Raw genomic sequence first — 236,925 nt, 5'->3', positions numbered from 1 at the left:
CTGCCGATGCAGGGGACACGGGTTCGTGCCCCGGTCCGGGAAGATCCCACATGCCGTGGAGCAGCTGAGCCCGTGAGGCATGGCCGCTGGGCCTGCACGTCTGGAGCCTGTGCTCCGCAACGGGAGAGGCCACAACAGTGAGAGGCCCGCGTACTGCAAAAAAAAATAAAAAAAGAGGTGAATAAGGTAAAAAAATGGGCCCTAATCCAAAAGGGCTGGTGTCCTTATAGTAGAGGAGATAGGACACAGAGATGTGAGAGCACAGAAGGAAGACCACTGTGTGAGGACACAGCGAGAAGGTGACCAACTGCAGGCCGAGGAGAGAGGCCTAGGAGAAAACAAACTTGCCAACACTTGGATCTGGGACAGCTAGTCTCCAGAACTGTGAGAAAATAGATGATTTAAGCCACTAAGACTTTGGCATTTTAATATGGCAGCCCTCGCAGACTAGGACAACTGAGGAATAGTATTTTGCCATGATCTGGTTTCTCCAAGCAGGCAAAAGGAATTGACTATGTTGACTCAATATTTCTAGAGCTTGCTATGATGATCAATGTCAACGTCTATCAATGTCTATCTATGATCAATGTCTATATCCACACTGTTTTGGGTCATGTGTGGCCTTGTGTGTAAAGCAGTGTTTCTGTCTCTGGGGTTCTTTCCACCCCAGATAAAGTCCAAAACCACACTGAGTTTCAGTGTCCTCTATTTGCTTTTGCTCGTAATGATGGGGGAGGAAGGAAGGAAGGAAATTGCTCTTCCAAGGAGCAACTTCAGATTTTAAAGTGTAGTCAGCAGGGTGTCGCACTCCTTATCTCTCACTGTCTGTGTCCTCTTGTGGCCCTGGACAGACTGTAAACCTAGATTGGGCTCCTGGAAATTACAAGGAGAGGGAAGGGGTGGGAAATTTGCCCAGGGAGATAAGTCCAGGAAATAGAGGCAGTGAGTAGAACAGAACCCATGAGAAGAGCGGTCAGACGGGGGCTCTTTAGATTCCAAGATGTGTGTGACCTAATCAGTCCTTTGATTCCCATCACATACCAGCACACGCGCATGCACACACACACACACACACACACATTGGCACATTCATACACATCCTCCGTGTAAAAGAGGATCTATCTTAGGATGGATGTGTATGTGTCAATCCCAATCTCCCAATTCATCCCACTCCCCCCGCTCCACCCCGCTTAGTATCCGTACGTCTGTTCTCTACGTCTGCGTCTGTATTTCTGCTTTGCAAATAAGTTCATCGGTATCATTTTTCTAGATTCCACATGTAAGCGATATTATACGCTATTTGTTTTTCTCTTTCTGACTTCGCTCTGGATGACAGTCTGCCCCCTTCCTTCCTTAATGACCCCCAATTTAAAAAAAAAAAAGGAAAAAACCGAGACAAAAGTCAAGCTGGGCCAATGCTAATTCTATTTGACGTGAAGGTCTTTGACGTCTTTTTTAATGAAGGTGGTAGGAGTGGGGTGAGGTATAGGAAATGGTTGATGGAGGAGAGGTGTAAACAATACTCCTCACACTCAGGCCTGAGGAGAGTCTTTTGAGAACCGAGAGCCTTTTGGCTGAGCGCTTCCAACTTCTAGAGGAAAAAGATGTTATGTAAATACTTGCCTGATCAAATACTGGTCTGATGTGTCATTATTATTATTTTGGTGACCTTCAGCTTTGACAGACAGGGGACAGTGGGGTCCCGGAGAGAGCATGGCCACTCAGTATCACTTCAGTGCACTTCACAGCTGAACGCAAAACAATGTACCCCACTTAACACAATAAACACTGGGGACCCACCGCCTGCCTTGTGAGTTCCTCCGAGGGAACCTGGCTTTCCTAGATAAGAGATCAAAAGTGGAGGACATGTTTTCATTTTCTTAGTGTGTGTTTTTAAATCAGACTTTGTGAAATAAGATGTCTCCTAGATCTTTGTCTGAGGGCAAGAGGGACATAGATTTATTCCAAATCCTATTTTCTCTTTGTAAAAGATCAGACTTGTGAGTGGCACGAAGAACTGAGTATTTGAACTCTGGAATTCTTGTTGCTTCGAAGGGATTGCTAAGTTGGCTATGGAAAGGGTAGGAAATTATATGTCACTCTCTATGCAGCCTGTGTGCCGCTACTTTTGGTGATGACTTTGGTTCAATTTTACAAAAATTGACTAGAACAGAGGACATAGAGTGGACCTCGGAGAAATAGGGCTCCCCTTCCATTGGGTAATATTCCCCTCCTGCCCCTATCTCTCCCCTCCCCAAGTTCTGACCAGAGAGTGATTTGGCCTGGGCGGTGCTGACCGGAACTTGTTTGATTTTAATTGAGTGAGTCCTGCACGTCCTTTGTTAACTCAACTGGCCACCTCTGCTGGCTGGCTTGCCCTTTTGAGGTCCCTTCCCTTTTCATTCCATGAACCTTTTTATATGAGCAACACCAACAGGGAAAAATCCGAGCCAGGCAGCAGGGTGCCCACCGAACATTTCGCAAGTCAGCTGGACGGGAGTCAAGTAGGCCCCACGGCTTTAGCTACTAGCTCGGGGACCAGATACCCCAATATTTTTGCAGCGCCCCCAGGTGGTTGCCATGTGCAGCCACGTGGAGAGCCAGTCTCTTCGTTTCCTTAGGAATTCTCCCGGCCAGAATACCACCCATGGTGAAAATTCAGCAAGTCGTTCGCCTCGTGTCCTTGCAAAGGCTGACAAGGGTGGGTGACGATCACAGTTTTTCAGTTGGGTAGTCCTTTCGATTTGGAACCAAACTGAATTTTGGCCTGCATGTCGAGCAGAGAAGCTGGTCATAGCTGTAGGGCCCAGGACCCAGAGACGATAAGGACTTGCAATCTTGAGGGCTTATCTGCCCCTGTATCTGGCCTTCTTGCTTTCATAAAGTAAATCGGGAAATCTCACCGCAACAGGCTTTCCTGTGAGGAGGCTGGCATTTCCTGCCTGCCCCACCGGGGACAGGGATGGAGGGTACACATGGCTGATGCTCAGGCCACGTACTAGCTGACTTTCAACTGCTGAGGCAGGGAAAGTGGGCACCCACCGAGATCAACAGTGGTGTGCGTTTAAGCTACAGAGGTGGTTATTTTCCAGACACACTTTTCATACAGCTTTCTTACACTTGGAATAAGAAAAAAGAATCCATAGTTACGTGCTTGAACGCACACACACACACACACACACACACACACACACAAGCTCACCCACATATATATGCTGCGTGAATACTCAGCTGACATTCTCGGATAAACTCTGGACCATTACATTGGTGATGTTAAAATTAGGTCACATTTTAATGCACTGGGGAAACAGCTATATAAATTTCATGGCTTAACGTTTTTCAAATTTTGTAAACAAATTTTGCTTCTGTAAAGAGAATTGCCTCTCCTCACCTCCCACATTTATCTTTAGGGTAATTTTTATTCCAGTCATAATACATGTGCTATTGAAAAGGTCATTTGTGGTAATAAAGATTTCACATGTTACTTCTGTCAAAGAATGACATGTGCGTACATAGAAAACTTGATCTTGTTCTACTATTATAACATTTCCATGATATGTTTTATGTAGCCCTTAGAGTCATGTGTGATTGGAAAGGACCCTAGAGAAATTCCTACTCAATTTCCAGATGGAAAAACAGAATCTGAAACAGAAATTGCTTTTTCTCACGGCAATATTTAAACATGCTATTTCAGTAAGTGACACGATTCCTGTTATCACCACCTCTTACTTGGTGAAAACTGAATCATAAATGAGAAACCCGAGTCTCTTAGAATCATCTTTTATACATTATCTAAGTAATGTGTTTTAGACATTATCTAAGTAATTACATAAACAATTTGTCACACTTTGCCTGGCGAGCCGCAGGGCCTGGCTAGACCCCAGGCCTTTTAACCTCTAATCTCATATTCCCTTGCTGAGTTTCTATCCATTTGTCCATGAAATAAGAGTGCTTTCCATCTCCTTTAGGTGGTGGTGGGGTTGGTTTTTCACTAAGAATGCCAGTTTACTGACTTTATCACTCCCTTCTCTCTTTCCATGTTTAAAGCATCCAATGTTGCCTTCCACTTCTTTTCCCTTCACCCCCAGAGAAAGAGTCACAAAGATAGGAGAGATAGTTTGCATACCCTTCCCCTGACATTCCCATATTACATAGCCATGGCATGATTATAAAAACTTAGCGTCAGTACAATACCATTCACAAACCACAGACTATTCCAATTTCATTGATTGTCCTTCAGTGTCCTTGCCTTGTTCCAGGGTCCAGTCCAGGAGCCACGTTGCACGGAACTGTCAGGTCTCCTTAACCACCTCCTCTGTTATAGTAACTCAGTCCTTCCTTATGTTCCATGATCTTGACATTTGGAAGAGCATTGGTGAGGTTTTATGTAGGATGTCCCACTGTGGGTTTTTCTGAAGTTTTTCATGATTAGATTGAGGTTTTGTATTGGGGGGAAGAACACACAGAGGTGAGGTGCCTCCTGCAGCTCCTCATTCTGGAGGATCCATGACACTGACCTTTCTTATTACTGGTGATGTTGACCTTGAGCCCTTGGTCAAGGTGCTACTGACCAGGACACTTCCCTGTATAGTCACTATTTTTTCCCTTTGCAATTAATAAGAATCTGGGAGGGGGGTGGGAAAGACACTTTGCAATTAACAAGTATTTGGGGAGGAAAATATCTTGAGACCTTGAGACCTTACACTTTTGCTCAAGAATTTTAGCATTTGTAGTTGGCTTTCACCTTGAGCAATAATTACTGTGGTGCTCTAATGGTGAATGCTCTCACTTCATCTACAGTTATTAATTGGAAATTTTTGTAAGAAAGAGTTGTCCCTTCTCCTCCTTCCCTGCCCCTATCTCCCTTTCTTGCTTTCTCTCTCTTCCTCTATTTCTTCCTCCCTCCCCTCCTTCTCTCCCTCCCTCCCTCTCTTCCTTCCTCCCCTCCCTCCCTCCCTCCCTCCTTCCTTTCTGCAGTGTGGACTCTTGGGTATTTATTTTCTCCTTTGGATTGTAATTCATTACTACCATTTATTTTTTTTTTTGTCTCAAATTGTTCCATTTGGGCCATTGGGAACTTTTTCAGATTGACCCCTGCATCCTTTTGACATGTCCCATCCTTGCTGATTTTTTTCCTTTAGCATCTTCTTACTCTCTGGCACCAGGATTATCTTGCATTTTCCCTGCCCAGCCCTGGAATCAACTGCTCCTCCAAGGATCCCCAGTTCCTTGTAGAGCAGAACGGTATTTGGAAACCAAGATCTGGTAATTGGTTGTGCTCCTTGCTATTAGGTGCTATTGCTTCTAGGCCCTCTCAGCAGACAGAGTAAGGAAATATATGTGTGTACACTAACCTAAGTAAACACACGTATCTGTATTCCTTTCTGTATCTTTCTTTTTTTTTTTTTTTTTGCCACACCATGAGGCATGTGGGATCTTAGTTCCCTGACCAGGGATCAAACCCGTGCCCCCTGCAATGGAAGCACAGGGTCTTAACCACTGGACCACCATGGAAGACCCTCCATTCTGTATCTTTCTATTTGTGTCATAGTCTGCTAGGGTGGCCTAAACAAAATACCACAGACTGCGTGGCTTAAACATCAGAAATTCAGTTTCATAATTCTGGAGGCTGGAACTGCAGGATTAAGGTGGTGACGGGGCTGGTTTCTTCGGAGGCCTTGCTCTTTGGCTTGCAGTAGGTGGTCTTCTTTCTGTGTCCTCACATGGCCTTTCCTGTGTGCATGACCATCCCTCCCTCTCTTCTCATGAGGACACCAGTTATATTGGACTAGGGCCCCACACTTAGACCTCATTTAACCTCAATTACCTCCTTAAAAGCCTCATCTCCCAATACAGTCCTATTGAGGGTTAGGGCTTCAACATATGGACTCCATAGTCCATAACCATCTGTACAGACATATGTTTAAAAATGAGTTAATGCTGACACCTCAGATGCCAGTCCATACCATAGGGTCCATCCTAACATTTCTTCTTTGCTTACTTGTTATTTCTTTCTCCAACAGTGACAAATCTGACATCTACTCTCTACAATATATTTATTTATTTGTTCAGCCAGAGTATACCTGTGTTGTTTCAGAATTGCTAATTCATACCCTGGGAAGAAAAAATTTGCCCAACTAAAATACAGAGTTTATGCCTGGGTCTTTTGTTTTTAGCCTTACAGTATCTGCTCAACGCAATGTTTCCCAGAGTTACTTAGGTCATGTTCCTTCCTCAGCCCTTGAGTGTGGTTATGTCATTCCTTTGTAATGCAGTTAATTTCACTTGTCATACTCTGCATCCCAACTTGGGTTCCCCTGAAATTGGGGTTGAGTTTTAAAATTTACATACAGTAACATTCACGCTTTGTGGTGTACCGTTCTGTTTTTCACAAATGTAGAGCATCACCATAGTACCATCTAACACCATCACCTCATCTTTACCTTTACCTCTTTATCCATCACCCCTAGAATTTTCTTGTGCTGCCCTTCCTCTCACCCTCAACCCCTGACAATTACTGGGATTAGCTTTCCATCCACAGACTTTTGCCTATTTCACAATGTCATGTAAATGGACTCATATAATATGTTGCTTTTGGGTCTTGCTTCTTTCACTCACCAAAATGCATTTAAGATTCTTTCATGTTGCTGTGTGAATCAGTAGCTTGTTCCTTTTCATTGCTGAGTAGTATTCCATTGTTGAGTAGTACTCATTTTGTGAATGTACCACAATTTATTTATCCATTCAGCTACTGAAGGACAACTAGGCTGCATTCCTCCCAGCAGGTCTGAGGATTCCACTTGCTCTCAATACTTACCAGGGCTTGGCTGTAATTTGCATTTCTCTAATGACTAATGATGAAGAACATCTTTTCATGTGTGTGATTGCGTCCGTATACCTTCTTTGGTGAAGTATTTTTTCTAGATCTTTTGTCCGGTATTTTATTGTTTTTTTTCTTACTGTTGAGACCTGAGAGTTCTTCATTACTCTGGACACATATCCTTTATCAGATTTATGGTTGCAAAGATTTTCTTCCATTTTGTGTCTTGTCTTTTGATTCTTTTGGTTCTACCAAACTGTAAAGAATTCAGTAGCTGCAGTTGCCAAAATGTACCTATTCTGAAATGTAGCAACATCCCTGGAAAAAACTTCTAATAAAAATTTGCTAAATTATTTCCATTGAAATCAGTCTACATGAAAGGGATGTATTATTCATAAATTGTCATTTATCAGAAAAACCAAAGGTAGAAGTGACTGAATGCTGACTGATTTTTAAACAGACAGCATGATAATCTAATAGCATTCTTGAACTAATCACTAATGTAGGCAAGCCCTCTCCCGTTTACAAGCACACACAATCTGGTGGGTTGAAAAGTGAGTTGTTTGACTTCAGAAATTCATTGAGTTTAGTTCATAAACAATCCTGTTTAGTTGCTTTTTTTTTAAAAGTCCTTTATTCTCTCACTACTCTTGTGTGATTTCAGGAAAAGCTGACTTTACGGAGCCCCAAATCTTCATGATTTATACGGATGAGTGTCATCCTACAGATTCTACACACGTGGACAATTTGATCAAAGGCAGCACTAGCCACAGAAAAGAACCTTGGAGTGAAAGATGCTGGGAAGGTTGTCTCCATCGCCACCTCCTCGGTGTTCTGTCCTTCTACCTACGGATCTGTACTCAGAGCTGATGAACCCTGGTGACAAAAGCGAAGCAATTTGCATTCAGATTTTTTTGCTTGGTTAGGGGCAAGGCTGGGACCACACCACCGGATTCACAGTCCAAAGCTTGGTGCATTCCTTGACCCTGTGGAGTCGGTTTTTCAGGGAGCTGAGGACAGTCCCTCAAAGGTGACTGGGCAGCATCAGCTAGTGGGGACCCAGACACAGGTTAACAGGAGTCCAGGAAGTGCACTGGGCCCCCTGGAGATTTGTTCAGGTGCATGTCTGGTGGGACTTTGGGGACGTGGGAGAGCTTGAAGCACCCTGGGCTCTCCATGGTGGGTAAGTCTATGTCTCTCTTCTCCGATTCCATTTCCTGCCTCTAATGGCCACAGCTTGATCGTTGAGACTTAGCCACCCGTGACTGTTGAGGGAAACAGAGGGAAAATTGAGCTGCTGCAGTCACCTCCTCTTCTGGCATAAGGAGCAGGGCCCAGCCAGAGCCCATCGTTCACTGTCACCCTCGGTTTTAAAACCATTCTATTAGGAGGCAGGAGAGAGATTCTGAGATCCCTGCGGAAGAAATCCTTCTGCCCTTATTTTTTTTTTTTTCTTTTCTGAGCTTAAAGATGAGGAAGTAAGTCTGTGATGGAGAAAGACGAAAGTAATGCCTAACAAAGGGGCAGTGCTTAATTCTAGGGAGGGAGCCAGCAAGCGAATATTGAGAAACAGAGATGACGAATGATGCAAGTTGGAGTCTCTGCCCCAAGAGGTGAAGTTATCAAGGAATTGTCCCATCTCGATCGTCATCTCTGCTGTTCAATCCCTAAAAAATAATGCTGGTCACTCTCCCTCCATCTGGGCCTCTGTTTTCCCAGTCTTTTAAATGGGGATATTATCCACTGTTGAAAATGAGGTGAGGAGAGCCATGGGTAGCAGAGGTCCTAAAAAACACACCCCGGGTCCATGTGGAGAGCACCATGCCTTACAACTTGATTCTAAAAATTCACTGATAGCTAAAAATACCCTGTTGACACAGGCCTGTCTGCACCCTCTGATTTTTTACTTTACGTGCAAAAATTTATGTTTTTCCATTTGCCTTGGCTAGGGTTCTGTTATTGGAAGGTAAGGTGTGGGAAGTCCTTCAGAGGTTCAATGGGAGACAGGGAATCGGATATAGTTTTTCTCTCTGGAAGGAACTTTCATCGAGTTTTAAAGAAAAATGTTTAGGCTCTGCTTGCTTCTGTAACCTCTAGTCTTCTGCCAAATGGCAACACAACAAAGAAATCCTCCTTTTCAAGTTCTGGTTAATAAAACAACACAACGCAAGACAAATAAACAGAAACAGAAGGCTTCAGCTCTCAGAACTTAGTGAGCCCATGTGTGAAGTGAAAAGGAGCCACTGTGCCTGGCCGGGCAGGCGACGTCTCCGGGAGACCATGGTACCCCTGACCCTGGTCCGAGGTCCAAGACCCACTGCGCACGCAGGTCCCCAAGCCAACAATATGGAGTGCTGGAAAAGTCTCACCAACAAGCAGCCTCTTCTTTTCTCTCTCTTGCCCCATTGCTCTTCAGCTCTGGTTGTTTTGCTCATGGAGACTTGAGTTGGTGGCTGAGTTTCTGGAGGCTGTGGCTCCAGGCATGATGGTTGAGTGGATAGTGCTAGAAAGAGTGGATGTCCTGCAGGGGTCGTGGTGACAAGTCCTTTCGGGGGGGTTGGTCAGAACTTAATGGGCAGCTGAGTTATTGAAACTATAAGCTCAGCTTTCTCAGGCTGCCAGCCTTCCCTCTTAGGGATATTGTTTCTTAGGGCTCAGCTGTGAGTGGTGAGGGCTTGGGGTCTTGTGCTAGGAAGGGGAGAGGCACGGTGCAGGGGATCTGGTGGCCTGCAGGGACCTGGACGGTTCATGCTGCTTTTGCAGTGTGGGCTCCGGGTGGGGAGGTGGCAGCTCAGGAAGCAGCGTAGCAACAAAAGTCACCCATCGCTTCCATGCTTCTCCCCTTCTCTTTTCCTCTTCTACCTGTGAAAACACGCTCTCCCCTCTGCTTGCACTGGAAGCCCTCTCTCCACCTCCCCACAGCGGCTTTCAGCACAAGATTGAACATAAGCCCCAAACCCATGAGGAAAGCATTTCCTAGTAGCCGTCTTTCCTTGGCTCACAGGGAATGGTTTCTCAGCGTCTCATCCCTGTTCTCAGGGGACATCTTCAGGCCATTACGAGGCCGTATCTGTGGATCAGCTGCTGCTAAAACCTGGAAACAGAGTAAACCCAACACTGGAAGAACTGCTAAGGATTTATGATGTTTTAGAGAAGAAACCGTTCATAAACAGCCGGCCAGCCAACTTCTCTGCAACGTGTTAAATAACAAACCGAGGATGGAGAGCTGCTTTTTGTTATTTGGAGCAAATTAAATGACAGGAGAGACCATGAAGCAGTTGGTGGGATGTCCTTGGAATTCAAGTGCATGGCATTTTCATCTCTGGGGGGATTTCACGCATTTAGCAGCTCTTCTTTCTGACTCATTACTTCTCCTGTTTTTGATAAATGTCTCTAGGATATCTTCTGGGGTACATGATTCCTGCAAATCTCGCAGAACTCTCCCCCAAGCTCACTTCCTTGTTGAGGGTTTTATTAGATTCACCTAACACTCTTTTTTTTTTTAAAGGTTTTTTTTTGATGTGGACCATTTTTAAAGTCTTCATTGAATTTGTTACAATATTGCTTCTGTTTTTTCAAATTAATTAATTAATTGATTGATTTTGGGCTGCGTTGGGTCTTCGTTACTGCGCGTGGGCTTTCTCTAGTTGTGGTGCGCGGGCTTCTCATTGCAGTGGCTTCTCTTGTTGCAGGGCACGGGTTCTGGGCATGCAGGCTTCAGTAGTTGTGGCACACGGGCTCAGTAGTTGTGGCTCACGGGCTCTAGGGCACAGGCTCAGCAGTTGTGGCGCACGGGTTTAGTTGCTTCGTGGCATGTGGGATCTTCCCTGACCAGGGCTCGAACCTGTGTCCCCTGCATTGGCAAGAGGATTCTTAACCACTGAGCCACCAGGGAAGCCCTGCTTCTGTTTTATGTTTCGGTTTCTAGACCGCGAGGCCTGTGGGATCTTAGCTCCCCAAACAGGGATTGAACCCACACCCCCTGCAGTGGAAGGCAAAGTCTTAACCACTGGACCGCCCGGGAAGTCCCTCATCTAAAACTGTTTTTTTGGGGGGTGTGGGATGATTGCCACAAAGAAAGCAGAAGCTGGCGATGCCCCCAGTAGGAAGCTTTAAGTTTTGGGCACCATAAAGGGCTTGATGGCCGCCTACCTGCCTCCCAGTCCCTCCTCCTTCCTTCCCGAGTGAAGCCTGGCAAGGGGCGTATGCCTTCCTGCACTGCTTGAGTTCCTCAGAGACTGTGGAGCCACCCTCAGCTCCAGGGATGGGCCACAATTTGACTCCAGGGCAATTCCCTCCTTGAAATGCTTGGTTCAGGAGTGGTCATATGACCTTATTCTGTTTGAGGCAAAGATATCAAAGACTCCTGGGAACACCCTTTTCCATTTTTAAGAAGAACGGTAAATAGCCATTTTCTCTCTTTCTGCCTCATTTTCTGTTGGTGGCCTTTTTAAGAGCAAGAGAGAAGCTGCTCTGAGAACAAGGCTGATGCCCAGAGCAAGGCATCTTGAGAGGATCTCAGGGAAACGTAGCCAGAGTCCTGATTGCACGTTCTTGGAAACTGAGCAACCTCTAGACATGCAGTTATAGAAGCAAATAAAATTCCTTATTGTTCAAGCCATTCAATTTAGCTGAAATCATCCTAACTTGTCTAGGGGTGTAGACTCTTAGCATGGTGTAGAGTGGGCCCAGTGAAAGAGAACTCAGGTGGGAATCCAAGGCTCTAGCCTGGAGTTTTGGGCTACCGTGTACTAATTATGTGCCCAGGAGCAAAAGGTCAGTCAAACTTCCGTGCTCGATGCCCGTGTTAAAGGGGTGTGATAATCTCTACATCAAGGTCACAAGGCTGAGTGTGGATCATATAAGTCAGAGCTTCAAAACATGCTGTGTAAAACGTTATTACCACCCTTTGTTGGTTCAATTCTTCCATTCTTCAGATAATTCTTCAATTATTCCATTATACTGAAAATAATAGTGGCTAACTTTATTGAGAGATGATTAAACGTCAGGCCCTGTGCTAATTGCTTTAATGACTGAGCTCATTTAATCTGCATTGCAATCTTATAAAGTATGTTATTATGTCTCCGTTTTGCAGATGAATAAAAAGCATTAGAAAAATTAATATTCTTTCAATATTAGACATCTGGTAAGTGGGGGAGCTCACTAGTATTTGGAGATAATGATACTTGCCTAAGCATGAGTTCAAAAAATTGTCAACTGCACAAAAATTGTCACCACTCTCCAATTCTGTATTAGACTTGCTCCCATTTTCAGTGTTTTACTGTTTATTCTTTGATCATCTAGCTTTCTGTTACTGCCCCCTAATCCTTAAGTTAATACAAATTTCCCTTTCACATTAACTACTGTACTTATTTATTGCATTTGAAAAATAAATAGTTTGTGCTGGAGTTGTTTTTACCACCACTCTACAAGTGCGTGCGTGCGTGTGTGTGTGTGCATGCGTACGTGTTGGAGTATTAATGGAAATAATGAGTGCTTCAAATATTTTGAAACTTAAAATAAACGCACTTTACTGAGATGTCTGAGATAGTGGCTTACTGGTCACAAATTGTAGATAGTGGCTTACTGGCCACAAATATCTTGCCCTGAAATACTGGAGGTGGGTATAGATTCCATGTAATAAGGGAGGGCTTCCTTACCGTCAAGACCAGTCGTTCGCAAATGAAGACAGTTTTGCACCCTTCACTCCCACAGAGGACTGTTGGCAATGTCTGAAGACATTTTGATTGTCACAACTAGGAGGCAATGATGTGCTATCGACATCTAGTGGGTAGAGTCCAGGGATACTGCTAAACATCCTTCAAAGAACAGGACAGTCCCCAAGACCAAGAATCATATAGCTCCACTTGGCAATCGTGCTGAGGTTGACAGACCCTGGTCTAGACATCCCCAGGGTCCAGTGCTGAGCTCTTGTTTCCATGCCATTCCTGCTTGGTTAGGAGTTAGGCAACCCATCCTGTTCTGGGGTCCATACGAGTGGACTGCTCACAATTTGATACCCACACTCAGGGTCAGCAAAATTCTGGAGGCTGGTCAAGGATCCTCCTACTGGAGGAGCCACAGGCCTTTTGCAAGAAACTGATGATGAAAGCCTCTTGCCCCAAAGAGTTGAGGTCAGCTGATATGCACCTTTTGAACAAAGAGGGATGGTCTTTGGGCATTCAGTTCCTACAGCCCCCTTCCACCTCACCCCCTGCGTTCAGCTTGCTAGGATGCTTGACTGTCTCTCCGTTGACTCCTCCCCCCTCCTCCTTATTCCCTCAGGTTTATCCCTATTGTCTCGGCCCCTGACAAGTTCCAAGGTCCTGACCTCAGCACCTTTGCTCTGCTACCGCCAACCCAGGGTCCCATCATCAACTCTCTTTACGGCAAAGGGTAGGATCACTTTCTTTTCCTTCTGATTTATACACATCATGATAATACACATTATTTCCCATTACACTTAGGACCTTCCTTGTTGATTCATAAGAGCTTAGGTTAGAACTTTAAAAAGAAGCGACTATTAGAATTTCCTTTCTTTTAATTTTCTTGTATTGAAGTCAAAATTTTTCTTATAGACTGTAAATTCCTCTAAATAATGAGGAGAGAGTCAGGACACACAACAAAGAAAGAAAAAAATTACAAAGATGAAAATGTCAAGATCTTATTTCACTACATTTGAGATTTCATACGTTTTTCTGTTCTCCTTACACTTTGGAGTTAGGAAGGAGGTAGTTGTGGTAGAGGATAGTTTTATGGGTTTAGCCAGATGTTAAGGACATCTGGTGACTGGATGTTTGTTTTTGAAGCATTTCTGAATGTTATGCTCAGAGGATGGGAACTGGGGGTTGAACGGTGGCTGCTCTGACCAGTCTAATAAACAGTATTTGCTTTGAGAGCAGAGATTTAGGGGCAGGAGTAAGGAGAGGTGGCTTGGGCTTGGCAGAAGGAAAGTTCTTCCTCCATGTGCCTCTGTTTATTTATTTGAAGATGAGAGTCTGCCTGATATAATAACCATACTGAGTCTAGCTGTAATTCACAGAGTGCTTAATATAAGACAGGCACTGTGCTAGACCCTTTGCTTATGTTTTCTTATTTACATCTAGCTCTCATATGCTAATCTGTGATGCTCTGTAAGGATGTCTTCTAACGCTTCTAGAATTTATATCATTCTTTTTCTCCATCATCTGGATAAATGTCATTCTTTAGACTTAAACATACGGTTCTCACTTTTAGGAATTTTACTACTACCAATCCTAGTATAATATTGATGGGTAGCCTTAACTTATCCACATCCATCAATCCAATTTTCTTGGAGAAGGTGCCAGGTTCACAGTATTACTTGTGACAGTGAAAGTCTTTATGCGAAATGAACTTCCCCACCCCAAAGGCAAACCTTGGGATCTTTGTTTGATAAACTCTAGGCTGCAACTGGGTGAATCAATTGAAGAAAAGCCTAGATTTTCTCGAGGAATATCTCTTGGACTTGAGCTTTTTGGATGAATATCTCTTGGAGTTGAGTCTTCTTTCTTTTTTTTAATTAAAATAAAAAAAATTTTTTTGGCTGCCTTGGGTCTTCGTTGTGGCACGCAGGATCTTTATTTGTTGTTGTTGCAGCGCGCGAGTTCTTCGTTGCAGCGTGAGGGCTTCTCTCTAGTTGTGGCGTGGGGTTTTCTCTTTAGTTGTGGTGCGTGGGCTCCAGAGCACGTGGGCTCTGTAGTTTGCGGCACGCGGGCTCTCTAGTTGAGGCGTGCAGCCTCAGTAATTGTGGCACTCGGGCTTAGTTGCCCCGTGGCATGTGGGATCTTAGTTCCCCGACCAGGGATTGAACCCACGTCCCCTGCATTGGAAGGCAGATTCTTCACCACTGGACCACGAGGGAAGTTCCTTGAGTCTTCTTTCCATCAGAGGCAGCCTGAGAAAATAGACGGCATTTGATGCTCAAATTCATGCTTCAGAAAAGGAAAGGCTGCTATAGGAATATACTCGGTGAGTGGATTTGAAGGCTTAAAGAAGACTGCAAACAAAATTCTACATCTTCCCAAACACTACGGCTAACAGTTTGTGACTGTTGTCCCAGTGATTTAAGTTGTCTGCTGGTGCGAGATTTTCTAGAGTTGGAGAGAGGTTGTCAATGGCCATAGGGAGAAGCTTCTGAGCTAAATAGTAAACAAGCAAAAATGGACAACGTATGCTGAGTGAAACAAAAAATCCTGAGAATCCTTCAAGGAAAAGAGCAGTGTTTTGACTATGAGTAGAAAGAAAAAGATCAAGAATTCAGGAGGTGAGCAAAGATGCTCTTCACGTGGGAGCCAGAGACTAGTGGGCTAACTGGGTCCCGAAGAATCTGAGAGATGCAGACCCAGTTAGAACCCTGGTCGGTGGTCCAGAGCTGGCCTTCCATATACTATCCCCAATCCTGATTGTAGCAGTGGAGCAACCCTGGAAGGACTCAGTGGAGAACCTGCCGCCATCAGTGGTAAAGGTCTGGGGAACTGGTGGTACAAGTGAGCAAGCCTGCACCCTGAGGGCTGTCCTGACCTATAGGTTTCAAGAGGATCTGTCCATTATTTGAAGACTAGAGACTTAGCACAGCTTAGAGGATTTGCAAGGGATTTGACTGCAGCATTGGAGCAGGCAGGCTTCGTGTGCTCAGATGGGCACCAGCAGGCCCCGGCATCTCGTTTCCTTAAGTTGGTGGGAAGGATTTGATTTGTCAGAAAGGTCCTCGGCTTCAGAGAGTGAGGGGGGATACAGAGTGAGATGAGTAGGAACAAGATATATAGTGGAAGGAAGAATGTATTCTGGAAGTTTCTCCAAACAATGATATACTCATACCTCCTCTGCTTTTAGGAAAGGAAGCTGATTTTAAGCAAACAAAAAAACAAACAAAACTAGTGTAGGGAGATTTGAAAACGTTTATAAAGCAACTCTGAAGACCAAAGAGACCCTAAATAATTCACATCTTACTTCTCTTTTTCTATGACTTTTGCTTTCAGGGTAGAGCAGTCAAAGATATCAAGATGGGACTGTAAACCAGGACCCCTCCCTGTCACATCCTATAAAGGAGAAAGCTCTTTAAAAATCTGGAAATCTTTAAAATAAAAAGAATAATTTGTGAATGGATCCTTACAATAAACAAAGAAATAGAATGGTTACTTTCTATGATATCAAATTTCATGTACAGTTTAGGTATCCTTACCAGGTAGGATCAACCAAGTACTTTTAACTCTATAAAGTTTCCATTATTTCATTTAGCCAGAGAAATCTTCCAGCTCATACTTTACTAAGTTTGGAAAAATATTAACTAGGCCTTTCCACATCTATCAAGTTCAGAGACAATATACTTCATGTACCAAACTGCATAAAGTTTAGTCCTAGAAATGTGGATTTTATATATATATATATATATATATATATATTTGTTTATTTTGGGCTGAGTTGTGTCTTCTTTGCTGCACATGGGCTTTCTCTAGTTGCAGCGATGGGGGGATACTCTTCATTGCGGTGCGCGGGTTTCTCACTGCGGTGGCTTCCCTTGTTGCAGAGCACAGGCTTTAGGCACACGGGTTTCAGTAGCTGTGGCACATGGGCTCAGTCGTCGTGGTTCACGGGCTCTAGAGCACAGGCTCAGTAGCTGTGGCGCATGGGCTTAGTGGCTCCACGGCATGTGGGAGCTTCCCGGGTCAGGGCTTGAATCCATGTCCCCTGCATTGGCAGGCGGATTCTTAACCACTGCGCCACCAGGGAAGCCCAATATATTCTTAATATTTATTAAATTTTTTCTTTGTCTATCGGCTGACTTATTTTAGTCCCGTGGGCGTGCACTTATCATAGGTTTAATTCATATATTCAGATGACTCTAGCAGCTTTCTGTTCATGAAGATGAGTTAAGATGAAAGGCATCAAAATAAGGTAGACTTGAGCTAGCAAAGCATCTGTTTAATATAGCCCCTCTTTATATTACTTATTGCTGGTGCTGGGCATCAAAGAAAAAAATGAAAAGTCGGCACTGTTCTCTTAAAAATACGTCAAGGGCCCCCAACTCTTTAACAACACAGGAAATGTCAAATATTATATGGATATAAATAACTCAGTAAAACAGGGTTACAAGAACATCTGGCTTTGCACAGTTCCATGCACTCAGCTGGTGCAGAGATATTTCAGTAATACTATCCAGTCGCTGGGCTGTGCGTGCCTGGGACACAGAAGGGGATTTGAGTGTCGAGTGAAAAATGTGCTTGTAAAAGGGTCTGAATTGTTATCTGTCTAATCCGTCCTAATCTGTTCAGTCATTTGCTCTGGGGGCTCCTAAGAGGGAATACTGACCCCCTCTGGAAGCTACTTTCTTAGACAGACACCCCCAGAGCCCAGGGTGAAGGGTGGAGGGTGGGAGGTTAACGACCCTTGAGACGCACGCTGCCCCAGTGATAACTGGAGAGATCATTTTAAAAGGGACATCTCAATCTTCGGGGGGAATTGCAGCTTTACTTCAGCTCTAACATTGTGGAGACCGTCGGGAGGGAACGCTGGTGACGGGTCTCCTTTGTTCTTGCCAGTTTTGCCTCTCACCCCACTGGGCTCTGCTGTGTGGTTTCCCTCCTCTCTCTGCTCCTTCGTGGTCCCCACTGAAGGCTTCCATGGGATTCGGATGGGCTAGCATCTGGGGAAGGCAGTCTGTACAATCTAAACCATTTGGTGTGCATTTCATTATGCACATGAAGAAAGAAAGTGAAACCCTCAAAACAGATATACATAAAACCTTCACACAAGGCACCTAAGGTGTATGGTTTTCCTCCCAATTACAAAGGTCATCATTATTAAGAGTAATAAAGGGCAACACCATCCGCCTCACAGGAGGGCAAAGACAAATATAGAAACGACAGGTATATCCTGGATCCTTTCGGGCTCATTCCCAAGTAACTCTTTTACCTATGTATTCTGCAAATATTGAGTAACTACCCTGTACCAAGCTTGGTGGTAGGTAAAGACTCAAGGCCCTTCCTTGCCTTCGAGGAACTTACGGTCTGGTGGAGGAGGCAACACTTGGACACTAACAGCTTAAATCCAATTCAATGCAATTCAGTCCAATCCAGTCCAACCTGATCCAATCCAGTCCAGTCCAATCCAGTCCAATCCAGTCCAGTCCAATCCAGTCCAATCCAATGTATTCTAAAATAAACCATTGAAAGAAAATGAATACCAGGTAAAGACACTTGCTTAAGGGTCTCGTACCAAACTTTCAAAAATCTAGTTATACTGATATCCTTCTACATCTCCAAGAGTCTTTTTGGCAATCACTTGATCCTCTGTTAAAATCAAGTCTAGGTGGGGAAGCACAGGTAATTTAACTGAGTGACAGTGCTGCCCAGCACTGAGACAGGAAGCGGAGGTGAAGATGATTTCTCTCTGAAGCAGCTGGGGAAATTGTCTTGAGGCGAAAGAAATCCCTTTATAGGGAGTATGACTGGTAAGTGTGCATGACGATCTGGCTGTAGTTCCTGGAGACATCAAAGTGCTAACCTTACGGCATATATTTTTTTTTTCTTTCTCAAATAACCGTATTCTATTCACTAAATCAATGAATTCAACTAATGTGTTTCTATGGAGCATCTTCTAGGAGTGAAAGTCTGTGGGAGATGATAATTCCCTGCTTTCAAGGAGCTCGGTCGACCGGGGGAAGCCACATAAATGCGTAAGTGAAACATCATGGGAGGAGTGTTAAGGATCTGTGCTAGAGAGAGAGAGAGAGAGAGAGAGAAACATCTGGTTAGAAAGCAAAACCCCATGGTGCATGGGTTGGAAAACGTCGGATGGGTGAGAGTAATTCTCACACTAAATATTCGTATGTTAAATTGAATTTTTCATTCAGGATGATCCTGATTGGCTATATACCTTGTTTGCTTTAATCAGATGATTTCCCAAATCCCTTTCACTGTGTTCTCTGTAGACTTGTCTTGAAAGGGATGACCAGTTAGTCACCTGCATTACAGACTTTGCCTACACTGTGAGTTTGGTCCTCTAGAACCTCGAGAGGGTGCCCCCTTAGGTTTATTTGTTGGCGGGGTCCCAGCCCCGCGCACCAACCCAGCCCTAGAAGAATACTGCTGAGTTTCACTTGCCAACCTGTCCTCCTGCTGGTTTCTTGCATGTACTCTCTCTTTTCTGTTCCATTCTATTCCAGGGATTTGACCGAAGAACTGCCCCCAGACACCACTGAGATCATGACACAGGCCAGTACACTTCAGGAAATTCAAACTGACAGGAACTCCTGCCTTCTGCTATTGCCCAAGTGGCTTGGTGTAGCGAGACGCCAGCTCACAGCCATGGGCTGCCACTGAAGGTTCTTGACCCTCTCTGCGGAGATGGGAATGCCTGAGGGGCTGAAAGCTTTGGCAGGGTTGAGATAAACACTCAGGTTAAGGCATTTTTCATCTGTTTAACCAGATCTCATTATGTTGTCAAACAAGACTGCGGTGCTCACAAGAAACAGCTATGGTATTCTTGTTGAGAGCTGGGACTAGACGTAAGAATTTATTTTTTCCATTGAGGTTAATTTCCCTAATGCTGGGATGCCAGGCATAGTTTTCATTGGGATGGAAGGCGGAGGGTGGAGAGAGTAAGCTGTTGGAGTCTTTTTTTTTTTTGAAGGTACGCGGGCCTCTCACTGTTGTGGCCTCTCCCGTTGCGGAGCACAGGCTCTGGACGCACAGGCTCAGCGGCCATGGCTCACGGGCCCAGCCGCTCCACGGCATGTGGGATCTTCCCGGACCGGGGCACGAACCCGCGTCCCCCGCATCGGCAGGTGGACTCTCAACAGCTGCGCCACCAGGGAAGCCCTGTTGGAGCCTTTGAAGGAAAGCTTAATGGCACTTCATAGAGCCCCCTACCTGGTGTTGGGGAGAAAAGAAGAGTTTAGAGATAATCTCGCCCGCATCCTTGGCAGAGGACCCCCTTCTCTAAGCCACCTACAAAACCTTCCCCTAATCATACAACCCCTTGCTATGTTATTTTATCACACACCCCTTCTGCTGGTTCCAGGAAAATGCCACTTTATTTATTTTTTAAGTAACTTATCTTTTCCAGGTTGAGTTAACTTTAACCTGATAAAGTTGCTTAGTCCTGATAACGCTAAAAGCTAGGTAAATTACCGTGCTACCTAGCCATTTGTCCGCATGGTTACAGGAGTATTGGTGACCCCTGTGAAAATGCTTATCAACAGTCCTATAAAATGGACTTACTGAAAATCCAGAGCAAATGTCTGGTAAGTGAATCCTTTCATTAGCCACTGACCTCTAACATGATGCTATTTTATATTTGTATCGTGCATTTCACACACGTAGCTGACTTTTGTTTTAATCACAAAACTCTATGATAAAAAAAAAAACCAAAACTCTATGATATAGCTTAAAATTTTAAAGTCAATCCTTTCTTCCTTTATAAGTGAAAGAAGCCAGTCTGAGAAGCCTACATACCATATGATTCCAACTGTATGACATCTGGAAAAGGCAAAACTATGGATGTCAGTGGTTGCCAGGCAGCAGGGCAGGGTGGGGTTGATGTAAATAGAGCACAGAGCAGTTTCAGGGCAGAGTAGCTTCAGCGCTCTGTACGGTGCTGTAATGCACCATATTTTCCTTCCAAAGATATTTGAGTTACTAGTTTGCGAAAGCGGTCTTATGATGTTCCTCTCCCACATTTGCATGACTATTTTAAAACTTCTTGGCCCTCCTGGAACCTCCTGGAACCTCTAGTACTCCCACTTCACCTCCTGCCCTACGGAGGTGGTTCTGCTTCACTGGGAAAAGAGAAACCATCCAACGGGAATCCCTTTAACTTCCTGCCACCAGATCTGCATCTTATATCTGCCTCCATAGTCCCCTTCTTCCTTCCTGTGACAGTGGAGAAAGGTCTCTTAGGTAGCTATTTTATAGCGCAGGAAAACTGCAGAGTGACTAGAAGAACTGTTTAATATCTTATACCTTGTAAAAGCAGCAACAGAATTTGAACTCAGGTCTCCAGTCTTTTTGGTCCTAATGCCCTTTGGTTTTTTCTTTTTCCTCTTTTAAGAGACTCTTCTTTTAGAGTAGTTTTAGGTTTACAGTAAAATTGAGAGGAAGCTATAGAGATTTCCCATGTAATACACCCCTTGCTCCCACAAATGTATAGCCTTTCCTATATCAACATCACTCACCAAAATGGTACCTCTTCTTTAAACCAAGGATGAACCTACATTGACACATCATAATTACTCAAAGTCTACAGTTTACCTAAGGGTTCATTCTGGGTGTTATATGTTCAGTGGGTTTAGGCAAACGTACAATGACATGTATCCATCATTACAGCACCATAGAGAGCGCTGAAACTACTCTGCCCTGAAACTGCTCTGTGCTCTATTTACATCAACCCCACCCTGCCCTGCTGCCTGGCAACCACTGATATCCATAGTTTTGCCTTTTCCAGAAATCATACGGTTGGAATCATATGGTATGTAGGCTTCTCAGACTGGCTTCTTTCGCTTAGAAATATGCATTTAAGGTTCCTCTATGTCTTTTCATGGCGTGATAGCTCATTTTTTTTTTTTTAGCCCTGAATAATATTCCATTGTCTAGATGTACCACAGTTTATTTATTCATCCACCTACTGAAGGACATCTTGGTTGCTTCCAAGCTTTGGTAATTATGAATACAGTGTTATAAACATCCGTGTGCAGGTTTTTTTGTGGACCCATGTTTTCAACTCCTTTGGGTAAATACCAAGGAGTATGATTGCTGGATCATATGGTAAGAATGTGTCTAGTTTGATAAGAAACCTGCAAACTGTCTTCTACAGTGGCTGTGCCGTTTTGTATTCCTACCAGTAAATAATGTTTCTGCCCCTCCATCCTCATCAGCATTTGGTATTGTCACTGTTCTGGATTTTGGCCATTTTCATACGTGTGCAGTCGTATCTCACTGTTGTTTTAATTTGCATTTCCCTGATGACATACGATGTGGATGGAGAGGAGATGCTGAGGAAGTACTAGGAATGGGCTTAGGGACGGGTTGGATATGGAGAGTGAAAGAGCAGATGTCAAGGAGAAACCTTGGCTCCTGGCTTTGTTCCCATGCCTGGAGCGTGGGAGACAGCGTCACATGTATGGCGTCCGCCCAGGAGAGCCTGTCATGGGAGAAGTCACGTGGGAGCGGGCACGTGGGTCTGCAGCGCATAGGAAAGGTCCAGGCTGGAGAAGCAAATCTACAAGTCCTCAAAGATAAAATGGAAATTGCGATCATGGGTATGAAGGAGACTGTCCTTCACGAAGGAGAAAACGAGCGAGAGTCCTACTCACAAAACTGTCCAGAGCAGGTCTTTAGGAGCTGGGTAGGGAGCGTAAACGTTCAAAGGCTACTGAAAGGAGCAGCAGGGAAGTCAGAAAAAGCTGAAGAGGGCAGAGTCTCAGCATCAAAAGGAAGAGCGGGCATCAAGGAATGCAGGGCCGGGGCTTCCCTGGTGGCGCAGTGGTTGAGAATCTGCCTGCCAATGCAGCGGACACGGGTTCGAGCCCTGGTCTGGGAGGATCCCACATGCCGCGGAGCAACTGGGCCCGTGAGCCACAACTACTGAGCCTGCGCGTCTGGAGCCTGTGCTCCGCAACAAGAGAGGCCGCGATAGTGAGAGGCCCGCGCACTGCGATGAAGAGTGGACCCCGCTTGCCGCAACTAGAGAAAGCCCTCGCACAGAAACGAAGACCCAACACAGCCAAAAATAAATAAATAAAGTAATTAAAAAAATATTATATATAAAAAAAAAAAGAAATGCAGGGCCATAGCCAGTGTCCAGAGCTGTGGGGAGGTCAGCAAAGATGAGGGCTGAGAAGCATCTTTTGGATTTAACAGCATTTGGGCTTTTGGCGACCTCAGCAAGAACTATTTCAGAGAAGTGATGCGTTACTGTGGATTGAGGAGAGGTTAGGTGAAAAGAGAATGGAACAAGTGCTGTGAAAAACTTCGAGGAATTTTGCTGAGAAGGAGAGCAGAGAGTTAGGGCTAACACGGGTCCCAACCTTGTCTGCACACTACAATTATTGAGGCGCTTTAAAAAAGTCCCAAAGCCAAGGCCACTCTCCAGACCAATTACAACAGGATCTCCGAGAGTTGGCCGCAAGCGCTGAGATAGTTTATAGCCCCCAGGCGATGCTTATACACAACCAAGACTGACAATCACCAGGGTGGAAGGAGATGTGGGGTTGAAGATATATACAAATATATTTTAAGGAGTGCAGACTCCAACATGCTGTATTGTTGATGGGAGAGGTCTGGGAAGGGAGGAGGGGAGGGAAGAGAAGGGTTAGTTGATTGTGTGAAACCCTGAGCTGTGGTGGTGAGAAAGGCTTTGGAAGGCAGCCCTTTAGAAGGAATGCATTATACTTTTAACTGCATTGTGATTACCTTGACATTAAAAAATCTTTTTAATCTGCATTACTTTAATTGTCCAAAGAGTAAAGTTGCTTCCTGAAGCATTTCCTATAGAAGAAAATGCATTTAAGCTGTTTGACTTGTCCAGACACCTTTTTCCTTTTCTTAAGTGTTTGTTCCAAATGATGATTGCAAAATCCTTTTTTTGCATTCTCTATTCTCTCTTTTAGAACCACTTCGGACACTTGCATTTAATTTTGTAACTATGGTTTAAAGCAATTATTTTGGTTTAATTCTAGATGTACTTCATTGTAAATGCTACCCGCCCGTGTGATGACACCATGACATCCCCGTTCCTGGTTTCTGAAATTCTTCCCTCGTTTGGTATGAGTGTTCAAAATACGTGTATGGCATTATATTTTCTGAATTATTTAATAACTTAAACATTGGCTTATTATTGTGAAGATAACGAGTGAAACTTATATGTGGAATCTAAAATATAATACAAATGAACTTATTTACAAAACAGAAATAGACTCACAGACATAGAAAACAAACTTACGATTACCAAAGGGGAAAGTGGGGGAGGAATAAATTAGGAGTTTGAGGTTAGAGTTACAAACTACTATATTTAAAACTGATAAACAACAAGCTCCTACTGTATAGTACAGAGAACTACATTCAATATCTTGTAATAAACTATAATGGAAAGAAATATGAAAATAATATATACACACTTATAACTGAATGACTTTGCTGTACACCTGAAACTAACACAACATTGTAAATTAACTCTACTTCAATTAAAGATTAATTAATTAATTAAAAAAATAAAATACAAAAAAAAGATAGCAAGTGAAAGATATCATCGATGAGCATTTAATTCTTTTATTTCAATATTCTCCATAAATACTCCACCAATCTTAATTTCTCTTCCACTGTAGGTAACATGGTTTCCTACCTGCATATTTGTAGGGTGTTTTCCTATTATCCTTATGTTTACTGTACATTTCCAGGATGCAGCTGTTGTTGTTTAGCCTTGGACATGGTGAACGCTTTTGGTCTCCAGGACACATTTTTCCTCCTCAAAAAAGTGTTATAATTCTGACGACCACTCTGGTTGAGTGGTTTTGGTTTATTCTTCAGAGACACTCTCATTCTTTGTCTTCTGTGTCTAGTATCTTTTCTCTGTTTTCATTCGACTATTTTACTTTGCATTCTGGAAGAACTTTTCAAGTTTATATTCCAATTACCAATTGGTTTTTCTGCAATTTCAACTCTTCTTTTTCCTGCTTTCCATGTAACTCTGCTGTTGTATTTTTCATTAGCTTATAATCTTCCATTATCTTACTCATCTCCTTTTTATCTGTTGGTAGTTTTCCTACTTATCGCATCCTATCTCTCCTTGGGCATTCTGTTACTCTTTCAAAGAGGCCATACCTTTGGGTGTTCTATTGAAGTCTGATATTTTCTAGAGACTTTAAGATGGTGGGCCCTTTCTCATGTTCTGCAATTTGTTTTCATAAGACCCGTGGTCAACCGAACAAAATGTTTGCCAATATTCAAAGTGTGTGGGTTGCTTGTGTATACTCTCTGCATCCTTGGGCACGTGTTAAATCCCCTTTCTATTTCAATATCAGGTATATGTCAGGTTGATAGACCCTCGGGACTTAGCTACATTCCCAGGGTCTGGCTGGTCTCAGCTAGCTTGGTCTACTGGCATCTTCTACCCCCTGAGTCTACTCTTCTCCATCAAGCTGAACCTGCAGGCCACAAGAACACCTGTAAGCTCCAGCCTTCATGGCCTGGAGGACTCTCCTTGCTCTGTCCCTCCTGACGCTTATGCTTCGCGGGAGGCAGTGCACAGCTTCCAGTGCCCTGAACCCAGCTTCCGGACAGTTTACTCCTGAATTTATAGTCTCTAATTAGCTGTGGAAGCAAGGACCGATGCGAGTGTGAGACAGGGCTGAGGAAAGGGCCCCCTGGGGGATGGATGTGTCCACACGGCACAAGTTGGCGCCCTGGTTTCCCATCTCGCAGCCCTATAGCAGAGTTGAGTGGGGAGCAGGGGGAACAGACTAGCCTCGTTCTCTACACCCTTGGCTGTTTTTGTCAGTCAGCTTCTACCAGACATACAGTCAGTGGGAAGTCTCCTCAGATTCTTTCAATGGTCTTCATTTTGGGTATTGTGAGTTCGTCTTTTTCATTTTTCTTTCTTTCTTTCTTTCCTTCTTTCTTTCTTTCCTTTCTTTCCTTCTTTCCTTCTTTCTTCCTTCCTTCCTTTCTCTTTCTTTCTTTTCTTCCTTTTCTTTCTTTCCTTCTTTCCTTCCTTCTTTCTTTCTTTCTTTCCCTCCCTCCCTCCCTCCCTCCCTCCCTCTCTCTCTCTTTCTTTCTTTCTTTCTTTCTTTCTTTCTTTCTTTCTTTCTTTCTTTTCTTTATTTCCCACCCTGCGTGGCTTGCAGGATCTTAGTTCTCTGACCAGGGATTGAACCCATGCCCTCCGCAGTGAAAACACAGAGTCCTAACCACAGGACGACCAGGGAATTTCCTCTTTTTCTATCTTAATAAGAATGTTAATGAGAGGCTGGTAGAGTCTTAAATGGAGGACTTATTTTGAGGCCCAATACTATTTCTTACTTTCATTTTAAAATTTGAGAGACGGTACCATAGAAATAAATCTTCATCAACTAAGGTGAACACTTCTGGCAAAGGTGAGAAATGGCGAGAACCAGCCTGAGGACACAGCAGGTGGTTGGTGGACGTGTGACCCTCAGTCTGGGATAAACTTTCTTTGTGCTGCCCTCTGAAAGACTCTTACAAGCCCAGACCCTCTCCTGCTTCTTAGAGTGCATAGAACCCTCTTTTCTTGGTAACTCTGAGATCTCCTACATCTCCTAAAACTGTTCTGTTCCTTCTAGTAGGGTGTTTAAAATGTGCTTAAAAATTAGTGCCGAAGTCTAATTATGAGGGAAGAAGTTAGTGGAGAGGATGCTTGCAAACAGACCTTTGGGTGTGAACCTGTAAGACAGGTGGGTGCAGACCAGACATTGCACAGACTTAGCTAGAAACACCTGTGGGGCAACAAAAGGGAAGTGCTTGCTAGAGTAATCGCCAGCAGCGCATAGTGTATTTGGCAGTCAGAGCTTATTCCGTTCATTTAAAAGTAGCCAATGTTTACTGATAACCTACACGTCAGACACTAAAGTAAAATACTGGGGGCACAGCATCAAACGTGGCACATTCTCTGCTTTTAAGCAGCTTGCATTATATTGATGGAGATTGACAAGTAACCAGAAGATCACATGTGCTACAGCCTGAAATTGATTCAAGTCCCTGGTACTCTGAGAGAGTAAAGGAGGGAAAATTTGACTCACCTCAGTGGACCAAGGAAGGCTTTCTATAGGAAGGGATGCATTAAACTCCAGAAAGAACACATGAAAGAAAGTCAATATTAAAACAACAACTGAGCTGAAAGAAAGCCTAAGTCTGTGGAATCAATGCAGCGACTAAGGTCCAGTCAAGTTTAATTAAAAAAAAAAAGCTACACAGGTGGTGAGTGGTGAACAGCACAGATTCTGAAGCCAGGCCATTTGGGTTTCAAGCCTGGCTCCATCGCTTATGAGCTGTTTGGACTTAGGCCATGTACTTCATCTCTGAGCCTCAGTTTTCTCATCTGTAAAATGGAAAAATGATCATATTTACTGCGAAATGTTCTTGCAGGGATTAGAGTTAATATGGGAAAATTGTTTAGAGTAGCGCCCAACATTTACTAAGTAGTCATTAAATAGTGGATGTGGATAGCCACATTCTTGTAGGACTGCAGAGCTTCAAAGTAAGAGGGAATCTGTTTTGAATTTCCAGACAAAAAGAACACATTATGTATAGATGAGAAGCTATCAGACTAGCATTTGACTTCCTATCTGCAACAGTGGAGGTGAGGAGATGGTCAAGTAACCCACCAACTAATGAATAAAACAAATGGGTGGAAATGTCTAATAAGTGCTAAATTACAATTGTTGAAGGTATAGACCATTAGACCATATAGACTGGAAGGGAAATCCTAATAATGTTCTAAAATTAAGCAATTTCAACAAAATGAGTTGAAGTGGGGTTTTTCTTTACCTGAAAAACCCTGTAAAGATTCCTTTTGGGATAAGAAGGAGAAGTAAAATGCTCCAAATACCTCATCATATGGGAATGTGGAGAGAGGTGGGGAGAAAGAAGATCTTGGCAGGAGAGATATTTGGTGTTTTGTTTTTAGCAATGGTAGAGAATTAGGTACCAGATTAAGGGCACTTGTAAAACAAAGGTAACCGTTAATTTCTCCCTTTTAACATTCACTTTCATTTGAGGTTTTGATAAAATATATTCAAAATGTTTACACTTTGGGTAGAATTACCTTTTATCTTTATGTTAGGACTGTCAATAGGACATAAAGTATTTAAAAATAAAAAAAAATCAAAATGCAGTGAGAGGGCTTCCCTGGCGGCACAGTGGTTGGGAGTCTGCCTGCCAATGCAGGGGACCCAGTTCGTGCCCCGGTCCGGATCCCACATGCCGCGGAGCGGCTGGGCCCGTGGGCCATGGCCGCTGAGCCTGCGCGTCCGGAGCCTGTGCTCCGCAACGGGAGAGGCCACAACAGTGAGAGGCCCGCGTACCACAAAAAAAAAAAAAAAAAAAAAAAAAGTGGTGTTGTAAAGTTTTATTTATCACATTAGGAGGATAGAACATATTTATTTTCCAGTTTGTTAGCTTGCGTTAAAGTTTTAAATATTTAGACATACCTTGTGTTGGCCTCTATTTGTACCCCTGGACCCCGCAAATGCCAGGGATGGACCTGTCGCTCAGAGCTTGGTGATGTTAGTGCCATGCCAGAGAGACCTTGCTTAAGTGAATATTTACAACAGAATATCTATTAGTAATTCCCATATCAAATGGTTATAACATATACTTTCTGAAGTGGTGGAATAATTTTTCTCCTGTAACATGGTTATGTTGATACTGGTTTTTTTCATGTATCACAAAAATGGAGATCTCAGCCCAAAGTTGGAATGAGTGGAAACTTTTAAATAGTGGGGAAGATCTGAATTAATGAGGGGTCTCTGTAGCACTTTAGGTCCAAGAGCCTTTCTGCTCGTATATTGCAAAGCATGCTCTTTTCAGTATTCAAGGAGGTTGGGAGAGAAAAACTCAGTTTTCCAGTGTTTTGAAGCAGCCCTGACTCTGCTTAACATGAGGGGTCCCTGTCAGTTCCTTCAGGGCCTCACAGCTTGTTCATCTTTCTACCTCCGGATCTGGAATCATTGATTTGGGGTAAATGCTTGTTGAATTGGAAGTTTCTAAAAGTTACAAGTAGCAGAGCTGTGTAACGTTGTGAGCATGGGTTCTGGAGCCAGACTGTCTTGGGTCCAGAGCCTGCTTGTGATGCTAGTTTCCTGAGTGTCCTTGGGCAAGAACTCCATCTCTTGGCATTTCATTTCTCCTGCCTGGAGAATACTAGTGTATACCTCGGGAGGATTGTTGTAAAGATCAACTGAGTTAATACAGAGATCAGCTGGCCTAGAGAAGCGTTTGCCGTTATTATCACACGGGACCAATAATTGATTCAATCCAACAAATATTAATTGAATACCTGTCTTGTGCCAGGTTGACAGAGGGCGGATGCGTCTTATCATGTGCCAGGCCCTGTGCTTAGCTGTGGACATCAGAGTAAATAGGACCTAGTCTCTGCCTTATCTGAGTTTATATAGTAAGGGATTCGGACAGGTAATCAGGTAATTACAGGACAGTTATTTTAGAACACAGTCCTGGAAGCTTTGGGAGCACGTAGGAGGGGGTCCCTTCCCCAGTATTGGAAATGATTTCCTAGAAAAATGGAGCGGAAACTGACCGAGACTCTTTATGCTTATCGAAGGAAGTGAGGACTCAGGATCCATTCAGCTTATCGTGACATTAGATTTCATTTGCCTGGAATATTAGGTATTTAAGGAAAAAGCGATTGGCAGATGTGCTTATACGTTTAGATAATGGTTTCAGCGCCCTTCTCTGGGGCAACAACAGTGGCAGCTGCAAAGACCACAGCCTCTAGGGGCTACGCTCCATGTTTGGGTCTTAGTTTGTGCCCAACTGAGCACCATCTCTGGGTCTACAGAGTGTTGGTTTATCTTCTGAAACACTTGTTCCTCTTCTGGACACTTCTCCATAAGTTTCCTGTTTCCATCAGAACCAACATATCCTGTAAAGTCTTTCAGCTCATGGACGAAGCATGTGCACCAGGGGAGTCAAATTGTGTTGAACACTCCCCAAAGTAGTTCTTTTTTCCTCCCTTTCTTTCCTTGCTTCCTTCCTTCTTTTTCCTTATCTCTCTGCTCCATTCCCCACTTACTCCAAATCCTCTGACTTCCTCTGTGGATTCCAAAGGAGGATTTCAGAGACCTTGAGATCAAGGGCCTCTATTAGGGGCAGGGACCCTCTTGGGCTGAATTCAGCTTTGGACAAAGCAGTTATTTTGGTGCAAGCAGATGAGCAGAATAAAATCTGCAGGTCATTAAAAAGCTCCAAAGTCTCCCTTCTGCCTTACAAACATACGCCCTGGCAGAGGAAGCGATATTTCCTTACCCTCACTCACTGAGGTTAAGGCAGTAAAGACTACTGAAATTTCAAATGTTAAATAAGGAAATTTCAAATGTTAAATTTCAAAATGTTAACTAAGAACCCTGGTTCACTGATACTAGAATATGAATTAGTTTCTCTGCTATTACTGCCCTAGTCCTGAAGGCATGAAACCCAAAACATGTGATTTTGTTTGTTTGGTTGGTTGAGCTTTTTTGTTTTGTTTTAATTTTAATTTTTATATTGGAGTAGAGTTGATTTACACTGTTGTGTCAATCAGGTGTACAGCAAAGTGATTCAGTTATACATATACAAGGATCTATTCTTTTTCAAATTCTTTTCCCATTTAGGTTATTACAGAATATTGAGCAGAGTTCCCTGTGCTCTACAGTAGGTCCTTGTTGGTTATCTATTATATACAGCAGTGTGTACATGTCAGTCCCAAACCCCCAATCTATCCCTTCCCCTCTGGTAAGCATAAATTCATTCTCTAAGTCCGTGAATCTGTTTCTGCCGAAACATGTGATTTTTATAGGAACTAAAGAATCTGGAGAATGGTGGCTATTACCTGAGAGACAGAGGTAGATGCTACAGCAGAGGCCCTGCTGACGTGGGCTTTGAGGATCTGGAAATGGGGACACCCAGTTTCACCCCTCCCTCCCTTCCTTCCTTCCATCCTTTCTCTTTCCCTCCCTGCTTCCCTTCTTTCCTTCCTTCTGTCCCTCCTTCCCTCCCTCCCTCCCTCCCTTCCTTCCCTCTTTCTTTTCTTTCTTTTTTCCTATTCCCTATCTATGTCTCCCCTCATTCACCTATTCATTGAACAAGAAGGATCGCGAGTGCCCCTCGCAGGCAGGCACTGCTCCATCTCCCTCCTGGGGATCTGAGGATCGGCATTGGCCACGAGGAGCTGAGTGCAGTGGGATGGACAGAGCTAATAAATAATGACCCTGCACAGTGTTATGAGAGCCAGAGGCACCATGCCCTTTCTGGTCAGATCAGAGACACCTTCTCAGGGCATTTGAGCACGAACTTGAAGGTGAATCAAGATTTTCCAGCTGGATTTGGAGGGGGAACGACCCTGGGTAAAGCTGTGCGGGAGCCTGAAGTGGTCCGGGAGGAGAGCAGCCCCCTGTGTCTGGGGCAGGATGTATGGGGGGAGATGAGGCTTGAGAAGGGCTCTGTGGACCAATCTGAGCCCAGGCCCTGGGTGTTACAGCAGAAAGCACAGGATGACCTCTTAGCAAATATCTCCATTGTGTGGAAATCAGCTCAATGGTCCTCCTAGTTTTCTTATAAATACTTGTTTTACAAAGGAGGATGTAAGGCCAAGAGCACTAAAGAGGGAGGAGGCCAGTCTGCTGGGAGCTGTGGATTTTCCTTTGAGCTGGGTTTTTGAGGGAATAGAAAGCGTGGAGGACCTCCCCCCGCCAGCCGGAGGCTGTGTCAACACAGTCATCAAACACAGTGAAAATACGACCAACAGGGAGCACAGCGTCAACGCGCTAATTAAAACCAAAATCCATTTTATTTTTCTTAGATTTTCCTGTTTGGCTTTTGACAACAGTTGAATGAAATATAGTTTGCTGGGGTCTCCCTTCTCTCCAGACGGCTGGTACCAATCTCGGCCTCCTTGGGATTCAACCTTTTGTAGGAGAGAGAAGCAAGGGGAGTGGAAAGAGTCAAGGGACACAGGCACAGGCACGGGCACGGGCACGGGCACAGGCACAGGCAGAGACGCGTGTGCGGGGGCGTCCTTATCTGTTCCCTTTCCCTTGAGACATGAGAGACTTCTTAGGAGAGGACCCCGTGGACTTTTGTGGGCCATGGGATGGCGTGTCATGCTCCTGAGGTTCCCAAGGCCCTGCTTCCCGTGGATCCCCTGCAAGCAAAGCCCCGTGGAGGCCAGAGATAGGGGAGGGACAATCCAGAGAGAAGGGAGGGGAGAAGCAAACGTATGTCCGGTCAGCGGCTCCTGTTGCCTTTGGTTCCTCAGGAGTGAGATTCTGAGCTGACCATGGGTGTCTGGGGTCTGGAAGGCCAGGGGACCCTAGGGAGCCCTCTCAGGTTCTAAGCTTGGGCAGCTCAGCTTTGCTATTTGTTTACTTTGACATTTCAGTGTCTTCTGATTCACGGAAACAGGTGGGGAGCCGGAAGGCAGAGATTCAAGGTCTCTGAGGGCCTTTCCTCCTCGTGGTGGCTTCCCTGGTGGCGCAGTGGTTAATAATCCGCCTGCCAATGCAGGGGACACAGGTTCAAGCCTTGGTCCGGGAAGATCCCACATGCCGCTGAGTAACTAAGCCTGTGCACCACAACTACTGAGCCCACATGCCACAACTACTGAAACCCACGTGCTACAACTACTGAGCCCACGTGCCACAACTACTGAGGCCCACGTGCCACAACTACTGAGCCTGCGTGCCACAACTACTGAAGCCCACGTGCCTAGAGCCCGTGCTCCGCAACAAGAGAAGTCACTGCAACGAGAGGCCCACACACCCCAATGAAGAGTAGCCCAGCTCACCGCCACTAGAGAAAGCCCACGTGCAGCAACAAAGACCCATTGCAGCCAATAAATAAATAAATAAATAAATTTATTTTTTAAAAAAACTGCCTCGGCAGGTGGATTCTTAACCACTGCTCTACCATTGAAGTCTGGGTGGAAGTCTGCCTGCCTTGGATGTGCAGGCAGACGACGTGGCCACCAGGCGGCAGGCCCTCGGGGCTGCTCTTCCCTAGTCGGTCCTGCCAAGGACGATAGCTCCTGGGCTGCCCCAGGGCTGAAAACTGAAAACTTCCAGAAACGAAGGACCTCGAGGTGTTGTAAAGTCTGGCACGTGGGAGGTGATCAAATGCTTGTAACGGCTGGGTGCAGGGAGTAAATTCTAGAGCCCAAGCTGATGGGGTGGTCCTCACCACGCCCATCATGTATGGACACTGAAAACAGAACACGGGTGGTCTGGATTCCTAGCTCTTCTCCTGGCCAAAGCAGGGCATGTTTGTACCTTGCTTATTCTGTTTCTTGCTTTAGAGTTTGTTCATTTGTCTTTTATGCCTGTTTCTACACTATTGCCAGTGTTAGTCTGCAGGTTCCACAATGGACGGCGTGTTTGTTTTATTCTTTCTGCACCGAGGACAGGTCATGTTGCAGGGGAGCAGGCAGTGCTGACCCGACCCACCCATCACTGAGACCGAGCTCTCCTTGTGTTTTGCACCCAGGGCACCGGGCTTGCCTGGTGGTGGCCCTGGTCCCTCCCCACTTCTCCCAGCAAGGAGCTGCTCCTCTGGGACAGAGTCTAGGAGCTACAGCAGTAGCAAATGGGGGGACATTGCCTGAGGGACAGAGGCAGCCATGAAGACCTTTGCGCCCGCCTGAAGGAGCACCTAATTCTGTCTCAAATCCTAGGTCCGTTTGGGCTCCAAAATAATTTTGGACCAAAGCTCAGGTATTTGAGATCAGCTGCGTTCACCTAGGCTGCTCATCCCTACGACGCGGTCATCGCACCAAGGGCCTCCTCCCCGCCCCTCGGCCAATTTTCTTTCTCTCTCGTCCACTCAGCTCCCTGCTGCTGCTCTCACACCCTCTTGCTCTCTTGTCCCCTCCCTGACACTTGCCAGTCCAGCCTCAGGAGCCCTCAGTCCAACATTTCATCACCCTCTACCATTTTTTTTTTTTTTTTGTGGTAACGGGCCTCTCACTGTTGTGGCCTCTCCTGTTGCGGAGCACAGGCTCCGGACGCGCAGGCTCAACGGCCATGGCTCACGGGCCCAGCCGCTCTGCGGCACGTGGGATCTTCCCGGACCGGGGCGTGATCCCACGTCCTCTGCATTGGCAGGCGGACTCTCAACCACTGCGCCACCAGGGAAGCCCACCCTCTACCATTTTTAAAGGACATTTTAAAACTACAAGTTTTCGACTCAAAGTTATGGTCTCCGAACTCAGCTGGACTCAGAGCTTCCCAGCAACGCTTTTACCGGTTTGGGGTCATCTCTCCTCCATGACCCTCACCATCTGCTTCTCCCCCACCTCACTTCAAGCTTCCTTTAAATATTCTGACCTCTGATTCTCACACCTGCTCTTCTTCCCATTTCATAGAAAAAAAAGGGAGCCTATCGGGAATGATCTTCCCCACGTGCCACTGGCTGCTTACACAGGTCTCTACGCCTCTCCCCAGCTCTGAACAGGAGGCATCAGGCTCCGCGGTGCGGGGCTCATTCATCCAAAGCTGCCTGCCTCCCTGTCCACCTGGCTGTCTCTGTGTCTTCCAAGAATCAGAACTTTCTTTTCCTGTGTCTTAGCGTCTCTCTCACTCTCTGTTGCTTGCTCCCCTTGGCTTGTGAACATGCAAAATTCCTTCCCCGTCTCTCTCGACGACACTCCCCTCTCCACCACCATCAGAGTTCACTTACTCTCCTCACGCATACTCCCTGGGCAGTTTTCATCTGGTGTTTCCATTTCCTCCCCTGACATGTACTCCAGACCCAGTCCAAACCATGTCCGGTTGGGACTGGTTATCCCATCCAAGAGCACCAAAGAAAGACTTGCCCTACAGACGGCAACTGAGGCTCAGGTCTGTCATCCATTAGTAAACAGTGAAGCTGGAATTCAGACGTAGGTTTTATGCATTCGACCATCTGTGCTTTCTCACGACTTGATGCTGATGGACAGAAGCCGACTCTGGGCACCTAAGATGCCTCCCTGGAGGTCATCTAGGAAGGCAGGCATTTGGGGGTGAGTGGGTGGTGGTTGGGAGGGCAGTTGAGAAGTTAGAGGCAAGGAGACTAGTTAGAATGGCTTTCTGCTTATGGCGGTTCCTGCTCACGCCTCTCCATTGCTCACTCCCCGCTCCCCTCAAACACACAGTCACACACCTCCAGAGACCCACACGTGGCACGTTCAGAAGAACATATCATAAACACTCAGTGATTATTCCAAATGAATGAAAGCCCAGGCAGGAGAAGAGGTCAATGTCACAATACTTGATCCCGGCTTGAGAGTGGGGAGGAAGCTGTGTCCTGGCTCCGTCATCACCCCTTTGGGCAGGAAGGAGGCCACAGCCTCACCAGGGACTGCTGAGACCCCAGGTGAGCTGGGCAAGGAGGGCGTGTCTCTGAGAGGCGGCACACCTGTGCGCAGGGGCAGGTGGGTCTGGCCTGGGGTGCAGCCCAGCTCTGCTAGGCACTGCTGTCACCTAGCAACTTCTCACCTGAAAAAGAGGGTGATAGGGGTGTCCACCTCATGGGGTCGCTGGGAGATCTCAGTGAGCTCCTGCGGCACAGCGCCTAGGACATTGGACTGCAGGAGCTTAGACGCTGCTGCTGTTTGATGATGACGATGATTGATCGTGGCGACCAAGACCTCGTAACCCTGCTGTCACCTTAGTGCACCCAGTAAGCAGTGCCTGAGCACCTAGTGCATGCCAGGAACCATGAACTAGACTGGAGAAGGGGGAGACCCGAGGCTCGCTGTGACGGCCCCTGCACTTTGGGGCCTGAGTGGGCTGCCCTTCCTAATGAGTGGACACCTTCGGTCTGGCAAGAAGCTTTGAGGAGGGACCCCTCCAGGATCTGAGGGACCCCCGTTCCCTTCTCCTTCTCAGAAAGAGGACTGCAGGCAGCTTTTGAGCCTGTGCGCCCCAGGAAGCAGTGTTATGAGAAAGCCACGGGGTGGGGACCCGGGGGGGATCACGTTACCTGCCTTGGAGCTCCTGCTTGGTAACAGGAACTTGTGAGGCTATCCCCTTCCTCTGTGGAGCTTGTGGGAGCGGGTGAGGCTCCAGGCTTTGGGTTATCCCCTGGGCTCAGCTCGGTTCAGCACTCCAGGAGTTTTAGGCCATTATGCTTTTTCTGGACGAGCAAAGCAATCCCTCCATTTGGTCCTTTTTGCCAAATGGACTTTTCCCTTCTTCTCTGTACCCAGGATGCCCAGATGGCAGGAGGTGCCCAGAACCCAGGGCAGCAAGGACGAACAGGCCCCTGGGTATCTGGTGGTCTAGCCACCTGAGGCCAGGCTCTGCTTGAGCTGGGATCCAGGCTTCTGATTCTCAATGAGTTATTCCAGTTTGGTCTCATAGGGACCACTGTTTTTATGGACATTTAAAAAGGCTACAGAGATGCTAAAGGTCCGGGTCTGTGGGGACACTAGTCACTTCTTTACTGGCTCAGCTGTCACCTCTTCTGTCACCTCTTCTGTCACCCAGTATGGCTGGGTTGATGTGATTCACCTTTCTTAAAAACAGTGTGTGCTGTGAAGGTGAATTTAGTGATGCTTTTCTTTCTTAACATATTTGTTGGGGTTTTTTTTTGTCTCTTTACCCCTGTTTTGTTGCAAATCTCCTCCCAGTTGGATTCTGGTTGCCCCAGAAGTCCCGTGGAGGGAAGGGACTTTTCTGTGAGGTGATAATGTGCTTTAAATTAGGAGTTGATCTGGGGATTCCACAGCCAGCCACTTGGTCATCAGTGCAGCATACTGTCCTCTGGAAAGAGGTGATAAATGAACTGTAGACAGAAAAACTGAGGCTAAGAGACGATGTCCCTGGCTCATTAGGAGGTCACTGTCCTGTCACTTTGTCCCTGCGTCATTCCAACCCCAGGCCAGGCATCCTGGCAGAGTCTCAGGTTTCTCTTGTAAATCTCCAGGATCTTCTAAAAACCAAGGCGGCTCTGTGTTGCCGGTAGGCCAAATTGCAAGCCCTCAGCTTGGGTTCCCACCCCCCATCCTACCTTTCCCACGGCATGCCCCAGCCCCCGAACATCCCCGGCGTCCCCCTGTGCAAGGCCCCTATCCCCAGACCTCCGCGGCTTTGCACACTCTTTTCTGACCAACCTCTTTCCCCTGTTGAATTTGGTGAATGGTCCTTCCCAATAACTCAAATGGTTCCTCTTCTGAAAAGGTTCTGTGTGTCCCACCAATAGGGTGGTCACTGCCTTGCTATGCCCTCTGGCAAGGACCCTCCACCACATCATCATCGTGCATACTGGTTCTTTCCTGCCTCGGGCTCTGAGCATCTTGGGAAAAGGGTCCTCGCCTGCCCACCTGTGTCCTCAGCAGCGCCCAGTGTGGGAGCTGGGCAGAGCTTGCTGGATGACTCGCGGTCCAGGGTGAGCACAGCAAAGGGCATCGCGGTGCCCTGACGCCTCAGGGACCAGAGGGGCTGCCCAGCCGCTGGGTTTTGGCCTCGCCTGTTTCCCAGCATCTCCTGTGAGATCTCCGTGTCTGCTGCGTTGCACCACCGGCGTTTGAGCAGAAGGGGTCTCTCCAGGCGCAGAACACAGGTTCCCAGCGCTGCAGTCAGGAAGGCTGCCGAGAGGGGCATCCTCTAGTGAGGAGCAAAAGCCAGGCTTCCTGGACATTCCGGGCTTCACTTCTACACCGGGAGGAACTCTGCACCTCTCCTTTCTCCAAAGAAAGTATCCTAAATTTGGCTGGAAGGGATGCTGCGAGACCCTTCCCCATAGAAAACCAGCTTCTCGCCTCCCTCCTAGCCCTAAACTCACCTGTCCTTTTCGTGACAATAAAGTACACAGAGAAGGAGTTTCTCTCTCTCTTTTTATTTTTACATCTTAATTGTATTTATGATGGCAATAATCATGTACTATAACCCCCAGATGGGGTGAGGTAAACGTAAATTAGACTACATGATTTTTTAAATTGAAGTATAGTTGATTTATAATGTGTTAATTTCTGCTGTACAGCAAAGTGATTCAGTTATACATATATGTACATTCTTTTTAAAAATATTCTTTTCCATTATGGTTTATCATAGGATATTGAATATAGTTCCCTGTGCTGTGCAGTAGGACCTTGTTGTTTATCCATCCTATATATAATAGCTTACATCTGTTAAGAAGTTTCTCTTTATAACAACATATGTGTGTGTGTGGTGTGTGTGTGTGTGTGTGTGTGTGTGTAACAGGTATCATTGGGAATTTCTTCCTGAACTGAATTTTTCTCCTATTGTCACAAGTTAACATCAAGAATCAGAATACTAAGAATTTATAGGCAGAGCTAATTGTATATTTTAGATCCATAACATAATTTATTTTGTTGCGGTAATGCCGGTCGCCCAAACGCTGTTTACTTGTTTCTTTTCCCGTTAATTTGGCACTTAATTTTCATATTCTATTTCATTTTCTATTCTATTCACAATGAGCTATCACCTCACATCTGTCAGGATGGCTGTTTAAAAATAAAAAAAGACAGCAAGAGTTGGTGAGGTTGTGGAGAAATTGGCAGCCTTGTGCAGTGCTGGTGGCAATGCAAAATGGTGCAGATGCTATGGAAAACCGTATGGAAGTACCTCAAAAATTAAAAATAGAACTAACATATGATCCAACAATCCTACTTCTGGGCATTTGCCCAAAAGAATTGAAATCAGGATCTTGAAGAAACACCTGCAGTCTTGCGTTCACTGCAGCACTTTTTACACTAGCCAAGATACGGAAACAACGTAGAGGTCCATTGGCAGATGAGTGGATACGGAAAATGTGGTACATACGTGTATACAATGGAATACTATTCAGCCTTTAAAAAGAAGGAAATTCTGCCATTTAGCACCTTGGATGAACCTGGAGGACGGTGTGCTAAGTAAAATAAGCCACTCAAGCAGGAGTTAATCGAGTTTTAAATCGCAGTGAGCATCTTCTTAGTTACTGCTTTTTACCAGTTCCCTGCGTGTCTGGTAACTTCTATTGCTGGGAGCTAACTCGTTTTGGATTCTCCCTCCCACCTGAGAGTGGGAAGAGGAGCTCGGTCCAGCTAGCAAGACTGTAGCCTGCATGTATTCTTCCTCTGATGCCACATCCAGTTGAGTTGAGGGTAGAGAACATCGGCTCTGTGTTACAGGATGGACTAGTGTGCCCAGAGGGTCAGAACATCAGAGAGCCCCTGGACCACCCTCTCCCTCCAAGCCTGCTTCCTCATCACATCTTGAGGACTCCTAACCAGCCTTCCTGCTACAAAGGCTCCAAGAACCCTGAGCAAGGGCAGAGCAGAGGGGAGAACCCACGGGTCTTGGCTTTCATGCCTGCCGTCCATGATGTGCTGTGTCTCTCTCAAGAGTCAACAGAAGTGGCTTAAATGTCACTGAACTCGAGGTGTTCTTAAGGACCACCAACCACTTCTTTTCGTTGATTAGAAGTTGTCTTGAGAGGTGAAGTCTTGATTTGTCTAGTAGAGTCTATGAGAATCTTAGGTTAGCATAAAATATGCACTTGAAGGTGCCTGGGAGGGCATTTCCTTGGACTCATTCTCCAGATGAAGAAACCGAGGCACAGAGAAGTCACTCTTGGTTGACCAAGAATGGGAACCTAATAGGAACCTATTATATATAACCTAATAATTATTAAATCTATCTCCTATTTATTGAGCATTTACTCTGTGCCAGGCTCAGAGTGAAGCAGTTGACATTTCTCTTCCCAGTGCTCCAGGGGCCCCGCGGGGTAGTTTGGGAGGTAGTGGGATGTTTGATTGAGTCCAGGCTCCCAACCACACCACCCAGATTCCAGCCTGGTCCTGCCCGTTACCAGCTGTGACGGTTTCTAACTCTCTGGGCCTCAGTTTTCTCATGTGTATGAAGTGGATAATCATAGCACAGAAATCAGAAGGCTTTGGGGAGGATGAAATGCGTTAACACATGCCAAACCCTACAGCCTGTGGCTTAGTAAGTCATCCAAAAATGTTACTTTGCATCCATGTTGTATAGAAAGGAAAAGGGAGTCAGGGGGTTAAGTAACTTGTCTTTGCTGGAATTCCATCCAAGGCCTGTCCTGTGCCAAAGTCCAGTCTCTTTCCAACATGCGTAGCCAGCTTGGTGGCCTCAGAGCTGGGGAGGAGTGCGACAACTTGGTTTTACTGACTCTGCCTTTGGGTGGAGACCCTGACTTTTCCAGGCTGGTTCCCACAGGTTCCTCACCTTGTCCTTTCTTGCTGCACTCCTTCCTGTTGGCCTTCAGGGGGCACCATTGAGCTGCATTCACCAAGTTCGGGCCAAGGGACGGCAGCACGATTTGAAATTACACATGATGAAAGGAAAAAGGAAACTCCAAGGCTGAAATCCCAACTGCTAAGACTTTTGTCTTTATGACAAACAGCTCTTAAAAAACAAAATTGCTCCCCTGCAGGAAGGAGAGGACTTTTCAGAAGTCAAGCTTATCGCAACGTGTGTTGTTTCTTTGCTCCAAGTACTTTAAAAAGAAAAGGATAAAGCTACCTTAACACACACGCGCGCGCGCACACAAGTCTGGAGACAGTGTCAGACTCTGCAGCCTTAACCCTGTCAGGGACAGAGTCTTAGCCTAGCTGACCACTGAGAGCAGAAGACAAATGTTTGCCTCTGGTTACTGCTCACAGGAATCTAACACGTCAGAGAGAAAGGGAAAATAATTGGGACCAATTTTCCCTTTGCTTATTTTCCAAATCTGAGGTTCCAAACTGGGTGGCTTTCCTGGAAGATTTTAACAGCAAAGGTCCAGATTCTTGGCGCACTGGCCATGCCCACCTGGGGCATTGCCAGTCCCGCGCTCCCACTCCCTGGCCTGACCCCGATGCTGGCCTCTGCCATCAGCCTCTTGGAGACTTGTCAAAGGCCTCACGATTACCCTTTTATCCCATAGACAGTGCACACTCGGGTGGTCGCTATTTTCTCTCCTCCCAGGCATGAGCTAAGTGTGGAAGAGGTCCCGGCTTGAAGGAAAACGCTTCCAATCTCACTGCTCCTGGAAATGAGTGGCAAGCATTTTCTGCCCATCTCTGAATGGAGAGAACTTCAAGTGCATTAGACCTTTTCATCTCTGCCAATAATCTCTTGTGACTGACCCTGTTTTACAGGGTACAGACCAGTAAGGTGGCTGGAGTGCCACACAGCTACCGGAGGGGCTTTGTGGAGGTTCTAGGTCCTCTGATTTAAGTCCAGGGGTCTTTGAATGACCAGATCTTAGCTGAGGATGGAATCACTCAGCTTCATTGGCTGGCTCTCCTCCCTTTTTGCAGGACTTCCCAGGGCTGTGCTGATAAGATCTCATCCCTCTGCCTCCCCCTGCCCCGACCCCAACTCATGCCTCCCCTCACCCTCCAAAGTTCACCTTTATGCAAAAGTCCTCACTTCCAGCAGAACCATCAGGGCAAATCTGGCGGGGTCTGCAGGGCGCTCAGAGGCCCATTCTCCCTGGGGCCCCCATTCTGGTCTCAGCCTTCCTGGCTTCACGGTCACATCCATCTCCTGCAGCCCTGGCCTGACTTCTTCTGCTCTGTACAGTGCAAAGGCCTCCATAAGGGATGGATGACTCAGCCCCTCATGTCTCCGTGTGATTCTAGTTTACAGCACCTTTTCTGACAAAAATTAGGATTGGAAAGTGGAAGGAGAAGGGGCAGGGACCAAGACCCAGAAGGCATGCAGTGCTGCCTGTCGGGGCAGAGCCTGGTCCCGCGTACAGGTTCCAAGACCACTTCAGTGGATTGAACTATGCTCCAATCCAGGCTGTGTACACTGTTTCAAAACACCCACGCGCTCCGCGCCGACCCACGTCAGCAGAGAAGGGTGGAGATGGAGCTGAATATTAATGATACGCCCCCCCAAGTCCTTTGAAGGCATCGCTGAGGTCTGACAGCTCTGTTTTCTGCCATGCAGTGTGGGCGACCGTGAAACACTCCTCGGGGACACAGAGAATCAGATCTGACTCCAGAAAGCTCTTCATTCTGCTCTTGGAAGGGTCAGTCATGGAAAGGGAGCTTTCCTTAAAAAGGACTTCAGAGAGAAAAAAATCTAGCCCTTTAATTTATAAAAAACAAGTCCATCTGCTTTTTTGAAATAAACAGAGATACAGTTAATTGTTTACAGGCTTCGGTGGGGTGTTTTCATCTTTCATCTGTTTATTAAATGGTTTTGCCCCTCACCTTCGGGAAGAAATTTCACACTTCCTCTGAATTTGTCATTACTTGGAAAGCTGCGCTAAACCTTATCCTCAGTTCAGCACGAGGAAACCCTTGCAGGAGCTCTCATCAAAGGCAATCTTTAGGACTTCAATCCTGGAGAACCTTCAAGGGGGGGATGCCTCACCACTTCATCGGTAACCCCAACCCAGAAAGCACACCCTCTGAAGGCCACCGAGGTGTGATCACCTGGGAACCATTTGAGCAATGTCCAGGGTCACTGGGCAACCCCAAACACACACTGTCAGGCCCAAAGTGGCTGGTGTGTTTTCTCCCCAGGCAGGAGGCAGCTGGACTCTAACTTCCTACCAACAGCTCACGGTCAGTGACCGGGAGCATTATGGTTGGGGCATTACGTGTCAAGCATCATCTGTCCTCATCCTGGTCTTTCTACCCTTAGCGTTCAGCCAGGGTGGTCCTGATAAGGGCTCTGCTGCCATAGATCGTTCTCTCCTCACAGCCCGCGTGCGGCGGTGACCCCTGAGCTCACGGGGGTGCGGGCTCAGGGGCCGTGGAAGGAGGGGAGGAGCCTCGGATGTTACGGGGCAGCCTCTGCAACATCTTGCTCTCTCTCTGTCCCCATTTTCCTTCCCATTGTTCCTACCTGGATAACTCTGCTCATGAGTTCTTTTTCCCATAGGTGATAAAGGCCCCCACCCCTGCCCTTGCCACATTTCAGGAAGGAGGGAGGAGGCTGGGCAGACTCCTCATGGGGGTCAGTCTTTGCAGGACACCAGTGAAGATTGTTCCCCAAATTAGCAAGAAGAGGGCCAGTGTCTTTTGATCTCTGCGATGAGCTTGGCTGCCGTGTAAGACCTGGCCAGGCTCACAATTGCCACAGCGGCCCTGGCATCTCCAGACCCCAGAAGGTCTCACTATGGGACACGGCAGTGCCCGTTGTGGTGGGGAGGGCGGCTGGCAAACCCAAGGGCCTCCTCCCTGAATTTCTTCTGTCGCATCTGTTGGATTCGAGCCTTGGAACAAACCCCACCCGCTTCCCAACAATCCCCAGCTTCTAATTGCTCTTTCCTTTTCATTTTATTTAGTAACTGGGTTCAGCCCAGGAAACCCTGGCTTCCAATCTTTGAGTGTTTTGACTCAGGGACTGTAAACTGTCTGATTTCTTGGACAAACACAATCTTGAGGAATTTTTCTCTTTACACAATGGCCGGGCTGTGTGAATGTCATAGTTCCCCATTCAGGCCTCGGTAGGTTTTTTTTTTTTCCCCTTCCTACCGACGTCAATCTACTTAAAATAAATATTCCCTTTCGTTTTGGGGGCCCTTTCCTTTGGATTACTCACCTTTATCTCTGGGATTAGAAAGCAGCTGGGAAGCAGAGATAGGAGGGCAGGAGAAAGAGCCCATGCCAGGAAACCCAAGTTACACGGGCGTTTTTTAGCAAGTCTGGAGCTCACCTTTGGCTTTGCAGATTATACTCCTTGACTACGTGGGGCCACCGACCTGTGTGCTCTTCCTATTTGGAGAGACTGCTGACTCCCCCGTCCCCTTCCCCTCCCCCATGACCCCCACACAGCCCCCGAGTCATCTTTCTGAAGCAAATCTGGTCCTGTTGCCCCCATTGCCCCCTGCTGGAAACCTCTGAGGACCTGGATCGAAGCCCCACTGCTCAGGCAAGCTGGGCCCATCACGGCGTGGCCCTGCCGGCCATCTCCATTCCAGTTCTCGTGGCTTCTCCTCCATGCACCACCACGCAGGCCACCCGGTACCAGCGATCTCACCTTGGTGTTTGGCATGTGCGATCCCTTCTGCCCGAGATGCCCTTTCCTTTCCTTGTTGGATTCTTCCTCGTCCATAAAGACCCACTTCAGTTTTCACCGTGTGAGGCTGTCCTCCACAGAGAGTGTGTCCGCCCCCCTTCAGACACATTGTTTTTTCTTATGCTTTTCTTTCTTTCTTTCTTTCTTTCAAGATGTTTTTTTGATGTGGACCATTTTTTTAAAAAGTCTTTATTGAGTTTGTTACAATATTGCTTCTGTTTTAGTTTTTTTGGCACGTGGGGTCTTAGCTCCCCGACCTGGGATTGAACCCTCACCCCCTACATCGGAAGGTGAAGTCTTAACCACTGGACCGCCAGGGAAGTCCCCAGACACATTTTTGTGACAGCCCTTACAGCCTTACCTGTGGCTACCAATGTTCACCTTCCACAAAGCTGTGGGCTTACTAGTGTCCTTATTGTTTCAACGCAGATAGACTGCTAACTGCTCTTCATTCTTCTTTTGCTTTTTCTCTTTCTTTGTCTTCCTCTTCATCTCTTCCCTGTCTTGGTAGCTCATAAAATTATCTTTGAAATCTCTGCTGGGCCTCCTATGGTACCTGGTATTCTACCAACAGAATGAAAGATTGACTTCCATGCCTAGACACCGACCAGGCACCTTATGTTTTCTATCTCACACCCACCTGGGGGGTTAGATCTTATTTTCTCGTTTTCACATGAGATCAACGGAGACTTAGTGAGTTTAAATTCCTTCCCAAGGTCACACTGTCAGCAAAGTTGTAGTTCACACTCAGGTCTCTCCGAGCCCAAAGCCTGGCCTTTTTTGTGCTGCCCCTGGCCACTGGCACAGCGACTCCAGGGCTGAGGGGACCTGAGCCCCAGGTTGGGTCTCCTGGCAGCTCACGCGAGCCCTTGACCTTTCTGTGCCTCCCATCCAGAGTGAGAGATGGAAACGGATACGCTAGCATGCGGTGCTCAGGATGGTGGCTAAGTGCAAAACGTGTTCATCAGAAAACGCCCGCGATTGTTGGGCATCAGAAGAGAGTTAGATCAGGAGGACTTTCACCCGCTTCCCGCTCTTACTTCCTACCCCACCCTGAACGGATTGTGCTTTTCCTGGTTGAAGAAATTCATCCCTGGGGAAGGTGGGTGGCAGTCAGTCTGGATTGCTGGGTAAAAACCAGGCTTTTGTGTCTTTGGACTGTGATCTGCTGGGTTCTGCCGGTGGGTATTTAGGGGCTCTGTGGAGACCAGGTAACGCTGAGTGAAACGTGGAAACGCTTATGCAAACAGAGTGTTATGGGAAAATGGAAGTCGGTGGGAGAGGGCAGCACAGCAGCCCTCGGTGTGCTGTCGGGCTGGGGTGAGACTGAACCCCAGCAGAGGGCTGCTGGGCCAAGGGTCTGACGGTGGGTGCGTTCTTGGTATGACTCAGCGTAACTCCCACCTGTTGGTTTCCTGTTCTTTACTTCTCTCCTTTCTTCCAGAGCCAGAATCTAATGAAAGCCTGTTCGTTAGAGCGCCGACCGTATACACAGCCCTAGGAGGTACAGAAGACACAGGCCCCGCTCTTAAGAAGTTTAGACTGAGGAGGGATAAATAGTAGATTCCTACAAGGCCTCACTCCTTTAACCGCTGTTGACTGAATGGTTTGCCACGCTTCAGGGATGAGGTGGGGGAAGACCCCCACGGCGTCATGTCGGGTGGGGACAGTGGCTGTTCTTCACAAGGAGTGTGGAGACCCAGGGGGCGCGTGTGGAGCCTGTGCTCTTCTCCACGGCGCCGTCGGGAAGGCCTCCTGACCCAAAGCCGGGTCCGAGCTGACCCAGCAGGATGGCCCGTGGGCATGGTGACTCCCCTCCTCTGTGGCAGGAGGACCCGGGGTCTGACAGCGAGGTCCCACATACGCACACATTTGGACGGCAGATTGAAGCTGGTCTCGCCCAGAACATCTAGTACGGCTGTTGTCCTGCTGACACGACGGTGCCCTTTAGTCCCACGGCCCCTGCTCAGGAGTCCCCGCCCTGCCTTAGGTCTTTTCCTGTGATTAGCAAGAGAGCCAGCTCCCAGCGACGAGCGTGTGTCTCTGACTCTGTCACCCTCTTTGAGCGCCGCTTTCTTTGTTCCCTGACAGGAAAAGGTGACCAGAGCCGGTCAGCCTGGCTGGGAGCTCAGGGAAGGGCCCCTCCCCTCTCAATGAAGCCCATGGCCACCTGGCTTTCGAAACTTCTTGTCTGGGGTAACTGTATCTCACCTCATCAGCCCCGCTGATGCTTACGTCAGGAGAAGACCGTTGTGTCAAAGCTGACTGGTGCCCAGATTATGGCTCTGAGCGTCTACCCACCTCTGTTCTTCAAAAACAGGAAGTCACCCCAGGCCAGCGCAAGTCAGCCCCAAACCCAGAGGCTTAGATCTCGTTCACGCTCAGAAAGTCGGTGTAGAACTTGGCAAGCTGGGTGTGTGTCTGTCCTCTTCCAGATGCCTCGGTTTCTCCTCCTGCCCTCAAGCTCGGCTTCCGAGTCAGACTCGAGCTTCTTGGGTGAGACCTGGAGAAAGAGACAGTGGTGGGAGGCCGAGACCCTGCCAGGGGTTTGAAGACCCGCTGGCTCTGCCCATGGACAGAGGATAAGACCTCAGGTTCCAGAAACCATTTGTGCTTGTGTGTTGTTTGGTTGACTCTGCAGCCTCGGAGCCGAAGTGATAACGTTCACATATTTCCCCATCAAGAGTGACAATACTCTAAAAATACCGGTAGTACTTTTTAGGGGGAATGCTTTTCACTTTGTCCTAAGCTGTTATTTTGGGATAGATCAAGGCCCAGACTCGGGGACTCAGGCTGCTGGCGATCAGGGCAAGGAGGAAGGAACAGGCCCGGGGGTCATCCCTGAAGCACGTCCACTGTGTTCACATCAAGACAAGAATATTCTGGGACTTCCCTGGCAGTCCAATGGTTAAGACCTCGCCTTCCACTGCAGGGGTCATGGGTTCGATCCCTAAGATCCCACATGCCTCGGGGCCCAGAAAGCAAAACACAAAACAGAAGCAATATTGCAACAAATCCAGTAAGACTTTAAAAATGGTCCAAATCAAAAAAATTCTTAAAAAAAAAAAAAGACAAGAACATTCCACATAAGACACGCAGGCTGGGCCTGGGTTAGCCTCCCTGGGTCAGATGACAGGGCACAGCCCACACAGCTAACTGGCATGTTGTCTGCTGCAGGTCCACATGCCCTACGCTTTCCTCTTCTTTTAATCTCTCTCCGCTCTGATCTGTCTCCCTCTTCTAAATCAGAATTCCTTTCTGTGGAAATAAGCCACCTAGAGGTCTGAGAGATGGAATAAATAACGAATAAATGAGTTCCCTTGCCCAGTCGTTGATGAGATATGGCTGCCACCTCCCCTACACTTGATTACCAGCTGCAGAGGAATGTCATAACATGGCAAGGACTCCAAAGTTGAAATTGGCCACTGGGGAGGGAAGGGAGGATTTTAAACCAAGACCCAGGAAATAAATCCAAGAAAGGGCTGCTGTGGCGGGATTCATGCTGGGTAATGTGTGAGGACCGCTCTCCGTCCCGGGGTCCTCTCAGAGGTATCCTGGGGAGCAGACTTTCTTCCCTCAGCTCTCTGCTGCTCCCTCATCTGCCCCAGGACCACCCCTGGGGCTCCCCGTGAGCCATCTTGGAAACAAGCATGTGGCGGAGACTCCAGGCTCCTCCAGGCTCTGATGTGCTTTGTGGCCAGGAGGAGGGTGACCGGGTGGGAGAGAAGTTGAGAAAGTTAACAGTGTTGTCTGGGGACACTTTCGAAGTCATGTTTTAAGAGGCAGATCACATCTGATGCAACACGAACCCACCGCCAAGCAGCGAGAGGCATAGGTTCTCAGGCTCTGAGACCCTATGGGAAATTGCCTATAGGCCCCACAGCCTGGGAAACTGGCCTGGAGGTTTTATAGAGTGACTAATATCCTACAGGGATCCGCTGGGTCCTAGGACTTGCCTCAGGGTCAGCACATCAGCCCCTCTTAGAGCAACACCCCTGGGACCGTCTATGTCCATCTGGAAGAAACTAGTCACAGAGTGGATTCAGGACGTATTTCTCTTTCCCACCTCTCACCCAGCTGTGTGTTTACACATGATTTTATATTTTCTGTTGGGAAATCTCAAAGCATCTAAAAGGCAAGCCGAGATTCTCAAGCTGCAGGCAAAGGTGTATGTGTGTAGGGTTGAAGGGAGGGGAGCGTTGCTGAAAAAAAGGAGAGAGAGAGAGAAGGTAGAAGGGAATGAAATGGCCAGGGAGAAGCTGGGTCTCCAAGGTTTAATACTGTGATATTATAGTCCATAATCCTGTCACATTTGACACGACATGATACCATTATAGGTGTTTGGGCTGTAGGATCAGGTGAAACAGTGTCACAGAAACACAATTTCTTTCTCTCGCATTTGGGGATATTGGCCAGCAGGGGATGTGATGTGTTTAGATGTTTATAACTGGTTGTCCCTGACCTGGGGGCTTGTCCCCACTCCCAGCCAAACATGGCATCTGCTCCGTTATTGTCCAGAGGGTGAAGGGTCTCCAAACCCCTAATCACTGTGAACTCCTGACACCCTAACTTCATGCTACCAGCATGAGTCCCTGGCAAGGGGATACATTTGCGACTTGGTTGTGATTCTTCTGCATCAGGACAGGTAAAGCTTGGGGCTGGAAGAGGTCCAGGGAGGCAGAGGGGGACATGGAAATGCCTGGGATTTGGATGACACTGACAGCGATTCTAAATCCTGACTTGCCGGCTCTGTTAACCTTTTGAGATTCAGTTTCTCCCTATGAATAATGACAGAGCCGTCTCTGAGGATCTGGTATGTTGCATTGCATAGGGAAATTGATCAATAATAGCTAGGGAAAAAAAAAAAGGAAAAAAAAACAGCTAGAAGCCCTTCTTAGAATCTAGTATAATTGTCTCGTTCACCCAGGTGAAACTAGAACCCAGACTGGCAATTCCCACAGAAGGGGGATTCTGTAAATACTTGTTGAGTAGAATTGACAAGCTATTGTCTCTGGACTCCAATTCAGGGTTCTTTAGAGTCAATTTCACCTTGTTCCTTTTCTGAACAGGCATCTTCTCCGCTTTCAATGCCACAGGCAGCAGAGGCTCCCAGAAGATCCGTTTCCCTGAAACTGGCTCTCGGAGGATGTGACGTGGACCTAGTGAGTTTAGCTCAGGTTGCTTCTCTGGCACCAGCAGAAGCAGCTGCTTCTCTAAGAGGCTGAGCTGGGGTCTCCATCCAGAAGAGGAACTGGCAGATTAAGCTCTCAGCCCTGCCGGTCTGGCTAGAGGTTGATAAGCGATCTTCAGAGAAGTGGAGGGAGCCGTCTGTCCCTGCTTCCTTGCAAAACCATGACTCAGGAATATGGTTCACATCCTCAGGATGGCAGAGGAGCTAAAAATAAACCATGACCAAAAAGACCCCAGCGACGGCCCGGGGGGGTGGGGACGGGAGAGGGAGGGGTGCCAGGGGAGCTGGGGGAAGGCGAGAAAGAGAAGGGGGAGGAGGGGAAGGTTGGGCAGGGGACCACACAAGGAGAGGGAGAGGAGTCAGAGCCTTGAATCAGAGGGGGGAGGGGGGGAAGGAAAGTCCTGGAGGGAAGATGTGTTTGTCTACTGCAGGGACACAGGCTGGACGCTCGGCTGCGGGTCACCTCTGCTCCCTTTGTCCCTAAATAGGAACGTCCGCCTCTCAGCACTGGGCTCTGTCACCCTCAGTGATGTCCTGCATGTCTGTAGTTACCACTTCTACGCTGGGGACGCTGAATCTTCATCTGACTCTAATCCCACCCGAGTCTGGTCAGTATCTTCAGCTGCCTCCTTTAATCTATTTTATGTATTAGTTTCCTCCTAAGATTTTTGTGGCCACTAAAAAAAAAAAAAAAGTTTGGCAATCTTTGACTTTTGGGTTGAAACTGTCTTTGCTGAAATTTAAAATGTCCCCGATTAAAGTGCCCCTCTCCCATCTGTCCGCCAGCCCCCTCTCTCCCTTCCTGTGGTGCTACGGCCATACTCCTAGTCGTTCAGACTCTGGATCTAGGAGTACAAGCAGGGGCAGGGTTCCCACCTGCTGCCTTGGAGATGTTTCTGGGATTCGGCACTTTCTTGCTCACCCGCTATGACTCCCCTGGTCCCACACTGTTAGGGCCTAGATGGCTGTGACATCTAACTAGCTTCTCTCTCCTCCTCTGCTCTGCGCACGTCACCCTCTGCCGAAACTTCCGGTGCCCCCCTTTCAAAACCCTCAGTGCTCCTGTGGTTCCCTCATGGGAATCCTCTGGCCAGAAGTCAAAGGGCTCTCCTGGCCGGGTGCCCCAGTGGTTTGACGCATCACTCTGTCTGGTCAGGCATCCCTCCCCCATCAGGGTGCAGACCTCCTGCAGTCCCCACCACCCCCGGGAACACTCCCCACTCTTTTGAAATGGCCCAGTCTTGCCCATCTTTTGCTTTTCAAGTCTAACCTTCTCTACTTCCTTCTCCAAGCCTCCCTCCCCCCAATTATTTTAGCCTAAGGATTTTTCTGAGTCCTTGCAATCTCTCCAGTCTGCAGTGCATAGCTTAGCATTTGTTTATGCACAGCTTATCCCGATGGCTGGCCTAGCCCCTGACGCCCCACATGCTGCTCCCGGCCCCTAGCTGGGAGGCCCTGGGGCCTTTGGCTCCGCAGAGCTGACTCCTCTTTCCCGCCCCACCTCTCCTAAGGCACAGTGGGCCTCTTAGGCTGACCGCCTTGTTCCTGAGCCAGTCTCAGGAGAGTTCAGGCCTCAGCTTGACATATCTGCACGTCTCCTGCTTTGGATTAGCTTCAACATCCTTGACCTTGACGCTACCAGCAGGAGTGTCTTCACGTCCCTGTCCCTAGTCTTTCTATTTCTCGTCCTTGGTGGAGTCTCCGGGCATGTTCTTATTTACTGCACTGGAGCCATCCCAGCCTCTTTGTCTCTCGGACAGGCCAGGCTGCCTCCAGACAGGGCCTTCCCACTCCACCTCCTTTCCTGCCTTCTTTGGCTGGGTCACTCCTACCCACCCTCCACTTCCCAGGGGGCCACTAGAAGTCACTTCCTGGGGGGCAGTTTCCCTGACTGGGTCAGATCCCCCTGACAGATGCCCTCAGAACGTCCTATGCTTTCCTCCACAGCACTTAGCACACATGCAATCACGTGCTTACTTCCTTGTTTACACACTTTCCCCCAGTGGCTGTATGCACCATTTGGACGGGGTCCTAGCTGGTATTATTTTCTGCTTTGTCCCTAGCATGGAGAATACACAGTGTCTGGCTCAGAGTAGAAGATCTTTGTTGAAAAATTACAGAAGATGTGTTTTGGATTTGACTTGGGAGTTAGGGTCTGGCTGGTCCAGGACCCAAGGATTCTGCCTTCCAAACACACTGTGAGTTGTTTGACAAAGTTGTTTGACTTTGTGCTGAGCCAAGCGTCAGCTTGGAGAGGCCGTCCTTGCCCTCCTGCATTTTCTCTCATGCCTTGCAACAAAACGTCCGGGTCTGGCTCAAACTCTCTATTCTTCTAATATCCATGGCAAAGGTTCCTCTCCTCCATCTCCCCACTGCCCCCAACTCTGGCACAGATTGGAGGCTGGCCGATGAATGGACACAAAAGACAATGCTTCTGCCAATCCTGCCCGTCGAATCTCTGGGCCAGTTTCCTCTCTGTCTCCTGTTCTGCGGGAGCCTCTCATCCCAACAGGAGCACAACCCTGGGAAAGGTAGCTCGGAGCCTAGGGCACGGGGTGGTGTCTGAGACGTGTCTTCAGAGGATCCGTCACGTTGGGCAAAAAAACTCCATTGTGCATCCTTCCATCCATCCTTCCAACCAGTGTTTACCGAGTACCCACCACCCCTCCTGTTCTCACCAAGCTCACAGTCTATCGGGGGACTCAGAACCCTGAAGAGGTCAGCAAACCACGGATTACAGGTGGCTGTTAGGGCCAGGAAGGAGCAACAAGGTTTGGGATAGGGAACTGTGTGGTCCCTGCTTTGGATCTGAAGGTCAGGATAGGTTAAGTTTAAGGTGATCAGGTTCATCTTGCCTCCTCACCTCCACCCCACCAGTTGTTCTGTCCTTCAATGACTTTTCTTTCTTTGCTCATCTCTGATCCACTCTCACATATTCACATCCTGATTTTCTGTTTTCCAAGTTCTCTCTCTGCCGGTGTTTGGTCTTGTCTTCTGTTCCTATTTATCAAGAAGTTGGAAAACCTAGAAGCTTTCCTTTTCTTTTTCACTTGGATTATTCCAGTGAAATCCCTGGAGTTCCAGGTTCTGGGTCATCCCCCTAAATCACTAGGTCTCACAAACTTGGAAGGTTGGAAGATAACTTAGAAGTAAGCATGCCCAGTCTTTTGATCTTCATTTTCTCTCTCTCTCTCTCTCTCTCCTCCTCCTCCTGTTTCTCATTTTCCATCGCTCCGTTTCTTTCTCTTCTCTGGCTCTTTCCTCACCTCCTGGTGTTTCTGTCCCATCTGTCTTGCAGGATGACAAGTGGTTACAAGATAGGAAGGAGAGCCTCCCTCCTAGGGCAGCTCATTTTTTCCAGACACGTGGACAGATCTCGTTTCAATTATCACCTTTTTGATACGGGTCAAGCTGATATGCCACAGTTCTGTGCCTGTCACTTCATCATTCCCGGCTTTTGTCCTCTAGTCTTTGTTCTATCATGGGAGAAGGAACTAAGCAATTTACTTTTTTTTTTTTCTGCAGAAGGGAGGATGCAGAGATGGGAGGACCCAGAAACATGTGGACTGTGCTTTTTGGTAAGTGGTACCAAGCTTTGTTAAGTCCTCTCTCCCTTTCTTTCTTGATGTGGAACACTTGAGGAGCAGGAAAGTTGCATGTAATGTGTGAATGGTCCTTCTCCCCTGCTTATCAGGGAATCTAAGCTCAGTGGTCAGCTAAGTCAGCAAGCCCGAGGGTACTGTGGAAGTAGCATGGGCTGGATGTGAACCACAGTGTGGCCATTATTAGCTATGCAACCTTGGGAAAGTTACTTCCTCCTTCTGAGTCTCATTTTCTCATTTGTCAAATGAAGACAGACTAGTACTGACTTCTGAGGCTGTGTGTGAGGATGGAATCTATGAAGGCATCTAAAGCACCTGGCTGGGTGCTGAATGTACACTTCTCATTCCAGTTAGTACGCACGTGCTGAACCCCTCACATTTGATTCTGCAAACTGTATAGGGCCTGGGCCATGCCTTTGAGGGTGCGGTGAAGCAGCCAGGATTGTGGAGATCAGGTTATAGACATGGTCCTTTCTTCTGCCCAGGGGCCTGGCTCTGAGCTGGGGGTGCTCAGCGGGGGCCCTCTCCCCAGGAGCTGTCATACCTCCGGAACTGGCCGCTGCGCCAGCGTCTGGATCTTCTTAGATCTCAGTCTGGACCCCTTCTGCTTGTCTTGTGGAATCAGTTATCAGCAGCGAGCAGAGGGGCCTTGGCTTTCTTCTCTGTGGCCCAGCCTGCCGCCTTCCTATCCATAAACAGCCTGGAGAGGGGCAGCAGGAAGGTTGCTCCTGGGGCTTCAGGTGATGCTGCCCTGCGTGCTCCCTCCATGCCTCTCTGACCTCACATGCTGCTGTCTTGATGCTAAAGCAGGGCTTCTTTTCGTATCTCCTGCCCTTAGCTGAGAGGTGCGTAGGCATCAGATGGAAATTTAGAAATTGTTCGGGAAGAGGGACTGTGGAGGTCTGTCTTTAGTTTCTGCTTTGCATCCCATTCCTATCAAGAGGCTCCTGCCAGCGGCCCCATTCCCTCAGGCTTCTTTCCACTTTCTGCGACCCTCCTCCTTACATTCATGAACTCATGAGTCCACAGACGAAGGCTGGTTGCAGCTTTGGAACAGACCTTCCATCAGCGGTGCCCCTTGCCCGGACTTCTGTGCCTGGGAGGCTTCTGTGCTGGAGTGTCAGATGGGGGCAGGGAGGGTACCGCCAAGACTGGGGAGCTGTTTGCGTGGGAGGTTCTGGACACCCCTTCAGGTGAAAGAAGAATGTGAGTTCTCAGTCCTCGTTTTTGTTTTCCACTCAACCGCTGTGGGACACGGTCCCCCCCTCCCTCCTTGCTGTGCTTTCTTCCCTGGGCTGTCAGGATGCCCTCCCTCTGGGCCCCCTCCCGCCTCACTGGTCTCCACTCAGCCCCTCTGAGCTTCCTGTTGACTTTGGAGGGTCCCCAGCTCTCTTTTCAATCCTCCTCTCCTCCTCGGTGAATCCAGCCAGTCTCACGGCTTCGGAAGCATCTAGAGCTGACCATCGCACACTGATAGCTCCAGCCCAAAGTCCCTCTGAATCCAGGTACACGTGGAACTCACAACATGGATGTCTCGGAATTCCTGTGGCCACAACCGGACGCTGGTTCTCCCGACATAGCTTCTTCCTGCTTCTGGGTCTGAGCCGAGGTCTTCAAGAGCCCTGCTAACACCTCTGGTTCTCCTGACCCACATTCAGCGGGTCAGCTGAATGTTGCCTCCACTCCTAAGCTCTGTCCAGTGCCCTGCTGCCGTGCGTCCCCTGCATCTCCGCCACCCTCAGGCTGAGCCCCATCTCCTCTTGCTTGGAGCCCGACCAGGGCCTCCTCGCCACCTCCCCGCTCGGCCCCTGCTGGTGGCCTCACGGAGGAAGTCAGATTGGATGGACGTCCATTCTCTTCCTCACCTTCCTCCAGTCTTTGCCCAAATGTCGCCTCCACAGCCCATCTGCCCTGACCATTCTACGTGAACTGGCAACAGCCCCGTCGCCCCGCTCCCCCATCCCTACCACGCGCTCTTATTTGCCTCGGGTGCTTAAGTCATTATTATCTTTTTTTAAAGAAAATTTCATTTTTCTTTTCAATCAAATTGTCTTTTTTATGGAAGTATAGTTGATTTATAATGTTGTGTTAATTTTTGCTGTACAGCAAAGTGACTCGGTTATCCATACATATACATTCTTTTCCAATATGGTTTATCATAGGATATCGAATATAGTTCCCTGTGCTGTGCAGTGGGACCTTGTTTATCCACCCTGTATATAAAAGCTCACAGCTACTAATCCCACCCTCCCACTCCATCCCTCCCCCAAGCCCCTCCCCCTTGGCAACCAGCAGTCTCTTCTCTATGTCCGTGATTCTGTTGCTGTTTCGTAAGTAGGTTCATTTGTCCAGTTTTAGATTCCACATTTACATGACATCATATGATATTTGTCTGTCTCTGTCTGACTTACTTCACTTAGTATGATCATCTCTAGTTGCATCCATGTTGCTGCAAATGGCATTCACTACCACTCTCCCTCACCGGGAGTGGCGGGACCTTTGTCGTCCAGTCCCGAGAGCCTGGTGACACGTCGCAGACGCTCTGTAGTGGACGGAGCTTTGCTGCTTTTGGAGGCTGGCGTCTTTCACCCACAGGTCGTGGCCAAACACCACGTCTTGAGGGAGCATTCCCGATAGAGCAGGGTCTCCCTCCCCCGGCCCCCCCAGTGCTCTCTGCCAGGACTTTCCTTCAGGCCTGTTGTCACAACTTGTAAGTTCACATTCACGGGTCTGCTCACGCGTCTGTTGTCTGCCTCCCCAGCTGTGACCCCGTTACAGCGTGTTGGCTTTGTTCTCTGTGGTATTCACGGTCCCTGGCACAGGCCTGCAGAGAGTGGACTCCTGATACATTTTGGTTGAGTAAATGTGAGCACACGTTTCATGTGTCATCTTATTTGATGTGAGGCTCAGGGAGGTATTGGGCCCACAGGCATAGAACCAGGTGGACGAGCCAAGCTTGAATCGAGGTCTGTCTAACGTGTGTGCGTGTCTGTGTGTGTCTAACGTGTGTGTGTGTGTCTGTGTGTGTCTAACGTGTGTGTATGTCTGTGTGTGTCTAATGTGTGTGCGTGTCTGTGTCTAACGTGTGTGTATGTCTGTGTGTGTGTCTAACGTGTGTGCGTGTCTGTGTGTGTCTAACGTGTGTGTGTCTAACGTGTGTGCGTGTCTGTGTGTGTGTGTCTAACGTGTGTGTGTGTCTAATGTGTGTGCATGTCTGTGTGTGTCTAACGTGTGTGTGTGTCTGTGTGTGTCTAACGTGTGTGCGTGTCTGTGTGTGTGTGTCTAACGTGTGTGTGTGTCTGTGTGTGTCTAATGTGTGTGCATGTCTGTGTGTGTCTAACGTGTGTGTGTGTCTGTGTGTGTCTAACGTGTGTGCGTGTCTGTGTGTGTGTCTAACGTGTGTGTGTCTAACGTGTGTGCGTGTCTGTGTGTGTGTGTCTAACGTGTGTGCGTGTCTGTGTGTGTCTCCCCAGTGTTGCACTGTGCAGGCAGCTGCATCCCTGTGTAGGGAGGGCTGTCCATCCACGGCTGGCTTCTCCGGTGACCTCGGCCCAGTAAACACTGCCAGAAGAGACTCCTTCCCTACACTTTGGGTTCTTTCTCAAGAAACCTACTCTGGAGGCCCGGTGCCCAGCTCTGTGAGGTCCCGTGACTACCTGCTGCCCTCTCAGCCCCACCAAACCCGCGGCCTCCAAGGAGACAAAGGTCTAGAAGTCCCACCTCTTTGGGCACCGAGCACACGGCCTTGGGAGGCTGGGGACAGAGGCAGCCACCTGAGCCTCTTCCAACCACGCGATCCATCCTGTCCAGATCCCGCGGCCCAGGAGGAGCCAGCTGCCCTCACCCCGTGATGCGAGCCCACCGTGGGCACAGCTGAGAGGCCCCAACGGTCCCTGTTCCTTCCCGCCCACAGCAGGTGTCAGGCTCACACCTGCGTCCCACAAGGATCCGAGGCTCTTTTCTACAGGAAGGGAGAGGGTGAAGAGGGTGCACAGCGGGGGTTTCAGAAGCAGCAGGAAGGACACTGGCTGCCCTCCCCTCCCTGGCCAAGGGCAGAGAGACGGGGGGAGACGAGCCCCTTACCCCGTGCCCAAGGTCCGGCGCAGAGCTCTCACCTCACAGCAGCCCCCGGAGCCGCTTCTCCAGGTGGGCCTGGGCCTGTCCCTGGACTTCACGGGTGGCCCCCAGGCACCCCGGGTGAGTGGCAGTCACCATGCCACCTGCGGCAGGGCGGCTCCCCAGGGCTCGCAGCAGGACTGGGACGATGACAGGCACTTGGGTTCAGAAATTGTGGCAAATCCAGGGATCTGCTGACTATTGCCCGACCCTGCGGGTGATGCCTGGCCTGATACACGGAAGCTGAGGGCTTGTCTTTTGTCTCCCTGGGCAGGCAGGTGAGAGTAAAATGGTAAATTAAATAGACTCATTTAAAAAATTATTATCTATGACGCTTCTCCCCCAGTTACAATGTGGGAGCCCCCAGTATGACCCATTTGACATTAAGCCACTTTCCTCTCCCAAGCTGAGCTGGTTTTGCTTAACTAGTAGTAGATACGCTTTGCTCGTCAGTAACACTACGGAGAAGCAAGCCCAGGTCCAGGTTTCCATGCTTAGTGGCCGGGAAAGAGTGAGGCGGGGGCTCAGGAGCTGCGAGCACAGCCCGACTTAGTCTTCACTGCTTCCCAGCTTGGCCCATGTGAGTGCACGCACACACACACACACACACACACGTACACACGCATACACGCACGCACACACAGACTAAATTTGCATCAGGCAATCCCTAAAGCAGACAGTTCAATGCTGTCGCTTATTCTATCAAATAAATATAGATCTATAAATAGACCTCCCTCTTTGCCTTGGAAAGTGACAAGTGTGCAGAAACTATTTCACTCACAAGCCAAACGCTGGCTGGCTTCACAGCGTTAGTGTGGGTGTGGCATCTCCTGGATCTTGGGCGCTCAGGCAGATTCCATGAGGGTTTACAACTGAGTTGGGATTGTTTCTTCACCTGAATTGGCTTTTGGTTTCATCTGGGGGGATAAAATCTTAATCGATGTCATTTTAATTAAACTCTTCCCAGAGTGCTACCGATACCAACTGGCATCTACTGAGAGAGAGAAAGAGGGGGCGGGGAGAGAGAAAAAAGAAGGAAGAAAAGAGGGAGGGTGGGAGGGAGGGAGGAAGGAGGAGAGAAGAAAGAAAGAGGAAGGAGGAGAGAAGAAAGAAAAGAGCGCTGCTTCCCTTTGGCTCCGTTCTCTGCTCAGGACAAGCCCACAAACCACAAGGGCACACATTTCCGGTTCCCGGTTCTGCTCTGACCATCCCAGACTTGGCATCCACCCAGCTGTGTCCGCAGACTAGACAGGTCAGCCTCCACGGCCTTCTGAGCCCATCACAAATTCTGATGGACATGACACGTGGAATCTAGTGTCAGCCCAAACCTGCGAGGGCCATTCTGCCCAAACAGAGAGCGAGCACGCAGACCCACAAGGAACTGGATCCAGGGGAAGGGCCACAGCTCACCACCCCCAGCCCCCTGTCAGCCTTGCGCTACGGACTCCCCTCAGGCCCACCCGCGCACACCTGTGCTTGCAGCTGGGTCCCCGGGCCATCTCTGTTCTGAGCTAGTCCGAAGGTGGCACTGAGTATCGCCTGTTTTAAGGCAGTATTACGTCTTGAGGCCAAAGCGTGCGTCAAGGGAGGCCAGCAGACACACCATGGGTGAGCGCTCTGTGCCGTGAGCGGCAGGGTCACAGGTCCTCTCGCCTGTTGTTCCAACCGTCCCTTGGCACCAAGAGGCTGCCTTGATTTTTTTTTTTTTTTTTTTTTTTTGTGACTTATTCTGCACTTGGCCGCACAGACTGCAGGCCTCTCTTAGAGAGAGGAGGTGCCCCTGGCCGCCTCTTCCCCTGGGGGGCTGGATCGAGCTCTCTGTGCCCCCAGCCCCCAGCTAGGTCTTGTACACGAGCTCTGAGTCTCAGCGCCCAGCACGGCTAGCTCTGCTGGCTCTGCCCAGATCGGCCCCTCGGCTGCCCTCCAGCACTGAGCTGCACTTGAGCCTGACCCCCAGCTGCTGAGCTGAGCCCCGGGCAGCCTCCCCGACTGCATCACCCCAGGCTTCCTCCTCTTTCCTCCGTCTGCCTTGATTGTCAGGCCCAGCAGCTATTGCACCAATGCTTGTTCACTTTAGAACAGCTCGAACCTCCTGGGTGAGAAGAAACACGGGGTCAGAGAGGTGAAATGTCTTGCTCAGGACCCTGGGCTGGTTGGAAGCATAGTCTGGACGGTGCCTACTAGGTCTTTAGACCTTGTGTCTGTGAGTTTCCCCCCTGGACCAGCAAACTCCCACGTCTGTGCCACACGAACCAGTGGGCGCCCCGCAAGTAGACAGAACCCAGAGCCAACCTCGACCCTACAGTCAGACGCCGACCTCCCTACCCTCTGCTCCCCACGCGGCTGTTCCTGCCAACCCGGGACCACATATCTGACATCTCTGCCCGCATCTCACCAGCCTGCTCTTGCAGGTGGCAATTTGCATGGGGGAGTGTACCCTCTCCCGTGAGGTTTTGCCTATGTGAGTCTCTTTTCTGCTCTTGGGAGACGAGCAAGAGATTTTCTTTCTGCCTCTTTAAAAAGAAAGAAAAACAAGACCCCAGTAACTCCCTGCTCAGACGCAGGCCTTAAGGTGTTTCAAAGCCTCCCTGGTCTATTTCTGGCCTATTGTCGTAGGGGTCTGAGAGGAAGGCCTGATGGTAGTTCTTTGCTTTCAAGGCAGAAACAGAACATTGTTTCTCCCGGCTTTGATTTAATGGCCAAAAACAGTTATAGGAAACTGTTCAGCAGATGTTTTATGAAACTCAGAAAAAAATTGGGTCTTTGAGAGGGGCTATTTTTAGACTAATGCTTCCTACCATTGGGGGTTTGGTGCTCACAAAGGGAACAGAAAATGGGAGAGAGAGACAGAGAGGTGGAGAGAGCTTTGAACATTTAGACAATCACGTTTTATTTTTTCTTCCATTTTCACCCTGAATTAAATGTACCTGGGAATCCATGGAGGATGGAATACGGAGGTGGTTCCAGGGAGGAAGGGTGCACTTTACTGTGTCCCTTCTAAAATGAAAGTTTACTGGGTGCAAGGAAAATCTCTATGTTTTGTCATTTCCCCAGCTCCTTCTTGGAGCAACACGGAAATGCTTTCTTCCTTGCCCACTTCGCTTCCTTGTGTCCCTTTGCCTGAATTAACCTTTCCTCCTCTATCCCACCCCTGCTTTCCTTCCCCTTCTGCCTCTTTTACCTATTTCACTCTAAGGTCTCATTCACACTCAGGCCAGGTGCTTCCTCCCCCAGGAAGCCTTCCCTGAACTCTCCAGGGTGGATTGCTGGGCCTCCTCTGTGATACACTGCCCGTATTTCAAACACTGCATTTACTGCCTGGCTTTACAATCTATTTATGTATCTAGCTCCTTCCTCAGGCTGTCAGCTCCACGAGGGCTGGGGGCTCTGTCTTAATTACCTTGTTGTCCTCAGTATCTAGCCCCGTTTAGTTCAATACCATGTAGAGAATAAATGTTTCTTGAGCGGAGGGATTGATGAAGATTAAAGGGAGTGAGCAAGCAAGGGAATTTTATCCAGTTGAAAAGATTTTACTTTACCTACAGAAGCAGAAATGAATCTGTTTTGGTCTTTGCTGTTCAAGTAGAACTAAAATCTGTTACTACTATAATGTAATAAAGTAATTATTATACTCCAAAGTGGTTATTACGATTTCCAGGAAACTAAGTCTTTGGGACAATAAACAAAAGAGTTGATGTGAGAGTGATCAGCTTCAGATATTTAATTAAAACCTTTGGTTTTCTCCACTCCATGGGAGGGAATCATATTTAAGAAAGCCTCAGCTGCCTTGGTCCAGGTAGGATACCCGGTGAGGGCACAGAAAAGGAAGGTGGGGAAACTAAAAGCAAACTTTTCCCCCTTTCTGGGGCCACTTCCAGTTGGAACAAGAGGACAAGCATGGCCCCAGGTGAGGAACAGATAACCTTCCACGTTCCCCTTTGTCCTGAGACCTTTGGCCAGTGTCTCAAAGTCAGGTGAACAGAATGAAGGCCAACGGCTTCTCACTTTCTGCAAAGTCCTGGAACTCAGCCCAGGAAAAATGAGGTTTTCCCTTGATTTGACCTCGTCATTCATCACGGTCTCCCTTGTTTCTCAAGACCTTATTGAGCACTTTCCAGAGAGCTGGCGGAGGTTGAGGCAAGCTCTGCTATCTGAAAAAGCATCATCATCACCTGTGTGAGGGCCCATGGCCACATCAGTGCACTCTGGGCAAACGCGTTAGAGTTTCTTGGAGGCTGGACCCCAGCAGAGCACCCTTTCATGTGCCAGGGCCCTGGGTGAATGTTTCCATATCCTTTTTTATCCTTAGAGCTATCATTTTTTTTGAACACTTAAAATGCACTAGAAAATGATCTCACTTATCTTCTTTATTTAAGACTGTTTTAAAAAGCACATAATATAATTTTTTTCCTTATTAATAAGGAACGTTATCTTCTGTGTCTTCAATTATCTTCTATGTCTTCAAGAACTGGTTTCTATTCTTACCCTGTTTTCCGGATGAGGAAACTGAGTGGCTAGAGAGGTTGAGGAAACGTGCCCAGAGTCACCCAGTAGGTGAATGAAATGCTGGGACTGGGCTGACACCATCGATTTCAGTGTCTCAGTGGGTCCTGACCAAGGTCCCTGGGAAGCTCTCTCTCGTGGAACCCTCCCTTTCCAATCTTTGCACACTCCTTCAGACAATCTATTTCTAACTCTCCCCAAGGTTCTCTGCCCTCTTCTAGGACAATTCATGGCATTTCTTTATTCTGACTTTTAAATTCTGCAGGCAAAGACAGAGACCTTCCCTGCTAAGGGAAAGTAGCTTCAAAGAGGAAGACACGCAGAAAAATATGAAATGTCAGTGGCTTTGAAAGGCTATTTTCTAGAAACAGGACAAGGGCATATGAGGCAGACCTAGCAAAGTCTATTCCAGTGGAGGTAGCTTTCCCCAGGGCATTGCCAACCTAGTTGATTCACATCCTACTTATGGGCTATGATCGAGCCACTGGGACAGAGCTTAGGGGATAGTTGTGGAGCACTTCCGTACCAGTCGGGCCGGGCTTGGTGACACCGTGGTGACAAGGGCCAAACCTCAGTGCTTCAAGCTACACTTCCTACCAGGCTACTGGAGCATCGCAGGTTGGCAGGGAATTTGTGCCATGGCATCTGAGTCACTCTGGGCCCCTGGCTGCTCCGCAGCTGTCACCTGACACACGCGCAAGAGAAAAGCAGAATGGCTGAAACTCTTCAGGCGTTCTCCGGCTTTCTGCCAGAGGGCTCGAATTTCATCACTGAAAGCAAGTCCTAAGGCGACTCCCAGTTTCCAGGGTGCAGGGAAGTGAGCTTCTACCTCGTGCCCAGATTGGGAAAGAACTGCCCTCTATATTTGGTGAATAAATTGGATGTACTTCATTTTAGGTTAGGTATTGATGAACAAAGTCCCAATCCTGTCCTCAGAAGCTTTGTATGGTGTTGGGGAACGAGGACTTATCACACATCAAATAGTTAAGGACATTATGAGTGGGTATAAAATAATATATCCTGGTAAACCATGGGGCACGGGGGAGAGTAGGTTTTAGATGCAGTGTTTCAGGCCCCAAGGAAGCAAATGAAGAGAATTTGATCGGTACAAAATGCCCTAGATGATGCGATGTTCAAATAGAAAAAGCAATTATACAAATTTTGGAGATGAAAGGGTTCTCCCAGATTTAGTATCCCTAACTCTTCCCGCCTCTAACTCTGTACAAGCCTCCACTAAAAATGGAGATCATCTTCTTCCTTGTTCCCCTGATAAACGTCCATCTCTAAGAACAGATCTGACTTTATCTTTTATTTTCAGTTCTTATAAAATATCTGGAACCCAGTTGTTGTTTGGATGAGTTAATCCTGCTGAGCCCATCGTGTAACAGGTTTCTTACAAGAAAGAGTGTGAGGACCACCCAACATAGAGTCACCAGCATCGTCAGCTGGGCTCCAAGGAGACTTTCTTGGGGGAAGGGTCTCTGCATTTCTGTCCTTTCCCAAGCAGACCAGCTCGCTCTAACTCAGCTCCGCCGCACATCTTCTGTTCCTTGGGCATCTTCTTACCTACACCTCTCACCTGGCTATCCTGGGAAGAAAACACCATCTTCTTCTGCTATTGCTTCGGCAACATCAATTATTCAGAACGAACATTCTTCCCCTGCTCGCATCAGGGTCAGCATGGCCAGGGGTCCAAAAACACTGAGATTTTAAAGCTGGGAGGGCCCTAGAGGGACCTACCACCCAGCACTGTTGTTTCCTTTGCAGAAACTGAGGCTTAGAGAGCTTAGGAGACCCTCCCAAGGCTTCCTAGAACTGACTGGGAAATCTGGGCTTGAACCTAGGTCTTATGAATCACCTTTCATGCTCTTCATACGCTGTATTTACAGATGCGTATTTGTGTTTAGACTTTCAATAAACTTTACATTGATACCTGAGGCCTCATATTTCCCCCTTTATATCAAGATAATGTTCAAAGCAATGCAGAAATGATCAAAGGAAATCAAAAAGTGTGGTTTACGTGCAAGGAGAAGAATAATCCTATGCCCAACATGAACGTGAGATCTCATAGAAACCTCTTCACCTGCATGAACGACACCAGTGCCACAGGGAGAGGATCTTGAAATCCACCAGATGAAGTGGACCACCACGTCAGGAGGGCGTGAGTGGGCAGGTGCTGACTGTCATTAGAGGTTCTCTAGTTCACCCATCATTCAGAGTTTTGGTAGAAAACACGCTAAAAAAAGAAAGAGAGAGTGGAGCAATGGAAGCCGTGGTGAGGGTCAGGTGAGGACCAAGGCGGGTGGGAAAGGAGGACAGGTACCTCCCAGAAGCGAGGGCAGAGTTAAAATTACATGATGGATGACAGCAATGATACTGTCTCTCACTTCTCTTCTCTGAAAGCACTGCTCCTCCAAAAATAAGCCAAGAGCAGAAAGACAGTATCATATTGTGGTCAATAATATGGGTTGAAGAGTCAGACTAGCTTGAATTTGAATTCATATTTGCTTGGATGTGACCTCAGGCAAATTATTTAACCTCTTGTAGCCTCATTTGTTTTTCTTTCAGCAAAATGGGAATAATAATAATAAAATCTCCCCGAGGGGCTGTTAAATGAGATAATGCAGGTCAGATGTTTAGCTCAGGGCTGGACAAGTAGTAAGTACGCAGTGAGTGTTAGCTGTTATTAATATCAACAATGTAGTTATTAGGAGGGGAAATTCTTGAATTTGAGCTGAGACATTACTCACCTTGGCCACTCGCATACTAATGAACCCAGAATCTTCGTGTCTTTTTTCCTCACCCTTCTCTCTGATAAACTTGAGCTCCTCTTCACCCAGTCTTAATTAATTAAAATTTTGTTGAGTGTTTTAAGTGTTGGTCACAATCAAAGACAAATGAGACAATTTACTTGTCCATAAGGAGCTCTGTGAGTTAGGACCAATTTAGGAACTTCATGAGCTGATATCATTTTCTTTATTTCTGATCAGGCATGCATCTGATGTGATGTGAGGAGGAATATGCAATACTCCTAAGGTCCTACGAGGGTTGTCAGAGCTGCAACTTCAGCTCCCTGACGGCAGATGAGGTTCCAAGAGCCTTGCACGGGAGTGCAAGCTTGGCTTGAAGAAAACCTCCGCTGCACACCTAGGTGAGACTCTATTTCCTGTTTTTTGAAGCCGTGCTTGCTGTAACCTCGGCTGAATAACCCCCTAAACAGCCATTAGACCAGGAAGCATTTTTAGGGCCTCTATCCTGTCCTGGCAGAGAGATGGGATCAGATGAGCTAACGGGTCTTTCCGTGGCGAACTGCTTTGACAGCTGCCATGTCAGTAATGGCAGGAGCATCAAAAAGCGAGCTGTCCAGTGTGAGAAAGGTTGACTTTTACTTTCCATCAGCACAGGAAAATGAGGTATCAAGGCATCCAGGTTTAATCTGTTCATGTGGAAGTTAAAATTAGAATGGGAGGTATTCAAACCCACCTGTTCTAGGATGTGTAGCCAACTCACGACCAGAGGGGATAAGTAACAAAAAACAAAATAATACACAATAATAATATAAAAATAACCCCCTTGGAGTTATATTTTAGGTCTGCAGGGAAAACACGTAGTCCAACACCTCCATTGTTTTGGTGGCAGGGCTTCAGTGAAGTAGAAGATCTGAATGCTGGCGTCATTGAGTGTTTGTAAAAAAGGAAGTAGTCATTGTGATGAGATCTAGTGCCCCAGCTCTGTGTGGGGAAGACAGGGCTCAAGTCTCCCCTCTAGCAAGTGTCCCCCCAGACCTTAACTTCCAGTCAAGTGGCTAGAATTGCTGTTGTCAAGCACTTGTCTTCTGGTCGCGTAATGATATCTACTGGTAAAGTGGCCTGGGGCAAAGACCAGAAAACAAGATGGCCAAGGAACAGAGTGCAGTCCTATCTGTGCACATCGGCTATGACTTGAATCAAATCTGAGCTTTGATGTCATTATTTATTAAATGGAGAAAATATGGGCTTGCCCCCCAAATTTACCTGGAAGACAAATGAATTAAAATTGCGAGCACTTTGAACCTGGACAGGAATTGACACACGGATGAAATGATTGGCCTCCCTCTTTTTCAAACCCACGGTCTAGTCTCTTTTTCTTGCCCGGACTGTAGGATGTCTGGCTGCCTCTTTTTGCTTCATTTGGCTGAAGGGTAACTGGGGAGGGCAGGTTTGACCTCAGAGAGAGTATCCAGCCCACAGATGTGGGTGGTATACGATGGAGCCAGGAGAACGATTGCTCTTGTTGGCTCCCTTTCTCTATTCCCAGCTCCCTCCAGGGGACCATTTTCTCAACTCCTTCCCAGTTTGGGGGGAGTGCATAGACACTGCAGAGAGGTTGCCCCTTTCATAAGCCAGACCACAGGGGATCCAGCTGTGGGGTCACCTTTTCTTACTCTTTCTGGCCTCCTGGGAAGAGAATGGGCGTCAGGCGCATTTTAAAGCCATTTCTATTAAATTGATGCTGCAAGTCAATGGGAAGCCTGCACTCAGCTTTCCAGGCGGGGGTTTGCCAAGGAACAAAGATCTGATTCATACTAACTCATTGACTGCCTTATTTGTAATTTTCCCCTTAATATTATAAATGCAGGCAACCAGGAATGCAGGCTTCCCAGATGAGGATTTGCACAAATCATTTTTGTTTTCTATTTTCTGTATATTTCCTGTCCACCCCCATCCCTGGCCCAGTGCACCCGTGGAAACGCCATCACTCTCAGGAGGGGAACTGGAGAGCCCTTTGTTTAGAGGAGAAGGGGGAGGAGCTCTGCAGGGCACCTTTACTGTCTTCTCAGAGCCCAGGGCAGTAGAATGGCTGTTACTCAGAGTCTGCTGACAAATGATTAGAATCCAGGTTTTTGAGAAAGGAGGCTGAGGCTGGCTGCAGGTCCCTGTGTGGGGAGCTCCCCATCTAACACCCCCCTCCCCACAAACAACATGTTTCCAGGTGTGCTCTGAGTTGTGTGGGTGGCTGGCTGCAGGGTGTTCAGTAAGTCAGTAGCTTCCTCAGAAGACCTTCACACAGAAGTTTGATTCTGCCACAGGGGGCTTTGGAGCTGTTGACTTAGAAATCTTACCGCGTCATTTAAACATGGGCACATTCATTTGCATGCCTGAAATTCAGAAGAGCTACCCTGCTCTTCTCCACAATTCCTGGCTCATATAAGCTGTAGGAAACACTGGCAGTGCTTCCTATAGCTTAGGATTTGCGGGTCTCATCCCCTTGGGACCCTGAATAAAGGAGTAGAATGCTATGGGCAAAGACCCCATCGAAGGGTGGGAGCACGGAGGCGTAGAAATTTGTTAAAAGATTTTTCTAGGATTACTTTTTCTTTTGATTCCAAATTCTGCAGTCTTTCCAAAGGTCCTCATAGCTTCCTTGAACTCCAAATCAGAGAAAAATAAAGGCAAATTTGTATTTTTAGAATTTTCTTGGTCAGATTTTTCTCATCCTGACATACCAAATGTCATAGGGGAAATGGTTACAGGCCAGCATCTTCCAGTACAAATGGTCTTCTCTTTTAAAAGGTAGAGTTGTTTTTCTTTTTAAGTATAAAAATAATATATTCATGTGACAATGAAAAGTTCAACTAGACAAAATGTTATGAAATAAAATGTGAAAGTCCACATTCTCATCCCACAGCTAGTCACACTCCCAAGAAGTGACAACTACTCATATTTTTAGTTTTTTGGTGGCTAATTCCATGTTATATGTAATACATTTCTGTTATTTCTTGATTTAATCACTTTAAACCATACCAGTTGACCATCAATATAAAATATAAAAAATGTAGCTCACTTACACTACACCCAGCCCCATCAATTTCCCAACGTTTAAATAATTTTTTTAGTTCTTAGTTGTCTTTTAGTTATCATTATAACTTTGAATAATACACCTCAATTTTTAATTTCTTGATTCATCATCTTGGGACAACAACTCTGACCTCATGTCATATGAAATGAAGACATTAGCACGCCTATGTTTCTCTCCACCTTTTCACATACTCTTTACCTCCTAATATCGCCAAAGTTATAATATTTGCATTCAATTTTTATCATAATTAAGTCATTCATGCTTGGTCTACAGATTGATTCTAAAAATTGAAAACCCATTTCTATTCAGATGACTATGTATTCATATTAAGGTGGTTCACCACAGGACCAAGTTGTGTAATTAGACTTTATGGGATGAGGTATAATTCTATGTCACTAAACTTGTGTGCCAATGAAAAATATTGAAAACTTGAAAAATATTCCAAGTTTTAGTATCAAATGAATTCTCTTTCTTATGTTCCATGAATTCTTTAAAATGAGATCACATTCTATTTTTCATAATGACTTTCTTATATAGCTCTTTGTTTTTCCTGGTGTTGCTGATTGCTTTTTTTTCTTATTAGTTAAAGCAGTTTATGTTTTCACCTTTCATCCAAACTTTTAATAATTATGTTACAAGGGAATCTACCTTCTTTTAAAGACATTCTCTTGTTCTATGATTGCTTTTTATACCTACTGTATACCATTCTCCTGGATAAGGTCCACTGTTTCTTGGATCTCATTTTCTTCTTTTTTTTTTTGTTTCAATTTCTATTTTGCTGAAGTACAGTCAGTCCTCCATATTCATAGGTTCTGCACCCTGAGATTCAACCAAGCTCAGATCCAAAATATTTGGGAAAAAATTCCAGAAAGTTCCAAAAAGCAAAACTTGAATTTGCCACATGCCAGCAAATACTTACATAGCATTTACATTGTGTTTACGACTATATGCATAGCATTTACATTGTATTAGGTATTGTAAGCAATCTAGAGATGATTTAAAGTATATGCGAGGATGTGCATAATTTATATGCAAATACTGTGCCATTTTAGATAAGGGACTTGAGCATCAGTGGATTTTGGTATCCATGGGGGATCCTGGAACCAGTCCCCTGCAGATACTGAAGGGTGACTCTACATCCTATTTCTTCAGAAAGGCTTGATGGGAAGTAAACTTTCACATTCTTTGTATGTCTGAAACTGTTTTTATTTTATTATTATACTTGATTGATAGTTTAGGTATAGAGTTTCCGGTTCAAAATAATGTTTCTTCAAAAATTTTAAGATATGACTAATACCTTTTAGCATCCAGTGCTATTAATTTGAAGACTGATGCCAATCTTACTCCCATTCTTTTGTAGATGACTTGCCTTCATCTTTCTAAAAGCTTTTTGTATCTTCTCTTATCCTTGGCTGAAACTTTGATTTTAAGATTGGTGACTTTCTTAAGTTCTTATAAATTTCTTCTAATAGTTTCTCCCTTTTATTTTCTCTCCTCTATTTTGGGAAAATTTATGAGGTGAATGTTGCACATCCTGGATTGATATTCTATGTCTCTTAACTTTATTATTTGATATTTCATGTCTCTTTACATTTTTTTGTTCTTTGTTCCAAGAGACTTTGACTTTTTTCAGGCATGTTATTGACATTTTTATTGGGCAATCCTATTTTTTTAATTTCAACAATTCATTTATTCATTCACTCATTGGTCAGTCACTTGTTTAGTAAATGTTTGTTGAGCCTTTGGTATGTGCCTGGCATTCTTCTAGGGGATACAGCAATGAACAAAACCTGCAAAGTATCTTTCCTTTTGATGAGAGAGGAGGTAAACAATAAACAAATGAACAAGTGGATACATAGTATGTCAGATGGAAAGTACTAGGGAAAAAATAAGGTGGATAGGGAATACTGAGGATGGAGATGGATGGTTTTATTTTATAGGATAGTCAGGCTAGACCTCACTGAAGAGTGAACATCTTCATGTGACATGTGTGAAGCAAGGGAGGGAACTTCATGGAACTGCAGCAGGAAGAGCAAGTGCAAAGGCCCTGAGGTAAGAGCTTCCTTGCTCTCTGACCCCTTTCCATAGTAGCCCAAAAAGGCATTTGGGGGGGGGGATTCATAAATATATCTAAAATTTTAAGATACCCATGTTTCGTTGCATTGGAGACTGTCACGGGATTTGCAACTAACTTTCTAGGCTCTAAAATAAATGAAAACGTATGCATATTTTCAACCAAATAAACCTATACTAAGAAGTTCCTAAGGACCAGGCACCAAGCGAGTTGCTGGAGATACAAAAATAAATAAGTCATAGTCTTTACCCTGAGTGTAAACAAATAACTAATATGTAAGACAGCAAATGCTTATTGGATTTATGGACAAGGTAATTGGGAATGTGAATACCTGATCCCATAGTAATGCTACTGGTGATACCTGATCTTGTAGTGATGCTACTGGTAAGAGGGTAAAGTCTGGCAGGGGAGATTCAGAGAGGAGAGGAGATGAAGATTGAATAAGATTTTGCTAAGGGAAAGGTGAGGAGAGTATTCCAAATGGCAGTGACCATGTGTAATACCCAGAAACAAACAGAGCATTCCCATCAAGAGATGTTATTCAATGCAGTCTAGTTTCTGTAGACCTCAGAGTAGCATAAGCCTATTAATTTAATTTTTCCCTGAAAAAGAAAGCCTAAGAAAAAAGGAGTTATAACGTAGCAGGACCAGAGGAGGACTCTCAGCAAACAGTCACTATACATGGCTGTCTTCTGATTTTTATCTTTATTTTATCTATTTTTTGGCTGTACCACACAGCTTACGGGATCTCAGTTCCCCTACCAGGGACTGAACCCGGGATCTTGGTAGTGAAAGCATGGAGTCCTAACCACTGGACTGCCCGGGAACTCCCTGATTTTTAAAATATATACTTGCCAAGTATGTGTGGCCTTGGATTGGGGGAGGCATGTGAGACAGAGAACCCGGAACTGGATTAAATATCAGGAGTTTGTGGTCTAACACTGGTGGCTTTGGTCAGATTACTTTCCCATAGTTACATCTACTTGAGTTTGAAACAATTAATTGTATAACATTTCCAAATATCTGAATGTTGTTCCTCTGCTGTGCCAATGCTCACCTTCCTATAACTTCTATCAACTAGACCTAGTCTGATGCATTTGAAATGAACTACTTCCTCTTCTACATTACAGCCCTTTACATATTTAAAAATAGCAGTAGAGATCATTGTAATAGTGGAATCACATAGAGCTGGATGGAACCTTAGCTATCATCTGGTCCGGTGGAAGAAACTTCTCTACAGCATCCCTGCTGGCTGGTCCTACGGATCCAGTGCTTTTCCAGGCTCTCATTTCTTTTTTGAATGGCTCCACACGTTCAAAAGCTCTCTAAATGCTCAAAAGCACTTCATCATTTTGATCTGAAATATGCTTCCCTGTAATGTTTATCTACTGATCCAAGTTCTGTGACATTTGTCTATTATGTGGCCATTTCGATTCCAACAATGAAATATTATAACGTCTGCTGCAGGGAGACAAGGCAGGATTCATCAGAGCTATCATAAACAAACTCTCCAGTCCCTTTCATATGCAAAGCATTTCACTTTCAAAGCATTTTCTGTCTCTATTATCTCATTTTATTTTTCAGCATCTCAATGAGAAAAGACCGTAGGCAACAGCCGGGAGAGATGCCTAGTTCCGTGAAGATTACTGCTACGTTTAGTAACAAGGATGGGAGAGAAATAATCAAGAAGGAAGGTGCTCAGTGTTCTGATGCCGCCACTCTTTGGAATCCTGCTTGCTGTTACGTGGGAATATCAGCGCCTCGAGATAATGCAATGCGCCAGGGCTTCTCCTCACTCTGCTCCTGTTTCACACCAGAGTCACAAGTCTCTGGGGTCAATGGCATTCGTGATGAAATTAAACATCAGACACTTCTTCATATCTTCTCTATAGATACGCTACAGAAGGCTCTCTGGTGGGATGCTCGTTCTTCTTGAGATGCCCAAATTAACAGACTCCAGAAATATGCAGAGATAAAATTCTAATCTGTATTCAATCTCTTGATCGTTGTTGGTCTTGGGCCAGTTACATGAGCAGCTTGGTTAGACCTGAAGGGAAGCGGGTTGTCCTTTCTTGCAGGCAATGGGCATGAGAAATACCTTAAGAATTCAGTTGTGCAGGATCATATGTGGAATTCAGGAAACCTGGCACACCTTTCTGTGAACTACTGTATCAGACCTCAGGGATTCCTTTAGATTCCCAATCACGGGTGAATCGAGTCTCCCATCCATTTTCATCGGCTACAGTGGAAAAACATTGTCTCTTCCTAGCTTCCCTTTGATGTGGAACACAAAATCTTTACTGGGCCCTTTAAAAGAGGAAGAGATTTGTGTTTCTATTTCTGGTCCAAAGAAAATAAATGTGCCTTTTACATTTTCTCATAGACTGTCTCTGGTTGGAGCCTTCGAGAAAGCAGAGACTTATTTCAAGTTCCAGGAGTCAGTTTCTACACCAGGGGCTCGGAGCTCAGATGAGCCCGGTGGTGGGAACACACATAGAAGTACCTGCCTTGTGTTTGGGGCTCAGAACAGACCTTGTACAGCAGGAGACTGTTGCTGAGTTTGCAGAAGTGGGGAAGAGGCCAACCACCCATCTTCTGATGAGCAGATCAAAGGCATCACATTTCATTGTTTCAGGGGAAAGGAAATGGAAAAATAAAGGGAAAGCAAATCGAAGAATGAAGGAAAAGGGGAAATCCCTCTCATATGGAGTGTCCATAGTAAGCAATGAGGAGCAGTTAAACTGTGTGTTGTATGATTTATGTGTCAGAAGTCTTCCTCTTAAACTTTCTAGAAATGAAGTATATGATCTTTAGTTCATGGATGAGAAAACCAATGCCCAGAGACCTTTCCTCCAAACACACAACTAGTTAGTCAAACTAGGAATTGAATCCAGATCTTATGATTCTTTTCATTGCTAGAAGAGTCAGTATGAAATGAAGGCTCAATCTTATGCTAAATTTCTAGACTCTTTAGGAATGCATGTGAACATACCAGATAAAATACTGTAAAGGCAACTGTTTATGGCATTAAAAGTAGGTTAAGAAAAAATGGGCTAAAATACTATGTGTAATATGATCTAGTTTATTTTTTATAAAATAAAAAATACCTATCTATATAGAAAGACTGGAAAGATATTATCCATGGAAATGTTATTACTGGATATCTCTGGAAGCGGGGGGAGGGTTATAGATAAATTTAATCTTCTGTTTTTATTTTTTCCATATTTCTCCAATTTTAAACAGTAAACATAGATTACTTTCGGATTAAAAAGGATAATAAGTACCTGGGAAAAGACAGAAGGAAGAATTGTTCTTGGAGTCAAGGTTAAAGTCCTTGAAGTTTGATCTTGGAGAACGATTTAAGAGTAAGAACATACTTTCAATATAAATTATTTACTCTAAGCTTCCTTGAATTTTGATCACTGAGAGAGCAGACCTCTACAATCTGAACAAGTACCAGCCCTTCTGTAACTCTGACCCATCAGAGGATTTTGCCCTACTCTGAGCTAGAAGTAACAATGCTTTTTTCACTTTTACTGTTTTTGTTTCTTTTGGCCCTTTTTAGAAGTATCTGTTATCCAAACACCCAACATTTCTAAAAACTCACCTTTGAAATGCCACCAAAATAAGATAAGAAGTGGTGCACTGTATCCTGTTGTGCTCTGGTCAAGGATGAGCTGTGATGTAGGTTGCAAGAGACAGCCCTTCATTAGGTAATGAGCCAGATTCTCTCCAGTCAGAAACCTCTCCCTGGGAGCAAGGTCAGCATCTTTGCTAGTCCACACGCTTTCTGGATGGTGCAAAGATGGAGTTCAAGCTTTTGTGATTTCCTTAGCTGGCCCTTTGATAAAAAAAAATGGTGCTATAAGTAACTCATTTGTATGCTTATTGGGGAGTTAGAATACTGGATTGTACAACCAAAGTATCTCTTTCCATTCTTCATGCTCATCCCATTCCAAATTAACACTAGGATCCCGTTTCTACACACCTCTGTGCTGTGAAGAGTTTTCTGTGTCCAATAGCCATTGTTAAGAATGAGTGAGATGTTTCAGGGATTTTTTAGATCTGCAACTCTTAGAAAACAAACTAGGAGGGAAATAAAACCCGAAAGTCTAGATTCAGTCCAGCAATCACAAGTCAATTGCTTCCATCTTACTTATTCTTAAGGAAAAACAAGATGAATGATGTATTGCGGCAACTACTCCAATGGTAAAGGAAAAGCTCACCAGCTGTAGACTGAATTAACCCAGATAACAGACAGAAAGAAATCTGGTGTGAAGTGGTGACTCATTCTGTCTGTTTATACAGCCTGAGTCTTCTGGTTAATTGTCAGTTCTTCACTTCACTCTGTGCTATGTAAAAGATAAATTATTCTTGTGACATGTTTGTTTTGATTGAAAAAAAAGTTCATGTTGAAACAGTGGTGTGATGTGTACTCTAGGGACAGAGTTGGGTGACAGAATTTGGTATCATGTTCTGTGACAACAGCAGGAGCAATGGGCAATGGGAGAAAAATTAAAGATCAAAGAACCAAAGTTAAGAAATTATGGGTAAATTGGATAGTATATAGGCAGCATTCAAATATCCATCTATCCATCTGTTCATCCACCCACCCATCCACCCATCTGCTCATTCATCCATCCATATATCCATCTGTTCATCCATCCATCCATCCGTCCACTCATTCATTCATCTCCCCATCAGATTCTCATATAGCCTTCACTTTCGATTTCTGGCGGTGATAAGAGTTGCAGGAACAGGGTGAATGAGGTTGATGCATTTCTTGCCCCCGTGATTTTACAATAAACAAAGAAGATGGACATTACACAAATAATTCCAATATAAGTTTTGCTACAAATGAGAAAGTGGTACACTGTTAAAATATATAATGAGATGACATAGTCCAGTGAGAGAAGGGAGATGCCAGTGGTCAGAGAAAGCCTCTTTGCAGAGGTAGAATTCAGGTCGAAACCAGATGTAGATGAGTGTCTGAGACATCTGGCTATTCCTAGCTTGTCTCCTTGGTCCCTGAGTTCAGGGACTGTCTTGGCTATGTTGAGGAAAAAGGGAAGTATCCAGGATAAAGATGTCCGCAGCAAACCTGGCATTTGGTTGAAACGGTGTTCCAAAAAAAGCTCAAAAACGAACCAATCTACTGCTAATCATTCATGAGCACCAGGCCAAAAGAATGAGTACGTTAACAACTGATGAATGTGGCTTTCCATAAATTTCTCAATGCCTTTATGGCTGTGGCTGACTGTGGTTACTGGACTTTTGTTCCTAAGCATGTTTTTTTCTGCGGTAGGCGGGTCTCTCACCGCTGTGGCCTCTCCTGTTGCGGAGCACAGGCTCCGGATGCGCAGGCTCAGCGGCCATGGCTCACGAACCCAGCCGCTCCGCGGCACCGGGACACGAACCCATGTGCCCTGCATCGGCAGGCGGACTCTCAACCACTGCGCCACCAGGGAAGCCCCCTAAGCATGTTTTGAAACAGCAAAATCCATGATGATTTTTGTGGTACATGGATTGCTCTTTCCTCTCCCTGGTTTACTGGCGACTGAGCTATCGACTGAATCCCCAGGCATTTGGTGTGAAAAAGAGAGAACTACTCCATCAACTGTTCAATTAACCTGAATTTTGCTCCTTCAGTACTGGTTCCTCTAGCTGCAAACCTAGACTTAGACTCACCCAAGATGCTTACTATGCAGCTGATAATGGTTCCTACAGAAAGGCTAATCATTTAGCTTCGAAGATTTATCGTGACTTTATCTATTAGCATTCTCTTAACCAAGAGATTAATTTCTCTGACTCTGTATTCTTACCTAAAAGATGATGCAGAATCCCTAAAGATCCTTCCCAGCTCATGAACTTATGGCTTCTAGAATTTTTGGTCATGATAGTTCTGTTCAGGGAAGCATATCTCGTCTGAGCAGATACTGCTGAGTTAGGCCAGGCATAGGGCACGGGAAGAGAGATGTCTAAGGCACAAAGAGAGTGGGAGGTTGGTGCTGACTTCCTGAGCACCTTGGAGAAAGCAGAGTTTGGACTGCCTTACAGAAGCCCTTACAGCCTCCCATGAAGGGGGCAGTTTAGGGCCACTTTATCCTGATAGGTCAGGAAATGTATTAAAGGGCTCAGCGTCCCTCCAAGGAAAGTTGTTTGCCTTCAATATTAACCCTTCTTCCCCCCTACCCCTATATTGCCCTTTTCCCTTCCCTCTCCTCACTGGTAACCACTAGTTTGTTCTCTGTATCTGTGAGTCTACTTCTTTTTTTGCTTTATTCACTAGTTTATTGTATATTTTAGATTCCACACATGTGATATCAGACAGTGTTTGTCTATCGCTGTCTGACTTAATTCTGAGCTTAATGCCCTCCAAGTTCATCCATGTTGCTAAAAGTTCATTCTTTTTTATGGCTGAGTAGTATTCCATTGTTAGTATATACCACAGGTTCTTTATCCATTCATCTGTTGATGGACACTTAAGTTGCTTGCATACCTTAGCTATTGTAAATAGTGCTATGAACATTGGGGTGCACGTATCTTTTCAAATTAGTATCTTAGTGTTTTATGGGATTATATGAAATCATGTGTGTGAAACTTTTGAAAATTGTAAAGTGCTGTAGAATTCAAGGAATCTTTCATTCAAAAAAAAAAAAAAAGAAAGAAATTGGTTTGCTTTCTAAATCAGGACTAGAAAACATGGTTGGAAGCTTCAAAGAGTAACCCTGTAGTAGTCCTGGGAAGGTGGCCCTGACTCCAAGACCGGGCTTGATCTGTAATCACTACACAGTTTCAAAGGGAAAAATGAATGTGGTCAATGTTACTTGGTGTGACCCACCAAGACCCAGCTGCCGCTGTGCTTGTAGAGACCCAGGAGGATCCCTTTCTCATCAGGCAGGTCCTCATTGCATTACTGGGTGCTGCATCAGTCGCTTTTCTCCTGATCAGCACCCCGGCACTCCAGCCAGGAGGAAAAATCAGCTTCTGGGCTTTCCTCTGAGGATTCATGGCATGTGGGGAGGATGACGCTGGGCTGGAAAATAGAAGCCTTGGGTCTAGCCCTGGCCTTGCCGTTGATAATGATGGTTAGTATTTATTGAGTAAAACCTCGATGAATTCAATACTTAGCACTCGCTACCCTGAGGTGTATTATCACTGTCTTCATTTTACATACGGGGAGAACAAAGACCAGAAATTTTAAATGAAATGCCCATGGTAACATAGAAGGGCTGGGATTTAAGTCGCAGCAATTTAACCTCAGAGTCTCTGCTATCACACTGTGCTCTCCTGTCATCTTAGACCAATAAAGTCACATATTTAAAAATAAAATGTGCTTCTTTCCTTCACCTGAATGGAACAGAACAGTGTATGAAAATCAGAAAACACAGACATATAACAAGAATAAAACAAAAAAGTCTCCCATGCCACCAGAAATGACTACTTAATACTTAGGTGATTTGTGCAGATCTCAAAAAAATGATGTCATCCTGCAGGATATTTTGACCCGTCAAGCCATAACTCTGTGTACTCATCCAGTCCATATGAATGTGCGTCACGTTAAGGGAGTTTGCTGAGGGGGCACTTTATGTCGTATAGGGATGTCTGCCCTTCCAGGGTCACATTCGAGTTGAGGAGATAAGGCAGGAAAGACATGAGAGGGAGAGATGAACACTTTCATAGCACAGTGTGACAACATATGAGCAAGATGATCTCTGCATGAAAAAGTGCAGGAAGAGAAGACTGGGGTGTCAGGGAGACACAGAGGAAAAAACACTTGAGCTGGAACTGATGAGATATGATGAAGCATTAAGACTTGGTTGCTGAAATGAATGAGGTCACTCAGATGGGGCCAACATAGAAAGTTGACCCCAGTAAATGCACTGCCAAGTGTTCGATAGCAAGTTGCAGGAAAATACATATAATGTGTATTTTATACACGGAAACCATACAGGAAAAAGGTCTAGGGGGCTGCACATCCAATTGTAAACAATAGTTAACCTTTCCATGTGAGATTGGGTGAAAGGGGGCAGGGATGGTGAGTTCCAGTTTTTAATTCAACCTCTTCCGTATTGTTTGAATAAGCTAGGACCACATATTAATTTTGTGATTAAAAACTGAGATTTAAAAATGACTTGGTAGGAGTTCGATTGGCAGAGGGAAAAAGTAAAGGTATTTTGACGGAGGAGGGAACGGGGGCAGAGTGACAAATATACAGAGAAAGGAATAGAGTCCAAGAAGGAGGTGACTAGAGATGGGTTTTCAGTGGGCTGTAGTGTATCATACAACCATCCACTCTGGCTCTCTGTGAATTTGGAATCTAAAGGATGCTTGGAACTTTGTGAATTTATGGCATCTAGAGGATGCTCGGTGGGTCCAAGAGAACGAGTTTGGTGCCGCACGTTCCACAAGCTTTATCGAAGCTACTTTGCAGGATGTCCATCTGGGGTCCTACCCCAGCTCCAAATGTCAAATACCTCATCGAGTGCTAGGAAACAACAGAAAGCTGGTTCGAGCCCTGTTGAAGTGGCCCCACCCTGCAGGGGTGCGGGGTGCTGGGAGGACCCTGCGGAGAAGCCCAGCCTCTCCACAGGCTCCCTGGCGCACAGAAAGACCCACACCTGGGGGCCAGATGTGCATGTACCCGTACGTGTGCCACAGCTGATTCGTCTGTGGCGCAAGACAAAGACTTGGCTTCTGATTACGGAAAGGAGATAGATTCATTACAAAGTGCAGGATAAGAAGTTTCAGAGCTGGAGCGCGAATAGACAAAGGTTCTCCGCTCTTTGCTCTCCTTTCATCTTAGAGTCTGCGGCCTCTTCCATATTTGATGGCGATTGCATTTGTAAAGGCATCTGGATTTTACCCCCACTCAGTCTTTGTGATTTGTTTGGGTACTGCCTCCCTGTGTACATGGAGTCTTCTGAAGCATCAGAAGTTTTTTCCAAGGGAGATGGAAAGAAAGAAGAGATAATATGTAAATGCAATAAAGGGAGATGTCCTTTTGTTTCTCATTACATTGAAAGCCATCATTCAGTTCAGACTTACCCCTTTTTGTGCGTTGACAGTGGTGTAAAGAATCATTGTATATGACGTGTACAAGCGGTTATATTTAAAATAGATAACCAACAGTATAGCATAGCATATAGCATAGGGAATATGCTATATGCTAAGCAATATAGCATAGGGAACTCTGTTCCATATTCTGTAATAACCTAAATGGGAAAAGAACTTGGAAAAGAATAGATACATGTATTTGTAGAACTGAATCACTTTGCTGTACACGTGAAACTAACACAACATTGTTAATCAACTACGCTCCAATATAAAATTTAAAAAAAAGAATCATTGTAGATCGTTGTGAAGGGCATTCCTGCATTTTGGGGGTTGGGTGGGAGGGAGGGAAGGCTGATGGTGGAAGGGCTGAGCATCCTGGCAAGGCTGAGATTCTGGGAATTCAATTCCACATTTTTCCTCTTAGGAGATACTAACTTGCAATGCAGCTTGTTATGCTGAGAAAAGAAAAAAGAGTTCTTCACAGTAAAAACAGCAAAGAGCTTGGTGGTAATTATTCTACATTCATTCAGGCCCTATTCCAACTGGGTCTAAATGATATTGAAACTACCATCCTTTAGGCTGGGCTATGAAGATGCTCTTTCAGGTAAGTAAACAATTCTTTAAAAAAAAATAATTTATTGACGTATAGTTGATTTACAATGTTGTGTTAATTTCTGCTGTACAGCAAAGTGATTCAGTTCTACATATACATGTATCTATTCTTTTTCAAGTTCCACAGGTATACATGTCCCTGAGGTCACGGGGCTTTAATTATTTTTCTTGAAGATCTTAAACTATAGAGTCATCTCAACTGAGGTCCTTCTCCATAGAATGTAATATAGCAGAGCATGGAAAAGACCAACCAATATTGCCTTTCCAGTTTACTGTTTCGATAGTCATCCAATTATACAGTGATTACAACAACCTCATGTGGTTGGGCTGGTGTTATTAGCCCCTGTTTGATGGATGACAGAGCTGAGGGCTCTGTGAGGTGGAGGGAGAACCTGTGCTCCTCCTGTGAGTTCAGACCTTTTTCTTTTCTTCTTTTTTTTAAACAGAGGCCATTTCAGGTCTTGTTGCCACGTGGTGGCTTTTTTTTTTTTTTTTTTTTTGGCTGCGTGGCATTAGGGATCTTAATTTCCCAACCAGGGGTGGAACCTGTGCCCCGCTCCCACCCCTGCACCCCTCGCCCACGGTGGAAGTACGGGGTCTTAACCACTGGACGGCCAGGGAAGTCCCAATACCCTCTTCTTTTGAGGACCATTTACCTTTACCTTTGCCCTGTACCATTCACGTGGAGGAGAAAGCCTTTTCTCTGCAGATGGTCTACTTAACCCTAATGCTATACATATTTCCTTCAGAAAAGTATATTTATATTTTTTCTTTGGTAAAATATACATAACTTAAAATTTACCATTTAACCATTTTAAGTGTACAGTTCAGTGGCATTAAGTAACTGTCACCACCACCCAGATCCAGAGCATTTTCATCATCTTGAACTGAAACTCTGTTTCCATTAAACCCTAACTCCCCAATCCCCATTCCCTTCAGAGCCTGGTAACCTCTATTGTATTTTCTGTCTTTATGAATTTGATTATTTTAGATGGCTCATATAAGTGGAATCATACAACATTTGTCCTTTCACATCTGGCTTATTTCATTTTGCACGTTACCCTCCAGGTTCATCCATGTCGTACCAGGTATCAGAATTTCATTCCTTTTTGAGGCTGAATAATTTTCCATTGCTTGTATAGACCACATTTTGTTTATCCATTCATCTGTTGATGGACGTTTGGGTTGTTTCCACATTTTGGCTGTTGTGAATAATCTTGCTATGAACGAACATCTGGTCGAGTCCCTGCTTTCGATTCTTTTGGGTATACACCTAGAAGTGGATTCTGGATTCCATGGTAATTCTATGTTTAATTTTATAAGGAATCATTTTACTGTTTTCCGTAGTAACTACACTATTTTGCATTCTCATCGGCAATGAACAAGTGTTCCAATTTCTCCACACACACTTGTTATTTATTTTATTACTTTTTTGATACACACCATCCTCATGAGTGTGAAATGGTATTTCATCGTGGTTTTGATTTGCACTTCCCTAATGGTTAGTGATGTTGACAAGCTCTTCATGTGCTTATTGGCCATTTGTATATCTTTGGAGAAATATCTAATCAAGTCCTTTGCTCATTTTTTTTTCATCTATTTGAAATCCCGATATTTAATTTTATTTTTTTAATTAAATTTTTTTTTTCCTTTGCTCATTTTTTAATGGAGTTATTTGTTGTTGTCCATGAGTTGTAAGAGGTCCTTATATATCCTGTAATCTATTGTAAGGGATTTGAAATTTTTTTCCCATTCTGTGGGTTGCCTTTTCACTTTATTAATAGTGTTCTTTGATGTACAAAAGTTTTTAATTTTGATGAAGTCCAACTTATCTATTATTTCTTTTTTTTTTGTCTGTGCTGTTGGTGTGATTCCAATAAATCATTGCCAAACCCAATGTCATGAAGTTTCCATCTATGTTTTTTTTTAATGAATTTTATAGTTTTAGCGCTTACGTTTAGGTCTTTAATTCATTTTGAGTTAATCTTTGTATAGGGGTAAGTTAAGGGTCCCCCTTCATTCTTTTGTGTGTAGATATTCATCTAATGCTCTATTTTCGAAGATACTGTTTAAAACAACACTTGCTGCTTTCCTGGGTATTCTCTAGGCCCTCTCAGCAGGGGTGTGGCTTATTTTACACTATTTAGATTTCTAGCTATGCTCTTGGCCACCATGGTAGGTTGGCCCTAAGGTTCTAAAGGGTTTTTGTCTATGTGAATTCTGTGTAGACAATGCCAGACCCCAGAGGTCTGCAATAATCACACTATACACCCATGTAAGCCAAGAATCCGGGTCTTCTCTACATCGCTTTTTTTTTTAACTCTCTTGCAAACATAGTGAATACAATTATAATTGGTTGTGATTGGTTTAATTGCCCATGGACTTTTTAAATGGGGTGGTGCGCTGGAGCTGACCGGGCTGCAGGGGACAGTCTGAAGCTTCCGTAGCTCTCTTCACAGATTCTTTCATAGCATGTATTACATTTGATCGAGATGGTTGATTTCTGTGTCTGTCTTCCCACTCCAGTGTGGACTTGTCATTTCCCCCAGTGCCTGGCACAGACAGTTATTAAACAAAACTGAACCAATAGCGCTATCTCTTCCTTTTCTCTAAGACTTTTAATGTGCAAAGGCAGAAGATGAGCCGTAAAATCTTGTTTTCATGACAACACCATCTTCACTGCATTGCTACCTTTGTACAGTGAAGGGTGAGGATGACGTTGCGCTGAAGGACACTTACTATATTTTCACAGTTTTTCAAAGTTGAGCCTCTGTGTCTTCATTAGAAAGGGAAAGGAGTCAACCATGGCACATTTTAACTCCCATCCATTGCTCAAAGTAAATGGAAACTTTTAGGATAAAAGCCTTAAATTACAAAGCCAGATACTGACTTTCCAAAAAAAAAAATTCTGTAATGAAATAATCCTATTCAGAGAAATGATATTATACTGTAATATTCTTACCACGGTTCTGAACATGTGGATATAAAGTGCTGTATATTTTCACCTAGAACAAGATTTTCACATTGTTTATATTTTCTCTAAATGAGGAATATATGAATGTTTCTGCCCTTTTATTCCTGCACCAGGGACTAGGAATCAGAGTCACTACAACTAATCTATTTTAGAGATCACCTAAAGCCAGACTTAATTTTCAGAATCCTCAGCTCTCATTTTTGTTGTTGTTGTTGTTGTTGTTGTTTTTTGCGGTATGCGGGCCTCTCACTGTTGTGGCCTCTCCCGTTGCGGAGCACAGGCTCCAGACGCGCAGGCTCAGCGGCCATGGCTCACGGGCCCAGCCACTCCGCGGCACGTGGGATCTTCCCGGACCGGGGAACGAACCCGTGTCCCCTGCATCTGCAGGCGGACTCTCAACCACTGCGCCACCAGGGAAGCCCCCCAGCTCTCATTTTTGAGAGAGTTAATTCTTCCTTAGAATTAAGTTTTTTCCTTAGGAAACATCACACTTCACATCACGTTATTGTTTTTAGAGATAAGCCAGGTTACTAGAGATAAGCCCAGCAGGTGATGGGGTGGTAGACAGTCTGCTCTCTGAGTCTTTCCTGCCCTGAGGCTATAGCCCTCTCCTGACCCCTGACCTAGGTTAAATGAGGGCTCGGAGGAGAAGGTCAAAGAAATGTGAGTCATGAATATTCAAATATTCAGTAGAGGGTAAATCTAAAGCAATGGCAAAGGCTGAAACACGAGTTATCCCACTGAGGGAATTCTCTTTTGCTCGTCTCCCTCCCGGCTACTTTCGGTGGCTGAGTTACATTTAACAGAAGGGTAATTTCAATGATATAAATTAAGGCTGTGATCCGGTGTTACCTTAACCAGTAACATGATTTGCTTTTCCATCTAGACCACAGAGCCTGTCCTAGTGGCTGCCTCCATGGAGTCAGGGGCCAGTGGAACACTGCCTTTTTTCCAGCTTTTCTGGGCTTGACCACACCCCCTAATTTAAGGAGGCAGCTCTATTAGAAACATTATGGTCTTTGCATCCTCTTTAGCCTCCGAGCAGAGGATTCCCGCAGGTAGTTGGAAAGAGACCACAGACATTGAGGGAAGCTCACTCAGGACCTACTCTTCACCCAGTTTCTCCGGCAAAGTGGTAAGTGGGGTGTGAGTTTCTGCCTAAAACTTTGCAGTCCGTTTTCCTTTTCCTTTTTTTTTTTTCATTTGGTGGAATTAACCGGTAAACTGATGGGGACTTTCAGGATACAAGCGGCTTTCTCTTTTCACATTTTTCTGTATTTTCAATTCAATTGTTTAATAACCATTTTCAAAAATACTTCCTAACCTTGTTAGAGTAGTCTGAAATCAAGACCTTTTCTCTCTCTTCCCTGTTTTGTAAGAGCAAAAGCATATGCACGTTTTAGGCACTCGCCGAGCACTTGTCAGAAACTGAATTTTCTTCACATATTGGAGCCCTTCCAAAGAAATAAAGCTGTTGTTAAATGTTGACATTTCTTTCCTTTCTTCTCTTACACTCCTAGTGAGCCATTGTTTTACTTTTAAATTTTTTTAAATTTTTATTTTAACCTCAGTAGCTTAATTAATTGCCCTTATTTTGAGGAAATTGCTACGGATTTGAGGTCAAACTAGCCTTTTTGGTGTTTTTCCCTGTCCTGTGACTCACAGTTTTCCAAGGGACTGTACTTTTCCCTTGGGACTTGTACCTGAGGCAGGGGGATTCTGAAAGTCAAGGAGGGTCATTTTTACCTCCACCACAGAGCTTGAATCCTTGGGCAACACTATGGACAAGCAGGGGGTGTGGAGGGCCGCTCTCCTGCATGGGTTATTTTATATCTGGCAATCTCACTTTGTTGGGGGCTTTTCCTCTGCTATTAAAACATCTCTGTTACCCCCTTTTAAAGTTGCATTTCATGTAGGCGAACTATTCAAAAGATGCTGGGTTACCAAGATCAAGGCATTCGATTGCAGGTTTTCCTTATTACCTTTTGGGTAAGATTTTTGTTTTTTGTAAGTCACAAGGCCATTTTCCCTCCTACTTCATACCATTACCGTGCAACTGAAAAGAGAGATATTTGTTAAACAACAGGAAATCCAGGTTCTAAAAACGGTAACTCTGATAGCTCCATTTCATCTGTAAAATGCCTAGCGCTCTGACTCTTTCAACAACTATGGTTCTGGATGGCAGCACCTGCCTTCTTTTTATCTAAAGAGAAACCCCTTTGCTTCTGCAGGCGTGGGCCGGGCAGGGAGGGCTCTGGGTGGCCACTATCACTGTGGAGATTCTTCCTTACGTCTTGTTTCTGAAGGGAGGGGAGGGAGAGCTAATGAGTTAATGTCTGCAAAGTGCTTTGAAGATGAAAAGACCTTTTCATGTGTTCTACATTGTAGTTATTAATATTAATATTTGAAGAAGCGTGCTGCTTCTAATTGTAAATCAACATCCTTGCCAACTCAGTAGTGAAAAAACAAACAGTGCAGGCGGCCAGGCAGCCTCTTCCGTCCTGGTTCTGCCGCTGAGGATGTACGTGGGAAGCTGAGGGCCTGACTACAGAGAGGGCATCTTTGCCTTACCGGCTCCTTACACCGAGGTGCTAGTTTGTTAGAGGTGCGAAGAGGTCCAAGAGTAGAGCCTAGGGGAGGGTGGGTAACAGGGTGTAACCCTTCAACATGAGTCGGCTGTGACCTTGGAGAACGGGTTGACAGCATGGATCTGGGCCAGTTCCCTGCCTCAGATGATAATGGAGTTCAAAGGAGATGAGGGTCAGAACTGGCACCAGCTCTGGCTTTGGAGTAAGGAAAGTAGAGTGTGCTTGGGTTCTGTTAGAGACTGTCTTTGGAACTGAGAACAAGTTATTATTTTTTCGGTACGGGCCTCTCCCGCTGCGGAGCACAGGCTCCGGACGCGCAGGCTCAGCGGCCATGGCTCACGGGCCCAGCCGCTCCGCGGCATGTGGGATCCTCCCGGACCGGGGCGCGAACCCCTGTCCCCTGCATCGGCAGGCGGACTCTCAACCACTGCGCCACCAGGGAAGCCCAGAACAAGTTATCTGACGTGACTGTGCCTTATTTTCTTCATCTCTGAAATGTGAATAATGAAAGAAATGTGAATAATGATTTGTGCTCCACCTATCTCATGAAGATGAGAGAATAGTTGTAAATAGCATAGAGCTTTGAAGAATAGAATACTGCCAATAAGGCTGAGGGACAGTCTGAAGTAACATTGTAACAAATTGGGTGTGTGGGTGCAGGTGCCCAGGGAGGGTGAGTTGGAGGGCAAACAAATGCTCTGGAAACAAGCAGTTGCCACAGCCATTTCCCTTGTTGATTGCCTCAAAGTGTTTGCTTGATTTCTTACTGATTAAAGTTTGCCATTCCTCATGGTTTTATTGATTGGTGATCAGATCTGTTTTCCACAACAATGTTCCTTCTCTAATTACCCACTCAAAACTCCCACTTCTGCATCAACCAGCAGAAGGGAGCTGGAGCATCCTTTCTCCCTCCCCCCTTCCCTCCTCTCCCTCCTCTCCCCCTTCCCTCCTCTCCCTCCTCTCCCTCCTCTGTCTCTCTCTTTCCTTCTTTATGGGAATTAAAATGTACTTAGTATTTGAGCAAAATAAATGTGGTGAACAGCAAGTTAGTGGCATTTGAGGGGAATCCTGTGAGGTCTTGCAATCCTGGGCCACCTTAGGTATGAAGACAACTCATTCTTTTGCCCTTCATCTTCTTTGTCCCTGCTCTACTGAAAATGTAGCTTTAGGGAACTCAAACTTTTTAATCTAGATGATTCTCTGGATATAATACCTGGTCTTCTCCACTCCACCCAAGGAAGGACGCTCATCCCCGAAGTTTACTGAGCACTTGGTATGTTTCAGGGCCCTTGGTGCTTTGCATGGGTTCCTTCTTTAATCTACAATGAAGTCTGTGAGGTGGGCTGTCTTGTTATCCCCATGTAGCAGATGAGGACTCCGAGGTTTGGTGCCATGAACGACTTGGTTGGTGGTGGGACTTGATTAGAAGCAAAGGCATGTGAGTTCAGAGCTGTGGCTGGAGTCATATCTCATAGGAACCTCAGTAGCTTTGAGGCACTTACACAAATTTAGGCTAAATTTTTCTGCTTAGAGTGATGGTTTGCTTATCTGGGAGAATACCGTGGCTTAGGCCAATTTTCCAAAGGGGAATCTGTGGATTAATGATTCATTGTTAGAAAGACACAGACTCTGAAGAAAGGCTACAAGGTCAGGTTGATGGGATTAGCAAATCTATCCCTTAATGGGACAGATATTGATTGAATTTCTCCCTTGTGCCCAGCCTCGTGGGGTGCTGTGACAGACACAGAAGGAGAAATATATGTTTCATTTTAAAAAAGAATCAACATAATTTATTTTAGGAGGCAAGATGTTACCTGAAAAGAGATTAAAAATAAAAGATAATTGTTAAGTGATGTGATGCAGTCTGTGAATGCTTTGGGAGAGCAGATGGAAAAGAAAAAGTTACCTAGGGCAGTGAGGGAAGGATACTTTTTGATCAATTTTGATTCTCGGAGAAGAGGGTAGATTCCATATTCCTGCTGACCACGTGCTGGTGTGCTGCATCCAGAAAACAGAGGGCACAGTTTGGACAGTACTTACTAGAATGAAGTCAAGCAGCAAACTTTTAGTGAAGATGTCAAGAAAATATTCTCAATGAGGGAAATGCAATCTGTATTTTCAAGAGATGTGGGAAAGTAGAAACTCCCAGGGTTTTAGTCTTTTGTGCATTTTTAAAATGTGTTAACTTTTCATTTTGAAATAATTTTAGGTGCATAATGAGTTGCAAAACATAGTACAAAGAATTTCCAAAAGATTTAAGTCCCTTAAAATTGTGAAAAATATAGTGCCTTTTGGTGCTCTCCAGTGATCCTTAATCCAAAAGGTTTCCTCTCGGTAGGGGTAGGGGAAGAGCAGTGATGCCAGTTTCTTGACATAAGAGGTGAAATAACTCAAACCCTGGCTTCTTAGGAAAGGCAGGAAGCCTTGTCAGATGCAGCCATTACCTGGCACGTGGCTTGAGAGGTGGGCACGGGTGCTGAGCTGCACATTCTCCCTGGCTGGGCTTGTGTCGCAGCTAAGATAAAAATCAAACCTCTGCTCAGCGTGTGGCCCGGATTCTTCTTGCCTGTTCCTCGGTGGCCTCTGCCATCCAAACACCTTCTTGTTATAACCACTCATGAATTTAACCAAGTGATCCAGACGCTGCCTCGCTACTCAAAATGAGCATGTCCGGGTATCCTGTTGGAAGTGCAGACCGTCAGGCTGGCTGTACCTCAGACCTGCTGGGTCAGTCTCTGCCTTGTAACCTGATTCTCAGGTGATTCCTACATGATTCCTATGCAAATCAGTTTGGGAAGCACCGTTCTAAAGAAAAAGAAGAAAACAAAACAAAACAAATTTAAACAAAACCCAACAAACAAATCCTCTCGCAATATTTTCCGTTGCAGCTTATAACTTCCTTATATTTATATCTAGTTGCCAAAGTGTTACTCCACGGAAGATTCACATTTCTATCAAAAAGATATCGGGTTATCTCAGGAAGCTGCAATATTTCCCCATATGTGCTATGCAATCTTTCAATGAGTTTGCTCCTCACTGTAAGAAGAATGCTTACTTCTTGGTTTTAGGCATAACAATGGTACAAACAGACTGCCATTCAATAGAAATTGTGGCACTTTTCTCCTGTGAATTTCTTGATTAGGCTACTCAACCTATGATTATGGAAGGGAATCCTTTTTTGATTATTTAAATGCAAGTCTTTTAGAAAAAGAGGTAAGGGATATAGGCTATCTGGGTTCTGGTTCTAATATCTGAATAAATAACCTCTGCCACTTTGGGCAGTAAAATAATAATGAATAAAAACCACTATGACTGTTAATTAGTCAATGCTTACTAATGCCAGGCACTGTGATAAAATAGCAACAACAATAATAATAACCATTATTTATTGACCATTTTATCATGTATAAAGTAATATGCAAGGGTTTTATTTTCTCTAACCCTCCTCAATAATTCTGAAAGGGTTGGTATCATTATCTCCATTTTAGAGTTGAGGAAATTAAGACTTTGTGAGATAAAGAAATTTGCCCATGACCCACACTCAGTAAGGAACTCCCGGTCAATGCATAGGCTGTCACCTGGAGTTCTTTATCATTCTGCTAAACACTTAACCTCTCTGGGCTCAGTTAACACATATATATGGAATCTAAGGAAAAAAAAAAAAAAAAAAGGTCATGAAGAACCTAGGGGTAAGACGGGAATAAAGACACAGACCTACTAGAGAATGGACTTGAGGACATGGGGAGGGGGAAGGGTAAGCTGTGACGAAGCGAGAGAGTGGCATGGACATATATACACTACCAAACGTAAAATAGATAGCTAGTGGGAAGCAGCCTCATGGCACAGGGAAATCAGCTCGGTGCTTTGTGACCACCTAGACGGGTGGGATAGGGAGGGTGGGAGGGAGGGAGGTACAAGAGGGAAGACCTATGGGAACATATGCATATGTATAACTGATTCACTTTGTTATAAAGCAGAAACTAACACGTCATTGTAAAGCAATTATACTCCAATAAAGATGTTAAAAAAAGAAAAAAAGAAAATGGGCAGATTTCATGAGATTTTTCCAATTCCCAAATTCATTGACTTTACAAAATCCCTCTTTATATAAGTATGCCAGGAAGCTGTTTAGCAGTATGCTGGGAAATTTGAAACTTACAGTTTGGGCAATAGAACAAATGAAACCTCACTGTGAAAAATGACCATCAGACATAGTGCAAGAAGTTGCTCGCTGGATTTGAGAGAGTTCTGGCAGCTGGTGTGCTTTAGTTCAATGTTAAAGGGCATTATTAAAACTCTCCTGGCACCATTCATTCTCTCAATAGCTATCTCTATATTTAGAGCATCTCTCAGTTTTGTGGAGAGCTTCTTAAGACCCAGAACCATATCTAAATTCTAGATTATATCTGACATAACTCCACACACTGTGAGTTGAAAAGTAACTCTTTAAACTTCTAGGCTCCTGAAGGATTTCTTTGGCAGCCACCATGGGGTAAGAGTTGACATTTAGCTTGCAGGTCTTCTCTGGGTTCGACGTGGCCAAGAGTCTCATATACCATGACCTCTGCTATAGCCACCCTCGTGAAGCCAAGATGCTTCACATCATTCCTGCAGCTTGCTCTTTTTTGTTTCTAGTTTCTTAGTAAGAAAACAATTCCAATTTTTTATACTACAACTTTAATTTTATTAATGTATTATTGTTAATTTTACTATTAGTATTATTATTACTATTTAAAACTCAAGCAATCATGCTTTTATATCTATACTACAAAAGCCCAAGCTTTTGGTATGATAATCTGCCCTAAAATATCTTTCAATTTCATCTCCCGTTTTCCCCACAATCTATTTGCTTATTGGATTATTCCCTGTTCTCTAATCTACTGTTTTCTCGCTTCTGAATCTTTGTGCATACCTCTAGCTACCCATTTTTCAAGGCCCATTTCAGCGCCACCTTCTCTTGAAGTTTTCCCTTAGCATCCTTCCGTAAGTCATTTCTTCATCTTTTATGTACCCATAATACATTACCTACACCAGGGTTTCTCAAACTTTAACGTGCATATGAACCACGTGGAGTGGAACCTGAGCTCTGTAGTTCTACCAGCTCCCAAGTGCTGTCCATGCTGCTGGTCTGCGAGGACCCCACTGTTGAGTAGCAAGGTCATCATTTTTCTCATCTCATCAACTAGAAAAATAACTATGTAAAGAAGAAAAGTGAATTACTCTCACTTTTGGAATTACCATAGCACCTAATACAGGGCCGAGCAGCTCTTCAATACCAGCTAGCTAGATAAAAATCCCAATTTTTTATTTAGTTATTTGTGGAGTGCCTACTATGTGCGTGGCCCTGGAGTACGTCTGAAGGACAATGGTGGTTATTTGCTGAATTTCATGGTTCGATAGAGGATCTGAGGAATGGCATTTGAAGACAAGGCTGTGGCCACTTCTACAGTCAAACAGCTGATTGAATGTTACCTTTAGTTTTCCAAAAGATGTTCCCACATTAGAAAGAACAGAGCATTAGTTTCTGAAAAGTTTCAGAGACTAGGATTGACATTGTGCTCATAAAATTCCTGGACAGGTTTTAATGTATTCCCTTGATGTTTATGACAGATAGCACCATTCTGCCCAGTGTTGACAGCGCCATTCCAGCATAGCGATGAAGAGGGATTTGTTTCCAGGAGGAGGAAACATAAAATAGTCTACGAGGCACTCTTATCCCCTGATTGTTATGGTTCAGCATTTTAAAACCATCTTATATTCTTTGTCTCTTTCAGGAGATATTAGTGAGTGACTCGTAATATTACAATAGCAAGAGTCCATTTTTAGTGTTCTAAGAAAGGTTAGTTGAGCTCTGTCAATTCATAAAGAACCTGAAAGCGTTATGCTTAATTAGGAGATGAGAGTTTTCAGAGAAATAGGAGATGGACATGAGTCATTTTCAAGCCTCTATTCAAGTAAGAGTTGGGGGATTGTTAGCAGTAAAGGCGGGGAGAAACAAGACTGACGCGTTCACTGATCTGTGAGCTGATGCCTCATGAACTTAGTGAAAGAGTTGGTGGATTGAGTTTAAGACCCAGAAGCCAATAGCACATGGATCAGAACATGGCCTCTATGGGTGGGTGCCGGCTCCTTGAAATAAGAAGGAATGTTTATTACGGTCATGTTGGAATAGTCAAGAAAATGAGGTTCTTACAGAGTTAGGAATGAGAGAGAGAAACCATCTTCAATTCTGTTTACCAATTTATTTTCTACTTATGGTAACCGCAGAGTTTCCTTGGGGGAGTGAGGATTGTTCAGCTATCTAAAGCTGCTTACCTTTGAGTTCTTGGAGAACAGGACTCGGTAGCTTCTGTTACACTGCCAGATCAAGGGAGAGATCTAGAATGATTTGCAAACTACAAATGGACTACTCGAGAGAATTAGAAAGAAGATACTGGAAGACAATCGACTCGTCAATGGGGTATGTCTGTTAGTTTAGAGAAAAGTATGATCGTGCTTGCAGTTAACATTAAAGAAATCTAACCTTGGGGTTGCATACGGACACGTGTCATCACAGGTGATGTCCCTTTTTTTGGTCCCAGAGATATCTTCACTGTCTTGGATAAACTCAAGCACTGAGACATAACTCTTCGCGTTCTAACTCTTCACGTACAGGTCTTTCCTTCATTTAGTCAACAGGAGTATTGCGCGTCTATGGTGTACCAGCTAAAGACACACGGTCCCTACTCTCTAGCAACTCATGATGCAGGAGCAGAAACTGAGATGCAGGAAGTACTCTGAACTTTGGTCGGTACCTTGTGAAAGTGAATCCCACGCTGGAGGACCGAGAATGTCTATCTAACTGACAAGAAGTTTTAGGGAAAGCTCCCTGAAAGAGGTAACACTCAGTCTGAGTCTTTAAAAACAGATTTACCTGTCATTTGGAAAGAAGAAATTCAAACTCTTTCCATTGCACATGAAAGGTGTTGCCTCGGTGACGTGGGTGACGCTGTTGTCTTTAGTTTGGCAAAGGTGCTGTCATTCGGAGAAAGTGTCCTTTGAATGGCTAGTCCTATTGGAAACCGAATTCTTTTTCTCCTGCATTCCAGTCCAACTTGCAAAGAGGAAAAAAATGCATCATCTGTATTTTCTGTGACAGCTTTATTGCACTTTTGTATTCCCTGCGTGCAGGCTTCATATGTTATAGCCATAATTCTTGACCTACAGGCTAACACAAAGGTGAGAGGGCAAGGTCACTTTTAAATCACAATGGGTTTGTTGGTGGTACTATAATTCTGGCTTCTCTCTCATGGAAGGAAGTTTGTCAATATGTATTCAAATATAGACTGTACACTGTACATATTCTTTGTCCCCAAAATACCACTTTTGTCATTTAATGGGAGTAGGAAATATTTTAGGAACTTTTATAATGACGAGGAATTGGGAACAAATAAATTTTATGGTAATAAGAGGCTCATTAAGAAAGGTAGGATGCATACATACAATAGAATCCTCGACAGCTGGATACTTTGGGATGTACGACTATATTTATTGACATAGAAAACTATCCGTAACATCATGCAAATGTCAGTGAACAAAGCAGATTGTAGAACAGCAGGTAGAGAATAATATCGTGAAGGTAAAATTCTGATCGTGTGTATATGTGTACGGACACATTAAAAAATACCCAGCAGAACGTTGAATAAAGTATCAGTACAATTATCTCCAGATGGTAGAATTTCAGGTGATTTTGACATTCGTGATAGACTTTTCTGTATTTTTCTTGTAATTTTCTCAATAAATATATATATTTTGGCAAAAATTATTTTCAAAAGAAAACATTTTGAAGTGTGGTTTATGGGGTTGTTTACCTAAAGGCATAGTCTTTCTTTGAAGAGCATATAACCCCAATGAAAAACCCTTAAGTGATGTCACAGTTATCGCCTAGACAGGCAGCCAAGCAGGGGCAGAGTTGGTAGGAACTGGATTCAGCTTCCACTAAGCCTGGTCTCTGGGATTCCCTGCTCTTCTGCTGCCTTGGCCTGAAACACCCCTCCAAGTCCCCCCCTCCCTTCCTTCTGTGTATCACCCTCCCCGCCCCTGGAGAGACCTGGATGGAAGGAAGTGTCAGCCCGTAGATCCTGGCCTGGGTCCTGGGCTTGTTCGGGGCAAGAGTCTCCAGGGGCGGTCATGTGTTTTAGGAAGAATCGCGATCTCCCCAGAGTCCCAAAGGCTTTACTGGGTGTGAGATGCCCACGGAAACCAAACCGCTACCTGTTTTTCCCTCTGCACGGTTTGCCCATTTTTATCCTGAAAGTCCAGGGTGGTGAGGATAGACAGGAGAGGTGGCTGGTGGGCTAGTGTCAGTCTCAGCTTGGCCCGAGTCTTCGCCCCAGCCCCGTAAAAAAAGGGGCTTAAATGAGTTCAGGTGTTTGTAAAAATTTTGTAACTTACACTCTCACCTTCAACAGTTATTTGCGTGCCAGCTGCCTATCAACACTGGCCTAGGATCTAGGGATTCAGAGTGAAGAAATACACTAAACTTTGTCCTCGACAGACTTAACTTCTAGTGGGGTAGGAGTCGGGGACACAAGAAAGAAGCAGCTGAGTGTCAGACCAGGAGCAGGAAGCTGCTGTTTACATGAGGTGGTTGAAAGGCTTCTGGATGAGGCGACATCGAATGGCTAGTGAATAAAGGGAAAGAGTTCTCACTTAGAAAGGGATCACGAAACGAACCTATTACTTCCAGTGAATCTCCACCCAGATCTGCAGTCTATTCAGAGCCTCTGATTGGAGAATCGAATACATTTACTTCTGATCTATCTCTTACATGTTCAGTCTTGCGAGACCAATTTATTTGTTCTTTCATTCATTCACTAATTGAAAAAAAATTCTCTGATACCCCTCAGTCTGTCTTACATTCTGGAGATACAAAGATGCAAAAAACATAGTGTCTGCCTTCAGGTAGCTCTGAGTTGTTGAGTGGGAGAGGCGGGTAGAAACAGGCATTTATAAAACAGTGTGTTGTGCGCAGTGAGGGAAACACACGTGGGGAACACAGAGAAGGGACAGCCAGCCCAGGCTGGGATGAACAGCAGTTCAAGAAGGATCCCTGGTGGCTAAAACTTCTGAGATGAATCTAAAAGCTTCAGGAGAAGGGGTTAGTTAGTCCTGAGGAGCAGGAGGGTAGCAAGGCGTTTCTAACAGAGGTGATCAGGGGAGAAGGGCGGGGACGTGAGAAATAACACAGGGAAAACAACAGAGTTCTAGTTAGAGGAGTGGAGACATCAGTGCGGTGGTGAGGAATGGAGCTACAGTGGGTCCTGGAGGCCGGGGAGGACCACTTGGGTCCTGGAGGCCGGGGAGGACCACTTGGGTCCTGGAGGTTGGGGAGGACCACTTGGGTCCTGGAGGCCGGGGAGGACCACTTGGGTCCTGGAGGCCGGGGAGGACCACTTGGGTTCTGGAGGTCATGGAGGACCACTTGGGTCCTGGAGGTCAGGGAGGACCACTTGGGTCCTGGAGGCTGAGGAGGACCACTTGGGTCCTGGAGGCTGGGGAGGACCACTTGGGTCCTGGAGGTCAGGGAGGCCACTTGGGTCCTGGAGGCTGAGGAGGACCACTTGGGTCCTGGAGGCCGGGGAGGACCACTTGGGTCCTGGAGGCCAGGGAGGACCACAGCTGGGAGCCCAGCTGCCTCTTAAGCACAAACTCACTGAGGACAACTTTACTCTGCTGCTCCGGCACTGCTGGTCCCATTCAAGGAAATGAACGCAGTTCTTCACGGCTCTCTGTTACCAAGGGTTCAAACCATTTCTGCATTCAGACAAGCCTCTGGATGCCTCTAGGCTGGGGAGTAAATCTGAACTCACACAGTTGTTTTGTGTTTAGGCATAAATGTTTATAATGCCAAGACAAAAAAGTCTGTCCAGCCGATGTCCAAATAGCTGTCATGTGGGAGGGAATTCTCCTCGGCCAACACGTCAAAAAACTTTTTTTTTTACCCAAACAGTTTTTCTGAAAGGGTTTACATCTACAGCAGCTGGTCTGTGTCACCACCTACAAGTGGAAACAGGGTGGGTTCTTTTTTTCTTTCTCCAGAAAATAATGAAGCGGTCATCCATTTCTGTCCCAGAGTTATTTCCTGAGATGAGAACCCTTGAGTGCCCTGGCAACACCCTCTTTCCAGCTTCCTCCACGGGCAAAGGACTTTTCTCCAAGGGGAGCGTCAGTCACAGAGCATGAAGCTTCGAGAATTCAGCCCAGCTCAGGACGGACCGTATGTGGGCCCACGGGGTTCCTCACTCACTCTGTCCATCCGAAAGAGAAAACACGTTTCCCCTAAACCTTTTTCCCAGCTCCGAGGAGAGTTGTTAGGAGGAGGAAGGTTGCTCTTGGTTGCCTCTGAGCTGGGCTTCAGGACAAGGCTGCTGATTCCAAAAGTGCTTTCTTTTACAAAGGTGTAAGTCTAACAGGAATTCAGATGGGTAGAGGTCTTCTGCTGCTCCTGAGAGTCTAGGGAGGACCCATAGGGCCACGTGATCACACCTCGCACTGTGCAGTCTTCCATGGTTTCCTGTTCCCCAGCCTTTGGCAAAACGGACTGCTTATTTTCTTCCATATTGTTGGTAACCTCCTCACCACCTTGTATTTTAGTTCTGTGGGAGCCCGTCTTCCCCACTGCCTGCAGATGGAGATCTGTCTGTCTCAGCTTTGTCCCGGATCTGATAGAACGTAAGGTCCAAGAGGTGCGGGGTCTTTGTGTACCTGTGTATCTCCAGCACCCACATAGCAGGCACAGGGTAATTATTTACTGAATGATTAACAAGTTCCCGGCAAAGGAAGCCTTTGACGTGCTTGTTGAATAAATAATTGGGGTCTGTGATGACTCAGGGGGCCCGGGGGGGGGCTTTTTGGAGGAAATTGGAGGGCTGGATGGGTTGCGCAAAGCAGCATTGCCACACCTGGACATTTCCCAAAGGTTTAGGCTGCCCTGTGGGTCCCTGGAGGGATGAGCAACTTTTCCCTACGGAATCAGATCTTGGTTATGCCGTTCTCAGTATGACACAATCTATGTTGTCAACGTTGAAGTCTCATCTCTGAGTAGATCCAAAACTGTGAAGTGCAGGTGGATGGGTGAATGATGACTCATTAGGACTGTAAAATTTGAATTTAAGACGAAAAGCAGCAACGCCTCTGTACAGTATATGGGCGGTGTCCACACCGACCTGTGGTCGGCTGCTTCTTACTCCAGGCCCTCTACCCAGCGCGGGGTCTGATACTTGGTAGCTGCTTACTGTTTTTAGAAAGAAGCACTGAAGAGGGGACCACGGCTCCAGATGGGAACAGTGTCCTTGGACTAGAGACTTTGATCTTTTTCTACTCTTCCGCTTTGCCACCTGGGAATTCTTCCTAAGGGCCATTTGTGGCCATCAAGTCCCTGAAAAACTAGAAAACAACATCTTGAGAAACATAGGTACCCTTAGCTGTTTTACTTTTTAAAAATTAATATTAATTTGACGGCTTCTACTTTGGGGAGAAAAGACATCATAAAAAGGTGCCGTTTTAGTTAAAAACAATAAGCACAGCTCTGGGATAATTTACGTCTTCAGAAGATTTTTAACTTACTTCTCAACTGTATGACATTAGTTGCTATGTGATGGTAGCCCTTAGTATAACTTTGTAGTGCAGAACTTTAATTATGTTATTTATTTATTTTTGAAGTCTAGCTTTTTTTTTTCTTCTCCTTGGCCACACCGCGTGGCATGTGGCATCTTAGTTCCCCAACCAGGGATCAAACCTATGCCCACTGCAGTGGAAGCACGGAGTCTTAACCACTGGACCACCAGGGAAGTCCCTTAACTATGTTATTTAAATACATTTCATATGAGAGAAGATATGTACGCTCATTGGCTGTCAAGCTGTATCAAGATGGTGAACAAAGTTGTAAATTGAACATAAGACGTATCGTATTCTTTATATTTCTTGAAATGGGGTCAGTGGCTTTAATTATTCCCAAGAATAAAGGAAAAGGACAGACAAATACAAAGTGGAAAGTAGTTAAGTGCAAACTCAAATGCACTCCCTGACAATAGGAATTTGGCCTCTGAATGACATATCTAGGAATTTAATCTTCTAAATCATTCAAGAAAGGCATCTTTTTAGTGTGTAATATTGAACTTATTAAAGTGTGTAAACTAGTGTACTTTAGAGGGCGTTTGGCTCAACAGAAATGTTTGTATATAAACGATTTTCCTGATGACCGACAGCTAACTGGAAAGTCCCTTCCGCTAGAGCATTCCTCAAACGTGATGGTCATTCAGACTTTGAATGGAGATAGTAGCTCTCAACAAGACATTTAATTAGCCCTTCTCCTTTTTCAAGATGGATAATATTCACTCCCCTTTTCGGGTCTTCTCTCTGTTTATCTGTCTCAGGGTCCTGGTTGACATGCCTCCACGACGGAGGTTTTCCATCCCTCTTTTCTCCAATCCTTTCTCTATTCCGTCCTTCATCAGTTGACAAATGCCACACTTCGTATGGAGGGCCAGACCTGGTTGGGGTGGAGGGAGGGAGATACAGGAATGGAAATGTTTTTTAAAAAGACACACAAGACCCATTCCTGACCAGAAACCCCCTAAAGGGTCTTTTTATGGACTCTGACTGCTTACTGTCTGCAGCAGCCGTCACCATCCAGGCTACCTTGCAGTCAGGGGACTGGCTCTGTCTGGGGTCTGCCTTACTCTCTGTTGGCCACTTTGTTTTTCTACGTTTTAATTTCTTTCTCTGTAATACAAAGAAGTGAACGCCATGGTTCCTAAGGAGACCTGCTCCGAGCCCTCCTTTGGTCGCTGGTCCACACATGTTCTGCACCCAGTGGCTCAGTGAATGCTTTTTCCCACACAGGTGCTGACGGCGTGATGAGCTACTTTGTGGAGTCTGCAGTGAGTGGCCCTGCCCCCTACTCAGCAGTGCGACCTGCAGCAGTGGTAAGTGGGACCCCTTCCCTGCCCTCCCCCTGCCCACCGTGCCGTCCCCTCTCCTCCCTCGGTTCCTGCTTTCTGATCTCCTGGACAGAAGCAGCTGGGGACCCAACTCCACGGTTGGAATGAGCTTTGAGTTTTTTGGAGGGGCTACATTGTGAGATTATCTGTCTGTTTATCACCGTATAAAGTAAAACATCCAAGACTGATAGATTTACTGAGGAAGATTTTTGTGTTGCAGAGAATATGACTCAAACATGAGTAACGGTTAAAGCCAGGTGATTTTTCACAGCTCAGTTCATTTGGTGAAGGTTTTTCACACATTGAGGTACCTTACACCTATTCTTAGCATAATTGAAATTATTTTTCTTCTCATACATAAAAGCTAAAATATACAAGCTTTCTAATAACAGAATTTGAAACTGGAAATAAAATACAACAACAAATTAGTAGGAAAAATTCCTGAGTCCTAGAATAAGAGGGGTAAAAGGAACTTTAAACTTGGACTAAAGGTTTTTTGCTCTTAGGGAAGAAGGCTCTCACCCAAGCTATGTGCTGACCAGTTGAAATATTCAGCTAAATTTCTTATAAATTTACTGTGTGAGAGATCCCGTAATGCTGTCATTCATTGATTCCAATGTTAAGTGAACTTTTAATATTAGCATTGAATCATTAACTATTGATAATAAATTCTGCGTGTTTTTGTATAGAGATAGCCAGCATAAATGTTGAACTTTTTTTAACTTAATCTGGATATGGACAGATAAGTTTACTGTTAACTCTTCCAAATATGTTTATGGGTCTATATAGACTCCAGTCTACCAGAGCTCTTTTTTGACTGCAGGCTTTGTCCAGTCTGAGGTTCTGCAGAATTTTTAACTGGTACCCTTCAGTTTGCCCTGACCTCTCACTGTAATTGTATATCAAAAGATCTGACGTGTTTGAAAATTATTTTCTGTAGTATTGAAAAAATAATTACTTAAAAAGGTATTTTATGTTCAAGGAATGATTAACACATCTTTCTTCACTGGCTGTTCTGTAATACATATTTCTTCTTTTTTAAGTGGCTTCTGTTTTCATATAAACGCCTTTCACTATTAAAAAATTAGAATCAGGAAAACGTTTAGAGTACAATTTACTTCAGAAATATGTGTAAAACACACACACACACACACAAGTCCAGACCAAAAGTTATTCCATTCCGCTTAGAAATTGCCAAGAGGCTTGCTGAGGTCCACAGGGCTGGAGGCATTGCCAGGGAAAGGCTCCTGCTGCTTCTCACACAAAGGTTATCGTCTAAGGTCAGCACAAATGACACTAAAGTTTTCTTAAATGTGATTTTGTAGAGATTTGTTAAAATAAACAAGGATATTGTGATTTCAGGGCAAAATGTGTCATTGACTTGGAAAAGTAGATTTAAAAGCCAGCCTATGCATATACACTGAGAAAACCGTAATTCAGAAAGAGTCATGTTCACTGCAGCTCTATTTACACTAGCCAGGACACGGAAACAACCTAACTGTCCATCGACAGACGAATGGATAAAGAAGATGTGGCACATATATACCACGGAATACTACTCAGCCATGAAAAGAAACGAAATTGAGTTATCTGTAGTGAGGTGGATGGACCTAGAGTCTGTCCTACAGAGTGAAGTCAGTCAGAAAGAGAAAAACAAATACCGTATGCTAACACATATGTATGGAATCTAAAAACAATGATTCTGATGAACCTAGGGGCAGGACAGGAATTAAAAAAAAAAAAATGCCAGCCTAGTTCGTTTTGCCCGTATTGTAATCCAATTAAAAAAGTTGAATAACCTGTCGGAAAAAGCGATGCCATGCGAATTTGCATTTATTTTATTTTAGGCACTGAAATAAATTTTATTACAAGTATACACATTGCAGGTATAATATTAAGTTATCCTAGACAGGGCATCTGGAAATTGTATGAGATTTAGAAAAAAACCAAGAACAACTCTTAAGTGTGTATTTTCAACTGAAGACCCCAGCCCTGGCTGAATACCCTGGATATTTTTAAGGCCTTTGGAATGGTTTCCACTGGTTTCACAACAAAGAACCCATTTATCCCCAAACCCAGCAGCCATACCTGAAAAACGTTATCAGCACGTGGGATCCTTTTCACTCCCATATTTCAGAGTTGCTTGGGTAATAGCAGAAAGTTACATGGGAGAACTTCTATGTCATTGTTCTAGCACTTTTGCTCATAACTGCTCTGTGGGCCTCAGTTTCTCCATCACTGGAACTGGTGAGGCAAATTTTCAGAACCATAGAACATGCAGAAAAGTCCTCTGACTTCTTCACTGACGTCCTTTTTAATTAAAAAAAAAAAAAGGTAAATAGGGCTTCCCTGGTGGCGCAGTGGTTGAGAGTCCGCCTGCCGATGCAGGGGACACGGGTTCGTGCCCCGGTCCGGGAAGATCCCACATGCCGCGGAGCAGCTAGGCCCGTGAGCCGTGACCGCTGAGCCTGTGCGTCCGGAGCCTGTGCTCCGCGATGGGAGAGGCCACAACAGTGAGAGGCCCGCACACCGCAAAAAAAAAAAAAAGGTATATAAAATTGGTGAGTACAAGCTCAAGTTCAATGAGCCAGCTCCTACAGACAACCTCCATCCAACTTTAGGCTGGGCTGTCGTAACAGTCAAAGAATTTGTACATTGTCTACAGAATATAACTTTGGGACATTGGCATATGAGAGAAACTAGCAAACCTCACACTCTCAATCCCAATCTAAGGTTTCGTGGAGGAGCGAGGACAGCTTCATGGACTTTCCCAGACGAGAACTTTAACGTCCCAGGCACCTGAGTCTTCTCGGTTCTGTTGGAGCCTCACTGTCTGGAGCTCAACCAGTGGTGCTTAATCTGATCATTCAGGTCCTCCTGGCCGGCGCCCTGGTCTCTGGGTTAGTTAGCCTGGGCCACCAAGAAGAGAAACTGTCCCGGGCATGGGAAGTTTGACGGTGAAAGGAAAACCATAAGGACAGTGGATTTTTAATCTGGGGCTGATTTTTTTAAACATCTTTATTGGAATATAATTGCTTTACAATCTGGGGGCGATTTTGTCCCCAGGGGATATTTGGTGATATTTTTGCTTGTCAAAACTTGACGGGCACGGGTGCTCTTGGCCAGAGGGTAGAGGCCAGGGATGCAACTAGGCATCCTGCACCGCACGGTCCGGTTCCCCATGACAAAGAATTGTCCAGCCTCAAATGTCAGTAGTGCCGAGGTTGAGAAGCCCTGCCCTAGAATACACACACGATCAGGTCTGAAGGTGGGGTGGTACTGTGTGTATTTACTTGTAATTATTGCGTTAGAAAGGGAAATCTTAAAAAAGAAAAAAAAAGTGAGACTATATCCATGCTATGAGGGGTTCTGCTAAGCAGGCTGCTTTAGTTGTCCAAGAAACAATCTTCTAAACTAGGACACGGATAGTTTCCAGGCTCTGAAGACTGCTAAATCTCAGATTCCTTGTTTGTGTGTTAGAGGTAGCATTAGTGTGGTTTGATCATTTGCCGTACCAGGGGAAGCCTTAAAATAATCACAGCAACAGTTGTAAAATTCATCCCATACTTCGGGCACTGGCCATTGTACACAGAACTCACATTATCTGCCTCGGGACCGCTTTGTCAAAAGCAGGACACAAGTTCTCTCCCTTGTAAGGTCAGCCTCTCGGGAGACCTTCATGAAAGAAGTGATATCACAGCTGGGGTGGTAGGGAAATGACACTTCTGGAAGTTGTCTGGCCATTGTGTTGGAGGGGGTGACGTTTTCAGGTACTTATATGGGTTGTGTGTCAGGGACCCTTTCATCCAAGGGGAGGAAGCGCTCCTTCCTGTTATGCTGGCTCAGTGAGCCCGCCGTGAGCCCTGGAAGTCCCTCGAAGCCCTGGTCCTCTCCTGTCTCATCCTCCCCTTCATGCCGCTGAGTCCACAGAGCTGGGGGAGGGCCGGCATTGGAGGATGGGCTGCCCCTCATTTTGACCAAACACGTCCTTGTCCTTGGCTACCTCCCCAGCAAGGAGGATGCGGAGGAGGTCCTTGAGGATCGATGGCCCGAGCCATGTGAGCTTAGGAAGCACCTTGAACTGTACAGAGGGAAGGAATAGACGACCGCCCACTCACCTGCTCTCAGCGCTCAGGCCTTTGGGAATATAGCGATATGCCGGGCAAGTAACTGTCCAGGGGGCGAGACCACATGGGAGGCTCCGAGCCTTCCATCCTGGGCCAGGCAGCTGTGGGACACAGCCCGGCCAAGTACCATGGAAGGCACTTAGGCTTTGGAGTCAGAAAGACCTGAGTTAAATTCTGGTCTGTTACTCCTCAGCCATGTGACCTTGGGCACGTTACTCCCTCTGAACCTCAATGTCCTCATCTGTAAGATAAGCACAGAGTGTAACTTACCATAGCAGGTCATTGTGATACCAGCCACAAACATGACCTCAGCTAATTCCCTTTCCCTGTGTTTACCATCACTTCTCTATGTTTCTCTGGATTATTTGATCGTGTGAGATGGCCACATACAGGGAGGAGTGGAGATGGTTCCACTGATTGCCCACACAAGGGTGTTTCCAGAGCAAGATGGGGCTGTGGGGGTCAAGATGGAGACATTCTTGTTGAGAAACCTCCTTGCTTCATCAGTACCCTGCACTAGAAATAGCTCTCCTGCCACCAGATCAAAGTTCTCTTGTAATGGGCTGGTGGTTTACAACCCCATTGTGTAAACAGACCTGGTTCTCTTATCTTGAGTAATTGCAGTTTAATTGGGCTTCCTTGGGAAGCAATTCCCTTCTTAGCCAGTGCTGTTCTCACTCTTCACCTCCACCCCACATGCCTTAGGATGTGTTCACAGGGGTGTCTGTGCAGTCGCTGCGCTTCTTGGGAATTTGGGAAGGGCTGGTGCTCGTTTCTATGAAACTTAGCACACATGCCTTTTCCTTCTCTCTGGGAATCCTGGAGAGCAGTGGATCAGGTATTCCAGATTAGAGAAATGAGAATACAGAAAAAGAAATTTAGAATGTAAATGGAAACTGGAAAAGAAAATGTTTTCTTGTCACTTGGGGTGATGATGGCTTTACCTCTGGAGAGGTTGCTGGAACGTTATGTTTAAGAAATGATCTATAGCCGTAACTCTTAGTGGGAGTCAGAAAATGTGAAGGAAAAAAGAGACGTGTATTTTTCCAGCATCTTAGAAAGTGGGGATTTTCTAAGATACTGTGTTTAGTTAGCACAAACTGGAGAATTTTAGAGCCAGACTGTAACCTAGAGGCCATCTCCTAATATCAGGAAATTTAGGTCCTGAGAGGTTAAATTAAGTTGCCTGAGCTTAGAATTATGATCTGGAATATGGTCCAGATCTCCCGGCTCCTGGTTTAGGAAACTCCTTACCATCAAACGCATCTTGATCATTCTTAAGAAATGTGGAGATGGATAAGAATTTATGACAATTCATGGATTCATATGCTTTTTCATGCTGAATTGAATTTAGGACAAAAAAGCCCCAGAACTCCATTTTGTAGAGCGCTGAGCAAATCGAAATTCCTGCCCAGTTTTTCCACCATGGGAGGTTCTCCCAATGTCCTATCAGGAGGCTCTGAGTCAGCTTCACCCTCCGTCTCCACACTTGGGATGGATGCCTGGGGCTGGCACCCCGTGGAGTCGCTGGGAGTCTGAAGGCTTCCCGCTAAGCGAGTGGAAGCTGATGTGTGACACGCATCACGCCCCATATCTCTCAGCAAGAGAATGTCAAGTCCAGGCGCCCAGAACTGGAGCAGGTCCCACCGAGTAATATCTTGAGTGGAGGGGGCTGTGGTCTCAGGCTGGCGTGAGAAGCTGCAGCATCAGTCACTGCCCCCCTCCCTCACCTTGATCTGCAGCCCCAGGCCTGGGGGCGTCTCAGGGTGGCCTCAGCTATGGTCCACGTGGCCCGTGTGGAGGCCAAGCACAGCTTTTCATGGAGAGCAGAATCCGCTGTTCCCATCTCTGTTCTCTCTGTGCTTCAGATTCTCTTTTGTCTCAGAAACCTACAGTGGTCTGGCCTGCCCTTTCGCCAAGGCCCAAGCCCACCACTCTTATTGTTTTAAAAAGAATTTCCTGGCCTTGAGTCTAAAATTAAATCGCCCTTTGAGGGTTTCCTATTTTGTCTGTTCCTGCCTCTCCTGTGGCTGCAGCACCCTCGCCCCCTCCCCCTTGGTGGGAGAGCTGAGGGGTGTTTCCGTGTTGCCTCTTTCCTTTCTCGAGGGAGCAGGATGCATGTGCCCCCCTGAAGCAGAGGTGCCCCAGATACAGTCTGCCCCAGACTCCTCCCCAGCGATGCCAAAGCGCTTCTCCATGAATGTAAAGAGGTGCTGACTGGTCTAGCATCTTCTGAGGATGAGGAAGCCCAGACTCGATGACAGGTCTGCGGAGTCGGTCAGGCCAGGCTGGGAGGGCAACTGCCTGCAACGAGGTGAAAGGTTTTAAGATGAGAAGTTCCCCGTTTATTGCACAGACTGGCGCCTCGCATGTGAGAGCCCCTGGGCGGTTCAGCAGCTAGGCAGGCACTTCCTAACTCTACTTTCTCTACTGAAAAATGGGAAAGGTGGTGGCAGAACGGCATGACCGACATGAAGGTGTTAATGCATTTCAAGGGGACCTTGTATGTCATGAATCTAAATGATGACAACTTCCGGTTCTCTAGGCTTTTTTTTCCACCCTGGGGTGGTTTTTTTTTTAAATCAAATGAAGGTTGTCAGTTACAAGATCAGGAGAAAGAATGTGGATGGATCAGCAGAAAGGAGACTTGCAGTTGGAAAGGAACTTGGTGATCACTGGGGCCAACCTCCTCAGGAAGCAAAGGTTTAAGGAGGTTAAGAGATGGGCTGGAGGCTACGCAGCTCCTTAGGGGCAGAGCAGGACTCAGACCCAGGCTTCCTGATTTCCAGTCTCCTGTCTTCCTACCAGAGGGTATGAACGTCTATGCCAGGCCTAGAATGATGCGGAGTTATCCCCGCGGATGGCAAACCCCTGTGCTCATCCATTCAGTGTTAACTCAGCTTTGCGTCTGGGCATGTATGTTTTTTTAAGCAGCAGGATCTAGAAATATTTATGTGTCTTATATGTTTACGGCCCGGTACTAAGGCCGTAAAATTCTAAAATTCTGAAGTCGGTTAAGGGAAAGACAGATGCACTCCCACAGAGTTTGTGCTCTGAGTGACACATACACGAGAAGGGTCAGGAAGGGTTTGCGGAGCAAATGCCTGGACATTTAAGACTGCTTGGCTCAAGACAGAAACGAACTCTTACAGAAGGGCGGCCGCCATCAGTTTGCGATGTAGTGTTGAAAACTACTCTTTTCCAATTGGGGGGGGTGGAGGGAAGGAAGCCTCTGGGCAGAGGCAATGCTGGGAGGTTTGGCAGGGCTGGGGGGTAGGTGAAGAGTAGCCACAGGGAGGGGGCCGCGTGGGTGGGGCGGGGAGACGGAGGTCCCTGGTGGAAGCATCGGAGAGGGGAACCGGCAGGACAGGGCAACAAGGGGGACATAATACCATACATGAAGCCCTGACTGCAGCAGGGGGGCAGTGGTCGGTTGTGGAGGTGACGTCACAGCTGGCTCATGTTGGAGCAGAGACAAGTGCGTGTCCCTCGTCCTAGTAGTTTCCAGACTTCAGGGCTTTTATGCTATTTCTTTCCAGGATCGGAAAGCAAAGCATTTAGGCTGCAGGCTCGAGTCCCCTGAAGCCTGTCAGAGGACAAGGACAGCAGTGCTGGTCCCTGGAGATGGGGTGGGGAGGCTCCTCACAGCGTGTGACACAGCAGGGCAGGAGTGCACACTCTCCTGAGACACCTGGGGACCCAGGCCCTCCAAGGCTGCGTGGATACCACCCTCTCCTTAGCAGCCGCTTGCTAACCCACACGGTTCTGAAGCTCTGCCCTTGGTGTCTCCCACACCGAGCACTTTTGTGTTTTTCCTCCTGTGTCTTTAACTGGCCCTTCTTTGTTGTTTCTCCCTTACTTTTCCTCCCAACGACAGGAAACTTCATAGATCCATTTTTTCAAAAGTGAAATATAATTGACTTAATATTATATTAATTTCAAGTGAACATAGCAATTCAATATTTTTATACATTATGATAAGTCTAGTAACTGTCCCCATACAAACTTATTACAATATTACTGACTATATTCCCTATGCTGTGCACTGTAGTCTCATGACTTCCTTATCTGATAACTGCTCTGAATCCCCTTCACTTATTTCACTCATCCCTCCACCCCACCTCCTCTCTGGCCACCACCAGTTTATTTTCTGCATCTGTGAGTCTGTTTCTGTTTTGTTAGTGTTCATTTGCTTTGTTTTTTGGATTCCATATGTAAGTGGAATCATACAGTACTTGTCTTTCTCTGTGTGAGTTATTTCACTGAGCACAATACCCTCTAGGTCCATTCATGTTGTTGCAAATGGCAAGATTCTATTCTTCTTCTTGGCTGAGTAGTATTCCTGTGTGTGTGTGTGTGTGTGTGTGTGTGTGTGTGTGTGTGTGCGCGCGTGTGTGTGTGTGTATCTCATCTTTATCCATTCATCCATCAGTGCGCAGTTAGGTTGCTTCTGTATCTTGACAATTGTAAATAATGCTGCAGTAAACATTGGGGTGCACATATCTTTTCAAATTAGTGTTTTTGGTTTCTTTGGATAAATACCCAGAAATGCAATTGCTGGATGGTGCGGTAGAGCCATTTATGATCCTTTCTGTCTTTTTTTTTTTTTTTTGCCGTACACGGGCCTCTCACCGTTGTGGCCTCTCCTGTTGCGGAGCACAGGCTCCGGACGCGCAGGCCCAGCGGCCATGGCTCACGGGCCCAGCCGCTCCGCGGCATGTGGGATCTTCCCGGACCGGGGCACAAACCTGTGTCCCCTGCATCGGCAGGCGGACTCTCAACCACTGCGCCACCAGGGAAGCCCTCTCTTTTCTTTTTAACTGCCATTTTCCCTGACTCTATACTTTAACTAGATCCTTTACACTTCTAGATCTAACTGTATCCTTTCCTGTCTTCTCCTGTCATGCTGCCACCTTAGGGACCTCTGCACCAAATTGCTCTGCCATCTCTCCATCTGAACACAACCAAAAGAGAAATATTCTTCCAACCTCCTTACTTACGTACTTAAACTCACCATTTTCACTATCATAAAAGCAAGCAATCTAAGCATGATCTTGGATCCCCCCTTGCCTTCATCTCCTATGAGCCATAAAATCATGTTGACTCTTCCTTTGAAAGGTATCTTACACTTCTAGTTTCCTCTTCACCTCTGCATTCATGACCTTAATCCAACTCTTCGTAACTGGCCACTGCTCAGTACCAGCACTGAGGGGAAGCATTCAAGTGGGGGCAAAGCCGAAGGGTGGCCCCCAAACGCAGTACTCAAGCTACGTAAATCTTAATGCAATAATTTTGACAATCAAAATGAATGCAAAAATTACTAAAAGAACTAAAAAATTTAAATACAGTAGGGAGACTTCCCTGGTGGCACAGTGGTTAAGAATCCGCCTGACAACACAGGGGACGGGTTCAATCCCTGGTCCGGGAGGATCCCACATGCTGCGGAACAACTAAGCCCGTGCGCCACAACTACTGAGCCTGCGTTCTAGAGCCCGCGAGCCACAACTACTGAGCCCATGAGCCACAACTACTGAAGCCCGCGCGTCTAGAGCCTGTGCTCCACAACAAGAGAAGCCACCACAGTGAGAAGCCCGCTCACTGCAACGAAGAGTAGCCCCTGCGTGCCGCAACTAGAGAAAGCCTGCACGCAGCAGCGAAGACCCAAGGCAGCCAAAAATAAATTGATTAAAAAAATAAATTAATATAAATAAATACAGTTAGGATCAGTAGTACTGATTTTTCCCTTTACGCCTCAGGCTGTGACCTGGCTCTGCAGGCACCGCGGCTGCCTTGTCATCCTCCTCACCTGATCCTGCTAAGTCCATCTGACTTAGCGCTATCGAATGGGTCCTTCTAGGACATCTTGAGTCACCATGTCACTCTTACTAGCTTTAATACAACCTCTAATGCCTTTCTCCTGCAGCCAAATTCTGGTCTGGTGTTCCTGACCCTCAACACTGTCCCTCCAGCTCTCATTCTTGCTAGTTGTTCTCCATTGCAAGCGTTCTCATTGCCATGAGCACACTTTGCCCTCATGCTTGTCACTTCCAAACAGCAGTCTTTATCTCTCTATATCTCCAAGCCGAGTCTTTCGGATCCTTCCTTACATCGCCATCTACGTTCCTTGGCACCTTTAGGTGTGTCATCTTCTTCTGCTCTCTAGACCTTCATGTTCTAGGCTAAATCTTACTTGACTTTTCGGTTATTACCTTAATCTGCTTCCTCTAGGAAGTCTTACCTGCTGTGACTCTCCTCCCCCTACCCATCGGTACTTAACCCTGTCACATCTCCTTGCTGTAATTTCCTGTTTACTAGTCTGTGCACTGCTGAGGGTAAAGTTCATATATTGCTCATACCGTATTCTTAGCATCTCACATAATAGTTGGCACAGACTAGTTGTGTGATACAGATTTGTTCACAAGTGTCCATTATCATAATCCCTCTAGTACTTACCATGGGATGGCAGCCTCCCTGCCTGAGCAGTCCGAGCCACACAAGGTTCACAGTGCACAGATACAGAAAAAGACGATCTGAAATCAGGTAGACCTCGACTAGAATTCTATCCCCATTATGTTACTAGCTGTGTGGTCTTTGGAAATTTACTTGCCCTCGGAAAGCCTCAATTTGTTCTTCTGTAAAATGAAGATAAGAATACCAATCTTGCACAGCTATGGTGAGGATTAAACGTGACCATCTCTCCATCATGCTTAGATCACTGATGGGCATGGGGTGGTGTGCGACGTACGTTAGTTCCTTTCAATAATCTCCTGTGGGATGAATGAGTGAGGACCCATCAGATGGGTTCCCTAAACTGTGATGGGGGCTAGGAAGCTTGCTTGCATCTCCTGAACTCACCTCCATTCTCCAGCAGCCAGGAAAGGAAGAGGTTGAACTTGTTTTGGGTGGTGCCCTTGTCAAGCACGGAGGTGGGTGCTTTGCTTCCCAGATTTCTGACTTGTTAATAAGCAGCTTCTTTCTCCTCAACTGAGAAGGTTTCATAATGAATCGGAACTGGCTCTGTGGTTCTCTTGAGTAAAAATGTCATTTTCGTACTCTGTGAAATAGGTATTCAGTCAGTTTGTGAAATGTCTAATAAACAGGCAGATGTCTAGGTGACAAGGGTCGTGATACTCCCAGGAGCATCTGTGAGCAAAGATGTTCGTGGCTCATGGTAAGCTTGGCGCACTATCTCCTTCTCCTTCTTAAAAATAGGTTCCCCTGGCACCACTGAGGACAGCTAAGGAGGAAAGATGTCTTAAAAATTGACTTCCCTGTATAAAATAATAAGTGAACCCTCCCCGACAACAAAGAGCCTGCTGTGGGAGCTGGAGAGACTCCACGAAAAATGCCAATCACGAAACTCAAGGAGATGCTCTACGTGGTTGTTGGTCAAAGCTGTGTGCTGACTCGCTGTATGGCCACGTGGTCATCGCCTGGGTCTGGAACCTCATTGCTTTATCCCTAACCCACCACTTACTCCCACCCTCTATCTCCCCTCTACAGCGCTCTCAGATCATTTTCCTTAAACACCTCTTTGCGAATCATGCCTCACCTTCAGTGACCTTTCCTTAGCAGAGAAAGCCTCAACCTTTTCACCTGAATTCAAGTTCTCCTCTTGTCCCCCCCACCCTAGCAGGGCCTGCACCAAACCACCCACCACCTGTCTACAAGGATCCTACTGGTACCACCTACTGCCTTCTTACAAGGACTTTGTGGTTTAGGCAAGCCATGCACACACTGCTTCCAGAGAAGACAGGGCCAGGTCACTTAGAGTGCTCCTTTAAGCCATTTAAATACAAAATTTCTTCGCGCGAGACCCTATTCCTACAACTCTGATACTTGACACTGAATTTTGAGAAATACTCTATATGAAAAAATGGGGATAGACACTGAGAGCACACAGCTCATCTAGGAAATGTGCTTGAAATAGATTCTGTTGCAAAGGATTGTTGGGGATCCAAAAAGAAAATCTTAATGTAGCTGCTTCAGGAGCTTACAGTATTAAAATACAATGTCAGCAATATGGTTTGATGCCGGAATTAAGGAGACGTTTTCTGACCGGAGCTCAGCTGAGCGTTCTTTCTGATGTTTTCCCTAAATATCGGTCCCAAACACAAACGGCAGGACTGCCATTGCTCTGTTTGTATTCCTGTGGCTCTCACCAGGGCCTCCTGGTAGCGGAAGCCAAGGACGTTAGCCTTTGATAGACAAGAACTCAATGTGACTCCGTTCAGTCCCCAGGGTTTTATTCCATTCTCAGCACCTTTAACCCACCTGGAAGAGGAGCAGCCCCGAAGTAAACTTCATCCAGCCATAGTCTGAATGATTTTATGAATATTATGAAAAATATCACGTAAATTAATGTGCACAGAACCTCCTTTTACATTTTGGTCTTGACTGCCATTTTTCTCTGTGCCAATATACCCTCTTATGCTATTTTTACTGAGCTTAAGCGAATGGATGATTGCAAAATGGGGAAGAGAGTGTAGACAGTGAATGATTGACTCTAACGTAATAGGGCTGCCGCTCAAGGGGAGAGAGGATGTAAGGGGTTCTCCAATTAGAGGCTCTGACTGCGGGTTAGCAAGCTACTCTTCAGGGATGAGAATTCCACCTGAGGGGTTACATTCATTAATTAGCACCTTAACGTTGGTAGTTTTAATCACATCAGATTCTAGCAAAGTTCCATTTTCTTAACTGGGGTCTTTATGGAGGTGGAGGGGCCAAACAGGAGAGAGAAAGAATAAAAAAGAAGAAAAGAAAGTTGAGGGTGGGCCAGTGTAGACTAGACTCCTATTCTTAGGAAATCTTCTTTCCATGAATTTGCTCCTTCTTTAGTGTCTTAATTGTTAACCTTCTTGCTTAATCCCAGGAATGTTAAGGGTCTCATATGAATACCTACTTTATATTAGGCTCCATGTACACTCCTTATTACATGCATTTAATATAGGAATACATAATTTTATGACATGTATTTCATATTTTGTTTTGCTTTATGTATTATTTTCTTACACATATTATTTCATTCAATCCTCCTACCTTATGGGGTAGGTATTATTATTTCCATCTTATAATTGAGTAAACTGAGGTTTAGATAAAGGAACAGGCCCAGGCCCCCATCAGTAAGTGATGGAGCCAGGATTTGAATCCATGTATATGTGGCTTCAAAGAATAGGGTCTTAAACACTTCAAATCATGGTCTCCCACATAGTGTATTTGTCCTACTTAGAGAGTACTGGGTGGAGAGTATATTTTGTGGATTCTATAAAACTGATAAGAGAGTTACACAAGTACCCAAATGTTGGGAAAAACTGAGAATTCCAGTCTACCAATCAATATCGTTAAAACCTATGCACAATTGATTAACTGAAAAAGGAGTGATTTGTATCATTTAGTCCATTTTTTTTTCCTTTGGCATTTGTCACTTATTGGTTCTATGATAATGGAATGTCTCGTAGGAATATCCTTTCATGGTATTTTTATAGAGTAAGGTTATATAAAAAAGAAAAAATGCCAGGATTGTGTAAAGATGACCAAGATTCTGCCTTGCTATTAACCATGGGTCCTTATTTGAAAATTTAAAAAATTCTTCAAATGCTTGGGGAAACGGATGAAAATAAATGTATACATCGTCTAAGTCAGAAACCCTTCCTATTCCCTGTGTCTTTTTTTTTTTTTTTTTTGGATGGGAGGTAGTGATCAATAGTTGGTTCTATTCTGTTATCATCTGTGGATGAGTCTTACTTACGGATGATATGAAGTTGCTGTTCCATTAGGGAATCTTGATATATTTCCTTTTTTTCCTGGTCACAGAGGCAGGGACCTCTCAGCTCTTACGAAGATCCTCGAATGGCCTGTGGTTTCCAGTCCACTTATCACCCGCCGAGAGCTTGCTACCCCTTCTGGGATGAGATGGCCACTCAGGAAGTGCCCACTGGTCTTGAACACTGCGGCTCAGGTAGGAACATAAACGGAGGCTGAGACTGAGGATGGAGTTGAAGGACAATGGCAATTGGATGAGGGCTGCATCCTGCATCCTCTGCCGTCACAGCTGCCCTGGCTCACGTGGGTACCAGATGCTATTATTCTATGGAAAGTCCCAGGACTTTTCAGTCACTTTGAGTGACTTTATTCTCCAGTGACAGGAAGACTAAACTTTAGGAACGGGCCCACGCGAGGTTGCTTTAGGTCTTCATTTTGTAAATAGTTCTCTCCACTGTGCCTGTCCCGAGCCTTACCCACTTCAGCCTGGCTGTTGACAAAGGACCTAGAAGGTTTGCAGTCATGAAGTGTGACAGATAGACAGAGGGTGTGTGAACTAGTCAGCCTTCTTACAGGACATACTTTCTTCCATTCGTCTTCTCTTTCCGTCATCCTCTCCCGCTCTGCCCAGGCCCGCCTGCATCTGTCTTCTTTTCCCTCGTCCCCTTTCTCTCTCTTCAACTCTTCCTCACAGAAGCTCCTCTTGAAATTCCCTTCACTCCTAACCTGCTGGTCATGGTGCTGCCCTCTGGTGAACAGAAGCCACTCTCCCAAGGACTGGAGAAGTTCAAAGTCCTTACTCCATTCTATTTTGCCAGAATCACTGTGTTTCTCACAAATTCCATTAGCTCTTGCTAACCTGCCAGCTTTTTTTTTGGTTTATTTTTAATACAAAATGTAAATCATAAATTTAGGGCTTCTGAAGTGATTGATTCTCACATTAAGTTCAATGTTTCATGAGATCAGGGTATGATAATATATCCAAGTACCAGAAAGCCAGTGTTTTCTCCCAGGATGAATTCTTAGCATAAGAAATTTCATAACTCTTACAGATTGAAAACATGTAATTCTGATGAAGTACATAGGGGAAAAGCCACTGGAAACTAACTTAAATGCAATTTTGTTTGTTCAGTATCTCTTTACCCTATAAAACTATATGGTAAACTTCTTTTATAATAGTGGAGAAATAAAGAAAATGTTTGCTTTGTGGTCCATACTGTATATTTCACTGAAAATAGACAGACACAGAGTGAGATGCCGTAGCGCTTGGTGGAGGTTGAGAAGGATGGAAGTCCGCTTCTCCGGGGCAGAATGAAATTGACTCCGGTGTTCCATATTGTCTTGACTCAATAGCCCTTGATCTAGGAGGTATTCTCTGGTACTATCTTGGATCTCAGACAGGATAACATTTATGCTGCCACTTTCTGCGTGGCATCTCAGTTCCCCCAGGCATAAATGCAAAGGTCTCGGCTATCTACCCATTTCATGAGGCGGCAGAGAGGATATTGTAGCTGGTCACAGGTTAGACTTAAGGACTTAAAATTTTAACAGATGAAAAAGCTGATCCTTTAAAATTCTAAACAAAATATAGATTTTGTTTGTATAAGCATGAATCCTGTTCATGCCACTAGGCTTTCTTTTTTTAATCAATAATTATCTTCTCTTCTTTTATTTATTTTTTAACATCTTTATTGGAGAGTAATTGCTTTACAATGGTGTGTTAGTTTCTGCTTTACAATAAAGTGAATCGGCTATACATATACATGTATCCCCATATCCCCTCCCTCTTGCATCTCCCTCCCACCCTCCCTATCCCACCCCTCTAGGTGGTCACAAAGCACAGAGCTGATCTCCCTGTACTATGCAGCTGCTTCCCACTAGCTATGTATTTTATATTTGGTAGTATATGTATGTCCATGCCACTCTCTCACTTCATCCCAGCTTCCCCTTCCCCCTCCCCATGTCCTCAAGTCCATTCTCTACGTCTGAGTCTTTATTCCTGTCCTGCCCCTAGGTTCTTCAGAACCATTTTTTTTTTTTTTAGATTCCATATATATGTGTTAGCATACGGTATTTGTTTTTCTCTTTCTGACTTACTTCACTCTGTATGGCAGACTCTAGGTCCATCCACCTCACTACAAATAACTCAATTTCTTTTCTTTTTATGGCTGAGTAATATTCCATTGTATATATGTGCCGCATCTTCTTTATCCATTCATCTGTCGATGGACACTTAGGTTGCTTCCATGTCCTGGCTATTGTAAATAGAGCTGCAATGAACATTGTGGTCCATGACTCTTTTTGAATTACGGTTTTCTCAGGGTATGTGCCCAGTAGTGGGATTGCTGGGTCGTACAGTAGTTCTATTTTTAGTTTTTTAAGGAACCTCCATACTGTTCTCCATAGTGGCTGTATCAGTTTACATTCCCACCAACAGTGCAAGAGGCTTCCCTTTTCTCCACACCCTCTCCAGCATTTGCTGTTTGTAGATTTTTTGATGATGACCATTCTGACCTGTGTGAGGTGATACCTCATTGTAGTTTTGGTTTGCATTTCTCTAATGATTAGTGATGTTGAGCATCCTTTCATGTGTTTGTTGGCAGTCTGTGTATCTTCTTTGGAGAAGTGTCTGTTTAGGTCTTGTGCCCATTTTTGGATTGGGTTGTTTGTTTTTTTGGTATTGAGCTCATGCCACTAGGCTTTGAAGTCTTATATCTCCCAGTGCAACAGAGATTAAAGCTCCCTTGCCTTAACGCTTTCAGCTCTGGATGCTGTTTCTGTAGCTACCAATTTACATCTCACTACATCTTATTAATACATGCTATGAGTAGCTGAGGTCATCTCCACACTCACCCATAGCCTCAGGATCAGAATGTCTCATATTCATAGTAAAGAGTCTTGGCTCATCTCTTGTTTTAGCTAAGAAGTACTGATACATAAATTCCCAAGTGAAGATGATTTTTGATTCTCCTCCTTGTCAAAGTTCTCAAAGGTAAAATAGTTTTTATTTCAGGGCCAATGAGACACAGTGTCTGTAAAGAATTTTAAGAACCTCAGGAGGAAGCTGCTTTAAAATGCAAGGACTGATAGTCGTGTAATAGAGTGTACTTTCCACAGTTTACTTGTTCAAGAAGGAGGAAGCCGGGGTCACCCACACTGATGGTTCTTGGGTAGGATGGGAAGACGAGGGCACATAATAACCAGTCCTAAAATGCCTGGGTTGTCACCAACTGCAGCTTAGAAATGCTAACAAGCTTCCATGTGGGAATGGTGCTTTGGTGGCAAACGTGATGTCTGTAGTTCTCTCTGTCCTAGGCTTCTTCTGATGGAAAGATCTCGCAAGAACTTTTAGCTTTCCCAGCCCCTCCTTTGCCTTTTGAGCTGTCCAGACGAAGGGGTTGCGATAATTATTTCTGGGCTGTGGTCCAGCCCTCCTCAGTGATGGGTGTCCTTTGGAAGGAGATCTTGGGGTTACGGAGAAGGAAGATGAAGACATAGACCAATCGATGATTTCTCCAGCTGCAGCACATTTCCTTGGAGATGTGTTGAGTAAGAAGAAAAGAGAGAAAAAAAACACTCTCCAGTTTTGTCATCTCCTTTTATCCTATTTATAACTTCAGTTTCCTTCCTGTCCTCCTGGCCACCCCTAGCCCTGCTTCCATCTCACGTTTGTGCTCTCAGAAGGGCTGAAGGTACTTCTTTTGTAAGGACTACACGTCTGTCAGTGCCTGGAATGCCCGGCAGGAGGGGCCATCGAGCATTAGGGTCCTTCCCCTGAATGTTGTTCCTGTTCCGAAGGGACTGAGGCTGAGAGGGGGGAGAGGAGTGGAGGGAGGGAGGGGGGGAGAGAGTCAAGCTGAGAGAGAACGTGAGTGGGGGAGAGGTTACCAGGCGAGTGGGACAGAATACTCAGTAATCAAGACTAGACGATAATCGGTTGGCCAGAATAGCTGGTTCTGAGGAAACAAGAAACGGTGTGTGGAAATGGACAGAAAAGGAAAAGTGGGCATTAGTAGAGAGATGGAGGATACAAGGAAGATAGACTGAAAGATGAATGGGAAGGGGAAAGAGGGGGAGGGGAGGATAACATGAAAGAGAAAAAGAGATGAATCTCAGGACATTAACTCTCCGGCTAAAAAAGGAAGCCACATTTGCATGCAATTGCCTGTGCAGCTGTACATTCCTTCATGACAATCTTGTAGTCATCATTTTCTTTCATTTCTACCTCCTCCGGCTCGCCTCTTCCCCCTCCTCCTCCGGATCAGCCTGGAGCCATTAGCGAGAGCCAATGGGGACGGAGAGTGGGGTTCTGCATGAATGAATGGGCTCTTTCTGTTCTAAGCCTCTCCTCATCCCTCTGTCGGGGAGACTCGTGAATCAATGGAGCCCCTTACATGAGACACGGCTGAAATGTCTGTTGCTGTGTATAGTCTGACTAGAGTGGAGTCCACTGGCCCTGCCTCCCCTCTGTTCTTGTCCTCTGTTTTGTCCCCCAACCTCAGCCCTTTCTCTCAAGCATCATAGCAAGAAGCATTGTATTAAAACGTCAGTCTCTTGTTCCTCGTCTCCAGGAGGTCACCTGAATTTCACTACCATTAGCTGTCACGACTAGTTCTTATCCACAGCCCCACGGAAGGGATGGAGTAGATGGCAAACTATTTTCAGACAGAGGCAGTGAGCTCAGAGTGGTGCCCAGACCCAGCTGGAGTCATGCGATGCCTGCTTTCCACAGGGAACCAGAGGAGCGACATCAGAGACCCAACTGAACACCCGGCCACACGACCGCAGTCCAGCCCATCCACTGATAGCTGTCCATATTTGACTTGAACCTCATAGCTAGGATGACCGTGAAAGACAATAGTGTGTATCAGAAACTATGACACACTTTCAGAGTGATAGACTATCAAAGTAGTTTTCATTTCAGGGATGGATCTGTCTTGAAACAGCTAAACTTACAGAGGTGCTCTCTGACCGAAGTTCACTTTTGCAAAATAGTTGCTTAGAATTGGAAAGCAGTCTGCCGCTTCAGAACACAGTAAACCCAACTCACCCTCGTGGGACTGAACCTATGGTCTCGTTACCGTGGTCCTTGATTTGAGAAGCAAGACAATACTTTTTTTCTTCTTGTATCATGCAGTTTGGCATGTTTTTGTCATGGGTCACAGTAAAAATCTCATCTACCCACATTCATACTTCTCATTCTTTGTGAGAGAGGAAGTATAGGCAGTCTAAGGTGAAGACTCCAGCCTCTGGACCCAGATGGATGGGGCTTGCCCATCAGCCCTTCCTAACTGTGTTACCTTAGACAACTTACTTTATCCCTGTACTTCAGTCTCCTCCTCTACACCAGTGTTTCCAAGTGTGTCAGAGTCACCGGCGGGCTTGTTAAAACGCAGGTTGTGGGGTTCTATCCCCACGGTTTCTGATTCACTGAGTCTAGGGTAAGGCTCAAATTTTGCATTTCTCACAAAGTTCTCAGATGGTGCTGTGGCTGCTGCTGGTCTGAAGACCACACGTTGAGAACCACTAAGTTGACGTATGTCAAGCGTAAAGCAGCGCCGTCACTAAGCAAGCGCGATATGAACGTTTGCCTCCGTAACTCATTGTCCCAAAGCGCCTGAGAGTCCAAAAATGTCTGGGTATCATTGAATCAGAAAGTGACCCCTTGATGGGATGAACACTTTGGGTGGCCGGTACCAGGCACTGGAAACTGAGAAGATAGAGAGAGAAAGGGGAAGATTCATGCCTCGTCTCTCAGCAACTTGTATTCGGATGTGTATGTGAGGCTACGTTTATGCGATGAGGAGAAATGGTTCCTAGATGAAATATCACACTTATTTATGAGATAAAGTTTGGGGTGACTTTGGCTCTCACTACAGTATTTAAAATTTCTAAAAGAAAATTTACTAGCAAAGTTGTAGCACAAAAGAGTGTCTTTCCCAAGTAAACTTTGGAAGTTCAAGTGGGAGGTGTATTGAGAGTCCGAGTTCATGGTCTCTCCCGGGCCAGACGGCCAGGCGGCTGGGAGAGATCAAACCTGGGCCAGTGTTTGGAAAGGGCTATCGACAACCAGGTGGGAAGTTTCAGCAGGAAAAACAGATGCCTCTAATTTGGCTTTTAAGTGTTGAGAACATTGAGGGAATGCCAGAGAGGCTTGTTAAATGGAGATTCACCTTGCTCTGAAATGTTTATTCTCCTAGCAGCCTTGTTCTTTCTGCTGGCCATCTTAGACGGCCCTGTGGTTTAAAAAAAAAAACGGTTTTTCAAACTCTGTCTGCTGCACATATCTGTTCTTTTCTCATTTGGGGTATGTTTTCCTTTTCTAAAGGATCTGTTCCAGGTTCTCTGTTCTTCAAAACAGTTCTGATTCTGTGTGTGTGTGTGTGTGCGCGCACGTACCTTTGTCTGGGATGTCGTAATGGGGACCGTTCCTCTTGGGGAAAATTTCGACCTTCTCAGAATCGGACTTGGTAGTTGTGTTTAGAAGGGGGAAACTGTAGCCCTATCTTAGGTTTCAGCCTTTCCCGGGAGGCTCCCATGGGGGCCGAGATGCCCTGACAAGCAGCCTCCAGGGGACAGCGCTGATGGAAGCTTAATGCAGGAAGCCCTCTCCTGACCTGCATCCCACCTCCGAGAGGACCAAAGACTGCAAGGAGGAGAGGCTGGGGGAAGAGCCGCGGATCTGCCTCGCCCTAGCAGTGCATTACGAAGAGCATCCGTGTACAAAGACTAGCCTACGCCCTTGCTCTATCATTTTGTTCTTCTGATCATGAGATTTCTACAAATGCCTGAACCTCTTCTCCATAAGTGAAGGATGTTTCTCTGGCTGTGGATTGAATTTGCTCCCATTTGCCAATGTTACACTGTCGCATCCATCCTATTCCACCCCTCCACCACCACCTCGGTAGCTTTCCAGCCTACACTATTTCATATTCAGATTACAATCACTTCCAGTATCAGTTTTTTAAAATTAATTAATTCATTTTATTTATTTATTTTTGGCTGCATTGCGTCTTCATTGCTGCACGCGGGCTCTCTCTAGTTGCGACGAGTGGGGGCTACTCTTGTTGCAGAGTACGGGCTCTAGGCAAGCGGGCTTCAGTAGTTGCGGCACGTGGGCTCAGCAGTTGTGGCTCGCGGGCTCTAGAGCACAGGCACAGTAGTTGTGGCGCACAGGCTTAGTCGCTCCGCGGCATGTGGGATCTTCCCGGTCCAGGGATCGAACCCGTGTCCCCTGCATTGGCAGGTGGACTCTCAACCACTGTGCCACCAGGGAAGCCCCAGTATAAGTTTTTGAGTATAAGCTGAAAGGTACTGGGTCCTAGCAAAGGGTTAGGGGGCGTGGTGGAAAGAGCAAGAACTCACCTGGGATCTTGTCCCCTCACCTTTAACAGGTGGGATCCTTACACTTATTTCAAGGAGTTCTTGTGCTATTAAATGGGGTGCTGTACCTCAAAGGGCCTTATAGAAGGTGATCAGTGGATGCTACCTTTTCCTTTCACCATGATCTGAGTGTGAATTTAAGTGACCCAAGAAACCTGGTGTCCCACCCTTATCTCAGGAGTTTTGCCCACGCTCACCCTGCCCCAGACTAATCTTCTGACACCTGCCAATTTTACCTTCCCTTGTGTCCCATTTTACCAGTGAAAGGAGAAGGGAGCCGGGTGAGGACCAGAAAGAGAAGCTGCGGGTTAGAGACCTGTGTCTCTCTGCAGTGATTCCAGCAGCACAGAGTAGGAAGGGTTGTAAAGACCTTCACAAATGTAAATCACCTCTGTAGCTCCGCGGGAGGGAAGGTAACCTAGTGGGAGAAACCGGGGCCGCGGTTAGTGAGTTACGGAGAGGATGCGAGCTCTCAGTTGGCAGTCCTCCAGTGCCGCTTCTCAAAAATCCTAGGAAGTAACAGCATTGCACTGGAAGTCCCAGGGGGCTGGCGAGAAAAAAGTTCTCTTAACTTTTTCAAACCACAAATATTTGGTCCGAGTTGGGAAAAGGTCCCCGGGGCACGGAGTTCTTATTTGATTCAAGCGGTCTGACCCCTCTTAGGAACTCGTTGGGGGTAGCGGGGGCTGGGGACCCTGGTGGAAGCCGCCTGGCGTCAGTCCTCCCTCTGCCGCCCTCGGTGAATGAAGCGCTGGGTGGGTGAGGGAGCGGGGGCTGCAGTCCGGCGGGGGGAGGGATGCGCAGAGGCAGCCTGTTGTTCTCAGCGTCTGGCCGCCGACTCTTCCTCTCTCCAGATGTTCGCTGTGTTTATAGCTGCTGAAGCAGGAGACCCTGCTCCCTCATTAATAAGTTTCTTTCCTGCGCTGCGGCCAGGGGTCTCAGCCCCAGCCTGCAGCTGGGAGAGGCGCGGTGGAGGAGGGACGAGGGGAGGCGCCCCTCCCCCCCCCGCCTCCGCGCGCCTCACCCCCTCCCCGCCTTCCTCCTCTGCAATCCTCCCAAAATACACGAGCACACAAAAAGAAAAACACCAGCAGATTTTTTATTTCAGAGAGTAAACACTTGGGCCGTGGGGGTCTGGAGGTTATGGGAAAAGAGGAAACCATCGGGCTAATCAGGCCAGCACACACTTCCCCTGCTGAAATAAAACAGAAATCATTGCTCCGCAGGCCGGCGGTTTAACCCCGGCGCTGCCAGCGAGGCGGGCGCAGGCAGGGCCCGCCCGGAGGGAGGCAGGGCGTCCGGGAGGACGGGCTGCAAGATCCCGGTCCGGGCGGGGAGGAGAGCCGCGAGGAGCGCACAGCCTTATTCCGTCGTGGGTAGCGCATCTGCCCCGAGCCGAGCTTGAGAAACAGACGGTTGGAACAGAAGAGATTCTGGGCGTAGATTCAGTTTTGCAAGAGGCTGGAGGGAGCTCCAGATGGGTTGCGGAGATCCATGAGGCGGCTCAGGGAGACAACGCTCTGCCCGGCGCGAACGTGCGCACGGATCCTGCTGGGAAACGAGCTCGGGCGTTGCTGAGACTCGTCTGGACCGAGGTTTTCGCCCGGCCACCTCCCAGCTCAGCGAGCCTGGCCCCATCACTGACCCCTTCTGGGTCTCAGCGTCCTCATGTGTGATACAATAGTGCCTGCCTCACAGAATTACGGTGAGGGACAGGAAACCGTACTGAACGTGGAAACGGCAAGCACCAAAGCATGGCTCTCAATTCTTGATTTCATAGATTACTTTCAACTGATCAGGTTCCTCCCTCCGCCCGCCCCCCTTTCCTTCCTTCTTCCTTCCTTCCTCCCGTCCTCTATTCAGTGCCTTCAGCTTCCATCTTCGCTCGCTCGCCCCCTTGCTGCCTGTCTGGAGATCGTAAATATCGCATGGGTCAGAGGTCATAAGTCAAACATGGGACCTAATTGCACTCTGAGAGAAATTACCTTCCCACTGATGTATAGGGCAACCTTTGGCTCTCTCTGAGGCTGCCAGTGTGAGAGGCCCGTCAGCTTCGGTTCTGACCCTGCCCCCATACCATGGTATAGTCAGCTGACCGTTCCCCAGCCCCCCACCCCCCTTCACTGTGAGGATGTGGAATGGGGACCCTTCCTCCACTGGGTTCCTGCACAGCCCGGTTAGATTCACTCAGCACCTCCACAGAAACATTTGACTCTTTTGGACTTTCTTGCTATTTAAGAAAACAGACCTTCGGAACCTCTGTTCATCCTTGCAGGGGGCATTAAAAAAAACAAAAAAACAGGGGGCTTCCCTGGTGGTCCAGTGGTTAAGACTTCGCCTTCCGATGCAGGGGGTGCAGGTTCGATTCCTGGTTGGGGAGCTAAGATCCCACATGCCTCCAGGCCAAAAAACCAAAAACATTAAACAGAAGCAATATTGTAACAAATTCAATAAAAACTTTAAAAATGGTCCACATCAAAAAAATCTTTAAAAAAAGCAAAAAACAAAGCTACCAATTCCTGAAGTTGTTTTTACCAGTCTTCCCCATACCTCCTCAGACTTGCTGAAGTGGACCTTAAGAAACAGCCCCCAGTGATTTCAATATCCACAGACCCAGGGTTCTAGTTGCCTTTGCAGTTGTCACTTGATTCCTTACCTGCTTCAGACATGTTTTTTTATCAACGCTGCCAACTTTCTGCTGAGTCCCAGGCCTGCAGATTCTCATAGAGAGCAGGGGTGCTTGATGCGGATGAGTTTCAGAAATGTGGGATTCCCTCTGAAACTGTGTGCAAGGATGTTTCTAAGGGTCTGTAGCTTTCCCCTGATTCTCAAGGGATCTGAGATCCCCAGGAGGTTAGGGCACCTTTGTACCCCCTGGCAGCACTTAGCATGTCGTGCTTAGCGAGTATGCCAAGCATACTTTGTTGAACTGGGTTGAATTCACTTGTAAAGCTTCCTTCCTCTCAATCCCTTCTCACCACTCTGGTCGGTCCCAAGAGATTGTCTTTAAATCTGGAAACTGTTTCCATCCCATTGTCTCGGAGGCATTGGGCACGGACGCCTTGTCTGAAGTGAGGCCACTTCTCTCCTGTTTCCTTTTCAACATCTCCCTTTATCTCACACTCCTCAGAATGATCTCTCCAAACGCCCATGAAGGGTAGGGACCTGTGGTCTCCACTGGGAGGTGGAGGCGGGATGGGGCAGAGCCCTTGGGCCACTTGAGAGCAGCACAGGAGCATCACACTGTGATCTGCTTCTCACGGACTAGCCAGTGAATGAGAGATTTTCCCAGCATCGCTGTCTCATGCAGTGGGGAAAAATGAGCGGTAGGGACGGTGCCTCTGAAGGGGGATGGAAGTCCAGAGCCAGCACCCCTCCCACAATGGGGGGAGAAGCCACCGCGGCACGTAGAGTTCCTTCACTCCCCCAGCCACTGCCTCTGATGCTGGCCGTCCCTTGGAGTCTTAGCTCTAATTTCCGTTCTTTACCTTCTCTTGGAACCATTGGCTGTTAAATCCTCTGCCACAAACTAACTTAGACAAGTGGAGACCATTTTCAGAGTCTCAAATTGAGCACGAGGCATTACCCCACACTGGTCAGCTATTTGGAGCTGCCCAGGGATGGCTCAGCGTTTCCTCCTATGGTCAGTAAAGATGGACATTCTTAACCGAGCAGGCCTACAGCCTGCATCCCGTTGATAGGCTGACTATTGGGTTTTACAATGAACGTGGCTGAAATGTCTGTAGCCTGTTCCCGGTCTGTTGAGTAAAGATTGGAAATTACAGAAAAGTTGTCGTGTTTCCTTCAACCACATCCAAAATATTCAGGCATTTCATCAGTACTTTGTGCTTTGAGTTTAAAGTTCCTAAACAACAAAACCAGCCTACCATGGTGCAAAGTTTGGTTGATGTTGAGTGGTAGTTTTTTGTTTTGTTTTCAGCATGGTTCAGATCTCTCAGAATTTTCAGTTAGATATCTGTGCTTATCTCTCTTCCTTGTTGCTTACCTACCAATCAATTAAGAAATTAACAATGTAGAGTAGAAATAGTTCCTATCCCATTCTTCTTCAATTTTAAATAATCTTATTGTAGGACGTCCAGGAGAAGGTCTGCCTTTTTCTAGAACAACTTGAGAGGTAGAGTAATTGCCATTCACGAAATACTTTCTCTAGGCGAAGGATCACACACTCTTACAATATTCCTAAGAGGGCGGTATTATTCCCATTTTACAGATGTGATGAATGAGGCTCAGAGAGTTACTTCCCCCACAAGTCTAACTATAATTCTCAGAGGTGCGGAGAGGGTCAGTCAAACTGGGATCTTCCTTCAAAGCCCATGCTCTTAAGCATTGTACAAACTTTGCTACCCAAACATTTTTTTTTTTAAAGTCTGCATTGTTGCCTAGTGGCTGATGTCCACCCTATAGGATAATATACACTTTCCTAATTTCCCCACAAACTAGAGACCCTTAAAAACCTTGCAGAGGTGAAAGAGAGGAAATGAGCCTCTGTGCTTTACTTTTTGGACCTTCTCTCTGGTTTCTTTTGGTTCCACATTGGTTCCTTAAGGGCATGAAGGAGCAAGGTCATCTGCAGAGCTGCCGTGGAGAATGGTTTCCTTTGCTGGCATTCACTTCGGGTCTGTCACCGAAGCATGGCATTCCCTTTGCCCCTTGCCCCCTCCTCCATCAGCCAGCTCTGTGAGCAGACAGAGTCGCTGAGCCCAACTCAACCCTGAGAAGTTTCTGAAAGGTTATACCCTTGAAGCTCTCCACAGTTCAGGCAGCACGTGCTGAAGTTTACACAGACTCCTCGGACCTCTGAATAGAGAGACTAATTGTGGGGAAGCTGCCTTTCAGCGCACAGGATGGGCTGTTCTCTGTGGGTTTTACTATCAAAAGGCTTTCAAAAGTGTAGCAGAGCCATTGTTGAATATTTCACAATGAATTAAATACCATTTCTCTCCTCACAGCTGTTCCATGTGAGTGAGCGGAGTGCTTTTTTTTTTTTTTTTTCCTGGCAGAAGACGTCTGCTGTATAAACCTAAGCACTGGGGTAATGAGATTATTTGTGTGCGAATTCTTTAGGAAAAGCATTTCTTTATTTTAAACTCAATGTGATGCAGGGCTGCTGCTCAGGAGATGGCAGGGAGAGCCTCGGAGAAGAATGCGATGGAAATGTCTAAGCAGAGCTGGGAAAAGCAGGGGTGAGGGGCTCAGGGACCAGACCTCCAGCCTCTGTACATTCATCCACATTTCCCCAGGGCCGCCTGCATCTCCCAGACCTACTCGCTGGGCTATGGAGGCGGGAAATTCCATATATTTTTTTAGTAACAATTAATCACTTTTCCATCTGCCCTTTCAAAATTCCTTCCTGATCTCACAAGTTTTTAATGGCATTGAAGGAACCCTTGTTTTGCTCTCTACCTATTTTTATATCAAGGAGCATTTAAAAACTTTAAAGTGTAAAAGACACAAAGAAAACCGCTTTCTTGTAACGTTGAGGGCGGTTTCCACCATTAGGACATATTTGACCTTTCTGTTGCTAGAACATTAAGTGCTTCACGGAGTATCCAGTCATCTTCCCTTGCTTGAATTACTTTCCTCTTCAAATTTTTCATTGCCTTCCGTAGACATTGAGCTTCAGGTAACCAGTGAATTGGAACTAAGTATAAAATTGATTAAGATTAAATACTAGCGTAGCCTTAACTCTTCTTAAAGTATCATCGGGGAGTTACCAGCTATTCTTTAGATCCATTGAACTCCAAGAAAAAGACAGGGGAAAAAAATGGGAAGAAGAGGGATTTAGATTAGCCACGGTGAAATTTAACTCTGAAATCTATTATTAAAGGAATTTGCAAATTGCCTCTCCCCTCAAATATCCTTCAGGATATTTCAGAAGTAGTTTAAGTAATTTTTTATTATCCTTCTGCTTCTATCACATAAGACAAAAATTTTGAACCTTTTGAGAGAAGTTCAGGAGAATGTTTCAGGATGCTATCAAATGGGTAAGAGTAGGCCAGATAGGAAAAGAAGAGGACAAGAGTGTTTCAAATGTAATTCTGAATTTCTCCCATTTTGATCCCTTACTCCCTCCGCTTCCCAAATTTCCCAAAGTCTATGGCAGGGTGGGCGGGTGGGAATGAATCATTCTTCCCCTCGCTCTAATGGATGTGAAAGATCTGCTGGAAAGGCAAGAGCGAATCTATGCTGTTTCCGTTGCTTTAAAACACCTAATCTTTTCCTTCTTCCTGGCTGTGTACCTGTATTTGCCATGTGCATATATACCAGGCTTTGTTTATTTTGTTGTAACAATCACTATAAAAATAATACATCTCTTTAAAGAAAATGTGTAAATTAAAGATTAGTTGGGAGGGGAGGGGGAGGCAGTTCAGTTCCATCACTAATGGTTAACACATTGAAGTCTCTTCCGTGGATATTTTCTCTGTGACCAGTTCAGCTGGATATCACACAGGTATCTCAGTTACCACTGGGCTTATCTCTTACTCCTCTGCCTCTGTAGGAAGCCTGTCTTTACCCTCTACCCCAGTGTCACGTCCTCTGCCAATCACCAGGCTGGAAAATGGGGAGTTACTATCCACTCCCTGCTTTGTGCCTTAAGCCTTGTGTTGGTCAAGGCTCTTTTTGTTTGCAAGTGGCAGAAACCTGGCTCAACTGGCTTTATTTTATTTTATTTTTTAACTTTTTATTTTATATTGGAGTAGGGTTGATTAACAACGTTGTGTTAGTTTCAGGTGTACAGCAAAGTGATTCAGTTATACATATACATGTAGCTATTCTTTTTCAAATTCCTTTCCCATTTAGGTTGTTACAGAATATTGAGCAGAGTTCCCTGTGCTATACAGTAGGTCCTTGTTGGTTATCCATTTTAAACATAGCAGTGTCTACATGTCAGTCCCAAACTCCCTAACTATCCAATTTCAGAAGGGGATTTATTGAGTTATAGAACTGAGAGATCCAGTGGAAGAGCCAGCCTGGGGAACTCTGGACAATCAAATAATCTTGTCAATTCCCCTTTTCTCCTCTCCCTCCCCCCTTCCCCCTCCTTCCCTTCCTCCTTCTCCTCTTTCTTTAGCTCATGTCTTTGCTTTAGTAGAGGGGAGCTGGGAGGGGTCCCGTGCTGGAAGAAGAGGGGGAAACTCTCGAGAGAGAAAAACAGTAGATGACCAGGTCTGTCAACTTTATCTTCTAAATATCTCCTGAATTTATCCCATCTTCCCTCTTATTATTGTCAATACCTTGGTTCAGGTCCCAGTATCGGTGAGCTAACCCTTTATTGTGGAGATCATCACACTGTGTTGCAGTCGCTGATTTTTGTTTTCCCTGTTAGTCTACATGCACCTTGAGGGTAGGGCTTTGTCCTTGTCACGTTCCTAGGACGTGGCAGAGGGCCTGAACTGTCACAGGCACTCAATTCAAGTGTGTTGGGTAAAGAGACCAGGATTATTAACTTCATCTGTCAGGATGATTGTGAAAAGTACCCAGGATTTTAAAATCAATTAAGTCACTAAATTAAAAAACAATGAAACACCGCCCCCCCCCCCCCCCCCCGCCCCAAACCCTTCAAAAGAAAATTCCAATATTGTCCCAGAAGGCCCTTTGTGTTCCGGGTCTTCTTCTTCTAAGGTCGAGGGACTTTACCATTTATTCCTGTGTCCCCAGTACTGAGCCTAGTACTTGCCATGGAGCAGAGGGTTGATCAATATGTGTATCCTGCTTGTCCAAACTCCCCACGGCTTGTGGTGGGTGGTTGGTGGCTTGGTAGTCAACTGGATCAGAAATAATTCAAAGTTTTGGACTGGATTAGGGTCTAAGTTGACCTTGGTTAGAGCCCTTTTATTCTGTCCTTCATCAATCAGCACATACATACTGAGCTCTTGTTCTGCATGGGATATTGGGCCACAAAGTAGGGCGGCACGCTTGTCTTCAAGGAGCACCAGCACAGCCTTGGTGGGGAGCTCAGGCAGACACAGCTACGCCGGGCAGTCGGGTGAGCCTGGGAGGAATGGGGATGATAAGGGCGGCATTTTTGCTGCAGACTCCAGGTAAGGAGAGACCAGCACAGCCAGGCTCCCCCGGGGCCTCTTTCCGAATTGAGTGAAAGGGAAGGTGGTGTGAGGGGAATTCATCTTGAGCTTCATTCGTTTGTGCAAACTTGGTCAGGGGAACAGGACAGAGTTCAATTTGAAAAGGGGCTGTTTTACTGATGTTTAGAATAGTGGCCGCTCTTGTTCTGCTTTATGTATCCTGGTTCCTTGTCAGTCTTTCCTGCGTTCCCCTCTGTTGATTTTCACCTCCCTGGCCCTAATCTGCCTGCCTCCAGAGATGAGTTTATCCTCTCCTCGGGCTTCCCAACCTGAGTGCGACGTTCCATTCCCTGGGTCTGCTGCTTCTCACTTCGTTAGCGTTGCCGATGTTTATAAAGCCAGGAGATAATATTTTTAGGTTTCATTTGGAGTTTCCCGGGCAGCCTCTCTTTAATCCACTTAGGAAGTTTAGAAAAGAAGGTCACAGAAATGTTAGATGTTTTTCCACTGAACTTTGGTTAAGCAAATGGTCTTGGGGTGATGTTCACAGACTCCACTGGGCAGACTTACCGGATGATTGGAACTCCTTTCTCTTTCTTTTATTCGTCTTGCTTCACCTCTGGAAAAGCACAGTTGTTTTGTTTTGTTTTTTTCTTTTTCAAACAACTTTATTGAAATAAGCTTCATTGAGATACAATTCATTACACGATACAATTCACTCATTTAAACTGTAAAATTTAGGGGGTTTTAATATATTCACAGTATTGTGCAATTATCACCATAATTTAATTCTAAAACATTTCTGTCCCTCCTAAAAGAAACCTCATACTCATTAGCAGTATGTCCTATTCTCCCTCCACCCACCCACCCCGCCTTGCGCTAGTAACCACTGGTCTAAGTTTGTCTTTTTAAATTTACCCTTTCTGGACTTCTCTTGTAAATGGAATCATACCATACGGGAGCTTTAGTGACTGATTCTTTCACTATTTTCAAGGTTCATCCATGTTGCAGCATATATCAGTACTTCATTCTTTTCTAATCACTGAATGCTCTTCTGTTACGTGGATATGTCACAACTTATGTGTCCATCATCTGATGGACATTTGTTGGCACTTTGTATCTGTTAGAAATAATCCTGCTACGAGCATTCATGTGTAAGTTTTTGTGTGAACATGTTTTCATTTCTCTTGGATTTATGCCTAGAAGTGGAATTGCTGGGTTGTATGGTAACTCTATGTTTAACTATTTGTGGAACTGACAAACCATTGTCCAAACGGGCTGCACCATTTTACATTCCCACCAGCAATATACAAGTGTTCCAGTAATGACATATCCTCACCTGGACTTGTTATTGTCTGTTTTCTGGTTAGATCTCATCACGGATGTGAAGTAGTATCTCATTGTGGTTTTGATTTGCATTTCCTTAATGACTGATGATCTGGAGCACTTGTTCATGTGCTTATTGGCCATTTGTTTATCTTCTCTGGAGAAACGTCTATCCAAATCTTTGCCTGTTTTTTAATTGAGTTGTCTTTTTACTATTGAGTTCATCATGTAGTTTAGACATAAGTTCCTTATCAGGTGTATATATATATATATATATATATATGATTTGCAAATATTTTCTCCACTAGTATGAGTTGTCTTTTTACTTTCTTGATGTGATAATTTGCAGCATGAAAGTTTTTAGTTATGATTAGCCCAATTTATCTATTTTGTTTGTTTGTTTCCTTTTGTTGTTGTTTGTGCTTTTGGTGTCATATCTAAGAAATCATTGCCTAACGCAAGGTTATGAAGATTTATGCTTTCTTGTAAGAGTTTTATAGCTTTAGCTCTTAGGTTTAGATCTAGGGTCACTTTGAGTTCATTTTTGTGCAGTGTGAATAAGGGATCCAACTTTTTTCTTTTGCATATATATATATCTTATTGTCCCAGCACTATTTGTTAAAAGATTTTTCTTGCCTCAATGTCTTGGCCCTCTTATAAATTTTAAATACATAGGCCACCTATGTTTATGAACTGTCTTCTTAATCTATGGCATAAATAATAATTTGTAGGGCCTCCCTGGTGGTGCAGTGGTTAAGAATCCACCTGCCAATGCAGGGGACGAGGGTTCAGTCTGTGGTCCGGGAAGATCCCACATGCCACGGAGCAATTAAGCCCGTGCGCCACAACTACTGAGCCCGCGAGCCACAACTACTGAAGCCCACACAGCTAGAGCCCATGCTCTGCAACAAGAGAAGGCATCACAATGAGAGGCCCATGCACTGCAAGGGAGAGTAGCCCCTGCTCAGCACAGCCAGAGAAAGCCCACGTGCGGCAATGAAGACCCAACACAGCCAAGAATAAATAAATAAAAATTTGTATTAAGTGGTTTTTTCAACATTGTTCACTATGATAAATCAGTATTTTTTTGGTTTATAGTGAACTTGGTGGGTTAGGATACCAGAATTCTAAGTCTGGTTTGAAATGTGATTTTTTTGAACCTGAAAAATCCCCCAAATTGCCATTCATTGTTTATTTTGAGCCAGATACTGTCAAATATTTTACATATATTATCTTATTTAAATCTTACCAAAACATCCTGTGAGTTATTATTAGCTCCATTTCATAGATGAGGATGCTGAGCTTTACATAGTTGAAGTAACTTGCCCAAAATTACACTGTTAGTAAGTTATAGACCCCGAATTTGAGCTCAGGTCAGCCTGACTCTGTAGCCTAGTATTAAACACTGTGCTGGGACTTGAGCAAGTTATGTGAAGTAATAGTAACCAGGAATAAGAAACAGAAAGCAGCCACTGTGTGTGCAATTTGTGAAGAATGCAAAATCTGAAAATCTAGTTATGCTAAATGATTATCAATTTCCACATCTCTAAATAGGAACATAACTCCTTCCCCTGACCTCCTGTGTTACAGTTAAACCAAGACGAACAGTATTTAATTTTGAAGTTACTTAGTGTATTTTAACTCCAAGGAGAAAAAAAAAAATCAGCAGACTTTTAAAGGAAAAAGTCATCATGGTTTTATGAATTAATTGTACAAATCTCAACTTAATGCAAGTGTGTTTGCCAAGACATCTATATTTCTATTTCATCCTTTTGGTCTTATGTTTGATAAGTTTCTAACAAAGTTACTAACAGTTGTCTGGAGAACACCCTGAACTTACAGAGTTGACCATACAAAAGACTTTTAACCAAATTAATATGTTCAATTTGGGCATCTTGAAGGAATAACCACTGTGAAGCCCAGGGAAGTAGAAACCTGTACTTCTACTGTATTACACCTGTATTTCTACTGTATTACACCTGTAATATTGGAGGTGTCAATACACAGAAGACCTGAAATCACCCCCACATCCTCTCCCCCATCTCTTTCCTCTTTCTCCCTTCTTTCCAGTGCCCACTTGCCTTTGGTGAAGAATTTGGGGTCTATGATTTTACAACAGTGGAATGTCTCCCAGGATGTATTGTTTGTGTGTTTGTGATTGCCACGTCCCACTTGTCATGAAGTCTCTACTGGAACGTGTTATTCTAAAATCCCAATAAACATATATAAGTGGGAAAAAAACTATTAGAAATACGTGTTTTGTGACCAGCTGCTCTTATTGCTAATGCGTCCCCACATTTTCCTGCTGCAAGGAGATGGGAGGTCGACTGGAACGTTCTGGGTGCAGGAATCCTCTTGTCAGTTTCCCTCGCCCCGTAGTTCCTGCGGGAAGGGAGCTGACGCCATCCTCCACTTCCCCTTAATCCCCAATCCTGATCTTATTCCTCCTCTGGTTCATCCTTGAGTTCAGGCAGATGCATCACTGGGAGTCCTACTGTATCCTCCTCCCAATGACAGCTTCGCTTAATTCGATTTTGAGTGGAGATGGGTAGGAATTAATGCATGAATCGTCTTCTCTCCGCTGCACCACGCCTTCCCTCCTTCTCCCCCTACACAGGCTTTCTTGGTGGGAAAATGATGACTTGGTTTGTGATATGTAAGTGATAAAAGGTCTAATAAGAAATCCAACAAATGATGACAAAAGACTTGGCAGGAGAAAACCACATTTGAAAGTCCCCGAATGATAGAGGAGAGTAATTCGGGACATAGGAATAATCTGAAAGAGTTGCCTGAATGTGTGCCTTCAGTATTTTGCACAGCTGACGTGGATCAGAATCACGCAGACTAGGAAAGTCTCTGTACCTGGACAGATGCTGTATGCTGGGGGCCAGGAGGCTTGCCTTCCTCTTGGACATTTCTCAGAGGTGCTGTGAGATGTTGATGGAAGTGACCGTCCAGGCTATAAGGTAAAATGTTGCTGTTATTTCAATCAGAGAAAAGGAACTGTGCTTACTCACATTTAATTCTGAGGTTTGGCACATAAAGGACTTAAAATGACCCAAACTCTATGAAGATAGTGTGAAAGGGATATCTCCTAGTTGCTCTTCTAAGGGACCCCATTTGCAGAATTACATGGCCAGCTTACCCTGAAGTCATTGCTTAAATAACCTGCTAACTGGAATGTATTGACATGAACTATCAACGCAGCTTCTCCCAACGGTCAATTCCAATCTCTTCCTGCTCCAAATAAGAGGTTCCTTGTGTGTTTTGATTTGTCTATATTGTGCGTTTTAATATTGCTCCAAACCACAACTGGATTTAGAAAGCAGCTATTGCTATCGCACGTAATGTACGCTATTTTCTAAGACCTTAATAATATTGTGTTTACCCATTGTACTTAATTCTTGTACCCAATAGCTTCATGACAGCAGTCATATTTGCAATGCATATTTCTTTCCTTATGTTCCTATTCTTTGATTCAAGTTCATTGATGATATACATCTGATGGTTCTACTTGATTCGCATTCACATTCACACCTCCGTTCATTTCCAATCATTCTTCTCTTTCTACTATGTTTTCTATTTATCTTTGTTGTTAGCCGTTTATTTCTGCCATGTAGTTTATTTGATCTGTCCTTGATAAGTTAACAGGTGGGATTTTTACACTCTCGACGCACACTGGCTGCTTTGTAGTCATACTAAGCGGTACGTTGAGGAAAAAGATCGCTATAAAAATGCAGATCGATTTGCCTTCATTTATTATCCTACTTTATACAGATCTTAGAGGTCTTGGATGAGTCTTCCGTAAGGCAAGACCTGAGGATGGAGGTGCACTGCGGTAAAGGCAAGTAATAAAGAGCTTATTGCCAGTCAGAATCTAATTTTACAACTTTCAATCCATTATGATCATTATAAAGTGGGCATTCCACTTTAGCAAGTAGGAGGCTTGCCAGAACAGAGTTGCTGCCAAAGGAATGGCGGTGTTTTCTCCCTTGGTCTTAGGTTGGAGGTTCTGTACTCGCTGATGTGATTACTCATTGCTGTAAGATCATGGAATCTTTCTCTGTGTCTTTATCCCCTTGCTTTCTCTCTCTATATAGAAGGTACCCTCAAATATTAGAAAAACGCATCTTCCTAAATGTTGAGGTTGTGATGGTAAAATAACAAGGGAAAAATTGACCCCAAATGGCACTGTGCATGGCAGTGAATTTATACAAGAACCATCAGGGCGTAACTGTAAGGCTTTATGTTTTAGGGATGGGAATCATCCAGTGACTTTGGCTGTTTTTAAATGTTTGTGGATTTGGCAGAGTTCAAAATCTGTTTTGCCAAGCGCTTTAATTTTTTTTTTCTGCTAATTTTGAGGTCCATGAGTATTACGTGGGAAACTTAAATTGTATATGGGATTACTTTATAATTTAGCCATCCATTCATCTGTATAGGACATTTGAGAAGATTGGTGACTCTTCTTAAAAACACTTAGAAGGAAAGGTTGGTATGGTTTGATGATTAAATGAGCTACAAACCTCAAAGACTGGAGTTGATTTGAAAAGTTAAGCTCTAGAACTATTAAACAGATTTAGAAAAGGGCTGGTCTCCTTTCATTTTATTATTAAAAATTTTTTTGTGTCTGAAAAGTGTGTATGTGTGTGTATGAGATTGGACAATTTCAAATGGGGAGAACCATGTCATAAGGTAATAATGCCCTTTTCTAAACACGCAGGACCATCTACAGTGAAGCTGGAGGTGGGCCTGATTTTACCGTCTCAGGTCACTTCAAAATAAATATATTTCATTTATTTATTTGGTCGTGCTGGTTCTTAGTTACGGCAGGTGTGCTCCTTAGTTGTGGCTCACAGCCTCCTTAGTTACTGCACGTGAACTCTTGGTTGCGGCATGCATGTGGGATCTAGTCCCCTGACCAGGGATGGAACCCGGGCCCCTTGCATTGGGCGCGTGAGTCATAACCACTGTGCCACCAGGGAAGTCCCTCAGATCACTTTTAATATCAAATGGTTGTTTTAGTCACTCCTCCATTTCTTCATGATTTCATTCATTTATTCAGTTATCTATTCTTTCAACATTTATTAAGCATTTACTATGTCACCATGTCCAAGTCACTGTGTCTTAAGCTGGAAATTAAAATTTGAGTAGAGTATGACTCCTGACCTTGAAGGGCTGAGATTATTTTAAGCCAGGTAGTTAAGTGCTCAGTCAGAAGTCCATGGGCACTGACTTGAAGTCAGTTTGTTGTGAGAGTGCAAAGGAGGAAGTGCCTGATTTTATCCCAAAGACCCAGGAGACCTGCAGGGGGGTGGGGGTAGGGTGGGCAGGGTAGATGTGATGTTGGCTGCTGCTTCCTGAGGGATGAGTGGGATGGGTGGACCAGGGCTTTCCAGAAGGGGAAAGGCCTGTAAAAGTACACAAAACGGTGAAACACTAGGCCATGTTCAAGGATGCCAACAAGTCCAGGACTGTTGGAGAGCAGGGGAAGAAGGTGAAACCGGTCCGAGAGGTGGGCGGGGGCCCATTTGGGCCATTTGCCCCATGCTTGGATTTCATCTGGTTAGCACTCCAGAGTCTTTGAAGGAATTTGTTATTTCTACATCACGGTAAAAAAAAAAAAAGGGTTGAGATGTTCTCTCATATCTCTGCTTTCCTATACAGTGTCCTTCTGAGAAGCTTGCGCTTCTGTTTCACGCAGGTCTGGGCGGATGTCTTGGCTGCATTCCCCGAGGCTCCTCGACTTCCATGGAAAGTCCTTCGGAAACGCTCCACTGCTGGGGTAGCGCTTCCAGACTGCAACGTGGGTGGATTCCCACCAAAGGTTTTGCATTGTGACAGAAGTGTTGCGTTCACAAATCATCTATTTATCTATTTATTTATTTTTGGCTGTGCCGCGGGGCGTGTGGGATCTTAGTTCCCCGACCCAGGGACTGAACCTGAGCCCCCTGAAATGGAAGTGGAAGTGCGGAGTCTTAACCACTGGACTGCCGGGGAAGTCCCTTATTTTCAAAATAATATAAAATTTGTCTCTTGGGCTTCCCTGGTGGCGCAGTGGTTGAGAGTCCGCCTGCCGATGCAGGGGACACGGGTTCGTGCCCCGGTCCGGGAGGATCCCACATGCCGCGGAGCGGCTGGGCCCGTGAGCCATGGCTGCTGGGCCTGCGCGTCCGGAGCCTGTGCTCCGCAACGGGAGGGGCTGCCAACAGTGAGAGGCCCGCGTACCACAAAAAAAAAAAAAAAAAAAAAAAATTTGTCTCTTTCTTTAAGCCGAGTATAACTTAAGCCTGAGCTCTGGATGAATGTGGAGCCTGAACAAACCCGGCAATGCTGATGCGGTGGCTTTTCAAAGGCCAGCGTTCTGTGATGGGGGAACAGTAGGAGAAGTGGAACGTTAGCTTGTCTATCTCTAGGCGCTTTGCAGAGGTTCTGGATGGAGGAAAGCTAATCAGGAGACCTGCATGGGGAGAGAGGCGTGTTATTTAATTAGCTTTACAATGGGCTGACTTGAAGGCACGTGGTGGTTTTAATAGAGGCAGATAGATGTCCTTTTTTGCAGGGCTAATTGTTGGGAAAAAGCAGGGTCTTTGTTCCGGCCCAGCATGAGGGCTCTGATCTCTTGGAGCCCAGGGCTGCCCCTGCTTATAATTTTAGACAGAGCTATTCAAGGCTGCCCTGTAGAGAAAAGAAGAACAAGAACAGTATTGTGTATGCAGGATCTGTGCCCAAACCTCCCCAAAGTCACTAGGAAAAAAAGAGAGAGAGAGAGAGAGAGAGTAAGAGGACCCAGCCATGTACATCTTAGAGTATTTCCCCATCACTTATTTGCTATGTTTGTTGGAAAGGGCAAAGCCATCCTTTAATCAACTTGGAGCTGAGGTGGGGTGACTTAACTAAACACTTTCAGAAATCCAATTAAGTCCACTTTCCCAGTGATATGGCATTCATCTTGCCAAATGGAGCAGGCAACTCGCAAGGAGAGTCTGTGAGTTCCATGCTGCCAGTCTTCATGGCCAGATGCCAGGCATTGGTGATGCCAGAGTATGAATTATGTAGCGGATGCCCCTGAACAGCAAAATCTGTGTTGCTGAGGGGCAGGTGGGCTATCTTCCCTTAGGGTTCAACTGGTCGGCACAGGTAGTGACACAGCAAGTAAAACACTTCATCTGAAGGCCAGGAGGCACATCCAAGCTCAGAGAGGGGCTGCTACATGGGCCCAGAATCCCGTAGCTAAAAAGGTATGGGTACAGCACAATTAGAGATGGTTAGAGGTTCAGGTTTACAGCACAAGTTAAGTTGTTAGGAAACTTCTAGCTGTCAGAAACAGAGGGGATAACGTAAGAAAAGACTTCTGTGAAGTGACTGCAATGGTGTGTGGATGGGGGGCGGTGAGGTGCTAGTTTGGGGAACGCTTCAGGCAGCAAGATACAAGGTAAGTACTGGACAGTGTGTGTAAGATTCTGCTAAGTTAGTGATCGGCTCGGAAGCCAAATGGTGAGGCCGTTTGCTTGGGATCTTATTTTGCTCAGTTTGTATGAAATCATTGAATGGGTATCAAACATACAACCCAGAGTGGGGAGAACCCAGTATTGGAAGGAGTCCTAGAGGGTGTATCTTCCTCTCTGCCCTGCTAGTGTGTGATGTAGCTGTGGCCATATGTCTAGAACTTCCATAATCATATTTCATGTCTATAGAATGTGTATCAACTCCCTTTCATCCAAGGGGCCTTGTGTCCGGATCTGTATAATTTACATACTCAGACTTAAAACTCTCTTTATTATTATGTCATGACTTTCATGGGACCACCGTGTCCTCATCTCTTGGTGAGAACACTATCTACCACAGCTTGGATTAACTTCCATGAGAAGTTTATGGTCGCCATATCCAAAGTCACGATTCCGATTTTTAAAATTATTAAAAGCGGCGAAGCGGTGTCGCGTGCTCATTCTGCGTTAGACATAGTGCAAATGGCGTGGCACAAATTCATTCCAACCTCAAATCAGCTCTGTGAGCTGGGCACCATGATCAGCTCCATTTTACAGATGAAGAAACTGAGGCTTTCTGAGGCCAAGGGACCGACAGCTGGAGAGGGGCCAAGCTGACTCAAACTCTTGTCCACCTGCAGCCAAAGCTTGTGCTCTTAACCGCTCTACCCCACTGCCTCCTCAGTTCTTTTAGAGTTTAAGGGCATTCCTTGTAGTTAGGAAACCAAAGCCTGATAGTTGATCTGGCAAAAAAATGGGCTCCTTGGAAGCAGGGACATTTATTTGGAATTGTCTCCTTATCTCCACACCTCAGTTCCATTCCATTCAATTAAAAAAATACTCTCCGGGAGAGAAAATGTTAGCTCAGTAAAAATGGGGAGTATATGTGGCTGCTGGGCCTTTCCTGGATCTGGAATGGTGGTTGCCATCCATCTGGTCTCTTTCAAGGTTGTGGAGTTCCCTGAAAGAAAAGTCCATGATCTTTTTGATTTTTCAAAATTCTGAACATTATTTAGAATTTTTAATTCCTGGAAAGGGACCTCTCCTGGGAACCTGCCACAAGAGAGGCCCTTGCCGTTAGCCCTCCCACACTCTGCTGCCAGCTCCCCAAGCAGCTGGACCTTCCTCCTTCCTCCTCTCCTCCCCTCCCCTCCCCTCCCCAGCGGGTCCCTGGTGGTGCTTCCTTCCACCCAAGGCCTTTGTGTGATGAAGTCTTTCAAGATGGTCTCCCTGTCTGGGGAAAACACATGTTTCTGATCAATCTGATGAAATACATTTCCATTAAGAAATAACTTCTCTGTTTTCTTCCTTCTCCACCTTACCTATCATTACCCATCATCTCGAGCCCTCAAGGCTTGAAAGGACTTCCCCCGGCCCCGACTGATTACATGGCGCCTTCTTGCACGTCACATATGCTGGATTTGCTTCTCTCCTCTTCACCAGTGTGAAGGGAGAAAGGTTTTCGTTGTACAGGAGCCAATCCAGATAGATGAGATGGGAGCTGGGGTCTCTTCCGCCATCCGCTACATTCCGACACCTTCATAAGGGGTGATGCAATGTGCCTAGTGAGCCCAGCTGTCTTCTTGTAAATTAAAGACGGCTTCATCTCTTTGGCCCTGGAGAACAGAGAATTCAATGGGAGCTGTAATCCCGGAGAAGTTGACATATCCCTTCTTGAGATTGTTTTTCAACTGTTGTTCTGTCAGTGGCATATTTGGGGCTCAGTACATTCTAAATATGAATAATTACTCAGGACACCCAGAGTTGTTTTTAAGGATTTATGTTCCTGCATATTTATGAAACTTAGATTCTGTGCACATTTGTTTTCGGGACAGTACACATACAGAAAGAGATTAGAAACAGCAAAGGGCTTTAAAAAGTGCTCTGCATCCCACTTCCTCTGTTACTGGATTTAGCATCAACAAACGGAGAATTCGTATAAATTCATTATGAGGCAGTGATGTTGTGCACTGGAGGATGCTGAGGGCCAGGGAGGGGTAGATGTCTGAGTGAGATATTTGTAGATGACAGCTTCAAAGTATGTTAATTTTCTTGGCTAGTAAGATGTTCTCAGTGTGTTCTCACATTTCATTTTTTTGGGGGTCGATTATGTGTAACTAGCTCAGAGAAAGTGACGTAAAATGATGTGTGTCTCTAATTCTCTTCACAGCTTAGTGGCAATGGTGGACCCTAACCAAACACATTACTTCCTTGGTTTCCATGGTTTAAAATCAGCCTGCGTTTCCCTTGCAACATTTCCATTATGCATCAGCAGATATAACAAATTAAGTGCAGAGAGGTGTCATCTGCTATGGTCCAGCCAGCCAGAGAGGTTAGGCCTTCTTTGAGTGTCTTTTGCCACCTGCTAGGTAGTAGCAGCTCATTTGAGTTTCCCTCCCCTCCCCTTTCCCATCATCTCTCAACATATCCCCTTTCTCACTGGAGAGGATGCCTATAGCATGGCCAAACAATTAAAAAAAAAAGCATTGCTTCTGGGGACCTGACAAGTTATAGTAAATTGGAGAAGGTGGAGGGGATTTGTAACAGGCACTGGACTCCCTATAAAGTGTCTAACTATTCTTTCTCACAAAGATGGAGAAAATTGGGTTCATTTCATGTATTCTCTTATCTTACGAACAATGGATATAGCTATTCTACACCTTCCCTTTATGATAATCAGTGAAACAAAAGATTCAAGTTAAAGTTCAGAAATTCCTGAAGCCTTCTTCTGACAATATGATGCATAAAAGTTCAGACTGATGACAAAATGACTGGTTTACTTGGTGGTAAAGCCAAATGCCATTTTCCACAAACAGCTATACCTGTTTACACTCAGATGAAAAACAAAATGAATACGGTGACCTTAACAACATTTTCCTTTAAGGGCATGAGAGGCAGGTGATGAGAACAGCAGAGTAAAACTTTATAAAGACCTTTCCAGTTGGAAAAGAGTCACCGGTTATCTCTTTAGTCTTAAACTTTGGGCAACTTTGAGTCTCACATTACACCAAAAAAAAAAAAAAAAAAAAAAAAGACTGATATTTGAGTTCAAGATCTGTATTTGGAATTTTAGGAAGTTATCTGTTCATTAAGTAAATAAACAGCATAATTTATTGAGTTCATACTGTTTTGAGCTGAGCACTGGAGGTGATGACAGAAACTAATCACTGTCTTGAGGGAGTGTAGGAGGTGGACGTGCTTATTCAAATACTCCCTTGGGGTGTGCTTGGGCTGTTGGGCAGAAAGGGGCACCTTGTGGGTGTGGGGAGGAAAATTCTTTGCATACAGAAAATGTCCATGTTGGGGAAATACTGAGAAATACCCTCTGTGTTTGGTGTAGATTTTCAGCTTGACCTTCCCTTGCATCTTCTGTGGTCACCTCCTTTCACTTCCATTCTGCTCTGAATCCTTTGCAACTCTTCCAGCTTGAGGACCTCCTATTGACTTGTTTGACTGTCATCCCTTGACTGTTGGCCACGCAAGTCAAAGAAATCGACTCTGTGAAGGTACTGGATCCATGCCCAGGCCTCAGTTTCATTTTGGAATCTTGGAGATTTAAGTCCCAGAATGACAAGGACATAGAATCCCTGGTGACTCTGCCTTGTCGTGTCCCCCCTCACCACCCATCCTTCCACTGTTCTCAGCAAAGTTCCCCTCTACTGCTTCCTCCTGTACTATCTTTCCTTTTTCTCTTAGAGCTATTCTTCTAGTACAATCTGCTTCCTCTGCCTAACTTCCAGCATCTAGAACTGGATGGAGAAACTCTCCACCCCATCCCTGCTCCTTCATCTCTAGGGTGGTAAATGCCACTCCTTTGGGGCAATGGACTTGGCATTTCAAAATGAAAGGGGGAAAAGAAAGGGGAAGATTCCACAATAAAATTATCTTAAGATTTAGACCACAACTGCAAAGAACATCTGTCTTGAAATCTGATGTTGTCTTTGTAACCCAAGAGAAAAGCAGGGTAAGATCAGAGGAAGGCCTTAGCCTTCCACCAGAAGAAACCACCTGCCGTGTGGGGAAGGAGCCGGGATCCTGTCCTCCTGGGGTTCGGAGCTCCCTGCCAGGAGCCTGGTTCTCTGCTTCCACCCTGTTATTAAAGAATATTGGGTCTCCTGCCATTTGTGCTAATGCCATCGTCCCTCTACCTCCTCCAGAGGCCAATTTAGGACAACTTACATTGGAATTCATACTACATGATCCCAGAGGCTCCAGGGTAGCCTGCATTCTGCACGACCCAGGCCCAGGAGGGAGCAAAAAATCCTGGGAAATGTGCTCCGTTCGCTTCAAGGAAGCCAGCTGACCATGGTGTGGAGGGAGCCCCCGTACCCTGCAGCCTTGATCGGCAGCCCCTCACCTCCTTCTGTGTGGGCAGAGCCTGAGCTGCTTCAAGAGGAATACGTGCCATCTGAACTGGTGGATTTTCAAATGTCGCTTGGTCTGTGGACGAGGCCCATCCATCCCACATTGCTGGAGCTGCAGATGCAGCTGAATGGTTCATAATTACAGTCTAAAGAAACTGCAGACAGCAATAAAGCCAGCCCAGACCCTTTCTCTCCTCACAGCCCATGCCAAGCTGTCACCCACAGGGAATGCTAGTGTGGTTACCCTGCAGCGTGCTTGCCCAAAGACAACACGTCCAGGGCAGAGGAGACTGTTAGATTTCTAGAAATTGAGGCTGATCATCTATCTGTTCCTGTGTGCACTGTATCCTGCTTCCTTTCTCAAGAGTGTCTGGGAACAGACCAAGCTGAACTGCAGTGACTTCCCCTGCAGTGTGGTATCTGTAAACCCAAGGAGATGCCCGGAGAGAGGATCAGGGGATCCCATTCTAGAACTGACACTGTCTTTTTCAGGCTGTGTGGCCTTGGGCAGAATGACTTACTCTCTCACAGTCATTGTTTTCCTCTGGAAATAAGAGGGCTGACCTTGACTATCTCTAGGAGTCTCCATCTCACTCTAACATGTGACAAAGCCAAGACCTAAGGTTTTGTCGCCACGAATGTGATCTTCCTTCTGAATTTGAAATACAACTTTTCGGTGACTCTTAAATACAAGTCTGCAGTTTTCTCTCCTAACCAGGTAGTGCTAGAATTTCTCAACTGAGGCCGAAGCTGGGCAGGTTCCCAAATCAGGAACTGAGGGGAGGGGCTTGGAGAGATCTTTTTCAATTAGATATGATCGTTCTCCTTACCTCTCCATAAGACAGTTCAGGTGAATAGGGGGTCCATGTTACTCTGGAAAGGGGCTGACCATGCAGAAGATTTTTATGTGGTTCCTCCTACAGCCTATGGTCTACTGGCTCTTAATAGCAGTAACAGTGATTTAACTTTGAGCTCCTCTTCTGACCTAGACACTGCTAAATGCTTTCCATGTACTATCTCATTTAATCCTCCAAAGGACCCTACTTTAAGCAGAGAGGGACTGAGGTTCAGGATTGTTTAAATGACTTCTGCGTAGTAATTCAGCTGCCTAGTGGGTAGAGCTGGAATTTGAATCTGAGCCTTATTCCAGAGCCTACGTTACTCACGTTCATCTTGGTTTTATCCTGGAGAACTTTCCCAGGGCAAACGGGCCCCGGTCCTCCCCTCTCCCCGCCCACCCTCCCTCTCCTCCCTGGCTTCCCTCCTTACTTATCGCTCATTGTTTATTGTACCTTCTAAACAATAGTTAATGAGTCTGTATTACACGGTCGGGAGAGCCAGGGGTGATTTTATTCCCTGAAACAGAGATGAGGTTGTGACACAAAAAGGTTAAGTGGCTTTGGTGAGGTCACAGAGCCAGCCTGCAGTCGCCGATCCCCCACTTGGGTTCCTGAACTGACCCTAAGGCCTTTTGGCATCAGAGTTTAATTAAGAGAGTTCTTTTCATTTTCTCCAATTTTCCATTTTATGGCAGCTCTATAACTTAGGTAGATATCTAAGCCCCAGGCATCTTTCTCCCCCCAGGGTGCTTTTCAGTGACTCAACTTATCACACAGAAGCCACTTGCTTTAGAGCTAAGCTTTAGGAGCCTGTTTCTGTGTGTGATGGGGGACTGCTGCTTTTTTTCTCAGAGAAAAACAACCACAAATGCAAAACGGGCAGGTTGTTAATCGAGGACTTTTTTTTTTTCTTTTCTTTTCAATCTTACATTTAAGCCAGTAAATCAACATCTGTGAGTCATAAACTTGCTCTGGATCAGCCGTTAGTGGTCTGAGTGTTTTTGCACCTACCTCTAATAAAGCATAGTTTAGCTCAAAACTCAGATTCTTCGGTTTGTTGACGGTCAAGATGTGGGAAATAGAAAAGTAACTTCTTCTAGCACGCTTCTGGAGGAGGAGAGTCTGTCTTTCAGGGTTGTTTATAATTAGGTGTATTTTTATATTTCTTTTTAATTGAGGTTGGAGCGGGAGTTGAGGGAGGAGCATAAAAGGGAAAGTTTATGTTTTTTACATACTCTATGTTTTTGAGGGAATTCTTATAAAAAATGTGACTGTTTTCTTGATGTCATTAACGTCTAACTTCACACCCCTGTCCCTCAACTCCTGCTGGCTTTATTTTAACCTCTTTGACATGAGGCTTCTAGTTTAAGGAATTTCAGCCCTTGCTGGGTGTGATTCCCAAGTTTTGGGAATATTTGAAAATACAATTCTGGTTTCTCCCAAGTACCGGAGGAGCAGACTGCTGCATTACCGGCAAAAACAAAAAGTTGTCCCTTGGTTGATTTTTCTTGAGTGCCTTAAAAATTAGATATAGTCTTGAAACAACTTGCCCAAGGGGATGGAAGGCAAAGCTCCTCTGATCTTGTCTTGTTAGTGGGGAAACTGAGGCGCAAATGAAACCCAGTGGACAGGAGTGCTGGGGAACAGAGCTTCTGGTCGGCCAAGGCCAGACCTAGAGGCAGAGTGGCTGACATCGTTTAGCTCATTTTCACAAGCGCTAGCATATTAAACTCACTTAACCTTTGAATTGGAAAGCCATGGTGGCAAAGTAAAAGCCCCTAGTGACCGGGAAGGTGATAGCTCACTATTCAACACATATTGATTGAGCATCTGCAGTGTGTCAGGCACCAGGCAAGGCACTGTTTTTTAGGATACGGTTAAGATAGAAATATCATCTAAAGTTCACAGGAACATTTAGAAAAACCTACTTGTGTCCTAGAAAGAATAAAAATTGAGTTGATCAAAATCAAAATTGATCAGATTAATCAAGTGGGATCATTGCAGGCCTGATCAGATCATTAATATCCCAAATATGTAAAAATACTTTCACTTGTCCATATTAAGTGCTCCTTGTTTCCACCAGATCCGAGGTTAGATGCATAACTTCTGATAACATCAATACTCACAATTGGCCTCCTGCAGGAGTAACTTTCTTGGAAGTCTGTGGTGGCCTCTGGCTATCTTCCAAACCCCACTCCCTGATTTGCACAGTCAAACCTTTCAAACTTCTGTGCTTCAGGACGGGGTTAGAAAGGATGATTGACAAGTTGAGCTGTCATCCTTGAAGAACTGAAGGAATAAATTCCCCCATTGCTGAAGTGGACAGTGTTTTCGGATTCATCATGGCGGGCTCTTTTAGTGTCTAGTTTGGGGGTGAGGGAGGTAGCAGCCGTGTTTAGGCTAGCCTGGGAAAGAAAGCTGAGAAACCGACTGAGGGAGAGAGACAGGACTTGCTCTGAGGAAGCTGCGTTTGAAATAGAGCAGTCACACCTGGATTAAAAAAAAAATACCAGCATCTCCTTAACATAACATCAATAAAACAAAACTCCGCAAAGCAACTCCTGATTTGCACAGTTCTTTTGCTGATGTATTCACAGCGGGTAAGGCAGGATTGGTTCAAGATCCTTTCCTTTGCTGCTCATTTGAATGTGTAAATGCACAATTCATTCATGCGTTGTTTCCCTCAGCTTTTCCCAGGATCAGACGGGTCTGTTCTTGTCATCTGGGGGCCAGCACTGTTTTCTGATACCTTTTGGAAACACAGCTGGATGACAACATTCCTTCGACAATTAGGATTATCACATACAAATACTTCCCTCTGGTCACTGGAAGACTAGCATAATCTGCAGTTTGAACCAGGAGCCTGAGATTTGAGATTTATTTATCTCCTATTCTTGGCTCCTCCCCTCCTTGGCTGTGGGAAACCTGTAAGTTACTAATACTTCAAGGGGACAGAACTGGAATTAGATGAAGGTAAGCAGGTGTGTTAAAACTTATCAGAGCTTGAGGTTACAGTTACAGCCAAGTGGTGGGAGCTGAACATTTGCTTAGAAATCAGGAAACAGTATTAAAAATAGCTTTCTCTGAGGTTGTTCAGAAAGATTTATGTTTTTTAAAAAATTTTATTTCTTTTATTTTTGGCTGCATTGGGTCTTCGTTGCTGCGCGCGGGCTTTTCTCTGGTTGTGGCGAGCAGGGGCTACTCTTCATCGCGGTGCACGGGCTTCTCATCGTGATGGCTTCTCTTGTTGCGGAGCACGGACTCTAGGCGTGTGGGCTTCAGTAGTTGTGGCACGCGGGCTCAGTAGTCGTGGCTCGCGGGCTGTAGAGCGCAGGCTCAGTAGTTGTGCCGCACGGGCTTAGTTGCTCAGCAGCATGTGGGATCTTCCCGGACCAGGGCTCGAACCCGTGTCCCCTGCATTGGCAGGCGATTCTTAACCACTGCGCCACCAGGGAAGCCCCAGAAAGATTTATGTTTAATCTTTTAGTTCATCAGAGATAGCTATCAGTGCCTGGCTCCAGCTATACGTATGGGTCTAGGGTTGCACCTCTATGTCTAATGCTTGATTTATTAATTCAGACCAACTCTCTCCATTTATGATAACCAGTGTGCCAGTGGCAAACCATTAATTATGCAGGATCATGTTATAGTGTCTGAAGTGTCTGGGCTTCCCAAATGGAAAAGGGGTCTGTGTACTGGGATTCTGTCATGGCTGCGAATGACGTACTCCAGAAATTCGAAACCACAGAGCTTGTGCATCCCATTTTTGATGGTGGTGCTAGGAGGGTTGTCAGTTTTATCTAGTAGAGGAGGATCTGTGAAAGGAAAGACAAAACTTTTGGCCAATGGTGACATAATTAGAGGAACAGAATAATAGTTCTCCCTACCACCCAACCACTGCTGTAGGGAAACTGGAAGCTTAAGGAAGCCCAGGAGTGGATGCTAGTTTGGGGGCCCTGTTCCTGACTCTCCCAGTAATAAAGACGACGTTGGGCCTTTGTTTTGGGTCTCCAGAAGGCTGCCTTGGGCTCCATCCTTATCAAGGGCAGGTCATTTTTAACTAATTTCTTAACGATGACACTTGTTGGCCCTTGAAAATTCGAAGGCTCCTGCAGCACTCCAGTGCCGATCCCTGACTCATAATCGGCTGGAGTCCAATATTCCCAGAGCCCTTTGAGGACACTGGCTCAGAGCCCCCTGCGCTTGCTCGCACGCAGGCCCCTCCAGTCGCTGCCTCACGTCCTGTGTGTCAGTCTTTGTGAATGAATGATAGACACGCACTTGAAGAACTATGCCGCTCCCGGGACGGGGCGGGAGCGGGTGACCAAGTCCTCAAGAATGCGTGGAGAATCTGACGGACTTTCCCGAAGGGCCGGAGCGGCCTGGGCACCCGCTGGCTCCGCGTGCGGTTTCTCTGCGGCCCGGCTGCAGTGCCCGGGGGGCAGAGGGCGCGGCGGACGCCGAGCTCCGCCCAGCCTTCCTTTCGGTTTGGACCGCCGCCGGCGATTGGCCGCGGGTCCAGGGCCCCGCCCCCGGCCGTGCCCGCCCCTCGCCGCCCCGCCCCTCGTCCCTCCCGGCCCCCCCGCGGAGACCCTGGGGGAGGGGGCCGGGCGCGCAGACCCGCGGCCAGGGCTCGGCGCCTCGAGTAACGCCCCAAAGAGGAGGGGAGAGCGCGCGGGCGAGGGAGGGAGTCGGCTCCGGAGAGCGAGGGCGAGGGCGAGCGCAGGCGGCTGCCCGCGGAGAGGAGGGAGCCGGGCCAGGACTAGGAGGTAGCCGGCGGGGCGCAGGCGAGGCGGGCACCCGGCGCGCGCACTTTCCCGCAAAGTGCCAACTACCCGGGAGAGAGTTCCGGCCGCTCACCTTCTGGGCGCCGGGGAAAGTCAGCGGGAATTTGAGATTTTAGGGAAGAAGGTCCGATACCCCCGTCCCCTGTCCCTTGTTACTTATCCCCATTAAAAAGAGAAACAACAAGAATAACAGCAAACTTGCTCTAGTCCCGTCTGTCCCCCCACTCCTGGCACCATGAAGGCGGCCGTCGATCTCAAACCGACTCTCACAATCATCAAGACGGAAAAAGTGGATCTGGAGCTTTTCCCATCCCCGGGTGAGTGGTGACTGCCGAAGCCCCCACTCCAGCTCTCGGCCAGAGGCCGGGGTCCCCTCCGCTTCTACCCCCTTCGCTCTTCCCTTACAGGCAGTGGTGCGTTTCTGCCAGAGCTTCTGCCTGAGCAGGCGATGCTGGTGGCAGCTGGAGAGAGGTAGAGAGGAAGAAGAGGACGTTGGTGGCCCGAGACCCTTGTTTGGGGGGTGGTATTTATTTTCACAGCTGTGTTTTTGTGAGTAATGGGAAAAAGCTTTTAGAATGGCCAGCACTCCCATTCCTGCTTTTTTATTTTTCCAAATGAGCGGGAACCCTCTGGCCTTATTCCTTAACGTTAGGGGGGTGGACACTGCCGCCGAGGACATCATCCCCTGACCCTGCAGTCATGCCCCAGAACTGGAGCCGGATGGAGGGCCTTGGGTAGTAAGAGCCCAAACGGTGTCTAACTGGCTGGCCTTCATGCACATTTTCAAATATCTTGCCTTCCTGAGCTCCCCTGTCACATGTCCCTTTGCTATCTAGCTTCTCTTTTCTGGGTTGAGGATAGGGAGATGGGAGCTGAGCTGAAATGATCATCTTAACTGCAGGAAACATCCCGATTCTGTTCATGCGGGTTACTCACTTTATCCATCTTTCTAATCTGCCGTAAATTTGTCCCTTGGTACCAAAGATCTGTTAGAAGAGGGAGAACCTCCCAACACCAAACGTGACTTTGGGTCTTTGACTGGTGTGTTATCCAACTCTCGGATTTGTAGGATTTGAAAAGGAAAGGGGTAGGACAGAAATTTCATTTTGTCTTAGACACAGTTTTTGGTGCTAAGCAGTTTAATGGATGCTGGAGCTCCAGAATTTCTGGAATAAATGCAATTGGAGAAGAAAAGATGCTTTCTTATAGGATAGGGAACTGCCAGCTATCCTTAAGAGATTCGTTATTTTGGAGGTAAAGGTATATAGAAACATGTAGGGAGAAGGTGGTGCTTTTTGGAAAAAAATTAATCGCAGTAATGTGCTTCTCTGTTGTATTGGATTATCAGTAAGTTCAGCGGCTCCCCATGTTTAAGACTTCTTTGCCTCCGCCATAATTAGTTGCTTATTTTAACCCTTTCTGAATCTGCTTAAACTTTCAACACAAGCCAAGCTGACGTTTTGTCATTTGGAGATCCTGCAGAAATCTTAATAAAGACATGGTAGTGGCTGGTGTCTTCTCCTCTTAGACCCCCTAACACTCAAGCCCAGGGTTGCTCCCTGGGAGGTGCAGGAAGACTAAGGCTGTTTGTTGTCACAAGGATGCTGAGATGAACTGGCACCTCGGAGACATTTCGGGTACATAGAGCTACAGTTCAGAAATGATGCTGCTGTGATGGTGGTTTTGGGGAGTTCAAGGCAGCCAGAATAAATTCTGTTAGTCACAATTGATTCAGACCATTTATAGAGGAAGTGAAAGGATAGTTCCCAGCAAAGATAGATCTCAACCAATAGGTCCTTTCCTTAAGTATGGCTTGTTTATATGTGTGTTTATGGGGAAGAGACAGATTTGGTCGTCTGGGAAATGGTGTCAATATGTCAGTCTACGAGCCTACAATGGATTTGGCATGCTGGGAAGGAAAAAGAGCCCCTAGCAACACATGTTTTAGATCACAGTAAACAGCGGAAGCATTTTGGGGGAGTAATTTAGTAAACATTAGAGGTTTTAAGTATATGGTACTGTTCTGTTGATTATTGATAAAAATAAATCCTGAGCAAGTAACTATTCTTAGCTTTCCCATCTGTAAAATGGGGACAGTGAGGCCTACTGCTGCAGTCATACCCATTATAATAAGCAAATTTACAGTGCCCTTCTTTTGCAAAAATATTTTGTCAGCAACCTTCAATACAAGAAAATTTCAACTGATCAAAGAAATTAGGCAGTCTTCTGCCATTCATTGTAACGAGATTTGATTTCTGGCGCTATCAACTAAGTCTGAGATCATTTTTTTCCTGGAGGTTTAGTAGCATATACGTGAATATTATTCCCATACCCCAGGAAGGGGAATGGAGGCACAGAGAAGGTAAGTTATTTACCTAAGAATGTCTAGTGAGCCAGCAGCTCAAGTGAAATGCATCCCGGTTTCTACCATCTCAGTGTACAGTTGCCTTGAGTAATACTGCAAGTTACCTCTGTAAAGCTTAGCAGAGAAACTTCAGTTGAGACTTGAACTTGCAGGTGCAAGGATGCAGGAAGCATCGGCCAGGGCTGCTTGCTTTTGTTGATGGGAAAAGACACTGACTGGCAAAGTGGGGATTTGCTTTGCCCATCAGACCATACAGGACATTTTTAAAGTTTAACTTCTCATAGCGTGGCTTTGTGTCTACAGCTGTGACAAGTATTTGTCAGAATGATTCTTTGGGTGGTTTAGTTTCTTATGTGTGGAGACAACTATTTTGGGAACTTACCTGGTTTAAATAATTAAACCAGGATTTCTCCCTCCCCCACTCCCCTCATATATGAGGGCTGGAGAGAGGCAAGAGGGAGGTGGGTGTCCCAGCAGGAGCCTGGGTCATTTGCCAGTCTCAGTGGCTAGGACCTTATCAAGAACCTTTATTCACTTTGATTCTGGATTGAGACCTCACCAGGAGTTTTGACAGCTTTAAGTGCCAAATTACCATATACTTGGAAATAACATTGGCATTGAATTTTCCTTGTAGGTGTAAAGTTGGATATATCATTTTGATTGTAATACATGATTGCCAGGTTCTCAGAGCTTAAATAGGTTAAAACAAGCAAAGCCATAGAGTGTGCATGGAGTTCCCTCCTGGTGTGGAGTTTGCTGAGAAGGGGTGGAGGCTGGGTGCCAAAGCAAATACCTTCCCCAGCCGCTTAATTTTTCCTCTCCTTTCCCACTCCACTTTCTTGGTGAGGTGAGCATAATGCCCAGGGAAGATCAGGAATTCTAATTATGTTTGTTTGCACTTTTACAAGAATGAAAAAGGATCAGCCCCCCTCCTACCCTAGGAAAGGATGTCCATCCCTCGGGGACCTGTACTGCCCTTAGAGATAGGAAGAACCTCCGTCCCTCTCCCAGTGCCTTTGGTCAGTCTTTGTATCTTCATCTGTATGGACCAGAAAGAAGGGCAGAGCTGCCGGGCTCTTAGGATCGCCTGTTCACTGTGCTTCCAGACCCCCACGGACCACGCGCCATTAGTGATGATGAGCCCAGCATTTCTGAGCAGGGACTCTGTAGCCAGCCTGTCTGGGTTTGGATCTCAGTTCTGCCACTTACTACTAGCTGTGTGACTTTGGACGAATTACTTCATCTCTCTCTGTGCTCCAGCTCCTGCATCTGTAAAATGAGTGCGATAATCCTTCTACGTCATAGGGTTGATGTGAGAATTAAATCTATTACTGTGTGCAAATCTTAAAACTGCTGATCCACAATAACAACACAAAAATGACGACGGCTGTAGAATTTTTAGGGGCCCTTGAAGTGTTTTATAGGGGCTGCAGCTGCCTATGCACCTCCCCTAATCGCTTATTTGAGAGGGAAAGAAGAGTAAAGTTAAAGAGAACCTTTTCACCTGCCTCACTGAGATCTCACACTCCATTCTGTGCCCCAGCAGCAAACAGCGAGCCAGGTAGCTCTCAGAGTGTCAGGGCATCTCCGGGGCCCGGCTGTCAGTTACAGGCTCAGGGATCCGTCAGTTACTGCGGGTGATGGAGATTGTCAGTGCTGCCTCAGAGCCAGAAGGCCACCAAGACTAGGGGCCGGGGAACATTTGCAGGGTTGATGGAAATGTAGAGTTCTTCAGTTATGCAGGGTTGGGAAATGCATCATGTCCAGTTATTATAAAGTATCTCCCATCTTATTTATTTATTTGTTTGGCAGAGCTCGCATTCCTGGCATTTTTGGTTGGTTTGTATTGCTGTTTTTTTGTCTGTGTAACTTTTTTTCTTTCTTAAAGAGACCAGACCACCCTGTAGGGGGATCACCTCCCCCTAGGAGACAAACCAGCCCGCGGTCAACCTCCCAGAGCCCAGCTTGCTCTGGGCTCCATCAAAATCTCTGCAAAACCGAGAGCTGGTTAGTGTAGGTCAGGATTTTTTCAGGAAAGCGAGGCTCCCTATTGCAAAGGGCACAGATAACTCTACAATGGCGACAGCGACAGTATAATTACAGCCGTCCCTGGTTTGCGGAATGAATCACTCATGGCTGTGGTGGCATTCCCTGAGCTTGGAGTGAAGGTAGATTCCTGCCGTTCCCAAGCTGTAGGGATATTTCTGAAACACGTACTGAACCTGCATCACGTGCCAGGTTCTTTCCCACTTCACACCGCTAACTCTGGGGTACAGGCACAAATTAGTACATCCATTGTTCAGATGAGGAAGAGGATATTCTGAGAGATGCATAATTTGCTCTAGGCCGCACTGATAGAAATTTATAAACTGATGAGTGTTGCGAGCATTTTATACCTAATGTAAAGCACCGTCTTATTCACAGAAACTCAGGGAATCAAAAGAGGGGCAACGAGGAGGCACTGGTGGTCGGTGCTTTGGGGGTTGAGGGGTGCAGGGGACCCCTGCAGCCCTGCACGACTCCTCTGAGCTTGGGGTTAGGGCCTGTCCCATGAGCTCCCTCCAGGGCTGGCAGTCGAGGTGTGTTGCTTTAAGAAGATGCTTGAGGGTTCCAGCTTGCCTGAGATCACCAAGCAGAGAACCAGGCTTCTTGCTTTTCCAATGTCTTCCAGATGTAGTTCGTTCTCTCACAGGTGAGGATGTGATTGTGTTCACTTCCAAGGTCACATCCTTCCCAGAGCCTCCCCATTCGGCCTGATTTACCTCTTTCGTCGCGGACACAGCTCTGCATGTATCTCACTCACAATCTGGGCGACGAGAGACACAGATCAGCAGCAGTTTGTTTTCTTAGTACAGATGTAATTTAATTTTCCTTCCTGCAAGGAGGCCAGAGGTACCTGCCTTTATTGTCTGCACAGCAAATAAGTTTTATCTTTTTCCCTGCCTAAAATGTAGGGTTTTCAAGCCCATGCCATGGGTCAGGGCACATAGTGTGTAGCTGTTCTGGCACAAGGAGGGAAGTTGAGCTCCAGGGTGCTACCTGCAGACCTGCCCACGCCAACCCACCCCCCACCCCCACCCCGCTGGCCCACAGCTCAGTGGGAAACCAACAGACTCCCTGGCGACTTGTCCACGGGTGAGGTCTTGGTTCCTCTGTCACTGCCTTACGGGGAGCATTTTTTCCAAACAGTTAATACCCTTGGGTCCCACGGTCATCCCAGAGAGGAATTTGGATATTCACGACACAGTCCTCATGTTTTTATCTGGGTGCCCCCGAATGAAGTGGGGACCCCACCCCCCTGCTCAGACAGAGTCTCCGATGGGATTTGCCTCCCTGTTCACAGTATTCTAGGTCCACCCTTTGCTTCCAGCTGTTAAGCTCTTCTTAACTCTGAGTTAGGAATGTGAAGACAATCCCCAAATCTATCATTTTTCCTTGTCAGGTATCTACAGCTCCAGTTTGCTTTTTTTTTTTCAGTTGGGTTGAAGAGCTCTTTCTCCAGAACTTCAGTAGGTGTTTTTCACATTTGCAGAAACAGGCTATTTGGCTACTTTTCTTGAAGCTCTGTGCCTATCTACGTTACCTTTTTCTTTCACTTGGGTAGTTTATAGTCTCTATGCACGCCCAGAAGGAAATTGGTCTGTAGCGTAGGTTACAGCAGATCCAGTATCGCTGGCGGGGAGCCATGCTGACAGAAGCACTCAAAATAGTGCTGTTTGAGCCATAAGTATTTATTGATTATTTGGCCAACTTCTTCATATTTCTCAGGTGCTTTCCAGTTTCTGCTGCTTGGGGCCAGGCCTGTCACTGGGCACTGGGAAGGTGGCTTCTTACTGCCCCATCACCTTTTCCCCATTGTCCTTTTTCTGTAGCATTTCGTTCGGTTTCAGAATTGTAAGATACTGACCCAGATGGTGCTTTAAGACCCAGTGTAGCATTGGAAAGTTTTAGGGTACTGGATTTCAGATCTTGATGGTGTGTGCTTGTGATTTCCCATCCAAACTGGGACACTTTTGAGAGTGTAATGGGTGCTGTTAATAATGACACCACAATGAGAGATAGACTAGGACTGTCCCTGGAAATGGGGTGCACACTACTTAGACACTGATTTGGGACAGTAATATTCTTTATGATATCTCCTTAGGCCATCCAGAGTAAGCTAAAAGGACCAAATTAAGAGTTTGAAGAAATTCAAGTTCAGTGTGGTTTCCCCCAAGCATGAGTTATATTTGTAAATGTGTTTTTTGACACATAATATAATATTTCTCAGCACCTGGGAAACAACTAAAAATCAACCTCAAATGAGTTCACTTTAAGCATTTGAAACCTCTCGGTAGCTTTGAGGAGCTATGCTAAGCTGTCGATTTTTGCTTTGCAAAGTTCTGCAGAGGAACTGTAAACTCTCTGCGTGTAGGGTGTGTGTGTGTGAAAATGAACTTTTGAGTCGGGGGAAATGCCATCATTACACACGTGAAGACAATGACATTTTTCCTTTGTTTTGTTTTAATGTTTATCCAAGATGAGAAGTTTTACGTTGGGATCAAAAGGGGCAAAAAAAAATTTTTTTTTGTACTGTTAAAATGGGTAAAAACAAAAAGAAAAGTAAAACAGCAAGCCCTCAGTTTTTTAGGGCGGGAGAAAGGGAATGGAATAGTGGATTCAACCGCAACATCCCGTTTGGCTAAAAAAGAAGAGAAAAAAAGAAGAGAGGTGACAGGAGAAGAGTTAGAAAGTATGAAAGGACTAATGAAAGAATGAAAGGAGATAGTGAAAAAAAGATCAAAGAATTTAAGTGATATTTCATAGACTTTTGGAAAAACCCCCATATGGACCAAACATTGCACTTGGGTAAGAATTCTAGTCCAAGTGGCCAGGTGGGTAATCTGTTTCCACTCTTTGTCTCTGTAATCATTTCTGAATACTTTACATCCTGCACGGCTGTATGGCAGGTCAGGGCAACCCAGATGGAATAATCCTTGTGCTCTAGGTGCTTTCATGGGTACAAGTGCAGGAGGAGCATCATTTGAACTTGTGGAAGTACATGGGGATCAATGATTCTATTTTCTGTGTCTGTTGGGCGCTTTCTCCCAACAGTTCTAGGTTAGAATAATTTCCTGGGTCAGCTTCAGGGAGACCATGGGTATTTCAGAAAAATTTGGAAGATGTGGTTAAAAACAGAGGAATATTTTAGATAGAGAGAACAGCGTGGGGAGAATGCTGAAAGTTTGGAGTGAAAGAAAGGCTTACATAAATATGAAGAAAAACACCTTGATTGTAGAAAGGGAAGAGAGTTGGAAGTGTGAGACCAGGACCTATGTGAGAGCGTTTTGCATCTCAGGATGAATTTTGCCTTTGAAAGTAGGGAGATTTCAAGGACAGAGCAGTCTTATTGAAAAGGCTTATGAGAGAGGTGATTTGTTTTTTCTTTTGGTAGCATTACTTTACCTCCCAGTCATACTGTTAGTTGTTAAAACCTCTATATCAGTTTATCAGAATAAGCGTTAAACCTCAGAGAAGATGACAAATCAATCAGGTACATATTTTCAAGGTACAAATGGAAAATAAGAATCTAGGTTAGGCCAGGGGGTTCCTAATCTGGTGAGTGTTTGTAGATACGTGGTTTTTTGAAGTATATATTTAGAAACCCCTACTATGTGCCGGGTACTATACCTACTCTCAATTAATGATATTTTTGTGCAATTAGAGTTTTGTGCTGGGATAATCACTGTCGTTACTTATCATTCATGAGAGTGTGTGGTTGAGTTTGATTTTCAAATACCCTTCAGAAAATCCACTACAAGCCATTTTCAGTGGAAGAGTTTCCATGTGTTGACTTCTATACTTCTAGTATTTATTTTTCTTTTTCCTATCTATCTTGAGATTCCCTACCTAGGTTTTTTTTTTTAATTCTGTACATTATGCATTGGTTGTCTCATATCATTGAAATACTAATTAAATGTGTGGAATGCAGTGAGGATTCAGGACTAATAAGGGGAGGTCTATCAGCCTAGTAGGAGTACATTTTGTGTATAAGCTAAGCTGAGTGTCTACTCTGGGGAACCCATCATTGCCTGGAGACCCAGGAGGCCTGGATTCTAGCCATGGCTTTGCAACTCTTCGTCTGTGTGACCTTGGGCAAGTCATTTCTTTTTTCTGAACCTCCAGCTCTTCATCGTTAAATAAACTCACTGGAGAAGATGACCTGTAAGGTTTCTCTTAGCGCTGATAGTGTATGAATCTAGATAGCATTTAAAATAATGAAGGCTTAGAGAGGGCATGGAATGTCATTCAAGAGGTAGGCAGAATGGGGGTATTTTTCTCCTGGTCCCCATATTCTGTTCATCAGAGTTCCATCATTGGGAGGATTTTGAATGCATTTGTGAAGATTACCTTTCATGGGGAGAGGCATTAGGAATTGTCACAGGCCTTGCCTACGTTTGGAGAAACACATTGTCCCTGGGGTGACGCTGGACCAGGCGTCATACCTTCCTCTTGGTCCCTCTCCATGAAACAGCTTCCTTTTTCCATCAGCCTTTGCTACGGTTGCAGCGGAAAGGAGCTCCAGCGCGGGGGGTCTGCTCTGGAGGAAGGAGATGTAGGCTGGGGGTCTGGTAGGTGAAGCAGCCAGCAGCCCCAGCTGCATCCTCCGGGCCGAGCGTGTGGTCTGAGCCAGACCTGTTTCATCTCGGCTACTCCTCGTCAGGGCGCTGCTCTGGGCAGAAAAGGCCCCTCCTGCAGCAGGAACGCATTCTGCTCAAAGCCACCCTGGTGAGGCCCGTGCCTCTTGTGTGTACCAAGGCAGGGGCTGGGCCCCTGGCTGCTGGGCGCTCGGGAATGGGGTCTGGCCCTCCCGGAGGTGCTGGCTGCCAGGAGATCCCACCTGCTTTGGTCTCCCCGGGTCCAGGAAGCTGCTGCGAGTGTGTGCTGGGGTGTGGTGAGCACAGGCTGCCGGCCTTTCAAAGGCTGCATTTACAGCAGTGGAGGCACGGCGCCTGCACACAGCTGTTATCTGAAAATCAGGTTCTGGATGTTATTGCTACGTTTTGAGAAAGGTCTGACACAGTTGCCCTTTTCTTTCAGGAGCAGGGACCTAAGATCAGCGTGCCAATTTGGGGGAAAAACAAGAATAACTGCCACTGATAAGAGGGCAGCGTTGATCTATCCGTAATTGTGTAGGCATCTCTCAGCTCGTTTTTACCTTTTTCTTGTTTTTTTCTTTTCTGTTAGTTATTGGATGCCAGCTTATTAACGTGCCAAGAACCTCATTCTTTTACCCCTATCCCTGATAGCTAACTAAGTGTTCTTCTCATCTCTCAGATGAAGAAACCATGAGGTTAAACAATGTGCCCAAGGCCACACAGCGGGTGAGCGGAGTTTAGATTCAAGCCCAGCTGCAGGTCACTCCAGAGCTCACTCTTCTCAGAACTATTTGGATATTTGTTGACTTTGGGGAAATACTAAGGTCTGTTTGTGCCTATTGTTTACCACTTCACTTATTACTTGGTTGTGATCTGGTAGCATTTCGCAGTTTGACATGGGACTTACTCCCCCTTTTAGCTTCACAGTCCCTTGAGTCACAAATATGTTACAGGTAGGGAAACTGATGCCCACTTGTGATGCCAAGTTCCTTTCCCAAGGTAACTTGGTAAGTAAGTGGCAGAGTTAGAACAGGAAGCTGGAATTCTCCAAACCCCTTGACATTTCCATTCAGCCACACACATTTTAAATATTTCCTTGATTGGATGAGTACATAGTGCGTTCACATTACTACTATGGCTACTAAACATTAGCCTGAGGTAGAAGTATTAACGAGGCATCCTCTGCTCTTTTGCTAGAGATTGAGTTCCCTGCATATTTTCTGTGTATAGTTAGTCGGTCCCCTGTAGACAGTGGGCTGATGATTGAGCTTCAAGTGGGTTGCACAAATCTCTATCATATGGGATCTGGAAAATTTGCACAGCTTTCCATGATGCCAAACCGCTGGCCAAACTTTAAGTAGGATGGTAGGTTAGTTCTTTCTCAAGAAGTAGAAAAAGGTGAGTTACCCCACAGGCTTCTAGACAAAGACGCAGTTTTCCTCTGGGGTAGGCTGACTTTGGACTTTGAGAAATGCATTTTTTTTTTTTTTTTTAATCTAAAGAGTTTTGAAAAGAATTCCTGTCCAACCCCCGTTTCCTTATATTGAAATATATGCTCATTGCTTTGGTCTTCTGAGCCTCAGTTTACCCTTTTTAGCAAATGAGGTCCACTTTAATGACGAGCAGGAACTTCAGGTAGGCAGAGGAGCACCTCAGGATAAAAAGTAAAACAAAACCCAGAAAACTTTGCATCTCATGCTGCATGCTGTGGGAAAGAATTGTGCCAGAGAGGTGTACAAGAATTACATTTTCGGTGAGCGATGTTTTCCCCTGTGAGTTTCCATTTGGGGCATTTGCTACGGCACCGGGCGTATACACTTGGAGTCTAGTGAAGTTATATTAGATTATCCCCCTAATACAATGTGTTGTTCCTTAGCAATAAAAATAAGCCTTCTTCCCCCTGTTTTGGTCATTCTGGAAGCAAGAGCGTTTCAAAGCCAAATGACAGGTTGTTACACGGAGAAGTGGCCCCTTGGCATGTGGCTGTTTCCTTGGGAGTGAGTTTAATTCTGAATGGCCAGCAGTGCCCTCGGGGGCTTCTGGATTATTGGGGAAGAGAAGGTGGGGCTGGGTGTAGAGCTTGGTACACCTGATTGCAGCCAGAATGGAGAATAGGTTTAAGTTTGGCATTTTTGAATGTGGGCACTAACTTTAGTCTTGTCAGGAACATTTAGTCTTGTAAAGCAAATCTTACTGTGGCTGCCAAGTGTCACCTCTTCAAAATGGGGCTCAGGCCTCCACTTCTGAGTCGTTTTGGTCAGGCCTGCAGTGTGCTTGGCCTTCCCTTTTCCTGGTTGGAGCATCTTCCGTGTTGGTAGCCAGACAGGTCCACCCAGATAGGTGCTCATCCTTTACCTTCTGCTGCCCGGCATGAGAATCAGGATACATGATTCACTTAGAGCTGCCAGACCTTAGCCACGTCTCTGCGTCACCTGTCACCTCCGCCAGCTCCGTATTCTTCTGGAAGAAGGGCGTTCCTGGTGAGTGAGCTGCCTTTGCTTGGAGGGAGTGGGAGCGTTAATGAGCTCATGTTTACAGAAAACTCTGGAGGCATCCGTGATATAAGGAGTGTTCTTAAATTACTGGGAGATCTGATACAGAGTGGCGATGCTGAATACCTAGGAACTCTCTAAGGGTGAACGGTGTGTGTGTACAGGAAATGCATCCTTGATTTCACATCAGATCAAGAGTTCAATCTTACACCTTCCTTACCTCCTAATGGAAATCAAACATTCTCCAGAACTGCTGGGTGCTTGTTTTTGGCCTCTGTACATATCTGCGCTTCAGTTTGGAGGCATGAGAGAAATGAAACTAATAGTTCTAGAGTACCTACTGTGTGCCAGGCACTTTGCAGAGTGCTTCCCACAAATAATCACATTCTTTAAACAACCCTATGAAGTCGGTGTTTTATTTTTTCCAATGTTTTTAAATTTTATTTAAAAAATTGTTTTTATTGAAGTATAGTTGATGTACAATATTGTATAAGTTATAGGTGTGCAACATAGTGATTCACAATTTTTCAAGGTCATAGTCCATTTATAGTTATTATAAAATATTGGCTATATGCCCTGTGTTGTATTATATCTCCTTGTAGCTTTTTTCGTACATGAGAGTTTGTACCAAGGTTGGTGTCTTAACCCCCATTATGAAGATAAGAAATTGAGTCTCAGAAAGGCTGCAATAATTTCCCCAAGAACTCTCAAGTCACAAATTTAAACTTAGATCCTTCTAATTACAAAGTCCTACCAACTTAGAATCTGTTTGGAGAGAAGATTTGCTAACATTCTCATCAGAGGCTTTGATTCTTGGTGCGCCCTTCTGCGCAGTGTGCTCTTTTGGGTTCCTCATTATTCTCAGGCTAAGAAAGAAAAACATCCAGTATATCTATAAATATATATCACTGGGCTGTGTAATAGAGCAGAAGCCAAAAACATAGTTCCCATCGTTTCCATGTGCATTTTCAAATTCAAAGTGGACAAATGAAACGTAGGTACCTAAATTTACTAATGCATAGAGAGAGTTGGTGCTTTTGGCTCCATTTTCCAGATTGGGAAATCGAGGAATGAAGTCAGGGCTCCACCCATTCTTGAGAACCCTCCAGGGAGCGGCTATTCAGAGGCACACGTCTAGGCCTTGAGGCCACTTGACGCAAGAGGAATGTTGGTAGAAAAATAAACACACACATGGAATGAATCAATGTCTGCATGATGGACCTGGAGTTAGCCTCTGATTCATTTGGAGATTTAAAAAGAAAAAAAGAAAAATCTCTTTATTTCTGGATTTCTGAAGGCCTCTCTTAGGGGAGCCTTGTGGCTTTTCTATGCCCTCACCTGTGATGGATGGCCTGATGGGAGAAATTTGAAAGTCCAGGCTGGCTGCAGTGTCTCCAAAGGGTTTTGGGTGCTGGATGAGCGAAACAGCAACTTCACGTTTTAGATGAGATCGGGCCCCGGCGACTTGCTGCCGGACTCACAGGGTCAGGTTAGCGTGAGCTACTCACAGGCATCGGCTGCAGACAACGAGGGGTGACCGAGGAGGATGAGTCCAGCCTCCAGGGGCCCCAACTGCCTTGCTTTGTAAGAAAACACTCGCAGTGTTTTTATGGGCAAACCAGTTCCAAGGAATTAGTATTTGAATTTCCAAAGGCTGGTGCAAGATACGCAGGAGGCTCCTCCCACACAAACTAGCCAGGAATCTGAGGATCTTCTTCAAATTCCTGTTCTAATGGAGCCTACATGCGGTCCACTTTTTTAGTCATTGGAGTTTGGTTCTTATATCCCTCAGATGGTCTGTTTATGCCAAAGGTTTCTTAGCATCATCTTAAGATACAGACGCATTCTCTTCCCTTTCGGTAGATGAGACCTCATAGTCACAGGGGAGGGATCCATTTTTGGGCGGCTCCGTAGAAAGTCCTCTTTGTCTGTGAATCCCACAGCCTCTCATTCATGACATTGGTTGTGATGGTGGCTCTCCCTGCAGCCACCGCCCTGTCCTGGAAGGAGCAGGGTTTGGAGGTGAGACAGCCCTGCGTTTGAATTTTCTGCTTGCTAATTTGCCCTTCGGCAACGTATTTAACTTCTCCAAGCCTTCCTTGTGTAACCCTTACAACGGAGGTAATCATAAAGAGCTTTCAGGGCTCTTGCAAGGATTTGAGATAATGCCTGTAAGATACTTTTCCACTGACACAGGGTCTCGTAAATGGTGTGTTATCCTTGTGTCTCGTAGGCCACCATTTCTGTACAGAGGCTCTTTGCTGACAGCGCCGTTGCTACTTCAGTGGTTGTTAGGACTGTGGTTTCTGTGAACCTGGTTACAGAAAATTTTCCACTCGACACCCCTGTAACCAAGTGGGCCGGAGCGGTCCCTGTGGCCAGTGGTAGTGTTTTTTTCCTCTCACGCACACTTAGCAAACTTGAGCTTGGCCTCAGGTCATGGGTCCGACTTTAAAAGCATCATGTTCAGGCCCTGGCCAGGTCAACAGGGCCGGTTCTTGAAACTGTCGTTATCAGGATATAGAATTATTTTAATTGTCCTCTTCTTTTCTTCTGGGAGGGACCTAAGCATGTGAGGTTCAGGAGGAAACCTCTACGACCTGTCACTGCAGCTGGCCTGGAGTAGAGCTGCCTCCTTCAGGCTGCCCTCCACGTTAGCTTGCTGCTGGGAAGGGCCAGGTCAGTGAGTCCACGCGATGCCCTCCTAAAGATAACGAGCCTCGGGTCGGAAGAAAGGCCACTGGCCTTGCTTCCTTCTCCACACCCCGTGTCCCTTCTGTCCCCCAGCAAATGCCCAGTAGACCCTCGCAGTACTGGCCGACTTCCGCTAAAGCGCTTCGCAACTGAAGATGCCTTCTCTGGAATCTGCCTGTGGCCAATTGCAGTTGTTGATTTACAGCCAGAATCCGGCACCTGGAAAAGGGGATCCTGTGTCTTTAAACAGCTGTGCTCCAGTATGTGTAAATGTGCTTGCTAATCCGGTGACTAATTCACTATATTATAGAGCAGCAACAAGCGGGCTGCCAGGGCAGGGCTGGATCCCAACTGGAGGGGTGTGTTAAGGCTCAGGGAATTCTTTCTTGAATTCTGCCACACCACCCGTCTCTGGAACGGACTGGACATCTCATCTGTCTGTTCCCTGCACCAGAATCAGCACTTGGTTCTCCAGATTCCCATCCTGCTCTCGCCTGCCCCCTCCCCTCCAGACCTTGGGTCAGTTTATTTACTCACCCGAGGGGAGAGCCAGCGCTGCTGCATCTGAGTCAGGGCTGAGGAACCAATCAGAGCTGCTCTGGGGCATTCCAGGGGCCCAAACTCATGATCCCTCTTGGAAGAGAACTTTCCAAAAGGTCCCATTTGGTCACAGTGTTGCATCTGCACCTTTTCTTGGTTCACGGCCAGTGAGCCTGGTCCCGTGTATGTATGCCTGAAGCCCTTTTCTGTCTGCCCTTCCTTTTTTTCCCCCAGGGCTGGGAGAGAAACCTTCAGAAAGAGCCAGGTCTGATGGAGATTTCCTTCTCCTGAAAGCCTTCAACATCGAAATATGCAAATGCTAATGTGTTCTCCGTGGGCCCTGGGGCAGCCTCTTCTGGGGACGGCGTGGAGTGAGGCAAGCTTGATGCTCTCTGCCTGTCTCTTGGGGTCTGTGGCCTCCCTCTCAGTCCTCCTGTAAGTGGTCCCAGAAGTTGTAGGCTCCAGGCATCCGCCTCTGGAAACGACCTCTCCCAGCGTTTCCGTGGCCTCCCAGTGAGTGGGCCTGTCTGCATCTCATGAGGCTTCCCTGTGGCCGAGGTCACAACGATGTCTCTTCCCTCTCGCTAATGCCACCCACCTGCCACTGGAGTTGTCCTTGACACCTTGGCCCCTCTTCTTCCTCACCCCCCTACACTCCAGACGTCGGCACCCTTGCCCCAGTGCTTCTGGAAGGCAGCCCATCACTGGAGAGGTGGAGAGGTGGTCTGTGTGCTTCTGGGAAGGGTCCATGTCTCCCAGTCACCGGGAGGTGTTCCCATTGCTTGGCTCATAGCAGGTGGCTCATTAGCTCGTTTAAAAAAATATATATATATATTGCTTTTTAAACTGAGATATAATTCACATAACATAAAATTCACCGTGTTAAAGAGTACAATTCAGTGGGTTTTCGTACATTCACAGAGTTGTGCAACCATCACCAATAACAGACTTGGGTACATTTCTACCACCCCTGAAAGAAGCCCCCCACCCATGGCAGGCAGTAGCTCTTTTTGCGTGAAGGCGTGCTGGTCAGGCTGTCCAGCAGGGCACAGGGGGGCGTGGAGCTGTGTCTCCTGGTGAGAGCCCCCACTGCTCTCCCCTGATGCCCCAAGCACGGACCCACAGACCCGGGAAGCTGGGGGCTCGCTTGTTTTGGCTCTGCCGTGTAGGAAGCTAGTGTCTGTCTGGGCACAGATAATGAGCCCTTTCACTAGCTGCAGGGCTGTTCAGCCCCGGAGCTTCGGGCTGTGGTGGCTGAAGTTTCCTAATGGCTTCTTGATGAGGCAGAGCCACTTAGCAGCAGCGGATGAGGGCTGTGTATCCGCACCGGGTCTTTCCCTTTCCCACCTGAGGCTGCGGATGGACAGTGGCTTCTGCTCCCTCCCCTTTTGCATTGATCATTTCTTCTCTGCTCTCCACCCGTTGGCCTATCAGACCCATTGATCTGGAGATGGGGTCTGCCTGGTGGCTTCTCAGCCTCTTGGGTTTGCCCCTGGGAGAGGCCTCCGATGCTGTCTGCTCTGGGCCAATGTGGGCGAGACTCTGGGGTCGCCTTAGGGCTGCCAGAATGCCCCGGGCTGGTTGTTTGGGGCCCCATTCTGAAAGGAGAGAAAAAAAAAAAAAACCTGTGGAGGCTACAAGAGACCACAGCACAACCCTTAGCTGTCTGCACTCTGAATGCATTTGCAGTTAGAACAGGAGCTGCTTGTATTACTCCAGGACCTGGCCTTTTTGAGTTAGACTTATGGCCTTGTTAATTAGATGCATCAGGTTCAACTTACAGGCCAGTGCCCCTGATTTTATGTTCTGCCTTTGTCAGTGGGGTTGGTTGTATCCCCTCATTGCTATCACCATGTCTTCTTTACCCTTCCAGCAGGACTGGAATGGTTGCGTCACAGACCTTGTGGATGACATGATGGTGCTCTCCTCTTCTTTCAGTGCTTTTTAGATGAAGGTCACTGGATCGCTGAAATTAACTGCCGCCTTCACTCTTTCTGGATCGATAGGAGTAGCACCCTCAAATTTTAGACCTGTTACGCAGAGTGGTTTCGTGCAGTTGAAGTTGGGTGTTGGAGATTCTTGCTTTATGATCCCTGGCATTCAGCTGGGATCCCTGCTGGCAGGAAGCTCTTCTACCGTAGAGCCTGGCCATCGTGATTGAAAATTTATAACCTAGAGCAGCAGCGGATCCCATCCTGGGCCCGTTATATCCCATGCTTTTTAGATCTTTGGATGGCTTGTTCCTCTGTTCTTACGAACCTGGGGAGCAGTAGAGTTTGTCTCGAGTGATGACCAGGGCTTGATAGCAAGCAAAGACAGGAGGGAGATGTCTCTCTCCCAATCCACCACGATAAGGAAACAGCAGTGGTGCAGAGGACAAAAAATACTGGCATGGAGCCAAGAGGTCTCTAATTAGTAACCACGTGATGTCACTTCGCTGAGCTTCGTTTTCTCCATCCGTAAGAGAAAGGGGTTGAACTAGGTGATGTCTCAAGTCCCTTCTGATCCTGCGTGTTCCGGGACCGGGAGTCCTGTGGGCCACCTGACCAGGGCGGGCGCTCACCCACCCTCATCTCTACGGCGGCTTCCTCTCATTCATCTTGTAATTACGTCGAGTTGCCAGGAAGGGGAACATCCCTCCAAGGACTTGTTAAAGCTTTATAGCAAATTCTGTGAATTCCTCTTTTCCCTTTTTGGCCTAGGATAAGCTGTGTGCATCAGATAACCACAGCGAGGGCAAGACAGCGGCACAGAGCCAGGGGAGAGTGTGAACACGCAAGCAGGGTGCGCGTGAGGTGCTAGCTCCTACCCAAGGCCATGGAGAAGGCCAAAGCTGAAGAGATAGAGGGGCCAAAGTTCTAGATCAGGAATACCTGGAAGCAGCCTCAGATGCTAGGTTGAGCAGGGAACCTAATGGTTTAGGGAGAGGACCCATAATCCCTTGAAGCTGTCTCTCAGGGTTCCAAGTACCTCCCTAGCAGCTCGGGAAACTTGAGCTGGGCCTCAGATTATTCCCTAAAACCCTTAAAGCAACGGGATTTCTGACTCCTCGTTAGGGATGTACATTTGGATTTACCGAGCTGAGTGGGGCCTTTATTTCACGAGTTGTTGAACATGTAAAGCCTGATGCCGTAAATTCCAGATGCTCCACGTTAGGGCACTGGCATCGGTTTTTGGTGCATGTAGCTGGTGTGCATTTTGGTGCACTTAGCAGGCGTCTTTGAAGACTGTGATAGGTGCAGAGAAGCGCTGTCTCGTGCGCTTGCCAAATATACTATGGGTGGGAAGTTTTGCATCTTCTCTGATGTCAGTCTCTTCGGGGCGGGAACGTGTGTTCCTCTGCCTTCTCCCTATATTCCTGCCATGTGGCTCCCACGTGGTTCTCTTGAATGACACTGGGATGAGTCAGCAGGGCCCTTGGAGAAGAAGGGGATGCTTACTTAGCCTGTTGGGAGCAGGGGGTGGGGGAGAAGTCAAGGAAGCAGTGTTTGAATGAGGTCCCGGACCACGTTGGATGGCCCAGGTACCCACTCAGATCTTCACAGTTTGGTGCCTTTTAGGTGGTCATATGTTTCAACTGGGTTTCAGTCTCCACCATCTGCTTAGGACAACAGCGTATAGGGGTGTTTGCTTGTCGTGGCCTTGTAGGTGGCGTCTCAGATGTCCTCGTATCTCAGGTTCACCAGGCCACCCTCCAGATGGTCTGACCCCTGAACATCTGGATCCCTGCACTCCTGAAGCCAGCGAAGAGAGTGTGGGAAGGAACACAGGGCGTCACTTCTAATCACTCGCTGGTTACGTCGGTCCCAGCTGTGTGCAGCACTTGCCTGCTCTGTGCTTAAGCTTTTAAATTATACGACATTTAAGTGCTTGTCTCCAGCTCCCTCCCGCTGTGGTGACATTACCTGGGATGTTCTCAGTGAAACACCCTAAGCTATTTCAATGGAAGGGATGAAAGGGATCTTTTTCAGGTTCCTTTCTACCTACTTAGTGTTGGTTTTCCAGGAGCAAGGAGGTTGATGGCAGGAACTCGTAGGCATGCGTGGGGAGCTTAAAGTTTTCCTTAGGGGGGCGTCTGTATGAATCCCTGGATGTCTTGCCTTTAGGAGATTCCAGCATTGCAGTTAGGATTCAGAAGTCTGTAAGCTTGGACTGGATCCAGGGCGTGCAGTTACTGACTCTGTCAGTTGCCGGTCAGTGCCGGGGCCGTCGGTGGAAATTCACAGTGAAGCCCTGCGGCAGGAGGGCTGCTTGCAGGGCCTGCTCCAGGGTCCCTGTTCCCCAGCCCAGGCCCAGGCTCTGCTCATTTTCGGTTTGGTGTCTATCACAGGCTTATGCAACCATTGCTGGTCCTTGTTAGTAAGCCTCTAGGAGGATTAAGACTATAAGTAACACAGCTGGGAAGGATTGAAATTGTCACTCCAAAGTTATGTCAGAGCAGAAGATGGCATTTCCAGAAAATAGAGAGACTGTCCAAAGAGGATGAACTAAAGGGGAGTCAGAGGCCTTTATTGAGATGTGGGGCACACATACATGTGAAGATCAGCCCTCAGCCTCTTTATGCACCAAAGAAATGAGGAGGGTACGTTCCCATGAAGAAACACTCCGAGAGGGACTCCAACCATGTGTCATTAACAGACCCGACGGGACCGACGGGGCTGTTGTCTCGGGAACAAGAGAGTTGACCTCCGTCTAGTGGTCAGGCTTTCCGTGCACCCCTGCCTTCGTTGCTCTGGGCTGGGCCGAGCAGCAGTTACAGTCTGGACCTACCCCTTCTCCATGGTGGCTGTATTTTAGCAGTAGGCACGCACACTTCTTCACTTGGCTAAAGAGATCCTTTAGGCTAAGAAGAAACTACTCTGTGAGTGAAAAAGGAGCCTATTTCTAAGCAGGCAGTGTTCTGGGTGACCTCATCTTCCTCCCAGCCCAGATCCAGTTGGAGCTGTGCGTACAGGGCAGAAATCCAGTTCCTCCTGTCTGGGACTCACAGTGGCAGATAAAAATAGACCAAGACTTTGTCTGCAGCCATTGTTCTCTAAGTGCCCATTGTTTCTGGAAGCAAAGTGGCTGTGGCTCTAGAGCTTTAAGCTCTGTGCTCTCTCTCTCTCTCTCCCTCTCCCTCCCCCCTCCCCCCTCCCCCTCCCCCTCCCCTCCCCCTCCCCTCCCCCTCCCCTTCCCCTCCCCTCCCCCTCCCCCCTCCCCTCCCCCTTCCCCCTCCCCTCCCCCTTCCCCCTCCCCTCTCCTCCCTCTTTCCCTCTTTCATTGTGCAGGGATCAGAGTCTCGGCTCCCCCATTTCCCTCAGCCGCCTTTGCACTTGTCTGGAGCTCCCCAACTGGTAGATCAACAGACTCCACTGAAGATTTTGTCCAAGTCTTTCCATGATTTGTGGCCAAGATGTGGACCTGTGGATCCAATGACTGTAAAGGCAGGAGGATTTGTAACTGGTTGAGCAGCTAAACCCAAAGGGTCTTGATTAACGTGTCAGTATTGGAATGATGCCTCGTCTCTGGTGTTATGTTATGGGTCACAGTACTTGGTCGTTGACGTTTCAACGTTTTTATCAGGGGCTCAGGTTAGAGAGGGATGCAGAAAGTATACTTCAAAATTTCAAACGGTGCAAAGCTAATAGGGTGAGGACAGATTCATGATACAAAAAAGATCTCTACGCATGGAAACACGGATCCAAACAAGGTGAAGTTCAGTATGGATAAACGCAGCCTCTGCATGAGGTTAATGAGACTCAGTCAGTAAGTGCAGAGCTGGCTCAATCGCGGCGCCTATGGAGAAGGTCCGGCGGAGCACTTCGAGGGAGTGGCTTTTGCAGTATGGCTGTTAGAAAGATCGGGGTTGGTCTGCACCAATAGAAATACGGGAGTAGGCTGGTCATCTCCGTGTTCTCCTTTGTCTCCTGAGAAGTCTGGTTCACCTGTGAATGTTCATGATGCTCTTTAGGGACATGGACATACAGGGGTGACCCTGGGTGGAGGCGTGGCCAAACCAGGCCATTGTGAATGGTTGCAGAACCAAGGAATTTTAATACCTGGATGGAAGTGATGACAAAGGGATGAGTAAAAATATTGAAAAGCTGAGAGATGAAGAAAGATTAAAATTGTACTGTTTGATTTCAGCCAACAGCACTGGAGCCAATGGTTGGAACTCATAAGAAGGGAGACATTAACTCAGTGTATGCAGTTGTTTTAAAATAATTATTGCAGTGCTTAAGTGAAACTGAGTGGCTCAAAAAGTAGAGAGTGGCTGAACGTCTTAAGTGAGGAGTTATACTAAAGGACCCCTCCAGGCCTTCCTGGGGAGTGTAGCCATCCTGTCCCAGATCCTGCCCTACCCCTGATTGTCATTACTTCTGCAGATAAACCTTTGTGGGTCTGGGAAGCTTGGCGGGGGAGGGGGGGAATCATGCACATAGAGCGTATTGCTTCAGTGCCTGTGGTTGGCATTTGGAAAACGGTTGGCATTTTGAGATCATTTGTCTCTGTACTGGGAAAATGGACATAGATATTCTTATTTTTCACTGCGGTTTCCCTGGGCTGAAAACAGACAGTTGCACTGTGTGAATGTCTATGAGTATGCTTTTGCCCTCTCTGTCCAGATTTATTTATTAAAAGAAAAACACATCTGCATAAAAAAGCCTTAGAACACAGGAAGAATGTCCACTTTGTTTTTCTTTCTGTAGCACCGAGACATGTGGGGTTTCAGCTTCCTCCAAGGGGTTTTTGAAGACCGGCTTTCATCTCAAACAAGGCTTTTTCCCATTGGAAAAAACAGCCCATTTTTTTGGTTTGAAAATATATTTATATAATATATAAATAAATAAGAAAGACGAGAGAGAATTTCCTTTCAAAATTTATGGAAAAATGCTGCTTTCTGAACATCATTAATTGGGAGTAAGTTGCTGGCCCTTCCCAGCCCACTTCCACTCTGCCATGTGTCCCTTTATTCTGGTTTAAATTTTTCCAGTATTGGCTTCCTCTGCTCTTCCCTTTCCTTCCCTGTGTTCCCTTCTCTGCCGTCCATCCGCCCTCCCTCATCTTCACTGCCCGCTCTGCCTCTCATCTCCTCTCCCAGCTGCTCCCTGTCCGCTCGCCCCCACTCCTCCTGCGTTGCTCCTAAGTCCCTCTTCTGCTCTCCCCGGCAGCCCTCAGCAACTAGAGCCCTCACTGGAAGAGGCCTGTCTCTGTGTTTGTTTCCTGCGTGGGAGGGAGAGGCAGGCCTTGAGAAAACAGTTCAAAAGTGCAGAAAAACTCCACCTCTTCCAGCCTAAATAAAGGGGCTCCACTCCATCTGTTTGCCCAGATTGTTCCTTTGCCCACCGAGAAAACTCATCCTTCACCTGGACCAGCCCGGTCTTCCTAGAAATGCTCAGACGCCCCCTCCGTGCCCGCCTTGCCCCCAGGCCAAGTGCGGAGGGGGCCCCGCGGGGCGGGGGGGCCTCTGACTCAGGGTCCTGGGTGGGAGCCACAAGCTCTGGTGTTGCAGCTGCCGTCTGCCAGGAGAGTCCCAGGGGTGCACACGCTTCCTTTGTCATTCCTTTCTCTGTAATGAAAATGACGGAGAAACATGAAAGGAAATGTTTTTGTGTCCATTTCTGCCTCCCCTGCTTTTAACTCTGTTAACAGGTACGGGTGGGGAATACCCGGCTTTCGTGCCCGGTGCTCTGGGTCTGAGTGCTGGTAAGATCAGTCAGCTGGCCTGATTACCTTGGTTCAGTCACTGAAGTACCCTTGTGAGCCTTCATACCCTCACCTATGTGACAGAGAGAATACTAAACCCTTGGTTGTCCTCAGGCTCATAGTAGAATAGGGGAGAAGACATTTTCTAAAATGTAAACTTCTACTCAGAAAGCAGCACTGAAAATCACAGGTGGGAATCAAGTGACATGGAAATGCCTTGGTCAGCCTGATGAAGCAGCATCTCCGGGGCCTCAGAGGGTGAAGCATCAGAGCAATATGTAAACTGAAATCGCGGAAGCTGGGATGATAGCAAGATGTAGGATGTCAAATATTTTCCATAGTCTTCTTGAGTGGGGTTGTCCTTTGCCGTGTTGTTGCCAAAAGCCTTCTGACCCTGTCATGAGTATTTTATGTATTTATTTTTTTCCGGTACACGGGCCTCTCACCGCTGTGGCCCCTCCCGCCACGGAGCACAGGCTCAGCGGCCATGGCTCACGGGCCCAGCCGCTCCGCGGCATGTGGGATCCTCCCGGACCGGGGCACGAACCCGTGTCCCCTGCATCGGCAGGCGGACTCTCAACCACTGCACCACCAGGGAAGCCCTGTCATGAGTATCTTAATTGAAGGCAGGACGGGGCAGGAGTTTGCCCTGGCTCAGAAATCGAAGGATGGGGGGAACCAGTGAGATGCACCATGGCTCTCTGCGAACCTTGAAGCTGAAAGGACCCAATGTATGTTTTCTTCCAGAGTAATATAGAGACCTTGCCTCTGTGTTTTCCGTGACAAAAGAAGTGACACTGTTCTGGGACATCCAGGACTTGTAAAATGCCTGGTGTGGAGTCAAGTGTAACTTGTCTGTGTAGAAAATGATTTGAAACATGTGATATGTTCTGTAAATGGCTTTGAATGACCATTAAAGAACTTTATTCTTTGAAGTACCCTATTGAGGCGGGCCTTCTATGCAGGAATCCTAATCTGAATAGCTAAAACATTCTTTTAAACTGTGAGCATGTCATTCATTTAAGGGTGTATGTATGGTTTGAGCAAAGTGCAGCTTGGCTTCTGGTAAATACCAAACATGAAGAAAAGAGTTTTGAGCACAAAATTACAGTTTTGTTTTGTGCCATATAGACTCTAAGCTGGCACTCTTAGGAAGTTTTTAACACCAAAAGGCATCTTAGGTCCCCTGGATCCTGGAGCTGTGAGGTGTTGTCATGGCAAAACACATATTCTAGATGATTACTGCTACAAAGAAGATTTCCCCCATAGCGGACTGGAGGATACAGAATAGGTGAGGAGTCAGTCTGTCTGCTAAAACAGACAGCCAGATTCAGGGGATATCAATTTCCATTTATATCTCAGAATCTGATTTTTACATTCATTTTCTCAGTTGCTTGGTCGTACGTCCCTGGGGAAATCGCCAGGTTCCTTCTCCTTGCTGTCTCTCTAAGCTTTGGGAAATCAAATCGTATATTTTTTTTAGTCTTTCTATTTTACAAGACACTTTTCAGTTCAAGTCACCAATAATTTATTGAACACCTACTAGGCTTTGGTATTTTCACACATATTTAATGGAATCCTCACTGCCGGGTAGGTAGAGAATCCTAGCGAGTGAAGGATGCTCCTGAGCTCTCAGTGGTCCCCGAGGACTCTCCCACACACCCTCACTCGCCAGGGCTGCTGGAGAAAACACAGAACTAGGAGCCATTCCAGCAGGGCCCATTCATTCAGATATTTCCTCTTTCAGGCCATGTGCCCAATGTTTGGGGTGGGAGATCTGAACTGTTCTAAGTAAGGAAAAGGGCAAGAAAACGTAGCTGCAGGACCCAGGGGGCAGTTCTGCTTTCTGGCGCAGCTCCTGGAACGGAAGAGCCTCTCTGGGTTTCCCTGAACACCTGGGATTGATTTGGGTTTTGCTCTGACTTGGAAACATTTGCTGAGGTGGAGGTTGGAGGAGGGGTTGGGGAGGAAAGAAATAAATCCAGTGATTAAAAATAGCTTGTGCATGTCAGGTGCCTGAACGAATTGGGGAACACGCCCACAGTCCCTTTTGTCTGGCAGGTCTAAGCTCCTGGCTGCCGAATTACAACCGCTTTCATTTGTTTTTCCTGCTCCCCTACCATGTAATGGTCAAGGGCTCATTGGAACCATGTGTGAGCCTGGTGAGTCACCAAATCCTCAGGACTTCAGTGGTAATAATGTGTTAAAACTCCTTTCGGGGGATGGGACAGGGGTGGGTGAGGGGAGAAGGGAGAGGACTGAAGTCACTTCCTACAGATGTTCAGGGTCCGCGGCTGTCTCTGCAGCCTTGGTTCCCAGGCCCAGCTGCTGGCCCGAGGCAGGCTTCCCTGGGCGGTCTGCAGCCTGCCTTGCCTCTCCGAGGACCATCTCTTTTGTCCTGGGACAAGTTCCCTCTGAGAAGAGGCATCTACCTCTGAGTCGGTACGCTGTACCCCAGCAGCGTGCCTCGTTTCCCCGAGGCAGTAACTGGAGACTGGCTCGAAGTTTTGGTCGGTCGGATCGTTGGAGGGTGAATTGGGGATTTTCTGTGCAACTTCGTCCTCCATCCCTCAGAGTTTTTTTTTTTTTTTTTTTTTTTAATTCGCTGGTGACTTCAAGGGCATTGGTATCAAGAGAAGGACCAAAGCCCAGTCGTGTTTCCCTGACTGATAAGAAAACTCTGTTTGGGGTCAGGGTGTCCCATCATTTGGGGCAGCGACGGACTGCTTGGTTGGGTTGGGTGGTCCAACCGCGGCGCTGAGCTATTCTTGCTGAGCTCTTGCTGGAGCCAAGGGTCCTGCTTGTCTCTCATCACTTTGTCACTTCATTAGGTTTGCGAAAATGGGGTCGAGGGGCCGAGGAGGGACACGTTTCCCTTCTTCGCATTAGCCTCAGCCAGAAGCTTTGTGGATTATACTGACTTCCTCAACAGGAAGCCCTGCCTTGCCAAGTTTCTAGCGCCTGTAACGGGATTTGGAGTCAGGAGTGTAGGACAAAGAGGACCCTTCCTTCCTAGTTCCAATGCATCCTTGCATGAATGAGAGAAAGGTTGAATGAGATTCCTTTTCACAGCCTTCTGAGATGTTAGTGTCTTCACTGGGTAACTTCTCTTAAGGACCAGTAACGACTTTCTAAGGACAATGTTGATTGTTCAGAATCAGTCACTGACCACAGCCATTTTGCCATTTCTGTTGATCTGAAGGGGTAAAGGTGCCTCCTCTCTTATTCTAGGCAGTTTGACATCTGCCCTTTGGGTGCTGGCCAAAATCCTCAGCTCTTTCTGCCCACTCGTAGTTACAGTTGTAAGTTCCTGAGGACCTTAGCAGTCAGGAGGAACTACCTCTGCAGTCTTTTGCTTGTAGGACGTGGTGGTCAAAGGAACGGCTGGCTACCCTGATTTGAAATCATCCCTCTCTGATCCAACTTCATCACTCTCCAGATCGTGATAATGTTGCTTTAAAAGAAGTTCTGTGGTTCGAGTGGACCAATGAATGAAATGTAGACCTAGATTTAAGCACCGTGGAAAGTAATCTGAAGCCCTTATTTTCTTTTTCCACGAGTTTATCTGTTTCTTGTAAGCTTTCATAGTATGATCCTCCTTTATCTCAAGAATATCCTCGTGACAATAAAATATTTGTGGGTGAAATGGCATGTTGCCTGGGATTAGCCTTACAGTTCTTCTGTGTTGGTGGGGAGGAGACGAAATAAAAACTGGTAGTGTTGATGGATTTTGAATAGGGATTTATTATACTAGTCTCTCTACCTTGGTGTGTGTTTAAAAATGGGCGTAATGAAAAATTTAAAACCGCATGAGGGATATAGACACTACCTATCAACAGACCTCTTTTTAACAATGCACTGACGGAGTGGCGTACCCAGCGTGATTACATAAGTGGCAGAACTGAGAACCCGTGGGTTTTGACCAGCAAGCTAAGGCAGCAAGCCCAGTGCGTTGTCCCGCTGTGTCTTTTCCCCCTGTCTTCAGAATCTTCTCTTTCCATTTGGGACAAGTGTCCTTTTCTTCTTCTCTGTATGAATGAGAAGGTTTCTCCTTGGTCCTTTCACTTTAAGAAACCTATTTCAGCCAGACTTTATGTAACTAATTAACCTTATATTATGTGCACAATTGCGCATCAGGGTGACTCAGGGGTGAACACAGACAGGGAAGGAGGCCAGCTTGTCATTTACCGTGTGTTACTTTGTATGGAAGGAAGGAAGCCTCAAGACCCTTGGTTCCAAGAAAGGAAAAGATTACAGTCGATTCTGTCAATGGCTTTTAATTATGTCTTTATGGGGCGAGCTATATGAAATCCTGGATTTCTTCGATCCAGAAATGGTTTTAAGTTTTTAATTTACTGACTCAAGTGTATCTCATTTTCAAACTGAGAAATAAAAGTCCCGTTTTCTGTGTCTCAGCTGTAGAAATGTTAGTGTTCTTGGATTTCTGATCCATTCCTGTTTGCAGCCGCAGTGGCATTGAATGGAAGGACCTTGGACGTGTGAGAGTTGAAAGGTGGAGTTTAAGGCAGGCTCTTGATCTCTTGCAGTCTTGGTTTTCTGATCTGTGGAGTGGGGGTCCTGTAATACTTTCCCAGGCCCCCCGGAAGCTTTATGTTGTGAGGATATTGGGGAACAGTATATGGGAAGGGTCTCGGTGGACCGTAGTGGTTTTCAGATGTAAGGCGTATCATTCATTCCTGGTGTTTCTTTCCTGCTGCTATTGACTGGGGCAATACCCACCACCCGTGGCCGGTGTCGTCATGGTAACCCACCAGGCTTTGGCCAATCCAATGGCTGCACAAGACTGGAATGTGCACCTTGGATCTCTAGTCCATCGCCTCACCCTCGGGTCCCAGATGCTCCAGTCTTCCTGCCATTTATTTGAGGATGGTGAGAGGAGGAACATCTCAGTTCAGCAAGGCCATAGGTCTTGAACTTCTCCTGGAACCAACGCCACTTCAGGCTTAGACTCTAGGTAACATTGCTGATACGAGCCGTTCGGTTTCAAACGACTTAATAGAATGGTATGAAAAGTCACGTGACATGTCGTTGATGGGTTCTTGGGCGCCGAGCAGTCCTTAACTTTGAGTTCCATTATGAGTGAATTGAAACCCTTGTTCCACATTTGACTTAAAACATCCTTGGGCTGTATAAGCTTTTGTTCAGGATTAGATCACAGTGAAAAAGAAGCAGATGTTTCCCTGCATTGAAAAGGCCACAATTCATTGTGTTCCTACTGAGTCAAGAAAAACTATCTGCTAGTTTCTACTCTGATACTGTGCAGTCTTGACTGGGCAGAGTTTGGGACCGTTATTTGCTCACTAGCTTCTGTACAACTCTCCTCTCAGAAATCTGGGTGGTTCCTATAAATATTAACTCAGATTTAGGGTCCTGAGGAATAACCCCTGGGTCAGAAATCGAATATACTTGTAATATGTTTATGTTTCATAAATGTACTTAGAGCCTCCACCGTATCAGCAGAGTATATTTCCAGGTCAGGTGCCCAGTATTTTGAAACAAATGTGTTATTGCAATTCAAGATATTGCAAGTACAATTGTTAGCACAAAGGCAATTTTAGTTCTTGTCCATAAAATACAATTAGTTAACTTCTGTGGAGCATTGATTAATTTATAGATGCTGTTGCCGAAATTAGAAATATTTTTGGTACCTAATAGAAAAGTATTTTAATAGGTAATGAGATAAGGTGTGGTCAGAATAACAGAGATGCCTGCTTGGGCCAAACCATGTCAGCTTCTCCACCTGTGTAATGATTTCATTATTTTTATTGGTCAGTGTAATTGACAGAACTGCCACAAACATGAATGAGCAACACAGAGGGCATCTTTGCATTCATATTCTTCATGATGAGAGTTTAATGTTTTATGTTAATACCACTTTGGAAAGTGGTTATTCATCATCATCTACATGCAGTGCCTGTGCTACTAAAAAAGACGATCCTGACTGATTGTTCATTCACTTATAGAAGAGTTTTGATTTTTTTTTTAAACCTTCCGTTCCACACTTCATGAAGATAGATAAAACTCTGACTTTCCTGTCTGAATCCTTTGGGTCCAAAGGCACTGGTACGCCTTCTCCTGAGCTCATCAAGTCCAGGTGTCCCAAGTGTGTGGTGTTGGCTTTCCCCAGCGGGCTTGGGAGCACCTCTTCCAGAGACCCAGCGCTCTGAGTCCCCAGTCAGGGGCACAGCCTTTGGGTGCCATGCAGGACCGTGTGGACCAGGCTTTTGAGAATGGCACTGAGGTGGACAGGCACAGGTTAATTCCAGCTGCTTCCCTTGGAGAGAACAAGCCAGAACCTGGAAGTGCCGGCTCCCTGACAGGAAGTGGAAACCTGCATGGGGAGTTGTCAGCCCAGAGGCCCTGTCCTGGCCGGACTGCTGGGGCACTGCTGTGATAGGAAGCAGACTCCGGGCTCTCTGCTGTCATCCTCAGCCTTCACATCACCCTGGCATCCAACTGTCCAGGCTTTCCTGTTCAGAAGATGTCTGGGGCCTCCTAGCCTCATCCTTCAGTTCCAGTTTGCAGCAGAACCACTGCTGGTCCATTTGGCCCGGCCCACATTTTCCACATGCATTTTCCTGGCCCACTTCTGCCATCAGTGGAGTCCTTTTCATCGAGTCATAGATCCAGTGGAGGGAACAAACACACACAACAAAACCCACACAGTTCAAGTTCATGAATTGGTGTTGGATGGGAGCGAAGGGAAGGAAAGTTGATTCAAATTGGGAAGACTTTGAATTCATCCAGCGTTTGTTGATTGACTCCTGTGCTGGGAGCTGGGGTTGCTGCATTTGTTCCTTCTTTCAGAAGCGATACTCTTGGTTAAATAGAGAGCCCTTTTCTCTAAAGTCAAACTGACTTCCACTCTAAGGGAAGATCTCCTGGACCTGTCCCTTAGCTGTTCTTGGGCGAGGAGAGTGGGGACGAAGGGGGAGCACTGATGTCTTTCTTAGTGACTCATGTGATGATTATTCCATTGTTCAAAGGGCTGGATGTTATGTAATCAACATTTTATCCCATCCCCCTACTTTTCCCCCCTAACAATCTGGGATTTTCCAGCATTTTGTCAACCTTCCTGGAAGTGTGTTGATTTTTCCACTAAGTTTTTTTGGGCATGTCCCAGGGCAACCCAAACTCTCCACTCCCTATAACTTCAGATCCCCCTCAGTGCAGGGCCTGGGAGAGCCACAGCAGTGAACCCTTCTGTTCTTCGAGGGCACAGGGCAGACTCTGGGCAGTTTCCTGATAGCACTGCTCAAAGTAAACTGAGGGAAAGAGCTGCCTGCCCTTCTTTCTTGCCACGTAATTTCCATTCATTTTGATATTCAGAGGCAATATATTTGTTTCTTTTTTCAGAGGTCACCAATTATCATTTTTTTTCCCTCCTATGTTTCCATTTTATCCAGCCAATAACACATTACTTACATCCAGGGAACTTTTTAACTAGCCAGGGTTAAAGCTGGCTGGTGGAGGAACTTCTCTAGTGGCCCCGCCATTTTCTGTCAGTTTCATATGATACACTGAAGATTCAGGGTGAGCAAGCGGGCTTCTGGAAATTACTGCAGTAAAGTGCATTGCTGTCTAAAGGTCACAGGACAGCTAGTAGGAATTCTCAAGTCATTTCTTTGCTTGTTTGCTTTTTGTTGGAAATTGTGCCTGAGGTGAATTTGGAGGATTTTTAACTTGAACCATATCTATGTATCTTGGTTTTGAACATGGTCTGCAAGTACAAGAGGGACACAGCAGAGATGAAGATGCATGTGGCAATAGCAAAGGAGGATGCATTTGTGGATCTGCAGATGTTGATTCCTCATTCTTCTTCACCACCTACATAAATCAAGTTTTATAGGTGTTACCTCCTATATGCATGTCACATCTGACCACTTACATTTTCTGCAGAGCCATCTTCCTAGCTAAAGCCACCATCATCCCTCACCACAACTGATACAAGAGCTTTTTAACAAGTCTTCTTGCATCCATTTGGAGTTAACCTCCTAAACCATTCTTTACTGGCAGCTAAGGCGATCTTTTTTTTTTTTAACCCATTTTTAAAAATTGTGGTAAAGTGAACATAACCTAAAATTTACCAACTTAACTATTTTTTAAGTTACAGTTTAGTGGGATTAAATACACCCATAATGTTGCACAACCTTTGCCACCATCCACCTCCAGAACTCTTTTCATCCTGTAAAACTGAAACTCTGTCCCCAGGACACAACCCCCTATTCCTTCCTCCCTCCAGGCCCTGGAAGCTACCATTCTACTTGCTGTCTCTATGAATTTGACAATTCTAAGTCCCTTATATAGTTTGTCTTTTCAAGACTGGCTTATTTCCTTTACCATGATGTGAAGGCTCATCCACGTTGCAGTATATGTCAGAATTCCCTTCCTTTGTAAGGCGGAATGATATCGGACTGTGTGTGTTTATACTACCTTTTGCTTATCCAACTCATCTGTTGATGGACGCTTGGTTGCCTCCACATTTTAGCTACTGTGAATAACGCTGCTATTAACATGAGCGTACAAATATCTCTTCAAGACCCTGCTATCAGCTCTTCTGGGTATATAGAGAACTCCTAAAACTCAACACAAAAAGACAAATCACTGTATTAGAAATGATCAAAATGCTTGAATAGACATTTCTCCAAAGAAGATACACAAATGACCAATAAGCCCATGGAAAGATGCTCAACATCCCTAATAATTAGGGAAATGCAGGTCAAAACTACAATGTGATACCACTTCACATCTATTAGCATGGCTACTGTAAAAAATGCAGAAGATAAGTGTTGGCAAGGAGGTGGGACCCTTGTGCACTGTGGGGGGCTGTAAAATCATGCAGCCACTGTGAGAAGACAGGATGGCAGTTCCTTGAAAATTTAAAAATAGAATTACCTGGGGCTTCCCAGGTGGCGCAGTGGTTAAGAATCCGCCTGCCAATGCACGGGACATGGGTTCAATCCCTGGTCCGGGAAGATCCCACATGCCGTGGAGCAACTAAGCCCGTGCGCCACAACTACTGAGCCTGCTCTCTAGAGCCCATGAGCCACAACTACTGAGCCCTCGTGCCACAACTACTGAAGCCCCCGTGCCTAGAGCCCGTGCTCCGCAACAAGAGAAGCCACCACAATGAGAAGCCCGTGCACCGCAACCAAGAGTAGCCCCTGCTCGCCGCAACTGGAGAAAGCCCACGCGCAGCAACGAAGACCCAATGCAGCCAAAAATAAATAAATAAATAAAATAAAAATAGACTTACCGTAAGATGATCTTCTTCAAACAAAATGTAGTCATGTCATTCCTCTGCATAAAACTCTCAATGCCTGTTTTGCTCAGGATGCAATTATAAATTCCTTAACACACTCCTTACTTACGTTTTCAGCCTCCTCTAAAGCTGCTGTCCCCTTGATCGCTCTGCTCCAGTTGCATTGATCTTTCTGATACTAAAACAGGCCAAGGTTCCCCTCTTCCCCCATCTCAGGACCTTCATTTGTGCTATTCTCTCATCTCGGATCGCAGCCCTCTAATTTTAGTGCTCATCGGGATTACCTGGATTCTGTGTTACAAACGGATTTCCGGGCTCCGCCCGCTCAGAGGTTCTGATTCAGGAGGCCTGGGTGGGGCTGAGTTCTCCCAGGTGATGCTGATACGTACGGCTGGTCTGGGGACCACACTTTGAGAACCACTGGTCTGGAGTAGTTTTTAAAAAACTCCTGTGTATCCTTCAGGTCTCAGGTCAAACATCTCACTTCTAAAGGAGGCCTTCTCTGATTCCTCCAGACCTGCAGGACTCCCTGTTACGTGTTAACACTGCATCTTCTACTCCTCCTATGAAGCCCTTACTGACATTGTATTTGAACGTTTAATTGTGTAAATAGTTTTTTTAATGACTGATTTCCCTGCCAGAATCTGATATCCAGCTCCATCAGGCTAGGGATCATTACTGTCTTGTTCACTGTTCTTTCGCTAATCCCTTGCATGTAACAAATGCTAAATAATTATTTATTGAACGGATGTTGTTACTTCCTTTTCATAGGTAACAGCAAGCGCATAGAAACATTAATATTCTCAGTGAGTGTGAAGGATGGGTAGGGGCTGTGGGGGAATTAGCAGAGCTATACAGAAAGAATAAACGTATTTTGTCGGAGAGGCAGGGCGTATGAGGCAAGAGTCAGGTTTTTTGTTTTTTTGGGTGTTTTTTATGGGCCCTACCACATTGTGGAAAGCCCCCCAAATTTTACCTGCCCTGGTGAGGATGCTACTACAGTTATTTCTCAGCTTGTCTTCTTCAGACCATTCATGCTCCATGATATTTTATGGGTGGTTAATTACCTAGTTAGTTTTATCTTTAAAATTGAGGTATAACTGACATGTAACCTTATGTTAGTTTCAGGTATACAACATAATGATTTGATATTTCTGTCTATCGCACAGCGATCACCACCACCCGTCTAGCTAACATCCATCACCTACTTCGTTTTTGTTAGTATTCATGTGCTATTTTTTCCTTACAGATATGGAATGTGCAGATGTTCCACTCTTAACTCCAAGCAGCAAAGAAATGATGTCTCAAGCCTTGAAAGCTACTTTCAGTGGTTTCTCTAAAGAGCAGCAACGGCTGGGAATTCCAAAAGGTAGGTTTTGTAGTTGGAAGGAGAGAGGATGGGATCAGACTTTGAGGTATGGGTAGTTTTCTCACCTGTTGAGTGAGATAGACATTATTACTCAGCGTGCTTCAGTCAGCAGCCACAGATCGTTGCAGACCTCTGTTGGAACAAGCATAGACGCATACTGATGCTCCTTCATCTCCCAGGCTTGCCCCTGCCATCTTGGTTTTAGGGCAGTGGTGCCCAAACTTGTTTGCACATTAGACGGGGGATCGTCAAAAAATTCCACAGTCCAGGTCAGGTCCCAGACCAATTAAGTCACAATTGCTGGTCGCATCGGTAATTCTGAAGCTTCTCAAGTGCCTCCACGGTACAGACAAGTTTGGAAGGCATGGCCTTGGAGTCATTCTGGGCCGCCATTGGATGAACTCGATGACCTGCATTTCTGGGAATTTACTCTTTTCTTTTCCGTGTCCTTTGGTGAAATGTGTTTACCTTTGGGTGTTCTCATCCAAAAGGGTTTATTCAGGAATGTAAGGGGAAGTGACCTGCGTTGTCAGAAAGGAAAACTGATGGGGGAAGACTTAAGCCTTGACCAAGCAGCATTTCCTGAACAGTTGAGAGCAGAAAGAACACTTTTCTATTGAGTCAGAGAAACAAAAGCTGTCTTTAGACCAGGCTAGTGCTACTGCTGCATGAGAGGCTTCCACCCTGCCAGACGAAAGCCTTCGGTAGATTCTGTGAGTGTGTCTGTCTACCTTTCCACGTATTCTACTTTCCCACAAACTTCAGCTGACAGCAATGCCCAATCACAAGGCAGAAAACAGTGAATTCTGACCACTGGGTTTTCCAACATCTCATAAAGTCATCGTCTAGATTGAAGGGGGTGACCTTGAGAGCAGGCATGCTGTAGGCATCACAGCCTGCCATCATCTGAGCTCTTTAAGTGTCATTAGCTGGTGTAGTCATGTTAAAACAGGGGTCATGCGTGAAGATTATATGTCGTCTGTCCTACACTTCTACTCAACGCAGGGCCTGTGATGTGTATATATTTTGAAGGGTATCTGGTATAATACAGGTACCTAATGATGTCGTTATTACCAAGTATCATTCGAATGGCTTACTATTACTAATTGCTCTGATGAGTACAGTGAGCCCTCCCAGGGCTCCTCGTTGGCAGATTCAGCCAACCACAAGTCAGATTCGGTTGGTTGAACCTGCAGATGCAGGAACCCGCGGATACAGAGGGCTGACTGTACCCTAACCTGCCCTCTTACATAAGGGAGATGAGCATCCACAGATTTTGGTATCCGAGGGCGTTCAGAAACCAATCCTCCTTGGATACCCAGGGACAACTGGGCTAGCCATGATTAAGATAAAAATAACTAAGCATAATGGTCTCAAGTAAATTATAAGAGTTAAGAGCAGGGAGAGGTGAGTGCAACGTCCAGAGCACACTTGACTTTGTTATTATTGCTGTTAAAGAAGTCATTTGTTCCCTTGTCCCAGGCTTTTAAAAAGTCTGATGGAAATAAGGCAGTGAAAGAGGAGATCCCTGGAATCTCGGTCTGAAGATTCTAAGGGTGGAGAATTCTCTGCCCCTTTCTAGCTGATGACAGTGATCTTCTAGCTGGCAAGATAGAGAAGATGGGGCTGTTGGATGCGGGGGTGGGGGTGGGGGGAGGGTTATGGAAGATGCCCCATCAGGCATTCCTAATTCTGTGAATCCGAGAACATCCTCAGTGAAGGTCAGATGCTTTCGTATTGTCTCTGAGGCTCGGGGAAGAGTTAAGAGCTCGATCTGCTGGAACGTCATTTGATCTCTCCCCGCAGACCCCCGGCAGTGGACAGAGACCCATGTTCGGGACTGGGTGATGTGGGCCGTCAATGAGTTCAGCCTAAAGGGTGTGGACTTCCAGAAGTTCTGTATGAATGGGGCAGCCCTCTGCGCGCTGGGGAAAGACTGCTTTCTCGAGCTGGCTCCAGACTTCGTTGGGGACATCTTGTGGGAGCATCTGGAGATCCTGCAGAAAGGTAAATGCATGGGGGCAGGGTGAGGTGGGAGCCGGGGGGGCGTGGCTTTGAGAGTAGGTCCAGGAGCGTGCCCAGTGGTGCAACGTCGATGCCATCACCTGGGCATCCAATCACAGCACGGCGTAGACAGTGCCTGGTAAATAGCAGGTGTTCCATAAATGTTAGTTTCTTTTTCTTCTGTGTACTGGAGGTTCCAGTTTTAATCTTTAGCTAGTCTCTACTCCTGAAGCTTATTGGTATGCAGAGTTCTGATCCCAGACTTTATCTTAGACTCATGTACTGTTTGAACAAGCAGTGCCCACAGCCAGCAACAAGAGAGTTTTTCTTTCTTTCTCTTTCTCTCTCTCTTTTTTTTTTTTCCTGATACTCTTAAGACACACTGTCTTGATCCACGGCCACATCCAAGCTTCGTTCCTCAGAGCTTCTTAATAAGCAGGCTTCTCTGCCCACTAACTAGATTGGAATTGCAGTCGCGAGGTACACCTTTTCCATCTGGAGCAGAAACTGGGGTTATGTCAGGACGCCGTGTTGCAACCTTGTAATGACATGGCCTCCCCTACCAGCCTCTTCCAACCTTTCTGGACCAAGTGACTCATGTACCACAGTCCTGGCTGAGTATAGAAACAGCAGCAGGCGGCAAACTTGGGTGTTTTTGCGCTTATTTTTCTGAATTTCTTCTTAAAATAAATTGCAGTTACCAGCAGTCAGCAGTGCCCTCCAGCTGACTGTAAGCCTAGAAGCCTGTTGCCCTCTCTGACCCAGGCCCACCCTTTCCCTGTGGTCACCAGCTCCAAGCCCTGGCGCAGACGCGGTGACGGGGGGAGGGGGGGGCAGGGAGCAGAACTCGGGCTTAGCACTTTTATTCCATATAATACCTTCCTTTGTTTAAGGATATTTTCCACTCTGCAATGCCCAGGAGAGACCCAAATTAGACTCCTCTGGGCACAGAAGTGTTATCTTTTTCTTTTTTCCCCTTCCCTTCAGCTTGTGCTGAAAAAGAAATATAAGCAGAGTCGAGAACTAGGTGAATCTAGCCTTCCCCGAAGCCACACCGTGATCTCGGTGTAACTGCACACAAACCACTCACACGTGTTGACGTGAGCACCTGTGTATAGAGGGAAAAGAGACAGCAGGCTCAGAACAGATCTGATGCAAGCATTGGCTTATAAACACAGCAGTGGGGGGCGGGGTACACCAGACTGTGTCGCCCCAATATATGCTGCTAATTCACCGTTTCCCTCCAGTCTTCACCCTGGGGCAGCAGCTGTCCTGGAGTGTCTAAACCTGCCTCTGATCAGTTATAACTCATCTGTACAGCACCTCCTTGTTTCCAAAGTGCTTGAAACTGCGTTTTTCTCATAGGACTCTCAAAACAACCCTGGGACATGGGAAGGGCATGTTCTCTCGGTGTCCTTGTCTGTAAAACGAGGACAGGTTAGGTGGTTTCCTCAACATCACTTGTTTCCTTAAACCTAGGTCTTTTCACTCGAACTTCCTGTCCTGTGTTCTTTGTGTAGTGATGGGGACTCGTGGGGTAGCTTCTGGCCTGCCTTCCTGCGAAGGAACAATACAAGCAAATTTAGGAGAATTGGGAAATAATGGAGTGGGTTTGAGAACATCTCACAACATTTTCAAGGGAGAGAGGCAGGAGGATCGTCCTTCCTCAGGTCCTTGAACAACTGAACGTGATGTTTGTATTGAGGCTACAGCTTTTGTTCTGTGATTAAACTAAGGCAACCCAGCGCCGAAAAAACATAGCTTTTCTGGGTGGGGTGGCAGGCCAAAGGTACAGGGGATGTTTCAATCTGATAAGCTGCTGAAGCCGAGTTTAATCATTTTATCTCAGCTGGGAACTGTTTTTCTGTGCAGGCATAAACTTGTTTTCCCAGCAGTCTCTGCTCCCAACAAGCTATCAAATACCTGAGGAGAAACCCAAACCAACCCTCTGTCTTTATGTCTGATTCTTACAGTGAAACGTAATCATACTGTGTCATGTGACGGTCAGGGGCCACCAGCAGATTCCAGGGTCATTAGACGATCCACAGGCTCACCTTAGTCCCATGGAGAGAGCCTTCCTCTGCTTGGATGCCTTCATCTATGTTCCATTCTCATTCCTACGGAGGTTGGCACCTGGACAGGAGTTGGTTATGTGGCTCTCCTCTCTCCTTGTATGAGCCCTGTCATATTTCACTAAGTAGAGTCACCTTACTAGCATCTTATCTGGGCCTGAACTTGACATTTGAGGGCCACAGAAAAAACACAAAACGAAAACCAGACATCTGGGGCTTCCCTGGTGACGCAGTGGTTGAGAGTCCGCCTGCCGATGCAGGGGACGCGGGTTCATGCCCCGGTCCGGGATGATCCCACATGCCGCGGAGCGGCTGGGCCCGTGAGCCACGGCCGCTGAGCCTGCGCGTCCGGAACCTGTGTCGGGAGGGGCCACAACGGTGAGAGGCCCGCGTACCGCAAAAAAAAAAAAAAAAAAAACACCAGAAAGCAGACATCTGTTGGAAGAAATGGAGGCTCTAAATCTACCTGTCTAGAGATTGTCCTGTATTTCTGAGAAGCTTTGGACCCGATCAGGTTGAGTATTGGTGGCTGGTAACCTCCCAACATGCCTTCAAGCCTCGGCTGCTGGTGGCACAAGCATGCATCAGAAAGGGGGTGGATGCCTCCCCACCCCTTAGAGGTTACTCACAGAATGCGCTTTCCAAGATACTAAATCCCATTCTGCAGCTACTGGAATCATAAACTTAGCCATCCTTTAGTGAGCTCGTCTCTAGACAAGGCCCCCGTCAGGAGAGACTCCGACACCAGCTCAGTCGGTGGACATGCAGATTTCTGCGAAGAGGGGCTGAGATCACTGTGGTCCTTTTGTCCAGGGTCCTCTTCGGCTGAGCGTTGCTTGCGCGCTGACCTCTTTGTTTCATGCCTCCCCTGTCTGTTGCAGAGGATGTGAAGCCGTACCAAGTGAATGGAGTCAACCCTCCCTACCCAGAGTCGCGCTATACCTCGGATTACTTCATTAGTAAGTTCACCCCCTGCTCTTCCCCCCTCTTCCTGTCATGGGAACTTAGGAAAGGATCCCTGTCCTAGGCCATCTCAGGCCCCCGCCTGGTAATGCTACAGAAAATAATATTTCCTTAAATGTAGACTCTTGGTTGTTTTGCTCTTCCCACAAGCACAAGGCTTCAGCCTATCTGCACATTTTATTCACCTGCACGCACCTACACCGGGGTCTTTCCCATGTCTTCAGCATGAAGGTCGCACAGAGAGACAATGACTTGCCTCCAAACTCTTATGTGCCCCGTGGTGGCCATCAGAGGTTCGGGTCAGGGATTTTGCCCTGGACCTTGTTCTTTCCTTTTTCTGGTAGATGTGGCAGCACTTCCTCTGAAATCCTTCCTCCAGAGCATGCCCTGCAGCCTCAGGAACGTAAAGCCTCCTCCTTGTAGTACCTTATCCCTCACCAGGCCTCCTGGGTGGCCGGAGGGAGAGAATTAGCCTCGGGCTGTGCTTATCTGATGGCTTTGCTTTCAAAGAGTGTCTTAAGCAGGTTTATTTTCACTTTATCTTTTTACTATTATGATTTTTATCCTAACAACAACAACGAGCTTATTGTGTGCTAGAAATGTGGGTAGGCTTTTTCCACGTATGCTGTCATTGGATCTGCATCGCAACACCCCGAGGAAGGTTGCCACCATTCCTATTTTCGAGATGAAAAAATCAAGTCAGAAAAGGGAAGTGTCTCGTCAAGGGCCACAGCTCTTGAGTAGTGGCTCAAGGTTGAAAACCCAGGCCCTTTTCACTTAAAATATTTTTCTTGCATTCCCAAAGGTAGTCAGCTTGTTTGACATTGCGGGGCCCTTGTAAATGGGGAGGAACGGCCTGTTTCCGGTACGCATCTCTCCTCTCTCCAATTGCCCATGCTCTGTGTTTCCAGGCTACGGTATCGAGCATGCCCAGTGTGTCCCTCCATCGGAGTTCTCCGAGCCCAGCTTCATTACAGAGTCCTACCAGACCCTCCATCCCATCAGCTCGGAGGAGCTCCTCTCCCTCAAGTATGAGAACGACTACCCCTCGGTCATCCTCCGGGACCCTCTGCAGACGGACACCTTGCAGACTGACTACTTTGCCATCAAACAAGAAGTGGTGACCCCAGACAACATGTGCATGGGGAGGACCAGTCGTGGTAGGTCGGATTTCCGCTCTAGAAAATTCTAAGAATTACGTGAGTTTGTGAGCTCTCCAGGTCCCACTTTTTCCCCCTTGCTCTTAGCCCCGGGCATTCCTGAGTTTTAGCCTTTCCGTCTTAGAATGTCTAGATATTAAGAACTTTGTATCATGGAATGTTAGCCAAGTCCTTCATGATGCCAAAGGCTCTGGGTCCATGGTGGAACTGAAATCTGGCAGGAAGAACAATCGCCTTTCTTATGTGGGTAAAACATTTCACCACGTGATAGCTTCAGGTGCTCGTGGCTCTTTTCGAAGGTATGCGTTATTTTCTTCGAGAGGATTTTGCTTAAGGAGGACACAATCACATAAAAATGATTTCAGAGACCCTCCTGGAGAGCCCACATCATCCTGGTGTTCCAGGTATTCCTGGTCAGACTGCACATCCTGGCTTGGTATCTGAATGACCTCTGCTTCTCAGCCTGGGCTTCCTAGCCTCCTGTGCCTTCTTTGGTTTGGGAAGATAGAAGATGGCTAACCAACAGCTTATTTGGAACCAGTCTTCAGCAGTGTGGTGAAAGGGTGTATTTAGGTAGAGGACCAGGGAAAGAGGCGGCCAGAGGCTTCCGGAAGAAGGTACTCTTGTTGCCATGACTGTTATGGCAATGATAAAATACTCACTGACAGTGAAATAAATGGTTCAAAATAGAGCTGGCTGACTTTATAAAGCAAAAAAGGTTAAGTACGCCCAATTTTTAAGATCAGGACGTAAACATTCAGAGGCACGGCTCACCTAGTGACGTGTCCAGATTGTTTTGTTTCTGACAAAAGCGCAGTCCATCATAAAGAGGGACTTGTTCATCCAGGAAGACCTATAGCTGATTTCTAACAAGTTGAAAAAGATGACTATTCCGATGGGTAAATGGGAGAGAAGTACAGACAGGAAGAGGACAGGAGAAAGCCCTTCCGAGCGATGCTTGCGAGGCCTTTGGTCACGGAAGTCGGGCCTGGCCGCCTCGTGGTGATTTCTGCTCAGTGATGACCCTGCTCCTCTCCTCAGTGAGGCCCCAAAGGCCTCACGGGCCGCACACATTGTCATCTCCTTCAAGTGTTCAGGTTCCTACTTCCTCCCAGCAGGCCTCGAGATGACCAGCAAGCCTGCAGAGGGAAAGTCCCCAGCAAAATCGGAACCTGTAATCTGCCTTCTTGCAGCCCCGGGGTGTTTGTGTTTCAGACAGAAGGGGATGGGTGGGACCAGCTTTGCCTTCCCCTTTCTTCTTTATTTTTGGATGCCGGTCTATTTAAATACTTACACATATGTGTACCTTTTTTCTCAGGCGGGTCACAGCAACAGAGCGCCTTTCTTTCTCACGGGGCTTCCTGTGCGTGTGTGATGAGGCTGAGTGTGCGTGGGGACTCAGCCATGCTGTCACTTTGGGCAGATCTGCTGCCAGGTCATTTACCAGTTGCGTCTGGCTTTGCATTTGTGCAATTCCCCCTTCTCCCTCTCCTTCTCTTGGTTTTTGGTTTTGGTCCCCACCCGCCCCGCGACCCCAAATGAATCCCGATGGACCAGACGGTGACCTGTACCAAGGGACAGGAGGGCTTTCTCTCTGGCCTCCTTCTCCCTCACTCGCACCAAGCTTCACACCACACAGACTTGAAGGGGAGACCGGTCCGTTCACGGTTGCTTCTGGCGAGTTAGAAGTGCCGCAGACAGGATGTATTCTAGGGGCTGATTGGCTCTGACGTGGTAGGATCGGTCTAGACTGAAAGCATCACTGTGAGCTTCTTATTATCAACAATCATCGTAGTGTTCGTGTACTGCATTAGGGTATAGAGTGCTTCGATGTTCCACTTCTTTGGACTCGGAGAGCTGTCTTCTTTGTGCTAGTCTGTTCGGTGGGCCGCCGTTGTCTCCCCCAACCTACTGTTCTGGGTGCTCCGAGGTCTGTGTGGTGGAATAGCTTTGGAAGGACCTCGCTGAGACATTTCTCAGGAAAGCCAGCTGATGGATGGCGTGGAGCTTCCCTGCGTGAGCACAGTAGCCTAACCGAGTGTCTAATCCAGTTGGAGTCAACCCATTTTGGGAGAAAATACCCGTAAATGATGGTTCCCAGCTCCAGGATTGTGAAAGAGAGCTAAAATGAAAGTAGCCTACTGCTATAAACTGCAACTCTCCACAGACTTGCATTCGGTTCATGTTTGAGAGGCTGCCAGAGAGTGGTTCTGGCCTCGTTTAGTGCCCTTGCTTATTGGGACTCCTTGGAAGCTCAGCTGTCTTGCATGTGAAAATTCCAGTCTCTGTACCCTCCAAATATAAAAATGACTGAGAGAATCATCTCAGGGACATTTGAGTATAACTACAGCCTCGACATCGGTGACTTTGTGGGAGTATTCTTCATGAAAATATAAACTTTCTTTCTTAGGTTTTTGGTATGTGTAAGATGGATAGCGGGTGTGAGCAAATACCTTTTCATGAGAGACCACAAAATTTCCTGTTCTGTTGAAAAGGAGCTGTTGCCTTCTTGGTTGGGGGCTGTTTTCTTGAGTCTTTTAATGTGAATTTCTGGAAGGGACAGTCCCTTCTTTTTTTATTTTTAAAATATTTGTATTAGAGTAGAGTTGATTTACAGTGTTGTGTTAGTTTCAGGTGTACAGCAAAGTGAATCAGTTATAGGTATACCTATATACACTCTTTTTCAGATTCTTTTCCCATGTAGGTCATTACAGAGTACTGAGTAGATAATAATAATAAAAAGTTGCAAATATGACAGTGGACTGGGTAGGCGGGGCCGATGATTCCATGAAGCTCTTCCATGTACCTACCTTCTGGGGATTACCCTTCTTTGAATGAGTGAGTGGAAGAAAGAATGAGATGAAGCAGCTAAATAACTATGTTTCTGTTCCAAGCAGCACTGGAGGTGTTAAGAGGTTCAGGAAATCTACAAGGGGAGATTATGCAAAAATTACATATTTAACTGAGTATCTTTTATCTGGGGTTAAAAAAAATTTGTTTTTGGAAGCAATGTATCTTCCTTCTTAATTACTGTATATTTAATTTTGGTTTGGACACCAAGATTAAATATTTGAATTTCACTGGTTTAACGAATTCCCTCTGTTATGAAGGGGAGAATACGCCAGAAACATATTAGTATTACGCTGTGTGTGCCAGCCTTATTCTGGGGTCGAATTTCATGGTGGACCAGCCAGCCCTGACTCACACGTATTTCTGCACACACATTTGTCACATCCTTTGGCTTCTTGAATTTGCTGAGGTGGCCATTTAATCTCCCATGATTTAATTTAGGTTGCCTGGAAAGTATCTGGAAATAAAACATAAAAAAATATTCCTGTGAGCCTTTTCAGTAGTTAGATGCATTTATTTTTGGTCCCCCCCCCCCATTTTGTTAGGCTCCTTCTCAATGGCATTTTCGCCAGTGGAAATTTCTCTAGCAGCTATTATGCAATCCTAGCAGCTGTTTATAACCTGGTTTGGGAAATTAATGAACTTGCATGATCTTGTGGTCAGTTAAGAATGCCTTAAGCAACTCATACAGTAAAGGATTTCTGACACTGCTGTGGACCTTAACTCTTTAATCGACTTCTTTGTTTTTTATTGCCTACGTTTCCCTAATAAAGTACAAATTTCAAGTACAAAGCTGCACTTGGAGAGGATAAAGAATATGGATTTCTATTTAGAAGAGGGATAGTGTTTGCTTTTTTTAACCTCCTGGAAAAAGCATATCATAACTTCTTTCTCTGTTTGAGAAGGCACAGAGACAGTACTGCATTTATTTCATTTTAAAAGAGTGTTTGGAAGAAAGGCTAAAAAATAATATTTTAGTTCCAAGGTCAAGGAAGGTCAATCTGCTCTTAGTCTAATGGATTTTTTTTTTTCTCATGACCAGAATATTTTGCCATGGGGCCTTTTGAAATCGTCTCCCTGGCTTGAGTTAGGATAGGGAATGAATTGGGCCTGACACTGCTCAGATTTCCTCATCTCCTCATTGGGTCTAATTCATCAGCCAGAAATCCCATCATAGCCGGCATGATTCTCAGCCTGTAGATTTCTGGCTCTGGAATTCTTGCGGTCCCAAACACTGCTGTCTCCCTCTGGCAGATGGAAGCTGCGCCCGACTCTGCATCTCTGTCCTAGGGGCTCTGGAGCAAGACGAGACCACGCAGGGGGCTCGCAGACTGGGCCCAGGCAGCCCCTCCTCCCCAGAGCAAACCCACACGCCTCCATCCCCACCGGCCACTCCCTCCATCCGTCCTGCGCATCCTCACCGAGAGGGTTTCACAGTGTCTCTTCCCATCCCTCCTCCCTGCCCTCCTCCCACCTCCTCTTCCTCCAGGCAAGCTCGGGGGCCAGGACTCCTTTGAGAGCATAGAGAGCTACGATAGCTGCGACCGCCTCACGCAGTCCTGGAGCAGCCAGTCATCCTTCAACAGCCTGCAGCGCGTCCCGTCCTACGACAGCTTTGACTCAGAGGACTACCCAGCCGCCCTGCCCAACCACAAGCCCAAGGGCACCTTCAAGGACTATGTGCGTGACCGTGCTGACCTCAACAAGGACAAGCCTGTCATCCCTGCTGCGGCCCTGGCTGGCTACACAGGTAGGCGCCCGCCCCGCCTCCTGCTCGCTGAGGGTGGGCTCCCTGGAAGCTTCTGTGCACATTCCCAGCCCCTGAAGCCAGCCTCTTTCTTTCCGGGGGGGTGGGGAGAAGTAGACTCGGAGAGGTTGGGTTAGCCTCTCAAGCCACTCTGTGAATAGCCATTGGCTTTTGGAAGCAAGCAGTGTCGTTCTGTCCCAAGGGATCCTTTCCAGGATTGGTAGGGAAAACTGATATTTTGGATATTTACCCCGCGCTGGGAGAAGGGAACTCTGTTGATTTGGTGTTTCTGGAAGCTCTGCCTTGTGGTCTAGCATCAAAGGACTTCTCGCCTGCTCTTGGGAGGTCTCTCTAAACCCAAAACCAGCAGTGGCATCTCTCAAAGCCATCACGGAATGGCCTACACCCTGGACTCATCTGCAGTAGAATCCTCAGTATTTGGCCGGTCTCTCCAATGGGAACAGTGCCCTCAGTCACCGGACACTCTGGCCGGATCCTGCCCTATGTAGGAAACCTTTCTTGTTGCTTAGCTTTACTGTTGATTTTTTTCCAGGAGTGAAAGTTGTAGTAGTGGTGACCGAAGAAATGTCACAGAGGAAGGAAGATGTATGTTGAGAGTCTGGGCTTTGATTGAGAATCTGGTACTAGAGCAAAATGATTCATTGTCCAAGCAAGGTGTGGCCCATAGGCTGTCTAGCTCTGGAAGGGTTTGAAGAGTATATCTGACAACTGTCCAAGGAGCAGACGCATGTTAACGATCAGACCCTTTCTGTAAGATTGTCGTGTTTTGTAAACATTAGAAATTGTGTCACGAGCAGAGCTTATTTTTAAGCTTGGATGACACAGCTGTGACCTTGCCCTCTGTTCTCTTACAGTTTATCCACCCTGGACAGGTCACTGGTGGGGACCCTCTGTATGGATGAAGACAGACAGCAAGATCTGTGTTTCTAGTGACGTGTCTGTCTGATCTGAAGAGTGTGCTAGATCCCTGTTCTTGTGTGAGGGAAATCTCAGGTCTTTACTAGGAAAGCCAGCTGACCTTTGAGAACAGCTCACATGCTTAGAAAAGTTCCTCCTCCTTCAAGGATCAGGGGTGTGTTTGTCTTTTACGTTGCATTCTTCCAGCTCCCCATGCGGTTCAGTGCACGGATAGGTGCTCAGGAGCTAGGTCTGGATTTTGAGGTAGCGACAAGGTCTGTATATAGAGTCGTGGGCCAGAAAGGAGCTTAAAGGTTCCCTACTTTCTTCTTGCTGCAGTATCCCCAGGTCCTCGCTGGAACATCTCGAGTAGATGGGAACTTGCTGCTTTGCCAGGGAGTTCCTTCCCATCTTGGGCAGCAGACAATGAAAGTTTGCCCTTTTCCATTAATGACACCTGGAATAAGGAAAGTATATAAAGTCTCTTTCAATATGCACAGGAGTGCTGGCTCCTGTAATAACTCTTAGGTATTTTAAGAACTGGACTCCAGTTGGATACACTGATGAAGGAGGAGAGAAGTGCTGCTTGATTAGGAGGAGGAGAGGCCGGGGCAGCTCTGACATGACTCTGGGCTGTGGAGGCGGCAGACGTCTCTAAGTGGCTGTACTTGCTTCTGTTCTTATGGCGCAGGTTACACTCGGCTCTGTCGTTTGCCCAAGTGTAAAGGCCACCTCTTCTCCTTCTGCCCTAGCTTCCAGGACCAAATCCTCAACTTAGTTTCTCCTTATTAAAGGTCCTGCCTTATTCCCTCTGGCATAATCTCCACCATAACCACCATTGCCAGGCACGATTATAATTTTCTCCCATATGACAATTTTCATCATTCTCTCTCAGCTTGGTGTACAGTTCTGAACATGTTGCTAGTTAAGGCGGTTTTGTGGATAATGATATTAAATAAACTGACTTTAAGTTCTAAAGTTTGGGTTCTGGCCAAAGAGAGTCTTATGATTTAGGTCAGCCTTCATGGGAAAAGATTCTGTTAAGGATTCATGGCTACACTCCAGAAAGTCTAGAAGTTTCTAGAAACGGTGAATGCCTCATCTCCACCTCAAATAGAAACTCCTCTGAGAGGGGTATATATATATATTAGTTATTGGATTTCGTAGGTGGGAGAAGCTTGCAGAGCTAATAGTCTACAAGAGTGATTTAAAGGGTTTTGACTGAGATGATCTCAGTACCTTGGCAAGAATTATCTGAGAGTTGGGAATCTCCCCACGTGTCCCAGTTTCAAGAAGAGAAGGAAAAGGGTGAATTGGAAATTTTAAGAACGAGGAATGAGTGTGAAGTACAAATTAGGGACATGAACTGTCATCAAGAGGGCCAACACCAAAATGCCGCCTGTGAGGCTTCTCTGGCAATCCTAACCCAGAGGCAAACAGATGAGAACCTCAAAAGCTCTTTTCAGGACAAATACAGGAATATCCTGGAGCTGTGAGTTATGTTTGATGTCATCCCTTATTTGGATAGATTATTTTTAATGGGTGCCCCTCCGTCCCTCCCTTCCCCCCTCCCTCCCTCCCTCCCTCTCTTTTCCTCTCTCTTTCTCTGCCTCTCTGTCTCTGTCTCTGTCTCTGTCTCTATCTCTATCTCTTTCTTTCTAGGGGAATAAAACTAATTCAGTGAATGGAAGCAAAGAGAGGATGATTATCAGTTAAAGATCTCAAAAATTCAAGTAGTCATTTGAACTAAAAAACCTTTTTTTAAGTATCTTACCATTCAGTTGTTTCTTCTTTATAACTGGGGATTTAACTTTTCAAACCATCTCAGATGGAGGTGCAAACAATAGCCCAGAAAACAGAAGTCCTCTGTGCTCCTCCCAGCGCTAACACACTGTGTGATTTCAGGCAAATTTACCTTGCACCCTCTTCTACTTTTAGTGAAATGGAAGTGTCCCTCCCTCTCTCGGTGGTAGGAGATCTGTGAAAATGTAATTGAACTAACTCAATTAACGAGACAAATGAGTGCTAGACATGGTGCTAGACGCAGGGGAGAGAGCTCACTCGTAACAAATCAATTATTTCAGCAAATCTGAGCCCATGTTGAGTGCAGACAAGTGTTCGTAGCCTTGGAAGGTTCACTATCTTGACGAATTCAAGACATTGTCATTGTCCTTAGACTTGAACTGGATTTTCGTATTGCTGTGGTTTGATGAAGGTCAGGAATTTGTTAGGCATGTCGGGAGTGGTCCAAATTTGGGTGTCTTTTCTTCCTGTGTTCAGTGCCTGGTGGACTTGTCCTGTCTTCAGTGCAAACTATATCTTGCCCCTCATTGTGACCCCTTATCATTTCACATACATCCTAGGGAACGGGGAAGGGGGATGGAACATGCTTACTCAGCCCCCTCCACCACGCGGGGAGCGTGTAGTGACTGGAGTTTTTATAAATGCATCTCTGAGTCTATGCAGACATGCTAAGATGAGCTGAAGTTTGGAAAAGTACTTTGGAAAGTGGAAATCATTGTATAAGTGTTGGCAAGACTTTTCATTGCTCATAAATGTCACACCTATTTTCTATCTCAAGTTCTGAGCTCTTTTTTTTTTTTTTAATCTGTTTCCTTAAAATTCGACTAACTCCAGAGTATGTGTGGCTACACGGTAGGAGCACATGTGTACCTTTTACATCACTATGACTTGGCTTGAACTAAAGGATGTATGTATAGATTCCCTGTGCGGGGGTGTGAATCCATTTTCCTGCCAGTGCAGCAGGAGCCTAGGTCTCTGTTCGTCTCACTCTCAAAGGAATACATTTTACTTCCTCAGATGCTGTCTTAGTTACTGCACCGTAAGTGTGGAAATCAGTTAGAAACTGAATTTTCACATTCTCTTGCACAGTTGCATTCTTCCTCCCAAGATAAGAAAATTGCATCAACCTTCACTGGGCTCCCATGGCAACTTGTTAAATTAGGTCAAGATGTGTGGGCAGATAACATGGCTTGAAAGCCTGCCTGTTCGCTGAGTTAAGAATACATCAAATGCAGTGCTGGCTTCCGCCAAGAATGCACCTTCTTACCTTACTGGGACCGCTTTTGGTTATCAAACTGATACGATCAGAGAGCTCCATTTTCTTTTGTTCGAAGATACATTATGAACCCCATCTGATTACAAAACAAACTGAGAGAAGTGGCCTGGTGTTTTCTATGTATTTGATGGACCTAAACAAAAAGCTTTCTAGATCCTTGACACACATGGGCATCTCTGATTTTTTTTTTTTTTTTTCCATTTCAGCAGGTGTAGAATAATATGTTGGATTGTCAAAGAGTATTTTCCCTTCCTCTGTCCCTCCAGGCCCCTCTTATCAATGATGAAACTGAGGCACCAAAAAGGACTTATTCCAGGCCTTCTGCAGGAAGGTAGCTCTTGAATTGAACCTTAAGTGCCAGATGTCTCACCTGAGTACGAAATCTTTCTCCCTCTTAAAGAATGAGAACACTCATTGGTTATCTCAGTTGCTCCCATAGAGTAGATTAGGAGTCTTGTCTCTTGCTTGTCACTAATTCACACTGTGTGTTGTGGGGGGAGGGGGGTCTTGGGGGCAGGAGGGAGTTGGAGCTATTGCTCTGTAAATCAGCTTTATAGAGCTTCACTCCAGACTGCCAGACTTCTGTTGCTACAAATAAGGAATCCTTTCCTATCACTTCTGCAGTTGGTATGGAGCAGGCCTGCTGGTAACTGTCGTGTTGTCATTGTCTAGGAGAAGCCCCAGCTTTGTGTTGTAATTGTTGACGAAGTGGTGAGGATCTCTTCTTTATCCCGGAGCCTGAGCAAAGCTGAGCCCAAAGCTAGTCAGTAACTATAACGAAAGTATGTTTTACCGTGCTGGGCCGATTTGTGAATAGCTGATCCCTCAGTCTCCTAAAGGCTCGATATGGGACCGTCAGGAATCCAACTTGCAAATATTTTTGCGTGAGGCATCACACGAAGCCGTACCAGCCTTGTAGAAATAGAAGCCCTAGGTATTCCCCTGTTGCTTTTGGCCTGAGATAAACCTTCTTCTTGCTATTTTGTAGATAAATTAGAGCCCGTCCACCGTCACAGAATAACAGAGTCCCTGGGCCATGCCCAGAACCTGGGGGATCTGACTGGTCGCTGAGTTTTAGGGTTCAGGAACCTAAAGCTACTGCTAAAACATGTATTTGAAAATAAACAACTTTCCTGCAAAAAGAAGTGCTTCAAAGCCCTTCAGTTCAGAATGAAACCTGAGATTGGATGGCATTTCCTGAAATCACAGTTTTCTGACGGAAAGCTGGATTGCAAAATCATCCCAGCGTCCTCAGGTACAAACAACCACCGAGGAAGCTTCTGGTGTGAGCCTAAGTCATTGACGAGGAAGGGGGGTGGCGCATCACCGGAGCAGGGTAGTGCAGTGTGAATCTGTGCAGAAGATTCTAATGCTCGTCTACAGGTGGAACAGCCTGGAGTTTTATAATGGGGGGAGGGTGGTGATTCCTTGAGCCAAGCTCTGGAATATAGTCTTTCCATGTCCCTGCTGTCGCGATAAGGGTGTGCATTGACTAAAGTCAAGAAGAACCAGCTTGCTGACATGAGCGTAGAACTCTGGTGCCTGTTGCGTGCAGTACTGCCTGTTACAGGGGCCCTGAGGTTCTCGGCCCAGGCGAGGCTGGGCCTGGCCTCAGGCTTACAGGCAGCATCACAGTCTTGGTGTAGACCATCGTCGGACAGCACCTGGGTGGCTGGGAAGAAAAGAGCTTGGCAGTGAGAAAGGCAGATGGAGCATCTTCCCTTTCTCCTCACAGGCCCCTGTGAGTAGCAGGCTGTAGGAAGCCAGACAGACCCCCTGAGCCTAACTGGAGGCTTGCTGCCAGAAGCCGGGGGGACTCTGATTCTCTGTGCTGTGTTTGGCGCTGGGTCCTAAGGGGGTGTGTGGAGTGCCTTTGGGACCTCACTGGAGTAACGGGTTAACATGCTGCTCAGTTATGAGGCTGCTGGGGAAATACTCTGGAGCCTGGGGAAGGAGATCTCCCTGGCAGCTCTGGGCTGGAGGGGGAGGGGGGGGCAGAAGCCCCTTGGTGTTGCCTGCATGGACGTTCCACTGCTTCCGCCTCCTGACTGGTTCGCTTTGGGACCATTTTTCTTAATCATCTGCCACCCGTGGAAAAGATCACACGGTGGGAGGATTTGGCCTCACTCTTCATTTTTTTCTTCTAACTGGCTTCGGAAATATGGACAGGGAGGTTCCCTGTTTCCGTCAGTTGCCCTTGAAGACCGCAGCTGGCTGAGCCACCCCGGGGTCTGGACGCAGCTACGGTAGCTCCGGCGAGCTGCCTTTGGGGCGGAGAGGCCCCTTCATACTTCACAAAACAGAATCTCAGACCCTGGCGTTCCAACTCGCCGAGGCCTGTGGGTGCCTGGATTAGGAGGCAGGAAACTTACACGATGACACATCTTTTCTGGGGACCCAGTCCCCCAGCTTTAAAGGAGTCTCTGAGTCTCCCATTTATTTGGGTCACTGTTTCTTTAACAAAATCTAACTCCAAGTGGTGGAACTGGGTGGTGACAGTTCTGGAATTCCACTCTGTCTCCACTTTGAAGCTCCACCTTTCTGTCTTTGAAGTCAGATGTTTCCACTGAACAGAATTCAGCCAGTGTGTTGCCGAGGCATCCACACAGGTCCTGTCGGCCTTGAACAGCCGGCCTGGAAACTCCCGCAGCCTCTGCTGGGAAGGGCTCTGTGAGATTTCGCCCCTTGGCATGTCCTGGTTCCCTGGATGCCTTTGCCTCTCTGGACACTGATTGACCAGTGGTTCCCCGGCGTGGAGACTCCATTCAAGAGGTGCTACAATTGACCCGTGAACACCACACGGGGGTGAGGGGCGCTGACTCCCACACAGTCAGAAATCCGAGTATAATCCCCAAACTTAACTACTAGCCTACTGTTGACCTGCTAACATAAACAGTCGATTTACACACTTTTTGTCTGTTCTGTGTACATCTGCGTATATTTTATGCATTCATGGCATACCCAACTTTTTTCTTAGTTTTTCCATATTTCTAGGCTATGCGGTTTGTCTGAGTTTTTCTCAAATTGTTGCAAATGTACAAAAAAATTTTCCAATGTATTTATAAAGAAAAAATCCATGTATAAATGGACCCATGAAGTTCAAACCCCTGTTGTTCTAGGGCCTCTGTATATCCCTCCCTCTTCTCCCTAAAGTGACTTTCATGTGATGCTTACAGATAGGATGGTTATCAGCACCCCGTCTGTCACTTTTATGCCTTCAGTCTTAAATCCAGGTTAAGCACATGACAGGAGACCATCCAGGCTGTTTGACCACTGGGTATGTTGCAGAGGCTTCATCGTGGTGGGGTTAAGAGTATGGACTCTGGAGCCAGGCAGCCTGAGTGTGTCCTGGCTTTGCCACTGACCAGCGGCGTGACTGTGGGCAAGCTGACATCTCTGTGCCTCAGTTTTCTCACCTGCGAAATGGTCATAATAGGAGTTCCTATCTCCTAGGATTATTGTGGGAATTCCATGAATAGCTTATGGAAAGCACCCAGCACAGTGCTATGTCCACAGGAAGCACCCTCTAGGTGCTCGTTGTTACCACTGTTTCGTATTATTCTCCAGACCTTCTGTCCTTCAATACAGTTCTACATTCTTCGAGGTCAGGGGATGATGGATTTGACTTACAGAATGCCAGTAATTCCGGGCAGTATCTTGGGGGCACAGCCAATATTTCATACCAGATTAGGTCCCTTCAGCTATTCAGCTCAACCCACATGTGTGTTGAGCTCCTACTAAGTGCTAGACTCTTTCATACGCATTCTTTTTTTTTTAACTGTCTCCAATGACCACATGAGGAAAAATCTGTTATCCTCATTGTACAAAGGAGGGAATTGGGGTTCAGAGGGGGAAGAAGTCTAGCCCAAAGTCACACGGCAAACAGCAAAGGAGAGGCCTTTCACAGGTTTTCACAACGTCAGACAATTTGTAGGAAAATATCCAACGTTAGTAGCATGTTAGTTTGGGTCTGCAGATGCCAAGGCACGATTAGACTTGGGGGAGAACATCTGAAGAACACAATGGGAAGAGGAAGAAAGGGCAGGGGAGCCTTCAGGCTGTGCTGCAGGTAGGAAGAGCCTCCAACTGCAGCTCAATTCCAAGAGAGGTGTGGCCAGGCTGATGGGACTCCTCGGTCAAAGACTGGGGAGCTCTCTGTCTTGCAGGAATGGCCTCTTGTGCCCTCTGCACCATTCCTGGCTGGAGCAGCCCCAGGAAGCCTGACCTTGGTTGGGGACAGGGTGGATGGAGTCACATATGCTGCCTGTGGCCAGAGGGCCCAGCAGCATGCGGTCGTGGCCCCATCATCCCTGACTGATCAGCGTGGTGTCTGGCTGGTCATACAGCAGGACTCTAGACCGTGGTCCCGACGCTCTTGGTGGCCCACGACGGGCTTCTGGATTCAGTGCCTATTGTTGACTTTAACTTACCAAACTGCATTGTTTGCTGTGTGACTCACCTCTCCCTGAGAGATAATGAGAGTGAAAGTTGTCCTAAGGTGGGTGAATGTGAAAGTCTGAACTCGGTGAGGAAGCTGGGACTTGCTTGGCGGGAGAGGTGCTCTTAGGGCTGGGCTCCGTGGAGGTGTTTGACCTTCAGAGCTGAGATGGGTGCAGTTTCTCGTGAAGGCCCCTCGAGGCTGGGTTCTCGCTCCTTTGTTCTTTAAAGGCGTGGGTAGCGCCTTTTCAGCTCATCCCATTATGGTGGAACAGAAGTGTTTCTTCTGCTGCCTCTATGCTGCTTTTAGTACCCTCTTCTGTTATTCCACCCAATCTGGCTACCATGCTTTACATTTGAGGGGTGTTCAGAAATTATTTGCTAGATAAAGGCTTGAAAAGTTATATGCTCAAATGATGGCTTAGGATCTAGTCACCTCCCCAAGAATTTGAATACGTTAACTAGTCATTTCTCGAGGGGGAAACTTGGTACGAGGGGGAAACTTTACCCCCTAGGATAAAATAAAGCTCAGATGGCATTTGAGAACCTACTAGAAAAGGTCCAGGCTTCAGAACTCTCAAGTCCTATTTTCTACTTCTAATCAGTGAAGACCTCCTTCTTTCTTCTTGTCCCCTACATACTTAGGAAGGCATTTTCTTTTGACATTTACATTAGTGACATAAAGCTTTTTTTTTTCTTTCTATTTTGGTTTCTAAACAAAATTTTCACTCCGCACCCTCAAATCCAAACCTTACCCATTTCTGGTGACTTCTTAAAACAATCAGTTACCTCGCAGACCTCAGGAGGAAAAGCTGTAAAGAAGCCCGCTTCCTGCCTTCAGCTTTGCTGGCTCACTATCCAAGTGTGTGTCTGAGTGGCGGATTGAACATGGTTAGGCAGAGTTCCTGGGTTTGGAGGAAAGGTGCCTGCATTCGAGTACAGGCTGCCCCTTTAAGAGAGGAAGGGTCTCCTTTCCCTGCGGCCGCTCCCACACATGTGTACTTTGAACACACGTAGGTGTAAGGAGCCCAAGCAAAAACAAGGGCCTTTCCTCCAGATACTTAAGTGTGTAACTGTCTTGTTCTCAGGCCCCAGGCAGACTCAAGTGAGCCTCACTTTCGTCTTTCGCAGGTGGGGCAGCCCGGCTGACCCATTGCCAGCCCCAGACTCACTGCCCAGACTGTCCTGGACATTAATAGCTGGGCAAGACTTTCTGCTCTTCCTTCAGTTAATAGTGATGGGATCTGTTTCTAGGGCCAAACTACAGACATTTGTGGGGAATGCTGGACTCATTCTAGCTCAGCCCTACATAATTATTAGGTGGAGTGCGCTTTGGTGATGGGTATAAATGATTAGGAGGGGAAAAACGTGCACTGGGGGAAAGAGGATCTAAGTCTGTCTGTGGCCAAGATTTCCCCAAACCATAAAATGTCGGTGATACTTTCACTTGCAAAGCAGTTTGCATCTGCTCTTTTTGTGCCTGCCTACTTTGAATTAGAGCAAGAACTTCAGAGTTATCCCTCACTTTAAAAAACCTTAACCGGTTATTCTCATCTACAGTGTTTAAAACATTTTACACTTACATACTTTAACCATTTTGTCTTAGCTTCTAACTTTCTCCTTTTTCAAAGTTGCCGTATAAAAGGCCAGTTGAATTCTTGGAAGAATCATTGAATTTGATCTAGTGCTTTTGCTATTTTTTTTTTCAACTCCATCTTTTTTTTCTCTTGTTTTCCTTTTGGAAAAGTCTGCTTTTAAAAATATTTTTTTCTGTTGTTTAATTCTTCCATTGTTGTGTTTTATTATTTTATTTTATTTTTTTGGCTGCGCCGCACAGCGTGTGGGATCCTAGTTCACTAACCGGGGGTTGAACCCGTGCCCCCTGCAGTGGAAGCGCAGATTCTTAACCACTGGACCGCCAGGGGATTCCCTCCATTGTCGTGTTTTATGTTGTTCCCAGACTGCTCTGCGCTGTGGTCAGCTCTTTATATATATATGCATATATTTATATTTATGTTTATTTTTAATAATAGGAACTTGATCTACATCTCTGTAAAGTAGAGAGGAGCAGGGATAACTATTTTCATTTTAGGGATAGATAAACTAAAGCCCAGAGAGGTTAACCAGCTGCGTGAGGTCGCTCAGTGAATCGGGGAAGAATTGGGATCAAAGCTCTAGACGCTTGACTCCCTGTTTTGGGCGTTTCCCACCATCCTGTATATATTTTCATTTTATGTGATACTGTCTGCTGTTATCGCTCTGTCAGTATGTCCAATGCCTGACATCTTTGTTTGTTTGTTTGTTTAAATTTTTTGAAATGCTTCCTTCTTTCTTTTGGTCTAACGTGTCAGAGACATGGACTTGACATTAAAAGCTGGTTTTAATTGTTCTCTAACTTGTTTCCATTGTTAAGTCCTGGCTATACCAGCAATACATAAACACAAGGGCACGAACATGTTGCCCCTCATGACGTCCATGAGGTGTGTTTTTCAGGTGCCTGTTAGAAAGTTGTTTGTGGTTATGAGTTGAATTATTGGAACTCGTATCCCCGATTGCTGCCCTTGTGTTACTAGCCATTATAGAGGAGCGTGTGTATAGAACCTATTGATCTACAGTGATTCATTGAACTGAGGCACCTTGGCCAGTTACAGAATGTATCGTACATATACAGATTGTGCTGGGGATGAGGTGAAATTGGGTTGAGTTGAGGGCAACGGAGGGACATAACTCAGAAGAGGTGGGAAAAGGCACCTACAGGCATAAAGCCAAGCCAAAGTATGAAGCAGTCTCTACTCTTCCTTCTTTTGAAAATCCCAGTGCTCTGGATGCCACACCAGCCAGCAGTGCATCTCGTGGCTCCTTCATCCTCAGGCAGAAGACGGTGCCACTTCATGTTGAGTTTGGCCCAGAGGGCAAGAGACCGACAGGATGCTTTCTGTTCAATTTGTCATTAAACGTCATTTCATAAGGACTGAATGGAAACAGAGGGACTTGGAGATCTTTTGTGAATGATAATTTAGAAGGGGGTTGACAAGAAGGGGGTGATGCTTAGAGACTCCGGGGTGACCCACCACCCCCAGAGGTAGGCACTCCTGCAGTAGTCTGAAAGACAGTTCACACTTGTGAACAGATGGGTCATTTCTGGATTTGAGTGTTCTGTTTTTGCCATCATCGTTTGGCTGTGGGTAGAGACACCTGGGTGAAAGGGAGGGGCCAGTCGGTCCCGTTCCTCTGTTTTAGAACCACCTGTCAGATGTGTGCTATTGGGGCAGAGTGAACCCTGTTGCAAGGGTGACCAACCATGAGAGTTTCATAGGTTAAAATAAATGTGGTGTCCTGCCCACACTGAGGTATTTGACTTTGAGAGTCGAGCTGCAGAGATTAGATTCTCAAAGTAGCAAATGAATTCCCCAAAGGACAGGAGGTGTGGTCGTTTTTATTTTGGGGCCCATGTTGATGAAACGTAGCCTGGGAGTCACCCATATTGTTTGGCCCCAAATATAGTTTAATAGAGAGAAGCAGTTTGGGTCGCTTTTTTAAACCCTGACACCTTTCTGCAGAGGAGGGTTGTTTTGAATCATGCAGTTCAGTAAATGTTTACCGAGCACCTGTCCGAGACGAGGTCCCAGGCCTGGCATTGAACACAGAAGGGTCAATCAGACGCAGCCCAGGCTTGCAGGGAGCCAACAGCTGGAGTCACTTAACAACAAATAGCTTTTTGATAGCTGGTGTTTGTTGGTGAGGCACCGTCCCAGGCTTTGGGTTACAGCAGTGAAAACACACAGTCCCCGCCCTTGGAGCATGTGTTCTAGTGGTGAGAGAGATGCAGGGAGAACAAAGCTGTCGGAGCCGGTCTTGGTGCAAGCAAAGCATGATGGGAGGCTGCCTGAGAGAGCCGCTGCCCCGGGCTCCACTCTTGTGTATTAACCTCGCGCTGGGCACAGGTGACAGAGTGAGAACTTGCAGCTGAACTGGAAAGGAAAAACTGAAGTCCCACCCTGACCCCCGTTCATGAGCAGCGAGCTCATTGCCATGGCAGGCAACCCCCAAGCCTAGAAACTGAGAAGATACCTATACGTGGCCCCACGGAAAGAATTATGATCCTGAGCCTTTCTAACATCCCATCCTAGCCTGTTGCTTTCCTTTTACCGAAGTTGCTCACTTCTTAGCCTCGGAGCGAGGGAGTAAAAAAGCAGGGGCTTTTAAATAACCATCCCTGGCTCATTGAGACGGATATGGGGATCTCCCAGTCCCCAGACAAAGAAAAGGGACATAAACAACCAAATGAGTAAGACTTGACTTGAAGCTTCGCCTTAACAAAAAAAGAGATCGTAGCCTTGGATTTGAAGTGCTTTGAGGGTCGCCTCTGGAGGGAAGCATCCTCGTGTGAGACTTGCTCTGCTGGCCTGCGGTCCCTCCAGGTACCCACCTGATATTATCTCTTCTGAGATTGTGTCACAGTCTTCAGATCAGGACTGTCAGTGTTGCGCTAAGAGTTTTCCTCTTCCCCCCAGAAGCCGAGAAGAACAAAGCAGTCAGAGGAAATTCCCCACTGCGGCCAGGGAGGGGGCCGACGGCGGGGTAGGGGGTGGTGTGTGTGAGTGGGGCAGGGGCCCTCCCTCCCGCACCGCCTGGGGGAGAGACTTCCTTCTAACAGGGACCCCTCTGTTGTTGCGGTTCAGAGCTCTGAAGCATAGTTTCCCAGTGATGCCACTGGATTCCTGAAGTGTGACACCCCAGGGCAGACTGGTGAAGGCCGCTGTTGACTGCCTCGGGGCCCCTGGACAGGGACACCATTGTGAGTCACATTTGGTGTATGAGCTCCCCCTTCCCATGACTGGCACTATTCTTAGTACCATTCTCTGCTCCCTGGGACAAAGGTCATTGGGACCACAGTCCAGTTGGGTGGGTGTGTGGGCCTGGGCCCAGAGCGGAGAGGAGGTGCCAGGAAAATAGAGGAAAAGGCTTTACCACGTGAGGGCGTGTTGGAGGGAGGGCACGGGATGGAGCCCGGCCCTGAGGATTTGAACAGACCAACTCCAAGCGCTGCAGAAACAGCCCCTGGGAGAGCTCGGACCGGGAGGGCCAGCCTCAGCCATTGTTTGCACAAGTCTGGGGCTTGAGAACTTCCCTTGGGGCTGGACTTGGGTTCTGGCCAGGAGGTCAGTGTCACCAGGGACCCCAGAGCCACCTCCAAGAGCTGGCCTGTCAGGTGGCCCTGATTTCCCCTCCCAGGCCCTCCCACAACCCCGTTGTTGTGGAAACAGGCTCCCGTGTTGGACTGTCCACTGGTCCAGCCGGCGGACAAGCCGTCCTGACGCCCACATTCCTGCCCTGACCCAGCGTTTCTGGCCGGCAAAAGAACCCCACGTCCTTCCCATTTCTGTTGCCTCCACAGCCAAAAGGAGGGTCGGGGTGTCAGCAGAAGTGTACAAGAGAGGAATCTCTGGGAGGCATCACGGATCCCTTTCGTTCGGGGTCACCGTGAGCGCTTTCTGAAGGGTTAGCGGCAACTTCCAGAAAGCCCTGGGTGGGAGCCCTGCGTGCGTGGTTGGCCTGAGTGGGCTGGCTGGATTCTTCCTCGAGAACTGAGGAAGGAGCCTTGAGCTGACATCACCGCTGTTTTGACTTCGCAGCCCAGCAGAGACTCCCCATCCCAGGCCCTGTGCTTTCTTTAGGCATCTGGTTTTCGTATTGATCCTCCCCCTTCCCTTCTGTAAATAGGAAAAAAAAAGAGTTAGAGGACACCACACCTAGGACCTGGCCTCCCAGTTCCCAGATTTCAGTTTATGTTCCTTATGAGCAAAGGAAGGCTCACAATGACAGAAAAGCGAAAACACCCACATGCAAGGGCTCACCCCGCCCTCGGCCACATCCACAGACACCAGGGGTCAGAGGCACACAGAGAACGGTCTGGAGCTGCAGGGCCTGCGTCTCGGACATCTCAGTTCAGGAAGCGGCAGCATGAGCAGTGGCAATAGTTCTGTCTGACGTCCCTTCCTCACGCGCCGGTCCCAGCGACGCTAATCAAAGCCCCTTCCCCACTTGATGGCCGCACGTCTCGAGGGTGGAGGACGGAGGTGGCTCTTGGACCGCCCTCCCCGGACTCGGGACATGCTTGCTGTTCCCAGCCAATGGCCAGGACTTGCCTGGGGACAAGAATCCCCATATTTCTTTCCCTTTCCTCAGCTTGGTATAATTAGCCCCCCTTGTCTCCCCAAAGGGATTTTAAGACAAGTAGTGTGGGAGAGGTTTTAAGGTAACTAGTGGGGGGAGAAATAATGGAGTTACGTAGGCTAACGGCGACCACGAGGGGACCTGACTGGGCTGGGAGTGCCACCTGTGGCGGTGGACACCAAGGTCACTAGTGGCGGCTGTGTCTGGAGGACCACTGGCCGCCCAGTGTCTGGGACTGCTTGCTGTGAGAAGCGGGCAAGAGAACATGTGTTTAGAAAGCCGGGTCCTTTGATCCCTGGGACCACTGCAGCCAGCGGGCAGTTTAGATGCCAGCTTCTGGGTTGGTCTTGCCTAGGGGCAATGGAGTGTCGAGATGAAGAATTTGGGGGTCAGGCTGCCTGGGTTCCAGCCACACCACTTCTGACCTGCGCGGCCTTGGGCAGGTTATATAGCCTCACAGTGGGTCAGTTTTCTCTGCTGTAAAGTGGGAGAAACGAATACGATAACAACAGCCTCCACCCATGGACTTATTGTGAGGGATAAATAAGATGCTATAAAGCATCGCCTGTTACTACGGAACATAGTAGGTACACGATAAATCATAGCTGCTGTTCATATTTTCCTTTGCCAGGTGTCTGAAAGCAACACCCCACTCTCTCTCACGCCTGCGTTATGTGGTTGACCCAGGAGAGGACCGTGAACTCCCTGGCTTATTTACATAGTTTTGGACTGTAGTAGTTGATTTTTCCTTACATGTCTCATTTCAGGGATCCTGTGAGTATCTATACTCATTCTCCACTTCTTCAGGGAACCTATTATGTCACAAGGGCTATTATAACTGCGTTTTTCTTATTATTTTGCCACCAAAAATTCCATAGCATTTCTTAATAGAAATCTCTTTTCTTACTCCTGTCCATCCGGATGACTTCTTAGTGATTCCTCATAGGAAGTCACTTTAGGACATTACTCCAGGCAGAGGCTGGTAGCTGGTGACTATTCAACTGCTAAGAAACCTGCAAATGTGTCCGAGCTGTCCATGAACTTGTTCTTCAGCGAGGGGTAGAAACAGAGAAGGGTAAGGCTTTACCGGTGTAGCTCCTGGGACTGTTTCCTCAAACGTTAATATATTTTGTAGGCATTTGCTGAATCGTTTAATTCTAGAATTTGTGTAAGCTATTTCTTGCCAGATGGGTTTAAAGTACTCAGAGTGAGGATGAGGTAGAGATATTTCATTTTCCCTGCTGAGCCTGGGCTGTGCTGAGGAGGGACCACTAGGAAGCTGTTGCTATAGCAGTTGCTTCTTTTGGCTGTCCCAGAGCTCAAAGGAAGCTCCCAGACCAGCTGCTGTTTGCTCACAGGCGTCCATCAAGGTTACCCTGGTGCCTGGGAGTCACGGCCCGGGCAGTAGGCCCACCATTTTCTAATTGTGCCTGGAGCAACGTCACATCACTTTTCTGAGCGCCTTTTTCTGCACCAGTAGAATGGAAACAGTCAGCCCAGTGTGCCTTGCCTATAAGGAGGGTAGAGAGTGGCTTTTAGGAGCAAGCAAGATGGTGCATGTGAACATGCCTTATAGACGTGTAAGACATAACAAAAGTTTGCCCTTAGAGGTCATAAAGGACATTTCTGTTTTAGACTGAGAGGCAACGTAAAGCTTGTTTCCTATTGAATCCCAGTTTACTTTGGATCAGACAAATTTGAAACTCAGGTTGAAGATTAGAGTCTAAAAAAAGTCAAGTTTTCCTGTATGAGTTAGAGCGTGCCAGGCTTTCTTCATCTACACGGACTGGGTCTTTCCTAGCCACACTGTGTCCAGATTGCTTATGGGCTCTGACTTCTGATTGGAACTGGTAGAGGCATTCCTTGCTTGGTTCATACCTTGAGTACTTTGTAAGGCAAAAATAATGACTTCGTTTTTGAAGGCAAAAAAGATTATGCTGCCTTAGAGTATCTCAGAGGAGCGATACAGTGTTTTCTTTCTGGAGTTTGCTTAGCAATAAAAATGGACTGACCCTTAAGTCGATCCAAATAAGGCAATCGCTCTTCTGTGTTAAGGGCTGTTTTGGTAGGAATTCTTCACCTGTTCAGTCTGTTCAAGCTCCGAGCGCCTCCTGTACCTCTTGTGCTCTGTGTTGCCTTCATTTTCCCCCGGCTGATGGGCTGAGAGAGGAGGGGTCGGGAGTGGCCCGTGATGGGATTAGTTGCTGAGAGTGTGGAGCATCTGGTGTAATGATTCACGATGGCTTGTGTCTCCAGGCAGTGGACCAATCCAGCTGTGGCAGTTTCTTCTGGAATTACTCACCGATAAATCCTGTCAGTCTTTTATCAGCTGGACTGGAGATGGCTGGGAATTCAAGCTTTCTGACCCAGATGAGGTAAGAAGGGAGTGACTTCACAGAGTCTCCTGTTGAGGGAGGATGAGAGAGAGCTCTGGAGATGGGTTCTGTGGGGTTGATGACATTTTCTAGGGTTCAGATCCCAGCTCTGCCACCTGCTACTTGGGTGACCTCATCTGAGCCTTAGTTTCATCATTTGGAAAATAGTGAAAATATCTACATTGGCCATTTGTTTCCCAGGATTAATTGATATGATGCCCATAAAGTGCCTGGCACCTAGTAGGCCCTTTGTAGACACAAGTTGCTTTCTCTCACTTTGCGCCCTCCCTGGTCTTGTGGCTCTGTGAATATGGAAGGGGTCTGACAATTTGAGAGGCCTTGGAAGATTGGTACAATTTTCACATTAACTTGTGTTTTCATTAACAGATGCTTTAGTGAGGGGAGGAGGAATAAATTGAGTTTGGGATTAACATATACACGCTACTATTTATAAAATAGGTAACCAACAAAGACCTATTGTATACTACAGGCAACTCTACTCAATATTTTGTAATAACCCTTAAGGGAAAAGAATCTGAAAAAGAATATATATAATATATATATAACATATATGTTTTATATATATATAATATATATAATATATATGTTTTATATATATAATATATATATATAAAAGTGAATCATTTTGCTGTACACCTGAAACTCACACAACATTGTACTCAATTATACTTCAATACAAAAATAAAAACAAAACAAAACAAAAAAACACTTGGCGAGTGGTTGCTCTGTGCCACGCCCAATTCTGAGGATAAAGAACAATGAACAAGAGAGACAACCTTTCTCTTCCGGCAGACATGAGGAGCCCTGTGCCCAGTACAGAAAAAAATGCTTCCTGTTGATGAAAGGCAGGTGTGATGGCAGCTCAGCCGTCCATCCCTTGCATTAGATTTCATGCTTTCAAAGCAAGGACATTCTATTAATAATACAGGGTAAGAGGAGACACTATAGTGTTGCTTTTCTTTTTTTATTTTTTAATATCAGATGCTTTAACTCCATTCCCTAGAAGTTCAGGGTCACTGTGTTTTCATCAACTCAAAGAATCAACTTCACTGTCATGGTTGCCCAACCCTTGTAATTCGGAATTCAGAAAAGATTGGTCAGAAAAGTAACTTCTATGTACATGAATCTCTAACCCTTTCTTGAACATCGTGGGTCACCATGGACGGGTGCAGGCAAATAAACATGTACATTTGGATCATCCTGTAGATGTTTACCCCTCTTCCTTTTTTTAAAATTAAATTTCAGGTGGCCAGGAGATGGGGAAAAAGGAAAAACAAACCTAAGATGAATTATGAGAAACTGAGCCGTGGCCTTCGCTACTATTATGACAAAAACATCATCCACAAGACGGCGGGGAAACGCTATGTGTACCGTTTTGTGTGTGACCTGCAGAGCCTCCTGGGGTACACGCCCGAGGAGCTGCACGCCATGCTGGACGTCAAGCCCGACGCGGATGAGTGATGGACACCAAGGGGCCGGAGAAACTCTGCTGAGACATTTCAAAGAACAACCACGTTGGTCGGACTCTTAATTTTTAATTGTTATTCTATTTTTAATTTTCCAGAACTCATTTTTTTACATTCAGGGGTGGGAGCTAAGTAAGCTGCAGCTATAATCAATTGTGCGCCGTTGGAGGAGGAGAGCCAGGACTTGTGGGGTGGGTGGGATGGGAAATTCTTGAGCGGATTTTCAGGAGAGAGACAAGGGCCTTCTTAGAAGCTTGAAGGATCTGGCTTAAGGGAGGAAGAGACTAACGTGTCCAATCATTTAAAAAAAAAAATCATCCACAAAAAAATAATGTGTCTTGAGTTACGGATCTATTAGCAAAAGAAATTGATGCATCAGGAGTCATGAGACTAATAAAAGGCTATTAATTTCCTTTTGTTGTTAGGTCTGGGAGGGTGAAAAAGAGGGAGGTGGGGTAAAGCCTTTTTTTGGGGGATGCACTAAAAACCAAGGACTCTTTACCTTTTATTCTACTTTCCAAACAAAGGTGGACTTCAGTGGGGAGGGACCAAAACTGTTTTTGTGTTAAAATTTATTCTATTAAATTTTGTGCCAGTATTTTTTTTTTTTTTCTTAAAAATCGTCTTAAGCTCTCAAGTGGTCTCAGTATCGCTGTACCATGCAATCTTGTTTTTATATGCTGGCTGAGGATTCTGTCACAGTGAAAGGAAACTGTTTATATAGACCCCACTGGAAAGAAAAAGCGCTGTCCCTGAGATCGGGGATCCCAGATTCATGTGACTGATGTGTGGAGGAAAAAATAAGGCTGATTTGGGTACAAGGGAACTGTGCATGTGAATTTCACCTGTAAGTTTTTAAAAATTGTGATCATACCCTTCTACTTACTTGTCATTAGTGGATTCTCAGAGTCTGGACTTAACGTTGAGCTAAGCATTAAGTCTGCGAACTGAATGTATTTTGCAGCCCTGGTTGTGGACCACAGTAAATGTAGGAGCACTGTAGAAGTCATGGAAAGGGGATCGAAGGGGGAAGATGGACCTGGTTCTTTACTGGTTTTAGACCTGTAACGTACATGACTTGGAATAAAATCCGTATGCACGGGCATTACCCCTCAGGCCTTAGGAAATAAGTCCTGAATGCATGTCATTCCCAACTAACACTCTGTCCTTTCTCCTTTGTGTATTATTTCCCCAGCATCCCACATTTATTGCTTTCCCCCACTCTGTTGTTCAGTAGAGAGAGATGTACAGCTTTCTGATGGGTGAGTGAAAGAGTAACTACAGACATGACATGAGTTGGAGAGCGTCTGATAAAGCCATTTAGATGTCCTGAGTTGTAGGAGCCATGGAAATGAAGGGAGCCTGTGAATAAAATGGGGCTTGGCTGTCTTTGGGAGAAGTGCAAGGCTTTCCTTTGAAGAGTTTAAGGCAGCTGAGTCGGGTGTCAGGTGAGACTGGGTGGGCAAGCACGGTGCATAGCGCAGATGCTGTGAGGGCCCCGTGCTTTGGATCCGTTATTCTGGCACAGGGTAAGTGAAGGGTTAGTAATTGCAGAGGAAGGAAGACTTGAAGGGATATAGGAACTATTAGGAAAGGAGCTGGGGTGTAGGAATAAGGTGGTCCATGGGATTCAAATCTACTTTTAGTTCTCCCAAAGTTGAACTACAAACATAATCAACTGGGGTGTTGTAAAGGGTCATCTGAAAATGGAGTTTGGGGAGAGAGGACCAACATCTGACCACTAAGGAAAAGCACCTCCTATAAGTAGGATCCCCGCCCCCCCCCCCCCCCCCCCCGCCCCGCTTCCCCGGCTGTACAGGCGCCTGATTCAAAGGAAGGTGACGGAGGGATGGCTTTTCGGGCTTCAGTGAGGAAGGGGAAGAAATATTTAGGATGGGCTCCAGCTGAGAAACTGGAAGTACTAACTACCTTCTAGCGTAGCTTCGAGAAAGTGGATTGTTTTCTCCCAGGTCCTCTTGCAGACCCTGAACGATCAGGAACTTAGCTCTGTGATTCACGCGTTTCCTCCTACTGAGAAATCGGAGCGTCTGCTTGGAAAGCGAAGGCTGCATTCAGCCCAGCTGTGTATTTTGATCTTCTTCCGGATGCAGGTGCCTTAATGAAGCTCTCGAAATATTTTAGGAGCTGCTCAGGGAGTGTTAGGCAGAACTGTTTGGACTACATTGTTTTCTCTTAGATGATGTGATCTCTGTTGGGCACTGGCAAAGATGTGTGTGCGCCTGCGTGTGTGTGCATGCGTGTGCGTGTGCGTGTGCATGTGTGTGTGTGTTTGCAGACGTGCAAAACTGCAGCTGAGATAATCCCGGGGCTTTCTTGTGAAGTCTTTCCGCATTTCAGTGGTGGGCGAGAGTAGGACCAAGGCCGGGCATCGGTCACTGCTTGTTTGCCACCAGGCATAAAATCACTTTCTCAACTCATCAACAACCTTTCCTTGTACAATGATGCTGAGAACTCCCCCGTGTGAGTCCTGCCGTAATTCCCTAGCAGATAAGATGTAAGCAAGTGCTTCCTCATGCCCTTCAGCTGCTTGTTTGCTCAGATGCCCTTTCTCTCTCAGTGCACCGTTTTCAGTATTTGTAGATAGTGTATGAGTTCAGACAGCTTTGTCGATCTGGCCAGATGCTTTTTCTCCTTCTGTCCAAAGGCCAGAGACCATCCCAGGAAGAGTGGTGGGTGGTTTATACACTGGAAATGTAGCAGAATTGTTGGAGTTCTGCTTTTAAAAAAAAAAAACAAAAAAAAAAACATGTTAACTTCAGAGGAAGGATGGGCAAATCTGGTTGAGCTGGGTGAAACTCTTATTTTCCTGGAGATGCCTTAACCTGTGTTGGTTTTGGCTGTAGGGTTCAGGGTCACTTTTGTTCCCTTCTGCAGTCAGTCAGGGGAGGGACTTCCCTACACAGAGCCCTGGTTTTGTGGCTTTGGGGCTTGGAGGTAGCATTCAAAGATCAGATATGCTTTTCCTCACTTTGGAGACGAACACTCTGGGTTTTAGAGCATTAACCTGCCTAATCTTCATGGTGAAAATGACACCTTCTCTTTCCTAGTCATGCTGTGCATGCTGCTTTCTCTGTTGGGGTCTATATAAATGTGTTGAACTCTTATCTACATTCCAAAGAAGTTTCGAGGAACCATAAATATATGTATACATATACATATATAAAATATATAGATTAAAAGGAAATTATCTCTATCAGGAATACTGCCTCAGTTATTGAACTTCTTTTAGAATACTTTTTTTTTAAGCTCAGAAGTATAGGGGTGAAAAAGATGTTATATTGTGTTTGACTATTTTCCAACTTGTATTTTCATATAATTTATATTTTTTAAAAGCTGAAAATTTAAAAGCAAGATGAAAAAAAAAAGGAAAAGCAGGTGCTTTTTAAAACTCGGAACTGAGGTAGCTTAGAGATGTAGCGATGTAAGTTTCTATGTGTTTTTTTTTAAATGCAAAAAAATTTCTTCTGGGGAGTTTTTTGTTTGTTTATTTTAGGAGCTGGTGCTGGCACATCATCTTGCTGGAGAATTTTTTATATACTGTAGCCTGATTTCATATTGTACTTTAAACTGTGTGAGATTAAAAGCAAAGAAATTCATTCATAATGATGTGGGTTTGGCTTCAGTCTTTCCTGTCTGGTTCATGCGTGAAAGCGGGACAGATTAACCAACCAGAGACAAGCACAGGAAGGAACGCCACTCTGTCTTGCTGATCTCAACTTGCTCTACACCATTTCAGATAAAGATTTCCTAATAAAGTGAGAACTATAATAGGAATAGGTGGAAGTGTAATGTGACATCCCAGTTAGACATAGATGGTATCATCCTTTGTGGAATGTCCCTGGCCTCATCATACCGCATTTTGATCGCGCCTGGAGAACTAAGAGGCACATGAAGAAAATTTTTAATGACTCAACAGATAAACATTTGATTTCCACTAGGTAAAGTTTCTGATATTAACACGGGGAGTTGAACATCTTTGGTCCATGCCCAGGAGCAGCATTCTTCTCCCTCCTTCTGACATTCATTTTGTCCTGTGCCAATGCGGACCCATCCCGTCCATCTCCGTGGCCCCAGCTCTTTCACTGGGGCGGAAAACTGGGAATGATAATATCCGTCCGAGCCCCCGGCAGCCAGTGTCATCAATCCGATCGTATTTATAGGTGCTTTGGGGAGGAGGGTTTAGGAACACATCCTGCGTGGTGCTTTTCTCTTGTTGTTGGAACTGCGGAAGGTGTATGTCTTTAAAACACCAGCATTTGCAACACAAATCCCAACTCACAGCTGGAAAGAGAATTTTTGCTGAATCGTTCACAAAGAGAGCTCTGTTTTTGGAAAATCGGTTTCTTCAGGCCTGGAGCCTGAGGTTTGCTGAGTGCACGTTAAACACTGACTGTGTGGTCCAGTGGTCAGGGAGCTGGCCTGGCCGCGAGGAGGGCTCCGGTCTACAACCCAGTCAAGCCACCGCCACTCACTGGGGCACTGTGGGGAGACGGCTGGAGGTCCTTACATTTTTCAGTCTTCAGCTGCCAGCCTGGGCAAAGCCACAACTCCACAGCCAACCCGAGGCCACATCTAAGCTCTTCTCCCCCTGAATCCACAGGACACAGAGAATAGGTTCCTGCCTCAGTCTAGGATTTGGTCAGAGAACTTTCCTTCAGTGACAAGTTGCTGTTTATTCCCCCGAAGTATGTGATTCCATGCTGACCAGGTTAAAAGATACAAGATACACTGGAACGAAAACAGCTTAGGCCTCTCAAACTATGAGCTAGAGTTTAGCTGGGGAACTCTCAGACACCTAGGCTTTGGTGCTCTCTTAATGACACTGCTGGGACCACCATATTGGAGTTGGGGTGGTGGAGAGACAGTATCTTCTAAAACTCCCTCCGGATTTGGGGGAACGGGATAAGGTGAGAAGGAGATGCAGGGAAAAGAGGAATCATTCAAAAGAAGCTGGTGGTCAAAATTCTACAGAGTTTGACAGGCTTTGGGGCGGTTGTAGGATAAAGTAATGGCCCAAGCCTAGTCTGGCTCCAGACTGCTATGGCTTTGGAGCAAGCTATAGCACCCATGCTAAAAATAAATTAATAAATCATGACCAAAAATTGACCAAAAAGAGCTTACCTGTACAATGAAGTCTAACCATTTTAACCTGAAAAAGAAAGAGGATTGTGATTTGTACTTTGAGTGAAACAAGCCAGGCCGTGGAGACTGCAGGGTACACACAGGTTGACTGAGGACTGAGTCTATGCCACAGAGATGTTCAGTGTGGCCTTCACAGTGTTGGGACTCACTTCTGCAACTCAAGTGAACAGTGTCCGGCAGTAAGGCCATGGGGCGGTCTTGGAATCCTGTCATTCCCGTAAAGCAAACACCCCTGGACGCGGAGTGGAGGCTGCCCACTTCGAGATGCACGTGAGTCTCCTGTTTTGTCTGCATGGCTCAGCCCCACACATTTACATCCCTGCCTCACTGCTGTAGAATGTGAGTTTGTCAACCCCGTGAAGGTATCTCTCCACCTCCCGTGTTTACTTGGCATGAAACTTATTTTATTCTGGAAACCAGCAGTGGAAGAGAGCACAAGAGGTCATCAGGTTCATCAGAACCATCTGACTTCTAAACCCTTGTTGTCTCCATGACGCCACGTTGCCACCCAGGAGCTCTGAAAGGTCTCCTTTGATGATGCTGGCTGATGGCTCACCCTCCATGGAAGCCACAGCCCTGGTTACTAAGAGGGATGCTTCATGCACCGAGTGTGGAACAAGGACGGTCTTCTTTCAGTAAGGAAGCCTTTTCCACTCCCACAGCCCTTTCCAACCTCTGCTTCTCCCCAGCGCTGCTCTGGGTGGTGGTTTGTGGTGCAATTTCAGTTGTACAGAGGCCTTTCTCTAGCTCACATGTAGGGCTGCTTGACCCTCCGAGGACTGGCCTCTGCCCTTTGATGGGCTTACCACTCAGCACACTGCTGGTTATCCACTGCTCTTTGGGATTCCTCCCAGTTCCAGGAATCCTCTCCAGAAACCGCAAATATCAGAAGAGAAAAGTGCTTTCTTGGCTTCTCTTGCAATGAGGCAGGGATTTAAGAAAGTCTGATAAAACCAGGTGTTGATTGACCAGTGAACATTTTAAAAGGCTTGAAATTGAGGGGAAAAAAATCCCATTTATTGGGAATTGAGAACTTCAAATTAGCTGGGAAAGGTGGCTCTGGCCTCTCTGCCCCTTGGTCATTGCCATTTCCTGTTTTACTGAATGCCCCAGCCCCTTTCGTTTTTTTTTCCATTTTCCTGGAAAATATTTCACCCTGGGAAAGCCGGTTTCATTCGATTGCCCGGGGTCCCTCAATGTGCTGATGCCCAAGGTAATGACAGGGACCCATCTGCCCAGAGCAGCGCTGGGGACTCAACAGTGGCCGGCTCTCACCCGCTGCCGGGCAGTCCCCAGAGCCTTGGTGAGTTGCTAGTCCTGTGCTTAATCTCTTTTTTTTTTTTTTTTTTTGCGGTACGTGGGCCTCTCACTGTTGTGGCCTCTCCCGTTGCGGAGCACAGGCTCCGGACGCGCAGGCTCAGCGGCCGTGGCTCACGGGCCCAGCCGCTCCGCAGCATGTGGGATCCTCCCGGACCGGGGCACGAACCCGTGTCCCCTGCATCGGCAGGCAGACTCTCACCCACTGCGCCACCAGGGAAGCCCCCCTGTGCTCAATCTCTTATCCTGCCATCCAGGCTCTAGTGGGCTCTCGGCCGTAGCATCTTTCAGAACTTTGATGTCAGGTTGGCTCTGGTCTCTCCACATGATAGCATGTGAGGGGCAAGGAGGTTTTCAGTAGCCACTTGTGAGAGCTGCCGGGGTCAAGAGAATGCCACCACCTTCTCCCTGCCCATTCTACACTGTCCGCTCAAGACACTGGCCCTGGGCAGGAACAGGCAAATCCTGAAATTTCATTCTTGACTCTAATGCCCTTTCCTCCCAGCCCCAAACTGCTTCCTCTACTCATTAAATCTCATCCACTTTCCAGGCAAAAAAACATCCTGGCATAAAATTGATTGATTCAGAATTGATCATGACAATAATTTCTATTAGTTCTGATGGATTCCAACAGTCTGCTAAATGCCAGTGTTCAGGTTGGATCCTGGGGTGGTGGAAGGCTTATATCACTGGAATCATTCCTTTGATGTGCACCTCAGCTCTCTGGGGCCAGTATCCTGCACTTTCTCATCCCGAGTCTCCTCAGGGTGCACCGTGGGGAGTGGCTGCAGCCTGATGGCTGCTAGAAGGCAGGTATTCTTTCCTTCCTGAGTTCCCTCAGGGCTCTCCAGCTCACATCCATTGCAGTTGTGGCCGCAATCGCTGATGACTGCAACATCCTTTGTTTACCGACCTGGCAGGAAAGATTCCATTTCTCAGTCTGGAAGAGGTTCTGTGGAAACAGCACAGGGTGCGACGGAGTCATGGTGACAGGCGAGGAGGGGAGAATGGGGAGGAGATCATTCAAACCCTCGTGAGCCAGGTGAGAGTAAGGCGGGACCCTGAGGATCTTCCCACAGGCTAAGTCACATGACCCGATCTGTGCTTAGAAGGACTATTCTGCCTGTAGAGCAGAACAGATCAGAGGGGACAAGGATGGAGGAAGAGAGACCAGCTGGAAAACGATTTCATTTGAAGCCTGCCAGAGTGTCAGCTGTGAGCAGATGAGCAGGGTGCTCAGGTGACAGAATCCCTGGGACTGGGTGGGTGGTGGGCTGCTGTGCGAGCACGGGGATTTGGGTGGTACCCAGAGATGACTATGACAGTCCTTGTGCTCGGTCACCATATCCCCAGTGCATGGATGTTAGATCTGGAAAGAACTTTAGAGATAAATCCAGTCCTCTCATCGTGTAGGTGAAGGGGGTTTGGGTTACTGGTCTGAGGTCCCGTAGCTAACTGGTGACAGAGGCACAATTAGGTCTTAGCTCTGCTGACTCCAAGGCCAATCCTTTGTATCCCGTGAAGGTTGAGGGCTTGTCCCTCCAGCACAGGCAAGAAAGAGTCCACCTCTTCCTTTCCTCCCTCCCTCCCTTCCTTCTTTCCTTCCTACCCTCCCTTCCTTCTGAGAACAAGAGCTATTTAGCTTACAAGTGGGTGTGACAGGCCTCCCCGGGTGATGACATAGGCTGTCTCCTCTCATCAGGGTGCTGATCTCCATGGAGCCCTGGGCACCCGCCTCCACCCCAGGCTGAAATTGAAGAGAAAGAGGAGGTGTTGGTTTCTCTGCTCCAGTGGTCACTCCTCAGCCCGCCGGGAGCTGTCTCAGCCCCCCTTGCTTTGCAATCGCTGAGCATTATTCCCAGAATGCCATTTGGTGCGGAAGAAAGAGCAGGGGTCTGACCAGCTCTGTGACGTCTTCCCTTACTACCAGGCCACTTTACCATCTCTATATCTTGGTCTCACACCGCTTCTCTGAGACTGACAGGCTCCTGCTTTTTTTTTTTTTTTTAAATCTCTCTATTGTGCCAGTTCTTGGTGACGTCTCCTCTTTCTCTCACCCATTCCCTTTATTCTCCACCTGAGTTTCCTCTCTTTGTCTCTCTTATCTTATATATCTAGAGAGGAAATGTCATAGGCTGGAGAGAAAAGGCAGTGACTTTTAAGAGTAGGGACTCTGAGGCTAAACTGCATGGCGTTAAGTCCTAGCCCTGCTGCTTTGGGGCTGTGTGACTTTGGGCAAGTTAATGAACCTCTCTGTGTCTCGATTTCTTCATCCATGAAATAAGGATAATAGTATCAATGGCACAGGATTGGTACGGTGATTGCCATTTAATATGTGCTGACGCTTGACACATAGTAAGTGTTATGTAAGGGAACCCAGTAGTAAATGAGAGACTACACCTCGAGAAAGTCTTTTTCTCCCTTTTGGGAGAACGGTTTTCTCCCCTGGATTCCTGGGACAAGGAGAAGACTTCGGCATTCAGGGTAAGGGCTCTGAAGGGGCTGTCTGCAGAGTCAGGTGTGTCTGCTCTGCCCTCCCAGGCCTCAGGACGGAAGGTTCTAGTGCCAAGGCTCCCCTGCCTGGCACGGCCAGCTTGCTGTCGCAGCTGCAGGTGGGCAGAGCACTGGCTCCAGGCTTGGAAAGGCGGACGCTGTTCTGGCCAGCTCCAGGACTCAGCGTTTTCCACTACTCTTCTCTCTGTTTGTGTTCCTCTTTGGGCTCCCCCCGCCCAGCGGGGGCTTCTGAATGACGTCCAACAGCAACGCTGGGCCGGCTCCAAGGCCTCCCCGTCTCCTCCCGTCGGCAGGCGGAGGACCCCGGGCCTGGTGGCCCCTGCACAGGGCTCTCTCGCTCACAAAGTGCCATTGTACGGGTTGGTCTGCGGGAGAGACAAATGATTTTGAAATTTCAAAATCAACAGCAAGTTATTTTTATCCACGGAAGGGCTGAAATGCCTTTATTTTCCATCTTGGAAAACAAACCTTAAGGGATCACTGTGCTGCAGAGAGCATCTCCATTTGCCCTGGGATTCAAGCATTTGCCAGGGAGGCTTTTGAAAGAGTGGGGCTCAGAAAAGATGAAGTCGAGAACACCAGGCCGTCAGGGCCCACGTGACGCTCCCAGGATGGGGGTCTGCTGGGCTTGGCCCAAAACCTATGGCTGGTGTGGCCTCCAAGCCCTCGAGCTTTGCTCCTGCCGATGCCTGAGCACTGACGTTGCTGCTTCTTGTGCCCGCACCCCACCGACCCGCCCAGCTCTTCACAGCCTGCTTCTCTCACCCAGGCCCTCAGCCTTCAGTGAGGGGCAACTCAGGACTATCGTGTCCACTTCTTCTGGAGCAGGGGTCTCGTGGGGGAGTGCACACTCCAGGGATCGCACAGAATAAGACATGGACTATGGAAGGACTTTGATTCCTATTTCTTTTCACTCTGAAAATAGGAGACACACTTTTATTTACTACAAAGGAATATGCTTATCCACCTCGGTGCCTTTGTTCAGCCTTCTCTGGCTTCTCTGCATGCACTCAAAACTCTGCAGGCCAGGGTGGGATCATGCAACATAGAAGGGGGTCTACACTGCTGCCCCTGTTTCAGCAAATTATGGTGTTTTAAGGTTTACATGTACGCAACGAGTAGATTTACAACCCAGAATATCTAATTTTAACCAAACGATCCTCACAACATGGACAAGGGGCTTAAAATGTTTCCTGCAATGAAACTGGATTGTAGACAATAGGAACAATTCAGGCACACCAAGGCAAGAAAAAAAAAGCCGGATTACTTCTTCAACCCGTGGAACAAATTACTTGTCATCCGTATAGGGAGGTTAAGACAGCAATGATTTAATTACATTTGGCCCAAAAAAGTTTCCAAATTACCAACAGTATATTAAATATAGACTTACATTCATTGTCGTCAATAAGCATCAGTGCCCCGGACACTAATATTATTATCAATCAATGCTAATAGATATTAGCTAGTGCATCTAATCTACAAATAAATACGCATCTATGGGAAGTGGTGCTTAAAGATATTTACTGATGGGGATATAGGGCCAGAAAAATTTTGAGATGACTGCCCTAAAAGAATATTTTCTGTGAGCCAGCAATTTTTCTGCTTATGATGAAAAAAGCTCATTTGCAATCAGTTAAAATCAGAGTTTAAATCCTGACTCCATCACTCAATAAACTACTCAGTATCTTTGCATCTCAGTTCCCACAAAATCACAATAATAACAATTACCTCATAGGTCCATTTTGAGGATCGATATAATAATTCATGTTAAGTGCATAGAACAGTACTTAACATACAGGAAGCGCTCCTTCCCCCTTTCTCATTCTCCTCTTGCTTCTGCTGGGACCGGGGAAGGTCAGGCAGTTCAAAATGGAATGGAGCTCACTCTCTCCAAAATCCCACTCTGACCCTCAGGGAGCATTCCCTCGTGACCGAGAAGGTGAGCCTGTGCTTTTCAACACAGGGCTGGCTGTTCTTGGCTGTAAGAGGAAAGAAGATTTGAGTGTGTATGTGTTTAAAAACCAGCCTGGGTAGGCCTTCCTGGTGGCTTTCTAACAAGTGTACAATAAATGGCCCTGTGTTGGCTTTAGCTGGCTTCCCAGCAGACCATTTTTCCACGTCAGAAGGTAGAACCCCGCAGTGCTACAATTGGCAATAATTAGTCCCCACCATGACGTAGATCAGCCAAAGACCTCAGACGTGAATGAGATCTCACTCATTCGTGGGGGGAAACGAGGAAGCCCACACCCAGCCTGGGGCCCGGCCTCTGGCAGAGGGTCTGGCACCGCCCAGCTCTGTTATGGAAGAAGCAGGGTGAGGGGCCGTGATGGGCGGTGGGGCTCGGTCCTTCTGGTCCGTCTCCCCGGCTCCCATTTTGCACATGAGGATTCAAGATGAAGGACTGGTGAAGCCATCAGAGTGTGAGAGCCATCATCTTCCTCTCTGCCAACTGTCACCCGTGACTGTTGCTCCAGCTAGGATTTGGATGATCTCGTAAAAGCCACGTGCCAGCTTGGAGAGAACATCGACCCACGTGTACACACGGATGCCCTTTACCCCTCAGACCCCCCTTCTAAACAGAGCTTCAGGTTCAAGTCTGAATCTCAGGTCCTCCACCCCGTTGTAATTGGACCTGGCAGAGCTTTGTGGGGAGTCAGGAACTCCATTTCAGAGTCTACCAGAACACTCCGCGAACGTTTCGTTCACAGTGCTAAGCTGGGAGATGCAAGAAAAAGCAAATGAGGTTGTTAAAGCCTAGCGTTCAAAGTATGTTGTATCGATAGATATGGGAAGAGATTCACTTCGCAAAGAAACGGACTCCAGCAAAAAGTGGAGGGAGCTGGTGTGACCTGAGGGGTTGACACGGAGACTGCTCTGGCCCGTTGCTCTCTGGGTGACCTCACCGGTGAGCTCTCCTGCAGTCCATTCCAGACAGGTGACCAAGCTGTGAGTCAGGCTTGCCTGGGCAGGAGGCAGCTGGTACAGAGAATACACCTATTCCCGTAACCTGACAGCCTTGACCCCTTGGCCTCGGAGGGGTTACTCCATCTGGGGACAAAGCAGCCTTTGTCCTTATAAGCTGCCCACAAGTTGTAAGGAGGGGACAGAGCTTCCTTCCCTCTCCTTCCACCTGCCATGTAGGGTGTAGAGCTCGTGGATATTCTCCGAGCCACCCACTTCTCTTTTTTTCTCAGGCCAGACTTCCTTGAGTTTCAGATGAACTATACCTGATTTGTGACTCTCCCTTCACCAATAATTTGCTTTGCCTTTTTAAGAGTGAACTCCCAGAGTCCAGTGTGGCAATTCCTAAGCCTGTAGACAGTGATAAATTTCTGGGACTTTTCCATCCTGCCCAGTACTCTTTACTTTCTGAATTTCAAAAAGCCATCTAGGGGCTTAATTCTCTTAAAATCAAAACATGGACTTCAGAGGTATGCAGACCTAAGATCAACTCGGGGGACCTTTGACACATAACAACCTGTTTGAAGCACCATTTCTTCTTTTGCAAATAGGATGATACGATCAAATGGAATAATGTAATAAAGTGGTTTTTAAAGGACCTGATACACAGCAAAAGCCCAATAAGTGTTAGTTTCCTCTCAGTCATCCATTCTATGAGGTAGAGAATCCCCTGAAAATACTTTCATTCTTTTTAAATATTAATTTTACATATTTTCTAAAAGGTTGCATATTTATTGAAAATTTAGATAATACTGAAAAATATTCAGCAGGTAATTTACAAAACACCTTTAGTCTTCCCTATTGAAATTTTTGTATAAATTCTCTCAGAATTTATAAATATGCATGTATATTTGATACTAAATATGCTTTTTTACTCAGGTAAAATTTACATACAGCGACGTGCACAGATCTTAATTGTTCCATTTGACAAATCTGTGTAAAGCAGCATATCCAGAAAGTTCCCACCCTGTAGGCATTTGCTATTCTAATTTCTATTACCATAAGTTAGTTTTGCCAGTTTTTGAACTTCATAATTCATGGGGCATTGGATGGAGTACTGAGAAAGGTTTTGCATCAGTCCTGGAACAAATTTAGCCCTAGACTAAATACTGTTGTACTCCTGCCTAATAAAGCTGAAAAGCACGGCTCAAAAGGGTCAAACTATTTCCAAGGAACTTAGCTCAGGAATATTTTTAGGAATACAAAAATATCCAGCAAATCCACAAGGTCTGGCATTCAATAAAAATTACCAGGCATACAAAGGCACAAGAAAATATGACCCAAAGTGAGGGGGAAAAAAAATCAGATGGTTGGATATTTCCCAGAAATGACATAGGTATTAGAATTAGTCCACAAAGATATCAAAAGAGAGTAACAATTTCACATGTTCAAAGAGTTATGAGAACATGATACGTAGAGATATGGAACATATTAAAAAATGACCCAAGTCAAGCTTCTAGAGATGAAGGCTGTAATGTATGAGATGAAAGATCTGCATGGGACTGATGACAGGTTTAACAATGCAGAAGAAAAAAATAGTGAACTTGAAGTCATAGCAATAAAAAATATGTGAAATTAAGTACATAGGAAAGAAAGACTGAAAAGAAAATGAGCAGAATGTCAGTGAGCTGTGGGACAAATGTAAATGCCTGAATAAACATGTAATCAGAGTCCCCAGAGGGGCAGGAAGTGTGATAGAAAAAAATACATGAAGAAGAATTAATGGCTGAAATTGTTCCAAATTTGATTAAAACTATCAACACACAGACGTAAGACACAGAAGTCCAACAAACTCCAAGCACGTGAAAATTGAAAAAAAAAATACCGCAAAACATCAGAATCAAATTGTTTAAAACCAGAAACAAAAGAAACCTTAAAAGTAACTAGTGAAGAAAGACACATTATATACAGAAGACAAAAAGCAAGAATAGCAGCAGATTTCTCATCAAAAGCACTGCAAGCAAGAACACAGTGTACAAGAGCTTTAATGTACTGAAAGAAAAATGTCAGTCAACCTAGAACTCTATACTTAGTGAAAATATCTTTTGAAAACAAAAGCAAAACAATGACTTTTTCAGAAATAAAATACTGAAGGATTTTTAATCACCAGCAGAACTGCACTCTAAGAAATCATAGAGAATATTCTTCAAGCAGAAGGAAAATAATACTAAGTGGAAATCTGGGTCTACACAATGGCATTAAGAGCCTAGAAATGATAATTATGTGGAGAAATAGAAAATACGTTTTTTTCTTATTATTTAAATCTCTTTGACTTATTTACTTAAGAAAATCGATCGTTTGAAGCAGCATAAGAACATTGTAATGTGGGGCTCATTACATGTGCAGAAATAAAATGTGTGACAACAGTAGTCAAAATTCAGGAGTCAGAGAATGGAAGTACATTGTTGTAAAATTCTTTTAATATATGTAAGGTGGTATAATATTACTTGAAGGCTGATTGCAATAAGTTAAATCATAGTTTATGAACACTAAATCAACCATTAAAATAATACAAAAAAAGAGATCAAATGGAATAATAAAAAAATATGCAATTAATCCAAAAGAGAGCATAAAGAGAGGGGAAAGGGAACAAAAAACAGAACGAATAATAATTTTAAAAAAGCCAGCTGGTAAATTTTAAATCACCATATTCACCAAATATATAATCACACTAAGTAGAAATAGTTTAATTACCCCTGATAAAAGGCAGAGCCATCATACTGATACAGAGAAAGCCCCATCTGTATGTTCCCTATAGGAATATACATCAGACATGAAGATACAAACAGGTTAAAATTAAAATGAAAAGTGATATACGATGTTAATAATAGTCAAAATTAAGTCAGAATGGCTATATTAATATCAGAAAAAGTAGATTTTAGAACAAAAAATACTACCAGGGATAACGAGGGTCACTTAATAATGATATAGTGGTCAATTCACCAAGAAGATATAACAATCCTGAATGTTTATGTAACAAATAACTGAGTTTCATTATACATGAGACAAAAAGTGACAAGCTGAGAGCAGAAACAAACAAATCCACACTTAAAGCCAGAGATTTTAATAATTGATAGAAAATGTAGACGCAAGGTAAGTATCTAGAAGATTTGAACAACACTTAATCAAATTGACTTAATTGACAGTTTTAGAACACCACACCCAACAACAGCAGAATACATTCTCAAGAATCAATGAAACATTTACCAAGAGAGACCATGTGTTATAATAAAACAAATCCTAATAAATTTAAAAGGAGTCAAGTCATAGAAAATCAGTTCTATAACCACATGGAATTAAATTATAAATTAGTATCAGGAAGATAGCTGGAAAGCCTCTAAGTAGTTCAAGTTAATCTTCATAAATAACTCATGGGTCATACACAAATCCAGAGAGAAATTGTAAAGTATGTTAAACTGAAAGAAAATGGAAACACAACACTGAAATAAGTGGATTCAAGTAATACTTAGGGGAACATCTATAGCCCCAAATGCCTTATATTAGAAAAGAAATAAAGGTCTAAATCAATGAATTCAACTTCCCACTTAATAAACTAGAAAAAGAAAAGCAAATAAAAACTAAAGAAAGTAAAAGACACAGAAAGAATGAATTAGAAAACAGAAAAGCAATAGAGAAAATCAGTGAAATCAAAAGGTGATCATTAAAATCAATGACCCTCTAGCCAGACCGATGAGAAAAAAATAAAGAGAGAAGACACAATTTACTAATATCGGGAATGAGAGAGGTGGCATAACTAGTTTCTAAAGATATTAAATATAATAAGGGATAAAATAGTACACATGGTATGATTCCATTTATATGAAATTACAGAAAAAGGAAAATTATTCAGTATGGAGAGAAAACAGCTCAGTAGTTACTCGGGATGAGGGTGGAGAGAGGAATGGATTTCAAAGGGGCCACAAAGGAAATTTTGGAGTTGATTAAATATTCGTTATTTTGATTTTGGTGATGGTTTCATGGGTGTGTATATATACATATTTCAAAGTACATCAAATTGTACACTTTATATGTGTGCAGTTTAGTGCACTGTAATTTTACCTCAATAAAGTTTCTTTGTGATGCTGTCAGAGGCTGGTTAGTTCATTTGGTTGATGTCCAGTGTCAATGAGGCCAAGACCATAAGCTTGAGTCCAGTCATAGGCCAGTTAAATTCTATTTCCAATAGCAGCAAAATGTACCTCTTTTTCCTAAATTTTAAGGTCATTGAATCTGAGCGTGGATGGCTCAGGGAAACCCACAACCAGTACACGGGAAAAAATAATTTCTCCAAGTAAATTGTTTACGTATAGGCAATGGACCTTAGCAAACCTTTGGGTTTATAACGAAGAGCACTACATTTTCTTTTTTCTAAAAATGATTTCTAACTAATCCTACTTAGTTCTGAATTTTACTTTATCCCTTAACACTAGATCTAAACATTATGACTAAAGATCTAAATAATTGTCACTTACACGTGTAAACTTATATTTTCATATCATTTCTTTGCATCTAAATATCTGTTCTCTTTCTTTTTTTTAAATAAAATGTAAGTAGATTCATGGAGGTATAATTGGCATGAATAAACTGTACAAACTAAAATGTACAATTTTACAGGATTTGACAATTTGTGAAACCACCACCACATTAAGGCTAATGAATATGTCCATCACCCCTAAGTTTCCTCAAGCCCTCTGTAATACCTTCCTCCTACACAATCCTTCACCCCATCTCTTGTCCTCAGGCAACCACCGATCTGTTTTCTATCACTGCAGATTACTTTACATTTTCTAGAATTTTGTATAAGTGGAATCATACACTATGTAATTTGGGGGGGGATCTGGCTCCTTTCTAGCAGTATAATAATTTTGAGATTCCCTTACACTGTTGCAATTCATTCCTTTCCATTGCTGAGTGGTATTCCATTGTATAGATGTACCACAACTTACTTATCCACTCATTTGTTGACGTATAATTAGGTTGTTTACAAGTTTTGGCTGTTACAAAATTTAGTATGTTAGCTCTTCTGTTCAGGTCTATGATTCCTCTGGGTTAATTTCTGTGTATGGTCGAACATAGTTCAAACAAGCAGGCACATAAGCAATTGTTGTACTACCACTAACATTTGTTGAAAAGATTTATCCAAACAATTCCAGTATATTTGTCAAAAATGAATTGAATAAATACATATGAGCCTATTTCTGAACCCTCCATTCTATTCCATTGATCTTCATGTCTATTTTATCTACCAAAACCAAACTATCTTGATTTTTGTAGTTTTATCATAAACTTTGAAAGTACCAATAAACAGCTAAGACCTCCAACTTTTGGGTTTATTTTTTTAAATAAAAGTTACTTTGATCCTTTGTATTTCCATATAAACCTTAGAATCCCCTTGTCAATTTCTACAACAGAGCCTGATAGAATTTTGGTTGATATTGCATTGAATATATAGATCAATTTAAGAAGAACTACTATCTTTACAATATTTAGTCTTCCTACTTATACGCATGGTATACCTCACCATTTATTTGGTCTTCTTTAATATTTCTCAGGAATATTTTATTCTTTCAGTGTAAAGTCCTGGGCCTCTTTTATTAGATTTAATATTAAGTATTTATTAGTTCTAATAGTTGTTCTGTAGATCCCCTCAGATTTTATTTTCATTAAAAAAATCATATCATTTGCAAACAGGGACAGTTTTACTTCTTTTCCAATAAGTATGTCTTTTATTTCCTTTTTCTTTTTTTTGCCTTATTGCAATATTTAGGGTCATTGATGATTCTGGGATGTAGTTTGCATAATCAAGAGTGAGATGGGCTCTCACTAATATTTTGAAATCCCTTCATCCCCTGACTTGTATTCAATATACCATCAAATAAGTCAAATCAGTGATAAAAATTAATCTCTCATACCTAGAAATAGATTTAATGTCATGATGGACAAATATCATGTGTATGCCAAGACTATAGTAATGGAGTGTATAGTATGGGATATAATTTCCATGCTATTTTATGAATTTGAAGGTACTTTTGTATCTTACACATAAGTGAAAAAACACAGTAAACAAAAAAATCCCAGGGAAGTCACAAGTTTGGTGTTTTAAAAATCCAGCTTCTGATGGCAGTGTAGGTTTCCATAACATGCAATGGGAAATAACCACTGAGTGATAGTATCTTGTGTAATGAGGAAGATCTTATGATCCAACTCAGTCTGGAAAATTCACCCCAAACTGTAAACTTCCAGCTCTGAGTTGCAGTGCAAATATCATAGACAAGTAGTCACAGCAGGCGTGCTTGTAGTGACTAGAGAAGAGTTACATTTCCAGCGTTTTCTCATATTTGTGAGGTACCTTGTAAATATAGAAATAATCAACTGTACCTTGGGGCACTTACCAAAGACCTTTTGCAGTTAGTAAGAACTTATTCAAAGAAATGACCATCCTGACATTCACTAGTAATGATTATCATGGGACACAGAAGCAGCTCAGTGACAGTGAAAAAAGGGAAACAGAGTTAGGGAGCTGAGGTTTCCCTTTGCCAGGAGGCAAAGTTGGGTAACAATTGCCAATACAATCTGTGGCTCTGTTGTCATTTGGAAAGGTGTTTGTGTGTCTCTGTGTAGTTAATTCCATAATTTGAGTGTAACTTTTTTGGTAACTAATTATTTTTGTTAGCTTTTACACATCACGAACAAAAGTACTAGCTCTTACCACTGGACAAAGTTGGTGCTATCAGATACTCACTGTCAAGATCAATGGTTAGGGAGGGGTACCTGTTGAGTGTTCCACCCTTCTCACATTCCCAACCATTATACCATTTTCCACACTACATTAATTTGAATAACATCTTTGGAATTTTGGGTCACAAAACTTAGCTCTTATTTCCCCATAAAATCAGAATAGTAGTAGTTAGTATTTTGAAGAAACTCTGGCTGTAGGCAAAGCAATGTGCTAAATAGTTTGCATGCTTATTTTAAAATAATAGTACCCATCTTGTAGGGCTGCTATGAAGACTAAAATAGATGCTATATGTAAAAAACAGGGAATTCCCTGAAGGCCCAGTGGGTAGGACTCGGTGCTTTCACTGTTCCCCTGGTCCGGGAGCTATGATCCCACAAGCCACGCGGCAAGGCCAACAAAACAAAACAAAAAGTGCTGTGACCAGTTCTTTAAAAGACAAACAAGCGAACAAATAAATAACAAAATTCAACTCCTGGTACAAAATGAATGTTAAGTAAGTGACCAAGTATTAATTAACAATATTGATCTACTACTGCTACTACTAGGTGTTGTTTTACCGGATCGACTTGATAGTTATTGGAATTGTTGACCATTTTATCACAGTTCCATGCAACACTGATATTTATCTTTACACATATAACTTTGCAACTATCTCCTAATTCCTTAAGGCCAAACTCTTAGAAGTGGAACTACTTTTGAGACTCATTTAATTTGCAAGTAACAGGAGGCATCTTGAGCTCTCTGAAGGAAAACACCTATCTCATGGACTCAGTGATGGACCTCTGTGACCATCAGGAAGGCAGCTGGAACTGTGAAGTTTCCAGAACCAGGGACTGAAAAGTCATCAGGACCTCCTATCCATCTCTTCTTTTCCCCTCTGTATTTCTTCTGTAGCATTCTCTCTCCTCTTGACAGGAAACACGACTTTGGGAAAGTTCCAGAGCTTAGATGGCACAGACCCTGCCACACAACAAGAGGCCAAATCTCTTTTCCTCTGTCACAATTTAAAACTCCCAGGAAAAGGGCTCTGATTCATGGGTCACATGCTTACCCCTGACCATTAGCTCCGGCTGTGGGGAAAGACACCCTCTTGCTGGGAGCTCCACTTGGGGTAGGGCGAGCGGGGGTCCAGAGAGCAGTGTCTGGGCAGGCAACTCAGTGTTTCCACTCTCCTGGGTCAAAGTTTATGTATGTGACAATTTTAATTCCTTCAAATGGCCTACATTTCCACAAATGGTATATAAGCGCAACACTTTCTAAATCAAATTAATAGAACAAAATAATGCCATTTGCAGCAACATGGTTGGACCTGGAGATTGTCATGTTAAGTGAAGTAAGTCACTCAGAGAAAGATGAATATCATATGATATCACTCATATGTGGACTCTAATTTAAAAAGTGATACAAATGAACTTATTTATCAAACAGAAACAGACTTACAAATTTCAAAAACAAACTTATGGTTACCAAAGGGGAAACATGGGGCGGGGGAGGGATACATTAGTAGCTTAGGGATGAACATACACACACTATTATATATAAGATAGATAACCAACAAGGACCCAATGTATAGCACAGGGAACTCTACTCAATATCCTGTAATAACCTGTGTGGGTGAAGAATCTGAAGAAGAATGGATGTATGCATACGTAAAACTGAATCACTTTGCTGTACACCCGAAACTAACACAACATTGTAAAACAACTCTACTCCGATGAAATAAAATTTTTAAATGTGGGCCATAAAAATAAGTTAATAAATAAATGAACAACTCTCTTGTCTGTTCCACTACATCCAAGCTTTGCAAATGTAACGTTCAGCTTAGGTAAATGAAATATTGGAGAGACAGAATCTCACTTTATGCTTTTTACCTACCGTGGAGCGTGTCTCCTGTGTCTTCAACTCATTTCTGCACTCCTTTACTGGAGTCTCCTTTTCTTCTGTCCCTGATTTTGGGGGGTCTCAAGGATCTGGGCTCAGCGTTCAGGGCGTGCCTCCTCTCAGGGAGCTCACCAACTTTCGTGATGTCATTTAGTACTTTTGTAATAATGATCTTCAATATCTACAGCCCCTTGCTAACTGCTCTTCTATTCTATCCTTAGAACCAGAAGTCTTATAATATTTATGGCCAGAAACAGAGATATCAACCTGGACTTCTGCATTTCCCTCCTTTGCTGTATCCAATCTTTTGCCAAGGTTTTGGACGTACGCATAAGCATCTTTTTTTTCTGATCTGTCCACCATCTATCTCTGTTATTCAATCCACGTGAAGGCAATGAATGGCAGATCCTCAGCCCCCAAGTTTAAATGTTACGATTTAAGGCACACACGAAGACAGACTATATCTTTCAGTCCCAATTCCAAAGTCTCTGAGTGGGTCACGTTCCTATTTCTGAACAAATGACATACAGCCGGGGGTCAGGGTCATGCAGCAGAAATATGAGAGGTTATCAGCCCTATGGATGGGGAGTGTTGTTCCCAAAAAAGAGGGTCTGGGAGGAAAAAACTCTATCGTTGGCCTTTACACGAGTCATTGAAACATCATGGAAAGGGCTTTAAGCGTTGTCTGAAGTCAGAATTTGGGATATATTCTGCATACTGTTGCTGAACTTCAGGTTCAAATATGGGTTCCCTAAGTAAATAAAGCTTAATATTAGGCTGGAAATTTTCATATAACTATTTCATGAAAAAAAATCCTGAAAAGTGCAAAGAAAGGCGTCTTCCTGGCTTTCATTTAAGTAGAAAAATCACAGCACCAGCCGTCAGCAGCCTTTTCAGACCCTCATTTTTCATCATCTAGACATGCAGTATGTAATTCCCCTGATGTCAGGGTTTGTGGCTTCCAAATCCCTGCTGCTCCACGCCACAGGGGTGACATCAGCATTCTGGGTTTTCCCAGATGTGAGCCCAGAGGCTCTTTGTACCCTTAATACGTGTTATTTTCAGATAAGAAAGTGTAAGCAGACAGGAAGAGGAGACTTCCCTATAGCTTATAATATTGTCCCTACTGCCCTAAGGACCAAAATTCAACTCAAAGAAAAAAAGAATAAACTCAAGGAGAGAGTCACGCTTTTGGCTGTTCAGTATTTAGGCATATCTATTAAGTATTCCAGGGTGGAGAACGCCCTCACCTCCCACGTTCTGTACTACATTCGTGAACGCTTTTTTTTTTTTCATCCAGGGATTTGCTCTACCATCTCATGCCTCTGGGTTTATGCAACTGTCACCTTTGGCTTTTCTGTGGAGGTAAAGTTTACTTGTTTGCCAAAGTCCAGCTCAAATATCTCCTGTTCTTTGGAGTTTTCCCCCACCCCCCATTTTTCCTTCTCCTCCACTTCTGCTGATATAGCTGTTCCTTCTTTTTTTTTCTTTTTAATTTTTTATTCATTTAGTTATTTCTGGCTGCTTTGGGTCTTCGTTGCTGTGCGCGGGCTTTCTCTAGTTACGGCGAGGGGGGGCTACTCTTCCTTGCGGTGTGCGGGCTTCTCACTGCAGTGGCTTCTCTTGTTGCAGAGCACAGGCTCTAGGCACATGGGCTTCAGTAGTTTTGGCACACAGGCTCAGTAGTTGTGGCTCACGGGCTCTAGAGCACCAGCTCAGTAGTTGTGGCACACGGGCTTAGTTGCTCCATGGCATGTGGGATCTTCCTGGACCAGGGCTCGAACCCGTGTCCCCTGCATTGGCAGATGGATTCTTAACCAGGGAAGTCCCAGCTGTTCCTTCTTAAGTGAACCTGCTATACGTTGGCTCCTCTCTCTTCAGCAACATTTAACAAATAGGTTGAATACCTATTTGGTGCCAAGTATGAGTCTTTGACTTGTATAGATTGAAAATATAGGATGAAAAGGCATATTTCTTGACTACAAGTATCATTTAATTTCATGGAGAGACAAAAAAGAAAAACACCATATAACATGATTGAGAGTTATAATGTGTGTATAGGGGGAGGGATAGGCAATCATCTTCTCTGCTCCTGGTACTGCTCTTGGTGCTGCCTTAAACGTGGAAGGAGGTCCATTAGCCTAACACTCTGAGCCTTTCTCTGATCCTTACTTGCTCTGCTCCAAGGAGTGATGCGTTTGATTGGTGAATTTTGAAAGAAGAGATTAATCCTGCTCGTAGCAGATTCGTATTCTCTTCTGTTAGGACATCCCATAAATCTTCCAGTGGGGAAGTCTGACTCCGTCCATCTGAGCCTGTGCCTCAGAGGGTAAGTTAGCTAAATTTGGGGTCTTTAGGAAGCTCCTTTGTCCACTTGCCCATAGGTATAAGCCCCACACTATTAAGTCAGCTTTATCAGTAATAAAGGTAATATTCTGGTATCCAGTTCCATCTGCTTTCTTTTTTTTGATCTTTAAAAAAATTTATTTCAGAGCTCAGATAGGAAAAAGGGGTTCTATGTTCTGATCCCTCAAAGAGGAATCAGATAAGTTGTTACAGAGCAGGTGATGCTTGAACTCTCTAGTAACGTAGTGGGAGTGTGCTGGATGGACGGGACAGAGAAACTATTCCTAATATGGAGGGCAACATGTCCACAGAATTAGCACAGTGATTTCATAGAAGAATGTGTCATCTGAGTTGAAGGGCTGAGAGTTTCCAGAGATGTGACTCGATAGGAAAATAAGAATCATATCACAAAGGGCTCTGTTATGTTAAGAAATTTGGTTATTTTCCTATAACAGTGAAGCATCCATTAAGAAATTTTGAATTGAGGAATGGTCTGAGGGAATTTGGGTGCCAAAAATATGACTACAGCAGTGGTAAGAAACAGGGTTGGTTATTAAACCAGTATGGTATTGGCTTAAGACAGACAATGTAGACCAGTTGAATGAAATAGAGAGCGCAGAAATTAACCCATGCATTTACGGTCAATGGATCTTCAACTAGGGTGCCAAGAATGTGCAATGGGAAAAAAGATAGTCTCTTCAAAAATGGTGTTGGGGAAATGGGATATCCACATGCAAAAGGATGAAACTGGCCCCCTATCTCACCCCATGCACAAAAATGAATGGAAAATGGATCAAAGATTTAAAAGTAAGACCTGACACTGTAAACCCCTAGAAGAAAACACAGGGGGAAAGCATCATGACATTGGATTTGACAACGATTTCATGGATATGACAGCAAGAGCAGAGGTAACAAAAGCAAAAACAGACAAGTGGGACAACATCAAACTACAAAGCTTCTGCACAGCAAGGGAAACAACAGAGTGAAAAGTCAGCCCACATAATGGGAGATATATTTGCAAACTATATATCTGATAAGGGGTTAATTTCCAAAACATGGAAAGAACTCCCAAAACTCCATAGCAAATAACCCAAATAACATGATTTAAATCTCATGTTGCATTCTTACTACAAAAAGAAAAAAAAAGCAAAGAGACCAACTTTTGGAGGTGATGCATATGCTTATTACCTTGATTGTGGTGATGGTGTCACGAGTGTATGCATGTCTCCAAATTCATCAAATTGTATGCATTAAATATGTGCAGTTTAGGGCTTCCCTGGTGGCGCAGTGGTTGAGAGTCCGCCTGCCGATGCAGGGGACACCGGTTCGTGCCTTGGTCCGGGAAGATCCCACATGCCGCGGAGCGGCTGGGCCCGTGAGCCATGGCCGCTGAGCCTGCGCGTCCGGAGCCTGTGCTCCGCAACGGGAGAGGCCACAACAGTGAGAGGCCCGTGTACCGCAAAAAAAAAAAAAAAAAAAGTGCAGTTTTTTGTGTATCAGTCATACCTCAATACAACTGTAATAAACAAAAAAGAAACTGACTTGGTGGATGTAAGAAGATGGTTGGAGGTATGGACACTGGTTTTGCACGAGTCCATGTGACAGGTGATGAGGGACCAGAGTAAGCAATGACAGTGGAAAGGAGCAAAGATGAGGGATTCAACAGATCATAAAGAAGTGAACTCTGTAGGACATGGTGGTTGAACGTGACAGATAAGGGTCTATGCTGGCTCCTAGATTTCAGGTTTGATCATATGAGATGCCTCCGATCAACACCTCTATCTGACCACCTAAAATACTGCCTCATAATTCATTGATAATTCAGCCGCACTAGTTTGTGATCTCCTGAAAAAGAAGGACTACAACTTTTATTTAAGTATCCAGAAAGCCTTGCACATTGCCTGCTCTATAGTGGGCTCAAAATACTTCTGAACTTTTCATTAAAAAAAAAAAACATACAGTGCTTCCTATGTGCCAGGTACTACCCTAAATGCTTTACAAATATTATTTCACATACTCGTTGTAACAATCCCTCCGGGATAAGTATTATTATCCTTACTGTACAAATTAAGAAACTGAGGCACAGAGAGATTTACTAACTTGCCTGATGGGATAATAAATTGCCCATCTGGGTTTCAAGCTCAGGTTTCAGAGATGCTGCTCTTCACCACTGCGTTACACTGAATAAATACTATTGACACAGGCTCAGTTAATACCTCCAAAGCAACTTCCATCCACCTTTAATTGAATAACATCTTCCAAACTCAGCGCACATATCCTCTGACATTCCTCCACTCACCTGAGCCCAAGGTTGGTTTCAGAGCCCCTCCTGTTTGCTTCCACAGTGTCCAGCGCTGACCTCTGTCCCGGGACAGATCATACCCACTTGGAACTGCCTATTCATTTCTCTGTCTCCTTTTCTACCTTTTGAGCTCCTTGATGGCAAAGGATTATGTTTATACCTGTCTGTGATCTGATCACCTAGCATTCGTTTATTTTGGGTAAAATCGGGAAGAAATGATCCAACAAGGTCAGTACCCATGTGGCAGGGCGTCAGGATGAACCTTGAGAGCTGGAGTAGGAGTTGCTGGGGGGCAGAGGGTGGGAGGTGAAATGCAGGTAAGAGTAAGAGTCTGCTCTCAGGGACCACGCCTCTCTAATCCCATGAAGAGAGGGGATCGAGGTGGAGAATTCCCGGCCAGCGAAGGCTCCGAACATCTGTTTCTCATCTTACTATCCATTTATGATTTTCTCCCTCTTCCTCCCCCTGACTCTTGGAGTTGGCTGCAGCCGGAAAGCCCTTGTGGAAGTAAAGTTCTCGGTAAATCACCGAGAAGCCTCCAGGGCTTTGGGGCTCATTTTTCACTAGAAAAAGCCAAATCCAGGGGAGGGTGGCAAAGGCTGGTAAAGAAAGGTGGCCTGGGATATCTCCAAGTCCTGTTGCTTCTCTGCACAAGTAGGGAGTAGGGAGTGAGTGGGCAGACTGTGGTGTGTGTGTGTGCGCGCGTGTGTGTGTGTGTGCACGCGCGCAGTGTGCAGGTCCATGGATGGTTCAGACCCTCCCTTGCCGTTCTCGGTAGGCAAAGCCTCTAAGCGGTTGAATCTTGGCAGTCGTGTCTACACTTCCCGGCCCCATCCACATAAGGACAAGGGTGTCCTTCCATGAGAAAGTCTCTGCAGAGCCTGGGTCTAAGCCAAAGCTCCTGCCCTGCACTTGCCGCCCACAGACTTCACAGGAAAGTAAACAGGGGCAGGGAGACCACGCCCAGAGGACGAGGGAATGGTAGCGAAATGGGAACAGACTGAGGCAGGGGAGACCATGAGCCCATAAAAAATAAGTAGTAGGAAATGCCCTCTTCTGGAATCTCTTTAGGGCTGGTGGTAAAACTCAGTTTCTCTATCACAGCGTTGCCTTTAAAATTTAAGCTGCTTTCTACCATTAAGCTGTTTCACATCCACGTTTGGTGAGAGCCAGGTTAGGGCACAAGGTTCCACAGGCTAAGAAAATCAGACGAACCTGTTAGGACTATCAGGTTCCGGTCTGACCTCTCCTATAGACACGGAAACTTTGTATAGATCATTTAGCCTCCAGGTCTTTGTTTCATCAGCATGGAGAATTCAGGTGATGCTGTGTTAGGAATGACTAGATTTTGCTTTGAGATTCTCAAGGGATGGTGTTAATAATAGTTCTCTCTTATGAACGTCATCATTCATGGGGGTAGGTTTTTACTGGAACTTCAAGCCTTCTGAAGAACTTGAAACAATCTGGAATGGGCCTTTGTGGTACAGTGCTTTGTTTGGTATTATCTGTGGTCTCCTCCACTTGCCAGCCCATCAAAGTCCTAGAGTGACAGCAGAACTGATTCTCTGTCTAGGGTTCTTCCCATGAATGACTCGGCCCACTTTAACAGACTAAATTTGAGCCTCACAGGCATAAAAAAGGATTTCTGCACCATATCCAAGTGTGAGAAAAAGCCTGGGAAATGTAGTTTCCAGAAAAATGTGGACGGTTTATGAGAATAACAGATAAGATGATTTAAAATTGAGACCATTCCTGACAACCTGGGTCTAAAAGTTCCCATTGCACAAGTTCCTTTCCAATTTATTTTTTAGGATTCCAAGGAAGAACCTCTGGCTTTCTACAACGTTTGCTACAGACTTCCATTTAACCCTTAGAATAATTTTTTCAATGTTTCTACTGTGAGGGAGAGGCAATAGTCTGGTGGAATTCATACTAAGAGGTACACGACTAATATCAGAGCCTGAGGGCGATGGAGAGAGACTTTGAGTGTCTGGACTGAACTGAACAGAAAACCCCACCCCCTACTACAAACAAAAGTGCAAAGTCCCGTAAGGGGGACCTACCTGATTCTATTTATAGGAACATCTGGGAATTTCCCCACAGTGTGTTTGGCTAGAGCTTTGCTCCTGGGGTAATTTACCATACCTGTACCTAGCTCCAACTTATTTTTGGAATGAGTTCTCTCCCAGAGACCCCACAGGGCTAGTAAAACTAAAATTTTTCGGATGGCCTCAACTATGAATTTGACAGAAATGCACAAACATGTTTGAATTCAGCCGTGCATGCAGCCTAGACTGAATAATAATAGTAAAAACAACAACATTTAACATTTGTTGAGTTCTTACTGTGTGCCAGGCACTGTACCAATCACTCAGCCTAAATCACAACAGCGCTAAGAGGAAATTACTCTTATTTCCCCCATTGTGCATGTGAGAAAACAGAGGCTTGGGGAAAGAGGTTAAATAACCTGCCCAGATTCATGCAACTAATACTTGCTGAGGTATTTGTACCCGGTTGATTGACTACAGAGTCTATACGTGCCCCTACCATGTTTGCTGCTGCTCTGAAGCCGTGGAGCCTGAGATGTAAGTCAACATTTAGCCCAGCACCTCCTAGGGCATCACTTGTCATACCCTTGCTGACCTAACTAGTACACACAATTGATACTTGGAGCACTAAGAAGGCAGGTCTCCAGGACTTGGATGTTTAGTACTTTTCTTCTTCCATCTTCCTGGGAATCACTCCTGGCAATGTCTGTGGTCTCGGTACTCGTGTTAATTCCATTTCCATGTAAGGGGGTAGGTGGGAATGGGAAAGGGTGCACGTGATTACTGGTACCCACTGAAAACGTGTGAAGGAGTGTCCAAATTACGGGAAATGTCAGGATATGACGTTCTTTGAGCAAATCAAAAGGAAAGGTGAGAAGAGGACAGGTGATTCCATTCCTCCAACTTTCCCCTCCTGCTTTGAAGTGATGGAGAGAAGGAGAAGGCTGTGCATGACGTAGAACAGTGATGGATATGCCAGGTCTGGGTCGAATGAGGAGAACGTGCTGGGATCAGCCAGTTCATCCAGAAGGACCTGGATTCTCCCACAGTTCCTAGAGCCCAGTGGGGCACTTCTCTGGTGGCCACCCTGTGCAGACTTGGCTATTATTCTTATTTTGACGATTCTTACGACCAAATCCCATACTTTGGAGAAGGAAATACCCCAATTCCTCAGTCTGTCCAGAAGCTGTAGTCCCAGGTCCTCCCCTTTTCCTTTGGCCTCAATGCCCCATACTTGGGTGGGGAAAACCCTGTTGACATTTTGGGGGAAGAGAAAGAATTGAGTAGGTGGGTGGGTTCCAAACCCTCTTCCTGCTGCTGTGCCCTTTACACGAGCTCTGCGCTCTTGGGGCCTGGAGCCCACAATAGGTTCTCTTGGCCTGTGGTTTTCCTATCTTCTAACTGCTTGCACCAGAACAGGGCGGGGAAGTGGGAGCTGTGGCCTGGAGGGAATCCGTACCTCAGACAATGGGTGCAGGGAGGTGGGTCAACCAAGATGACAGCAGCCAGAATTGGCCCTTTTCAGGGACCCTGAGCTTTGAAGGTGGCCTGAGGGTCCACCCGCCGCCTGTCCTAGGGCCTGGAATCCCTCCTCACCTCACCCTCCAGGCCTCCTGAGAGGACGGCGTACATTTTCCTGGTTTGAGACGCCATGTTATCTGAAGGCCGGTCATTCAGTGGTCGAAAGCCTCTGTCTTGGAGTTTGCAGGCCTAGGTTTTGAATCTAACAAGTGGTCAAATCTCCTCACGCCCCATCTATCAGACTGGCCAAAAAGTTTGTTCGGGTTTTCCTGTAACATCTTACGGAAAAATCTGAATGGACTTTTTGGCCAACCCAATACAAGCAAGAGCAGTGCTGGCTGTTCTGTAGGCTAGCTGAGACTCAGGTGAGGTGAGAGTGCCAACACGCCCAGTCAATCCGTAATGGACTGTTCCCGAGTGAGAGGTGACTGGTATTATTACCCGAACAAGGTAGTGTGCTATTAATATGTATTCATTTTATCAGTTCATAATATAAGCAGTTAGTATTTATTTAACAGACGCTGCCTTAAATATTTTTATTTATTTTAATAAAACAAATATTTATTTAGGGCCTACGAGGTGCCAGGCACTCTCCTAGAAA

The 236,925-nt window shown here is 45.8% G+C and overlaps 1 protein-coding gene across 3 annotated transcripts; it reads left to right on the top strand.

Moving 5' to 3' along the window:
• The first annotated feature begins 82,607 nt into the window (after nt 1-82,607).
• ETS1 (ETS proto-oncogene 1, transcription factor) lies at nt 82,608-211,156 on the top strand. 3 transcript variants are annotated; one of them, XM_067751550.1, is made up of 10 exons: nt 82,608-82,637; nt 96,976-97,058; nt 111,014-111,158; nt 178,144-178,263; nt 180,070-180,270; nt 183,221-183,298; nt 184,214-184,462; nt 188,802-189,062; nt 205,927-206,045; nt 207,312-211,156. In XM_067751550.1, exons 2-10 carry the CDS (start codon nt 96,990-96,992, stop codon nt 207,525-207,527), a joined length of 1,458 nt encoding a protein of 485 aa, XP_067607651.1. In that variant the 5' UTR covers nt 82,608-82,637; nt 96,976-96,989; the 3' UTR covers nt 207,528-211,156. The 3 variants fall into 3 exon arrangements, with proteins under 3 accessions (XP_067607651.1, XP_067607653.1, XP_067607652.1); XM_067751551.1 differs by lacking the exons at nt 82,608-82,637; nt 96,976-97,058; nt 111,014-111,158 and adding an exon at nt 145,088-145,510; XM_067751552.1 differs by lacking the exons at nt 82,608-82,637; nt 96,976-97,058; nt 111,014-111,158; nt 188,802-189,062 and adding an exon at nt 145,087-145,510.
• Nucleotides 211,157-236,925: the final 25,769 nt, after the last annotated feature.

This window comes from Pseudorca crassidens, chromosome 9 (assembly GCF_039906515.1).
Source record: "Pseudorca crassidens isolate mPseCra1 chromosome 9, mPseCra1.hap1, whole genome shotgun sequence".
NCBI lineage: Eukaryota > Metazoa > Chordata > Mammalia > Artiodactyla > Delphinidae > Pseudorca > Pseudorca crassidens.
Note: the sequence above shows the minus strand (reverse complement) of the source record. Positions and strands in the feature narration are given on the sequence as shown.

Bases quoted from the DNA above. Each gene is read 5' to 3' on its own strand.
- ETS1 (XM_067751550.1), top strand. From the start codon at position 96,990: ATGAGCTACTTTGTGGAGTCTGCAGTGAGTGGCCCTGCCCCCTACTCA. The intron at 97,059-111,013 runs GTAAGTGGGACC...TCCTGGTCACAG, and splicing joins CAGTGCGACCTGCAGCAGTG to AGGCAGGGACCTCTCAGCTC. The intron at 178,264-180,069 runs GTAGGTTTTGTA...CTCTCCCCGCAG, and splicing joins ACGGCTGGGAATTCCAAAAG to ACCCCCGGCAGTGGACAGAG.